This window comes from Lonchura striata, chromosome 2, assembly GCF_050655825.1.
Source record: "Lonchura striata isolate lonStrDom1 chromosome 2, ASM5065582v1, whole genome shotgun sequence".
In the NCBI taxonomy this organism is placed as follows: Eukaryota; Metazoa; Chordata; class Aves; order Passeriformes; family Estrildidae; genus Lonchura; species Lonchura striata.
In genome coordinates this window covers 151,470,799-151,759,156 of record NC_140704.1, presented here as the reverse complement: position 1 = coordinate 151,759,156, position 288,358 = coordinate 151,470,799, and the positions used below count along the sequence as shown (strand labels likewise).

The 288,358-nt window shown below is 41.5% G+C and overlaps 2 protein-coding genes and 1 long non-coding RNA gene across 5 annotated transcripts; 2 read left to right on the top strand and 1 right to left on the bottom strand.

The window, feature by feature from the left end:
* The first annotated feature begins 39,347 nt into the window (after positions 1-39,347).
* Positions 39,348-46,459, top strand: LOC146768488 (uncharacterized). The gene has a single exon (XM_085561714.1). The coding sequence runs from the start codon at positions 45,458-45,460 to the stop codon at positions 46,457-46,459; it is 1,002 nt and encodes a 333-aa protein (XP_085417840.1). The 5' UTR covers positions 39,348-45,457.
* A 21,692-nt stretch (positions 46,460-68,151) lies between these two features.
* On the bottom strand, positions 68,152-72,504 carry LOC146768487 (uncharacterized). The gene is made up of 3 exons (XR_014953122.1): positions 72,026-72,504; positions 71,578-71,683; positions 68,152-70,044 (listed from the first exon to the last, which is right to left on the bottom strand). It is a non-coding gene; the product is annotated as an uncharacterized LOC146768487 (long non-coding RNA).
* On the top strand, positions 68,272-286,859 carry COL22A1 (collagen type XXII alpha 1 chain). 3 transcript variants are annotated; one of them, XR_014953121.1, is made up of 66 exons: positions 68,272-68,532; positions 95,226-95,390; positions 99,487-100,053; positions 133,112-133,186; positions 149,030-149,141; positions 155,941-156,064; positions 158,539-158,814; positions 159,866-159,946; positions 160,546-160,659; positions 161,107-161,151; positions 165,116-165,169; positions 165,957-165,992; positions 178,852-178,905; positions 180,458-180,511; positions 181,788-181,841; positions 186,222-186,275; positions 188,362-188,406; positions 192,900-192,953; positions 194,186-194,239; positions 201,722-201,757; positions 202,652-202,681; positions 203,557-203,610; positions 204,515-204,568; positions 211,632-211,685; positions 220,875-220,928; positions 221,287-221,340; positions 222,317-222,370; positions 223,529-223,582; positions 223,982-224,017; positions 226,232-226,294; positions 228,007-228,060; positions 229,271-229,312; positions 231,623-231,655; positions 234,834-234,887; positions 235,338-235,391; positions 236,645-236,698; positions 238,804-238,857; positions 240,365-240,418; positions 241,255-241,359; positions 241,745-241,789; positions 244,016-244,093; positions 246,850-246,885; positions 247,791-247,844; positions 256,974-257,018; positions 257,445-257,492; positions 259,336-259,449; positions 259,638-259,691; positions 261,793-261,846; positions 262,683-262,736; positions 264,246-264,299; positions 265,643-265,696; positions 266,493-266,546; positions 267,562-267,615; positions 268,194-268,238; positions 269,138-269,191; positions 270,228-270,281; positions 271,975-272,028; positions 274,941-275,012; positions 276,785-276,820; positions 277,708-277,752; positions 278,036-278,215; positions 281,690-281,756; positions 283,413-283,595; positions 283,967-284,044; positions 284,966-285,277; positions 286,378-286,859. XR_014953121.1 is itself a non-coding variant. In XM_085572597.1 (65 exons), exons 2-65 carry the CDS (start codon positions 95,294-95,296, stop codon positions 285,151-285,153), a joined length of 4,851 nt encoding a protein of 1,616 aa, XP_085428723.1. In that variant the 5' UTR covers positions 68,272-68,532; positions 95,226-95,293; the 3' UTR covers positions 285,154-286,859. The 3 variants fall into 3 exon arrangements, 2 of the variants coding, with proteins under 2 accessions (XP_085428723.1, XP_085428724.1); XM_085572597.1 differs by having other exon boundaries at positions 284,966-286,859; XM_085572598.1 differs by lacking the exon at positions 68,272-68,532 and adding an exon at positions 79,754-80,003 and having other exon boundaries at positions 284,966-286,859.
* The last annotated feature ends 1,499 nt before the right edge of the window (positions 286,860-288,358 follow it).

Genomic DNA, 288,358 nt, shown 5'->3' with positions numbered 1-288,358 from the left:
ATCTGTAAACCCCACATGGACATTTTCCCAATTTTAGGTACAGCTATGTCCTGTGGCAATAAGTTGGTCATTTGTTTATGAGCTTTCTGAGAAAGTACCTTCACTGGTTTGGTCTAAGTCTACTGCTTCACCATTTCAGGTGGTGGTTTTAATCAAAATACCTTGTACAATTAAAACCAGAAAATACATATTATTAATTAATTTTCTCCTACTTATCCATGGTGGGAATTTTGGTGAGGTTTTTTGGGGGGTTTTGTTTTGTTTTGCTTAAGGTGTCATGCTTTATAGAATCATAGAAACAGACTGATTTGGGTTGGAATGGACTTTCAACAGCTTCTCCTTCCATCCCCTCTGCCAGGGCAAGGACACTTTCCATTATCCCAGGTTGCTCAAAGCCCCATCCAACCTGCCCTGGAACAATTCCAGGGATGGGGCATCCACAACTTCTCTGTGAAACCTGTTCCAGTGCCTCACCACCCCCTGGATAAAGAATTACTTCCTAATATCCAATCTAAATCTAACATCTTTCTGTTTAAAGCCAGTGCCTCTTGTCCTGTCTCTCCAGGCCCTTATTAAAAGTCCTTCTCCATCTCTCTTGTGGCTTCTTTAGGCACTGCTAGGACACCATAAGATCTCCTCTAAATTTTTTCTTCTCCAGGCTGGGCAATCCCAATTTTTCTTCTGTTAAATGTGTACTCTTGTATAATTCAAGTATTCTTCTTGCTGCTCCTGGAGTTCTTGGGAGTTTAAAGGAGATGATATGAGGGCAGACTTTGGCACTGATTGTCCATTAAATAGCTGCAATGCATTTATAGATAAAAAATAGGTTTTCTCCAAGAAGTGCTGCACCAAATGGAAAGATTGCTATAGGCACAGTTTTTCACCCATAAAGAGGTGTTGTCTTTATCATATTCCTGCTTTAAATATTTAGGTAATATAGTCTATGTAAGAATATTATAGTTAAATAGGGATGAAATGAGACCATGAATTTGCAAAAATTATTGTCTCTAAAAACACATCAGCTGAACAAAAAATTTTACAGATCAGAATAAATATGTACCCCCCCTCACTCACATCCCTGTCCCTCTCCAACTCCCTACAGAGGAACCTGAGAGATCATCATCAATGGTTCATCTTGATGCAGATGAAATGTCAAGATGCTGTTTTGGAGCTACATTGATAAGAACCTTGTAAAACATGCTCCATGAATCATCACCAGATACCATAAATGATTTTTGGCAACCCTGGCTGTTTGAGATAGCAATTTTACAAAATAAATGTTGAGTTTATAACTAATGAGAAGTGTTGAACTGATAAGGTAAAGCCTGTGGTCCCATCTGTGTCTGTTCAGATCTGCCAGTTGTAAAGTCAGATGTTTTCTGAGATCTGTGGTAATTAAGTGCCAAAATCCCAATAGAATTCCACTGCAAATAGGCATTCCAATTTCCTTGGTTGTTTGGAAAATCCCACTCTTGAACCTTTACAGCGGTAATACCTTTGGCTGATTTCTGTGTTAAGCTGAATACAGAAATGAACTGTGCACATTTATTTGAGAAAAGATATAAAAAGTTATCAGAAAAGTATTCAGACAACTAGTTAATCTCTGTCCTTAGAGGCATACTTTTAATGTTCATTTATTTATTTAAAAAATGCTTATTTGTGTATGTACAGTAATATCATTATAACCCACTCAATTCAATTAGCAGCACCATGAAAAAGGGATGGAGGTTTTTGTTTGATTCAATTGTAAGCAAATGAAGCAATAATAAACCCCCAATTAGTACTGAGGAAAATAGGCTGAAAGATTTTTTTTCCTAGCATTTCACTGTAAACAAAAATGTGTGGCTGGTATTCAAGAGGAAGGAAAATACAATTTGAAGACACTTTAAAACTTCAGTGATTAATGTCATGCCAAGTGACTCATTAAAATTCCCATAAAAATATGACCATGGAAAAGAATTCTCGTCTGAAGAAAAATCAAATGTAATTAAGAAGAGGAAAGAGAAGAACAGAAGAATTTCCAAGCAAAATCAAGCTAAACTCATCTGCCACAGAACACATTTCAAGGAGTACAACCAGACCCTTGCTGAGGGGATCAGGCTGGCACTCAGGAGGAGTTCACTAAGGTCACAGTTTTGACACAAACAATTCATGTGGCATCTGTCAAATTGCTTGTTGGTGTCCAGTGTCTCAGGAATCAAGTGTAGATGACAACAATTCCCTTCTTCTACCTTTGAAGGTCTTGCTGTTTTTGATTTCTTTTTGGTGGCAAATGTGTAGGAGGTTCAGGACCAGGAGCTGGTAAGATTAGAAGCACCTTTCCTGTGGTTTGGTGGGGCAAAAAGTGTCTTGGTTGCAAGGTACCAGAGGTGATAGGACCTCTTCCTGCCAACAACAGGTTCTGAGTTTCATTCATATTCAATATATTCACAGGCCTGTCTTGCAGCATTACAGCTCGAACTGATGCTGGGCTGCTGACCTGCTCTACTGATTATCCTTCAGGGCTCTCAGCCCTTCCTGCTGCCAGGGAGCACATGGCAGGACCAGGTTTTGTCAGGAGCCTGGCACTGATATATCCTGCTCTGAACACTCAGATTTTTGCACTATGGCCCCCAGCAGTTGGCAGAGGTTTGACTTTAATCATGTTGTTCAGCATACATGCTAATTCACGTCTGACTTCAGCAGGCTGTATTCTATTTTTGAACCAAGAAACATATCTTATTAAGGTGACAGGTGGTCTGGCACAGCAGAGACAGGTCTGTTGCTTGTGGCATAAAAAAATTCCAAAGAATAAAAATTTATGCTGATTTCGGCATTTCCTCCTTGTTTTGTGAATCCTCCAGTCTTACTATCCTTGGAAAAAGGGTGATCACATTTGATTTCCCACTAGTTTAATCTTTTGTTTCTTTTTTTCTGAAGAAAAACAATATCTATTTTATAAGTGGTATGATATACTGCAGATGTCCTGTGAGGATTCAGTATGGGAGAAGTGCTTATAGAATTAAATTTGCAAATAGGGAGGGGAGAAGAAGAGGGACTAAGTGCTATTTATAGCCTACATTCGATTCATCTGGGCTAAGTATTGTGACTAATTGTGTTCAGTGGCAGTGGACCTCAGCACTTGGACTGGAAAGCATAAACTGGGCTATCCACAGTGCTCTTGAACAGATACATCATGATCTTTGTATATCTAAACAAAGCAGCTTTTTCAGGCTGCCTGATATGGCCCCAGGACTCTCAAGCTACAACTAACACCAGCCAAGGTCTGTTGTTGGCCACTGAGGTTAAGCACATGGCACAAACCATGCTCTGAGACACATGCCTGCCTCCAAAAAACTGTTTCAACATGATCCTGGCTGCGATGGTCCTTCCTGGGCACTGGCTAGGAGAGCTTGTCACAGGCTGCAAGCCCACTGGGGTCCTGATGAATGCTGAACTGCCTGGGATGATCGGAGCGCTGAAGCACTCTATAATATGAAAAGTCATTTAGCTGTCAGACCAGAAGAAGTGGCAGCTTAGATGCTGATCTTGAGGCCAGATATGGTTGACACAAATAACTCATGCCCCTTGTAAAGTGAAATTTTCCTTCATTAAACATAGATGCATGCAGTGCAGTGTTCAGCGGTTTGCTCTTTTATATCCAGGCTCTGATTGTTTTATTTTTATCCTTTAAGAGAAATCAGATGTTAGAGAGGAAGCTATTCTTAGGCTGACTGTGCAAGTGATCAAGCCAAGCATATCCACATAAGACAGCTGCTGGCAAAAGCCAGTCTGGGGTTGTGCTTTCATTGCAGAAGTAGCAGTGTGAGCGCTGGGCATGGAGATGTGGCACCCTTGGGGAATAACAGAGGAGCTGTCATTGTGCTTGTGGTTCTCATCTCAGGTCCTTGGCAGTGTAGGAGTCTCTTTATACCAATAATTCATATGAGAAAATGAATTCCTTGATGTTAGTGCCTCCTCTGCACACCCCTACTGTGGAGGCTGGCTGTACCCATGCTCGCCCCAAGGTGATAAATTGTGCCTGATGGTGCTTCCTCAAATTAGTCAGAAGTCTCTGCTCCACAGTGCCAGGTTGGTGAGCACAGACCCAGCAAAGAAAGTGGAATCAACAATGGTCTGATGGTGTTCAGGCTCTGTTCTCCACTTGTAATTGGCTACATCTCATCAAGGAAAGGTCTCTGACATGGTGGAGACCCACTGCTTCTCCCTGCTCTGGGCAGGAGCAAATGTCTGAGGAGTTGGTATGGGCTGCAGCCCAGAGAGGTGGGGAAATGAACTCTGTCAGTTTTGGGGTCTGAGATGGAAGTGAGACACTCATAAAAGGCTAGGCTTGTGGTGGCAATAGTTCCAGGATCCCTCTGCTGCTCTGGGCTAGATGTTGTTTCCCTGTATGAAATATAGAGATTAATTGTTCCTTTTGCCTGTTTGGGGTACAGTCCATCTTTTCTCATGTGCCTATACACTCTCTAAGCCCAATGAACCTTTGTTTCATTCTGAGATCTGGCTGGATGAGCTCTGAGCAACCTGGTCTAGCGGAAGGGGGCTTGGAACAAGATGACCTTTAAAGTCCCTTGCAATCTAGGATTCTATCATTCTATGATTTGTGGTGTTTAAATATTGCTGCACCAAGAAGAAATCCAACATCAAATGTGAGAACCTATCCCCAGGCACACTGGGAATGGGCTTTGTTCAACATCTGGTGTCTGGTTGACCCACCCTGTCCCACCTCAGGGCTGTGAGACCAAACACCTTCTGCACACCAGTGTCAAGGGACAGGCTGTCCCTGTGTGCATGGTGCAGCACAAGGGATGTTGTGGCTGGCCTGGGAGTCTCAGCAGTGAAGCAAACAATTGGTACTGGTCCTCAGAGGCTATAAAAATTAAGTGTTGTTTGTTCTCTTGCTTCTGAAGAATCACTGATGACATCATGCCCTGTTTCTGAGCTAATCATAATGAATCAAGTCAGCCTAGGTGAAGGTAATTAAAAATATTAGTACTTCAGCAAGCCCACACAGGACCATATAAAGGGCCTTATATATTTTCTTACTAGAATTTCCATTGCTTTTGCTGTTATTCTTTTATTAAAGTCATCATAATAGCAAATCAGGCAGGTAAATGTGGTTGTAAATTTGCTGAGACATGTTTAGCTTATAAAATACAGACTAGTAGTTGTGAAGCTTTGTAGTATTTCATAACCATTGTTAACTTTTCATAAATTTAAAGGATTCTAGTTTTATTGATATCTCTTTTCTTTTCAACTGAAAATTTTCAGAGTCTCACCTCCATGGATTAAAACCTCCTGCTAGAAACATGCAAAAAGGAGAGAGAAAAAGAATAACAAAATAGGTGAAATAAAACAGAATAAAGGAAAATCTGAAATAACTTGAATTTCTTTATAGCTGAACGTTTAACAGTGCTTGTGAAAAATGCCATTAGTGGTGAGCAGTCTCATTCTGTCAGCACTTCATTGCAAATGGCTAAACTGGGTTTGTGTGTGCTCCAGGAACACCTGTTTGCTTTGTGCTAAGTGGTGAAACACTGGAGCTCAGATGGTGCCCAGGAGGCAAGTGCAGAGCCAAGCCCAAATTACCGATGGAATTTGTGTAAAGAGTTGAGCAAGGAGGGATCCAATGGCAGCAAACACGGGGAGCAGCAGCTCTGCAGTGCTGGAAATTCTCCAGGTCTGAGTGCAGAGGCTGCACTGGTGTGTAAGAACAGAAGGAAACAGGACAGAAAATGAGTGAGGAGACAAATCCCATGTACTCCCCTTCCCAGGGTATATAGGGCAAGAGCTAGAGGGCTTAAACCACAGAAAAATGTTAGATGATGTAAATGTTTTGTAACAGTAAAGACCATAAAGAACTGGGAAAGACGGGAACAGTGTGAACAAATACTAAGTGGGAATAGCATATGTGCACCCAATCCTGCTTTAAGGAGGAGACATGGATTACACCTGAGTTTAGTTTTATTTTCTATAGACAGATTTTCCTAATTTGCGAAGCAATTTGGTGTTTGGCTCCAAGGATTACCTTTAAAAGTGCTGGACTAAGAGATTCTGGGCATTTTTGATAACAGCTTCACAACTAACTACATTAATTTGAGTTAATCATTACTGCGTCTACTCAGCTGACAATTTACTTATTGGCTTTTGCCTATGGAGGGTGTGATCCCATCACACACCATGGTCTGGGTGCTGAGCATTAGTGACTTGCCCAACTTAACAAGAGTCAGGAGTCTTCATTCATGTCCCTGACCATGCCTTAATTTCCATTAAAATCCTTAAACACTTTATTTATGTCTAAAGATAATATCATATGAATCCTTCAACTACTACCCTGCTTATGACACTTTTGGAAAATTGCCATTATAGATGTATTCTTGCCCCTTAACTGGATACAAAATTGTTTCAGATTAAATTAAATTAACCTCACTTTCTTCACCCTAACGAATGCTATTTTAGCCTGGTTTTTATCCAGCCAGTGGCTTACCCCCATGCATGTGAGTAGTGATTATTCACATGACCAGTCCTGCTGGAGTCACTGGGTCACTTGCATGAGTCTTGCTTCCAGAAGCAAACTTTCAGTTTTTTTTTCCTTGCTTCAAAATGCAATCCTGTTTTTGGGTTCTCAGTCTACAGCTACAAAAGAATGTGCTCTTGATTTTCAAAGGAAGCATTACTCACCTCACTGACCTTCTTCTTCCAGTGGTTCCTGGGGGTACTTATTGTTTTGGATAAAAGCCAGAGATTATTACTTTCTCCATTCCCAGGCCTTTCTGCATGGGGAAGTTCCATCTTATCTATCAGAAAGCCTGGGTAATATCTGCCATCTCTTGATCTGTAATGCAGGGAATTGGCAGAAATACCTTTATTTAATTGGGTTGTCTGATTCCTCAGAGTCTGACTGTTTCAAGTTTCTCTTTTTTTTTTTTTTTAATTTTTTTGGTGTGAGTCATGGTACCTAACTTCAACACAAACTTTTAACCACAGTCAAATGGGCTCCAGGGGTTAAACTGTGTCTTTCCATTTCCCATTGTTTTTTATTTAAAGTCTTCTTGTTTTTTTCTGATGGGACTTCTGCTCACTAAACTCTTCTGCAACTTGTGCAACTACATTTCTCTGAGGTATTTTACTGTCAGCTCTGGAAACCACATTTATAGGTGGAAATATCCCCCTCTATCACCACATCTACAAGGGAAAGTGCCAACATTTTATTTACTTCCTGAACTGGCTCTTCTGCCTTGTTGAATAAAGCCTTTTTCCATCACCTTGTAACTTGCACTCTGCATTTGCATGGTTTCATACAGACATTAAAAGCACTCATCTCCATTTATCTGAGCCCTGCTATAAATCTCCACGTAGTGAGGAGTGCAGCCTTTTGGCAGGAGCAAAAGCACAGTGCAGTTGCTCACTGGAAAAGAGCATTAAGTGCTGCCCATGTTCCTGTTCAGCAGGAGCTGTTTGAATCAGCTTTTTATCCAAAGCACAGCTTTAGGTGCCCTGCCTCTGCCTTGTGTCTGAAAACCTCTGAGAGCCCTGTTAAGGGTCAGGCAGAAGTTAGGAATTTATTTGAGATGTTGAAAAAGAAGCTGGAAAATGTCAGGTGATGTCTTTGGGGTGGGAAGTATTGACTGGGAGGAGGGAGGGAAGGTTATTGATTCAGATTTTTACCTTTTGGTGAGAGTTTTGGTCTGGTTTCTCCCCTTCCCTCTGCTTATCCCCACAGGCCTGAGCTGCTGCCAAACCACTTCTCCATCACAAAGGTTCTCCACTCTAATCTAGATGGCAAAGGTACCTAAAGCTGTTATTAATGCCATATAAATCTGAAAAAGTGCATTTTTTTTCCCTGCTGAAAGGCCCTTTGGCAGCTCGAAAGGCTGAGTGCTGGTCAGAGGTTTCTCCCTGCAGAGCCCTGGCCTGGTGTTGGGGCACTCTGTGCACAGAAGACAGAAAGATGGGGAGAAGCACTCAAAAAGTTGAAGGATTTCTCCAGTCAGAAATACCAGGTCCAAAAATCTCTAAAAGTGCTGCAGATCAGGAGGGTGAGGCTGGGCCCTCGAATTCAAAGCAAGTTTGTGGTCCATAGAGGAGCCTTTCCATGGTCACAGTGTGTCTGAGATCCGTTTCAGGCTTTTTGATGCTCCCAGAGTATAAAACAAAACATTATAATTACCCAAACTGTTTTTCTCATTGGACACCATAGGTTCTGCTCTAGGCCACAAGAAGTATCCCATGCACCAAACCCTTTGATGCCACCCTGGAGTGCAGAGCCCTTGGAGAGGGTCATTCCCTCTGCCTCTGCAAACTGTTTCATGGAGTCACTGAAAAGATTTCCTAGCAGGGAATACAAATCTTCTGACCACCCATCCTGATTTAGCAACTCTCCATAATTCCTCTTTTCTGTGTGTGCTCCAGCAGCCTGGGTAGGTGGAAGATTCCTGGGAAGTACAAAGTGACAGGAGCCAGGCACTTCTGTGGAAGGGAAAGGAGGGTGCTGTGCCCTCGATGGGCATCTGGCACACTCTCCTGGGTGCCAGCAGTCAGCAAAATGTGGAAGCATCAGTCTGGTTTGAAAATGTCTGCTGAGCTCTGTGTCCTACATCTCACCCAGTCACCTCTCCTTTGCCTTGCCTGGGGAAAGTGTGTCAGCCACAAAATAAACACACACACAGCTCATAGCAGCCAGTTTTGCACTCCTGTAAGATCCTCCAGCAATCAAAAATTCACTTCCCCAGCCATAGGGGAATATTCATTTCTGTCATGTTGCAGATGGGGCAAATGATGTGTGCAGAGGTGAAATGGAAGGCTGATCATGTGTCTTCCTCCTGCCAAGGGCTGTGCAGGGAGTTACATCTGAGCAAAGAGAAGGACCTGTCTGCCTTGCCGTGTGTGTACTCACAGCTCTTGCTCATCCCTGCTCTGGCTGCTTCTCTCTGCACTGTTGAACATGTTTGTCTCCAGTTTTTTGTTCCATTCACAGTTCTTCTTCTAGTCCCATGTACCTGTACCAGCTCTCACAGTACCTTCCATACAAAATTCAGCTGTCCTGAGCTTGCCTGCCACATTCCCTACCAAGTTTCACATTGATTTCCTGCATTAAATACATAAAAACCCCAACTGACCAACCAACCAACCTACTAACCAAAAAACCAAAATCAACTCCAACCAAAATCAAACCCTGTTTCTCTTTAACATCTCCCTGTCCCTGTCATTGGAACCATTCCATTTCATACAAAAGGAAAATCCCCAGTGATCAACATCACCAGCAAATCCAACAGTGTGTGCACATCCAGTTGGCTGTTCACCACTCAAATGCAGATCATGAGTTCCAGTGAAGGAGTGGGACTCTAAAATGCCCTGGCTTGTGGTGACATTTGTCTCTTCTTCTAGATCATACTAAATATTAATTTACTTGAACATATAGAGCAGGCACTTCCAGGCACTTTGAAAATGCTAATACAATTAATTTGTCATCCTTCATTGCTAGAGATGTTCTTATAACTCTGGTTAATAAAGATCCCTCTGAGGAAGCAATACTTTGAATGAAGCAGATGGGCTGTGTTGTATTTATGAAATAGCTTCAAAGAGAAAGAAAAATATGGTTTTGCCAGAGAAAAACTGTCTCCCAACCCCCCAGTTCCCTTATGAAGAAACATCTCCAGCACAGGGACAAGCAGCAAGACTGGGAAGGTCCTTTCTGTGTGGGAAGGTGAGAGTGATCTCCACAGCAAACATTGTGTTACTCACTGATGAAAGTGTTATTTAAGAGGAGAACCTTTGGACTATGGACCTTGCATCTACCTATGTACTGCAGGACAACAGATGTGTTGAAGTCTCTGCCACATCATGATTCCCAACCATCACTGGAAGATCTCTGCACCACTGCAGCAAGTGAAAACCTCAGGTACAGCCCAGGACCCCTCTGTGCCAGGTTTTGCAGAGCTCAGACTGTCCCAGAGGATTTCTAGGCAGTGGCATTGCAGGCTGCAGGTGCTGCTGTAACACTGAGCTAGATGGTTCAGGGACTGACTTCAGCCCATGGAGTCTGGCAGACCTGACCCCTAAGGATTTGGTAGGACCCTGGACAGGCTCTGGTCACTGTGGACATCTGATGGTTCTTTTGAATAGCCAGTGCTACATGGCAAACCTCTCTCCTGTTACAAACCCCCACAACATCACCAGCTCCATCCCATTTTGCTTTTGAGAGTTTAAAAGGTGACTATCAAGAATTATATGGTTACAGTTTTAAATTTAGTGATGTTCTCTTTAGCATCCATAGCTGGAATCTCTATGAAAGCAGCAACCCCGACATTTTTCCATTAAGTTCAAGGACTGTATGAAAAAACCTTAAGTGAACTTCCAAGAGAGAAGTCAGTGGCAAGGTGCAGAGACCTCCAAAGGACAATTAATCTCATCCTAAACTCTGAATTCCTTCTCTTTCTGTTGAGGACAGAGGCACACTTGGATAAATACCTTTCTAGACTTTTAAGACAGGTTGAATTGTTTTGCAGTTCATTGCTCTTGCAATCTGTAAGGCTGCAAAGGTGCAAAGTAGCTATACTATGCCTACACTGTGGGGAAACCTCTTTATTTAGGCTCACAAATGGTTTTGCTTCTGATTAAACATCTCATCAAAACTGAACTGCATTAGCTGTTCTTGAGGGACTCTGCATTAGAAAAATTCAAGCCCTAATGCAATGTCAGCTGATCCTCCTCAGCCAACCAGTTGCTGTATTTACAGAAAAGAGATTGCAGCTCAAACCTTCTTCAATCTAATTTTTAATTAATTGGCACATGGTCCCTTCTGGTCTCCACCCAGAACGTTCCCCATATCATGTCCTAATCATTGTCTGGCTGCTGCTCCCTCATCTTCATTAGAGTGACATGCCAGTATTCCTGCAGCCACCTTTTGCTGTCTTTGGTTTCAGGCAGTGACATTTAAGCTTTAATCTCAGAGTTAGTGGTCATTACTTTAGTCTTTAATCATCATGAGAGACTAATGAGAGGAGATAATCCTTGTATAAATCACTGTGTAACAAGAAAAGCAGTTGATTTTTTAGAAGATTAAAAACTCAGAAGACATTCTTGGTCAAATCCAGAGGTCTGTTTACAATAATTTGGACTGAAAGAGGAGGAACTCAATTTGATATCCTGAATCCCCACAGCTAAACAATTAGACTTTTTAATAATACTTTGTTTTTCTTTAACAGCACCTTCTACCTGAACATCTCCTATCTTTGTACAAGGTGTCTGCTCTGGAGCCATTTACTGAAATGAGTTTTATATTTTCCATCCCTGACCTGATTGATGCTCTAATCCTGTTTAACATGCAAAAGCAGAGGTTCTTCAGCAGGAGCTCTTGGTGACAGCAGCACCCTGAACTCAGAGCCTCATGGCCATCAGGTTATTTATCATTTTTGTGTATGCTGACCCCCAAAGCAGCCTGGCTTCTGCCTACCCAGGCACTGCCTCCCTCCCAGTGCAGCATCCAGGGCCTGAGAGGTATTGGAGTGAGCAGCTTGCCTGGCTTTTGCTGCCCCTGTGCTCACACCTTCTTTTGTGGCTTTCTGGAGATTTCTGGGTGCTGGAGAGTATGAAGAGCATTTAATGTGCAGGAATACTCTGGATTTAATATGCTAGAGTGTGTATGTGCAAAGATTTTAGAGGGTTCCATCCACTTTTAGTAAACTGAGGCACACAAGAGTCCTATGCCTGTGCTCAGCAGAATGTCATAAATATGTCTGTTTTAGGCAGGCAATGTGGTTTAAAGCCATGGGTACCTCACTTCAGAAACACATTCCCATGATTTTTGTGTCAGGAAAGGGAACTGTGCAAATAACAAGGAACAGTTTTAGGGCCTGTTAGTCACACTTAACCAAGACTATAAGCAGGACTTTGTCCCTGCTCTCCCCTCCTGCCAGTCCCATGCTCCTTCTGTGCAGTGACCAAGCAGAAATCCTGAAGACAGCTCCTCCCTCTGTGGGAGCTGGTCCCTTCTCTGCCAGTATTTCTTCAGGCAGAACTCAATCCCCCTTGGCACGTCCCAAGCCTCACTAGTGTCAGCATTGCATGAGCTTGATGGGAAAAAGACACTCCAAACTCTGAAGGCTGAGAATCTAATTACTTCAAAAGTATCTTTATACCATTATATTCCCATTAAAAGAATAATTTATCACTCTTCATTATATTCTTAATGATGCTTGAAAATAATGGGCTTGAATCAATACTGTGCCCAGTGTAAATGTGGTGGAAGAGCAGGGAGGATCTTAGCAAGGCTGATTGCATTTCCATCATTTTTGGCTGATCTGGGGTTTTGACAGAGCTTCTGCATCCAGCACAAGCTTCTGCCTTGCAGTTTTATCCTGGTAAGGGGCTCAGTGAGCCCCAGGAGTTGCATGTTCAGTGATGAATATTGATGCATCTGGGGCACTTGAGCTAAGGGCACATGCAATGAAGAGTTCATCTGTCTATATAAAAATCCTTTTTTTCACAGATTCCCCTGCTACCTTGGTTATTGAATAGATTTAAAAGCAGCAGCAAATTCTTCAAGCATCTGTGATGTTGAGGTTTCACTCAAAGTTCATCTCCCAGTTCCCTCTACTTCCCTGTGTGCAGTGCCAGTGTCTCTAGAAGGTGGTGGAGAGTCAGTGAGCAGAGCAGCAGCTCACAAAAATCCAGGAATATTTCTGCACTAATGGCACTTTTCAGTGCTCTCACTGCTTTGACTTTGAAACCTTCCTCTGGAGAGTGGCCCAGAGCAGCCTGAACCCCACAGCAGGTCTTTGTCTGCTTGGCACCAGAGTGGCTCCAGTCAGGGTCTGTGCAAGAAGCCCCTAAGCACTTTGGAGAGTATTTTGCAAAGGCATGAGAAATTACACAGATTTATTCTATGCTGGCACTAACCCCACTTCTACCCTCAAATACATATTTCAGAAGATTGATTAGGTTTTACTTTACCAGTTTCCCATCCAGTCCAGTCACATCAGGGTATTTTCCTCCTTCTTTCCACTCCCTGAACCCTCTTTTTTGATTCTGAGTGTGGCACTGCAATGCTAATGCTTTCCCTGATAAAATGCCTGGAAAGAGAGGCAGCAGAAGTGGATGTGGGGGAAGATCTGCTGGCTGAGACACCAAAGCTTGGAATGTGGAACACCAGAGGCCTTCTGACAGCATCCTATGGAAGAAGAGACAGAATTTTAATTTCTCATTTACCAGACTGAGGAATAAAAGCCATACTGCCCTAACTGTCTGGTCTGAGCAGTCATCCTCCTTAGCTGCATCTCTGTCAGCAAGCAGAATAAGGCAAGGGCTATTTCTGGCTTTCTGGTGAGTGGCTGAGCTTTGCTTCTGTGGGTGAGCAGGGTGGCCAGGTCCAAACTGCTTGTTGGAAGTATCCCTTGCTCCTGCTAGCTCCAAAGTCAGCACAGCTTTGTCTGGAAAAGGGCTGTCAAAATTGTGATGGACATCATGGCAACAAGTAAATGGGGATGGGCAGTGTTCAAGTCTTTGCCAAAGCCATGTTCAGTTTAGCCCTGCAAATAATCTGGGATGGTTTGTTGGTCTTCAGCGTCCTTTCCATGAGATCCAAAGAGAGGATTTTTTTTTTTTTTTTTAGATACAGACCTTCACCTCACACTCAGCCTGGAGAAGGGGCCTTTGCATTCTGCTCTGGTATTGTTTGTATGTGTGTGTGAAAACCTCCAGAAGGAAATCTGGATTCAGCTGTGTGGTGGTGGATAGTCTCCAGATCTGGGAAATTATCTGGGCAAACATGCTGCAGCTGGACATGGTGAATTTGGGTGTACAGGAGGCAGGTAAACAAGGCTCTATACTTTTATTTTTTAAGATATGTGACTCTTAGTTCACATATTCCTGGTTTGGTTGACCTGTTTTTGTATAAGGAAAAGTTAAATTGGGGGGAAAATGAACAAATTAAAGACTTTAACTTATCCCTGCTCAACTCAAGTTCTGTCCATTCCGTGGCCTGATGTGCTTTAGAAAACTTGCAGCTAAAATTTGGGTTTAGCCAAAAGCTTCCTAGCAACACCAAGCCAGGTAAATGGCACACAGGATGTTGCTGAGGCTTTGACTCAGCCAAATGGGAGTAAATTACTCACTCCACTGTTCATGTGTGTCTCTTCCCCCAGTTTCAGTTAAGTGAATACAGGGAACAGTGTGTTTTTAAAATTTATTTATTTAGTCCTTTAACACAGTTTGTTGAACATAGCTAAAATCAGCTGTCTCCCATTTCATAAGTAACTGCAAAGGAGTATTCTGTATAAGCAGACCTACTTCTTCCCACATCCATGGTTAAAAATCAAATGAACCTCTATATCCACAGCTCCAAAGGGAAACCTTTTTTTCCCGTGTGAAGTCTGGTATCCCAGATTTTGAAGTACAGCTTCACTGAAGCTAGAAGTTTTAGGAGCATAATGAAATATTTATTCCAGGTTCAGACTTTAAAGTATAAGTTACGGTTTCTGGAATGTCCAGGGATATTTTGTGATGGTGAGTATTCAGGGTAAATGGAGTAGAGATATCTGCTTCATGCTTTCATATCTTGCAGCCTGATTCCTGCCTTCTTATGGGAAATATCTTTGAGCATTATGGGAAAATGCATATTGATGAACTTCCTGATGTATAGCCAAGCTTGTCTGCATTCTCTATTTCTTCATTAGTCACTAACCATTTCTATTAGACAGAGCATTAGTTCCCAGACCATAAATTCAGGAGAGGAGGTGGTGTCCCTCCTTGTCTCTCTGCTCTGCAGTGGTATCTAATGGCTTCTTTGCTGCAACAATAGAGAAAGCATTTAAAGTATGGATAGTCTCCAGCACATGGAATGACTTTTTTTTAATAGCACTCAATATACTTAGCAATGAAGGAGAGAAAATTGTGAGCTCTTATTTTAGAAAGATCATGGTTTAAATAAAGCCCAAAACCATAGCTTTTTTTTTCTTGTTCTTGTTGTGCCTTGTCACTGGAGACCGTGGAAGGTAAAAATTATCATTTGCAGTTGATGATTCCTCCCTGTCCTGTGCACAGCTTAACCTCACTCTAAAAAATACCTCTGCAGCATCACCTGCCTTCAGCAGATCCCGTGAGTGCTGTACAGAGCTGCTGTTGTTTCTGACTGGAGTTACACTTCTGATGTCTCTGTGAATAGCAAAGCAAATACATATGGAAACAGCAATGTATAGAATCTCTTCCCTGCCATGTTAAAGCAGTGGGAGCAGAGAAGGTAAAATATTTAGACTCCAGATGTCTTTATTTGCCAAAATAAAAATTCTTGCTGTAAAATATCTATAAAATGTAATTAAAATTGCCATTTATTTTTCTCACTGTTGCTAACATTGCTGGCAAAATTGAGTCACTCAGTGCTGCCAAATATAGCATTCCAGGTGTAAAACACTCTCAGATGTTCATGACATTTTGCACGTAAATACTGAGTCATTGAGAATGATCTGGTACTATCCATATGCCTGATACAGAAATACTGCCATGAGTGGGAGATCAGTATACACACACAGCAGGATAATGTTTGAGAATGAAAAAAATTGTGTTTCTGCATGGTTTCTAATAGAATTAGACTTTTCATGTACTGATACTTCTCCTCTCAAGACTTTTGCAGAGAAGGGTGACCACAACCTTCCATCGCCCTACTAACTGCTCCATCTCTGAATAGCAAATTGGAAATTTCCTTGTCATAGTGTTTCCTTTTTCTATTTCTTTTTTCTTTCTTTTTTCTTTCATTTTTTTTTAAACATAGCCTGTGTGAGGGAGTTGCAAACCTGAAACTGTTGATGACTTTTCAATATACAGAAGATAACCGCCCAGTGCCTGGTATCATTCCCTTCCAGCCACCTTTTCAATCTGCCTTTTGGCTGCTGCTGCACTCTGCAGCAATACAAGGTGTGCTTTCAAGCATTATAATTTCCTGGAAAAATGGATATGTTTCTGGAAAGCATATGGGAATGGTGCACCCTGCAATCATGCTTGCCCTGGAGAGAGGCAGTGCTTGCTGGAATATAAGCCATTGAGCTGAGATAAATAATTTCTGCCTGACAGAAATGAGTTTCCTCAGCAGTTGCAGGAGAAAAAAACCCCCTCTCTTGCCACAAGTGTGTGAGTTTGGTGTCAGGCTTGTGCTGGACCATACACTGTGGGCAGTCAGGCTGCCCTGGGATCAGTGAGACCCACGAGGGCCTTGGAGCAAGCTCAGCTCACCTGCACTGCCTCCTTTGCACCCTCTCTCTTCCTTCCCCATGGGATGTTGAACCTTCCATGCTCTCTCCCACTCTCCTGTTCCTCTCTCATTTGAGCCAGTGACAACATTTCATCTGCAGACTTTTGTTCAATAAAGCAGTGGATGGCCATTATGGTACATTATACCTGTTTTGAATGGAAAAAAAGTGCTTAATTTCCTGTTTTCCCTCCCTGTCAAGGGAAATGCACTGCACTGTGCTAGTGCAACTTCCCTGCCCTGCTTGCTGCACAGTTTTCTTTGCTTTCTCTCTGCTTTCTTTTGCCACAGGGCATTTCTTGTTACCATCTTTTGTGTTGCATTGTTTACTCTGCATCTCCACATCACTTCTCCTTTCACCAATTCCTTTTTTTTTTTACCACTTTTCACTTTCTGTTTATTCCCCTTTCTCCTGACCATGCATTTCCCTGATCTCTTACCATGTGTAAGACAACTTCACTAGAGGTATTAAGAGGTGCTATCAACACTTCTCTAAATTGTAGTAAGGATGATAGAGTCTGTATGAAAGACCATTAAATTGGAAACAAGATTTTCTTATTTTGGATGAAACACAGGAGCACCCCTATTTCCCTGTTCAGTTCTGTGTTCTCATCTGTCTAACTCAACAAAATTAAATTATTAGCGACTAGGCTTGAAATACATTTATAAAATAAGTAGAATGAGAAGGGATGGATGAAAGAATTCACCTTTCCACACTACAGAAAAATTAAAATCTGGCCACTAGTAGCAGAATTTTGCATAACGTCTTAGATGCTTCTTAGCTTTTAATCTACTGCCTTCTGGAGCAACTTGTGTAAGAACTCTACTGTCCTTCATGACAAAATAATTGTTGCCTGTTTTCCCTTTCCTGTTAGCTGTACTCAAAACCACTCAGATTTTCTTTCCCTCCATGGACACTGAGAACAGTGAATCAGAATTACTGGATACCAATCTTTTAGACACTTGAAGGTGATTAACACACAACCACAGACCAAATGATTTCATTCTTTCTTCATCATCCATAATTTTCAGCACCTGAATCACTCCTGCTGCTCTAGGCTCCCTCCAAATTGTCAAACTCTTTCCCACAGAGCAGTGCTGAGCACCAGAAAAAGTTCTCTTGCTGGAGCCTCCACCCTGGCAGGTTCAGTGAGTAATTCCCCCAGGGGTCCTAGGTAAATGATGGTGTATAAGAAGTCCCTGAGTGCCATGTACCTTGTTTGCAGCAGTGCCACAGGGTTTGAGTACAGAATTCAGGCTCTGTGAAATCTGTTTTTGTGTGGATGCTCTGGCTGCTCCACAACAGTTCCCTGCGGGGGCTCTCCAGGCTTGCATTAACAGCAAGTGCCTGATTTCATTCAAAAGGGAAGCTGTGAACAAAGGTGGAATTCAGCCCAGGTGAAGTCCTACCTTTTTGTGCCCACAGACAGCTGCCTGCCTGTCAGCAGGGTGTCTTTAATTTAGCCACTTCAGAGGTATGGCAAGGATTGAGTGCCTAAGGAAAGCATCCAGGACAGGTGAAGGTGCCCAGGGAATATCACATCACCTCTGGACACCAGTCCCAGCAGGCAGGATTTTCATCAGGTGCTGTTTTGTGTCTCTGGGTACAAATGAGCTGAACCCTGGTGCAGAGTGAGCTGAATCTCCTGCCAGGAGCTACAGACTGTGTTGACTAAGGAGCCACAGAGTCCTGTGGAGGTGTTTCTGCTACTGTGCAAGTTAGATTTCTGAGATTACATTTAATTTTAGCTGATGGAGGTGCCTCCAGGCCATACCTTTACTGAAATCTGCTTCTCTTTGAGATGCCCATGATTCCCCTGCCTGGAAAAAGTAATCAGCAGTTTACAGATCACAGGGCATCACCCAAGCACTAAAAATATGCACAAACCCATGGACAATGAGTAATTGCCCCATTTGCTCTGCTCTGACACTATATTGCTTGGTTCTTCATAGGGTTTATCTCCATTGTCCACACATGGAGGATAAATGTAGTTTGAGCTGCCTCTGGATGTTTTTCTGTCCAGGAATACGTGCATGTTTTTTCTCTGTGCACAAGGAAATGTTCTCCTTCCAAGAAATGCATCTGTTTCAGAGTTATTTTTAATGCTGAGGCTGTATGATTCCCTTGGCACCACAGACTGGGTAAACAGGTACATCTCAAGGAAGCAGCACTGGTACTTTAATCAGCATTACATTAACTCAGGAATGCAACAATCTGGGAAATTAGGCTACAAATGTTAAAAGAACAACAAAAAAATCATTAAAATTTAAACTAAATGGAAAAGTTACGCCTACCCAGAGGAAGTTGCTGAAAGTCATGTAGCTACATTTCTACAGGGTGAGAAGCTGGAGAAGTTAGAACTTTAACAATGATGGTGGAGCACATTTGTGAGAAATGTCAAAGATCTGTGCTTCCCCTTACTAAGTAACATTTTCCTGTCTTTGCCTGGGTGGAAGCAATCTGTTTTGGACAAATCAATGTTGGATGTTCCTTTATCGCTTTCCTTGAAGTACCTATGTATCAACTGTTTCATTATTTGGTCTATTTTCTTTCCAAGCATCAAAGTTAGGCTGACTCATCCGGATTTCACCTTTCTTTCCATGACAGCACTGCTCTTTTTTTCTCTTCCGTTGCTTTTCCTCCACAACATCTTAAAGACAATCTTTTATCACGCAATGATTCCTTTTGGTAGTTACTGATGTACCCTGCAGCTCAGCTCATCAGGCCCCCCTGGCTTGCAGTGGGGGGCTCCACTTACTCCATTTACTCAACTTACTCCACTTACTCAACTTACTCCACTTACTCAAATATTATTTAACTTATGCTGACCTGCTCTTTTTTCTCTGCATCATTAATTTCAATCAAATGGATAATCTGATTGAAGATGGTTTTTGGGTTTTTTTGCTTTTTCCCTTTTCTCTAGTCTGATAGAAGCAAAAAGGCACTGTACCAAGTAAGAAAGATAAATCTGTCACAGATGAAGCAGCTCAGGTACATAGTTAGGGACTTTTACACAGCAACAGCTGATCATGAATTACAGGGAGAAATTCTCCCCAGGCTAGATGGCTCCATTCAGCTGGAAAGTGTTACTCATCCAAAGATAAAAATGACATAAAAATCAAAGGGGGGTCTAAGATTTTAACAGTGCTTGAAAAGAAGGGAGGAGCTTGGCTAAGCAAGGCTAATGTGAGCTAGTAAAAGGCTGTTTCCCTGTCTCACAGAAAGTCAGGGACACAAAGGTGTGGTGACAGAGTGAGATTTCTGCCTCTAAAGGATGAAAGGATGTGAATTTATGAATGTGAACTTAATATCCTTGCACTTAGCCTGACTGTGGTTGTCATATTTTGTTCTGAAAGCTTTGTACCTTAAAGGAATAAGTAAATAGAGTTTTGTCCTGAAAGCAGTTGCTTTTGTCACTGCAGATCTATGCTGCCATAGGCAGCTAAAAGGCAATTTTACAGGGTCCAAGTACTTGATGGACCTATTTAAGCAGATAAAATGAGAACTTGTAGAATCTGGGGAAGGTTTCGGGCTGGAGAAGGATACCCAGAAAAGTAATGCCACTGGTTTTTCAGGAGCATTTCGGGGAGATGGGGAAGGAGTCAAACCCTTCACCCACTTACCATGAGACAGAAATCCAGCGACAGCTCAAATAAGAGCTTAGACTGATAAAATTACCCATTTATGGGGTGAGTTTTCAGGGAATGGAAGCTCATTATGCAATAAAGACATAAATAGTGACCTTGCATCACTCACTCTAATCATATGTTGTTATAGCTGGAAATCATAGAATCACAGAAGGGTTTGGGTTGGAGGGGATCTCAAGGATCATCTAGTTCCAAAAACCCACAGTTGCCCAATTGTGTTTTGCTTCAATGTGGATCACTCTTAGACACCAGATTGGATTCCCCATTAAGATATTTGAAGACTGATTAATTTATTTCATAAAGACTCAAAGGTAATACTGAGGAAAGTTGCAGTTGAGGCTGGGATATCTCTGTATCTTTGTTTATCTCTTTATTTACACTGTGGACTTCCTGTGACTGAGACTGTCTAGGTGTAAACACGAAAGAATAGCAGTTTTTACCTTGGAAAATAATAGAATCAATTTTTTAAAAATATTGCAAATATTTTCATAATCAATACACATCAGGTTTCATAAGGATAATTTGCCTGGTTTTGAGCCTGGTTCATTATGCAAATTTGCTATTCTTGTACTCTGAGTCCTCAGTGCAACAGCCCCATCTTAAATCCTACAGGGATTATAAACTTTTCAGTTCAAGGGAGACTTTGATTAGACACATATAAACCAGCAAACATTCTACTGGAGCCAAGAATTTCCTCTCTTTACTTCATTATGTAAATGATGAATTGACTAAGGATTGTATGACAGAAAATAGCTCAGAGTTACAGGTTGAATGTAAAACTGATAACATGAATCTGATTATCAGCACAAACTCCTTACAAAGACACTGATCAGGATGTGTCATTGTCTCCCAGGAAAAGTGTTGAGCCACCTGCCATTTGTGTTCTTTTTGGTCAGATTAGATAATATTCTGTGTGGAACAATCAATCCTGTATTAGTCCAGTGGGAATGGATGTTGATTTTCTTCTGTAATTTCAATTTCAAAGATGTATAGGATATATTTCTTTGTATATAAAGTGCAGAAGTTTGTGAAGGGAGTTTTATGCATCTCCTGAGACAGCAGAGATTTGGCTGGAATTAGAAAAGCAGAGGGCAGGGGCAGGAGGGAAAATGATGGAGATGCCAAGAGCTCTTTATATTCAACTACAGCTGGATCAATTGTTGGTCTACTGTTGTCCTGATGACAGAATGGAGTTGCTAAGGGATCAGACCTTGCACACTTTGTCTAAACAATGTGAAAAACAAAAAGTAGTGAGGAATGAATGCAGAGGCTTAGGCTGAAGGAAGCACAGGAGACGGGAAAAAAAAAGTCGTGGACAAGAATGTAAATTGGATGAGAAAAAACAAGCAAAACTCAGTTTAAGCTAGACTCAGACAAGGGAGAAAACAGGTGGGAAACACCATCACATCAAGGTAAAGCTCTAGAAACATAAAGCAGCCCTGCTGGGGGTGTTGAGACTGTCAGGAAGAGAAAATCTGCAATAGGGATTTCTCAGGTGCTTTGAAGTGGGCACAGAGAAGCTGTGCCCTGCTTACCTGGAGGTTAATCCACCCCTTCTAGTGGTGTAGAAAAATATTGATGAAGAAGGTGGATGTCTGGTTTTGAGGACCAGAGTACAATTAATAAGAATAAATGCATTTTTAATGTCCAGAACATAGAGAAGTTTGTTTGCGCATGTGGATGAGCAACTGTGGTTTGAGATCTGACCAAAGATCAGATGTAGATGCATCTTGTAAATGTCCAGCTAGTCCAACCCTCCACAAAAGATAAGGAAAATAGCTCCAGCAGATAATTGCCACCACAGAAGATGTGTTTGAGACAGTACTAAGAAAGAGCAAAATATCTGGATATCAAACATGGGACATGTTATAAATCTCCAATGATCTCCACAGTGTTTTAACTGCTGTTTGCACACTCATCAATTATAACTTTAGAGTGGGATTTTTTTTGTGTGTCAGCTCATACAGTCCCAGCACCCTCCTTCTGTGTGGGAAATTTGGAGGAGGATGGGTGGTTGTGAGTACTCTCAGTGTGAACTGAGACAAGGCACTCAGATGGAAAGGATGAGGGCTCAGCTTCAGTCCACTGTGCCTTGGAGGCCACCAAACAGAATTTGAACAGGCAGAAAACAGGAGAAAGCTGGAACAAGTGAGCATCTGCTTGTGCTTGTTAGCTGGTTTAGTTAATAAGAACATAGATGATCTCCTTCCTCTAATTACTTGGCTCGTGTGTGAGATCTTAATATTAGCATTAAGGATAATTAGCAGCAAGTAATCATTTCAAAAGACAACACAGTAACATGGCAAACAGAAGAAGGCCCAATTTTTACATCCTTTTGCTTTCTCAAAACTCAGAATGGGATGTGGTTCAGTGAGCCCACTGAAGGGGAAGCTGTCATCTCTAAAATGAGACATCACCACAGCAGTTAAAGCAGCACTGTAGGAGAATGAAAGCCTGGGGACAACAGCCCATCCCCTGAGTATGTCACATACACCGTAGCAGCCATCAGAGAGTCCTGCAGCATTTGGACTGCAAAGGACAGCATTGTTTCAGAGCAGGGTGGGAGTTATCCAGAGCTATGTTTCCCAAGTGCAGTATTGGGTCAGAAGAAGTCACAGCACAGGAGGATCAGTGACATTGTGTCACTCTGGGCTGGGCAGGCTCTCACTCAGTCCTTGTGCAGAGGGGAACAGCAAGGACGTGCCCCACACCCAGGGATGAGTGAAGGCATCCAGGGATCCATAAAGCTGTTGACTCTCCTACATCCTGCAGGTATCCACACAAGAATATACAAAACCAAATATTAGCACTGCCATCAAGCATGCAAGGAATGGAAGGGTTTTTGGAAGGATTTCTGTGGCCAAACTGCCCAGCAGCCTGCCCAGTGCCCTGGAGCTCTGAGCTCTCTGTGAGTCACAGTGCTGCGGATGCAGCCCTGAGCAACCTGCTCCAGCTGACCCTGCCTGGAGCAGGGAGGTTGGGTCTGATGGTCTCTAGAGCTCCTGTGGTTCTGTAATTCTGGGTATGTTCATCCAAAAGTTCCAGAGAAACTTCCAAATCACAAGCTTGGTTTGCTTTATTATTTACTTATTTGCTTGTGTGGTCTGATCTGTGGCATGGAAAGTCTCAATTAAGGATTTTTTTTTATACCTTGACTTTCCTCTCATAAAAACAGAAGAAAAGCACCAAGAACTTAATAGATCCAGGGGACCAAATTTAATTTTTGGAGTTCAAGACAGTACTCCTGGGCACATGGTGACTCTTAAGAATGGTCCTGTGCAGGGCTGGGATCTGGAGTTGATGATCCTTGTGGGTCCCTTCCAACGCAGCTTATTCTTTGATTTTATGATTCTGTGAATTTATATTAAATTAGTGAGCCAAAGTATGTGATGTTTAACCTTTCAGTTCAGTGAAAGTTTCTTGGTCAAAGATTTTGGGAGCTGTTCTGTGTAACACTTTTAAATTTATGAATAGAAATGAAAGAACCTGCTAAAAAATCAGTGTCTGCTTCATGTCAGTCTGCACCCACACAAAGACTGGAGTACTGTAGTGAGACAGAAACAGAGAGAAGGAAGAGTTAGTTAAGAGGATTATAAGGTGAAGTATTCTTTTATTAGGTTTGTAGTACAAGGAAAGGCATAATTTACAAGGATATGTAGTGACAGGAAAGGGGGGAATGATTAAAACTGAAAGAAGGTAGGTTCAGATTAGAGATAAGGAATAAATTATTTACTGTGAGGGTGGTGAGGCACTGGAAGAGGTTGCCCAGAGAAGCTGTGGATTCCCCTTGAAGGGGATTGTGGATTCCCAAGGCCAGGTTGGGTGGGTTTGGAGCAGCTGGGGTAGTGGAAGGTGTCCCTGCCCATGGCAGGGGGCTGGAACAAGAGGAACTTTGAGGTCCCTTCCAACCCAATCTCTGCCATGATTTTTTGATTCTATGCTTTACTGACACACAGAAATGCAACCACAGAATTGTATTGCAATGAGAGGCAGGTGGTTACACAGGAAGCTGAGATCAATGATAAATGTGCAAGAAAGCATGGCAGTGTAGCATAAAATTCTGGTAAACCAACCTTCTGATTAATCCATTAGGTTAAAGAGGGTCTTTTGTGGTAATTAAAGGCTGCAGACATACACTTGGAAAGTGGGGAGATTTTAAAATCCTCCTGCTGATCCTGGGACTGGAGCTAAGCAGCAAGAGAGCAGCCAAGGAGCAGCCACCTGACGTGAATTCAGGGATGCTTTGGTGCCACAGATGAGCTGATGGGAGCTGCCAGGGCTCATCAGATGGCTGGGGCCTACAGGTGGCAACATCCCAAGAAATGTCTTCTTCTAGAGTCTCCTGTGACAGGTCTTGACATATGTAGAGCAGGAAGACTTTGCAGCCTGGTAATTCTGATTTCTGCTGATACAAGTTAAAGGCTTTGCACTTTGCTATCAAGGCTTACTCAGTCCAGACTGATGGCTAGTTTGTCTTGCTGAGTGGATTTTAACTTTGTTTTTTTTAACAGCTGTAATTGTCTAGCAGTCAGATAATTATGGTACATGTCTGTTTTGGATATGCTTCAGCTGACAGTGATAAAAAAGAGTTACAGTGCAAATTGAACAAGCTGTAAGTTTGAAATAAAACGTGGTGTGAAAGATTACAGGCAGGAGATGGTAACAGAGATCCCAAACTGCAAGCACAAATATTATAGATCAGTCAGTGGTCACTGCAGAAATGCAGCCCTTTGTTGCTCTGGTAATGGCTAGTTTTGGAGATAATAGAAAGAGAAAAGCTGCATAATGAGCATAATTAGAAAAAAAAAAAGTGTTAAGAAAATTTATTAAAAAAAAAACCCCAGCAGACCCAAAACTGAGGAAGAGCAAAGTATCAGCATTAACATCACACACCTCCCAAAGGAGAAGGAGAAGGAGAAGGAGAAGGAGAAGGAGAAGGAAAAGGAAAAGGAAAAGGAAAAGGAAAAGGAAAAGGAAAAGGAAAAGGAAGCCCCACCACAGATATTATACTGCCTGTGAGAGACATCTCAGGGTACTGCCAACATGTCACAACATACCTCCCATTCTTCCTGAGTAAGGATGAGAGGGTCAGCCATAGGAGATAGACAGCCATTGAAAGAAAGAGCACAAATATTTTAAAAATGAGTCTTGTTTTGGTTTAAATTATAAAATTTGTTACTAGATTAACAATGGATTCATGTCCCTGTGAGGTGTGTTTCCTCCTCTCCTGTAGCAAGACTCTGAGTGGGACAGCTTAGAAGTCCATCATCAACCTATAAAAAAGTTCCGTGAGCATTCTGGTTCCTTTTTTCGAGTTCTTTTTTTCCAATTCCCTGGGCTTCACACTGGAGATGTGTGAGTTAAGCAGTGTTCTGGACAGAGACTGTATGGGAGATTAAATCTGATCTGTCTGTTCTGGGCAATGGGGATATTTTGTATGAAGTCTTAGCCAGCAAAACTTTACCTGTGCAGACACTGTTGGTATTTTGGGCTACCTTCCTGTCTAATTTATTATTTACCATAAACGTGTGAACTTTAGCAAAGGAGAGTGCCCTCTGCTTTTCCTCTTCACACCTGCTTTCAAGGTTCTCAACTTCTGTCTGCAGCACTTCAGCAGCAGCAAAGTTTTTAAAAAGGGAGGAGAATAAGTTTCCCTTCCTTATGTAAGCAGTTTATGAAGTCAAACCCACATAAAAAACTGTCATTGCCTGTAAAAGAGAATTTGTGTATATATCATAATTGTTAACATAATTACTGTACATAGGAGCAAGAGGTCACCTAGACTTCCTTTGTGCAGACAGTAACAAGTCTGTAATTTAACATGCAGTGTGTAACAGATGCAGCTGAAATGATTTCTCATTTTCATGAGAATATAGAACTCTGATCGGATTTGTCACTGATGTCTGTAAAGGTGCAAATGAAGGCAGAAAACAGAAGAGGTCTGCTCTGAAGAACCTCTGCCTACATAAGGATATTGTTTGAAGGCAGTGAGATATGAAGGTGTCTCTGAAAATTATGCATGGTTTTCGCTATTGTATGAAAGCAACCCATAAGCTGATTACCCCATCTCCATTGTATTTCAGTTTTCAGTGCAATTTGTCTTTTGGTTTTCCTCACATATACTTTAGAATAAGACTGTGTATAATGTTTCTTTCAAAAAATTGAAATTATTATTTTTCTTGCTTCCTAACCTGTCTTGCAAAAACCTTGGGTTTCTTTTTCCGCAAGTAATCTTTCAAAAGCCATTCCTACTTGTGCCTGAGTCAATTTCTGAATCTTTCATTTTCAAAGGCAGCTGAAAAACCAGGACAGAGCACTGGCTTGAGAGCCTGAAATGTGTTTGAGCTCTCGTTGTGTGTCCACACAAGCACAAGCAAGAGAGTGAGTGTGTGGTTATCTCTTGGGGGAGTCCTTTACTGCTGATATTTCTGAAGCAGGTCAGAGGAGTCAACAAGAATCACAGAACCAAAGGATTAGAGAGTGGTTTGGGTTGGAAGGAATCTTAAAGTTCATCTCATTCCAAGCCTTCTGCCATGGACAGGGACACCTTCCACTATCCCAGGCTGCTCCTGGCTTTGAGCACTTCCAAGGATGGGGCATCCCCAGCTTCTCTGGGCAACCTGTGCCAGGGCCTCACCACCCTCACAGTGAAGAATTTCTTCCTAATATCTTGGGCTGGACCCAAACCAACCCAACATATCCAATCTAAACCTCTCCTCTTTTTAGGACCCAACCCAGCACATACCTAATCTAAATCTGTCCCTCTTGTCCATCACTATCTCATGTAAAAAGCTAAATCCTTCAGCAACCCCCTGCACTGACCCTGAGATGTTGACTGCTGTTTCCACAATGCTTTTCAGAGATTTTAAAGCCTGTGTTTAAAAAAAAAAAAGAGATAAATTTAATTTACACATTAATGTTAATCTACACGTTCATGGTAATCTACACAAGCTGGGGTTCCCAAAAGGTTTTGGTGAAAATGTATTGGCATATCTTAATTATTTTTGTTTGACTCCCAATCCAGAGTCTGTTCCAAGCTTTGATTTAGTAGGATTTTAAACATTAATACATAATGTTGAATTGCTTACTTCACCCCCTGAGCTGCTCTCATTAGAAAGAACAATTGATTAAAATAACTGCTTAGGCATTTCCATCTTTCTTTTTGCTATTGAAAACTCCCCACATCAGCATTTCTCCGCCAAATTGTAAGTACATATCTCTCATCTGTTCACTTCAGTGTGACTTAGTGAACTCTGGACAAAAAACCAGAAAAACACATCAGGGATGAAAAACTATGTAATTTTAAATGAAAATATAAATCAATAACCCATTTTCACAAGGGTTGAAGAACTTGTTTTATGGACTGTTATCTGTGGAAAGGACCCTGACAAAGTAAATAAAAAGTCCTGTAGCAAAGAACATAGTCTCTTAAACAGCTAGTTTTCATAGTGCTGTGCTTAGCTCAAATCATAATGTTAACAGCAAAATGCAGTATTTTATTTGATTTTTATTTCTGGAAAACTCATATATCCCAGTTTTGTTGCTTTTTTAGAGTGACACTGGGACTGCTGAATCTTTACAGCCATTAGACAGCACTGTCTGGAAGGATCTGTTAAAACATAGCTGGGGAAGTCATTCTGGTCCTTCTGGGAGAGCAAAGCCCTGGGAGCCTTCAGGAGCACCAGCTCCTCACTGGAGGCAGGGCTGGCTCAGGATTGCCTTTTCCAAGGTTATCATGTGCCATCCAGCTCAATCAGGATAAAATAATAACTAAAACAAATAAAAACCAAAACAACAATAAACCAAAGAAAATTATTTTGTGATAAGAAAGAAGCAGAGTCCAAAGAGTTAGAAACACACAGGCCACACCAGCCAGGGAGCTGGAAGGCTGGGCTACCCAAATAGCTGCAATTAACCTCCTGGAGGGACTGGTGTGGGTCACCTGCCCTCTGCTGCCTGCACATCCTCTCCCAGCATTTTCTATTTGGGTTGTAAATGCTTGAGATGCTGCTGTTCACTGGCATTTAGACTGTGCCCAGCATGATGGGACCCAGGAGCTTTCATGAAGTCCTGGTGGCCAACCTGACCACAGGAAGGTTGGGGGTTGCATGCATTGATCCTGCATGAGCCAAAAGCTGGGCATTCAGGCTCTGAAACTCTTCTTGCCCTTTGAGTTTGGGTGTGTGAACTGCCTCAATCTGGCTTTAGAATTAGGTATGCCTGTGTATTTTTCATTTCTGCATGAAAATACCCGAGAACAAAAGCTATCATTTGCCTTGAATTTCCCAGACTGATATGTAGACAGAAAGAAAATGTACTTAAACTATGTACAAGTTATGCTTCAAAGTTGTAATTTGAGGAATATTATGGAATGTGATCCTGTCTGTGCTGTCTCACATTGTTTGGAGTGATGTGGTTTAATGTGGTTATTGCTAAAAGTCAAGGCTCATCTGCTGCTGCTCAGAGATTCTTGCAGCTCCCCTGGCTTCCATATCTATGGCAGAGTAATCTTCCTAAGCAGTGGAGGATGAGGAAGGTGGATACCATAGCAGGAGGGATGATACATCCTCTATTTATTTGCAGGGAAGATGATGGACCTTTCAGAATAAATAGTGTATAGGGAAAAGATTAGATAGTAATTTATCTTCTTGTAAAACACTTCCCTACAAAACCAATAAAGTCTTCTCAGATTAAGATCACGGACTCTTCAAACAAGAAGAGAGATGGCACTGGTCTCTCCAGTGGCATTAGTGACAATAGACATTGTCCTTGTCTGTATCTCTGAATTCTCTCCAGGTACAGTCCCATTGTGATCAGCAATCCAGGCCTGGCAGGGTGCACTTTGAATAGCTGGCTTCAGTTTGAGAAAAAATGTACCCAAGCATATTTAATTTATTAGTGTATATTCAGCCTGATTAAATTCCAGACTGTTTCTGAAGTTCTTGTGTTTCCTTGCTGGATGTCTGATACTGAATTTATCTATTTCTGCTGGTGTGGATAAAAGCCCAGCTCCTGTAGCTGTTCAGGACAGAAAGAAAAATAAATAGGCTTAGGAACCATTCTAAGGCTAGACCCACTGGTTGACAGCAATTTTGAACAGGTTTTCTTGACACAATAGCATGGTTTCTAAAAACATTGGAGACAAGACTGTTGCAAACATGACATTCATCAGTACATCTGAGGAGAGGCTGGAAATAAACACTGACATTGCTGAGCATGTGTCAGTGGATACATAGAGGTCAAATAGGAAACATCTGCATTTTCTCCAAATGAGGATCAGTGGAAAAATAATTTAAAAAATCTGAAGATCAGGCTTTTCTTTTTAAAAGACTCACAGGTGTGAGGCAGCACAGACCAAAGCATCTGTGTGCGGCCAGGAGATCCATGTAATTCTGATGACCCTGATATGGGACTATGTTATAGGAAAGCAAAACCTGGAGGTGGCAGGACATGGAAAAGGACAATGCAGAAGAGTTGGGCATGTGTGGCACTGAAGGGCAGTTAAGCAGCACGAAATAAACACAGCCAAAAAATACAGCAAACTGTGGCTGGTTTAGCTTGGAAGGCCCAGCCTAAACTCAGGTGTCTGTCTTGCTGCAGCTCTGCTGTGGGGGAGCAGCAGGGATTCACCTTGTGCCTTCAACTGGGGCTTTGTAAGGGCTGCTGGTGGAGAAGGATGAATAATTTAGGAAAAGATTTTGCAGAGTGAATGACAGAGAACAGTAAATACTATACAGATTCTGATAAGCGGAGGACAGTAAGGTCTTGCAGAAGGTTTTTGAAACAAGTGAAGAGATAACATGAACACCGGCCTTGAATTAGACACTAGACACTGTGTTTGGCAACGTACCACAAGTTTTATGCAAGTTGGATCAGCAAAAAATGTGTCCTTAGATGAACTTAAGTCATTATAATGTGAAAAACATGCCTCTAGATCTTAGTCTATCCACCTCCAAGTGAGACCCTGACCCAATGAACACATACAAGGAATTTTAAATGCACTGTGTATCTCTTGTTAACTAATTTAGCCCCTACCTGTATTATTGTCATCTCCCAGATGTTATTGGCTGGGTGATCTCATGGCTTTCATTGCTCACTCACATTGCCTTGCTCCTTTTTGGCACAGAGCTGGGAGTGCTGTCAATGAAATTAGGGCTGTTAAAACTTGCTGCACTTTCAGCATGACCTTAGAAAAGTTCTTCTACTTAGAAGAGCTCTTCTACTTAGAAATGCTTATCCATGCAACGGATGTTCATAATGTATCTGAGTAAGTAAGGTTTAATAAGGCTTGAATCACCCTTCTTTCAACATTCCTCACTGCAGGCTACCAGATTTCCCCGGGGTCTAGGCCCCCCATCATGCACTGAAATTAGCATATAACATAAACTACTTGGATTTCAGAACCCAAACACACCCAGAAACCCCATCACTGGTTCTGCAGAAAATCAGACCGTTTCTACTCAGATGTTGAGACACAAATGTGGGGGCATTATTTTAGGAATCATCACCTTAATTGCAAGGCATGCAAGATGCGAGGATTTTGGGGTCACGTTCTCCTGTAAAAAGAGAGCAAAGACTTGATAAAGAACAAGCAGGTCACAGAAGAGAAGCAACCAGAATCAAAAAAGTGCATGGTGGGAGAAAGACAGATAGAGGAGGGGGATTCTTTAAAGATGGGTACCAAAAGTAAGAATACACTTCTCTTTAAAGAAATGAGTAGACTATAACTTGTTCAGGTGTGCTTTTTTTGGCATTGGAATCTGTTCAGTCCCTAGGTGCCTGCAGTAATGCTGAGCCTAATCTCCCACTTATCTCTCTGTAAGATTTCTAAGCCTTTCAGTCCTGAGCAAACAAGACACCTGGTCCCTTCGTTCCCTGCTGGAGCAGGTTGAGCACTGCCAAGTAAACTCATCTCATCAGGAGGAGGAGGAGGAGGAAGAGACACTTTTGGGAATGATAAAACAACGAGCAAAGCAAGAGCTGCCGGGGCGGCTGGTAAGTGTGGAAGTGATGAGTTCTTATTGATTGCATAGGAGTCTTGCTTTGAGACATGGCTGGAAATTTTTACCTTTGAAAACATTACGCTGAGAAAGCTGAGAAGGCAGCAGGAGCCAGTCCTGATAAGAGGGATCAATGCAGAGCAGGGGTGGAATGAGGTTATTAATAAGTAATAGGATTCAACTTGGGAGCTAATGAAATAAAAAAGACATTTTCTAGTTGGGGCATCTCACAGGCACTTGATTGCTATAGCAATAGCAATGGAGAGATTAGGAACAATGAACTGTACAGCAAAAATGGGCTGAAAATCCCTCCTTGTGGAAGCATCTGGTTAAAATAATGGCTAAAACAGAACAGTTTTCTAGAAGAGATGTATTTCAGGGTATTTAACAGGGGCTGTGAACAGGAGCCTGTGATCTTTGGAGCATGCAAAAATTGAAAATTAGGCTGGCAAAAAAAAAAACCAGAGAAGTCTGCAGTCTCAATCCTTCTGGTTATTATGAACAGCGTGACAATTTCACACAGGTGGAAACTGGATGTTTGGGCTCTACAGATTTCTTCATCTGCAGAGACTGTCTCCCATTATGCAGTATGATCTTTCAGCCTTTGGCATCTTTCCCTGAAGGACCACTTAGTGTAGACTTTAGAGGAAGAGGTCTGTAGCTGTGAAAGGAAGGTACTGAAGGAGTGTAGAGCTAGCCTGGATGTTAGGATGATTAGATATTAGGAGAAATTCATTGCTATGAAGGTGGTGAGGTGCAGGAACAGGTTGCTCGCAGGTTGTGAACTCTCCTTATCCCTGGAAGTGTCCAAGGCTAGGCTGGATGGGGCTCTGAGCAAACTGGTCTAGTGGAAAGTGTCTTTGCCTATGGCAGAGGATTGGAAGAAGATGATCTTTAAGGCTCTTTCCAAGCCATTCTATGAATCTATGGATGTCTAATCTTATTCAGGCCTCTAGGATGGGTGCAAAACAGGAGAGCTCTGTTAAACTCTATGTATCTTAAAGATGTATTGACAACTGTTCTGTATCCTTTCTCACTACATTTCTTAGGATTTTCTATAAGTAAAGCATGCTTTTAGCTTTTCATGATGTATTTGTCTTGAGATCTCCAGTATCTTCTGCTAGATTAGAAAATTGCTACTAAAATAGACCAGCTTATCCCAACACATATGTAACTCTAAACCCAAGCTGCTAATAATAACCACCACCAGGTTTCACTATCAGGGAAAGGATTCAGGAAAAATTTAGGCCTGATTTTCCTAATTTCCTTAAGGAGATCTCCAAGATCAATGAATTGAACAAAGTAATTGATGGGACACCACTGAGAATATTGGTCTTATTTCTGCAATATGAAAATGCAGATAAAGAAGAAAATCCCACAAAAAGGTGATTACACACAGGGACTTTGTAAACTTGGGGTCCTACTGGGTGGTTTTCCAAATGAGGAAAGCATTTCAGGTGCTTACTGAAGTAATGGGGAAAGAGCTGGCTTCTGTCATGCCTGAGGTACAATGCTGAGAGGGAATGTGTGTGTGGCAGAGGGCATAGGGCATGTTCTCTGCCTGAGCTACACAAACCTTCCACAGCTTGTGAGCATAAAGAAGCTCTTCAGGACTGTGCTGTGAGATGAAACCTGCACATCTGAATTCTTGGGCAATCCAAAGTAGATTGGTAGTGGTGCTGCTATCACAACACAGCCAATGACAATGGTGTTCTGGGAATGTTTTCTCACAAACTGACAGAAGTAAGACCGTTAGACAAGAACAGCTTCCCCCATGATCCACACACTTTTCAGTCAGCATCTATTTTTGATGAGAAGATGGTTTGATGTCAGCCTTAAGACCACAGAGATATTTATTTAATCTGCTTGCAATATGGGAACCATATCAAGATACTTACGCTCCGGAATCTGAGAATTTGGAGATTAAGAGCTGATATCTGCTAATTAATTTTATTTTTTTTAATCTGTCATGATGGAGTGGACCAAATGTCCTGCAAGGCACCAAGAGGGCTTGATTTTTAATTATTTTAAACAAGTAAGATCTGTGGCTTAAGCCCAACATTGGTCTGGTTTAGAAAAGAGGAACTAAAGTCCCTGAATTTAATATGCAGTTTACACACACCTCCACTACATAAGGTTCATTGCTCTAAAATGGCTGAAGATCACCTTGAATGATGTTGAAAACCTTCCCTGATTCCCTTGAATACCTTCACCCTTGATTCGACAGCTGCTGGTGAAGGAGATGCTTAAAAACAACCCTGACCAGGGACTGAACTGAGGGTAATAAGATACACATTGTACCAAATATTTAATTAAGACTGCAACACTCATATGGTCTAGCTGCCAAATGAGAAGTCTAGACAGGGTAGTGGGCTGGGCAGGATGGGAAATGAGTGAAAATTCAGACTTGAAGTTTAAGGATGGAAATTACCAAGGCATGAGAAAATGTCTCCCTGTGACTATGGTGTGCAGTTTCTCAGGTGAGGAGCTCAGCCAGGGCACACAGTGCAGGGCCATGAAGGAGGCAGAGAGCAGGAGGAGGACTCTCTGTTACTTGGTCAGAAGATAATGTCAGGAAACCAATATTGTTTCAGTGAGGCCTCCTTTTCCCGGGAATGATGTCCCTTCCTGACTCACTCTGGGCTTTTCCATGCCTCTATTCTACCAGAAACACAATTATCGGGAAGGACAGCCAGCACAAGACTCCGTTGAGAGGGGCCTTTCCCCTGAAGATGTTGCCAGGGATGGGGAGTGAAAAGCCACTCCTCCTGCCATGCCTGCTCATGTGGGGCTTTGACAGCTGCCCCAGAGGAAAGTGTCTCTGCCCATGGCAGGGGGTAGAAAGGTGCCTTCCAACCCAAACCATCCTGTGATTCTATGATTGTGTGATTCTATGTATTTGTGCTTTTATCTCCTTTTCTGAGTTACTGATTGAATGTGCTAATAGCATCTAAAGCTATTGAGAGCTGATATTTAGTTATTATTCAAGCCTATGAGAAAGAAAATGTATCTGAAGATTATTAGAGAGCTCCCCTTCTGTCCCCTGACCGCTAAGAATCTGCTGTTAATAGCTTTAACTTCTTTCCCATTCTGCTCTGATAGGATTTTCCTTTCAAAGCACTCTGACTAGATAAAACAGTAACTGCTGAATTAGAATAAGCAATACAGGCACACAAAAGATGTGTGGGTGTGCCAAGACACACCACCTTGATGGCTAAGGGAGCCCACTGCACCTCTCAGCAGAGAAAACAAATCCCAAAAGCATTCCAAGTCTTACAGGGAGAAATTGCCTCCTTCTCAAGTAATTACAGGGATCAGGAACAGAAGTTGTGGTGAGATAAAGCAAGGAGAGCCACAGACCTGAGACTCAAGGTCCATGAGCTAGGAGCAAGATGAGATGCTAAACAGTGCTGAGAGAGCATCTGAGTCTTTGGGAGACAGTGCTGGTTTGGGTGACTTTTGAAGCTGAAAATAAAACTGTTGGTATAGACAGAAATATTTTTAACAGACCAAAGACGTTCATCCTAGGGAGACTAATGAGTGCACAGTTCTACTGATGAGGAAAACCCTGTGTTTTTTCAGAAAATCAGGAGGAAACAAGACTCTACTAACACTTGAATTTGAGGCCTTGTATGGAATTTTGAACAGAGACAGGCTTCATATTCACTTTTCTTCACTTTTAAGAATGCTTCAATGGGCTGTTTGCACATATGCAATGAGTGAGCTTCACTGGATATCAGCTGAGGAGCATGTGGAATGCCCAAGAAGAATATGTGTGGGAGGTATCTTTTTTCCTTAAGCCACACATAAAATGGGGTGAAGACTACATACAACTTGTCAAATTGTCCCAGTGGATTTGAAACAATCCCTATCTTGATTCTCCCCCTGTTGAAATCAAGGGCAGTACCATCACTGATTATAAAAAGGAGCAGAATCAAGGCCTGCTGGGATCTGGAAGGATTTCCCAGAGTGTAGCTCTGTGACTTTAGATAATACTGAAGATTTCCTTGCTGGTTTATTTCTAAAACCCACCAAAGTGAACAGAAAGATTTCTAACTGAGAGATGAATTACTAAGTGGAAGGGCAGAACAATCCCAAATTTTTAGGAGGGTCTTCAAACCTATGGATAATGTAATTACCTGGATTGGTGTTATGGAACATACTGGAAAAGCTGTAACTTTAAATTGTACTCTCCAGGAGAGCTGAAATTGTCTCTGTGACCAGCTCACTTAGCAAAAAAGGTCCTTGTGCCTTCGAGGGACAGCAGCTTACCTGGAGAAGCCCACAGCTGCCTTAGTCCTGGAATTGTGCTGGAAAGCTCATATTTTTCCAGGATTTGTTTGTCCTGTGCAGTGAGATTTGTTTAACTTCCATGAGAAAAGCTGTTTTCCTTTAAATCCTGACTCCTGAGTGCAAAGAAATGGTAATAAGAAGGAAGAGAATAAATAAAATAGTGGGAGATTAAGTACAGTTTTCTGTATTCCTATGGAGTTGGCAAGCTGAATTCAGAAATTTTACAATGAAATGAATAGATTTTCCTCCCACATGAACACTTGGACTAATGGGGCATCTTCAAGTAAGGGTGTCCTATTCATTGGCAAGGTCACTGTAACGTCACCAACATAAAAATTCAGATGCTCCCAGGCTTGGTGGATAACATGATTCCTTGTAAGTCAGGAGACAGAGTGGGAAGTCAGTGCTGGAGTTGCAAGCAGCTTTTGTCTGTTTTGAAGTTGATTGTCTTTTGGCCAAGAGTTAAACACACAGTCAGAGTGAAGCAAAGGGTCTGTTTGTGTTTCCAAATTAAGTAAAGTCAGCTGCTAAGTGTTGAATCAGAAAAGCACCTCTTGGCTGATGAACTAGAAAAGGCTTAAAAGCACAAGTCACAAGTGCCAAGATCTCATACCTCATGATTCAGAAGAAATAAAAACTGCTGCTTTGTGCCATTCAATGGTACATTAAGTGTCTCCAGGACAGCACCAGTGATCCATGTGGGCAGGATCAGCAAATTCTGCATGGGATATTCAAAGATTTTTGGTCCTAAAACAGGACCAGTTGCAATTCTTGCAACAATAGCTCTTTGACATGTCAAAGAGAGAAGAAATGCAGTGAAGGATCCATGGAGTCTTCAGTGACCTTTAGTAATAAGCTAGGTAGCATAACACAACTTAGATCCCTGGGCTCTGAAGGATGAGGAATAATTGCTTGATGATATTTGGTTAGATTATAGATTTATTGGATTTTACTAACCCAGAACTATCCAAGCCAAATATCTCTGCAGAGGTAAAAACTGAGCTGCATGGGAAAACAAAAAACCAAACAACTTAACATGGCAACTCTCTCATTTTCTTTAGGCTGAGATCAGAAAGTGATGCAGGGTCCTGAAATCTGATCTAAGAGGCTTTCAAAAGCTTCTGCACTTCCCAAAAATACTGGCTGAATGTTGTGCCTGGAACAAGACCAGAAAGGCAGTAAGCCCCCATGAACTCTGTACAGCACAAGGACAAAATTTGGAAAGGGATTTTAGCTCCTCATTGCACTCTGCTTAGCCCATAATAGGAGCATCTGGTTGGAGCTCTGAGTGTAACACAGGCTTAGTTTAGGCTGCATTAGGCTAAGTTTAAATATTGCATCTCTACCCCCACCAGGGAACCTACCTGGTTTTATTATGGACTCCAAACTGCAGGTGACACAAAATTATCCAGCTGTCTGTAGATACCTTAAGGAGGAAATTGGATAAAAATTTAATTCTCAGTAGCTCACGGATAAACTATCTCCAGTTTCCTTCAGCTGAGACAAATTGACTGGGGAAGGTCCTACAACATAACTTGTCTGCGAAAGCTCTCTCTGTGGGCTTGAACAACTCATCAATACAGAGACATAAAAAAGATTTATCTTTGTGTTTGGATTATCTTCTCCAAACTGGGGAAACAGCTTGAAAGTGCTGTTCTGGTTGATTCCATTTGAATCTTTAGAGAGGTGCTTTATTTACCTCACAGATCCAAAAAGGAATCTCTTTTGTGGCAAATGTAAAGTGAAATAACGCTAAGAGCAGTCAGACCCAGTGAAGTCGTTAAATCTTCTATACCCTGTGTCAGTCTGGTTTTGAGAGGTTTAAATTATGCACAGCAGGTGATCCCATCCTTTAAATCAAAATAAATACTTTCATTTACTCTAAATCATAGTGTCTGTGGAGGTTGGGATCTCCCTGCTTAGGATTTTTGAAGGGATGCTCTCTTGCCAGAGAGGTTTTTTTATTGGCTGTGGATAATTTTCTGTGGTTTTCTTCAGTGAACAGTGGTTCAGATTTTGGCAATGTCACCACATAATCATGCTTTTTTTTTTTTTTTTTTTTTTGATTGAGTAGACTTGACTGGGCTTTGCTCCTATGGAAACAAACTTCTCAGCAATTGTTCTCAGCTTTTAGAAGGTGCCATTAACCATTGTTCCCAGAGGCCTGCTTCTCTCTGTGACTTTGGCTTTCCAAGACTGGATCTCAAAAGTGCCAAGGTTACAGTGGGCAAAGGGAAAGAGAATGAGCGACTGGGAAAATGAGATCAAACCTTTTTACATCTTTTCCCTAATCCTGGCCGGGACTGAAGCAACCCCAGCAGTTAGAGGCTGCTGTACATTCTGCCAGCCCCAATGGCTCCTTGTGGAGGCTGGTGTCAGCTCCATCCTTCCTGCCCCACCCTGGCTCCTCTCCATGGCTCTGTGCCCCGAGCTCTCCCCGTGCCAGCTGCTGCTGGGGTCTCCGGCTGCTCCTCACAGACTTTATCTCTGTGCCTGCATCAGACAGCCAGGTGGACTTACAGCTAAGATTTTGGCAGCATCTGCAACTCTGAGGCTGTGTTTAAGGTCACATTTCTGTAGCTGTGCTTGCCTTCATTTAATCTTGTTTGCTCTGACGTCAATGCAAATGCAGCAGCAAGCCCAGGCTGTTAGATGCTCTCTCTATTATTATGGTTTTTTTCTCTCTTCAATCACTGCTGGATTCTTAAGATTGAGTTAAAATGACTATGGGGAGGGGTGGGTTGTTTTAACAGTGCAGCAGCTATTGTGTTGGCATATTCTACCCAAATACAGAGTATCTGCACTTAATAAATCTGCTCAATTGATTGTTGTTGTAACAGCCAAAAAGCTGAGTTCACTGTGAGCTGCGTGTGCCTGTATCCTGGTGTGATTCAGCCCTGAATGCTTATGTATTAGTCCTGCCTATTTTATTCATAAACAATTTACTACCTTCATATGAATTAAATTTTCATGACATAGATTAATGAATTGTGCATACCATCTGGAACATCCTACAGCAGTCTCCAAATGGTGCAGGGATCCACGTGTCATTGAGATGTAGCCCTTCCCAGATCAGAGCACAGGAACTGAGCAACACTGCAGCACTTTGGGACCACTGGGCAGAGTGGAATACACCAAACATGTCCTGCTGAAGCCAGAGGTAAATTTAGGTTGGAAGAGGTTCTAGCAATTTTCTCGAGCAGTGCAGCAGATTTAACAGACTCCCAATTCCTATAGAATATCTAAGGGACATCCCTTGATAGTGAGGCTCAGAGATATTCAATTACTTGTCTCTGGCTGTGGACTTAAGTCCATACAAAAAGTAGAACAGTTCCTACATTCCCTGCCTGCCCACTGCAATCCCTCTGAAGCAGCCTCTGTTTGAAGAGCAAAAGGCAGAAGAGATGGATAATAGGCTTGAGGATAAAAAAAGTGACATCAAAATCCTTCAACATCCATGTCATTAGTGGATCAGAGGATGGGCTGTTGGTGATTCTTCTGGCCTTAAATGCTACAGCATTCAACAAGGAAAAGGTAAGTTTTCAGGGAATTGGAAAGCTGCGGCCTTTCAGGTCATATTTAATCATTTTTTCATGAAGAATCTCTATTTGTAAGATCCCTGCTGTCAAAGCATCAGTGGATTAGCAGGACTAGCAGGTAATTCTGCTTTAATATCAACACTGGTATAACACTATATGCTACCCACAGTTTAATAGAAACTTGTGAAAAATGTATTTTAGGAGTGAGAGTCTGAAGTGAGTAATAGCCATAGAATGTGGATAAGAAAATTATCACAAAGGGTTTAATGTCCTGTCCCAGCCAATAAAGAGCTGGAGTCTCCTTTGCAGGCTCCAGAGCTCTGCTGGCTCCCTGCTCTGAGCTTCTCTCCTTTACCTTTAGCCACTGGAGCCACAAAGTCATTGAAGTGGGACAGGATCTCCTGGAAGATGAGTGACCCCCCAGTCTGAGGTGATGTCTGCAGTAGCTGTTTCAGAGCCTGTCACAGAGCTGGTCCCTCTCCAGCACTGTGGAGGTGCCTCAGGCACCCAGCTCAGACTGGATTCTCACAGCTGAAGAGGGCAGAGCTGGCTCCTGTCCATTGTTCACAGCCTTCAAACTGCTCCCAAATGCCTCCCCAAAGCCTTTCCTACTACAGGGAATGATGAAACTAAGCCTGAAGAAACCCATTGGGAGCAAGTCCTAGTGAAAACATGAGACAATCCTGGGCTAGAAACAACCTCCAACCCTTCTGTTAGAGATGTGAAGATAAAAAACATGTTGCAGCAAGGGGTAAGAAAGTGAAAGAGGAGCTTTTAGCCTTATAACTGGACATTCTAGAAGATTTTGGCAGTGAAGCCAATTGTATTAAATTGCCCTTGCCAAAGGGTGCATCCAAAGCTGCCCTTACTACCAGACCATGCAGTCATCCCACCTTTTCACTTTCGGCCTAATTGGCCAAAGAAAATAACAAAAAAAGGGAACAATTCTGGTAGGAGAAATGAGCCCCCAGTTCTGTGGAGAGATGGGATATGTGGGCTTGAGGGTGTCTGAAGAAGTGAATTTTCTAGTCCATGTATTTTAAGAAAAATAATGGCACTGCTGACACCTCCTTTTCAGAAGACAGGGATGCTCATTCTTCTGTTCTGAATGAAATATTGCCTGGCAGAGCTGAGAAAAGGTGCTTGTCTCCCTGGGTATTTCTGAGTGCAATGGATGAGTGGCAGCCAGAAAACAGGCAGATTGAGTGATGGCAGAGCTGCTCTCCCTGACTCCGAGGTGCTGGCCTCTGTTATCAGTGGGATAGGGCAGGGCACCACATTAATTCCTAGGCATGAGCTCCCACCACAGCAGATAGCTCCATCACTCTGGATTTTATAGTGCCAAGCCCTAAATTAAGAAAAAAAACAGCAAGGGAAGAGCTCAATCTCTTTGTCTGCAGGTTCTGCTCATGCTGTGATCTTTCTGGGTATGTAACATAAGCTGGAGCTGGTAGTTAGCAGGAAATACTGCATTTTTCATTTCTGCCTCTCTTCCCTCACAGCAGTGAGAAGATTTAGGCTTGTGCTGTCTGTGATGTCAGACACACACCCTCTGATCAGCAGTGGTCCAGCTGCATGTACAGGCCCTTACTTCTCACACAGTCTTGTTGAGATGGCAGGGATTCAGAGGTGCTCAGAACTTTGGGAAATCTGTTTCCTTATTCTAACAGCTAAGATTTTTGAGGCTGAAGCTGAAATTTTGAGTTACAATCTAGATCATTAAATAATTTGGCTGAATTTAAGGAGTCAAATCCAGTGCTACTGCTGAAAAACAGGTCATTTATTTATATCTTAAATCTGAATTTAGAAATCTAATATTAGTTGTTCATTTTCTATAAATTTTCGTTGTGATCTAAATAAGGAACAATGTCCCTATTTAGAGGTGGAAGTTGGAAAAGTTAGTTTACATGACTTACTTGTCATTAGGACTGGAGTTCTGCACTTCCCCTTCTTTCCTGCAATATTGCAAATCCCAATAAGAAGCTTCCCAAGACTGAGGATGCTCAGTAAAGCTTGGGAGGCATATGGGAAATCTGGAGACTCCATGATTTGGAAATTGAGTATGCCTGCAAGGGGCAATCTGCTGTGGGTTTTCTAGAACTCAAGCTGGTCTCCTCAAGAATTTACAGAGGAGCTATTAAAGTAATAACATTGGGAGTAAGAGCATGCCAAATTGTATAAAATTGGGTAATTACTCTTAAGATCCACCAAATTTTATGAACAAATTTGAAATATTTTCACAAAGCATTCTTTCAGGTTAATGAATGCAAATATTAGTTTATGCCCCAAATCTTAACTCATCTGCAAAATAAAACCAAAAATGTAAGAACAAGTCCTCTACAAGCAAAACTTGTACTTGTCATAATTTTCCAGTAATCACAGATTTTTTTTTTTCAGGCTTTGATTACTCAACAGGTACCACCTTTCACAGAGCACTTGTTTTCTGAAAATTACATTACCTGGAATTGAACCTGTTTTGGAAGCTAATGTCACTTCATTTCCCCTGTTGCTGAGTAGCTTAAACTCTCTAGTGCCCTATGGTTCAGGAGAGGGAGTCAGTACAAATTTACAGATGAAAAACACAGTCACAGAGGGGAAAAGCTTCTTCCCTTCCATCTCATGAGCAGCTTGTGGTGGAAAAGGGATTTGAAACCAGTTCCCTGATAACGAGCTGGTTTTCAGAGAACTCAAATGTCTTTTCTTTGTTCTGTTTTGAAACTCTTCTCGCTGTCACTGCTCTTTTAAGATAGCAGTGGTGTAAAGGGAATTGTGACAGAACGAGATATTATCTCTGGATCCTGCACTGAGGAAAAACAGCAAGAATTTATTTGTATGAAATCCCTTTAGTCAGACCACCTTGGTACCTGTTTGTTTTGGGATCCGAAAGAGCCAGGTGTGATGTTAGCACTGTGCTCAGTACTGATGATTATGAACATGTTCATGTTTTATCTTTCTCAGCCCAGTGGGCCCTCTGACCTCCTCAGACTCACTGGCTCACAGACAATATAACATTCTAACTTTTTTCTAGTGTAGCAAATGATGATTTAAGTCCCTGACATTGCAGGTGTGATAATGATGCCATCTGACAATGTGCAAGGTTGCATATTGAAGGCTTTTCTGGGAATTATTCAGGTGCTGGCTCTGTTTTCTGCATTGTTCATTCATGATGACCTGAGCTATTTACTGTACATACACAATCTGCAGTGGAAGCAAAGCCATTCATCCCTAGATGTTTAAACTGAATTGTTTCTCTCCCCAGATGAATGACAGCATGTGTAATGGATCTCCACATGCCAGAGGGGTTTTCAGTAGCAGAGCTGCAGGCATCACATGGAGAATTAAAGCACACTGAAGGCTTGGTGTTTATTTTGGAACTGAACTAAAATAAAATCCACTCTGGGAGAAGCTTTCAGCCAGATAAGCTGGAGGATTTGATCTGTGAACTTTCTTTCTTAGGCATTTCTGTCCTCCCATTTGAACTGAAGCAATCAGTTGATACACGTGATGATGGGAAGGAAAAGCATCAGAGTTGTGTAACATCTGCTTATCACTACAGATTATCTTGTAGCAATGAGATTAAAGCTTTTGGTTATGTAGGAAGAGTTTGGGATTTAGAGTGGTAGTTTTGTGTGTGTGCCTATGCACGTGCTTGCTTTTTTTTTAACTCTTATGAAATGCACTACAAATTTGGTTTCATTGAGCAAGGAGAGGAAACCTCATGAGGGTGACTAAGAAAAGAGGGATTTTTAAAGGAAGTGAAGATCATAGATTCATAGAGTGGTTTGGGTTGGAAGTGACCTTCAATATAAAATAATTCCAACCCCCCTGCCATTGGTAAGGACAACTTTGCTAGACCAGATTTCTCAAAGCTCCGTCCAACCTGACCTTGAACACTTTCAGATTTTTAAAGGATTCCCTTCAATCATGATGTATCTATAAAAATGTATGCTACCAACCAAATATTACCTCCTGGCAGGTATATCCATGACAGGACTGAGTTGGTTAAGTATTTTGGAGCCATATGGGGAAGTGACGTGCATAAAACAGTGGTTTGGATCTCAAGCCCTGCAGAGCTTTGTGACAGCACAACAACCTGCTTCTTTTTCCTGCTGATAGATTGACTTCCTGGCTGAAGTCCAGCTGGTTGTCAGGTTATCTAAATTCATGCTGAGTGCTTGGCTCCCTTTGGTTCCCTGTTTTTGCCAGGTGCATGCCAACAGGACACCTCAGGGTGCCTGAGGCTGCTTTGTATCTGTCTTATTTCATCAGATGTAGAACACAGGTGAGGACCAATACTAGAAAGGAACCTCAGCTCAATCTCTTCTCTTCATCCAGTCATCAAGCTGATGTGCAAGGTTTCTGTAAGACTCTTCCAAATCTCACTTTTAGCCTATAATCAAGTGTTTATTGTTCTGCAGTGAGCAGACTCCTGAAATCAAAATGAGTTACAAATAGTAGACACACCTATCTCTAGGGATGTAAGTCTGGATACTAAGATGGCTTTAGAGGGACATCAGATTCCTGGTTAAAGGGGACACACCAAGTTTTCTAGATCTGAAACCACTACATGCCAATTTGCCACTGGGCATATTGTAAATTTAGTTAAATAGTGGCAATGTACTTCTATTTCGGGTGTCCCATTACTATGCAGTTTATATCAGAAGGATCAGCAAGCTGAGACCAGGAAGGAAAGTGTTTAAATTACATGAAGGTTGTGGTATCTAAATAAAGGATGGTGGTCCCTTTGATAATATCACTATCATAGTACTTTGATCCAGAGGACCTGAAGTAGTCATTCTTCATATGGATCTCTCGTTGACTACAAAGGGAGTTTTGGGCACAGAGCAATTGCCTACACAAGACTGGACCAATTATTTAATTAAATTTTAAGTGAGAGTATATATATAGCAGATGGATATTTCTGGAAGGTACTGAGTAATGTGTGCATGGGAACAGAGGATGCAGCTTATCTTGCACATGAGCCTTGGATGAGGTTTAAGTGTATTAACATTAGCACTCCAATCAGATTTAGGTAGTGTATAAGATTTCTCCAAGCTTTCTTAACATGTCTGAATTGTCCTCAGAAGAGTGCAGCAGAGAATGAACCAATCACTTGGTCACTATTATCTGAAACCAGCATGAAAACAAAAAAATGGTCCTGGGTAGAAAAATACATTGTCTAGGCAGGTTGGGCTAGGTGGCTGGTATTTAGACAGACACTAGATTTTTAAAGGCAAGTAAAAATCTTTTTAATCAAAATATTTTCCAAAATGATAATGCATTGATACTACATTGTTTGCCTTTTCTTCCTTTCCACTTCCATATCTCCATTTGCATTAGAGCTTTAATTCTATCCCATTGCTTTATATGCCTACAGTTTAGTACAAGAACCTATTTATGGTTATTTTATTTCACTTCACATTTACAGAGCCATGGGCAGGCTTACATGTTTTCCTGGAAAACAAAAAGAAACTGAAAGGGCAAGATGAGTATCATTTTTATTTACAATGATACTAAGCTTGGACACTTAAAAAAAAATCCCACCAATAACAGTGAACAGGAATTAGCAAAACAGACTTAATTAGATAAGATGAAAGGAGCTCATGTTCTTTATTTGCCAGATGAAAACCAGGTTAATACTATAATTTAATAACATATCTTTGTGATAATAAGAGCTAGAAATCTGAGATACTGAGATATAGCCAAGAATATTATTTTTGTCTCTCCCATAAAACCTATAGTGTGTATAAAGACTGGAGTGGGAATTAAAAATTACCTTAGGGAAGAGGACTTCCTGGTCTGGGCAGAAGCAAGAGCAGATCCCATCTCCTGATGCTGCCTATGGGCCTGTCAATGCCCATGCAGGACTAGAGAGTTGAACAGCAAACACCATGAGATTCTTATATTATTGATGATAATGATCACTGGTTATTGATGCTAATATTATTTCCCAGCCAAGCCATAAAATTTCTCTGAGCAAGGGCAAGTAAATAACTCCAGGTTTGCCTCATCTGCCATTTAGCAGTGTCTTTAGTTAATACCCCAGACACAGTATTTTTGAAACAGAACAATATCCACAGTATTCTGAACAACATCTTGGCTCATTTCAGGGTATTTTCCATTAACATGAATAAAATGATTATCAGTTTGTTGGTCTCTTCTTTATGTAAAATACCTTGTGAAAGTAGGCAGAATTTTGGTGGAAATGAAGGAACTTACTCTACCCTATAAAGCACATGTCAGTATATGCAAAAGCCCAGATCACAGAATGTCAGAAGAAAAGAGAAGGATTCATGCCTGAACCTCAACTAGCAGCTTCCCCAAATTAACATTTATTCTCTGCTATTTTCCATGTTTTACAGAGGTCCTAAACTTCCTTTAAATTAGTGAGTGCAGTGTACACTTCTCACTGCTTAGAAAGGATTCAATATTTGGGAGAGTAGGAAGAGCGATGGAGATGTTTAAGTTGCACTGGTTACAGATATGGAGGAGACAAGCCCTGATTCCTCAGCTGTCAGGTTAATTTATTCTCTAGATATGCAGACTAAATTTGCCCTTTATTTTGGATTACTCTGGGGCAAGGCAGCTTAAGGAGGTGATTAGGATTTAAGGTTAACAGAAGTACACTTCAAGAGACACCAAGTTTTCATAAACCAAGTTGCATAAAAACCTAACAGAGGATTAATACAATGTAAGAGAGTGATCTCCATATCTTTTTTTTTTTTCAGAGTGCTCCAATGGCTGAAGAAAAGCCCAAGTATAACTGCACTGTCAGTGAAGTCACGATTGTGAACCTGCAGCCTGAGAAAAATTCAGTTCTCCTCCTGGCGGGAGGGAAGCCAGGAAGTGATCATAAAAACCTTGATCTCCAGCCTCCACCTCCAAGGAGTTCAGAGAAGCTATGCCAGGGAGACAAAAAATTGTGTCCAGAAAAGGTGACAAAGGAGGGAGTTTTGTCTCCCAGCCTGCATCGTGCAAATGAGCTGTGTAGCACAGAGAACGTTACCCTGAAGAGACCAGTGAAGTTGGCCCCTCTGGAGATCCCTGTGGAAGTAAAAGAAGCCCAGCTCCAAAAGATTATGAGCATCCAGAGAGAAGCCCAAATGGCTGCCCAGAAGCTGATGGTGATCAACGCCATGCACAGTGAACCCCATGTGAAACGGGTAAAGAATCTGGCTCAGGGGGAGCTGGCAAACCTCCAAAAGATAAAGCTGAATGAAAAGGCTGATCTGGAGAACAAAGATGATCCCCTACCCCCTAAAAGCAGCAAACCCCTTGGAGAAATCCAAATTATTTTGCCTTCAGAGGCAGCCTCTAAATCAACTAAACAGGCAGGTGCTGAGGAAGTTCCCAAGACACTCTGTAAGCTATTAATCCCCACTCTCCAGGTGTCTGATGTGCACGGAGAGTCCAACAGCCCTGACAGCATCCCTGACCCCTGCCAAAATGGTTCTCGGCGCCGATTCAGATTAAGACACACAAAAGAGCAGCAGGAAGACACTGGGAAAGCCAAACCCTTAAAAGCCACAGATGCAAGTGTGGGAGAAGGCACAAAGAAAAGTGCAGGTCAGCGGACACAAAAAACCCTCAGTGATGCCAGCAAGCTCATTGAAAATGTGTCTAAAAAGCAGAAGGAACGAGGAGCAAAGCAAAGGGAAATGGATGAAGCCTCTCTTGTGAGGAGGCAGTCTATTAGAAGGATGGCTTTGGGAGACATCATCCAGGTGGATGATGACTGAATGTCACAGCACAGATAACCAGGAAGATGTTTTAGACTGAGTGCTTAGATAGAAGTCTTCAGAAGAGGGCATTAGTAATCCACCAAATAAAAAGAAGGTGATACTGGTGAACAACTGTCATTTCTGAGATGCTCGAACAAGTGGCTCAGGGAAAATAACTTTCTACTCTGCTCAACACTAGAAGGGCCTCAGATATCCTGAGACCAGCATGGAGTGTAACTTTTCAGGACACACGGACCATGCAGAAAAAATCTGGATGTGGACTGGTGGAGGGATCAAGAGGAAAACAGAAACCTAAAAAATACTGTGTCTGGGGCTCTTTTTCTCCCGAGAATACTGCCCTTGCATTCACAGCTGTGGCAAGTTTGTTTCAGAAAGACAAGAATAAAATGTTCTTTGTATTACTGTTGGCAGAACAAAAAATAATTAGTGTAAGTTTAGCAAGAGACATTCAATTCAGAAAAGGAGAAAAACTTTTAAGGACAACAAACACTGAAGAATATTGTTTACCAAGATGGGAATCTCTGTCACTGAAATTTTAAATAATGCATTAGGCAAACACCTGCCAAGGATGTTTTCAGATGAATTAATCCTTCATTCACACACAAGGACTGGATGATCAGTAATGTCCTTCAATCTCAATATTCTTATATTTTATGATCTATCTTTTCAGTTGTCAACTTGCAGGGCTACTAACTAAGCCATGTAGCGCAAAAAGGTACAATAAATGCGACTTTTCACTTTGCACTGATTCTTCTTCCTTGTCCTATAGCTCATGCCAAGATATTCATTGAATTCTTCATAAGGCAGCATCTGATGCTGTTTTCCTTTGGTTTCTTCAGATTTCTGTTTGTTCTTTCACAATTTCTTGGTAAATGGAGGAACAGTTCATCCCTATATTTTTTGTGCTTCCTTTTTTACTGTTTCACCTTTGGTCACTTTTTAAGATCTTAGTAATCTTTCAAAGATAGGACTTTGAGTTTATGTGAAATATGGAATAAACCAAGCATATGCAGTCTCAGCTTAGTCCCCCTTAGAATTTTTTAAGGGAGAAAAACCTATTTCATGTGGTTTAAGACAGGTATTATGACAATTTGGCAGAGATTCTATCATGGTGTAAATATTATTAATAAGATTAGCATGCAATAAAAATTGTTTTATAAATTATTTTTATAGCAAGAATAAGGATGTTCAATAATAGTCCACAACTTTGGTTGCTTGATTTGTTTTTATTAAAGGTGGTCAAATGATCTTAGAACCTGACTTAAAAAAAACAGTGGTGAGACTTGCCATAAAACCTCAGGAGTTGGTAAAAATACATGGATGTCTAGAGAAACAGAAGGTGGGTAGAAGCAGCAGAACTCAGCCTTTAAACATAGTGGTGTTGGTGGGAGATGACAAAAGAATAAAAATCTTTTGGTATAGAAAAGAAGGGAGCCATTTTTTTGCCTCTAATTCTTTCTGCTATGTACATGATGAAGACAGTCAAAGACAGAGCAGATGAGGGATTAAAAAATATTTAAGTATTCTTCTGCATTTCAACAATATCAGAAAATGTGAAACTTTTTTTGATTGTTTGTGTTCTGATTGTTCTCTTAGTAAGAGAAAACCCACAAGCCATTCTTTTGGAATTTGTTCTTGAGTGTTTCTTGCTGAAGAGAACACAGATGTTGCCAGGATTGAAACTCTGCCCAGGCTTGTCACAGAAGCAGTAGCTGTATTTATACAAATCAGTCACCCTGTGACTTGCTACAGGGTGACTTGCCTTTATCTGTCAATTTTCCATGCTGAGAATACCTGGGGAATGAGGGCTCACAACTATGCAGGCCAAGATGAATGAGATATTAAGCCAGGAATAAAAAAAAAAAAAAAAAAAAAAAAAAAAAAACCACCAAAAAAACCTGAGAGGTATGTCCTCCTTGTGATGTCCGGGCAGTGAGGAGAAATAATAATTTAACTAATAAACTCAACTTAATCTGCACTACAGGTGTCAGAATTACTTTATATTCCTCTACTCTTTTACTGAGCTCTTTTAATGCAAGTAAATGATTTAAACCAATTTTTTAAGGAACAAATGATGTTTTAAAAAATGTGAACTAATGAGACTGAAAAGAACTTACAGGTCCCAACTTTCTCCTATGGCTGCAATGAAAAACTGTTATTAGATGTACAGGTAGAAGACTTCTGATTTGGAAAAGGGATTAAAAACGTTTCCATCTCCAGCATAGGAAGGTCATTGAGGAAATGGTATCTCCATGGACTCAGTATCCAGCTTTACACAGAATTTCATGCTCTGTGTCCCCTGCTTCAAAGATCATCTTCACTTACTGGAAAAGTGACAGAGGGCTAATCTGAATTTTGGGAAACATACCATCCATGAGATAGGCAAGAAGTTTGAGCTGTAGTTTGTAAAAGATTCTTTAGGAAGAAGGGGAAAAAAGAAAATATATAAATAATTTAGCAGAAGCTGAATTTTGATAAATTCGTGTAGGAATTGGGTTCAGCATTTTAACTCTTCCTGCTCTTCAATATAAATGCATTCTTCCCTGGCTCATTGCACGGCTTAGACCTCCCCACCAGCCTCTTATGCTGGCACTGCTTCTCAAACAGCAGCACAGTGATCTGGAACAGAAAATTTAACATTGAAAATTCCGCCAAAAGATGAGTATTCAACTGGGATCTGCAGCAGGCTTGATTTAGTGAGTTGTTACAATGGTGCTTGATTCAGCATGAAGGAGACAAGGACAGGGAAGCACACGTTTATTCTGGTCACTGGCTGGGCTTCTGTCATGTTGAAGTGTATCTAAATTACACTTTAAAGGCAGTAAACTACTGTATCCAAGTGCCAAGGGTCACAGTGGGCTCTGTGACACAATAAAAATACTTAAAACACCTGGGCTCCACCCTCAGACTTCTGAAAAATTATGGTGCCTTTGCTTTAGAAAAGCCTGTCCAGTGCTGGCTGCTCCACTCTCTGTTCTGGATCTCTTCAGTCTTCTGCTTGGCTGTGGTCTTAAATCTATTCAGTGTGAAACATGGCGAAAGTCATATTTTCCATAACATCAAACTGGATCAGTGTGGGAGCACCAGGGGAACTCTGGTACCTATACAAACTTGGGAACTGGATGCTTTCAAAGTATTGCCCTTCTCTGGTAAAATGGGTGTGATTCAATGTTACCTAATGCTTGCTAGTGTGTAAAGTGAGAAATTAAAAAGCAGCGCTCTGGACGCATAACATTAGGATGGCAAATGCAATTTCAGATGAATATCACTGAAAAAGGCAAGATTAGGGCAAAAGAGGCAATTTTTTTTTTTTAACTTAACTTTGGCCACACCATCATGGAAGGGAAACCAAGCTTTGCTTCCAGTTAAATGCTGTACATGTAATATCAGTCACTTGAATCAATTCAGTTGCTTCAGACTGACATCGGAAAATGACTCAGGAACTTGAGCAAAAGTTACAGGCTAATGTCACAATCACAATAGCACATATTTAATAAACAGTACTGTCCACCCCTACAGAGTCTTACAGGCTTCTCAGAACAGCAGGATAACACTTCCTAGGATGAGAAAAAAAATTAGTTAATTGATTAATTAATTGACCTCTAGAGCCAGACATGGTCCCTCACTGGAAATGTGAAGAGGAGAGCCCAGACATAACTGGATCCCAGTCATGACTTGTAAGAGATGGACTCACTGTGAAATAGCCAAATGTCTTGGCTGTTCCCTAGGACGTGTAGAAATGTCCCTGAAGACACTGCCTGGGCATTTACTTGCAGTTCTTTCTCCTTTCAGTCAGCAGCAGGATAACTCAGTCCTGGGTGGAAGGAAAACAACAGAAAAGAGATTCAGGAAAGCTTTTAGAGGTGAGGACCTGAAACAGCACACTTTTTTTACAAAAAAAAAAAAAAAAAAAGAAAAGTTATTTTCTTAAATTGTTATTATTGCTTATTATTAGATTTTCTTTGCAATTGCCTTTACATTTTCAGAGATTGCCATATGGATTTTGTGGAGAATTACAAGAAATGACAACAGAAACACAAACCCAAGAAGAACTCCAGAGACAGTCTTCATTCTGACTGTCATTAGTGCTTGCTGTATACTTTCCCCTGTCTCTTCAAATTGTAAAAACTAGAAGTTTTTAAAATCTCAATGTCTCCATCTTGCAGTTCATACCAGTCTGGAGGAGCCTGAGTCAGACCCACTAATATTGAATCAAAGACTGCACCAGATTCTGTCCATGCACTTCTATGGGTGAATCTCAGGGAGCAGGATCCCGCCCTGGAGTTTGTGATCCTGCTTGTAGTGCTTGGATTTGAGTTTGAGCAGAAAAAGGACTCTTTCCAGTAGAGCTCAGCAATTGGAAGAAGTAGGGAAAAACCTGCTATACCAAACTGAGATTTCTAGTTATCAGTGTGGGGCTGGAAGACAATAAACACTGGCTCTGATTGCTCCTGCTGGTGTAACCTGGGCACACTAAACCCTTGGAAAACAGCCTTACAACTTCAGGAATGAGCTGGCACTGTGTTTGCCTATGAGATCCGTGTGCTAATGCTCTCAGGATGTTTGCGCCACCAGGTTGCCTTAATTTTCAGTGTGTGATGTGTGAGAGACAGGATTTTAAACATAATGGCTTCTCTGAATATTCACTGAGGCCTTGGGGGTGACATGCTTTCAGGCAACTGCAGCAGGAACGTCAATAAAAGGAGCAGTGCTCAAAAATCATTAGCAGGGAGTACTTCTAACTATGCTCCTTGAATACATTGTCTTCTACCCAGGCAGCTTTCTGACACTTCTATCTCCTGAAATTTATTTTAACAGTGGAAGTTGAAATTGGCTCAGTTAAAATAAAGGATGTGTGGAGCCGCCAGCTAAACCCAGAAGCAAACCCAAATGAGCTGTTAGAGGTACAAAACACACTGCCTTTTTACTCCTCATATTTCTTTTTCTGCTAATTCTTTCCTCATATTTCTTTTTCTTCTAATTCTTGGTGAATAGAGAGACAGAAGCTATGAAAGACCCTCTAAGGGTTCCTGGCACAGTAAGGAACAGAAAACAGCATGCAAGCATCAGCCATGTTTTCACAGCAAAAAAAGATCCAAAAAGTTCAGTAAAGTTGAGATGAGCAAAGAGTACAAGAGGCCTTGGTGTGACCAAGACAATTTGTGTGGCATTGTAGCTGATGGGAATCAATCAGCAGACTTAAGTGAATTTCTGAGGTAACCTTTTTATTTAGGTCTCCTGCAGTCACACTTCTCCAGCTCCTGATGGATGCCTGGACAAGATTTATTCTGAAAATACTGCACCTTATATTAGAGATGAGTCAAATGCACAGGGGAAGATAGCTCAGACTGGAGGCACTAAAAACACCTGAAAAGCAAACCCCACAAGGTCCTAGGTGAAATTCACTTGGGTTGTGTGAGCTACATCCTCTCTCCAATGCCAGCTTCAGGTGACTTGGCTGACTTAACTGGCTTGTAGCTGTTTTATCCAGTATTCATATTTTAAGATGTAGGTGCAGACTTAACATGAGAATACAGGGGACAAATTACTGAAAAGTAGTTGCTTGATGATTAAATACTTAGTGGAAAAGGAAGTGTGATGTTCCTGTTGTTAATTTGCTGCAAAATGAAAGTTTGGGACAGGCTTTTTCCCTTATATTTGTATTTCCACTTTGTCCATTGAGGTAAGGAAAGTAAAATCCCTTACCAATTACTGTCAAGGGCAAAATAGATTTGAAAGAGGGAAAAAAAAAAAACAACAAAAACAAACCAGACCCAAAACATTAAAATGGAGTCTGACACAACAAAGACACAAATATTCAAACAGTTGCAAAGAAACAAAGACACAAATATTCAAACAGCACCTCTCCACCAAAGGGTCTTTCCTAGACACTAATTCCAGAGAAAATCCATGGCCTAGTCAGAAAATCACAGAATCACAAAACCATTTAGGTTGGGAAAGACCATGAAGATAATCCAACAAAACTCCAACCCAGATGTGCCAAATCCACCACTACAGCTTGCATGGAAGAGGTGTGGAAGATTTTTTTGTTTTTCTTCTTGATAGTGAGCATGCATTTTCATGACTCTAATTCAATTAATGCTTTTCCATCATCATGTTTCCTCTGCTCATGGTTTTTTTTTCATTTTAGAGACCTGTCAGTGGAAGGTAATGAAAATGTAAGCAAGCCAGTATTGTGTGGGTGGGAAATAAACTTTGGTGTTAAGTTAAAAATCACAGTTTGAGGTCTGGGTGCACTTCCAGAGGTAATTCACTTGGTAAATCAACCAGTTTGTCCTATCATCAAGCTGTCATTTCTAAGCAGTGCTGCAGCAGGTTACTGCCAGAGACTATTAAGCAAGTCATTATTATTTCAGCCCCATTAGCTAACGGGATACACCTCTCTGCCCAAGGAAAGATGTTAATCAGCTTTGCCTTGAAGCAGTATATTCAGCCTTTTGCTTCTGAGATATGACTCCTGCACCATTACTAAAAAATCGACTCGAACTGAGGGGCAAAGGGCAGAGTGTTCAGGGGTGAGATAACATGATCCCTTCTCCATCTGACTGTGGTGGCAAGTTGTAAAGACAGGCATGGGACCAGGAGCTACAGATTCCATCAGGAAAAGGATAAAAACACAGTCCTAGTTTCCAAGCTAAACGTGGTGAACAGTTTGTTCCACCTGCCCTCCCTCCTCCTCCTGTCACTTTTGCAAACTGAATATATGCAGTGAAGTCATTTGGGTGATTTTTATTCTGATAATTTCCCTGCTGGTCTTAGTTACACACACATACACACACACACACTACAGGCTCCACACATGCCCAGACACACAGATCAATGCAGAAGGAGAAATATTTTTTTTTTGGGTCAACATCCAGAGAAACACACCCAGCATAGAAACATGAACAAAGATGGCTCAATCCTCTCCTACCCTCTAGCTGAACAGGATTGAAGGCTGCTACTGAAATACACATCCACAATGTGGATCTCACCAGCAGCTGCTCTGTAACCTCCTTCCTACTCAATAAGCAGCCTCTGAAACTCTGTGTTCTCCAGGTGCTGGTACCCAGATCTCTCATCCCAGTCACCTGCAAGCTCACTGGGACTGAGACTTGAATTTGGAATAGAGAGGACAGCTAGAAATAGTATTTAATGAGCATGTAGGACAGATTGTAGTGATCAAGCACTGTCCACTCACCAGTAACAAGGTAACACATATCCAGCTCCTTTCTCCTTTATTTCCTAGCTTTTTTCTCCCCAGTTCAACTTAGTACCTCCCTTTCCCCACTTTCAGTTCTTCCCTTAATCACCCCATAAGTAATTTTGCACATTTACAGAATCCCCTTAAAGGCTTAGTCTTACATCCTAAATTTTACAAAATCTTAAAATGCCCTTCCCATGTTAAATCCTGTATTCTTTTATGCAAACAAACTGTTCAGGTGTCTGGGCTTTCTGTGGGCAGAATGTCTGTGGCTGGCTCCTCTTGGTGGGCTTCATTCTGGGGTGATGCTCTAGTCCTTCTCCTTTGAAGATCTGTTCATCACTCTGGTATCACTGTTCAGGTTTTCAACATGTAGATAGATGCTGTATCTGTGCTTAACATTTTGTGCTCCATTTCCTCATCATAGAATTTTCACCTCCATCAGCATTTAGCTGATGTATGTATCTCTCTAATGGTCTATTTTAAGGTATCTCTGCATAGTTTCCCATTTATTTACCAAGATGCTTATTTTTCATGAAGTTTGAAGAAAAAATTAGGGTTTTTAGTTTTTCAAACATCAGCAAGTGGCTGTGTCCTGCAGCCCTAGAAAGGGTTATTGCAGCAGCACTCCAGCAGATGGCTGGCTTCTGTCAGGAATAAAACTTTCCCAAGGAAAACACATCAGGCAGCAACACATTTGCAGGAAAGAGCAAAGATTTATTTCCTTCAGCCATTGATTAATACAGCAGCTCTCTTTCCACTCCGGATTCGTTAATGAAAACAACCCTGTGAAGCTCAAGGAAGACAAATATGACAAAGCAAAGCAAATTGCTGATGTGAAAAGATTCACAATCCCCTAAAGAAAAGACACTAAAACTCCATTCCTGGTTCAACTCTCCTTTTTAAGGACTGCTACTGCTAATCACAGAGTCATGGGATCTGCTGAGTAGAAAGGGACCCACAGGATCATCGAGTCCAACTCCTGGCCCAGCCCAGCACCATTCCCAACATTTCCACCATGTGCCCTGAGAGCACTGTCCAAACACTCCTGATCTCTGTCAGGCTCTGGCCTGTGACCCTTTATCTGGGGAATCTGTTCCAGTGCCCAGCCACCCTCTGGGGGAAGAGCCTTTTCCAAATATCCAACTTAAACCTTCCCCAACACAACTTCAGGCAATTTCCTCGGGTCCTGTCACTCACTGGTCACTACAGAGCAAAGACCAGTGCCTGTCTCTCCTCTTCCCTCCATGAGGAAGTTGTAACTGCAATGGGGTCTCCCCTCAGTCTCCTCTTTTGGAGGCTGAACAGACCAAGTTCATGTTCTTAACAATTTTATTCTGGATAAATTCTTTTTAGGTCATGCTAAAATAAGTGCTGTTCTCCTTCCCTAGAACCAAAAGAAAAAGGCTGAGTGTATCTCAGCAAACAGATTTGATTTGTCTCAGCAGGAAGGAAAGACTAGATAAGAATGGTCAAGTGAGATGATCTTATAGACCTTGAGCATTTAGATATGTGTGTTAAAGTGAGTTTGCTCAACAGTAAAGAAATCAAAGCTTCGAAAACTGGAAGCTGTTGGACTCAGGTTGCTTCAAACACAAATGTGCCTTGAAATCTTTCAGCTTGCTGAAATCTTTCAGTCTTACTGCATGCTAAAGTAGGTAACGACCAATTCTTCCCAACTATTGAAGTGAAATGGAGAAAAAGGGTCCTGACTTCAAAAAGGATGTAGCTGGAAGCCCATCCAGAGCTGACTCACTGGTACCATCACTGCTGTCTCTACAATAGCTAAACTGACAAGACAATGTGATGGTTGCCACTGCAGTCAATAAAGGGATGAAGCTATAGCCAGGGAGCCACAGCTGTGGGGTGAATCACAGAAAACAGGGTTTAATGGGCTTTCAGAGACTCCCACCTACTCCATGTTTCTCCTCCATACAAATCTGTCCTAGTAGTGCTTTTCCAAATTCTAACCCCTACCCACCCTCAACCTATATTTTCAAGAATAAATATTTCATTACTATTTCTTTCTGGATTTACTCTCAGTAAATCAGTTTATCTCCCTAAAGACAGCTGAAACCCACTGCTTGTTGACCTAACCCAGATGGGTATGCAGGAAAATCTACTGCCTTTCTCCTTTCAGCAACTCCTACATATTTCAGGACTTCTGCCATGTCCACCCTCAATTTCCTCTTTGCTAGGCTAAACAATCCATCCCTTTCAATATGTTTTCTTAGGTTATATTTTCCTGACTTTTGAGCATTCATCCAACTCTCTGAATAATGCCAGCTCAGCCACTTTTTTTCTTGTAATTTGGAGCCCAAAGCAGGATACAGCCCTGAGTGTTGTAAAAAGTTGTTATCTAGGAGTACAGGATAAACAATTTTGAGTCTGCAAATGAAAGCACCTGTTCTGCCACGTGCCTGCTGTTAATGGAACAAAGACTCTCAATTTTTTTTTTGTTGTTGTTGTTTTTTTTTTTTGTTTTTTGTTTTTAGTGTAATGCTTTCTCCAGGTGAAGAGGTGAAGGGATTAAACATATCTGCCTGTATTCCAAGTAACTCTCTAGGAATTTTTATTTGGAATGTGAACAAACCCATGAAAGCAGATTGAAAAAATGTACTCTGAAAAGTACTTTGAAGTCTCTCTTTCACATCCTATTTGCACCTCAGGAAAAGACAGACCCATAGGTCCTCCAGGGGGGTGTTTTCTGTCACATGGTTGTCATTTTTGATAAAGATGGTCCCATTAACCTCATAGGCAATCACTGTGGGATGCTGTGGACATGGAAAAGTGTTTTAATCCTATGAGAGAGAGATTGGCTAATGCTTTTAAATCTGATAGATTATGTCTTTTAAAAGCCTGGTATAATTCTCACTCATGAAGCTTGATCAGGTTCTCAGACTGATAAATTTTGGGATCCAGAAGTCTGTGACATCCCATTAAAACAATTTATTCACCTTCCTTAAGAAGTAATGGATGAGCAGATACAGAGGAAGTGACATAATGGTACTTTATGACTTATACTGGTTTTGGTAAGGCCTGATGTGACTTTTTCAAATGTACACAATGAGCAAAAGATGACAAGTGGATGACAGATTGGAAAATCACTCCCAAAAGTATTAGTTTGAATGGAGATGCTGAATCCACAGTTACTGATATGTCTTCATTAAAGACTTCAATGATGGAAGAGAGTGAATTTTTAGTAAATGTGCAACTGGCACCAGAGGAAAAAGTAGAGAATAAATTATTTCTATTTATTTATGTCTATTTATGAACAGATGACTATGTGCAGCTACTGAGGTAGACTTAAATACAGACACTAATTAGAGAGGTGTGAAAAAATAGCAAGGCTGGCAAAAGCTTTTGAGGATATGAAATAAGAATATGAGAGGCAACTCAATAATGCTCTTCAGAACAAACATTTTAATGGGACACATTGTGATAGGTCTAGGAGTAATAGTTTAAAACTAAGTATTAAGAAAATATTAATTTCTGAGGGCAGCCATCATTATCCAGGTTTTGCTTGGTTTGTGGGGAAGGTGAGACCTCCTACAATCATCACAAACTTTAACACCTAAATAAGATTTTCAATTTGAGAGATGATCTCCCAGCATTAACAGAAGAAGGAGAATGTCTCAGGCCCCCTTTGATACCATGAGTTAGATCCTAGAGAGAAGCAATTCTCTGAAGCTGTACTGAACAATTCACCAAAATTACCGAGTCAGGTTTTGGCTGCACTGTGGTATTTCTTTTCATTTGTGAAGAAACAATATTAAAACTCCATGAAGAATGTGTTGTGATGGGGCTTTTCATCAGACCCACAAAACCCCTTTTATATCAGTAAAAGGAACACAACAAGCTGAAAAGACCAGGCAGAGATTAATGTCCTGTCTGATGAAACAAGAGCAATTCTTTAACTGATCTGACATTTGAGAGAGCAAAGATGTGGTAAAGGTCATATCTGCCTTCCCATTTCTTAGCTGCACTTGCTGACCATGACTGATCATTTTGTCTGGTGCTTACCACTTTTGCTGCTACCAGAAAAGAGTCTGGCCTTGCCCAGGTAGTCCCCAGGTGCAGTCCCTTCCTCCATGCAGGTCATGACTGGGTGTACTGGAAAACCTGAAGGTCAGACAGTTCTTCTGTGTATAAGGTAGCTTAGAGAACTGGGTAAAAGTTTCATGAAGAATCTAGAAAGAAGATCAAATTTCATCACAAAGTTTTACCCTGACATAAACTTTTATCAAAACTCTTTAAAATTAAATTTTTCATACTATAAATACTGAGTGAGAAAGGGAATTTTCCACAGAGGATTCTTGTAGTGAATTCCTTATGCTGATGCTTCTAGGTTTCTTTCCTTGTTTTATTATTTCTACATCTTTGTTTCATAGGAAAATTGAATTAATCTTCTCATATCTGTGGTTCAAAGCACTGGTGTCTAATCCAGAAACTCTTCCTTTTCCTATAGTCTGGCTATGTATCCTCCTCCATAATTTCTTGGGCTTGTCTTACTGTACCTTTTCTTTTGTGGTGACTGTCAGTGGGGTTGTGTATGCCCCTAACAAAACTGTCTTTCTTTTCCACACTCTTCTAAGGTGTATTTTATATCTGATTTATTGCAGGTAACTCCCAGATGTAGATTTCCAGCAACAGGCAGCAGAATTCTTCTGCAGAAAAGAAAAAATCTCATTCTGGAAAGTATTAATGGGCGGGAGGATCAATTATTCCATTGCAATTAAAGCCTGTGAGATTTCATTTGGAGCACTGGATGTTGTTTTGGGCCAAGATTCTGAAGTCTCTTGTGTTTGCTCTTAGACTCCTTATTGCAGCTTCATCACTTCCTGCATGAAAAAGCAACAATGGATAATGACCCAAGGGCTTTACCAATGTAGGAACTATTCTCATCACATCTCACCTCATCTCATCTCACCTCACCCCACTTTTCACCTAGGTGCCAGTGAGACAGCAGACTTTGCTGAGCAGTGAGAAACCTGGTAAGGGAGTGAGGCAAAAGTCTGATGAGGAGCAGCTGAGGGAGGTGGGGCTGTTTGGCTTGAGAAAGGAGGCTCAGAGAGAACCTTAACCACCCTCTACAATACTTGAAAGGAGGGTATAGACAGGTGGGGGTCAGTCTCTTCTCCCAAATAATAAGCAAGAGTTTGAGAGGAAATGGCCTTAACTTGTGCCAGGGGAGGTTTAGACTGGATATTAGGAAAAATCTCTTCCCAGAAAGTGTTCTTAAGCTTTGGAACAGGCTGCTCAGGGAAGATGTTGAGTCACCAGCCACGGAGATACTTAAAGACCTGTGGATGTGTCACTTAGGGACAGGGTTTAGTGGTGGAGCGCTGGGTCAATGCTCCTGAGCGTCTCTGCAATTCTGTGATTCAGTGATACCTCCCTGAGGGAGTGCAGCTTACGAGATAAGCCAAAGGAGCAAGATCTCATAATTTGCCTGCTGAACTTGTATTTTACTTTGAACAGCACCTCTGCTTTTTCATCTGCATTTCAGGGAAAAGTTCTATTTTGAGTTTGGGAAGATGCAAGGCTTCCCAGAACAACAAAGGACATCAGGAACCGTACAAGCGGATTGTCTTTTTAATATATTCCACTTTCCTGGAAAGCAACTAGACTTGGTCAGCAAAAGTTGGAAAATTATACCTGTTTTTCAGGCTCCCCCTCCACTGCAAGTGGCAGCCTTTTACATTACTTTGAGCTCCAGTACAAAGCTTCACAGTGGTCAGAAGTCACCTGTGGATTCTCACTGCCGTTGGTGTGAGCAGATCTTGTCCTAGAAAACTAACTGAATAACAAGGCAAAATGATCTAATACTAGTGCTGCCTTAAGTTTTAACTTTCGTATTTTCCGGATTCTCTGCTGCATTAGTGTGTAACTCTGAACTTCATATAAAGTGTTAGCAAGTTCTCCTCACAGTTTAGTCAGACAAAATAATCCTTTTCCAGCCTGAGAACCAAGGACACCATTGCAACTTCAAGCCCAAAATATATAAATAACAGTAAACTGGGGGGAGCAATCTGGGGTGGTGGGACTTCATAACCTGCAGCTGCAATTGGACAATTAACCCAAATATGTAAATGGACCAAAACTTATAAAAGTGTGAAACCTCCTGACTTGGGGTCCATTTGGGCAGAGCCATGGCCATGCTCTTGTGCTGCCTGAGGTGAGTCCTTTGAAGGCCTTTTTAATAAATTCCTGCTTTATTCCTCTAACACTGCCTAACCTCTGTTCTAGGTGGTCCCTCCAGGCATCAATAGTAAATCATTAATGTTAAATCAATAGTAAATCATTAATGTTAGAAGAGAGATCAACCAACTATACATAGAGACAGAAAGCCTTAAGGACACTGAAGGAGGAAACAAAACTGCAGATGAAATTCCTTATCAATAAGTATAAAATATATACTCAGAATTACAAATTTTGACCCAGTTGTTAGAAGATGTTGGGATTACAGTAGTTAGGTCCATGAAATGCTCAGTAGCAAAGACAAGAGCATATTGCAATTATGAGGAAAATAACTGAGACCAAAGCAGTAAGAACTAAGTCACTGCAGGAGCAAATCATAACTCCTGCCTTTATTGCTTCCCGAACAATTCCCTACCTCAATATGAATAAATTGAAGTTTGCAAAGGAACAGAGAAGACTGGCAGGGATAATTAGACTTTTGAGGAGGTTCTCACATGAAGGTCGAGCAAATGAGCTACACCTCATCCTGCAAGAAACAAAGACTGAGGAGGACTATGATAGAGGCTTAATTAAATAATGGATGATATGGAGAGTCAGAACAAGGAAGGATTGTTGTCTAGCCTACTAAGGATATTAAGGGTCATCAAGTAAAATGAATAAGTACCAAATATGTAGAAGGAGTTGCTTTTTTTGCACAATGTGGCAAAGTTTTGAAACTTGCTACAGGATCAGCTTGTGTTAATTCAAAAAGAAATTGTGCATTCCATGAGGGAGAAATCTACTGAAGGTTGTTAAATACCATCCTCTCATCTAGGAACAAAGAAAAACAAAAAATATTGGAGCAAGGGAGGTTATTCTGGAGAGCTTAACTGTAGATTCACTCTGGTTTTTTCTAGGAGTGTTTCATTACCTATTAATGAAGTCAAGATTAGGGACTAAGTGCAACCTTGGTCTAACTCTGTAGAGCTCTTCTTATATTCTTCCAATTTCTAAATCACACAGAGTATCCCACAGTCTCCAAAACCAACCAGTAAAATCATTCTTCTGGCTTGCCACTCTGCTAAGTCACCCCACCATCCTGCCCAAAGGTGTCTGATGTTCACTCAGTGAAATTCAAGCTCAAGTGCTCCTTCAGAAATCTGTTCTTTCTCTCCTCCCAAATTTTCCATCTGTTCATATTTTACATTGTGTCAGAAGACCAAACTTGCACTGTCAATCACTCAGCCATGTGGTTCATTGATATTGACAGAAAAATCCTCAAAATTGCTCTTCTCCCTGCTTTCACCTCAACTCATCCCTCCTTTTTGATAGGACAAACCTTGACTTTTTTTTCCTGCCTCTTTTCTTTAAAAATCTCTCTCTTTTGTTCTCAAGACTTTTCTTAAATTATGTCATCTAATGTGTTAGTATTTCTTTAAAGGCACCAAAAAGAAATACATTAATATTTTCAATTGAAAAATGTATTTCATATTCATAGGGGTTTTTTGACCATGTTGTTCCATCTGTAAATTCACAGCAGCTGGGTGCAAATGTTACCATCAACACTGACACTGACTTTTCTGTATTTTGAAATGGAAAGGAAAAAATAGGCTCTGCCTAGTAAATATACTATGCATGAGTTATGGATATCCATGCAATAAATTCATATTACCTTTGACCATATCACCAGCTTGATGTCCTTTAACCTTTCTTCCCAGAATAATTGGAATATTTCAAACCTAGAAAAAATATCATTCAATTGCCATTTAAAATAAGTTTTCCTGTTGTGAATTTCTTCTTCATCTCTCAAATTTAATCCTTAAAAATTTCCTTTTATGTTTGTCTTGGCTTGAGGCCATGAATAAGCCATATTCAGCCTGGGCCATTATTTTTTGTCTTTTGTATATAAAAATCTATGGAACTTTATTTTCTGGAAGTCATAGGAGAAGAAATTTGACTTTATCTTTGGTTAAAATATGATTTTTTTTCCCTCTCAATAGGATATAAAATATAATTTACTGACCTAGGAGCTACCAAGATGCAAAATTGTTCCCAGTGGAAAGTTATTTCTCAGTTGAAAATACTATTTTGCATTGAAAAAATATGGAGAAAAATGTTTCAGATATATTTCTGGGCTTTTCAAATGGCTTCACAGAGAAGGATAGAGAAAGGTGGTGTGGAGAGGATAAACAGCACCAGCCTCCAACCATTTAACAATACATCAGCTGACAGACTAATAGCGTGCAAAAAGGAAATGGATTTTTTTTTTTTTTTTTTGTATTTTGAGTTATCCCCTTGTCTCAGCTGTGCACAGTGAAAGGTTTTACACCCACAGCACTCACTCTCATGTGTCTTCTTTGTGTCTGACATGCACAGGCTCCCATATCTGATTTTCTGCTGTCATGCTGTGGGTGAGTTCAGCTGCAAGATCTCCAGTGTGGCTCTAGAATTAGGCAGGGATGCCCAGAACATGAAGACATTTTACTGGTGTGGAGCTGTTGCAGGATATATCAGAGTACCAGCTGGAGAAAAAAACATTTCAGACCAACTGCTTGAAAAGGGTCTCCCAGCACAAATAAGGGTCATAGTGCTGACTGAGCTATCAGAATAAATATCTGTTCTTGTAGGTATTGTTGCAAGGTCATGAGTGATGTCAAGAATCAGGGTTATGGAATGCTAGAATGGTTTGGATTGTGAGGGACCTTAGTGATGATCCAATTCCAACACTCTGCCGTGGACAGGGACATCTAGGGGACATTTAGTGGGACATCATGCACTAAACAGGTTGCTCAGAACCCCATCCAATCTGACCTTCAAGGCCAGGACACAAGGTCATCAAATTGGTTAATTGTCTCCTTAAAGCATAAAATGTTTATACGTTTATTGGCACATTAACTCTAGAAGAATAATTTTCCTTTTCTTCTTCTGGGTCTCTTTTCCCAGGTAAAATTTTCAGAACCAGAGGAAATGGGCTCAAGTTGCACCAGAGGATGTTTAGATGGGATGTTTGGAAAACTTACCGAGGTGAAGTGTTACCAGGCATTGGAAACACTGGCTGGGGAAGTGGTGGAGTCACCATCCCTGGGGGTACTTAAAGCCATGTAGATGTAGCACTTGGTTTAGTGGTGAACTTGACAGTGCTGGGTTAATGGTTGACTTCATCTTAAAGAGCTTTTCCAACTTAATGATTATATTATTCTATGATTCTTTAATTGTTGCTCCTGTTCTGCTTATTTCTGATTAAAGAATAACTCTTTGATTTCAATGCAATATTAGCTTTAAAAAAAAAGACAATATATGTAAAAGTAAATTTACCTAGAGGGGCAGTGTATAGTCTGTATCTTTTCACTCAGCCAGCATTGCATTCTCAAGAAGAGAGAGAAAAAAGTCATTCTTATGTTTAAAGGTGAAGTGCAGACATCAAAGGATTAGTGATTTTCAACATCAAGTTCTGTCCTGAGCATATGTGATGCTTTTCAGTTCAGTGAGAAGGGTGTTTGTAAATGAATTAGGACTGTGGAACTCCAGATTCTTTGATGATTGTGAAAATATTAAAAGGCAATTGGAAGAGGGGAAGCAAGGTGTTTCCCTGTCCTAGAGATGGAGACAATGCATTTAGGATTTATTTTCAGCAACCATAGCCCTGCCCACTTTGTCTGGCTTCACTGAAAATCCAGGAAGGAGGCATCAATGCTGATTTACTGTACTACAAGGAAATGTGACATTAAAGAGCACTGCAGGCTCTCAGCTGGAGTTCAATAAAGAGGAAGAAAACTGTTTCATGCTAGTCCTTCAGACAAGCTTCATTTTGCAATTCATTGACTATTTGAGCCACTGAGTCACAGACAGATTCAGAAGAAAGCCTTTCACTGTATCAATCATTAGAAGTGTCTTGATTTTGAGTGTGATGTGAGTTACTGTCATCTCCAGAACTCAACATTACAGAAGTTTATACCCTATAAGTGGAGAGAAGAAAAAGTATCCAATTATAGACCTGGTAATGTTGTCAGGTCATCAGTCAAAGTAAGAGGGAAATACTGAAAGTTTTTCTCATGATTTTGGTAGATTTTTCCATTTTTCTTGCCATTTATCTTTACTCTTGAAGGTGTTATTCCAAAACTTACTGTACAATTAGAATAATTTTTGTTTTTAAATTAACTTTATGAGTATTTTCTTCACTAAATTAAGAGGATTTCATAATTCATTATGTAATTTGCAACATTGGATGAAAAGTTGCATGCCATATTCATCCAACAGAAATAATGTCAGGATTTAGGAATTACAAGTCCTGTAATTCACTAACAACAACAAAGTAAGATAAGAACAAGACCAAAACAGAATATTGTCATGATACATTAGTCCTATAAAACCTGTAGAAACTAAAGTGGGATATGCAGCACAATAATGCAAAATATATTCTTCTGCAGAAAATATATTCTACAATATATTTTGCATTATTGTGCTGTTTTTCCTTTCATTGCTCTCAATGGGTTTTGGCATAGAAAATTCTACACTGCAGGGAAGAGAACATTTCTTTGCTAGGTAGACTTTTTCTTAAGAGAGACCATTTGGATCTGCTTCATGCTTTGAAATGTAAGCCTTTAGGGATTATAACAGACAATGTGCACAAGAGAAGGTATATAAAGATAAAAAAGGCATAAGAGTATTCCCCAGTGATGAAAATCCTTGTTTTTTAAGAATTTATGAGTTACCAGCACACAGCTACTGATCTGAGCCTTGACAGCATCAGAATTTTCAGGGAATTTGTGTAAGAAACCTGTCAGAGCCCTGAGACACCATTAACTGGACAGAAGGAAATGCCAGTTATATCTGTGATCAAACTGGATGTCACAGGAAGCAGTGGTGCTGTGATTTGTGGACTGCATAATTCCTGGGAGTGAACAAATGCAGGACATGTTGCCACAAAACATTTGTAAGCAATATTTATCTGGATTGAAATGTGGCTGGTAAATTTACTAAAGAAGAAAGGACTGTGAGCAGTTCAAGTTCCACATCACATCTTTGTGAGGAAATCCTTGTGCAACAATCACAGACTGAGACACCATTTTCATGAAGCACTGTGGAATGATTACTGTTTTCCTATACACCTGCTGAGGCATCTGCTCCTGGGGATGAGATATCAGGCTACACAGACCTTCTCCATGCAGTACATCCAGCTTTTATATTCCTCACCCCAGGGTGAAAATGGAAATCAGAGGTTCACAATCAGAACAGAAAGAAAAGAAAAATGTGGGGAAGTGGAGTTACGTATCTGTGCATCAATGTTTGTCACAATCCTCTGAGCTGCTGATTCAGTGCTGTTTCCAAAGAAATCCTAACAAGACAGCAGCTTGAATTGCCATCCATGTGTTTATGCTTCTTCCAGATCATTGGAGACAAAGTATCTGCGAAGAGAAATGATTCTGCTAATCACCTTGGTACACTGTAAAGAGAAGCAACAACTTTAACAACTGAGCTTGCTGTAAGAATGTTGACAGATTATTATTATGTGCAGTAGATGAAATACTAACTTCTGCAAGATTTAAATACAAACCAGGCCACTGCTACAAACTAAGGGAGGATATTTGGTAATCTTCATTGTACACAACACTCATCTGCCATATACCACTTGGTTTAGTCTCTTACAACAGATCAGGCTAATGTGACAGTGGGAAGATGCTTTTTTGAGAAAAAATTATTCTTGAGAATGTGAAGCTTTAGGGAGCAAACCACCAGCATCCCATAGGCTTAACATTTTTACATCAGGTAAAGATAACATTTGATCAAATACTGGGTTGGAAAGTGAAGCAGCCTGAAGAAAAAGCTATGCAGAAAGCCAGCATAAAAAACATAGCACTCTGTTGTAGGAAAAGTTTTGCTTTGCTGCTTCAGTCTGGAGCTGAGCAACCCCTTGCCCTCCTTTTTCTTTCTACAGAAACATTAAGGTTGAAAAAGACTTCTAAAACTGAGTGAAACCATTAACTCAGCATCACCAGATGCACCACTAAACCATGTCCCTAAGCACCACACCTACAGGTTTTGTGAGCACTTCTAGGAATGCTGATTCCACTGTGTCCTGAGGCAGCCTGTTCCAATGCCTGCCCGCCCTTCTGATGCCACTTATGAGTGCTGGAATGGGGTCAGTTGGAGCCAGAGGATTCCTTCTCAGATTTATAGATGCATATGCAGCACTAAATACTTAATTTGTTTTTCATAGACCAATGATTCTAGCTGATTCTGAGGGCAGAGATGTGAATAAACCATGCAAGCACTCCAAAATCTGGGCAGAGATCAGCAAGGCTATGAGTCCTCAAGAACCTTCTTACCTTCTTGCACTCATGGATATTTTCTTTCATGCCTCTGAACAGATTGCCTGATAACCTGTGCCTAGAATGCAATCCTGTCAAGAAATTTTAAGCATCCACATGATTCAAGTCCCCAATTCAGTAAATACAGCAAAGTGTTCTGCTGATTCAGGCTCTAACTTGTATTGAAGTAGACATCCCTGCAGGAAACCTGAAAGGAAAAAGCAAAGGTAATCTTTCGATACCCACATAGAAGTCGAAGAATGTGTTCTGTCCAAGGGGTGGAGGAACAGAGAGATTAACAGGTCTCTTCAAAATGCAAAGGAAGGCCATGAGTTGGTCTTACCAACATACAAAAGATAACAAAATTACACTTTGTCTCATTGGCAGTAGCAGGGATGAGACTGGGTTGAGTGAACGTAACATGTCACTGGCAAGAGGGGTTAGAGAAGACACTGGAGAGCTGCCTTTCCAATTACCTGACAGGGTAGAAATCCACTCCATTTAAGAACATTTCAACTTAATATATGTATAATGCTGAATACATGCTCCCAGCAAATTCTGAAGTTTAGCAAACTGAATTCAGTCAATGATTTCTCTTTGCCAAGCAGAAAACATTGTGGACCGGTATCAGCAGTGCTCCTTCAGCTTGAGGCTGAGCTGTAAGACAGCAGAAAGGACTTTCTGTATTTGTTGCTACCACATAGTAGAGAGAAAAAAAAAAAAAAAAAAAAAAGTCAAACCTGCCATCTATCACCAAAGCTGTGTGGGTTTTCATGGATCTGAGCAGCCAGAAACCTGCTGACACCAAAGGCCTCAGGCCTGCTCTGGGAAATTACATCAGAGACAGGAACATCTTTATAACCTGGTCTAGATCCTGACCCACTGATCTGCTCTGTGTTTATGGTAGAATCAGAATCAGGTTTGGGTTGGAAGGCACCTTAAAGACCATCCAGTTCCAGCCTCCCTTCCAACACCTTCCACTACCCCAGGTGGCTCCAAGCCCCATCCACCCTGGCCTTGAACACTTCCAGGGATGGGGCACCCACCACTTTTCTGGGCAACCTGAGAAAAGATGTTTGCAGTCATGCTAAAAAAATGCATGGGCACGGATGACGTGCTTTGGATGTCCTTTGGGCACGCTTTGGGAGCTCCAGTTTGGGGCAGATGTCAGTCCCCTCTGGGACAGCTGGAACGGCAGCGCCGGGGCAGGAGCCGCGGTGGCAGCAGAGGGGACCGGGGCTGTGTGTGGAGCAGGGGTGAAGGAAGAGCGGCTCCAGCTCACAAGTCAGAGCCGAAATTCAAGCAAAAATATCCCAGCTGAGTGCTTCTTATTTAGACACTGAGCTCAGGGAGGAGGTAAAAGCAGAAACCACCTGTTTGCTAAAACAGAAAGGGCATTTCCTCCCCACACGGCGGGGACTCGGCTCTCCCATTCTGTACCCTTCGGGGAGCTCATTTTTCTGCCCCTGGGGCCGGGGACCCCCAGTCCTCTTCCCTCGAGCCTGTCCCTCATCGCTCACACCTCCCACCCCCGTGTCCCCCAGCCCACACCCCCGGACCGGTCAGTCCCGGGCCCATCTCCGGCTCCATCCCCGGCTCCCCCCGCCCCCGGCCCGCAGCGGGGCCCGCAGCCCTCCCCGCCCAGCGCTTCCCCTCCCCTCGCTCCTTAAACCCCGGCTCGCCCTGCCCGGCCCCTCTCCGGCACCGCCGCGGCCCGGCCCGGCCCCGCGCCCGCTGCCGCCAGCTCCCGCTGCCCTTCTCCTCTTCTCTTCCTCCTCTTCTCTTCCTCTTCTTCTCTCCCTCTTCTCTTCTCTCCCTCTCCTCTTCTCTTCCTCTCCTCTTCTCTCCCTCTCCTCTTCTCTCCCTCTCCTCTCCTCTCCTCTCCTCTCCTCTCCTCTCCTCTCCTCTCCTCTCCTCTCCTCTCCTCTCCTCTCCTCTCCTCTCCTCTCCTCTCCTCTCCTCTCCTCTCCTCTCCTCTCCTCTCCTCTCCTCTCCTCTCCTCTCCTCTCCTCTCCTCTCCTCTCCTCTCCTCTCCTCTCCTCTCCTCTCCTCTCCTCTCCTCTCCTCTCCTCTCCTCTCCTCTCCTCTCCTCTCCTCTCCTCTCCTCTCCTCTCCTCTCCTCTCCTCGCACAGAGGATGCAGCGTTTTGCCAATCCCCATCACTGACATGTCCCTGTGAGCGCGTATGTGCGCAGGGGGGCTCGGGGGAGTGTGTCTGTGCGTGTCCGTGTGTCTGCCTGTGCGTGTCCGTGTGTCTGTGCGCTGCTGCCCTGCCCGCCCATCCCCGCCCCATCCCCGCCGGGCTGAGCTCCGCCGGGCGCGCCCGGGCCAGGAGCCGGGCTCCAGGTACCACTGCGGGTGGTGCGGTGTCTGTGCAGGTAAGAGGACGTTGTTGGGTTCGCAAACCTGGCACCCGGGGCACTGCAACTGAACACAAACTCTGCTGTCTTTTTATTGTCATTTTTTTCCCCCGGCAGGGAGGAATATCAAATTCAGAGGACTAATTTTTTTTTTTTTTTTTTTTTTTTCTATGCAAACATGCAAGAAAAGGGTCTGGTTTTTACAAAGGAAATATAGGAGGAACTGTGTTCCATTATTCTTATGATGGATTTATTTATTTCTCATTTAGTTAACAAAGTTTTCAGACCAGAGTGTGCTAGGTGAGTTGGTCATCTGTATCAGGACTGGTGAGCTCTCAAATTTGGATTAGCAGATGCAGAAGACTTCACTGCAGGTGATAAAGCAGTGGCTGAGGGATGTGTAATGCCTTCATTGAGGAAAGCCATTGACAGGAGGTTGACAGATGTCAAGATTACACTGTAATCACTGTTTTCAGGGTTCGTTCTCCTAACAAATACCTTGGGAGTTTGATGACCTTACACCTTTTTGTATTTTGTCTCTGTGTTGCTGCAGTTTCTCAGTACTTGGGAATACATTGCTGTGTTAACAAGATGTTTTCTCCACATTTATTACAAATGTGCTCTGTGTCACCTTCTAGCTGTAGCCTCTAATCCTTCCTCTAAAGTGCCTAATTCATCAGCTCCTTCTCTTCTGAGTTTTTATATTGCTAGAGTTCTTAAAAGAGTGTAGTGACTGCTGACACTTCACAGTATTAGCATGCACATGGTGCTGTGCCTGTTTGCATGTATTTTGATTAAAACCTTAAAATAACACAGCCCATCTGTGCAGTGTGGACACTAGTGGGATCATTCTTGGGAAGATGCACCTGCAAAATATATCTGTGTTACTCAATGTGCTCAATTAGCAACCAGAATTATTTTAGGTGCATGCCTGAATCTCCTTTTTCTCTTCAACAAATGACTGTTTAGACACCTGTTTTGGGGGAGTTTGTATAGATACTAATTGATAAAATAATAGGGAGGTGTTGCCAAATAGGTCAGGCAGACAATTACAAGGTTTATTCCACTTCAAAAGCTATATGGCTTCTTTTTTTCTCTTAAAGAGTAGGCATTTTGTAATTTTAAGTAAATTTTCAATCATACCAACTATCACACGTATTTTCTATTAAGATGCTGCTATTCTGAATATACAAATACTATTGTCTAGACAGTTGGGACAGTGTCCTGAATAGCTTCCAGTTAAATCAAATGCATGAAGCTAGATTTTATATCAATGAAATGTTTGTAGAATATTGTTGCACAAAAAACTCCTAAGTATGTGCTGTAGATTCACTGTGCATCCTCAGTAAGTGCATTGTGCTCTATTGCTTCTAGCAAGAGCCAGAGTTGGATGTTTTGGAATCCTTTCTTGTGAGGTGGAGAAGAGTCCAATTCTGAGCTTAGGAATGGGCAGCCCACCAGCTGATGAATGTCATCTGGTTTTGTGGAGAATTACTCCGAGAAACTTGCAGACAGGCAGTCCTCAGCACCCTGCAGAGCAAAGGGAGGAAACCAGATCTTTTGACTTTTAAACCAGCAGATGACAGTGCCTCTCTCTCCTGGGATCAGTTTGGGGCCAAATCTTGTTTGTTTCAACAGAAAACAATATTCTCTCTGATTTGAGTGATTGTCTTTTGATTTTGTGCGAGACCTGTGCCACAAATGAGCCTTTGGGTTAGAATACCACATCTGATGGAGAACTCATTGCATGGGGAAGGATCTGTCTGACTCATGTTATTCTGGCTCCTGTTACTACAGTGGAAGGAAACCTTCCCAATGGGGACCTAACAGAGGAAGAATGAGGTGGAAGGATTAGTTAATTTTTTTTGGTCTGTGAGAAGGCTTTTATGAGCTCAGAGACCCAGACAATGAGTGGGTGAGCATGTCTATAGCATCTATACAAATACATAAATATTTTCTTCTCCTTGCATTTCATGCAGTTTTAAGGCAAACATCTTTGCTACATGAAAGAGCTAGCTTTTCATTCCGGACATTTTGAAAATAATAGGACTAAAAGAATTCTTTTGTTTCCAGCATGTGATAACTTTCTTGCTAAAATATATTTCTGAGATTTTTTTCCACAATTATCTTGCCTTCAATGGATATTTCAATTTGTCATACTGCAACACTTTCTTTTAAAACTTGTTTTGATTAATCACTGCTGGGTGATCACAGTTCCTCCTGTTTAAAGACCATTCTTGAATTCTTCCCATTTCTCACAATGAGAAGCAAAACCTTTAAGAAAAAACTTACATTATATCAACATCTTATCTGCACCACCGCACCTGCATGATACAGGTGGTACTGAGCTATTTCAGCTCTTCAGGCAAAGCCAAATTCCCCAATCATACTCACACAAATTTTAACTATGTATTTTTTCCTATGACACTGAAATATTTCCTTCCAGGCTTCCCCAACCTATTTTCCATTGCAAGGAAATGCAGTGGTACAGAAGGAAATGTAGGTACAGAAGGATAAAAGCAGGAAAACTGGCATATTAGAAATTGGTCCTTTTTGGACACAAACTCATTCTGGAAATTTTCTTCATCATATCTTTCATTTTATTTGGTATTTTCACAGAGGCTTCTTCCAGTTGCTGCTGGAAGTTTTGTGATCCCCTTCAGTGGAAATCACATCAGGCTTCTGAAGCTGGCAGGAGCAAAGGTTGGCTGAGATTACTGTCCCAGCTCCATGAGCAGAGCCAAGCAGAGGAATGTCTTCTGCAGAAAGAAACTTCTGCAAAGATCTCCTGTTGTGCTTTTGGGAGACTTGCAGGCCTTAAATCTTGAAATTATCTGCTCAATGTACACTTAGACTTGCATTCTCCTTTGCAAGCAAGTATGAAAACTTGTAAGTCAATAATCATAACATTTATTTTACATTTTTTGATTTCAAATTTTGTTTAAAATATACTGCTAGGTTTTGGTTTTTTTTTCACTGGTGAGGAGATCTTAGTCCTAATGTTCTTGACTTATATAAGCCATCAGGGGTCAGTAAATTACAGGTGAAGTCAAGGATTTTTACCTTAAACTTGCAGCCCACTGATGTGCAGTCAGGAAGCATAGATTGAGGATGTTGAACTGGCAGCCTCTGGCAAGTCACTGAACCTTTGAGCAGTCAGTTCTTCCAGCTGTGAATATGAGATAATATTAGAAGGAGGTTTTACTTGAATTGTGACCTTAAGTTCTTAAAAATAGCCCAAACAAATTTGAAGGTTTATGTAAGTTCAAAGCATCCTGATTTCTTATTAACTGAATAATATATTTTCTAACAATTGGCAAGATTTCTAGAATTTGAATGATGAAGAGAAACTAGTTGGAGCTGATTTTTTTTAAAAAAATATAGAATCAGAGAATAATAGAACTGTTAAGTTTGAAAAAGACCCCTAAGGCCATCAAGTCCAGGCATTAACCCAGCACTGTCATGTCTACCACTAAACCCTGTCCCCAAGTGCCACATGCATTTTAAATACCTGCAGGGATGGGGACTCCACACCTTCCCTGGGCAGCCTCTTCCAATGCTTGACAACTCTTTCTGTGAGGAAATCCTTCAAAATCTCCAATTTTAACCTCCTCTGGTGCAACTTGAGCCCATTTCCTCCTGTCCTATCCCTGACACCTGGGAAAAGAAACCAGCCTTCCTCACAGGTTTTCTATTCAGAGATAATAATGAAGCACCAAGACCCCTGCAGCCCTCATTTTCTGTCTCAGGACTTTTCCTTTATATGATCTGCTTTGCCCTTGCTAGTGCAGGCTGCCATGGGGATCCTGATCAGCAATTGCAAACCCTGGGCTGGCAACCACAGAAGAGGAGCTGAGGTAGGGGAATGTCCTGATTTCTTCTCCCTGCTTTACTCCTGATGTCCAGCTCCACCAACTAGGCTGAAAAAATTTATCATGTGAATGTGAGCCATGAAACAGGAGGGATGGCTCTGCTTGTGGGATAAGTTACTTACTCCTTTCTACTCTGAATATGAGGGTGGAAGTGGGCTGATAATATTTATTTTTCAACATCACTAAAAGGTCAATTGAATAGCTACTAGTTCACCTAAAAAGAAAAAAATATGCACACACTTTTATTGCCTTGAGAAAACTGTTTCAGTATTGGCATTAGGTGGGTACATCACATACCAGGGACTTGTGTTATAGCTTAGAGATTTAATCTGGAGTGGGGAAAAAAAAGAAACCACCCTTCTCTCTAAGAAAAATTGTTTATATACAACATTTATGTTGTCTGATGGACAATTAATTTCACAAATCAAGTGATGCTAGTAGTGAGATATCTTTTGATTCCTTGTGCTGCTATCTGCAGCTTGAAAAACAAGGTTGTTTAGGAGACCCAAGTGGGCTGAGTTCTGTTCTTTTTCACATTGAGCTTTTCATGGCAAATACCTGCTATCTTAGTGTACACTAACAAGGGTGTTAGATTTACAAGGCTTCTTTCTGTAAAGCAGAATGAATTCTCTCTAAAAACTTCCCATTTCTTTCCCAGTAGGGAGGAAATTGGTCAGTAACGACTGGGTGGGTACCTGTGAGCTCTGGTACTCACTTCCAAACTCTTGCTCTACAGAAAAAGCAAATCAGCCTGTCCTGGGAGCCCACTGAGCAGTCACAAATCCCACTCCAGGCTGTGTGGGGCTGTGGAGCTGGCCAAAAAGTGCCAAACCTGGACCTGTCCTGATCACCTGCCACAAAGCTTCTCCAAGCTTCTCCAAGTGTTAGCCTTGATTATTCATTAGGAGTGAATGAAACTGAGTTATGGGTCATGTTTTGCAAGTGCTGTCAGTGCTGATTATGCAGTGGTGTAGATTTCCTGTGCTCAGGGAGTGCCATTATCACAGAGCTCATCTACTATGCAGTAGATGTAAGTTATCCTTCTCCAGCTCATCAGAATCTATTTACTTTGCATTGATTCAGTTCCTTAGAAATTAATCTTTGATTCTTTGCAGAACAGAAGGATCCCTTGAGTTTAGTTTAAGCAACTTGATTTGATTATTGTTATGTCCTGAATATTGATTCTTAAGTGATTTTAATAAGAGATGTCAAAACTGCCATATTTCACTTCACGTTTGAGGGCAAGTTTAAACCATTGACAGATTGAAATATTTTTGGAGTGATGGTCTTTGTTCTAACCCTAGCCAACACTTGTTTGTGGTTTGACTATTTATTGCCCAAGTGCAATTTTTTCAGTGCTTAACCATGTTGAAGTATTTGCCAATTGTCAGCACCCAGGTATTTTCTTCCAGAGCAACCTGGTTAACATTGATTACCATATAATATTTGCATACTGATTGCAAAGATTTTCTTTGAGCTGTGAAGTTTAGAGGTACTGGGGAATTTCTGTTGCCTTCATGTTAAGTGTAAAAGTAATTACTTCTTATATGACAGAACTTCACTGATTCCAATTTCACCAGCAGAAAAAAGCTACAAGTAATCTGCATGGACTGTCTTGATTGCCAATGCAGTTCTTAGTAGTGAAACAACACCAGTACCGTTTTAGAGCAATTCTTGTGCTGGGTATTCCTGAAAACCTTTATCCATTTCTGGCAGGACTGGTTTTCTTCACAGTAAGTTAAATACCTTATTGAATCTTTAAGGAAAGTAACACATGACTTTCAGTCTTTTGTAATACATGATAAAAAATGTTTTTCAGTGCTTATCTTTGCAAAATATACCAGAAAATCTGCAGCAAATCCTACTGACTTGGTCTAGACAGGGTGGTCAGGCACAGTGGTATTAAATTCTGATGGGGAAATTAATCCAGCACTGGCCAAGAGGCAGCAAGGCAGAGCCCTTCTGTAGCACCTGGAATCCCTCTGTTCCTGTGTGAGCACTGACCAAGCTCAGACGTGCCTCATTTCTGTGACCTGCTGCAGAACAGCCCAGGATGCTCAGTCTGAACACGGGACCTGGTGGTGTAGCTCTGCAGTGGGCAGTGACTTCATGTTCCTGCAGCAAGAAGACAAAACCCATTCCTCTGTAAAGGACAGTGTTCGAACATAGATAATAAATCTGTTCTGGGGGCTGGGGCAGGAGTGAGCTGCTCATTCCTAACAGATGGGTTGACAATCCTTGTTCAAGTCTGATATTTCATAAACCACCTTGAGTTGTTTCAAGGCAATTTTCCTTGCCCTGCTTTGCTGTTTAGTTATGGCACCACTTCTAGAGTGTTTCTGAGAATAGCTTTTATGCTTTCTGGAGGCTTTTCTTAATTATATGGATAAGTACTTTTATGATTGATTCCTGAAATTAAAACAGTTTACAACAGGGCTTATATTATCTTCTTTCTTTGCCATCCCTTGGATTTTTTACTGAGTACATTTTCTCAGTTCAGTTTGTACTCAATCTTTTTGTTTATATTTGACTACTTTTTCCTTCTTTAAAATTTGCTGTTCTGTCTTTATTTCTTTTTTTTGCCTCCTTTGATTTTTTTTCTCCTTTTCAGTAGACACTTCTACTACAGTCTTCTCTTCACTTAGCATCCTTTTCACTTCCCTTAGCAGCTGTTCCCAGACTATGGGCCATGACCCCAGGCAGGCTGTGGCAGTTATGAGTGGGCTACAAAATTAAGTTGCTAATTTTGGATGTGGTGACAAAGAGAAGTCAAAGAGTTGTTGGTTTCCTTCAGCAGTTTTCTGAGCTAAGACTGATAACATGTAGAAAAACAGATAAAGCATCAAGTAGCTTTATACCAGACACCACTGGTATGATAAACAACTTAAACCTATTTACTCTTCAATTTCTTCTCATTTTCATGTCAGTGGTTCTGCTCCCTGTGGTTCTCCCAGAGAGCTTTTGAAGGCAACCTGCTAAGGTAGATCCTGCCCAGCCAAGGAGGCCACAGAGGGTACACTGAGTTTTGGGGAGTTCTGAGAAGTCTGTCCCCCTAGAAGAAAGAGTTGCTGGCAGTTTTGTAGGTCTTCAGGATTCAGAAGAAAAAAAAAAACCAAAAAAACAACAACAGCAAAACAAACAAACAAACAAACCCACAAACCCAAACCAAAATAGATAAAGAAAAATTCCACCAGAAATAACCAGGAATAATTTTGATTTAACCAGTGTCAGTTTTCCCCTTAGCTCTTTGCCTTTGTACTTCTCTTCATTCATGACTTGCAGATACATCATATAATGGCCTCAATTCCCTTAAATAATTGCAATGGCCCATGACATGGATGGACATAACATGGGACAAAAGGCTGTGCCACTGGTTTGTGTGGCATTTAACCTTCCTTGGATCTGTCTACCTCAAGCAGAGAAGCTGAGTGTGTGTGATGAGCCTTTCCTGCCCAAGATGTCATGCTGGGCCATCTCACCTAGCTTTAATTGTCTGTTGTTGATCCTCACTTTCAGCCAGACATCCCTTGATACCTTAAAAATGGTGGAAAAAAAATACGAAGTTTTTCAGGGTAATTCATCTGACCTGTTTGAAATAAATGACTCCCTAGAAGTGTCTGTTTGTCTTTATGGATTATAGAGAGCTGGCAGGTGGTTTACTCAGATTTAGACAACTGCACTGAAAATCTCTGTATTGGTCAGATGAAACCTCATAATTTCAATAAGGCACAGCAGAATCTTGGCAGGACTTGTTGCCCACAGCAGCCAGGAGTGGCCATGGCTGTTGACCCAATATCAGTGGCATCTCTGTCAATAAATTGAAAAGTTTTGTATTGATTAAAAAAGCGGTTTGGTTGAGCAGGAGGGTATGGAATAGCTGTAGCGGGGTGATGTGACTATTTCATCCCTGGTATCAGGTTTAGGATCTTTCAGGATATGTGTGAAGTGACAGTGATGTCATATAGCTCAGTGTCAGGCACATGTAGAGATGACAGAGGGAGCATGAGGCTGCTGGACTGCACATTAGCCTTAAAAACCTCTTCTCTCTGTCCAGGGCTCATGGAAGAGGAGGGATTACACTGGTTTTGGGGAATATCAGCCTTTGGGTTGATTTACTGTAACTTTAAGACAATTCTGACACAAAGCCAGCGTTTCTCCTGCATTGAAACCCAAATAATTGCTGGAACATGGCAGGCAACAATTTCCTGTGAAACGGACACTGGTGTAAATGATCATTTCACTTATTCCTGTTACAAACAGGACAAGGTTTATTAATTCTCATTTGTCATTAAGAAGCTCCACAGAGCATGGATTTGTTCTTTTGTCAGTTTGATGCTGTCTGCAAAAACTTGGCCTTTATCTACTCGAGTGTCTCAATTAAAAATTGGCCTTTATCTATGGAGTCTTTCAAATAAATAGTAGTGTTATGAATACTACTATTCAATTGAAATTGAATCTTGATTCATGCCTAGGTGGGAGGATCTGTGCCATTGTGCAAACAGCTTTTCTGCCTCATTACTAGCTCTTCTTGTTTGGCTAACTTGTTTGCCTGATCAGATGATAAATGCTAATCCCTTCTCTGCTCTATGACATGATGCTGAATTGGATGTCTGCAAAGTTTATAGAAGAGTTTTTCTCCTTCAACACCATCAGGAAGAATGGGAGATTTGAGGAGCCTATGAGCCCCTTGGACCTTTAATGCTGTATGCCCATGGGATTAGTGAAATCCTGTTTATTACAAGGTAAATCTTTCCATACAAAGATCAAGTCTGATAAACAGCATACCCTTTGCTCCTGTCCCAGCTGAGATAATGTGGGACAGGAAGGCCTTGCTTTTGATGCAAGACTTGGACAGCTGAACTCAGCTTAATTCTGGCTCTGTCACAGTAATTTTATACAAAAAAACCCCACATAAATCACAGAATGATTTGGGTTGGAGGGAACCTCAAAGATCATCTTGTTCCTACCTCCTGCCATGGTCAGGGGCACTTTCCACTAGTCCAAGTTCCTCCAAACCCTTTCCAGCCTGTCCTTGTATTCTTCCAGGGATGGGGCAACCACAACTTCTTCATCTGAAATCCACCCAAGTCCCCATTCCCATCTAAAAAAAAAAAAAAAAAGGTATTTTAAAGGTGACAGGTAAAGAGTTTGGTTATAACCCTGTTTATCTCACCACCTGCTTACATTTTTTTATTCATTGCCTAACTCTCTTCATGACAAACTCCATCTTGGTAGCTTCTCACATTGCTTGGGAGGTGAGACAATGGCAAGAGCAGCACCCAGACTCCTGAGCAGTGGACAAGTGGCGGAGAGAGTCTTGTAGGTTTTACACCAGGTCCCTGCTGTCATGCAGGGTTTTAAAGAGGGTCAGTGATCAGCATTTCATGCTTGTGGAATTGCTGCTGCTTCAGGTGTGTTGGCTGCAGTCAAGAGCAGAGTCGTGTTCCCAAGAATGTGAATGATTATTGGGTTAATAATCATCTAAACCACTTAATTCACATCTAAACAGCATTTTCACAAGTGCTAGGACTTGTGAAATCTTTTCTTTTGCAGTAGATAGTTCTCTTTATCTTATGATTTATAAAAAAAGACAAGTTTGTGACCTTCTTGGAGAAATCAAACTGAATCACAAAACCCTCTGAATTTCATCCCCTGGAACACAAAATCACAGAAAGTGAAAAGAATAGGAGTTAAAAGCTAAAAATTGCAGAAGTAGCATGTAAAGTGTTATATACCAGGGGAAAATTTTCAGAAGTTTGTGACATTATTTTCTAGGAGAAAGGAGAAATATGATATCCACTTCTTATTAAATGAAAAAAAAAAAAATTAGTCTGATACCTGAAGGAGAGTAGAAACTTACATCTTCCATCAGTGGTCGCAGAATATCTGAGGTGGGAGGGACCCACAAGGAGCAGCAAGTCCAGCTCTTCAGTGAATGGCCCATACAGGAATGGAGCCCCAACCTTGGTGTTGTCAGCACCTGGCTCTGGCCAGCTGAGCTCATTCAGAATAGTGAAATAAGTTAAATAAATTCTGAAATAAAATAATTCATAAATTACAATGAAATAAATTTTGAAAACCCTGGAGAACGCAGGTGTTGATCCTGCTGCCTCTTGCATGCTAAGTGAGTGCTCTCCCATTTGAGCAAATTCCCCACCAGTGGTGCCACTCAAGTGGAAGTTTTGGGGTGAAACATTGAAAATACAGCTCCCTTTGGTGACCCTGCACAAAACATGGCAGACATGTCTAGTTCCGTGCCTGTTTCTGTGTTGCAGTGTCCCAAATTTCAAATATTAATGAGAAAACTTGTTGATGAAAAGAAGTACTTTTCTCTGTGGGTGGATATTCAAGGATTAATCAGGGATTACTTTATATTCAACTTTAAGGCTCAAAAATTCTTCCACTAAAGTCCTTCATTTTATCACCTGAATCTGGGGAAAGGCTTCGGACCTTGTTCACACTGATGCTTTCTTAGACAGTAGAAATCAATGGTTTTGGATTTGTTTTAAACAATCTAAAAGCAGAATGGGCAGTAGTGATAAAAAAAATAATTTAACCTTTCCCATGGGCTTAATGCTTTCTGGGAATAAATCCATGAAGCCTAAGAAGAATTTTGTCACTAGCAGTCATTTTCTGTGATTTAAGGTTTCATCAGTGTCTTTGAAGTTATACAGACTTAAGTGGAAAATGACTCCCAATTTATTGATGTTCTTATTGTGCTGTCTGTATTTAGGGACAGATTCTATAATTCCAATAAAAAATTATGGAGTACTTTAATCTGCTAAGAGGTGTGCTGAGGTACCAGTGGGATTGCCTGAACATTGATCCTTTTGTGAGCTGTGTTAATAAATCAGCAGAGCCAGTAAAGACTAAATCACATATCTTAGGGTGTGATATTTTAAAAAACTATTTTCTGTGTTGGCTGCCACTGATATGGTGAATTCAGATGGAATACCTGAACTATTAAAAATGCATAATTTTTAAAATTCATAACTTTTAAAATGCATATATTTTTAATGCTTTCAATAATAGTCAAAACCTGTAGATTTAAAATTATGACTTTATTTTTTTTTTTTTAATTGTATATGACAACATTCTGGGGGAAAAAAATGCCCTCAGACTGCTCTTGCTGGCAAACCAGGTGTGCTGGAACATTTCTGGCCAAATCCTTCCTAGGCAATTTAATCAGGAAATCACAGACTAGAACTCACTCACTGACCTGTGAGTGCCAGGCAGCATCTGAATTAAGTGGGTACCTGCAAACACCAGTGAATCTCTCAGTCCACAAGGGCTGATACTGGGACCAGGACAGGCTCTGCTGGATCTGCCAGCAGAGGAAAAGGGTGCTAAGCAGTGCCCATGTGTTCCCTGTGCCAGGCAGGAGCCGAGGGCAGCAATCATGGGAGGCACCACGACAGGGGTAGCCCTTCCTTACCATCCTTCTCTTCTGCATTTGTGGTGGCTCTGAGGCTACTTTGGTCCCTGGGAGGGGTAGAGAAGTTCCCAAGTTCTGCCCACATCCTGCCCGTCCCTGCCTGTTTACTTGCAGGGCTGGAGCCTGCAGGAGAAGCATTCCTAAAGGCAATCCTCTGCTGCAGGACAGAGCTCAGGAATAAGGTAGGTCTGAAAGTGCCTCAGAGACACATGGAGGGAAAAATACTTTTCTCACCTCTCATTATTTTCTTAGAATCAGAAACAGAATGATATAATTCATTCCAAGGTTAAATATCTGATTTTCTCCTAGAAATGTTCCCTTTGCTCTGAGATTCACACTATGCAAAGGCAATGCTCCTATTTATAACTTGTGGCTGAAGAGAAGTCTCTCATTAAGTAGAACAATCTTAGAGTAACTGTTGAATGGATTTCAGTGCTTTGGTATCATTTATTTTAAGAGTTTGTCCTCTGCAGAAAGGTGGGTCAGCCTCAGCACCAGGGTCTGTGTGGCTTTATTCCTACTTTGCACTTGTGTATGTCCCTTGGAGTTTTGGTTTGCTTTTTTTAAATATTTTTTAGTTGTTGTTTTTTTATACTTTTTTCTTTTTGATTTACACTAATAGAGTTGCAGCTGCACATCAGGATGGAGCCAGGCTCTGAGATATGAGAGCTTTGCCACGACAAAAAAATAATTGGTTCCTGTAATTTGGAATCTGATGAAACTGAAGTGTGTTAAGGTTGAATACTTAGCCTGCTCTTGCATGATCTTTCCAATAACTCATGTTCCTTTGAAGTCACGTCATTGTCCTGACTTTCCTGGGTTTGAATTGTTGCCAGTGAAACTGAGTCCTCCTGGTGTAATTCATAGGCAGGAATCATAAAGCTGACACTCTTGCACATTGGTATGTGGGGAAAAATCTTTTTGCCCCTAGGATGTTATTAGGAACAAGATGACAACTTGTGAATATTTTCCAGGAATCATAATGTTTTAATATATTGGAAAGTTGAATAACATCAGTGATAACATCACAGCAACATGTGACATAGTGTTTCTGTTGCCCTGAATTGCAACTCTGTTCTAGCCTATGATGAACATCAAAAGTTTTAATACCAAAACTTTTATTATAGATTTTAATACTATTTATATCTTTTAATACTTTGAACCTTACAAGGACTTTACTCATAAAGTGCACAAAAACAGGGGAAACTGAGGTCTTATGGATATCCAGTGGTATTCCTGTGGATATAACTGAATACTTCAGAAAAGTAATAGACTGGTTTTTACAAATAGCATCCCAAAGCAAATCTTATGGAAAAAATCTGATGGTTTATGAAGGATTTATTTGTGCATATTGTTTTATTTTCCATGGTGAACTTTTTCATAAATAGTATAGTTACAGGCAAGGTAGACAAGCTGCTTCATGTGAATAAATGAATCAAGACATCAAATTAACGCAGTGGTGTGGAAAAGCAAGTAGTGGCCTATTGTGAGTGAGAAGAGACTTGAGGGTGTGAGGCAGGATATGCTGTTCAATTTGCTGTAATAAACATTTTTCCAAAGACTTCAGAAGTGGAAGTTCAATATAAAAACTGAGGACCTGCATTATGCTCTCAATCTTTTGTTTCGTACACCTCAGAGGGAAATAAAATTCTGCCTTTTCAAAGGGGAGGTCAAATGTGAGGAGGTAGAGCTGCTTCTCTCTCAGACTTGAGAGTCAAAGCTATGGTTCATGTGGATGGGAGCACCAGAAAGAAGAGTTAAGCCTACACCAGTCTTCTGCTCAGATGGTTGGTTGTAATGCAGGGAACCAGCTGTGCTCTCATCTGTCTCACACGGACATTTCAAAAGTGGGGAAATCCCTTTCAACAGATAAATGTCAAACCTGTCTGTTGTACTATATGGTGCCAGTCCTACAGAGATGACTGTGCTGTGGAAAGACATAATTTATGTGAGATGAATTAAGTACAGTGGCCCTCCAAAGCCTTCATACCCCACATAAAGTTGAAATTTTGTACCTTTACAGCACTTGCTAGTGAGTAAATACAGCAAGACCAGAATTCCCATGAAGCAAACCATAGAACACCAGAGTGGTTTAGGTTGGAAGAGACCTTCAAAGTCCTCTGTTTGCAATCCCCTGCCCTGGGCAGGGACACCTTCCACTAGACCAGGTTGCTCAAAGCCCCATTGAAGCTGGAACACCCCCAGGGATGGGGCAACCACAGCTTCTCTGGGCAGCCTGAGCCAGGGCCTCACCACCCTCCCAGGAAAGAATTTCTTCCTAATGTCTGATCTAAATCTACCCTCCTTCAGCTTAGAGCCATATCCCCTTGTCCTGTCATTGCATGCCTTTGTAAAAATATATCTCTCCAGGCCTAGCAAATTAGGGTTCTTATAGATTATTTCCTTTCCCATCCCCTCTATAGTATTTTGGGGCACATACCAGTTGTTGCTCACAGTGTAATTCTCTTGGATGTCTGATTTGCCTCAGAGATGTAAGTATTTGTGCTGGCATGGAATTTCACTGGAAATGAAAGCCACAGTTCAGCAGTTTAGATTTAATCCTGCTGAATTTCTGAAAGAAAATTCCTTCCCTGAATTTGGGAGTAACCCCAGCAACCCACATGCCATGCATGCCAAGTGGAAGAGAAGGCATGGAAGTTGAATGGGGAGCCAGAGTGCATCAAAAAGCCTGGAAGTTGGATATAAGATAACAGCTGAAAAATGCACTTTCTTACCAGCTTTAAAAAGTATTTCCCAGTAAAAATAACGGAATGCAGCTGCTGTAGCTACCAACAGGGTTTTGTGCAGAACTTCTTGAGGTACTTGCTGTGTAGTTGTACAAAAATTTTTCTCAGTTTGAGGATTTGGTATCATCTTGTATTTAGTTTTTTCTCCATTTAACCAGGAACTGTTAAGCACCAGCTGTGTTTTCAGTTTCTGTTGAAAGCAGAAGAAGGCAAGGAGCTTGAAAATTTTTGTTTTCTTTTTCTCTTTGTTGTGCAAGTGAAACATTGTTCATGCAGCTGAGCTAATGTGTTATTTAATTTCTTATTTCTCTGTTTATGATTATTTTTAGGCCAAGAAACAGCTAACAGCATTGTGGCCTTTCACATTTACCTTACTACAGAAATAATGAAAATTCAACCACCAGTTGAGCAACTTCTTCTGGGCCCTAGAAGTCAGGGAAGGGTTTCAGATTAAAGCATGACACTGCAAACAGAAGAGGGATGCATTCATTTTAGAGATCAAGTGCATCAGATGATGGTAGCTGAGCACTCAAACAGCTTTCTAGTCCTAGTGAGGGAATGTTTTGTCATAAATCAAAACCGATAGTTCAATAGATCAGGAAAAGTACTGCAACTTTGAACAAGGTATAGATCACATACTGAGATTCTTAAGAATAATTTTTTATTTATGTTGGCTGGGAGGTTAGACTGCACGTTATTGTCTCTTTCAGCTGCACTAATCTATAAATAAGTGTTGGTCTCTGAATACATTGACATGAAAATGACAAACTTTCACACATCAAATCAGATCTCATATGTATCTATGGAAAACAAGCTATAACACCTGTTTTATCTCTTAAAGAACAGGCTGTCAGTTTTGCAAATACAAAAACAAAGACAAAACAGTAAAACAAGCACAATCACATCCTTTTATTTTTTCCTTTTTTTTTTTTTTTTTTTTTGTCTATTTGGCAACAGATAGATTAAAACAGTTACCCTTCAGACAGCAACTGTATTGGAAATACTTGCTTGTCTGAATATGATGTCAATTAATATGCACGTCTGCCATGTCGATGTATTAGTACTTTGGTATTTTCCTTGGCATCAAAAGGAAAAGAAAGTACCTTCTTGCTCCTGAGTGGAGCAGGAAGTCTAGTGCCAAAACAGATGTAGAAAGGCCAAAATGCTCAGGGCCTTTTTGTACCCTTTATTTTTCTGGTGAGGGCTCCTGAGCCTCCCTTCAGTCAATGAGAGCAGAGCATCACCTGCTGGCATTTGGGTCAGTTGAGCCTCAAGGCTGGCTGCATCTAATCCAATTCATGGACAGAGAAAACTCAGAGTGAAGTTTAAGCATTTAGGCAATCCAGAAGTGTTCCATAGTTTTGGTTCCCATATCTGTTATAATTTACCCAGAAATGAGACTAAACTCTGCACAGAATGTTCTTAAGTCCTCCCTGTGGAAACTAGTGCTAAAGTTCAAAAAGACATTGCTTTTCCTAGCTCCATTTTGGTTCTTCTTCCCAAACCTGTTTTTCTTGGACAATTTCATCATTCAGGAAGGGGATCTGTTTAGGAGTCAAGTTATGCTTCTTCAATTCCCCATTAGGCAAAGACTTTGCACTCACGTCTATTCCTCCTCTGCCTCTGAACTTGATAAATTTTCCTATCATTACCTTTGCCATCTTTAGCTGTTGCTGCTTTTGGCTGAATTTCTTATGTCACCTTGACCAGACAGACATTTGCTGAAATATTGGTATCTGTTGGAACACCAATATCTAAATCTTTGCTCTTTGTCCAAGCTTCTTTTATTGTGTCTGGGGAAAAGAATCACTTCTTGTGAGTAGTTAATTTATTTTACTCTTCCTCATGAGAAAGAGGTAAAATCAATTTGTTTATGGATTTTTTTCTTTCTTTTTTTTTTTCTCTCCATGAACTTGAAATTAGCTTAGTGTAAAACCCCATAACATGTTAGTTTAGACACCTACAGCCTAAACTTAATTGAGATAAATTCCAGCCAAAGCTCTGCTATGCCTTAAGAAAAAGATTATAGTGTGAGACTATTTGAAATTAAGCTTTACAGTCCATGAAGGCACAGATTTAATTTAAGTTCTAACACTGCTCGCTAAGTAGGTATCTCTTTTCAATTTCTACAACTTTTCCATGTCCTTTCTACTCCACCAAATTTTGGTTTGTTTTTTTTTTTTTATTATTTTCCTGAAAGTACTCTATGTGCTTGTCCATTTCAAAACATCCTCTCCCCAACTATCAAATAAAATCTTTGATACCTATATTATCTATGCAATAGCTCTCTCTTCTTTTAAGATAAAATTTCAGGATATTGCATATGAAGAGGTAGGGAAAAGGGAATTAAGTAATTTTTTTTGAGTTTCAGGTCTTTTTGAGACAGTTTGAGGCACTTCCTCCTACAGTTAATTGTGAAAATTTTAAATATGAAGAAATGATAATGTTAGGAAGACTTAAGTGAGATGTTTTATTCATGTGATCTGTAAATTCCTTTTTGTCTTTCTTTGCCCATTCCCTTTTTTCTTTCTCTTTTCTCACTGCTATTTCTGAAACTTGTATGAAGAATGACAAGGAAGGAATGAGAGTGGAGAGGATGGGGCAGGGTAAGAGCTGAAACGGCCCAAAACCCTTCCAGCCAACATCAGAATTATTGATCTGATGCTGTCACACCCTTGCCACAAGCACAGACAGGCAGACCCAACAGTGCTTCAGGGGTAGCTGCATCTTCTTATCAGCTCCTAAGTGACAGCCCTCCTGCCTCTGTCAGCTGCCTGACATGAGCTGTGTGTGGGCTGTAGAGCACAAGCTTTTGTATCTTATCCTTTCTGTGTGAGTGACAGTGGTGAAGAGAGCCCTTCCTGCTCAAAACTACATGTTTTCTCCAGCTACGTCTTTCCCTGTTAAATTTACAGCTGTCAGACCTTTATTTGCTGTACTTGTCTTCAGTGTCTTCAAGATCATCTTCTGCTTTCACAGAATCATGAAATGGTTTGGGTTGGAGGGGACCTTCAAGGTCACCTAATCCTGACCTCCTTGCCATGGGCAGGGACACCTTCCACTAGACCAGGTTCGTCCAAGCCCTGTCCAACATGGCCTTGAACACTTCCAAGGATAGGATATCCAAAACTTCTCTGGGTAACCTGTGCCAGTGCCTCACCACTTTCAAAGTAAAGAATTTCTCCCTAATATTCAATCTAAACCTGCCCTCTCTCAGTTTAAAGTCATTATCCCTTGTTCTAGCACTACATTATCCTTGACAAAAGCCTCCCTTCAGCTCTTTAGGTACTGGAAGGCTTCTATAATGTCTTCCTAGAGCCTTCTCTTTTCCAGGCTGAACAATTTCAATTATCTCAGCCTTTCCTCACAGGAGAGTTTCTCCATCCCCCTAATCCTCTTTGTGGCCTCCTGTGGACTTGCTCCTACAGGTCAGCATCCTTCCAGTGTTGCTCTAAGTGTCTATGGGTCTCATGAGAGTGGAGTAGAGGAGCAGAATCACCACCCTTGGCCTGCTGGCCACTCTGCTTTTCGTGCAGACCAGGATATGCTTGAATTTTTGGGCTGCAAGTGCACATTGCTGTTTTATGTCCATCTTCTTATCCACCAGCACCCTCAATTCCTTCTTGGCAGGGCAGCTTCTGATCCATTCATCCCATCTTGTTTAGTTTTCCATTTTACTCACAGCACTAGGGGCAGAAATAATAATAGTGACAAGGCAGAATTTTCCTGCAGGTCTTCCTCTTGTGGGATCATGGTGAAATCATGGAAGGATTCACATTCAGAAATTGGGAGGGGTAAAGTGTGGGTTGTTTCTCAGTCTTGGGCTTAGGATCTCTGACATTTGATAAACTCTGCTTCTGCTTGACTCCCCTGTTTTCCCCACACCTGCCTGTCCCATGCTGATGGTGGCCACGTTGGTGGGCAGAGACGGCTGAGATGTCAAAGATCCAACTGGTCTTCACTCAAAACTGTCCTGCACTGAGGGCACGCTTCTTATTTCTCTCATTTTATAGGAGTCTGTGTTGGTGGTGAAGACATTCACAAAGTAGAGCTTTGTGGTCAGAAGAGATGATTCTTCCTGCCTCCTTAGCCCAGCTCCTTTCATAAGAAAGAGAAACCTTTCAGGTCAGAGCTAAAAAGAGAGTGGAGGTAGTCACTTCCAATATGTTGAGTCTTAAATTCTCCAAGCAACCTCCTCACTGTTCAGACACCTAAGCTGGGTAAGGTGTCTAACCCTAGGATTCTGCTGTTTGGGCTTCCAAGATCTGCCCCTGCCTTAAATTATTTGAGTTATACAATTATGAGAAATTAAGTGGCTAGCCTACATCAGTTCCAGTACCATCTTTTGTTTTGGGTCAGTTCTCAAAATGCTTTGTTGCAATGTCAGCTCACTGTAAATTGCTTTCTACCCTGGGGCCCTGCTGCAACAAGGAGGTAAAAACTGGCCTGTTTCTAGAACACCTGGAGAGAAGGGGTTCCTTGCAACCTGTCTGTATCTGTTCAATTGTCTTTTTTCACTCTGATGTTTTAAAAGAGAAATGGCCAAGCTGGTTCTCAGTGAAGAAGAGCATGGAGATTTTCAGTTTGGATAGGTTTCAGGCAGTGGATACAAAATCTGGGAGTGCTAGATGGAGAGAGAAAGGTTCAGAGCTGAAGATGCAACCCTGCTATCTGTACCTCCACAAGTAATGACAGATACCTCTTATTTTCATGGCATTTATTCACAGATTCTTCACTTTTGCTGGTGTGTTGGTGTCCACAACAGAGCTCTGGGTTTCATTACAAAGGTCAAGACCATGCAAATTAGACCATGGAAAGGCTCTGCAGTACTAAATCTCTTAATCAAATGCACTTGTTGTTTCTGAACAAACTTTCATTACATTTGATGTCCATAATCTTTCTGGAACACATGGAGGAGGAACTCAGGCATGTGATTCAAGAAGGAGGCATTCACATTCCTGTATTTGGGGAATTTTCTGTCATTTGGATAGTTCAGCAGAAATGTTGGGAAGTGGTAGGTGAGTGTGTGGTACATGTCCAATTAGCATGGCCCCGTTAATAACCCTGCGAGTGACAGACAATGGGTATGAGCTCATTTCTGGAGTTTGTAGGGATTCTGGTTATCCAGGCCATTATCATAAGGCATAGAGCAAGGAATGCAGAGCAATTCTTCCTTGCCCCAGTTCAGAGTTCTGGGAAATGCATTCACCAGGCTCCTCTTTGTTAAAAAGTATGTTGTCTATTTTCCAAATAGATTTAGGCTCTTACCCCATCCCGATTCCTCGCTCCAGCTCTGCTTGATAACTATATAAAGCCATTACATATGGGTCTTTTTACTGACATAATCCTCGACTGTACTAAAAAAAAAATATATATTAAATTTCATTCCAAGAGCTGTAAGAACTTCCATGAGGATATAAAAAGCAGGAAATTGGCCCTGTAAGAGTGAAGTACTCTCATATTGAATAGCCTTCAGGGGCTCAGTGTTAAAGGTTTCTTCCTAATAGCAAATGTAGGTTGGAACATTTTGGCCTGTGCTTGAGAGGAAATGGGATTTGTAGGACTTTGCCAGTACAGGTTTACAGGGCTTAGGCCAAAGGACTGGTGTTCTGTGACCCTGTACAAAATCAACATGCTCCATACATACCACACTAAGGAGTTTGAACACACAGTACTGAGGAAAAATCTCTAGATTTTCTACTCCATCACAAACTGGTCCTACCATAATTTTTCTGGATATCTTTTTGGTCTTTGTCTTGCTTGTATCACTCCTCTTCAATCTGGACACCCTACACACAGATGTGAAGGTTAATGTAAATGTATGAAGCTCTGGGAATAATGTTATTTATTACCCCAAACAGCCAGTGTGCTTTGTATTATCTTCAGGTGATGGATTTTCCATTTCCAGGATGTCTATGTGCTGCAAAACCTGTTTCAGCAACAACATGAGAGACATTTCAGCATTGTTCTAGGTTTAAAAGAAGACTAAAAAGCATGGGCAAAGTTTTCTATCTTAGCCTTGTGCAATACAGTCATTATTAGGATGGGTGAGCTGTGCCACGCTACTTGGTAATGTAGTTTGGAGTGTGTTTTTTTCCAAGAGTGTTCCTAAATTTTTATGTATATAATAATATTATTGTATTACTATAAGATTCAAGTAAATCCTGAAAGATGAGCCACTGCAGAGGCAGAATATCTACCAACATGTTTTGTAATTGACTTGCAATCTGTGTGACTTGAATTATATTCTTGAGAATTTTTTGGGGGTAGAAGAGGATAGTGCAAATGATATTATGATAAGTCAACTGACCTCTGTTGCTAGTTTCCTGGTCCATGCTAAAGAGGTGCAGGCTACAGCTTTGCAGAGGAAAGTAAGTAACAATTAAGGGAAAAAATATATGGAAAATATTGAAAAAAATCAAATAAAATGCAGCTCTGAGAAGCTACTTTGCTATAATATTTTTTTGAAAGCATATAGAAGTATTGAACCAATAAGCTTAAATTTCAAGTTCAGGATATTCTTCCTGCCTTTGCCAATAAGTAAATAAACATGTTGAGAGAAGCTGTCAGTATAGGTGCTACAGGTGCTGGTGCCTGGTTCTTGGACAAACTCAGTTTTCAGGCATTGTTTCCCAGATCAGATATTCAAAACTTCCCCTTATCAGCCTCTTCTTATCAACTCTTCTAATCCCTTCAAACTCTGAGACACTTCCCATGGGTCATTTCCTTGATAATTATTTCAGTAATGCTTACCAAGATGCTTGAGCAACTTCATTTTATACAGAACCAGATTATCAGATGTAGAACTTTTTAAATTCAAACTCCTTGTTAGCTGAAGTGAGAAGGAGTCACCCTTTATGGACTTGGTTGGGTGCAGTGGAGATTTTCCTGGCAGTCTGGTCAATGATGCCAAAGCTAAAGAGAGAGTCTGTCATGTAGATTTTGACTGCAGGTCACCTTGGGGTTTTCTTTGACAATCAGTAGAAAGATTTCTAAGCTTGATATGCAAGAGCACAATTTAAATCTGGAGTTACTTCCTCTGGGCAAAAGGCTGAAAAGTTATACTTGGGGATATTGCATCAAGATTTCAGCCTGCAGACACTGCGTGGCTGCAGCAGGCAAAAATACACTGCAAAGTCCTCTTCTAGCAGTGAGGATGTTTTAGAATAGCAGGGATTTGGCAGACAACCAGTAAGGGCTTGTTTTAAAGCGTCTGTGGTAAATGCATTTATGAGAGGTCAATTTGTGGAATGCATGATCCAAGCATAGGTTAAGGAGTCAAAAGTAGCTGTATTCTAATTCTGACCTTCCCTCAGGGTTCCTTGTGTGTGCACGTGCAGCACCACGGAGGTTAAAGGAACATTTCTCAGGCTGAAAATTAGGAAATGCCCATGTTGAGTTAATCCTTGGAGCATGCTTCAGCCCTCTAGGACTCTTGGCTACGGTCCTTTTAAGATATTTTTTCCACTCAACTCCTGTTTTGTTCTGTCTCCTGGATGGGTACGTATCACTTAGGGAACAGCCATGTATTATTTTTCCCCTCCTAAATTATCAGTGTGTACTTCTCACACAATCAAACACTTCCAATTGCAGCAATATTAATCATTCATGGGCCTGGGCAGTTCCAGCACCAAGTACTTCAGGGCAGTAATAGAGTTCAGCAAAGGCAAACAAATCGATGGGATGGAATGGTCTGCTGATCTTTCCCACTACCCTATTTCATCTCCCATAAAGCTGAAAAACTGCTTTGGCTCACATTCATGTTAACCATCACTCTGCATCTGGCCAGTTTTTTTAAGGATTGGGATAGAAGTTGCTCTTAAAATGTGATGTAGCCCAGAGAAGCTGTGGATGCCCTATCCCTGGAAGTGTTCAAGGCCAGGCTGGATGGGGCTCTGAGCACCTGGTCCAGTGGAAGGCATCCCTAGGCATGGCAGAGGTTGGAATGAGATCATCTTGAATATTCCTTCCAACCCAAACAATTCTGTAGTTCTATCATTGCAAATGAAGAGATGCCCCACCCCCTGCAGCCTCACCAGCACTTAGAGCAGATGTTGAAGAGTTTTTTGCTAGCAGGGTGCATGAATGGCTTCATCCAGCATGCTGTGGGACTGCTGACAGTCTCCTCCTTGATTTCAGCAGGCTTTGGCTCAGTTGTAGTTGAGCAAAGTACCTCAGGAATAGCTCTGGTGTTAGCAGAGAATTTTCTGCTCTATTATTCACATGGGTTTTTAAACAATGTCCATTGAAATCACTGTCCCTCTTTTCACTAACTGCAGTTGTCTTTGGATCAGGCTTGGGAAGATGCATGTCTTCCAGAAATGGCATTGGATGATTTCTTTAAAAATCATCACACAAAGATATATGACCCATGGGATGATCAGCAGGGAAGAAAGTCCCATCTCTCTTTTATACAGTTGGCTTCCTGCTCATATCAGCAATAATTTAGATAATTAAATTGCTTAGTTCAGTAGTTGGAAGAGGCACAATCAACAAGCTGACTCTACTAAGATGTCAGATGTATTAGTGTGCTGGGTTTTATATTTGCTTTTCTTTTTTGTGTGTGTGTGAAAAGCTGTATAATTGGACACTGTCTTTTTCACCCCCAGCTAACCTCTTCTTCAGAGGAGCATACCAAAGACATTTAAAATCACATTATGAATGCCAGCATAGTTACAACATTTATATGGCATATGGTGATGTTCAGTGGCAGCAGACGAATGGATGAAATCAAGCACAATAATAGAATCAGCCCCCCTTGAATTTAACAGTAAGACAAACAATTCAGTGGTATAATTTAGTAAAATGCAAGCAAGAGCTCGAATATTTTAATGAGGAGTCCAAAGTACATAACTGGGCATACTTTTAACATTCAGCTTTGATTCAATGGTCTTTGTACTGTCCCCATAGGGTCTTTGAACTTTTGCTCGCATGAGGTAGAAAAAGTTTTATTAAATCACACTCTTGAAATGCTCATCTTACTGTGACTCCAGGTTTATTTTGTTTTGTTTTATGAATGTTTGTGGCTGAATCACTCCTCTGAAGAATGAAGGAGATCAGAGAAAGTGTTCTGTGTTGTTCCATCTCTAACTCATGTGGGTTTTGCTGTGTGTGGCTTCTCTCAAACCAGGACAGAAGAGCAGTGTCTGGAGAGGCTGAGGTTGGGTATATCCAGAGCTAGTGCTAATTGTTTCTCCCAGAAGTGCCATGAAGTTTTCTTCTCTGCCACATTCTCTGTGTCTGCCTCTCTCTGTTTCTTTTCATTTTTTGCGAGATGCCACTCCTAATCAAACAATTGTGCTTCTCATTTTGCACATAAAAGTTTTTCATCCTTGTTTGCTGAATTGCAGAGTTGAGATGAGGAAATCCGAGTTCCCCTTTGGATCTTTTTTTTTTTTTTTTAATTGATGTTTTTTGTCCTGCATTCCCCAAGGAGTATTTGCTTATTGTTCAAAGCTAGAGAGACCTTACCATGGATTCCAAGTGACCTAAAACTCTACACTAACCCTCCCAAAAATCCATTCTGAAGCTGAAAGTTATATAGAACTCATACCTATCTTTTGCATATTGTTTGTTCAGCTGTGAGATGGTATGAATAGCTTTATGCTGTGCTTGTATTTTGAGTGTAGAGAGCTCACTCTAACATTCACTGACTTCCCAGCCAGGATGCTATTCCCATATCATGTTTGCATGTAGCCAGAAGTATTCACTTCTTTTTTTCCCATTAAACTATTAAAAACAGAGCCTCAGACACAGAGTCGCAGTTGTGATAGGATTTGTCAGTTCTTTTTGCAATATCCCTTAATGCATCACAAGGGAATCCCAAAGTGATGTTTGTGAAAGAAAAAGAAAATGGGAGGTATTTTTAAATGATGTGCATTGACTTATGCCTCTTTGAGCAAAATTATTCCCACATGATAGGCTGAACTAAAAATAATATTAATTTTAAAAAATCCATGTTAGCTGTTTGGAAATAGGATTAAATATAGAGAATTTCTTAGTCTTGGATTGCTCTGAAAACTAAACTGTCCATATTCTGGCTCCTTTTTGGCCTTTTCTCCTGGAAAGGGAAATAAATAGTGATCAGGTGCTGCAATTTCAAACTGAGCTCAGTCTCAGAGTGGCTGACTGAGGTGGGAAAGAAACAAGTGTGGAAAACACATAGCTAAAAATATTTTATTTCCAACCTTTCTTCTAACACCTCTGAAGACTTCATTGCCATGGCATGAATCCTGTTGATGTGAATGGGGCAATTTTCTGTCACTGGTATATCTGTACATAAAGTAGTTGCAAGTTAAGAGACTTGGTTCAATTCTTTGTGCTATAAAAGTGGATAAAATTATATATTTTGGCCTGAATGCAAGAATAATATTGAACCATAAATGTGTATTAAAGTCACCACAAGTTATGATTATAGATTTTAAGCAGATGTTCTGATTTGATTTGTGGCTTCTTTTTTTGCCACTATTTTTAGCCTAAATGGCTGTTCTGAGACACCTTGCAGCACTCAAAATGCAGAAATGAGTTCTTGAAGTGTTTTGGCAAGGAAGGAGATGAATGAGGCCTTAGAGCCCTCAGGCCTGGCCATGGAGGAAGTCTTTCTGCTGGGGTAGAATCCCACATGTACCAAGCCAGCCCCATCCACCAAGCTGCATCTGCTGCTCACAGAGCCAGAGTTGTTCTGCTGACTGACACCAGCTGGTGCTCTGCTCCTTTTATCCTGGCCTCATGTGGGTTAGCAGCTGGCCAAGACTGTTTTTAAGAATGTATTTATAAAGCTTCACAGCCGTGCAAGCCCAGATACAGAGCAAGGACGTTTTGAGCTTGGCGCTGGAAGTGCAGGATGTCTCTTGGCAGATCTGGTTTCCCAGCTCTTGCTGCTGCCACAAACCTGCTGCCCATCAGTTGTACCCGAAAACAATGTTTCCTAAAAAAATCCAGGGGAGCAAAAACCTTGGGCTGAAGGCTCCCACAGATATTTAAAGTCATGACTGTCCTGATCCCTCTGCAGGCAGCTGCCTGATTGGTATTTCTACAACGTGCTTATTTAGAAGGAAATTCTACCTCCTGTAGGGCACAGTGGCATTTTCATGCCTTTTTTACCCTGCATCTTTTTCCATTTGGCTCAAACCTGAACACCTCACTGTCTGGTAGGGACATCATCTGGCTGAGGTGTAAATTACAGCACCTGATTGTGTCCTTTGTATTTAGTATTGGTACATGAATAAATATTTTTTTTAATCCTTCTTGTATTTATGTTCCACTGCTGGCAGATACTTCCAAATTTTATTTACAGTGAAGGATTTATTATATGCATTGCTTTTCTCCTTGTCTGCATATGATACAGACTTCTGAAAAGAACCTGTTTTTTATCTTTTTAAAATACCCTGTATTTTTTTTTTTGTGGGAATAAGGATTTATAGCCACATCTTGACAACTTCATAAAGCTTTTCCCCTTTTTAATTTCCTAAACCAGCACAACATGCTGAGATACATGGTAAAGATAGGGCCAACATCTGACTGATCAAAACGGGTTTTGAACAAATGCTGACGCCACCATTCTTCCTGTCTGTGATTCCCACAGAACCTTATTGCTTTGAAAAGAAATACCCTAGAAGGCATAATTGACTCTGCAGCAATGAACTACATCAGACAGTGTCCCCTTCATGACTTCTACACAGCTATCAAGAGTGAGAAGCAGACGTGCATGTTAAAAGACTGAGAAGGAAGAACTTCCCCAAGAAAATAGACAAAGAAATCATTAGAACCCTTAAAGAGGAAAAGAAGAAATCAGGAATTGAGAAAAAGTTTTTGAAATTAATGCCTCAGGCAGTGAGAGCTGCAGAGTGGAAGCTGGTTTCTACCTTCTGGGTTGCAGACAGTAGATCAAACTGCAATGACTTTCTGAGATAATAAAAGATAATAAGAGAAATAACAGATTTATATTTTTTAAGTGTTGATCTAGTGTTAGAAAATACAGTTTAACTTTTAACAGCTCAGCCACTTTTCCTGGCTTCTTACAATACCTTCTGACTTCAGTGACTCCACTCAAAGTCAACCCAAACCAAAGACCTTATATTGAAGATAACCCAGAGCTTTTGTACATCTTTAAGCTAAATAGTGGAAAGACATGTTTGGAAACTGCTGAGTTTACTCCTGCAGGGAAGGACTGATGACAACAAACACATACATGAAAACAGTGGTGTATTTTTAGCATTTGTCATTTTTGGGGCTCCAGAACTGAAAGCAGTGATGGGTGAAGCGGCAGCGGGTTGTATGTGTGATTTATAGTGGTTTGTATCTGGGCTCTGTGTTGTGTATCTCCTAATGATGAATGCGTGGGAGGGCCAGGTCAGGAATGGTTTCCACTCCAGTGCGCTGATTGTGTAGTTGGCAGTGGGCTCAATTAAAGTATAATAATCTGGTAATCTCTCTCCTGTTTCCATTCAGCTGCTTCACAGTGAATAGAGCCAGTGAACGAGTATAGCTTTTGAAAAGTAGGTGAACTCCTGCCTCTTTGTCTGAGCAGTTTATGTCTAGTCAAGTAAAATGACAGGCAGAAGAGGCGACTCTCCAAAACGTTGCTCTCATGACTTGCATCATTACTGCCGTTCGTGTTGCTGTGAGATAACACTTGCTCTTTATTTTCCTTTCTAGGCTGCGGGTTGGATTTCTAGCAAGCTTCGCACCCCGGAGAAAAGAAGAGCTGATGTGAGAAAGGAGCTATGGACACATTCATGGTGGGGAGCTGCCGTGTGCCCCGTCTCTTGGTTCTTCTCATGTTGGTGCTCAGCGGGCAGAGAGCCGAGGCACAAAGAGCAGGTACGCGTTCCCTTCGCTGCCTCACGCCCTGGAGCTGCTGGGCTCCCCCATGGCTGGGGAGCCACCAGTTCTAGGAGGAAATCTGTAAACAGCCCAAGACATTTACTGCTGGAAATCTGTGAAACAGACCTTAGGGATGGAGAAAGCTCAGGGTTCAAGGCTGTGATTTACCTGGGGCCTTTTGCTCTGCTGCAGGCTTAGAAAGTTTAGCTCAGCTACCCATGGCAAGAGGAGCAGCTCAACACAGCTTGCTCTGGATGTGCTCCATCTACCCCACACTGGCTGGCAGTGATGGAGATCACTTCTGGCATCACCTTCTGTGGGTGTCAGAGGAGACCTGGTAAATCTCCCGCCTGACTGTGACTTTCCAGTGACCTAAACAGGGCTAGGGCACTGTTCATAACCTCTCTTGATTCAGGATATTTGAAGGATGTGCTGATGTGGTGCTTAGGGACATGGTTTAGTGATGGACTTAACAATGTTGGGCTAATGGTCGAACTTCATGATCTTAAAGTTCTTTTCCAACCTAAATGACTCTAGGATTCTATGTTTCTCTACTGTCTAGTTATTAGCATGGTCTCTGGCATAGCTTTTGGCCAGGGCTCATGAACACTCTCCCCCAAATGCCACTGAGTGCATTAGAGGATGCTGTAGCTGAGGAACTGTTCTTATAGGGATCCTTGACAATGACACATTGGCTTTTGTGTGGCAGCAAGAAAAATTATCTGACATCAGCGATGCCACACCTCAAATTAAAAATGGCTGTAGACCCACACAATTTTCTTAGAAGAGTTCAAAGGTATTTTGAGATGGAAGTTTTCTGTCTCTTTTTCTAGGAAAGCTGCTATTCTGTGGGCTTGGGTAATTTATAAGAAAGGAAAGGCTTTTTTAGACTTTTTTCAGTTTAAGGAATAGCTGCTTTACCACTTTCTTACATGATCTATGGTTTTTTTGGGGTGAAGTTTACCAGAAATAAAAACTTAATAACCAAACAAAGTGAAATCCCAAGTTTTTTTTTTCTCCTTCTGCACCAATCACAGGCAGAATATAGTGAAGCCATTTATATGTTCATTATGTGCTTACCTTAAATAATTCTGGGCTTATGGCTTGTTTGTGAACTATTTTTAAAGTAAATATTGCAGAACAGTTGGTTCAGTGTCTGAGTAGATGAACACAACTCTTTGAATCATGCTCCCAGAGAGCATTTCTGCAATTAACTGAAATTTTCCTTTCTATGAGTTATCTTCTATATTCCCTTAACATGAACTGAATTGTTTCTGCCAGTAAAAAGTACTGTTATGGCATTCTTGGAAAACAATCAATTTTGTCCAGCAGTGGACATTGGAGTGCTGAAAATGCAGATTAATATTTACTAAAATAATTTCTGCAGCATTTCATCTTACTGCCACTAGGTCTGTAAGCAAAGAATCACCAACACCAAAGGAAAAAAAAAAAGATCCTGAAAGACCTTAATACTGCCTTGAATTGGCATCACTTTTTAAACCTTAACTCCCCCTTGTTTTAAGGCTCATTGCCCTTGAACACAGACAGGATTCATTCTGTCTGTTCTATTTGTTTTGAAATTGTTGCTGTCTCACCTGCTGAGAGTCATTAAAATAACTAAAAGGAAGGTCTTGTGGGTGTTGCTCTCTAGTTAGTCTCACCTAATTAACATTCTTTCATCCAGAATAGATTAATATAATAATAAATTTAGGAAGGAGGTGAGGTGGGGAAGTGTAAGCTTCTTTCTTACCTTTTACTGTTAATATTTTTACCTTTTATATTCTCCAAAAATCAAGCAGAACCACAACTGAGAGCCCAACTGATATACACAGATGTAACTTGCATGCCATAATATAAAATGGCATAAACCATCATCTACGCTCTCAGATTGCCTACGAGAGAGTTTTTCCTGACAGACTTGTTCTGGAGTTAGAGACAAGCACTTCCTCACTCACAAAATGCCATTACAGAACATGGTCCCACATGCAAGTTTCAGCTGGGATACAGTTAATTTTCCTCCCAGAAGCTGCTCTGGGACTGTGCTTTGGATTTGTGCTGGAAACAGTGTTGATGACACAGGGATGTTTTTGTTACTGCTGAGCAGAACTCACACTGAGCCAAGGCCTTTTTTATACCTCCTCCCAGCAGTCAGGAGGCTGGGGAGCACGAGAAACTGGGAGGGGACAAAGTTGGGACAGCTGCCCCCAACTGACCAAAGGGATATCCCAAACCATATCATGCTCAGAAATAAAGCTGTGGAGGGACACTTGGCTGGAGACTCCTGCCTGGCAACTGTGAGTCAGTCAGTGGTGAGCAACTGCTTTCATCTTCATCACTCCTCCTTCTTGGGTTTTATTTATATATCTTTGTTATTTTACTTCTCGTTAAAACTTCATATTTTTCTTCATTTGATTTGATTTTATTTATTTAACTTTCTTCTCTCAATCCATGAGATTTCTGCCTTTCACCTTTTCAATTCTCTTCCCCCAGTCCTGCTGAGGGCAGTGAGTGAGGGGGTGTGTGGTGCTTAGTTGCCAGCTCGGGTTAAAACCACAACAGCAGGTTGCTTCCAAAGAGATCCCATGTGGATGGGCTGGTCCCAATGTGATCCCAATCCCTTATGCAGAGGTGGTTCCCACAGGCCCTGCAGTAGCTGGGATGTGCTGGGATGTGCTCTGCTACAGAGGTCAACACAGCAGCAGGTGATGCTCATTTCTCATCACCTGCTACACTCCAGATGTACAATCACTCTCATGGTCATCATGCAATGCCTTAAGAACTGACTTACTCTTTTATAATGCTTTTACTCTTTTCTGAAGGCAAATCCTCTCTGTGTAGTTGAGCTATCCACTCCCTCCTTTCCAGAGCCATGGGCTGTTACGGAATTCTTTCATTCTGGGCACAGTCACTACCCTGATATGACCAAAAGAGACAGAGCTAATTTGTGTCAAAATCTGTGTGAGAGAAGATGTTGTGACCTTCCTGTAGGTTCAAATGCTGGAATTCAGTAGGAAATATGTAACTTTACCACTGGTCAAACATGCAGTTGTACTTTTTGAGACAAGGTGAGATAAGAACTTCTGGAACAATGGTTGGCAGCTGTGACCAAACTGACTTTGTAGAGCAGCTTTCATTAAAACCCTATGGTCTATAATACTGGTTTAAATAAATATAAGCATATATATACACATTCTGTCCAGTTGGGACATTATGTTGACAACTCTTGGGCATCAGTGGCATTTATATGGACCTACTCCTTCCTGACTTGCATGTACCCAGACACAGCTAAAAAACATCTCCTGAGAGATCTACTTTTTTTTTTGCCAAGTGTCTGACAAATATGCAACCAGTCTGGATTGATATAAGGCAGGCAAGTTGCAATTAAAATAGCTTTGTGTTTTGGATTATACAGGCCTCACATTGCAAATATCATGGTTGGAGGCAAAGGGGTGGTTGTGGGGATAAGAACTTTTCCCTTACAAGGTAGCTGCCCTTTGTTGTTGAGGAACACATTCCAAAATTCAGTAAGTCATCCTTTAGTCAATAGGCAGTGGCAGAAGGCCTCAAATTTGAAATAATTTTGTTACAGACCTGCTACATCAACATAGCATGCTGAGCAAAAGAACTCCTTGTAGCTAAGCATAATGAATCATAACATTCATGCAAGAGGGGACATGAAAGCTTCATTACTCAGGGTCAGGACTGGCATAGGCAAGGTCAGGACAGCACTTTTGATCTGTCCAGGTAATTTCAGAGCACTGCCTGAGCAAAGGCACTGCAATGAAGTCAGAGAAAAATATCTTCATGTACATGCAGGGGGTGTCGCTGAAGGATTGAGCAGAAGTAGTTAGGAGCAGAGGAATGGAAAGGGTTTGCATTTCAAAGCCAAGTCTGTGCTGCTCTGTAGATATCTTGAAACTGATGAGGTGACTCAGAAGGGAGGACTGGGAATCCGCTCTTCCTCTGCAGGACAGGGAGAAGGTTTGCTGCCTCCTCCAAATTGCTCACTAGGGAGCTGTGTTGAGGGAATATTTAATGTGTCTGGTCCTCTGCATCCATCTCCCCTTAACAATGTTTTCTGCCACTCTTGCAGGTTGCAAGAGTGTTCACTACGACCTTGTCTTCCTCTTGGACGCCTCCTCCAGTGTCGGAAAAGAAGATTTTGAGAAAGTTCGTCAGTGGGTGTCTAATTTGGTGGAAACCTTTGAGATTGGCCCAGACAAAACCCGTGTAGGAGTGGTGCGATACAGCGATCGTCCGAGCACAGAGTTCGACCTGGGAAAGTACAAAACCCGTGAGGAGATCAAAGAGGCTGCACGAAAGATCCAGTATTTTGGGGGTAACACAAACACTGGAGATGCTCTCAGGTACATCACCACCTACAGTTTTTCCAAAGAAGCTGGTGGGAGACTGAGCGATCGAACTGTTAAAAAAGTGGCTATCCTTTTAACTGATGGAAGGAGCCAGGATTTTGTCTTGGATCCAGCCACTGCAGCCCATCAGGCTGGTATTAGGATCTTTGCTGTGGGTGTTGGAGAAGCCTTAAAAGAGGAACTTGATGAGATTGCTTCAGAGCCCAAGTCTGCTCACGTGTTTCATGTCTCTGATTACAACGCCATCGATAAAATTCGGGGGAAGCTGAGGAGGCGTCTCTGTGAGAGTAAGTAGAGCTTTCCTTGCTGCAGAATTAGAATAGGTTCAGTTAGCATATGGATATGAAAAGCTGTGATTGTTTTCTTTCATGCTTATACTTCTTTATTTTTATGTCTCCTACTCAGTTCCACTCTGTAAGAGATCGCTGTTCAAGGCCAGGTTGGGTGCAGCTTTGAGCAACCTGATCTAGTGGAGTACTGCTTATGGCACGGATTTGGAATTAGGTCCTTTAAGGTCCCTTCCAACCCAAACTATTCTCATGTTATGATTCTATGATTTTACTACAGGAGATGTGATGGGTTTTTCTGGCAAGTCAGTATTAACTATAGGTCAGCTTCCAGAGTAAACCATGAATTCCTTTTTGGCTCTGATATAGTTCAATTACTTTATAATAATTTGGACTACGGATATGAATAGTGATGTCTTATTTATACACAGATTTTGGTTTACTTTGTATAGTACCCTTTCCCCCCTTATTTTCTGGCACTGTATTGTGAAGAGAATACTCTGGGTGCTGCTGGGAATGATCCTTAAGGAAGCAGAGGGATGTTTGTGCTCTTCTGCCTTTCAGCATCTCAACTCCACTGACAGCTGATGTTCTCTAGTGCTCTGGCTGCCAACAGCATAAGCATTGTTGATGTTTTGAATTACTTTTAATGGAGTAAAGTGGGGTGGGATTTGCACTGCATAAATGACCCTGATTTTCCATCTCCTTGATGAAGAGGATGGGAATGGCATTGTGGCTGCTACCTCCCAGCACTTTAATAAAACAGCAATCACACAGTCTGTTCTTCAACCACTGATAAATCACTCTCTTGTTCTTAATGACTACATGAAAGCTGCCTGGTTTTGCTCCTTTTTGCAGTGTGTGTTGTGATTACTGTGAACAGGCCTCGTAGCTGATTTTGTGAAGATCTGTTCTTGCCTTCTGAGACCTCCTTTTGTAAGAAAAAGAGCTCTGAGCTTATGTAGGGTCCTTAAAGAGTGACAAGTGCAAGCAGGCAGAGTCTAGTTGACATTACCCAACAATACCAAGATGTTTCTGCTTTTTTAGCCTAAACATAAATGGGTAATGGAGGGCGTAATCCCAATACAAATGGAAGACATGGGGAATAATAACTATAAGCTATGCAGATGAAGGAGTTTGTTTTTTTTTATGTGAAAATCTTATTTAATCGTACACACAACTGGGCTCTAATAGAAAATGGTAAACCCTTCTAATTGGCACATTTGACCGACTCAAACAACTTCCTGTTGCAGCTGCTGAACACCAAAAATGTAAAAAATGTGATTTTCCTTTCTAATTCTGTTACTTTACTTTTTCCAAAGCAATTGTTTACTCTGCTTTGTACCTGGGACATAATTTCTTGTCTGCTCAAAAAAATCTTTTACCTGCTTGTCAGAGTATAATACCATCTGTCTGTGGCTTTCTGAGCCCATCCTGTGTCCAAACAGGCCAGCATAACACTTCTTCGATTGCCAAGGATCACTGGGAGCACCCTTCATCCTAGATGACAGCCACTCTCCAAGGTGTTTGCTTCTACCTACATTGGTGAGCTCAGTGAGAAATGGGGGCTGTGCTCAGTTCAGCACACATCTCTGCTGCTCCTTCCTCCTTGGAGGACTCCTCACACTCTTCCCTTGCTCTGGCATCAGCTCCTCCCTCCATGTGTCCACAGGTCCTGCCAGGAGTTTTCTCCAGCATGGGCTGGGTCACAACCTCCTTCAGGCATCCCCCTCCCCCTGTGCTGGGTCCTGCAGGGGCTGCAGGGGGATCTCTGCTCCCCTATGGATCCCCTGGGCTGCAGGGACACAGCTGCCTCTCCATGGAATGTGCATGGGCTGCAGGGAAATCTCTGCTCGGGCACCTGGAGCACCTCCTGAGCCTCCTTCTGTACTGGTGTCTGAAGGGCTACTCCTCTCTCACAGTCCCACTTCTCACCTCTGACTGCAATTTCTCCTGCATTGTAATTTTTCACCCTTTAATACACAATCTCAGAGTCTTCCCTACATTTTTTCTTCCTATATTTAAAACAGGGAAAATGCTCTTCGGCAGAATCAGTGTTATCATACTTATTTAATTTATCGCTTTGCATGCAGAAAGCTTTCAAGAGGCATGATGTCTAGATCAGGTCTAAAAAACATGAAAATATTGCTGAAATGGAGGATAGTTAATGAGAGCACCTCCAGGAGAAATATCCTGTTAGAGATCAGTTAATTTTTTTGTTACCTGCATGTGTGAGGTAGAACTGCTTTGGGAACTGAGAAAATGGAGACGGAGAACAGGACCAAGTGATTTCTTGTCCATGTACCATTTTTAAATTCCGTGTTAGTGCAGCAGGAACAGGAAAGAAGTTCACTGTGATGGCAAGGCCTTCTATGTGTTTAGAAGATCAAACTTTTAACAGCTGTTGCAGTAAACTTTCAGTGTTTTAATGACAGCTCTGCATAAAACATGAACATACAAACCATGTAGTGGGTGGAAAACGTGACCAGGGCTCATGCCAAGCTGCTGTTTATTTTGTGCACATTTTGAGACAAAAGCATCTATTGCCACAGCCAGGCTCTGGTTTTAATAGACATAATCCTGTGTAAGCTCCAGGGAGACACATGAATCAAAGGGTGGAAATGGGAGGAAGTTTTTTTGTTTTTTTGTACTGACCATTGATGAGTCCTCCAGTCCTGATACTGCTACTGAAATGTGAAGGGTTGTGAAGTGTTGCAAATGCTGGATTTCATGCCAGCAGCTGTTCAGAATTGCTTGTCTCAGGTCTCCCTGGACATCTGGCCTAGACTCTGTCATTCCATCTTGCTATCTTTGACTGAATGTATTGCTAAGAATATGTCACTGAGGGCATTAATAGCATTTTAGCTCTCATTTGATCTTGTGGCAGTAAGCATAGCATAATCAAAAAACCCATGTCTGCTCAGTAGGACATTGTGGCAGGGGGAGATATTTTTGCCACACATCTCCATTACATTCTGGATTATGGTTGACTGGCAAGAATGGATGATGTTTTCACAGGAAATATACAGAGATACATTCTGCTAAAAATTCCAGAGATGCTACATGCTTCCTAAATACAGTTCCTGCTTATATGCTGTAGGGATAACAACAGGCAGCTACAGAATATTTAAAAATATACTAGACTGAACGACTGTCATGACATGAATCTCAGCTACTTTGCAAACAGAAGATGAGGCTGAATTGTTTCAATAATGGGTTGGTACAAATGGTTTGCCATTGATTTCAGTTGATTTAGTGAGTTCTGTGATAAGGTATCAAAAGCAGTCACATGTCCAGATGATTCATAAAATTTATATTTCTATTTTTACAGGTCTTTGTTGACTTTGGGTAGTGTATGAAGTGCATAAAATATAAGACATATGCTACCACTATTCTGTTACTGATGATGAAGGGCTTCCAGCCTTCAAAGCAGCACCTTGAACATCCATCAAAAGGATAGTCTGAAAGCTTCAGAAATGTCTATTTTTGAGCTTGTCTTTGCCCAGGTTCACGATATAGTCACAGAAGAACAGCAAGCTGTTTCTTTTTGGCCTTTAGTGTTAAAAATACCTCATGCACAGAGACCATGACAAAGGCATCTGAACTGCCATATTTTGATTGACACTTCCTAACACACTTATCAGTACAGTCAAATCTCACAAAAATACTGAAATATTGGAACATATCAGCATCTAAGGTTATAGTCCAAATTTTGCTGCTTAAGATGATGTCCAGATTAAGTGCAGGTACTAAGGATTTGACCATCACTTGAAAATCTAGTGGCTTTCAGATGGCTTTGGCAGTCTGTTAAAAGCTCAGCAGACAACTGCTGCTTTTTAAAAAGCTGCAGCTGGGCAGTGACCCAGCTGATGTCACCTCTGATATGTCCTGCTGTTTTTTGATGCTGCACTCCCACAGCAGTCATGGTACTTTTCTCAAACTCTGTAACATCTCCATCTTCCAGCAATCACTCATGTTACAGATGACAGGATCCCTCATCTTTTCATCACCACATTTGCTGGCTAATTGCAGTTTCCTTTGAAGGCACGGAAGGTCTGTGACAGAATTTCCAACTGATTTATCCTTTACTTGAAACTAAAGGAAAAAAAAAAAAGACTTCATAGATGTGAGGAGACAAAATGTTTAGTCTCTTTAGTGGTGATCTTCTGCCATTTAGTTGAGGAACTGTCTGGTACCTTTTGGCTCCAGGAAACACAGCAGAGATATTCATATATTCTTTTTCTCTTACAGAACTTTTCCTTTTCAAATAAAATGTCTGAAACTCTCATATCTAATTTTCCACTTGGTCCAGCCATCATCAGCTTAGAGAGAAATGGTTCCAGAGCTGGTGTCTGGCAGGGAGCTTTGAACTCTGTGGATGAGCTGTGGCTCCTGGTTGTCCCTTAGTTTCCCCACAGATCATGCAGAAGTGATTGTATTCCCAGATCATAACTACAGCTCTGTTCTGGCACTGTGTAATGTCCACATCATTGAAATGTTGCATGTCCAAAGAAGGGCATCAAAGCTGGTGAAGAGGCTTTATCATGAGTTCTTTGAGTAGTGGTTGAAGGAGCTGGAAGTGTTTAGCCTGGAGGAAAGAAGGCTGAGTTGGAATCTTATCACTCTCTACAACTCCCTGAACGGATGATGCCTTAAGTTTCTAGCTTTTATATTTTTCAGGTCCTGTGCTGCATTAGTGTACAATTCTGAACTCCATTTAGGGTGCTAGTAAGCTCTCTTCATGTTTTGGTCAGACAAAATTATTCCTCGAGGCCTGACAGCCAAGGACAACCTCAGCCTCCAACCTCAGCCTCAGGCCCAAAAAGCAAAACCAAAAGTGAATTGGGGGGAAGCAAACTGGGGAAATATGACTTCATTACTTGAAGCTGTAATTGGACAATTAACTCCTGATATGCAAATAGACCAAACTTACATCTGTCTGAAAAACTCGTGACCGTCGTTCATCTTGGGTGTTGCTTCTGTGAGACTTTTGCACTGCCCAAACTGTATCGAGGGCCTTTAATAAATACCTTCTTTATTTTCTAACTCTGTCTGGCCTCTGTTCTAGGTAGCCATTCCAAGACATCATAGTCAGGTGGGGATTTGTCTCTTCTCTTGGGTAACAAGGAATAGGATAAGAGGAAATGGCCTCAAGTTTTACCAGGGGAGGTTTAGATTGGATATTAAGAAAAATTTCTTCACTGAAAGGATTGTCAGCAGTGGAAGAGGCTTTCCAGGGAAACAGTGGAGTCACCATCCCTGGAGGTATTTAAAAGCAGGTGTAACACTTGGGGACATGGTTTAGTCCTGGGTTAATGGTTGGACTCAATGTTCTTAAGGGTTTTTTCCCAGCCTAAACAATTCCATGATCTAGATAAATTCTTATTTTGTTTAGTACTCTGAAATGAATAAGTTTATAATGAAATTTGCAACAGTGCTGTTTTATGACCAGTTCCACATCTAAAAAAAGAAAATCTTAGTCTTCCTAACTTCCTTCTCCCATCTGCCAGCAGATGCATCTATGTGTCCCCACCATGAACTATAGCAGGAAGACAATGAATATTTTTGTTTCCCTTCCTAGATTAGTTTTTAACCAGATTTATTTCACCATGCTGTCCCAGGGGAGGAACTGGCACAAGGTGAGAGCAGCTAACTAGGAACAGAAGACCTGGATTGTGTCCTTTGGTGCAGTGCTAGCTCATATCAGCTTGATGAACATTAGTTAAGGACTTCAGAAAACTGAGAAAAATCCTTCATGTGCTCCCAATGCAGATCTCAGGCTGTCCTCTGGTGTGCTCTGGTTTATGCTCTGCCTGAAGTGGATTTCTGGGTGGTTTTTTCCCATTCAAACTCCACTTCTAGGCTTCAGCACAACTTGCTTGCCTTGAATAAACATCTTGCTTAACAAAAATATCCCACTGCAGATGGAACTCTTCATGATCCTGTCCCATTTTCCTTAGACAGGCTTCCCAGTACACATAATTGTTGCTGTTTTACTCCTGCCTCAGCTCCTGTTGGTTCAGGGAGGGATGGCAGAGCTCTCCTCCTCAGACTGTGTCTGGCTGGGAGCATCTTGCTGGGGGTTGTTGGTAGGAGGGATGAGCAAGCTTGCCACCACCTTCACTCAGACACAGACTGTCTGTCAGTGCCTCCAGGCAGCACTTTGATATTTCTGTGCACCTGGGTAGCTTTTCTCCTCCAGAATGGATGTTAGCTCTGTTAGAGTTTCAGAGAGTGATTTATTGATTTATTTTCATTCCCTTGTATGTTGGAAAAAGCAATGTCTTAGACATTGCCTTCAGGTGATGAGGGTATTTCAGCATCTGTGGCCTGATTTCTTATTTTTGCTGAGGGAGAAAAGATGTGAATCCAAAAGTCATCCAAAATCCAGAGTTTTAGAAATAAATCTGTGACATAAAATGGTTTTACTTCTTTTCTTTGATGCAGTTTGTGAGAAAAGGAGTCTATTCCAAGCCTGCAACTTCATACAGACCACTTGGAATATTAGTATGGGACTCTGAAGATATGAATATAATAAAATGAGATCAATTAAATCTTTTGCACTTGCCTTTCTATCTCTAGCTTCTTTCTTCAGCAGTTACAGACAAATAGTGGCATCATAAACCACAGGTAATCAATTTATGTAAAACAGTGAATCTCTGGACTGCCAACAACATCTTGTCTGAAATCACAAAATCTGGCTGGATGATAACATCTCCCCTAAATTATAATGGGTTTTCTTGCATTTTGGACAAGAAAACCTCTCTGAACAATGCTTGATGTACAGAAAAAATAATTGTAAAGGCATAGACTCAGATAAAAGTAAGTCCCAGATTTAGAAAGAAATATTGACACAATCAGGAAAAGCATGGGTCTCACAGCCCTAGGAAAAAGTAATATGCTGCTTGGAGAAAAAAAAAAAAGGGGGGGGAAATGTGGTGAATATGGAAGCCATTCTAAATAATGTAAAAGTGAAGGAGAAATACAGAAATAGGAACAGGCAAAAACTGGAACATATTCTTATGTGCTGGAAGTATCCTGTTTTCCAACCCTGTCTGCTGTCCACATTGATTTTGCAGGAGCTGTGGATGCTCAGCACTTTCAATATTCAGCTGTGGAGCCCTATACTTCTCTAGCTGCAATATTAAGGAGACTTTTTGTCTGCTCCAGTGGAGTCCAAATGATGGGGCAAAAGAGACAACTCATCCTTGGGGCAGCACTGTCTCTCCTGGTGTTTTCTGTCTGAGGGACAGCAGAAAGAATAACCTCTCAAGATGGCCAGATGCTCAGCAGGAGACTAGGGCAAGGCACTTAAAAACCTCTGAGGCTTTAGGTTTAGTTACAGGCTTTTCTGTCCAAGAAAAACAAAGCAATGAGGAGAATACCCTTGGCATGTGGCCTTCACAAGTCTTAAATACTTTAAATTTCAGCAGATTTGTACAGTCAGGCCTTTCTTCCTCCATTTGCAACCCCTAAACTGACCTCACACTGAAAGGACACCAGTTATTTAAACTCCTAGTGTTCTAAGCCTGCTTTGTGGTAAATTTTTATGCATTATGTGACTGTTCACATCAAAATCTAATGGTAACTCCCAGCACCATCTATAAATGGAATAGACCGTTTCCTGCTGTGGTTAGGGGCATCTGCAAATTAAAGATTTCCTCTGCTCTCCCTAAATTTGGGGATGTATTTCTTCTTAGGATAGGGAAAGTCTGGGAAGGTGCTATGGAGATTTATTCCCAGTTCTAATGGACCTGGTAGAATTTATGGAAAATTATAGAAAAGGTTGAATATGTATCAGAGCACGCAATGTAATAAACTCATAAGATTTTATACCTCTAAAACCTAGTGGGCTTCCTGAAACCCCCAGCCCCTTATTAAATGAATATTTCTTTAAACCCACCATAGCAATGGTGAACTTGGTCTCTCAGGGATGGTGGGGTTTTTCTTTTGCTCCTGGCTCCAAAATTCCAGCCTCAAAGTCTTATGAGGAGTAACTGCAATGAGAGCTGCAGATCCAGTGATTCAGCCTAATGAGGGAGTCTGGAGGTAACATAGCAGGTCATGGATTTCATAGAAGGATGAAGTGTTTGCTGGTAATGGGCTGCCTGTGCCACCTGGGAAAGGGCTTGGCACAAAACCTCAGCCTTCTCTTCAAATACATTAACCAGAAAATCTGTGACCTTTCAAGGTGTTGGATCAAGTGCATCACCTGATAATTGAACTGATTTTGGAAACAATTTCACAAGCAGAACAGAACTATAAGACAAACTATAACACACAACTGTGTTCAGAGCTAGATAAGCTGTCACATTAACACCTGGAACAAAATGGGCATCTGGGATGAAAACATTGCCTCCAGTTCTGTGCTCACCTGAGCTGTCTTTAGAAGTCTGTGTTATTTATTTCTGTGATCAAAGCAAAGCTGGGCATTTGAGTTTTAATGGCTTATTTTGAAGTGTAGGTAGATCATAAAATCATAGAATGACCTGGGTTGGAAGGGATCATCTCATTCCATCCCCCTTGTCATGGACAAGGACACCTCTCACTACACCAGGTTGCTCAGAACTCCAACCTGGCCTTGAACACCTCCAGGGATGGGGTATCTGGTTCAACAGATCTGTGATACCTCTAAACCTTGGACCCTTGCATGGTCTCTCTGTAACAGAAATATTCATGTTATTACTGGAGTTCAAACTCAAGTGATAGAATGATTTCCTTTCTTATCCTTTGGCAATATGTAGTGGTGCATCCTTTCTCCTGTGGAAGTTTAAATGCTGCTGAATTCCAACTTTTTTTTTTTTTTTCTTTTTTCTCTAAATAAATCAAGCCAACAAAGAGAATTTAATTCTAATGTACCAGTCTGTTAAGAGTATTTCTTCCTCAGTGGTAGAGCTGCAGTGTGGTTTAACTGGTGGACTATTTTTGTTAGTAAATTGTAGGGTTAGTGATTCAATCCCATCAAGTTCCCTACAAGTTACACCCAAATACCAAACTCCTTTTCAAATCAGTCAGCTTGTTTATGATGCAAAACAAAAGCAGTGTGAGTGCTCTGACACCTTGCTTTTTTGATAAAGTACTAATTAAGTTATTTAAAATGCAATTAAGAAATTGTTGCAAGCTCTGCTGTATCAATATACTTAAAAAATGGTGGAGCATAGTTCTAAGTTCTGCTTAAAATGCTTTTGGGCATGCTTTATATTTTGGGAACTGTGAGTACTGCTGCTAATCCTGGCCAGAAGTAGGGAAGGTATTTTTCAAGTGAGGTAGCTCAAATGGATAAGGTGATTTTTGTCACTCGCTGTCCTTGTCTGTTAAACAGTAGGGTTATGGGACATCAGGTTCCTAAACTCCATTAATTTCCTCATGGATTAGTCAGTTTGGCTATAACTTCATCTGTACTCTAGAAAATGAAGAAATTGATATATAAGATGCACACATATGTATATATGTTTGGGTATGTGCATAAGACATATATTTGTTTCTATATGTATAATTCTAAAAAAAAAGCCTGTGTCCTTTCACCCTCAAGTATCAGTATTTTCTTACAGTGAGGTAGATAAAGCTATAGTATGTTAAAGCTCTAGAGAAGATGAAATACAAGACATTTTTATTGCAGACTACACACAATCAACCCAATCCACCACCTCTGGGTGGGACAATTTACCTACATTGCCATAGAATCACTGTGCCTTGTTTTCCAGGATTTACAGCAAGACGGAGAGCATATCTTAGTTCTATCTATATGTTAGTTCTACATCTATTGTAAAAATCTCTCTCATTTGGCACTGAAGATGCAACACCTCTCTCAGAGGCTGCAATGACACAGGTGGGATGGTGCAGCAGAATTTTAGTCACTAGTGCTAAAACCTTGTGGAAAATGACTCTAATAGCTTTGAACAAAGGGTGTTTCTGAGTTGAAGACTGAGGTTGGATCAGAACTGAAAACTGTAAATAGAATTAAACAATTTTTTGTCTTTATATTCAGGTATCTTTGGTAAGATTCATATCATCTAACTGCAGTAGCCTGAATGTGGCAACGCATTTCTCTCTCTCAGGAGTTTTCATAGAGGTGCACAGAGAAAAAGAAAGAGAAAACAATTTCTGCTTTTGCTCCTTGTTTTTCCTATGTGGAATGTGTTTGGAGAATTGTTTACCTGGGGTGATTGCTTGATTGCATTCAGGTGAGATTGAGGCTGATGGCCAATCCAACCCACCTGTGTCTGGGCTCTGGAGAACTGGGTCACGAGTTGTGAGTTAAATATGGTAGTTAGAACAAGTAGTATGGAGTTTTAGTATCTTCCTTTATATAGTGTATTAATGTATTAAAGGATAGTTATAATAAAGAAATCATTCAGCCTTCTGAACTGAGTCAGACTTCATCATTCTTCCCATTGGGTTTGCCTGCATTTACAATACCTGAAACTTATTTTTCCATGCTCTTTTGATAGTCAGTGGAAAGGAGCAGACATCTCAGAAGAATGTTTCATCCTTTTTGAGGATGACTGTTTGAGACAGGTGACATGATTCAACCTCTGAGTGCCTCTTTCTTTTCATTCACTTTTGAGAGAGTTTCTATAACTTTATCATTAGATTTTTCACTTTGACAGCCAACAACAGAAGAGTTGAACCTTTCCCTGCCACATTCTGGGAGTACAATAAAGTTTGTTTCCTTATGCCAGTAAATTCAGTCTGCTGGAATTTATATTACTGATGGATATTCAGGCCAGTATTGCAAGCTGAGGTGGATGTGCTGCAATTCTCTCCCTAATGCTGCAGGGTTTGTGCAGTTGAGGGAGGCAATGTCAGTTTACCATATGTTTAGGGTCAAACATTGTACTGCCAAATTTATTTAATCCCTAATGGACTACTCCTGTGAGAAGAATGGCTCCCACTCCCTCATCCTTGCCTTCTGCCTAAATCTTGTAACAAATTGGTCCTTGACATTAACTGTTGTGATATTACCTGCTGCAGTTTGTTGACTCATTTATAGCAAGGAGATAATACTTTAAAAAACAAATAATGACTGCAATACAATTAAGAGTAACAGAGACAGCTTTTTAAATTACTATTATTGAAAGATACCTTTGTTGCTAATAGCTTTTTTGTTGTTGCTGTTAATTGAAGTGTGAATCCACTCATGCTTAATGATCTTTCCAGTTCTCACTGTAACAGTCAGACCCCAAAACAGACTGTACTTTACCGGAACCAAAATGGGAAAGATGCCAGTTCAGACTAGATTGAATGTAAACCAAACCCATCTGCTGGTGCATCCTGGTTGTCTTCTCATAGAGACAAGCTAAGGAGGACCTGGTGAACAAACACAGTGGAAGAACTGCTGTGATAAATTTATCCTGCATTATGGCATTGAAAAGCTGACTTTGAGTCAGTGTAGTTCTAATTATGGGTTAAGGTAATTAAACAATCTTTCTTATCTCATTATTATCTGATAGAAAAAAACAGAAATGCCTTTAAACTGAGAGAGATTAAATCTAGATTAGATAGTAGGAAGGAATACTTTGAGGATGGTGAGGCACTGGAACAAGTTCTAATGGACCAGGACTTTGGTGTAGCAGAAGGTGTCCCTGCCCATGGCAGGTTTGGAACTGAATGATCATTCAGGTCCCTTCCAAAACAAACAATTCTATGACTCTGATTTATTCAAATTTTCATTGCAGTCACTCTGAGTGCCTTTTGCAGAAGTGTTCATGTAAATGACACCTCTGCAGTAGAGTGCTGGTTTTGGCTGAGATGTAGTTATTTTTTTTTTTGCAGTGGCTGGTATGGAGATATGTTTTACATTTCTACTGAACACAGCATTGAAAATGTAGAGATGTTTTTGTTATTGTTGAGCAGGGCTTGTCTGATGGAATATAGCATGCCTTGTCTCAAATATTTTGACTGTACATAAACATAACACTTATAAGGATCATGTTAGAGAAGGGATGTACTCAGGACTAACAATCCCTCAGGGACTAAAATGATCCAGAGCAGTGTTTGAGTCACAGATCCCTGAAACCCAGTCTCAGTTCTCTTGGTGCAGCACACTGATCAGGCCCTTGGGAAGGGTCACTGGTGTCTAGGAAATTGGTATCTGTTTTTTTCAGTTCCTGACACCATATTTCCCTATATATTTTGGCAGTGTCCAGCCCCAAGAGTTTTGCAAGAGGGCAGATGTTGGCTATAATGTTCCTTCCCTAGTTGAGCTTAATGACAACCTGTAACCACCACTCCCACTCCAGAGAAATGACCCCTTCTACACCTATGGCTCTATTTGAGCTCATGGCTCTAGTGAAAAGGGCAAGAGAGTATTAAAACAGAGGGAAATCATCATTATCCTTGCTTGTAATGAATGGGATAGGTGTCTTAGTTGAATTGTGAGTGCACAATACAAAATAAAACAAAATGTACTGGAAAATTTACTGTGTTAGTTTATTCAGGGATGTATCTGTTAACTATTCCTCCAAGCTATCAGAGTTCTATGCTGGAATAGTGAATCATGCATGTTGATTTTTAACAAAGTTGTTTAAGGACAAGTGTAACATTTACAGAGCTGCAAATCTTTCAAAAATTCAACATAATTTACAGTGGCTGTTCTGATTTCTATTAGCAAGCATAGAAGCAGATGCTGGTCTAATTTACCTGCCTGATAAATTGTTCTTTGTAGTGACCTTAATAATATCCTGAAGAATTAATTTCCTGGGATAATATTATATTTGTAATTTATTTATCACCAGCTGAGTATTTACGTGCTCACAGCTTTACAAGGACACTGTGGCTTCACACAATGTAAGACGGTACACACAGGAATCTCTTTAATGTATGACTGGCTCAGAATCAAGGATTTTTATCATCTATAATTAGGAGTTTATCCCAGTGGGTGGGATTTTTTTTTCATTGTAAATCCTTTTGCATACTATTATTTAGTTAAAAATACTGTCCTGTGTGCTTGCTGACAGCACAAGTAAACAGAATAGTAACTCTAAATAATTTAGTGGATTAGTGGATGGGTTGCTACACCCTCCCACCACATTCATCTCTGCAAACTATTTTTGAGTTGATTATAAGTAATTTGGCTTTGGAGGTCGATATTTTTATTTGTTCTAGGGGGCCTGTAATAAAGAAAAGCCTCTCAGCTTTTTACTTTGATTTTTGTGGGCACATGCCTTGACCATAAAGTGTTAGGTGCTACTGAAATGTTGAAAAATATCTCTCACTGTCACAGGGTCAAGAAAATTCTTCCTTGTTCAGATCCTAGAGAAGGTTATTTCAAATTTTTCTAGGTTCTGTAGTTTGTCATATAACAAAAGCATTAATTTCTATTCTAGAGCATAGAGTAGTTTCACTCCTCTGTATTTATGCTCAGTAATACCTCACTGCTAATTATTTTCTATGAACTAGTAGTATGCAAGATAATAAATGTTTAATTAACCAAACATCTGAGAAAGTATTAGACTGACTTGTCATAACTTTGTACAGCTATTTGCATACATTCTGGGTTATTTCTAGTGAATCCAATGGTTTTCTTAATCTTACACAGCAGGGCATTAAAGATCTCAGAAATAAACCTTGGCTGAACAGATTCACATGTGGTGCAAATCCCTTCCTTGTGGAGTGCTCTGAAGATTTTCCATGAGAGGTTTGATGCACTCAAGTATAATGAAGGCGCACATTGGGTCATAGATATCCAGTCTCTTAGTCCTAAAATAATCTCCTGTCCTACCAGCAGGGAAGGTATGTGAAACAACTGCAGAAATTCTTAGCAGATGGTTCCTCACTGCTGGCTGCATGCAGAGGTTTTACCTACGGGAGCAGGGGTGGGGCTGGGGGTGTCCCTACATCTTCGTGTGCTCAGCACAGCCCAGCTCTCAGGATGTTGCTGGCCTGGCTCTGCAGGTTTCTGGAGGATGTTTCTGCTCATGTGTGCTCCACTGCCCCCTGACAGGCACCTCCAGCATGGGGCCAGGCTGAGCAGCTCAGGAACAGTGCAGGAGCACTTGAGGCTGTAATTGTGTGAGGCTGACCCTTTCATCTTCTGTTCTTTCCTTTTTTCTTCTCAATAATTGTCTCCCCTTCACCACAAAATGCACAGGAGAAGAACAGCTTTTCAGGAAAAGTGTTTTCTACCCGTAACTCTGTGGTGGAGTGAGAGGGAGAAATGCCAAGGAGAGGAAGTAAGTGGATGTCAGTAAGTTCATAGTCACAGAGGTTGCTTTGTCTGTGTTTTCTCTGCCCCTACCACCCCTCATTATAGAATAAGCTCCCAAGTAACCTGCTATCACCAGAACACAGGGGACTGAAGGCAACAAGGGCCCTCTCCCCTTCATCTGCTTTGTCCCAGGGGCTTGTGACTTTTCTCCTGCAGTTGGATATGGGTTCAAACTGAGCGGGGGATGAAGTGTGGATCAAGTCACACTTGATCAAGTGGAAGAGGCTAGCTGCTCATCTTATTGTTGATTTCTAGTGAAGAATGGTCACTCATGAGGGACTCCACGATACCAATGGACTCAAGAATCCCCCACAGTCTATCCTTTAAATAAGCCTCTTTTGGAGTACAGACATCCTTTATTTTCTTCTCTTCTGGACTCAGTTATTTTTATAGCATGCACCTCTTTTTTTAATTTATGTGTGTGCACACATCCATATATATAACTGGAAGTGAATGGAGTGATTTTCTCTCAGTTTATACAAATAAAATCTAGGGAATGGAAACCACAGGGGTGGATAAACATGCTATTCATGCTGGGTGGATCTGTGCTCCCATGGGGGGAGGTGAGTGTCCTAATTTCAGAACAGTACAGACTGAGTTTTCATTACATCAGTAGAAGTTTAATTATATAATTTGGAATGGGAAAGTGGAGAGTGTAGACATATATCTGCAATGAATCTATACTTAAAATTTCTGTAGTTTTGTAGGGTTTTTGGTGGTTTGAGTTGTGTTTTTTTTTGACGTGTTGATGATTTTCCTAGGGTTGGTGGGACCCATGAAAAGCAGCTGAAGCCAGTATAGAGAAAACATTGCCTGTGTGTTTTCCTGCTCTTGGGGCGAGCTTTTAATTTCACTTTCATCTGGAATTCCAGGCTAGGTGATAAGTTTGATTCTCCCTATGCTTCTGGGTTTTTAGGTGAGGAGGAGCTCTGCTAGGGTGATAGCATGAAGAAATGGTTAATGTTGACTTTCACCAAGGAAAACAGCAGTGCTTACTCCTCTGTGAGTCTGCCAAGCAGCATTTAACCCTCCCTGCTGGATTGACCCATTCTGCTATGGCAGCTCTTTTTTATGAAGGTGGAGCATAAAGTGATGAATTCCAGCTATGGGAGGTGGATCCTCTCTGGGTTAAAATGGGCCAGCTCAGGCATGGTTCTAGTAAGGTACACCATGGTAAAATTAACTCAAAAGCAGTTACATTTAGAAGTTTATTACAGAAATATAGAATGGGTTGGAAGGGACATTAAAGATCACCTATTTCCAACTTCCTACTGTGGACCTTTCACTGGACCAGGTTCTTAGAGCTCCATACAGCCTGGCCTTGAACTCTGAGAGGGATGGGGCATCCAAAACTTCTCTGGTCAGCCCATCCCAGTGCTTCACTTTAGAGTAAAAAAAAAAAAAAATCTAATATCTAACCTAAACCTACTGCCTTTCAGTTGGAAGCCATTCCCCCTTGTTCTGTCACTCCAGGTTCTTGTAAAAAGTTTCTCTCCATCTCTCAGGTTTGAAAGGCTGCAATCAGGTCACCACAAAGCCTTCTCTTTACCTCCTGAAGAATCCAAATTCTCTCCACCTATCTGCTTAGGAGAGATGGTCCATCCCTCTAATCAACTTGGTGGCTTCCTCTGGATTTGTTCCCACAGGCTGATGTCCTATCTACATATATAAAGAGATTAATGCAAATAATGGATTGGATGTACATGTGCAGCTTTATTTTTGTCTGGGCAGATACTGTGTGATGGAAACTTGGACTTGCTCGGTATTTGTGCAAGATGTGAAGAGAACCATCTTTAAAATACTCTTTTATTTGGACTTGTACATAACCTTGCACTGACTAAGAAAATTTTTGCCATATTAAATTCTGGCAGTGGTAATGATCAAAACTCCCAACCCCCCTATGGAAGAATATGTGATGAGATACAACCATCAGTACTCATCTTGCCTTTGGAAAGTATGGAAAACATGGAAATAGAGGGCACATCATCAGTGTTAAAATTTGTTGCACTGATTGTCTGAATCCCACCAGCAAGACAAAAGTAGAAACTAGAAGCTGCTTCTTAAGGGACATGTAAGATTAATTTTTTTCTAACTCAGTGTAGTTAATGTCTGAAAAAAGATCACCTATGGGGCTGGTAGAGTGTGCCCTGGCTTCTTTAAAATGCAGGTTGATACTTTTTTAAGAGATGAGGTCTTGCTCATCTCGGCCTCAAGTTGCTGGCTTTAACAGCATTTTCTTCTGAGAAAGAAAAGATTACTTTCCAAAAGAGCAGATGTTGCTGTGGAATATGAGATGTCTGATGTTGTGTGCAAGAGGCCTTGATGCTGGTCATACTTTTCTGTAGATGTAAAATTTGTGAGTCCGGCAGAGAGATGGAGGTCACCAATATATTTTATTTGTACTTTCCCCCAGCAGAAAATCCACCAGAGCCTCTCTATTAGACCTTTCAGACCTTGGAGGAAGGATATTTTAATCTCTAAGTGTCTACGTATATAGGAATGTTTGCACCATCTTGGTCCTGGCATGGGTGGAAGATGGGAAGAAAAATAAAATGAAACATGTGGCCTTTGATTAGAAGGCAAACTGTGCTCTAATGGAGGTGATTAGAGATGAACTGCAGACTTTGTCTGGCCATGAGGCAATAGAGTGATTTTCTTGTGTGGTGGCCTGGAAGGCTGCCAAGCTGTTTCTCAGTAACTAATCCCGAGTCAGTTATGGGCACAGAAAACAACACCACATATCCAACACTTTCCAGGGAAAGGGGTCAGACCCTGATGGTGGTGATCTCTGCAGGGAACAAGTTTTCAATTTCCCAGCAGGAGCACTGGGTCCATGTCACTCTCCCCGACCCATCTGCTTCCCAGAGAGGCAGTGGGGGACCAATTCAAGAGAAGCTGGCCTCGGATCATTATGAAGACAGTCAGCTCTTTGAGAAGATAATGATGTGAATGGCTAGGAAGAAACAGATCCAAGATGGATCAAGCCTAACTATTAAAAGGACTCGGAGTTTCCTTGTCTTACTTCCTATTTCATATTAAAATTCCCTCTTTCTGTAATACCTTATAAAAGCAGGTCCTGCCCAAAGAAATGCACCTTTGTGGGCCTTTGTAAGATGGAGTCCCTGTCATCTGGAAGGCATTCTGGCCACAGCAGCCACCACTATGAGCTTAAAGCAACATCCTGTGAAGCTGAAGCTATCAGTGTTGTGAGTGACCACTGGTACATTCTTGACTCCTTTGTGCTCCACTGTTATCATGGAATCATATAATTATTAAAGTGAGAAAACACCTCCTGAAATCATTGGGTTCAACACAACCTGTCACCGCCATGACCACCACCAAACCTTGTCCCTCAGTGCCACATCTACACATTTTTTGTGTGTTCCAGGGATGAGTCCACCATTTCCCTTGGAAGCCTGTTCCAATGCTTGACTACCCTTTCAGTGAAGAAATTGTTCCTAATATCCAATACCTGGTGCAACTTGAGCACACTTCCTCTTGTCCTCTTCGCTTGTTACTTGGGAGGAGACTTACCCCCACCCAGCTACAGCCTCCTTTCAGGGAGTTGCAGAAAGTGATAAGATCTCCCTGAGCCTCCTTTTCTCCAAGCTGAACATCCTCAGCTCCCTCAGCTGTTTTTTTATCAGACTTGTACTCCAGACCTTCCCCAGCTTCGTTGCCCTTCTCTGGACATGCTCCAGCAACTCTGTAATCAATACTTGAGTAACTCAGCCAAACATCTGTGGTTCTGGATATCTCCATGTGAGCTCTGGGATGGAGAGAACCCCTTTGAACACCCCAGATATCTCTGTGGATGCTTGTGCTGAGCAGCAGTGATGGAGGGCCTGACTCTTCATGTGCACACACAGTGCAGCCAGGAGAAATGCCACCCAGAGGGATGTCCTGTGTCAGCACAGGCCCCTGGAAAGCAGACCACAGCCAGTAAAAGTCCTGGGCCCTGGCGCTGTCCCACCACAGCCCATAGGACACTTGGTGGGATGGTTCACTCTGTGCTAATGAGCTCTTTCTAAACAATGACCTGACATGGTTCAGGGAATAGCAGAGTCCCAGGCCAGGAGCCTTTCCCTAATGGGCAGTGGGAATGTGGCATCCCAATTTTGGGTGGATGGGAGTAGGGAGAATAGTTTGGCTCTGCCTTCCTGCCCTCCTGGCCAAAGAATGAGTTTGGTTTGTACAGAGATATGGAAGTGCTGAGCACTGTAAAGCAGACAGGGTGTTTGAATGGGGAAGCATTGGTCCATGCTACACTATTTTGGGGTGGGTGGGAATTTCCTCAGCTAGTCATAAATGCTGTTGCAGGGTTTTGTATAGTGGCACAGCAATCAGGTTTGTAAATCGCTCTTAGGCAAATCCCATTCTTCATGGTGTTTCTTTTCCTGTGTGAATTTGGGGTTTGGTACAGTGACTTGTGAAATCTCATCCAAGATGGTGCTGAGATGAGAAGCTCAGTGAAATAAAGAAGGTCTGACCTCATAGCCAAAGCCAAGAATATGATCACAGAGTCAGAGAATCACTGAATTGTTTGGGTTGGAGGGGAAATTATAAAATCATGTAGTTCTAACCCCCAGTTAGGGCTAGAGACATCTTTGAGTCAATCAGGTTGCTCCAAGCCCCATCCGACCTGTCCTTGAACACTTCCAGGGATGGGGCAGCCACAGGTTTTCTGGGCAGCCTGAACTAATGCTTCAACACCTTTATAATAAAGGATTTCTTCCTAATCCTTATATCTAATCTAAATCTACTCTTTTCAGTTTGAAGCCATTTCCCTTTGGCCTGTCACTACCTGTAAAGTGTTCCTCTCCAGATTTCTTCTATTATGTGAAGGTTTCTTGCTGCTTACCAAGCCAAGATTGTCATTGACCTCTCCACATGGGGAATTTGAGGCAGCTGCCTTTCCTATTTTCTGCTTTTACTTTTGTGTGATTTATCTAGATTTATCTCTGTTCACCGGAAAGGTTTCACATCCTCAGACTGAGTTTTGGGGACTCACAGCTGTAACAGGACACATTTGTTTGATATCAGGCCTTGGTCATTAGGGATAGAGCTGACTTTGAGGTGTCCTGTGCTGTGCTTTTAGCTTTGCTTCTTTGTGATCAGCGACAGCAAAAAATGGGTGTACACGGAACAAAACACCCAGCTACATTCCTTACTCATTTACATTGATCTACAACCAGATTAATTTCACTTTAATGAATGAGCAACTAAGCAAGAGAGTTGGCCTATCACCATCCTTTGTACTAATAAGTATTTTTCTTACCAGTGCCTGCAGAAAAGCCAATCTTTTTGTATTCTGGGCTGAAAAACACCCTCCGTGGTAATTTTCATCACCAGCATGTGTGTCATTCCTCTGGGCTTCCGCAGCCTCTTAGAAAAACCTATTGCAGGGCAAAATAATTTCACTAAGCTTCTGGTGCTCAGTGAGCGGGGGGCACTGAGGGCTGGACATGCTCTCTGCCATGGGGACTTTCCTGGAATTCACGCTGGCCCCCATTTGCTCATAGCTGGGTTTTGTGATAGCTGCTTTCCATGCAAAATAGCTCAGCTTTTGTGGCACCCCAGCACAGGCCGGCGTGAGTGGCAGCTGTGCTCTGCGGTGAGGGGAGCTCTGCCTTTGTTGGAGGGGTGGGTTCTTGCTCCCAGTTATTCAGAGCCTCAATTAAAGGAGGCACACTGTGGTTATTAGTTGTGCTCACTGGGGCAGAGCACAATGAGGTCGGCTCGGTGTGCAAGGGAACCCCCTAGATGGCTCAGGCAGCCCAGGCTTCCCAAAGACCCAGAAACGGGGAGGGGAAAAGGACAAAGCTCGGGGTGCTGGTGCCAGGCAGGGACTCGGGCTGGACGTGGCAAAGGCAGCCCTGCTCCTGGAGGGCTTGGGCGATGCGTGGGAATGGCGCCGGTGCCAGCAAATCCTGGCAGTGGGGCTTTGTTCGCCGGCGGGATTTGCTGAGCTGATGGATCCCGTTTCCATTGCCCCGGAGGAGAAGGTGGCAAGGGGCCAACTGGTCCACACTGGGACTTGTGCAGCGTGTTTTAGAGTTATTAAAAGGTTATTTTAAGAAATGGATTAGATTCCTCAGCTCTGTTTTTCCATCTTCTGCTTTCCCCTCTCATGTGTGTTCTGCATAATTTTTATAATGAACTTGCATTCTCGCCTCTTCAGGCTTTTGGCCACTCTAGTTAATGGCAATTATACAGAATATGTATAATCTTATCAGAAAGTGCTAATGAAAAGCTTTAATGTGTCTAGCCATTTTCTTGCAGCAGACTTTACTGTTCCTTCCTTCACACAGAAAGTCCCAGCCCAGCATGTGCCCAGACACAGTTCTGCAAGCACAAACTTTGTCCCATGGTCCTCACCTAGAAACAATTTCTTCTTCAGGTCAGCAGCTAAAATATCCACTCCCAAAGTCAGTACCTCAGCAAGCAAGGTCAGATAAACTTGCACCAGCCTTCACCACGTTCATTTACAGCTGAAGTCTCTCTTTAAGAGGGGAGGAGCTGCAAAAGGAAGCTGGGAACTTCCTTAGGATTCCAGTTCCTGTCATGACATTAGCTTTTCTTCCAGTTCTCCCTCTGCATGCATAACATAACTGCAAGTCAAACCTTGCTGAATAGGCAACTTCCCCAAGAAGTAAAGCTGAAATGTCATTTTTCCATCTTCCTTGAGGGATAGAATCTGTGATCCAGGTGAAATAACAGCTCTGATTGCTCAGTAGTTGCACAGATGTCTAACTCCTCTGTAGCATTAAGCCACACCTTCTCCATTGCCTCTGGATCTTATGGGCAACTGGGAATGACCCTGCAGCATTGATTTTCTCTAGTTCTCCCGATAAAAAAACAAAGCTGGTTGCCCTGTCCTTGACTGGGTGTTTGTGAGCCCTCCTGGCTGTTCTCTCTTTGTGTGCAAAGACACATGGATACCCCAGCCAAGCTCTGGCCTTGCTTTTATTTTGCTTTGCTTAATACACTCCTTTGTAAAGTCCAGGAAATAATTGTTAAAAATCTCCAATAATTACTTTTTGAGGCATCAACTCTACATGTTATAATCTACCTTTCTGTCAGTGCAGAAAGAGGGAGGATTACTTAAGAAGATAGGTTGGATATTAGGAAAATATTCTTCACTGAGAGACTGTCTAAGAATTGGAACAGACCTCCCAGTGAAGTGGTGGAGTCATCATCCCTGAAAATTTGAAAAAAATGAGTGAACTTTGTGATGCTGCTTAATGGACATGGTGGTTAAGATGTAGGAGTCAATGATCTTGGAGTTCTTTAACAATCTTAATGATTCTGTGATTAAGTTCTTTTTATAGGACAGGGTTAAAAAAACATCAAAGAAGAAGGGTCTGGCTGGTTCTCAGTGCCTGTGTGTCTCTTCGGTGCAATGAGAGCATCTTCACTTTAGCACTGTACAAAGGTGAAACCCCCAAAGTGGCTGTGCTGAAGAGAATCCTAAAGGATCCCCACACCAAGTGATGCAGACTGAGGATGAAGAACTGACTGTGAAATTCCACTTCCCATCTATGCATCCCCAGCTGATGCAGCAATTCCCAGCATATCCTCTGCAAAAGCATCCCTTAGGGAGGGGAAAAAAGTCCAAGAGGAAAGAAATTAATTGGTTATTGGCCTAAATTTGAAAGGCAGGTTTCAGAGATCCTTGGAAAAATTTAGTGATGTGTAAATAAAAAAAAAAAATTTAAAAACCCAAGCCTGTTGGATGTGCTTTAAAATGTTTATTGACCCTGAAAAAACACTTTGTGGGAATCAGTTTTACTACAGAAAACTTGCTGAACTGCTTCTGAGGCATCTGATACAATGCAGCAAATCTCCTTTCCTGAGGCCACAAGACATTTTCTGAAACCCCTTTCCTTCTCAGGCTGGAGAGGCGCATGCACAATGAGAACAATGCTGAATGTTGTCCTTCAGGACTCATCAGAAGCTCTTGAGCTAATACATTATACTTCTGCCTGCAATTTCATTTTATTTCAGATTGAAATGTCAATTCCAAATCTGTCATTCCTAGCTGACAGCAGGTGAAATTATCCCACTCCCACACCATATACCCCTAGGTGCATGGGCTAGTAGACATTGTGTTTTGGAGGAAAAGAAACCTCTCAAAATTGATTTGGGATCTCTTAATTAAATGCCTGTCATAGGGAAAACACTAATTCATCAAGATCAAAACTTCTGGGCAAAACCAATTTAGATGAGTTTTTGATCATGGAGAAGGATTGGGAAAAACATCTTTGAAGCTATTAAAATTCTTTATTTTGAGCTTGGGGGTTTTTGCAATGTGAAGAAGTTCTGGTTTTTGTTCAAAATATCAATTGCTTAATATGTTTTAAAAAATCAATGCAAACCATGTTCCCCTTTGGAGAGTCAGTGTGCTCAGCTCCCTGGAGAGGGACAATGGGGACGGGTACCACTGGGCTGACTTTGCAGGTCCTCTGGAAACACAGATCCTCTCACACTGGGATGGGCCTTTTGTGGCTGTGCAGCTGAAAGTTTTACAGCATTAACTCATCCTGGCATGTCTGTGGGGAAGCTTGGGTTGTACTGCTGGCAGACTGGCACAATAGCACAATTTGATTCCAGGTGTGTGAGTAAGACAGCACAGGTGTATTACACACTGTGGCAGCCCTGTAACTAATGTAGAGGGATTGATAAATTTTCTTTTTCCTGGCACGGATAAGCTTTTAGTGGGGATTGAAGATCTCAGTAGTCATAGGTGGCAGGGCTATAGAGGCTGATTGATGCCCATGTGCTTTCTCCTGCTTGACTCCTTTCTTTTTTGTGCTCCAGTTTGATTCTTTCCCTTTTCCCTTCTTGCACAGTTGTCTTGTCTGAAATACCTTCTTAGATCTCCTTAAAAATGAGTGGTTGACATTTTTGAGCAGGGAAAACTCAGTAGGTAGGAAAGAGAGGGGAAATTGAACTATGTGCACCTGGCTTGAGTATCATAGCCCAGGTTGTGCCTGCTTTTATTTATTGCTCACAAATCCTTATTTTCCAGGGTCCACTTGTTACATCCTTTGTTTAGCAGAGTGTGGAGGGGGCAGATGCCCTCAAAACCACTTCTGGTTAAATTGCTTTTCTTTTGGCTGCTTTTAGGCTTCTGAGGAGAGATTGCTGAAGTGCCCATGGGAAGGAAGAACCCAGATCTTATTCAAACCCCCTCAGAAATTTTGGGTCTGGTGGCATGTTTGGAATTGGCAGATGAATCAAGCTGTTTGGATAAAATTAACATAGGACTGAAGTTACCTTTCAAAATTTAAGTCAGAAGTGAACCCAGTGCTTTCAACCTCGCTGTTTTTAGGTGTGTCTGAAAGCTGAAAAACCCAGATGGCGTCCTAAAGGTCTTTAAATGTGTTAAGACCTTTACAGATATCAATGGTCTGTTTAAATCCTTTGGAGGTAAAGAAGTGAACACTGGGCTTGCTCCTGCCATCCTTCACTCATTTTAAGTAATTTCTTTTTCCTGATGTACTCTGTAGCACTCTGGAAGGCAGAGATAGAGCTCTGAGAGCCAGCAGCTTGTGGTGGCATCTGATCTTGGACAAGTCCTTTTTCCCCCCATGATCAATCATCCTCAAGCTGTTTCCATTGGTGTCCCCAGGGTTTAACCCCATGAAGATTATCAGATGCATGTCTTCCTCTTAAAGGATTTCTTCTGAAGATCTGTACCACCACAGAAGTACCCCACTGTTTTCTCTGGCTGGTCCTGGGGCTGGCACATGCCTGCCACTACCTTCTGCCTCTGTGTGGCCAGTTCCATGCTCTGCCCAGGAAAGGCCAATTTCAACAGGATGAGAGCAACCAGGCAAACTTCTGAGTTTGCTGAGGTGCATCCATAAAATAGCATCTTTCAGCCAGGATGTGATTTTAACCTGGTTTCTTCTAAGAGGAAACTTAAAGTAACTTACTTTTCTTGAACTGTCTCCATTTTGCAAATCTGATGTTACAATTCTTTCCAAAATATAATCAAACTCTTAGCCAGCTGAGTCATGTCTTCTATTTATACGGAAATTTCTTTGCTTTCCTCTTATGATATATTTATACTGCTGCTGGTCAGAGTCCCAAAGCCACAGTTACAGTAACCCCCAGAAATACCCACATGGAAGAAGATACTGTTCAATTTGCAGTTGTATAATTACACCAGAAGAGTAATGGCAGTCAGAGTCCTTCTTAAACTAATCCTTGAGCTATATTTCTCTCTTGGAACTTATTTGAGAACAGCTAGTGTATATTTATTGATCAGCTGAAAAGCCATGAGCTTTGAAACAAGTTGCTTCTAATTAATTCACTTTTGGAACTACTGTGAGGGAGCAGAATACTTTACCTGAATTTCTTGTTATTATTCTGGACAAGTAATTGCTTTTATAGGAATTTAACAAATAAAATAACATTTGTGGTCTGCCAAGGATTTATTTTTTTGTTTGCTTTTTTTTTTTGAAATCAATTATAAACTGTGGCTTGACATCTCAGCTTTCTGGAAGTGCTCAGATGAGGAGACTCCATGCTCTTGTCTCTGTGTTGTGGCACATGGGAGGATAATGGATAGACTGCCTTGTCCCTCCAGCCAGCGGTGGGAACTGATGGCTTCAGCAGATCTGTAGCTGCACTGCTCCATTGGGCTCATCTGGGGAATGTGCCTTTGGTGAATGCCCAGTGCAAGTGAGATTGATGGGGTTTTATAGCAGAAATACTGTATTGTTCCTATTCAGTGAGAACCAACATACTGGAGCTTCACACCAAGTTTATTTTTAATCATCCCAGTCATTTCAATTACAGGACTAAGACAGAATTGCTACTTAAAAACCAAATAAAACCCCCCACCTTTTATATGTTGATAGCATTTTATAACATTTGAGTCCATCCTAAAATCAGTCATTGCTGTAAGAGATTTTGCATTTTTTGTTACTGCTGCTACCAGCTCCCTGTTATGAAATTTTCTGTTGGCAGAATTTTGCTTCCATATTACTTGTTTAATAGCACAGGAAAAAAAAAATAAGAAAGATCTGCTTGTGTTTGTGAAATACTTCTCCTGTTTCTACAACCAGCATTTCCATGTGTGGTACTGGTCTTTGTAAGTTTTTAAAGGAGTGTAAAGCACAGATGTTTTACCTTGGGTCTTCTTACACACCATAGAAATCTCTTTGTTCATTACACAGGTGGATATTGGAATTGATCCATGTCCAATGGTGCAAAATCCAAGAATATAAAAACTTTATTTTCTAAACCTTAATGAGTGAGAAGGGGAGAGAGAATGATGGAATTTTTTTACGCTTGGCAGTTCTGCAGCTGTGAGGTGCTGGACAGGTGGGACAATCTACCTGGAGTTCTTTCTGTTCCATCCACAGACTGCTCATTCCCACCTGTACCCCAGAGAGGCCCTGTGTGCTGATCTCTTCTTTCTGCACTCTTGGGATCCTCATTTGCAGGTGGGGTGGCTTGGTCTCCCCACAGCCAGGTGAGCTGTACTTTTGATCTGTGCTCTTCATCTGGGACACAAGGCCAAGCAGGAAACCTTTTTAGCCTTGCAGCACCCTGTTCTCTCCAGCCTCTGAGGTACAGGCAGCAAGCACCTAAAATTGTGCCAAAGAGCCCAGCAGCTGCATCAGGAGTGACATGTTCCATCTGTGCCAATAGAGCAGCTACTGGGGAAGGGCTTGCTGCTGTGGCTGCTGGCTCCTGGAGGGTGTGCTCCAGTTCAGCTCCATCCTGTCATCCCGTTAAATATTTTACAGGTCATTAGCATGAAGACATGCTCATGGCAATTCATCTGCTAAGGCAGTGGTTGGCCACTCAGGAGAAACCCCGTGGCTCACTCCAGTCAAGGACACTTAGCATGGTGGAGCTTCACCTCTTCCCCAGAATGAGAGAAGGAGGTGGACTCGTGCCCCAGAGCACAGCTCCTGGCCTGGATGGAGAGCAGCTGCTAATTGCTTTCCTCCAAACTTTGTGCTGTTTGCCGACAAGCTCCTTGGCACACAGTCTCTGTGTTTGTTTAGGGGCAGACACAAGCAAATTAGCCTGGAAGTGCCAAGGCCTGATGCTATTTCCATAGTTCCCAGAGTGCCACTTATTCCCTGTGGGAGCATGTGCAAATTAATTCTGTATGCTGCTCACTTAAACGATGCTAATTGCATCAGTCCTCTTGACAATATACTCCTGCTGCCAGTCATAGTACGAGTTTCTAGCATTTGTGTGGGTGCATGAGAGAGGGAGAGGTTCTCTGAGCATCCTGCAGTGCAGGTGTCCTTTGGAAAGAGGAGTCCTCACCAAGATTCAGGAACTTCTCTAGAAAATTTTAAAGGGCGTCTGAAGCTGAACTTAGGGTTAGATTATGGGGTCAGCCTCGAGATGGGGCTGATGGGCTGTAAAGGATTCCCTGTGCTGGTGGAGGTGTGTAGGTGTCACTTCTTGTGTGCTGTTGGGATGGGAGCTACCTTTAGTAGCACGGAATCAAGATCCAAAGCACAGAGAAAAGAAAAATAAAAAAGGCAATTGATAGTAACAAAAGAAGAAATAGATGGTTAGATCCAGGGTTAGAAGATGGTATAAATGCAGAGTGCAGCCTGCCACATTGTGGGCAAAACAGCATTTGTCACATCTCTCCGATGTGAAGCTCCAGTGTAAGTGAGCCAGGACAGGAAAAAAATGTAGAAGAAGAATTTAACCTTTTTTATTAAATTTACTTTATTACCTTCAAAAGGACTTCAAGTGCTTTGCAAATTCCAGAACTCCCTGCATTCCTGCTGTCCCTATTTAAATAGGATACAGTATTTCTTTGCAGTGCATGGAGCCCCCTTCCCACTTTCCCATTTCCACTGAATGCATTTAAGGATTGGTGGCCTGGGAGGATAAAATCAATTAGCATTGTTGCTTTTGATCTGCATTAGAGAACTCTTAGCAAAGGTTGATTTTTATGGGCTATATCTCAACTAGTAACTGTAAATGTGGCCAGAAGCATTCCAGGGCAGTGGAATACACTCCTCTGCCCTGGGGTCTGGCACGTTTTGCCCCAGGCAAGCTGACACTCCACTGGAACATTTCTGGGGCCCAGATGGGTACTTCCAACATGCCAGGGAGTGTTCCTGGTCAGCAGCCTTCTCGTTTTGGAGGCTAAATCCATTTGCTAGCATAGATACGGGCTTGAACATGCCTTGGCCTCAGTGCCCAGGAATGCACCCAACCATGCTTGTTTTAATTGGATGGATGTAACTCTGGTGCCTTTGATAGATGTCTAATTTGGGAACTGTATGTTCCTAGATTTTCCCTAGAAAGAATGGGAAGAAAGTGGCTATTTCAGGGCTACATCAGGGCACCTAAATTGGGTTTCTGCTCTGAATTGCTCTTTGAAGGAGCCCTGTTTCTCCATTCTATAGAAAGAGCCTTTCAAAGAAGAGTATCTTCTTGCCTGGGACCTTAAATGAGTGTTGCATGGGAGCTTTCTGGGGTATAATGCCCTGCAGTAATTTTGCTCACTCTCTGTGTGGAACACACCATCTGCTGAGCAATGCCAGCACTGAATGGATGGTCACACAGAAATTCAGTTTTTCTGGCCAGTGTGCTGGAAGAGGGGAGGGAGCCCTGTGGACACAGATCCCCAGAGTCCCACTGAAGTCAGGAACTTTCTCAGCAGACAGGGGAGCCGGAGCAGTTCAGCTGGGCGCTGGGCACTTTTAGAATAATGTTTTAGTGGAAAAATGGGACAGATTTATGAGGAGTATGGTGGGCTGTGGCTGTGTTTTCTCTACCTGAAAGCTGTACTGTGGTGAGGGTTTTCTATTCCATTTTCATTTCATCACAAGCATTTATCAGCTCTATAAGGGAGCTGGGGAGGGTTTTTTTGGCAAGGGTTTGTAGTGATAGAAAAAGGGTAATGGTTTTAAATTGGAAGAAGGCAGGCTTATATTAGATATCATGAAGAAATTATTCACAGGGTGGTGAGGTTCTGGAACATGTTAGCTAGAGAAGCTGTGGTTGCTGGATCCCTGGAAGTGTTCAAGGTCAGGTTGGAGGGGGCCCTGTGAAACCTGGTCTAGTGAAAGGTGTCCTCGCCTATGGCAGAGGGGTTGGAAACAGAGGATCTTTAAGATGATCAGAAGGATCTTTAAGGTCCCTTCCAGCCCAAAGCACTCCTTGATGCTCTGATTCTACCACTGTAGTGACAGAGAGCCTTTGTGTGAGAGCAAATATGGAAACCTCATCCAGCATCAATGTAGGCATTATTTGAAGGAAAAAAGACTTAATCAACCTTGGCTGATTGTGGCAGCCACAAACAAGTGATTTTCCTGGCACTGATGGACTTCAGACTCCATGGTGTGAAGATTCAGTGCGATTTCAGAAAGGAAAGGAGAGTTGCACAAGGCATTAAGCTGCAAGGTGTAATAATATAATTGCTGTGATGCTCTGTTGTACCTACATCTTGCTACAAATTATAATGTTAGTACAGATACTATTGCAGTATCATTACACTGTCAGGGCTGCCTGCCACTGTAGCTGAAAAGAATGCCACGTTTTTCCTTATAAATTTGTTTCCATGGTGGTTGGCACTTTATGGATTGGGTTATTTGCAGGAAAAGAATATCTGACAACAAACATTTGCCAAAAAATATTCAGTTAATATGGGCAGAGCGTGGAGGCATTCTTTCAAAAGAAGCATTTTTAAAAGAGTGAGGGGGAAAAAAACCTTAAATTTGGAGGCTATAAAATGGTCTATGTGCAGTGTTTTATAAAAGAAAAGCGAAGAACAAATAAAGGTAGTACTATATATAGGAGTCATCAACTGACTGCAGGAAATTAGAAGTGCTGGAGGAACTGCTGCACAGAGAACCGCCTGCATAATTAAAGAACAGAGCTAATGGGTTCTGGGAAAGCTCCTCTGAGAAACTGCTTTCATGAAATATTCTTGACTTTAAGAAAAAATTTTCTCACCAGGCCCCTTCCCCTTTAAGTGCAATCTTCAATGGGAAAATTATTTCAATGTAGAAAAAATTTGCAGTACTATCTACGTAACAATATGAAACCCACCCACCCCTTAACCCAAATTCCTCTTTCTTACCGGGCTGTCTGCCTGTAAAGTTTTTCTGCCCATAAAGTTTTGGGAGACAACTTTTAGGGAAGTCTGCATTTGCCCTGCATTTGCCCATTATTCATGGACAAGATTACGAGGGGCTAAACCTCAGTGTCAGGGGATTACACAACTCAAATATTTGGATTGGGAGTATCACACCTTTTGAGAGAAACTAGAGAATTTTTCTTGTGGGAATGGAATAATGATGAAGATCCAGAGTGTCTGAATCTTTGCCAATGCACTGTGTGCTGCTGAGATTCTGGAATCCTGAAATTCTCAGGATTTTTCTGTTTTCTGGAAAGGAAAAAAAAAAAAAAGAAACATGATAATAAATAATGTTTGCTTTAACCTTCTTGTGTTTCCATTCTCACCTCTCTACTTTATTCTTGTGGAACTTGACAGCTACACATGTTCAGCATTCATTATACACCAGTCCCCAGAGGAGCCCTTGGCAGCTGAGGGCTTGCTTATCCTTGAAAGAATTAAAATGAAAAGTGAGAAACTGTTTCAGTAGAGTCCTGTGGACACAAGGATGGAAAGCTGGCAATGGGAATTTGTGTTTGTCACTTTACAGGGAAGGTTTCTCTATAGAAAGACTTAAGGGGCAGCAGAATCACACCATTCTTGGCCAGGAATTGCTATAACAGATATAATACTGCCATTTCACTTCCATCTCTACCTCTCTCTTTAGGAATCCCTTCCCTTCCCTTCCCTTCCCTTCCCTTCCCTTCCCTTCCCTTCCCTTCCCTTCCCTTCTCCACCGACGTTTTTGTCTCCACTCCTTTCTGATTGTCTTTTATTTCCCCTTTGTTTTCCATCCCATTTCAATCAGATCACTTTTCCAAACTTGCAGCCCAGTTGTTACATTTTAACTAAAATGCCTTATTTAATATTATTTTAGTGTTAGTGAATGTTTCTGAGCCAACATATTCTTCTGACACGTCTCTTTACAGAACATGTACTCTGTAGGACATATTGTCTCTTGCATTTAAAATATTTGAGGGCTTTGGGATTTTTTTCCATAGGGAAGGTTCTATGAAAGCAAGGCTTAAGTCCCTCCTCATCGAACAGATCTCAGTGGGATTTGCTTACAGAAAGGGGGTATCTGCAGTTAAATTACTTTCAGAAATTCTTCCTTCAACAAGAAGCTCTGGCAAACCAAGGACACGGGGGGTTCCTGGGCTGCCAGGCACAGGGACAGCTCCTGCCCAGCCTCTCACCCTCTGCACCCCCAGGTCCCCCTGGGCAGGGCTGCTCTCAGCCCCTTCATTCCCCAGCCTGGATGGGTACCAGGAGCTGCCCCAGCCCAAGTGCAGCACCAGCATCTGCTCTTGTTAAACCTGATGAGATTTCCATGAGCCACTTCTGGAGCTTGTCCAGGTCCTTCTGGGTGGTCCCATCCTCCAGGTGTGTCAGCTGCATCACTCAGCTTGGTGTCATCTGCAAATTTACATACACAGAGCTTCCTAGTCCCTCTAATGATGGGCCTTTGAAATGATGATAATGTAAAACTATTAGAAGTTGAAAAAATGGTCCATATATGTAGGTATAGAGCAATTTCCTGATCTCACTCACAAAAAAGTAATATTTGATATTGAAGCCAGTGAATAAAGTATTACAGAGAGGGAATTATTATGTATCCCTATTCAAGAATTATAATTTTATGAGAAAGAGGTCATTACTAACACAACTAATTTTCTTCAGCAGAGTTACAGCTTGGTTGATATGGTAACTACCTTGATAAAATACATTTGTTCTTTAATAAAGTACATTTTTCTTAGGCATGGTTACTATGTATTGAATTGCATTTGCATTAAAAAGTAGCACTCTACAATGGATTAAAAACTGACTGATCTCATGTAGCAGGTGTCAGTGGAAAGTCATCATTCCTGGTGCAACTGTAAAGGGATTTTTAGCACTTCTGGTGCTATTAAAAATTTCCACGAACCTCATGCAAACTTTTTGCTGATAAAAATTTTGGATAAAACAGATGATTGACAGAATATTCTATAAGGTTGCAGACAAGAAAGAAGTTTTAAACAATACATATTTAAAGGCAACTGCAAGCAGAGGATGTAAAAAGGAGCAGAGGCTGAAAGCTCAGGTCAGACATCTATAATTTCTCTTCTGTAAATCTGTAAAGATTTACAAATTAGCGTAGCCTTAGCTGCAGTGCAGATTTCTTTACTGTCTCTGCCATTTTCAGTGGGTGCTCATTGCTGCAAATCCTCTGAGCATAACAAGTGTTTGCTCAGAGTTTTGCCTGGCAGTAGCAGAAAAAAATGAGTGTAAATGCTCTTTGAGACTAGAATGTTCACCTGTGTCAGGGTTTCATAGAAAGACTCCAACAGAAGAGCAGCTTTTGTCCTGCCTTCCCAACAATGCAGCCCTGGGTCTGGCAATGCGACCTGGTGGCTCCTTGGGACTGATGGATGTGCTGGATGAGATGGGGAAAATACCAACCTCATTCAAGCCTCCGTGAATTATTTTGTGGCTGGAAAGTACTGGAAAGTGAGCATTGCAATAAACTTCTTTCCCTTGTCAGCTATTTATGTTCCTTCCTTAGATGCAGGCAGGAGGGGAGGAGTCAAAAGGAGCATAGACATTTGTAAAATACAGGCAGAAGTGAGGTTACAGCTCTTTAAGGGGTAATAAAAGATTGTTCCTGTCACTATCTGCCCATGTGAAAGGTCCCTTCCACACTTTTTGAAAGCCCCTTTGAATTTGTGGAAGATGCTATCAGGTCTTCCTGGAAGGTCTTTCCCTTCTCCAGGCTGAACAACCCAAGCCCTCTCAGCCTGTTTTCACAGGAGAGGTGCTTCAGGCCTCAGATCATCTTTATGGCCCTCTAATAAGTCCAGTGTGATACATATAATGATATCTATTTATTATTGTTGTTGTTACTATTGTTATTGTTGTTTTGTTATTGTTATAATATTGAACATGTACAGACCCGGTATCTCCACCAGTACTTCTCATTAAACTGATCCCTTGAGCTACCTGTCCCCATTGTTTACAAGTGTTCAATAACCTATTGATCTGGGAAAAGAAAGCATAAATAAAAGTGATTTCAAAGACTTGGCAGGGCAGGGGTGGATACCTAGACAGTTGTCTGTGGAAATGCATTTATCTGCAATTGTGTTGACACTAATTGGGATCATGAGAAATGGCTGACAAAGACTGGGTACTTTCATGACTTTTTAAAACCTGTGTGTAGGGGTGGATACTCTGCAAAATTTTAGTCATTTAACTCCAACTTCTGCTTGAACAAAGTCAGGGAGGTTTTCCAGAGCAGGAGCTGTCCTTTCTGAAAAGTTTGGGCAGCACCTCAATGTCAGCTGGCTTTTCAGAACTTTCCTTCCTGCCAAGCTGAGAGTGGAAGCACATTCTGTATTTTCTTAAGTATTTTTGTGACTTTCATGCAGATTTATGACAGGAGAAAGACACAAACCCAGAGTGTTGTCCCAGCTGATGGGAAGGCTCAGTTCATCTGTTGTGTCTTCCTGTCTGGTCAGGCAGAAAAAAGTGCTCAAAACAAGACATGGTGCACTGGGTCTCTTGTCCATCATGAAGTCAGGCTATAGGGAAGAGGAAGGGCATTTAGGATGGGCAGAACCTGGGATGGAATTACTGCTGAGGTGCCACGTGCAAGTTCTGAACAAAACCCAGAAGATCAGCCTTTGTTAGTTCTGCAGCCTCCAAAATGATATGTTACCTTGGGGTAATTTTGTACTGGTTCTCTTGCTTTTCAGATGTCCTGTGTCCAAATGTCCACGTGGAAGGAGACCGGTTCAAGCACACCAATGGGGGCACTGATGAGATCCCAGGTAAACAGACACACTTTTCTGCTGTCCCTCTGGGAACTGAAACAGCATAACTGTACATTTCTTGTGCGGTGCTCTGATTCATTACACCTTTCCTGGATGGAATTTTCTTATTCCAACACATGTTCAGTGGTGAAGAAGTGTATTAGAAACTGTGGGGCTCCAAATGAGTTATCTGTTGACAGCCAACACCAAATTAATCACAAACTTTCTTTTGATATGGCATCAAATTAAAAAGCCAGTGAAGCTTAGTGGAGTGCAATAAGTCCTGGAGATCACTTTTCTCACCGCTGCACATTTAGTGAGTTTTAATGTCCATTTATTTGATCTGTGATTGTTGTGTAAATCCAAGCACAGGGGTAATTAGCACTGGAGAAAGGTTTATGTGTGCATTTATATAAATGAAAGATTTTCTGAAGCACTGGTGAGAGATGAAGGGGAAATACAGTCTGGTGATAGCTCTGTTTTTCTGTGAGGTCTGATATATCTTTTCAGCCAGTTAAAGAACTTAATGTTAGATATTTGCATGGCCTCTTTTCTAGCCTCCCAAGACTGCTTGAGCTGTTGGCAGGGAAAAGATGCCCATCAAGGTGGCATTGGGAATATTGTGACTGACCCAAGGACATAAGTCACTGCAGTGGGAGGCTGAAGGTTCTTCTGCAGCTTGATTATGAGTAGAAATGCTCCCTGTTTGACAGCTTGGCTACTCACTCGGAATTAGGATTTTCATTGCCTGCACAAAATACCAGCCCCAACTGTGCTGTCTGTGGGCAGCTTATTTTGGCTGAAGTCTGATTGCATCTGAGCCTGTGATAATGTTGGGTGGTAACACCTTATGTGATCATTAGACCCAGGCAGATTATCCCCAAACACCTATTTTGAGCTGCTGTCTGTTGCTGGGTCTTACATTAACCTGTCCTGAAAGTCCTCCTGTCTCTGGACTGGGCAAACTTTAGAGCAACTCAGCCCTCCTGATTCTGAATGAACCTGTCTGCAGTGGAAGCTGCTGCTCAGAATGAGTAGGAGGAGTGAGTCTCTTCTCAGATGATCACCTTCCATGTGATTCTTTCCAGAAGAATGGAGCTACAAGTGGTTCCTATTTCCAGTTCATGTTTATCTGAATTTTGATTCAAGTGCTAACTAGTAGACCCTATGCTTTTTTTTAGATTTCTAAAATATCTCTTTTATTGAGCAATGTACAGGACAGGAATCCCAATTCAGATCTGGCACCAAAGTTTTTAGGTGTACATGCCTATATGCAGTAATATTTACATATGTGTGTATATACATATACATATATATAGACTCTTAGGCTCTTCTGTAATATTTGTGAGGTATTTTTTCCTTTTATCTTCAAGTCCTTCTTCCCTCCTAGGAGAGAAGTCAATATTCAGAATGTTAACATAAAAAATGACTTTGCTTTCTTAGATCTGTATGTTAGTTCAGGTTGGAAGGGTCCTATGGAAATCATCTAGTCCAAGCTCTCACTCAAAATAAGGTCTTCTTCAAAATTTGGCCCATTTTAAATTACATCAGACATCTGAGGAACTTGTATAATTGAGTTCTCAGTTTCTCTAAAGATGGACACTTCACAGATCCTCTGGGCACTCTTCCAGTTTGGTCAGTATCACAGTGATTTTTTTTTACCCACTATGCTAAGTAATTCCATAAGCAGAAGTTAATTTTTTGCAACATCTGATCGGGCTGATAATTCAGGACTGTCATTTATTTGACCTAAGGGATATCTGTTCACTGTAAATGTTTACTGTTGCATTCAGTGTCTTAACAACAGATTAGTTACAGCATTTAATTAATTAAATTTAATTTCAGAGCTATATCTTGCACAAGCTTGTTAATAGATGAACACAAAGCACAGTCTCACAGAATAGAAGTTGCAATAAACCTCATTTTGGGGACAGGGCAAAGGACATTTAAAATCTTAGATTTAACACCTTTTCCTTTCTCAGAGAGGGACAAGACCTCAGAACTGATGGTCTGAGTGCCAAAAATCTTTTTGAGGATTTTTTTTCTTATATTTTTATTGGGTGAAATGCAGTAGCAGAAGGCACAGACAATTGTTTCCCACAAGGCATCACCTGTTCCAGCCCTTTCTTGTCTACCCTGCCTGCATCCAAGTTATATCATGACCTGATATGTTTAGTTCTCTGTTTGCATTTAGGTGGATGAATTGAGTCACTCTGTATCAGCAGAAGTAAAAATAGAAGCCAAAACATAATATTAGCTATAAAAGGAGGAACTATGTGAGATAAAGGGAAACAGTGGTGTGGCTGAGATGGAAGATTTGTGGGATTTCGTTAAGTCAGAGGCTGAGAATAGGAGTGAGGGTGGCTCCTTGCAGAATCAAATAGCTACATCAAAAAACCCCATTGTGATCTGGAGGAGAGCCAATGCTCTAAACTGGTGTTTTCCTTTTAAAAGACAGATTATTTCTTTTCTTTAGACAAACAAGACTAAGTAAATCTCATCTATCTGCTTTTGTTGAGTACTGCACTGAAAGTCACTGCTAAAGTGAAAAAAGGTAGAGATAAATAAATGAAAATGAGGTAGAAACTGCCTGGCAGGGAGAATAATGAAGTTTCTAGAAAAGGGAAAAATGAGTTAGAGTGTGTTCAGTGATGAAGTCCTTCAGGGTCTAGTTTTAAATCTAATCTCCCCTGTGACTTTCCACTCTATGGATCAGGATCAATGGCTCCAAAACTCAAGGATTTTTTTCCAACTAACCTGGTCAGTTTAAAAGGCCTGTTTTGGTAGGTATGGATCAATATCAGAATTATAAACTATAAACTCCTTCTGTGGGAACGGATGGGGTCTTAGTCAGCAAATGTTTGCACATCACAGTTCTGTAAAGCTGGGGAAAATGCAAAGGTTGAAACTGGACAAGGTAGAGCAGGGAATAATTCCTGAGTCTGGACAGGGATTTTGGTTGCTGCTCATCTAGAAAAGTTTGCTCAGACCTCCTTAGTTCAGAAAAGATGGATTTGGCCTTGAGGAGCTCTTAGTGTGTTCAGGAGCCAGAGAGAGGCAATTAAAATCCTGGGTTTGGGTAATCTTGCAGTGTGCAGGTGGAAAGGGGAGATAATATTGTTCTTGCTAATAAATCAGGAGAACAGCAGCAGGGAGATAGGGGAACCACTCAAGCTGAAGGACAAAGGCAGCCATAGGAAATGACTATCAGCTGTTTAAGACATATATTCAAGACATCAGAAGAAGGCTTGAAGCTGTCAGAGATATGAAGCACTGGGACAAGAGGTGAAGTAGTACTAATGGAGACAAAGGAACGGTGATGGATAGTCCTGAGTCCTCTCAGAGCAGAGGTTTGTACTCTCTGACCCTCTGGTCTCAAAGCATTTAAATAAGAAATCTCCAGCTGTAGCATTCAGGAAGGGTTGCATGAGCAGGAATATATAGGCAGCTTTACTACTGAGAAAATTTTGTCAGTGAAGTGAAGCAGCATCTGCTTAACAGTACATAACATGTGAATTCAGAATATAACACTGAATATGTTGCTGAATGCATTAGAAATAAACAGAGAATTTTGAAAAAAAACAAGGAATCTACTTAGAATATCACTTTATCTTCCAGGAAGTCTGATATTTCAAGCTAATGCTTAATAATGGTTTAAACAAAATACTTAGAGCATTCTTGTGGGCACTATGTTTCAAATGGGTTTTTTGGAAGAGAAATAAAGACAAAAGAAGGTTTAACTCATCTGCCCTAAAATGCTCAATAACACCCCCTCCCCCCCCTTATTGTATTTAGTACCTCTTATTATGCTGAATTGTCATTTTCATTCCATCAGCATTTAAGAAAGGGTCATGACCAAACAGGAAAACACAATGATAATATTTTGCATCCTGCAGATGTGACCTTTGTGTATTTTTAGGAGCCATAATATTTCATCAAAGCTACCTATGTATGTTACTTAAAATGAATTATACTTGAGATTTTAAGACTTCACATTTGAATTATTTGTATTTTAGACTAGACCTGCTGGATATGGGATTTGGTTGCAGGAATCTGGATGATCCCTAGAATTAAGAATGAGCTGAGCTCTAGTCCTGAACATTACCAGAGGAGATAATACTCCTCGACAGATACTGGCTGCTGCTTTCAGGGGACTCTGCCATGGAAGTAAAGAAAGGCCTGAAGAGATTTCCACAGAGTGCTAAGAAAAATAAACCCTGGGGAAGGACAATTCCAGCCGGCATGTGGCATCAAACATCCCACACTGGATGGTGTTAATGGGGCAAGGGAGAACATGAAAGCCCTGACTTTAACTCCTAAGTAACCACACAGGCTGTGTGTGTGAACAGCAGCAGAAATTGCATTATGGGTTGTACCACAGACTGACCTCAGCCTGCAACTCTCTTCCCTGTCTCCAAAACCTCCATGTGAAAATGACCAAAGTTCCAAAACTTTTATGACCTGTGTGTTTTTCTGTGACTCTGTAAAGGGTGTTTAGGCATTTTCTGAGGAAGGCACTGGTTGTAAAACTAGTCCCCTACAATTACAGACTGCAGTGGCTGTGTTTAGCTGTCAGTGTGTCTCCAGTTCCTGTGGTTTGCAGCATAGGGTTCACATTCCAGAGATGCCAGTGACTCTCTAGCTAATTACAATATCCCTGGGACTATTTATATCTGTCCACTAAAGCATGTATGAGAAAACTGGAGTGTCCAGGCTGCTGGACCTGCAGGATGAGCACATTCGACCAATGTCCTCCTGGGGAAAGAAGTGTATTTGTGGTGCCTGTGTGACAGGCATTGTGCCTTCCCTTTGCACTTGGCAGTCTCCTTGGTCAGCCCCCAAGGTGCCAGCGAATAGTCCATGAAGAGCTGCAGGGATTTGTGAGGGATCACTGCTTTGGGACATGGGATGCAGAGACAGAGTGGTCAGCAGCAGAGACTGCCCGTGTGCAGTGCTGCTCTTGGTGCAGACACTGCCACTCTCCTCTCCATCCTCGGGGTTATGCACACACAGGCAGGACTGGAAGCAGCTGCGTGAGACATTTGTGAGAGATGGGGCACAAGGATGAAGCTTTGCTGTGCTGTGGCACAGTCACTGTGCTCTCGTGCTTTTCAGTGACCCATCACTGGGAGGTGCTAATGGGAGGGGGCTCAGGGCTTCTTATTTCCTCCTCCCTCCACACTTTCTCTAGGGAGTCCCCCAGAAAATGTGAAACTGGTCTGAGCTGAATTTGAAACCGAGTTCCTGACCTGCAGACATCTGGCAATATTGGATGTAACTCCTGAGAAGCAAATAGGGAAAGGAACAGCTGACCTGTAACTAGTCACAGGAGTGTCTCATGCCAGGTAACAAGTGCCCAGAGGAAATGGCCTCAAGCTGTGCCAGGGGAAGTTTTGATTTGATATTAGGGAAAATATCTTCACTGATAAGAGGATCAAGCATTGGAACAGGCTGACCAGGGAACTGGTGAAATCATCACCCCTGGAAGGATTCTAAAGGCATGCAGATGTGGCACATGGGGACATGGCTCAGTGATGAACCTGGCAGTGTTAGGTTAATGGTTGGACTCAATATTAGAGATCTTCTCAACCTTAATAATCCTGTGATTCTACCATTCTACTATGCAATAGTTAATCTCAACACTGTAGCCTAGAACACTGCATTTAAAAGGTCTTTGAAGTTTTTCAGAGGTTGACAAGTGGTTCACTTGTGTTCAAAGGCATTTTAATATCCAGTAACTCTAAAAAACTGCAACAGGTCAAGCAGGACAATAATTACCAATAAATCATTTGTGGTTCTAAGCATAGCCACTACAGTCCTGTGTGCTGGCTGAAAACTGTGCATGCCCAGTGTCCAGACCCACCTGTTATCCAACATGGGAACCTTGGCTTCTCTAGGGTTTGTGTGCCAAGGAATTTCCCTTCTACAGGAAACTGAAGAATTGGTGAGTGAAAAAATGCACAGTCACCCCAACAGGGAGTGGGGAGTCACCAAAGTGTGCATTGGGATTAGGAGCCTGGAAATACTGAGGCATCCTCTAAAGTATGCACAACCAGGGTGACACCAAGAGAGCTGGGGTGAGATCTTTCAATTAGAAAAAAACATGTTTTAAATTAATCCTTTTTCTTAGTAGCTGTTACATAAAGCCATGGATCTCAGTGGATTCCTGACACTGTGAATGATCTGGCAATATCAGGTCTGGAGTATGTAGTCTGGCTGAGCTTCTCAAAAATTTTAGGAAATATGGAAAAGGAAAACTGAATTTACTTTAAAATGTGCTTCTGCAGAAGGTAAACTGGTAACAGCAGAACAGTCCCTGTGAAAACCTTTCTCTGGTCTGAGTCCCAGCAGTGACAAATTCTGACATCTGCATTCACAAAGAAGGTTTAGCAAGAGTTAATCATGGGCATGAAAATTATTCTTTGACTGGTAGTATTTGCTTTCTCCCAGAAGTTAAACAATCTAGGCAGTTTTCTTATTCCAGTGCATTTGAGATTGATGAAAAGGAAATAAATTCAATTTTGACTGTTCATAGCCCAAGAAGCAACTAATCCTTTGGCTATAAAAAGACTAATAGGTTGTCTAACTGTGATATACTTTTAGATATTTTTCAGTCCAAATATTTTAGATTAATTCTCCTTCAGAAACCATCCCATGGATTTTTTATCAGTGCAAGCTTTCAGGTTGTTGTGGACACATAAAGGGAAGAAGGCATATATAGAATCTGAACAAAATATTCCTAATTCTTGGAGTTAAATTAATCTGTCTGATGAGAATTCTCTCCAATGACAACAGTGCACAGGTTTTGGGGTAGGTCTAATCTGTTTTGTACTGGTCACCTGGCATAAGCAACCTTGCCAGTCTCCTAAAGAGTAGTCCCTTGCCTGCTTTCATGCTATGCCTTGTTCACCACATCTAAAATTAATGGGAATATTTTTATTTTCATGAACAGCTTATTGGTCAAGTTTTCTTACAGCCCAGGCAGCATTACAGGGAAAATCTTGCAGGTCTTAGTAAGATGTTTTTCCCTAAATATATTTTTTTACCTTAAAAGTAATACTAAAAATAAAAAATAATTGCTTGTACTGAGGTCCTCCCTTCCCCACCGCTATCCCAAGGGATGATTTTCCACATGTGCCATTTCATGGTTTTCTGGAGGAACACAGAGCACCTTGACACCTGAGGAACTCAAAAGAGGCTTTCAAAATAGAGAACTAATTAAAACCAGAACCTAATTCAAATAGTCTCAGGTAATTCAGCTGGTACAAGCCTATCTGGCACACAAAGGACATCAAAGGAGTAATGAACCCCTGTTTAATCTTGTAAATCACTGGAGCAGGAAGGAGCTGAAAGAGGGCCTGTGGCACCAAGCCGAGCATCCATTACTGAGAAAATGGAGATGACTTCAACACAAGAAAAGCCTTCAGCAATGAGCCAAAGAGTTCATGTCAAAACCAGCTTTCAGTGTTGTTCAATATGCCACTTGCAACTGTTTGAAAACTGAAGAGGCAGAAGGGTAAGAGAGAAGCAGGGGACAGATGTAGATAAACAGAACAATGCACCACATAAAGTGATGTGTTATTAACATGGGATCAGATGTTGAAAGGTGCTGCCTCAGAGGCAGCTGCTGTATACATGAATTTATTTCCTGTTTTTACAGCATGCTGGGGGTTAGATTACAACAGCCTTTACACCAGGTGGGGTGGCTAGGATTGTGTATTCACTTACTTGCTTCTTTTTTTTTTAATTCGCTCTCCTATCTTTGGCATAGTTTTCTTACTGGTTTATATTAATTTTTCCTTTCCTGAAGTGTTATCTTTTCTTTCTTGTGTAAAGATACCAAGTGCTGTATTTTTCCCCTCGGTTTTGGCTGAAACTTTAGACTGATGTTTTCAAAAGAGTGGCCCCATATTTCAGTTCAGTTACTACTTGTTCACCTGCCTCACTGCCTCTGGAAGATTGCTCTTTTTTGAAGTATAGCTCCATTGTATACCTCAAGTAACGTTTCTGCTCCTCATAATCCCAAATATGGATTGGTGCCGAGCTGACATCAAACTCCTTTTTGTGGTCTGCATGGGACTCTTGTGTCTTGCTCCTTTCCTGGGGCCAAGGAAAAGTAGAAATTGTGTCTTCCAGTGCTGTGAAGGAGAGTAAGCAAACCAGGAGCAGTAAACCAACAGTCTGAGTGGTGGCATCATGTACCAGGGTTAAATCTGGTATATAAATTTTATAAAACTGAGACCATCTAAAATGTGCTCTAAGCCACCTTATTGAGTATGACCTGGAAGGTACTAGGTTTGCTGGAAGATGCCTCTTTCATGCTGGGGTAAGATCTGTTCATTAGCTTAAGCTTTTAGCTGCTCTCCCTACTGGAATATGGGGATCTGGTGAGGAGAAAGTTGGGTCAGCATGAAGTGCTGCTTGAATCCCAGCTGTAACATCAGTGGAAAAAAAAGGTTTATAGCAAGAATCTCTTTAAAGCACTCTTGAGACCCTTAATATATAGACTCTGGAAAGTTTTATAGTTCCAAAATTCCCTTGCAAGATTCTTGTAAAATTTAGCTAACTAATTTTTTAAGTGAGTGGTTCAACCCATTTAGTCACCACTGCAGTGCTTCATGCAGGGCTTGTGGGCAGCCAATAAATCTCTGGTTTGTTCCTCCAGAGGTGCAGTCCTTAACGTTTTGGGGGTAAGTCAGGGAACCACTACTGACTGATGATGATGAATCAAACTGCTGGGAGAGCTGAATGTGGTGTGAATTACCCATACAAAAATAAGCTGCTTCTTTTTCCATCTTTGCTTGAGAGGTAGAACACACTGAAATAAACAGGGCAAGAAGAAAGAACTCTTATCCTTTGTAAGCCTTTGGAAGTAATTTCTTCTGACAGCCAGAGATAGTTGAAAAAAATTTTTACAAACATTTGCAATGTCACAGGTCTAAGCAGCATGAGCTGCAAGACTGGTGCTCCTGCTCTTGTGCAATGCATTTGACACTGTGCTGCATGGCATGTGTGTCTCTAAGTTGGAGAGACATGGATTGGACAGATGGAATTGGATGGGTTGGCATTCAAACTGTCGTGGTCAATGGCTTGATGCCCAGGTGGAAACCAGTGGTGACTGGCATTCCTTGGGGTTGGCATTGGGGCTGACAATGTTTGACATTTTTTTAGTGATGTTGACAGTGGGATTGAGGCACCCTCAGCTTTGTTTGCTGAGCACACCAAGCAGTGAGTGCAGACACACACTGGAAGGAAGGGATGGCATCCAGAGGGACCTGGAGAGGCTGGAGAGGTGGGGCTGAACTTCGTGAAGTTTAACCAAGTACAAGTTCCTGTGTGTGAATCAGGGCAATCTCAAGACCAAGTCCAGGCAGAGAATGTATTGATTGCAGCCCTTTAGGAGAAGGACTTGGGGGTGCTGGTGGATGAGAAGCTCAACACGTCTTGGCCATGAGCTCCTGCAGCCCAAAAGGCCAGTCATGTCCTGGGCTGCATCCAGAGCCCTCTGGGCAGACGTTAAGGAGGGGATTTTGCTCCTCGATTCTGTCCTCGTGAGACCTCATCTGGAGTGCTGCATCCAGCTCTGGGGTACCAAACATAAGGAGGATTTGGAACTGTTGGAGAAAGTCCAGAGGATGCCACAAAGATGCGCAGAGGGCTGGAACCTCTCTGCTGTGAAGACAGGCTGAGAGGTCTGGGGATGCTCAACCAGGAGAAGGGACAGGGCCTTACAACCTTCAGTACTTAAAGAGGGCTGAGAAGAAAGCTGGAGAGAGACATTTAAAAATGCTTGTGGCAATCAGACAGGGGGAAATGCCTTCAAGCAGGAAGGAAGTAGGATTAGATTAGATGTGGTTGAAGATCTTTTGAGATGAACACTTCAGTGAAATCTTAAAAATGTGCCTAAAATCTGGTACTCACTCAGCTCTTGTCAGGTTTTCTTTTCCTGTGGAGGAAGAAATGTCAGGAACAGCAAAAGTACTATAGCAGATAATGGCTACTGTAACAATAACAGCAAGACATGCTGAATAAAGCAAATGGCCTTTCCTTTGGGATTCAGACTCTTCTACTCCAGCCCTGAATTGAATCACATCTGGGCTGTCCAGAAATAGCTGCTTTCAGCACAGAGCACTGTGGAAGACAAGGATGCCAAATGTTTAGCTACAGGAGAAAAAAAAAAAAAAATCTCATCTACACTCTACCTTGACATAACTGATTACTAGACCTATCACATTAAACATACCATCTAACCTTATTTTATGTCATGACAGCTTATTTTTTCCTCTTTTTTTTTAGGTTATACATTAGCACAGAAATTAACTAAGGTAACAAAAACGAGGGCTCCTTACATTGGCAATAACATTGCAGACTACACTGGAGTAGTTAAAAGGTTCACTAAGGGCATACAGGCTCCTCCCTGTGGGCACAGGAAATCTTGAAAACTCAACTTTCAAGAGTGCAGAGATGTTGGACAAGTTCATGTATTTGCTGAAAAACACCTCCCAGGTGTTACTGTTTTTCACAGGAATTCATACACTGAATAAAGTTCGGTGCCATTGACCATCCTCCAGTAAAAGCAGCATGAGCTATTTTATCACAGGCTGTGCAGATTCCAGAAGTGTCAGTGAAGCGCAGGTGATGACAACTCCCCTGATCGTGGCCATTGGTGACACTTCATCAGTGCATTGACAAGGATGATAATTCAGCTGGGAGTTTCAAGAACAGCAGAGGATGGAGCATTTCCTGCGAAAGCTGCTTTGTTTGATATTAGTGCTTGTGGCTGGCAATCCAGTGTAGTAAATAAATTCCAGACACCACACTCAAGGCTGTGACGCCCAGTGCCTTTCCTGATCCATTTCTCAACCACTTTCCACATTCCTCTCCAGGTTGTTGTCTCACCAAAAACTTTCACAATTAGAAGTAGCTCAGTTGTTCCCCCTGTGGGTGTTATCTTGGGATCCTCGGGAACACAGAGCAAGAGACTTTTTTCAGAAAGCTGTTTTGGGCAAAACAAGAAGTCAATGACTCTGTCCTGCTTTGAGAAGCCTTTCCAAATGTGCTCACTGCTGTGTTTGCTGGCTCTTAAAAATTCCATTTTTGCTCTCTTTTTCTGATTTTTTTTTTTGGTGGGTTTTTTGCCCTGAAGACAAGAGAGTCAGGAATATCTCAACATGCACAACAACTTCCACCATGCTGCCCATATAAAATTCCTAATGGAGCCAGGCAGAAATACAGCCCATATTCAGAGCAACTAATCATGGCGCCTTTAATTGGATCTTCAGATAAAAATCTTGAAACAAACATTGTAGGATCACAGAATGAGCACAGAGCTTTGGGTCATCCTTTGGCCATGCTTTAAAGGTGCTGGGTGCACTGTGGACGTTTGTCCTGTAAAAGAGAATATGGCTGCATGTTGCAGTTAGATGATGTATAAATTGTCCATTGCCAAGTTTTGCCATCTTCTCCCTGCAACAGAAATATCTGGGTGTGCTTTCTGATTCTGGAAAACAGGCTGCTTCCTGTAAGGGGGTTATAACTCTCAAGCAGTGAGACATTCGGCTGATTTGATCAGCAGAGCAGTGCATAAGAAATTACTTTTCAAGCCAAGTATGCTGTTACAAATCTGAGCTTCTCTTTCAGCTGACTATTTTAATTTTAATATGGACTAGGGTCTGCTGGCTTTCAGGAGATGTAATCATGTTAGAGGGTTTCAGTGGCCACATATTGTTTTAGAAGCTCTAATGAAGTAAGAGGCTGAAGATCAAAGAGCATCTTATTACATGTCATGTTTATGGCATTACTGATTAAGCAGTTTATGAGCCATTTGGGAAACCACACCTGCCCTGCTATACAAAAAGCCATCTTTTAAATCAAAGCAGCTGAGAACAGGAAAATCCTATCTTTCACCCTGTGCTTGGGCATGGTGCAAGAGGTAACAGCATCTTTGCCTTTGCTAATTTAGGCAGGTCTGTTCTTTCTCATTCACTTGTAGAGAAGACTGGGAAGTTACATGTGGCATCTCATTTTCCATATGCTACTGAAAATATGGTGCTTCCTTGGTGATGGGAAAACCAAATAGACTATTTCTGCTGTAACTCCAGCACAGAATTGCTGTGTGACACATTTAACTCTTTGGGGAAAGATCTCATGGAACAGTTTTTACTGCTCAGTGTTAGTGAATAAACACTGCCAGGTGAAATGTCCTGGTCAGGTGTTGCAGAAATTATCACAGCATTGCTTATTTTTTACATTATATTATAATTCAAGGCTAAAAAAAAAAAAACCCCAAACTTCCATGCTGTCTCACTCACAATCCCAGTTCCTTTCCTATAGTCAAGGGAACATAATCCATGCAAAGGGCTTCCAGGCACACAAAGTAAACAAAATAACAGTAATAATAGTACTCATATTAGTACTAACAGTAGTAACACTACTAGTAGTTGTAATAGTGATGGTAATAATAATATATTTGCTTGTCTTTCAGCTGAAACAATCATAGAGGTTCCCTTAACTCACAAATTCATTTGGAGGTTTGCCAAGGTGTATGTGTTTCTTTGTGTGTTCCCCTTGGGTTGTCTGCCTTGACCACCTTCTCAGCTCAACTAATAATATTTTAGGTTTGTTTCTTTCTTTGCTCTTCAGAAGAGAATTTGAAAATCATAGCTGGTTAATCAAGCTGAATTTAAAAATCTGCAACCTTTATGCAATTCTGATGGCAAATAAAGCAATGTGAATATAAGTTATATGGGATTTGTTAACATTTTCGTCCTCTTCACCTCTGCTTCACTTGCTGCACAAAATGGATAGTATTCCCTGTAAGTAGAATATATTTTAGACAACTTCAGTAAAATTTCTGTCTGTATGAGCTCTCTTTTTGCTGAAAGAGACATTCCAGGTAGGGGTTCAGCCTGTGTTCAAGATGAGCTGTCTTAATGACTGTTAAATTTCTCTGCTGACTCACAAGGAAACTGAGGAAACCTGCATCCATCATATGTCTCCTTTTCAGATAGCTAAAATTAGGTAAGATGCATCTCATTCTTGGCAGAGTTCTTAATTTTTTAGTGTATGATCTGTTGACAATTTTTTTTGTAATTTTATCGAAATCTTTCAATAAAAAGTGTTCCTTACCTTTAAGGGCTTTGGTTGTGAATAGAGTATCCAAGAGTGGAAGTTATCTCACCAGCTTGGCAATATTTAAATTTGGCACAGAATAAGTTAATAGTGTGATTAATGTAAAAAAACCTTTGCTTTTGAGTATGGCCTCTGACACACCTGAGGACTTAACGTTTCCCTGGTTCTACATTTAATCTTTCAAAAAGCCATCCTCATTCATCAATTAATTAAAAATAGAGAAAGCAATTTTTAATTTGCCAATCCATAGTCTGAATAAAATAAAATCCTATTATGATTTACTTTCATGCTTTATCCAATCCTAAATGTAAATGGCATTATGTTGTAAGAGCAGGACTTATTTTCATTACACCAAATTCTGCTTGCAAAGTAGTTTTGATGGCTGTGTTTTTGTTTCATGGTGTTATTTAGGCTTTTTAAAATGCATTTTGATAGGAAATTCAGGAAAAAGAGATGGATCGAATCTGATGCTTGTTTCTACTGGAAAAGCATGCCAGTGTGCACAGCTTCAGAGCTGCTCATGATGTGAATGTTTGTTTGAGTTGTCAGAGATAACAAGAGCAGCCTTGGTTCTGAGCTAATGATGGGAAAATTTGGCAGGAACTTCTTGTCCCCGTATCTTGCACTTGTGCATTTTTAGCAAGGGAGCTTTACAAGCCCCGTGAAGTGATCAGGATTTCACAGCTTGGAGCCTCTGGTGACTGGACACAAGGATGTCACCTGGGCAGCATTTCAGCCTTCTCCATCCACAGCTGCTCTCCTGGGGATGGTTAACAAGTTCCTTGCCCAGCAGAGCGGTTCTCCTGCCAGCAGCACTCCGTGGCTCCCTCAGCTGCTGTGGATGAGGGATATGTTCTGCTGGTGGAATGAGCTGCAGGGACAAGTCATGGAGTTGTTTGTGACAGCCGGGAGGGAGCTCTCATGTTCTGGTGGGGTCTGTTTACCCTGATTTACAGCTGCAATCGTGGCTGACTGCAGTGTGTCAGAGGGGTGTATCACTGGAGTTGCTGCAGAGGTGATTATGAGGTGCAGCCATGAGGCCCTGGAGCACTTTAACTGCTTTATTTGCCTTCCCAAATGCCCAGTAATAGCTGAAAATAGAGTGGACAAAAAAGAAAAGCTGTCGACAGCCAGGAAAGTTACTGTAGTACTAAAGGGCTCAACTTGGCACCAGACAGCCATTTCTGTCTTTGTAAACAATTAAGATTATATTTCCTCAGAAGAAGTAATTTTTTCAGAAAAAAGTCCAGAAAATTATGGAAGCTTTACATTTTACTTGCTGTTTGCTGTTTTGGTTTGCCTAGTACTGGTCCACACAGGTTTTTGCAACTATTTATTCATATAAATGTGAAAAATAATATCATTAGGTTGGTGCCTTTTCCTGTTGAAGCTGTTTTCAAGCTCTGCAGTGCCTTTCAGCCTGAAAGGTTGAGGAGGACAACGAAGAAACCCAAGAGTCTTCAGTCTTAATTTAATCACATAAAAATGTTTATCTTTCCTAGAAAAGTTTTAAGAGCTCACTAACTGAAAAAAGTTTAAAGGACTGCCATAGTTTAAAAGCAATTTATGCAAATAAGCAACACTTATGTCACCAGGTTTGTGTGCTGGAATTACAAAACCAGGAGTTAATGTGTTTAATTGTGCATGTGTGAGGGGGAGATAATGTTGGAATAGCATGAATAAAACTGAAACTCATATTCTCTGCTCAGTTGCTCACAACCTGCCTTTTACAGTGCCTTTGCCTCTAACTCCACAGTGTGTTTGATTCTGGGAGTGGCTGATAGTTTGGATTTGCACCCTGTGGAGCAAGTTTGGAGCTAAAAGCAGGATGTTTGCATCCACACAGCTCTGCACCTCCAGGAACTGGATGCATTTGTGGCACCATTGTACCCCCACTGTCCCTCTCAGGGTTTAGCACTTGGGACTTCATGTCACAAAATTCTGTGTTCCTTGTGGCTGGGACAATGTTGTTCTGGAGCTGCGTAGAATCACTTGTGGGTTAAGCTTTAAGTTTAAAATCAAACTAAATCTTTAGCTTAAGATTGAGCTAAAAATACCTTGTTAAAACAAAGTCAGAAGCTTTAGGCAACTGTCTTCCACCAAGATTAATAGCTCCTGATAAATGGTAAATTGATTGGACTAAGTTGTATTAAAATTATATGAAAAGGGTATGTGGTCAAGTGGAGGTCCATGAAAAAGATGAGAGGGCTGGAACACTTCTGCTGTGAAGAAATTTGGAGAAAGTTGGGGATGTTCAGCCTGGAGAAGCAAAGGCTCCAGGGGGACTTTCTTATGTCCTTTCAATATATGAAAGTGTCTTGCAAGAAAAAAAGAGACCTTTTATCAAGGCCCATAGTGAGAGGACAAGGGGCAACAGTTTAAAATTGAAAGAGGGTAGCTTTAGACTGGAGATATATAATTACATTTTTACAATGAGGGTGGAAAGACACTAGGCCAGGTTGGCCAGAGAAGTGACAGGTTGAATTTAAGCTTGGTTTTGCATTTTTGGGCTGAGAGGATTAGATTATATCAGAATTGTGTTTGGCTTTTCCCAACAAGAACAAGACTCATTTCTGAAGTGCTGTTTGTAAGCTAAGAGATCCATGTAAGTACAATGGGAGGCATGTCCCACTACTGGGACTAACCCACACTGATTAATGTATCTTATTTATATTTCTGTAACGCACAGGATTGATTAATGTCTTTTATTTATATTCCTGTAACGGATAGGATTTGACCTGATGGATTCATTCAGCGTGAAGCAGATTTTTGGAATGAAAGAAGATGGGATTCAGAGTGCCTATGTACGGCTTGGAAGCTTTCCTGTTGTTCAGAAGACTGAGTGAGTACTCCGGGTTTTCACTTGATTTCCGTCTGAACCTCTGCCTTACATTATTTGGTTCCTCTAGGTTAACTTTGTAGTAGTTAACAGGCACTTACAGGTGAATTTCTGCTCTGAGCAGCTGTTTCAGTTCAGCTGGCACAGAATATGCACAACCTGGTCAGGAGTCTCAGCAGTAACTACAGGCTCCATCCTGGCAGAATATAAGTTGTCTTTGGTGTAGCTCAGTGGTTCTAAGGAGCAGTATCAAGACATTCACAAAAGAACTTAGGGTTACATAAATATCTTCTGAAGGGAATATTGAATATCTCACTCCCATTGAGATAGAAATTTGCTAAACACAAGAGACCACTTGCTGGTAGATGCTGTGACCAGTTAGCAAATATGTATTCTGGCCTTGTAGAAGAATGAGCAGTTTTTAATCCTGTGTCAATGTGGAGTCAGCCCTCAGAGTCTTTTAGGACATAAGGCTGCCAGTTGTGTCACAGTTTATCACAAATGTTTCTTTGGGTTGTCACTTGAGCCCTGCTAGCATTAGCCTTGAAAAGAGTGAGTGCATAATTTCACTGAGTAACTATGAGCCATAGATTGAATTGTCATCATTAACATTTTTGCAGTAAATTTCTCAGTGCTGGTTTGAACTTCAGCTTTAAAAAAAATCAATAATACTTCTTTTCTTTCTTATGGATGAGGGCTGTTATTTTTATTCTGTTTTTAGCTCTTTTTCTCAGCTCACTGCCTTTTTGAGATTATCCTATGAATTACATTTGCTTGATTTCACAATATTGTTTGTTCATCCTGGAACCAACAGGATTGATGTGCTCTTCTTCCCTCCCCCTTTTTCTCCATGTTAATACAATTTAAAAAATAAAAATATGATATATTGAGATGAAAACTGTTTTCTATAGAGTCCATAATTTATATAAAGTGTAAGTGTAAATAGAGTCATGATCAGTGATCTGATTCAATGCAGCCAGCTAAAGACATCTTAGGTTTGGTATATGTATAACTGGTCTGAATGTGGATGAGAATAAACCATAAACCTATTTCACTTGGATGGTGAGAAACCTATTTCATTTGTCTCACTGTGATCTCCGGGTTCTGGGTGATATTATGAAACATGGAGCAATTCTTGGAGTATAAACAAGAACTGTCAAGTATGGGCTGATAATCTTCATATTACACAGCTCAGTAACCACTGCTGCTGTGTCCAGCCTTATTTTCCATAATTCAGTAGGTAGAAATGGAGTGAATGACAGTTTGAAGATCTGTGAAGCAAATGTAATGGTGAGAAATCCAGGAACTGCAGTGTAGACAGGTAAAATTAAGAAACATCCAACAACTGAAGGGATCATTCTCCATAGGAACCTCTGGGAAATCAAAGATTGGTAAAGGGTCTTTGAATTAGGGTCATGGTAGGCTGAAAGGCAGTGGCTGCTTGACATCAAAAACCAGCAGGGAGGAAAGGCATGCTTTAAAGGATGAATCTAATTAACCACTGGAGAAAGTTAGCACAGATTACAGAGAGTTGTCCATTTGAATTCCTTTTTCAAAGTAAGGGTTGAAGAACTTTGTTGTTGCTGTTTCTGTTGTTGATTTCTCAGGAAGACTGAGGGAGTGAAGCCAGACCAACCAGCTATGACGGCTTTCCATCTGCTCAGATTACACCCATTTATTTGTTGTTGCTGCTGCCCTTAAAATCAGCAGAATATTTTATCACCCAGGACAATTAGAAGTAAAACATCCCTAATCTCTATATTGAAATGAAGAAAATTCATTTATGATAATTCTGAAACATGGAATTTGAGGAGGACTTCCACATTTTCAACCTTTTGTATTTTAACTTTCACATTCCTATGGTTTGGGAATGAACCCAAATGTATATAACACCATGGAAGGTGTTTGCCTATTTGTTTCATTTTAGCATTTGTATGCCAGGACTCTGAAATGCTGCATATAGGGTCATTGCTCACAGAAAATGAAATCTTGTAAAGTCTGCACAAAACCAATAACTGGAATAATAAACCAAACAAAAACATCTGTCGTGGCTCACAGATAACCTCCAGCAAGGTTTAGCAACTGATAGCAGCATCTCATAATTAGATACAAAATCATTGACTGGGTAATATATGTGATTCACTTTATTATCTGCTTAAAGGATTTGTATTGCTTTATACCAACAATAGTGCTTTTACAAAGTGCCAGATTAGCTGTCTGGGAAATGTGCCTACTCATCTTCTGATCTCTAATCTACAACTATGTACTTTCCTCCTCTTTGTGGTAAGACATCATCTGTGAGCAGACAAACCCAGCAGCCAGAGCTTGGCTTCAGTCAAGGATCTGATCACTGAGGGACTCACAGGGCTCTGCAGCTGTCTGAGGACTGGCCCCCAAATCTGGCCTGGTGTTTTTTCCCACTCCTCATGTAACTGGGGCTGTCCTACTGCTTGTTCATGGCTCCTCAGTGGATCTTCTGGCCAAAACTCTGCTGCAGACTTCTGGTTTTGGATGCTCAGGCTTGTTTCTCATTACTAGTGTCTTGCCTAATGCCAAGATTTCGGCTCACATTTTTTTTCTGTATTTTCTAGTTGTGACTCCAGAGTCTTCCTGATGGCCATGTTCATCCTCAGCTTTCTCTTGCCTGGTCTGGTTCTGCCTGACTTGACCATGATCTTGGCTACCACCTCACAGAATTACCTGATGCTTGGCCAAGCTTCTGTTCATGATCTATTTGCTCTTTATATTGGCACAGTGCTGTACCAATACAGAGTCTTGGGTTGTTTAGGGCATGATATCTTGGTGTGTTTTTCTGTGTCTCCTGATGTCAGCTTTGACTTCAGTCACCTGCCTTAGGTTTCTCCACGAGTTTCTTCCTGCCCTGTTCTCATCATTTGTCCCCTTCCAAGAGAAGGAATTGTACAAAAAGCTACCAAGAACTCCCACACTGAACATGGAACCTGCTGAAAGCTTCCTTTTTTCTTACTTTTCCCAAGCAAATATTTGATATTAAGAAGAGCAGAAAGAAAAATCTTTATCAGCTTAGAGAGGGGAAGACTCAGTGAGGGAGGATCTTACCCATATGTATAAATATCTGATGGGGAGGAAGCCAAGAAGACAGAGTCAGAATCTTCTTAGTCATGTTCATTGACAGGACAAGAAGGAATGGGAAAAATTTTAATCAATGAAATCTAAACACAAGAGAAATCTTTTTTTAGATGAGATGATCTCAAGAGGTCCCTCAGTGTCTCCTATTTCGAACAAAGTAAAGAAGATAAAACATGATGGAGGTGGAATGACTGAAGACTTTTTTGGTCTTGTAGAGAGTAAAGGACTGTAGGGAGAACTGAGAAACACAGAAAAGACTGCAGCAAGCAGAGGAGAGCAAGTTGTTCACATGGCTTCTTATGGAAAAAGGTTGTTTTGGGAAAATTAAATGACAGCAAGTGAGATTTAGGACAGATTACTTCTTTTTTTACAGCATGTAGGACAGAGAAGGACAGGAAGAAATTACCTAGAGAGGATGTATCTATTCCATCACTGAGGTTTCTGAAGTAGAAGTAAAAAAGATGCCAAGGATGTATACTTCTATAGCCTTTTCATTTTCCATTCCCTTTTCCTTTTTTTTTTTTTTTTTTTTTTCCTGTTGTCATTCTAAGAGCTTCTGGTGATGTGAAGCATGTTTAAGTGAACTGGCTTCCTCCAACTTGGTTTTGCAGATATTATGGGTTACATTTGATATTAGCAGGCTTACCTGTTGTAAAATTGATCAAATTGCTCAAGTACATTAACTACATTCTACCTCACCAAATGTAAAAAGTCTATTAAATGTTATTGCATTCAGTGTCTGAAATGAGAACTGATAATATAATTTTTTTCATAATGTTATTATAGATGTAGGATCTCATGCTTATTTTCACAGATGAAAGCTCTTATTGCAAATTAAAACATGTGAGAAGGTTGCTATATATTGAAAACCAGCAATGGTTAAAAGAGTTTTCTTCCTTCTTACTAATTTTTTTTTTCTTGTAAAAGTTGTGATTCACCTGACCTTGTAGTTGAGTAAATTGACTCTTAGACTAACCTGCAGCACTGGGGGATTCTTTTGTCTTGGAGTTTTATAAGGGCCTTTTTTGCAATCTATCCTGTTGTCAGAATTATAGACCAAGGAGCTGGCAGAATGCTCCCTGTAGGTACCAGGCATCCAGCAAAGTTCCACAATATTGATCATCAGTTCAATTCAGCCTTGTGTGAAAGAAGAACATAAAACATTTCTGGGGACAGCAACTCCTGCTCTTGGATCCCCAAGTAAAGCTGAACTTCTAGATGTAGATAATTTTTAAGTGAAGAAATAAGTTAAAACTGCTAAGCAAAGTTTTTGTTATTTATGTAGCAATGCAGCTCTGTAAAAGATACAGGGACCAATGACTTCAGAAACAGCTTTTATCGCATCTTCAAAGCAACGAGAGTGCCTTCATATTTGCTTTTGGCATTAAAACTTTCTGTGTTGGGAACTTGCAGCTGGTTCCTTGGCAGCTTTAAAAATGAGTTGAGGATGGCAGGTAGTGGGTCATTATGGTTTTCTGTCAGTTTAAATCTACCTGATGGGCTGTTTGTCAGCCTTGTGTGATGAGGTGTGGCCAGACTCACTGGGATGTTTAGGTACCTGACTCCCAGTTATTTCTGTGGGTATTTTAAACATCTAAAAACCCTTTTTGAAATTAAGCTTGCATAATGATACTCCTGTTCCCAGCTCACAGATGTCCAGAACCATAAAACTGCTGTCTGGAAAAGCCCTGTAATATCACTGAGTCCAACTGTTGTGCTACACTTCCATGTTCACCATTAAACCATGTCCCCAAGTGCTACATCCACACTTTTCTATGAATGTTTCCAAGGATGGTGAATCCTCCTCTTCTCTGGGTAGACTGTTCCAATGCTTGACCACATTTACAGTAAGGAATTTTTTCCTAATATCTAGTTTAAGGCAACCTTCATTCCAGATCCTACATCTGTTCACTTCCAGGTGCCTCTTCTGGCCCTTCTTGTAGATTTGCTAACTTCCAGGCAACTGAGACCTCCCTGGTTAAAAAATCTAGTACCAAGAAGTGAGACTGCCTTGTGCCCTCCTAAAGGATTTCTTAAGGGAGCTAGTGGGAGCCTGGTTTAGTTTCTTTTTTGTTGGAACAATTTAGAGAGAGTCTCTGTCTCCCCAGAGGGAAAACCAACTCTATAATGGTGCACATCCTGCAGGGGCACTTTATACAGCAAAAGCCACATTAGTGGATGAAAACAGTGTCTTCTTAATTCATAACTTGGCTGAAAAGATAGGAGATTCAAAGCACAGATTAAAATATGATCAAATATTTTGGCATTAGGAAAGACTGGATCTCAACCTTTGCTGCAACTGCAAAACCGTATTCTGGAAATTTAGAGGACTTTTTGCTTTTAATACAATAAAGGCTTCTAGTTTTATGTGCCTTGGACTGTGCCAGTTTTTGCATAGTGATAGATTATGCTAACTATTCATTAGGACCACGTTTCATAGTTTGTTCTTCATTAATTGCTGCCATTAGGTTTTGTTTTGTATAGAGTGCTTATGCTTGACTGCTCAGATGTCCTGAAGCAAAGACATGATATTTATGAAGGCTTTATTTGGAAATTATCATAGGAGCAGGTTGGCTTGGGCATGAAGAACAATGTTAACTGTGACTCTTCAGGTGGGAAAAGAGATGTCTTAGAGGCATTAGAAGCAAAGTTTGAAAAATTCATGGATGGCATAAAAGACAGAAAAAGAACAGGTTCATTGTATTTTCCCTGATAAGAACTGAGTTAGGTCCTAAACAAAGAGGAGGAGGCTCGTTATGCAATGGGCAGCTCTGGGTGATTCCTTGTCAAGGGATGTGAATGTCATAAGTTTACCTGAGTTCAACATAAGTTCAAGCGGAGGATGCAGAAGTCTATATGAGATAAATTCATAAAAAGCTATTGATATAGAAATTGCATTTGTCTCTGAATTAGACATCTGGATTCCAAAGATCTGGGGTATGAGAGAGATGGTTTTTTTTTTCTGTTCATTCTTACTCCTAGGCATCCAGCAATGGCTAGTAACAAAAAAAAAATATGATACTGGATTAGTTATCCCTTCTGTGCCAACCTGCATTCCCATGCTATGACAGGTTTTATGATGGAGTAGAGAAAAACAGATTTTTGGTTACTTCATGTGTTTGCTTACATGCAGGGGTTGTAGTGTCACACTGAGTAAATCTCTGCCTGATATGTCTGCAATGTTTGATTTGAGAACCTTCTGTTATCCGGGGCTGCCAGCTAAGGAACATCTTCTTGGAAAAACATGAGCTGTAGTGCCTGTTTCGGGGCAGACATTATAATATTTGTTGCTATAATTTGGTACATTTAGAGGGTTTTGGGTGTTCCTGGCCATTCCCAGACGTCACAGGGTCCAATGCATATAGAACAGAACCAAATTATTTACAGGTTTCATGAACAGGATCATGAAGTGAAAAACAACCTTTTTAACATGATGGATGCTCAATTACAGATTTCCATTATATTTTAGCCAATTTGAGAGGTTCACTATTGGAATGCTGAAAGGGCTCCATAAAGACAGAACCTGGAGGGCACAAGCTCATGTTCATCTCTCTTCAGGCTTCCAAATAAAGCAGATTTTTAGGAACTATAATGATATTTTTAGAAATATCATTGCTGGGACATGGAGAGAGGTTTAGAAGTTTTGCTTTTCACTAAGCCTGATACATTGCTTTCTTTCCCCTCTCTGTACCAGGGATGTATTTCCACAAGGCCTGCCTGATGAATATGCCTTTGTAACTACCTTCAAATTCCGGAAGGCTTCCAGGAAGGAAGACTGGTATATCTGGCAGATTATTGACAAGTATGGCATACCACAGGTAAGAGGCTCTTTTACAGCCAGCAGGAACAGACTTTTTTTTTTTTTTTTTGCCATGAGCCAGTTTTCTTGCCTTAACCTCCCACTCCTTTTTCTTGTGAACTGGTAAAAATCCTGTTACTTTTTCAGTGGATTTTGCTGCAAATACTTTATATTTCATTTGAAACCCAAATAAATGTTTGTATATATACCTTGGTTCTTATTAGGATGCAATGAATGTGTTAGCTGGAAAGGGGGACAAAAAAATACCATCCTTGCTCTTGAAACTACTGTTGAGTTTTCAGTTGTTTTGTTCAGATAGTTCTGCTTAGGGAAAATATTTTGCCTTTTTGGAAAAAGGTTGTCACATGGATGTACTACAGAGCAGTGAGTTATGTCAGGTTTTGCACAGCCTTCTAGGTGACTTGTAAATTCATTATGGGTTCCTGCTTTGGGTGTGGGTGTGACATCTGTTCTAGTTCCAAAACCCTGAGTCCTGGCTGCTGAACAATTTGATCTAATGATTTTTCTCAAGTACTCTCAGGTTCTCAGAAAAAAATACTATAAGCATGTAGTAAAGAACTGTCTGTCCCTACACAACATGTTCTTAGCAGCTTGGTAGAGTTTAGGTTTTCGAGGGTGCTTCAGGAGGGAGTGATTTGGAGGGGCTGTACATTTTTATGCTTATCACCAAAAATAGTGGTGATGGCATTACCCAGGACTCTAAAGTGGGCTGTCAGCATGGGCTCACAGCTGTGTAATTCAGTATTGCTTTGGAACTGGTATTTAAAAGGATTTTGGGAACTCTCAGTGAAGCATAGGTACAGTTAGGAGAACTGGATAACTGGGTTTGAGACAGTGCTAAAAGGTTTATATGAAAGCTATTATCAGCTGCAGCATTGTTAAATGAAATGTGATTAACTGTGCCACATGCATTCCTAGTTGCTGCAGAGTGAGAATTTGTCTATCATTCAGTATTTCTTGCAGGAAGTTGAAAACTTGAACTGCTTAGTTATGAAGAGAGAAAAACACTCAATATTTCCAGTAATAATTTCAAAAGTGCCTTAACTTATGGTGCCAGAAGTGCCTTAGAGCCCCATGAGCCTCATTTCATGTGGAGCTGGTCATGGTTTGGCTGCTCCCTTGCAGACCTGCACAGCTCACAGATGCTTCTGAGCCAACATTGATCCAAACTGGCATTCCCAGCCAGCACAGTGCTCAGCTGCACAGAGAAGTTGGGTCAAGTGAGGAGTCAGCCTGCCCTGGGCTCCTCACATCACTCACAGCTCAGTGCTGAGGTGGCCCAAACTCCTCCCTGCTCTGCAGCTTGGCTCTGCCTGCTCCATTCCCGGCTGCTTGCTGGTAATTGCCTGATTTTGGTAAAAGAAGATGCCGATTTGTAAATTAACTCAAAGTTGCACGTCTTCAAAAACCTATTTTTGCCTGCTCTGTAGCTTGCAGTACAGAGGATGGGGTGTAGTTTTCTGTTTGAAGCACCTGAAATAAAGTGTGGGCAGTGCCACAGCTCAGCAGACTGGTTTCATATGAGGAATTTTTCCATATTCCATGGGACAGCTGAGGACATGTGATGGGACTAAAGAGCCTGCAGTGGAGGAAGTGGAAACAGTGGAGGAGTACATGGGGTAGAGGGATCCAAACCAGGTTCAGCTTTGGGGAGGTGCCTTTGGGGAGGTGCCCGTGAGCTGTGCTACCACCCAGCCATGGCAGCATGGTGGCCTGTGCTGAAACTGTGCCAAGGGTTGTACTCACAGGAAGAGTCTTTATCTGATTGTGGGTCTGCCCCAAAGCCTGTGGAGCCCCATCTTATTTATCAGCACAAGTGTAGGCTCCCTTTCGATATCTCCCACAAAATTCCATCCTCTGCTCTTTGCTTTCTCACCACAGCCTGTGCCATCCCTGCCTTTGGGGTGTGGGTGTCCTGGTTTGAAAAGCAAAATTAGTGGAAGGCTCTAAGTCAGAAATACAGTTTATTAGGAAAAAGGGAACAAAGAACCAAATACATACAATAGTACAAAAGAAGAACCACTGACAGAGTTAAAGATACAACCTGACACTCGCTGGCTGGGGTGGTGGTAGCAGATATGGTTCTGTCCAAGCAGTGCTCCTGTAGACTGATGTAGTTTCCCTCTGGAGGTCCAGGGCAGAGAAGGTCTCAGCTGCTCCTCTTGGAAGAGGGGATCTACTTGCTGTCTGCACAACCCCGCTTATATCCTTGATGGCATCGTTTGGCTCCTCCCTCTGGGTGGAGCATCTCACCATAGAATGCTGTGATCTTATCAGTCATGCGGCTAAAAGAACAGGGCCTCCTGGACTTATCTGTGAGTCAGGAGATAAGGAAAGAAAGGGATTGCAGCTCGAGGTGGCAATGGAATACACCCCAGTATTATAACCTAGGACAGTGGGTGATGATGGAAAGCAGTCAGGAGGAAGGAGAAGGCTTTGTTCCTCAGCCAGACCCCTTCTGTTTGCCTGCAGGTGTCGATCCGGCTGGACGGGGAGAACAAGGCTCTGGAGTACAACGCCGTGGGGCTCACCAGGGACGCCGTCAGGGTGGTGTTCCGCAGCGCGCGGGTCAGCGACCTGTTCGACCGCAGCTGGCACAAAATCGCCCTCAGCATCCAGTCCAAGGCTGTCTCGCTCTACATCGACTGCAAGCTGGTGCAGGTGCTGCCCATTGAAGAGAGGGAAAACATTGACATTCAAGGAAAGACTGTGATTGGCAAACGCTTGTATGACAGTGTTCCCATTGATGTAAGTACTGCCGTGCTGATTAGAGCTGGGCAAAGGTTTGGGTTTGCAGCCCGTGAGTGAGTGGGGTTATGTTGTAATTGACCCTTTTCCTGAGTCAGCATCGCTGAAATGTTACCAGTGTTACAGAGCTAGGACAGATTGGCATCTTACAATGTACAGGACTTGCTGTATTTTTATGTGAAACTATATGTCCAAAACAGGGATTAAAAATGAGAAATTTATTTCATCTTTCTGTCTAGTCACAGAATGTGCTACAGCTAGAAGCAGAGACAAAATTGTACATAAATATCATTAAACCTAGGTACTGAACTACACAGAAAAGTCTTCATCTGATCTTGGCATTATGAATGTTTCCACAGGTGATAGAAAGAGATGGAGGAAAAAAGGAAGCTTGTTAACTCAAGAGAGTTGTGATATATTCTCCATTCCTCAGATATTAAATGACCCTTAGTACAAATGATATTCTCCATTTCTCAGATATTAAATGACCCTTAGTACAAATGAACCAAAGTCAAGACACACAGGCTGATTGTCCAGCAGTAGTGTTACCCTGGTACAATTTATGTGTGATAGTTTGGTATTTCAGACTTGTATAATCTTTCTTGGCTGTGAAAAGCGGATGGGATGTGCATATCAAATGTGTTCATAACATTTCTCACACAGGAATAAATGGTCAGAAGATGCAAGGCACAACAGGAGGAAAACAGACCTTGTGTCTAGCTGAAATTCTAGGAAGGATAGACGTGGCCAGGATATGTCTTCTCAGACAGAAGTTTGGCCGGAACATGGGGATTTGCTTGAAAACCTGCACCAGAATTTGAATAGGCATTTTCAGGGTTGTATTATCTCGGCTCTTGTAGCACGCTGAGGTATTGGTCTATTATTAATAGGGAGAGATAGAGATTGACTACAGGATCCATAGATCTGCTCTGAAGTTAGCACCATCTGGTTTTTGTTTGTGTTTGCCTGCACTGTTTGTGTCCAAGCAAAAGGAAACAGGGTCTTTAATAATTCACTGTGTCTGAGACTGCTGCCTCCCTTTGTCTCCCAGTTTGATCTTCAGAGGATGGTGATTTACTGTGATTCCCGGCACGCCGAGCTGGAGACCTGCTGCGACATTCCCTCTGGACCAGTAAGCTGCTTTTTGTCATTTATTCATTCTCACATGAACACTCTTCACTGAAATCTATTACATAAATCAGGGAATATGTGGCAGTGTGGGATTATAATTTTGTTTAATAAAGGTGATTGAATCTCACTGTGTAATTGGCAGTGTAGCAGCACCAGAGGAGGACCACTACAGAGGGATGAGTATGAGGAATTTGAAGTTTCCAAGTTCCTCTTTCCTTGTCAAACTGTCAGGGGAAACAAAACCCTGAAGTGATGATAGAACAACAGAAATGCAGCATGAAATATTCAACATGTTTCCCACTGGTTTTATTTGAAAACAGCTAAAAACAGTGCCAGTTGCAGCTTATTTTCTTGTGCCCAAGTCTCACTGGAAACTTCTACCCTCCTTTCACTCTTCTCCCTTCAGTCTTGGTTAAAGAGGTTTATTGTTCATTTTGCCACATTTTCCCCTATTGCTTGGATGAATGGCTTTTGTGGGATTTCATTTCTCACGAGGACACATTTGGCTGTGTGTTACACACAGGATTTGTCTAAAGTGGGTAGAAGGGGAAGCTTTCCAGCATCAAAGGCTTTGTCCTGACCTTGGGTGTTTGGGTGCAGTGCCAGGTCACGGTCCTGACAGAAGCACCTCCCCTGGAAGTGAGGCCCACTGTTGGCAGTGAGCAGGTTGGACATCTCAAGATTTTCAACTGCTCCTGTCCTCCTGGACAAAAGGTGAGTGTTGAGATGAGTGTTTCATTTTGGGATGTCTATAGAGGTAAAGGAAGTTTCTCCTGGTGTTTTCTCTTTACCCAATTCAGTGATTCTGGTCATGCTGGTAGTCCTGATAACAACATTGAAAACAAAGTGATTATTCTTATCCAGCTCAGTTATGTGTATCCTTTTTCAAATAAAATAAAACAGATTATGAAGGTAAATGTGGCCACATTGAAAAAATCTCTTAGCTTTTAAAAGCAATGTGCTTACTTTCTCTGGCTCTGACTGGGACCTCTGAAAAACCAGCTTCGTTGTCATTGCTCCTGAGGGTATGTCAGCTTTATTATCTTCTCTGCTTAAACCTCAAAAAAATTTTGTTGTCCTCCTGTCCTCCTAGGATCAGGCCCCTTGCTTGAATATAAAATGAGAAGATCAGTTTGATTAATCATGTCTTTTTTGTCTTAGGGGGAGAGGGGTCCACTTGGCTTTGAAGGTCCCAAAGGTCAAAAGGTCAGTAATATGCACTAGTTCATTTGGTTACTAAAAACAGCAACAATGAAAGAATTTCAGAGTAAATTGGGGATTTGAAGATTTTGAGAAATGACAGTCAATTTAGTATGTGATTAAGTTCAGTTTTGGATGAGCCTGGGACTGCCGAAGTTTTTTGTGATCTTTCTTTTACACTTGCATTTAGGCTTCTCTTTTGCTGCTCTACATCATTCTTAGAGTAAATGTTTTGCAAAATCCTTTCCCGCAGCTTCTAAATTGGCATTTTTCAAGTTACATTCACTAGGTCATGCACAGCTCCACAGCAGGTCACCTGGAAAAACAAAGGTGCTGCTGCCATGCTGTGCCTTTCTCAGCAGTAATGCAAGTGCATAGTTTAGGTAGCAGCCTTCCAGTCACACTTCAAGTTTCGTGAGACTAGGGATAAAGGATCAGTATCAATGTGTTATCCTTAGCAAGACTGTCTGAGTCATGCTATTAAATATAGGCCACTTCCCTCAGTATTCTTTTTCCTAGATAAAAGGGTAGAAGGGTGGTTGTGATGTCTGCTTCAAGTTTCACAGTGCAGCCTTTATATTACCCTGCCTGTTCTGCAAGACTATTTGATATACACATGTGAGCACTCAGCATAAACATATTTTCCTTCTGTGCCTGGTTACAGATAGAGCTGTGAGGCAATAGACTTAGAGGGAGCACTTGTACAGGAAGAAAACAGAGAGTCACAACATGGCTGGAGAGGTGAAAGTTGGTGATGTTGGTGGTTCCCAGTTTTACTGTCCATGAAAAGATGTCTGGGGGAAAAGTTATATTCAAAACTATTTCCATCTGAATCACTTCTTCAAACTGAGTCGCTGAATTTATACCTGTTTGGTAATAACTGAGTTGCACCCCACAAAAGTCACTCATTTATTATGAAAGACTGTGAGAGGGGAAAGAAATAATCTCTGGGGTTTGGAGGGTCAAACGTCTTCAGAGATGTGCAGTCTTTTGGCAAAGCTTGGTCTGTGGTCTGCAGAGAGAAGTTTTGGAGATAAGAATATGCCTTTTGGAGGCTAGGATGAAAGAACATGGGCTCATTACTGCTCAAATGTGCCTGTGCAGACAAAGATTCCTTATGTCTCCATGTATATATAAATAGGAGCTTTCTATTTGAATCCATGACATCTTAAATAGTGATGGGCTATTTTAAGGAATGGCAAAGCCATGACTCTTGTGAGGAGGTTGCAGAAAAGACGATGCTGATAATGATAAAAGGACCCTGCAGCAAGATCCCGTTGTCTTCCCCTGCTTTGCCAAGGTCTGTGTGCTGGTGAGGGTGTCTCTGAGTGCCACTTGGGTCAGTACTGGGGTGCAGGACACACTGGTGGAATACAGAGTGTGTCTACAAGCACAGCATCAGCAGGTTTTCTGGGACAGACCCCAGAAGGACTGCACCACTCCTGCAGATGTGAGTGACTTTTCCCTGGCTGTACTGGTTTGAGACTTGTACACAGATAAGGCAGAACTGTGTCCCAGTCTCAAGGACATGGAATGATGCCATTTAAATATGGGATCTGACAACAATTTAGTATAAATGTGGAGATTTGAGACAAATTATTTCGCTTCTCTATCTGCTAAATAAGGCGAATAGTAGGTTTTTTCTTCCAGCTTGCAAAGATGTTGTGATTCCATAACATATACAACTCTTGACAGCAGTTTTTACACTGGTATTGCTGAGGACCAGCTTGTCACCATCCTTTCTCTATGTTCAAGAATGAATTTTAGCTCTCCTCTCCTCTCTCTGCAACATTACTGAGCTACCCAGGCTAAAATCCTGCCCTTGGCAAGGAATTCAATTCTTACTTGCAGCTTGCCAACATTACCACCTGGTATTTATTAAAGAAGGATGAAGATAATGTGATTCTGATCTTCTCTCAGCTTTCAAAGGCAGGGAGAAACAGGAGAGCTTGAAGTTATCAAAAAAGTGGAAAAAAATTCTGGGAGATGAACACCTCTGCCTCAATGACCCATGCTGCCAGAGTAAGAGTAATGCATGGAGACACAGTTGATGTGTTTTGAAATGAGATATGGTAAAGGATCATATTGGGAAACAGCTAGGCAGGAAATAGCTGTGGCAGAACTGGCTAATATGTCTGAGGCTGGGTCCTATTGATAAATTTTAGATGCTAATGACAGCCCAGTCTGATTTATTTTCCTTCCACAGTCTCTCTGCAGGCTGTGTTGTTTGCAGGCAGCCAGGATGGCTGGTTGGGGCATTGGGCTGATGATCAACAGTCTTGTTCTCTCTTCCAGCACTGCTATTGATCCAAGTGTAGGCAAAATCCTTGCCCTGTGAGATGTGTTTTTGTCCACAAATAACAAGTCTTACCTGCCATTGTGAAGTTTGTGAAGTCCAGTGTATTAGACAAGCTCTAGCAGGATGTATCTTTTTCTCCAAATTAGAAAGGCTTTGTACTTTCAGTGACTTAAAAGAGATGGTCACATAAAAAAATTGTGACTTTTACCACAGCCTTCTTAATTGACCATGACATAATTTTTGTATATATGCTACTTGCTCTGTGAGTTTTCTTTCTTTCAGGGAAAAACAAAACAGAAAGGTTAAAGAAAGAAACTTTCATATTTCCTGTGCTTTCAAAACCATTTTTTCACCTGGGGAAAAGAAAGGATGATCCTGGCAAATGTTTCCACTTCCTGGTGCTGCTAAGCACATTTTTTTTGAGGGGGCATAGATCAGGATAAATTCGATAGAGACACACAATTAAATCCTGCTGTGGTCCATGTGGGGAGATGTGGGGAGAGCAGGGGTCATCAGACTTATTGATGCTGTGGTACTGGAAGGTCCTGCTCAAGGTCTGAGACTTTTTCTGCTCGATGTTAAGTCTGTACTGAAGTCCCAGTGCACAAATAGGTGAGCACATTGCATTTGTAAGTGAGATATGGGGTGCTCAGCACAGCACGTTTCTGGTTTGTACATTTTGGGTGAGCATCAGGAAAGAGCCAGGCAGTGTGTGTGGGCAGAGCCCTCTGCTCCCCAGCAGCTCCCAGTGCTGGAGGAATTGAAGGAACTGGTGGTAGCACAGCAAATAGCCTTAAACTAGTCCAAGTAGTGGATAAATCCTCCACTGGTCTCCTTCCTCTAGATTTGAGCCTGCAGAGCAGTGTGTGAAAATGATTTACGGGTATTTTTTCTGCACTTGCTGGGTTTGGCACCACTTTAAGTTCTGCATCTGATAAATATTTATGAAATTTTGTATCTTCTATGATTCTTTATCCCTTTGTCCTTTTTAGGAGAAAAGTGAAGAAAAAGTTTTGCTTGATTTTTGATTGACTATTTTTCTCTTTTCCTCCCTATGTGTATCTTTATCCAGTTGTAACTTTTTCAACCATCATAAATTGTATCTTTCCAATTGTCTGTTTTCTATGTAACTTTCCCTCTCTCCCATTGGAACAAGCAGAAAGAATGACTGTGTGTGCTGTACACTTGTGGAAGGGAAGAGAAAGGTTAGCTGATTCTGAAAATTTAGTGTGACTTAAAACAAGGCGTTTGGATCACAAAAAAAAAAAACCCTCTAAAATCTTAATATTTTCAGATTATTTTTTGCACATTTTAGGCATGTACCCTCTAGGTCTTCTGCAAAGCCCCTTTGCAAGTATTTTCTTTCTTATTAAATAATAAAGGCTTTTGAAGTACTTCACAGGAGAAAACTCTGCCTTGCCAGTGCACTCCAAAGGCTACTACCTGTATTTTCACATGAAAAATAGAATAGAAAATCAATCTGAAAACTTGGATGTTCAAGACATGCAATTAGGTACACACAGTCCTTAGGGCAGGAGCTGAAATCTTGGCTGTAGAGACTGGTGGAACCAAAAGTGTCCATTATTTCAAACCCTTGTTGCATCACTTTCCTTCTATGTCTCAGAAAAGAATGAATTAGCTATGTGGTATTAACACATTTTCTATTTCAAGGGAGAAAGAGGCATCCCAGGGCTTCCTGGACTTCGAGGAGAAAAAGGAGAGTCAGTAAGTAAGAAATACCAAATGATTTCGCAAAAGGAGATGAAAATGAAGGTAGTTGTTTTCTCCTTCATGGTGAGAACCTCCTCACAGCATTGTGTGCCCTGGTCAAAGCTGTTCCCTCCTCTGGACCTGAATCCCAGGAGGAACCTGATCTTCCTGGCACTCACTGGCCTCTCTTTGAGAGGGGCAAATGGAGGTTTCATCCCTGGGTACAGCTGATAACTGACTTAATACTGACCTTCTAATTAAATATGTAACTTGGATGCACTTGATTACCACAGCTGCACATCTGCTGGGGGACAATACGAGGCAACTGAACAAAAAGAAGATGCAAATCTCTCTTGACTTTTTATATTCAGATGACCAAGACACAACTGCCTCCAGCTGTAATTAATGCAAATGCCAGGCTCAGATTTTAGGCAGTAAAATCTTTAACCCTATGCAAAATTCATTCCAGTAACCGTTGTTGGCAACTTTGCTTTTGGAAATGTAACATCATGCTCTTCCATGAATAAAAAATAAGCTGTTTTTCTGGCTGCAGTAGGAGATTTTGGGATAAGTTTTAAGTTTAATTTGTCACTGAATTATTATCAAGGATTTATGCCCAATGAAAATTGCTTTCCCTATAGTAGTTTTGAAATGGCTTATATATCTAAATATAAAGAGAGCTAGATCTTGGATGCATAACAAGGGAAACATGAAATATGTATTTGTAGGGTTGTTTGATATCCTTGTTTTGAAATTTACATTTTCCCCTCTTTTTTTTTTTTTTTTTTTTTTTCATTTCTAGGGCAAAGCCTATGGCATAGGAGAAAAAGGAGAAAAGGTAAGACCTAACCCTTCACTGGTCCAACAAATGAGTTGCTTGCTGTTGCCTGCTGTAGTTCAGAGGTTGCTTTTGGAGTGCATAGGATACAAAAGATGTGACACAGTTGGATCTTTGTGGGGATGGGAACCTTTATGCCTCCTTCTGCAGACAAGCTTTTGAGTGCTCATTGTTTTCTTCCCTTCATGTTCTTTGAGCTTCTTTGTGCATTGACCATGGAAAATCTGATCAAATTGAAATCATAATCTTTGCTTTGTGTAAGCAGCAGTGAGTTCGTGGAGGATAATGCACTAAAGAAATTGGCCAGAAGGGTGAAAAACAGAAGGAAAGCATATTTTTGAGTTTATTGAATTTTTCAGCAGGATGAAATTTGCTTTATGAGAAGTCTGTCATAGTCTTTCTTCTAATTGAATCTTCTCATTAATAAACTGAATGAAAAAAGCTGGAATATTTTTTTACTTCAAGTATTAGGCAGGACAGCATAGTAAGACTTGGAGGTTAAAACTGAGGATATGGAATAACCACTGAAATTTTCTGTGTTATCTATCTTGGAAAACTCATTCATGATCAACAGTGGGAAACAAGTAGCAGGACTGCTACTTTGCATTCTAAAAAGCTGGTGATTTCAAGGCAATTCTGGCTACAAACTTTCCATTCTGCACAAAAAAATGAATTGTCTAGACTTCAGAAAATTAGCTCTTTTTGTCTGTAGCTCCATACCACACCTGGCCGAGGGCGTTTTCCTTAAGATCAAAATGAAATTTCAGGTTGCAAGCAGCAATGGAAGAAGATTGACAGGATAGGAAATGGACATATTAAGGAAGAAGTCAATGTTCATATTGAAAATGAGATTAAGAATCTGTTGAGATTTTTTCAGGGAATCTGTGGCTACTCAGTTGCTCAGATAATTTCAAACAATATTGGATTGTGATTGGAAAGGAAGAATGCTGCACTAGAGAGAACATGGGATTTATGCCCATTGCAGCTTCTCATTTGCTCTTTCTATGGTTATGATATATTGATTGTATATAGTGGTAATTCATCATGTGAAATTACAATCGAAATGCCAGTTGCTCATAGCAGGAAATTTTATTGAGCCAGGCTAGAAACATGGGGGCCATAAAACCACATCTCTGCGTTCATTTTCCTGCAGTCCTCCCACTGACAGACACTATTTAGCCTTTGAGACTCAGGATTCAGCCTTTGGAAACCAGCTTGTGTTTGGCAGGTGGTGAGAGCCAGCAGTGTGGTAGGAAACATGATGCTTATAGTATTAAGTTGTGTTGTAGTTGAAACAAGTTCTTGTTTTCTTATGATTTGAACTCTGCAGAAAAATGTCAGAAAATACCATTCCATCTGTACTCTGCACAAAAATGTCAGAAAATATAATTCCATCTGTATTACTTTCATGTATAGACAAATAGGTTTGCAGGTCTGGAGGGGCAAAAGTAAAGAGATATCACAGTACATGCAGAACTTCTTCAGCTGGAGTAGCCAAACTGCACTGAGTGCCCAAAGAAATGTGTAGGCTTGGAGGATGCTGAGTTTATGGTCAGTTTGTTGTGTTTATTTGGTACCTCTGCCAGCTGAGGCAGCTTGTTCTCATCTATGCAGGAGGGTTTATGGGACCCAGGGTGTTTGTGCCCCATGTGCACCCAGGCTCAGTTTCAGTCCTGGTCCTGATGTGGGGCAAAGACTTATCAGCTGTATGTTGCTGGCTTGATTAAAAAGAGCTTCAGGATATAGAATCATAAAATCATAGACTATCTCAGGTTGGAAGGAATCCATATGGATCATCTAATTCAACTCTCTGCTCCTTCCAGGACTACTTAAACTAAACTGTTTAACTAAGAGCACAATCCAGATGCTTCTCGAGCTCTGACAGGCTTGGTGATGTCACTATGTCCCTGCACAGTCTGTTCCAGTGCCCAAGAAACAGCCAGAACCACAGGGAGAAGGGCTGCAAGTGCCTGCAATGCCAGTTACCATCAAAGTAGAATAACCTGTGAAATTAAAACCTTCCCAGAGAGGAGAACACCTGGAAAGAGAGGATTTGCATGTCTCTGCCTGCTGGGCTGCAATGGCTGCATGAGCAGGAATCTTTGTTTCTCACTTTGGTTGTGACAGCTTTGTTTCCATTATTTTTATGGGGATGAGCCAGTGCTGGAAAGCTGGATCAGAGATGCTGGACTTTGCTAACAGCTACAGTCTGTGTGGTTGTTGCTGTGCATGTGCTGTGGAATCCTCTAAAAGGACGAGGCTCACATCCTAAATGTTTATGGAACAAAGTGGTCTCGCCTTTGAAAAGACTGAGATGACAAGATTAAAATCACTCCCTTATGATAGTCTTGCTCTCCAGCTGTGCCAGTGCCAAACACCTGTCAGACCATGCTATTGCCAAGTACTGTTTGTATGGAATTTATGTGAGGTGTGAGGCATTTGTCAGAGGGAAAATCCTGTGCTTTTCCTGAAGGACAGGAGAGGTAATGGCCTTGCTTCTCCAGGTTATACCTTGGTTATATCACCAAGTTAAAGCCAAAAGGATGCTTGTATTAGCATATATAACATGTCTAGCACATCATTAGTTGTAAACCCCAAGACAATAGCAGCTGTGGCTAAAAACCTAACTCATGTTGACATGAGGACTTGTGTAACTTTCAAACCCAGGAAACCCACTGTGATGGTTCAAGAAGCAGCCTGGCATGTTCTGCCAGGCCTAAATAGCTCAGAATGATGGAGCATGCTTTTTATGTACAGAAACATGCACATGCAGCCAAGTTACTGTGCAAATATATAAAAAGAAAAAAAAAAAAGAAAATATCATAATGCATCAATAGGTGCCCTTGTAAACCACTCTCAAGTGGATTTCCTGGAGAGATGGGATTCACCCATTGCTGCTCTGTATTGGATCTTAAATTTCTGTTGTTGATTGTCATCTTTCAGCACATGGAGTTCTTAATCCCTTTCACATTAGATATAGGCTGTCATGTTTCTGCTCATAAATCTGTGTCCCTTTACTGTGTGTTCATTCACTTTTGCAAATATTCTGTTGATGAGCTGATGATTATCCGTGGGTAAATATACAATTCTGTAACATCATCACCATGAAAGGGAATGCTTTACCTTTACTCTGGAGGTTATTCAAGTGGCTATCTGCTAAACCAGATGTGATCCTGGAAGGGTTATAACTCACATCACAAAACTCTATTGATTCAAGAGGAGCAGGGGCAGAAGGAGCAGCTGGAGAGCATTTCTGAGGATGATTCAAGCAAAAGGGGGTTTCAATAACTAGATCAAAGTCAGAGAATTCATGTCTGACAAGGGAGGTTCTGTAAAGCATGAGGTCTGCATTCCTGGGGCACAGCCATCCACATCACGAGCCAGCCCTTCTAATGCATCCCTGCAAAATTAACTGAGAGGCTCTCAAAAACTTAAACATTTGTCTTGCAAAGTACTGAGCATTATGCAATGGTGCTGAGACACCCTTCCAGAATCCCAAAGGCCAAGAGCTATGAAAAGGTTCTGCAGGCAGGAAGGTGCTTGGAAATATGATGACTTTAGGGGAATAAGACTCAAATCTATCAAACTTTGAGTGATATGGAGATATTAGTGGGAAAATATTTTTCACACTTTCTTTTATTGTAAAACTGAAGGGGAAGCAAACCAAGCTACCGGATAGCAAGTTTAAAATGAACAAAATGAATTTACTTTTCATCCAGCAGGTCTTGAAACACCTCTTTGCAGACTGTTCTGGAGGTTAAAATTTTGTGTTTGAAACAGTGCATGAGTTAATTAGAGAGAAACATCTGTAAACCTCTTGTGAGTACAAAGACATTCTCTGCTTCAGGATGTCAGTGGAGCTCTGCAAAATGTGTTTGGTGACAGAAGGACAGAAGGTTTGAGAAGTCTCCCATGAGGAAAACTGAGGCAAATGGGCCAGGAGCTCACTGCACCTTTTTCTTGACTCCTGGTAGCTGTTCTTAGACTTTCTACAACTCTTTAGTATTCCTAACACTTTCATTGCCCAGAAAGGGAGAGAAATTTCCATAGTTTGTTCAGGGCTTAGACCAACACTATTCACACCTGTTGAAGAAGAGAAGGAAGCATGAAAAAGGTGTCATGAAATAAGTGGAACAAGGGATCACTATTATGATTTTTCCACAGGCAACCAATTAATCAGAGGAAAAAACTCTAACCATGAGCACCCATCTTTTGCAGAGGTGGTGGATGAAGGATTCATTATGTTTTGACTGGGACTTCCCTCTCTAATGGGTTTCCAAGAGTATCCAGGCTTTCCTTTTGTGCTTTATCTGTTTTTCTTCATGCTAATAATTGCACAGACAGCAATGAATATGAGAAACAACTTTAGTAGATAAAGTCTATATTCTCCTAGCATTTTTTTCATGGTAATGACTCTGATAAAAACACAGAAGGATTATTACAGTATTTCTAAGGAGAATAAAATCTCAGAAGTGGTTTGGCTTATTAGAACTTCAGTGACTGCAAGGCCAAGCATAGAAAAGAAAAGCAGGTAGATAGTTCAGGCTCTGGGCTAGACATCCAGACTTGGAACTTGGCTCTAATGACCTTGAGCAAAGCAGCTAGCCTTTGTTCCCCTAAAATTAAGCTGAAGAGCCTCTTTCCGTCCTGTCTGTATATCTTGCCTACTAGATCCTTCTAACATAGGCTTTGCTTCCTCTTCTCTTCTCTTCCATATTGGAGCTATTGTCATTTTTAGGGCTTCTGGAGAAGCTGTGGAAATCTGCTCTATTAAGTACAGTGTCTCCACACACAGCCCTGTGCTTTGTCTACCCTGAGGCAGCTGAATATACCAAAAGCCTGACCTGAAAGCCCTGTTGCTTTTTTACCCCTGTGCTGTGTTGCCAGCAGGACTTACCAAATTAGCACGAGCACTGTGCCTTTAGATCAGGGCTGGCCAGCATCCAGCAACTTGGGACACAAAAAATTGAATGCAGTTCTGCCTGTAAAAAGTGCGGCAGGCTGGTTCAATGGAGAAAGAGAGCTTTCATCTGTTTATTTTTAAGGAATGCATTTTGGGATCAGGAGGATGGTGTGTGTGATTTGCTGGCAGGTAAAGCTGACACTGGCAGGTAAGGCTCAGGCTGGCAATGAAATTTTAGACCCAAGGGCTAGAGGTGAAAGCTTGAAAACAGCTTCAGTTCAAAGGAAGGGAAGCAACCAGCTTGAACTTCTAATAGCAGGATGTGTTGTCTGAGCTCTTAAATGATGTGGGGCCTAAGCTTATATGAACAAAAAAATAGTCCTAAATCCTGCAACTTCCAAATAAAGCTGATTATCACTTCACGAGATATGTGTCCTTTTCATTGCTGAAATGGTGAGCCCAGCGCCGGAAGATGCTCCAGTGAGGTTACACACCTTGCTTGGGATGCTGTGGTGTTCAGGTAGTGTCACCAAATCCCCAAACTCACAAATGCCACTCAGTTTACACAGGACTGGAGAGCTGAAGCCTTTCCCCAGAGAGGCTAAGGCAGAAGCGGCAGCAGGAGCCTTGGTGCATCAACATCCATGCTGGCTCCTTCAGTGAGCACTTCTTGACAGTAACAAAATGGGAAAACATCTCCAAGATAAGAAATAATATTGAGTTGAAATTTGAAGACAAAACAAAGCCCCAGTGCCCTGTCACTGATGTTCCTTGGAGACAGTGGCTATGGAAACGTTGCCTCCTCAAGGTTGCGTTCTCATGTTCTTAGTGCTCAGGTCTTCTTGTTTTATTGCAGATTAAAATGTAATGTGGGTAAAAGTGCCCTGGTAATGCAAAGTGAAAGCACAACCTGCAGGGGGTTTTTATATATATATGTTTTGGGTTTGTTTTTGGTTTAGTTTTTTTTTTTTAATTTCGTGCTGGAACTGTTCTTTGGCTCAGGAACTATTTTTAGCTACTGAGTGCTAGTTAAGAGCACTTAACCTCTCAATCCAGCACTTAAACATCTGTATAATAATACCTCATCTACTTCATAAGGCTGTCTGTTATGCAGTTCACTGAAGTTGTTAATATCTGTGATTTCTTCTCAAAATTGTCCTGTTAAAAGGTGAGTTCTAGTAATGTTACTATCTGCCTTACTCAGTGTGTTCTGAATCCTCTTGTGTATGTGGCCAGTTTTGGTCTACATGCTGAGTATTTTTGTGTCCCCTTAACTGTAGTTAAAGCACATTCTGCAGAGCTAAATAACCATGGTTTGATGGAGTTCTTTTTCTTAACCATGATTAGAGGGTTTTAGATAAATTCTGTGGGTTTCTGTGACCCAGAATAACAGCTGCAGATTGCAATAAACAACTCAAAGTCAACTCACATACTTATTGTGATTGTGATAGCTTAATTCTCAGCAGTGTAAGAGTGCTAGTAACTTGGTTCCCCTATTTTTTTTTCCCTTACATAAACTTAGAAAACATGGCTTTTTTTTCAGCATTGCCCCCTGGCTGGCAGGTACATTGCTGGTATGCAATGACATCTACTGGCAGCCAGAAGTTTGCAAAGTCTCCAGCACTTGTTTCTTTAGAGGATTTCTCTGCCAAGATCCACTGGCAGTGATGAGAGGAAGCTTGTGAGAGAGATTTGCCAGCTCCATGTTTCTTCCAAAAATAAACTGGGGGTGAGGCAGGAAAAAAAAACCCAGATTGTCTTGATTCTGCAATTGATAAATCTTGTTGGAATGCAGGATGCTCCTGAGGTTGATATTGTAGTGGATAGGTATGGATTATCTGCCTGTTAGGTGGGAAATAAAACAGCTTTCCCAGCAGTCTGGAGCACACCTCTGAAGTGCAGCTCTTAGCCTGAGGAATCACAGAGAGCTGAAGCATTACAAAAAGCAAGTTGCTATCACTGGTCCTTCAAAAGTGTCCTAAGCATTCCCTGCCCTTCTCCCTGCTGGTTCATCTCTCTATGCAGATGAGTTCTCCCTTTTCCACTGATCAAAGCTCTTGCTGGGCTGTTCTTGGTTTTGTGATGGCTGAGAAGGTGCAGGTGCCTTGTTCATGGGTTCCCTGAAGGGGCAGGTAAGGGCAGCTGAGACAGGGCAGCACTGGATTTTGTGCTGTCCTTGACTTGCCCAGGTGCAACTCTGGACACCTTTAATTTCCTGTTCTGGGTCTCTCACCCTTTTTCTTGAGCACTACCTTGAGATTTTGTGTCTCCCAAAGGCCACAAGGCCTTCTGTCTCTGGCATTGCCAAATCATCCACAAGACCAGAACCATTTTCTAGGTACTTTTTATAGATAAAAGGATTTAATTTATTATTTATTTTTAAGCCATGATACATGACTGAAATATTTTTCTGTTTTAATGAACACTTCCCTCTGGTACTTTGCAAGCTGTTTGTCTGGTCCTGAGTAAAGTCAGATGCTGGCAAGAAGCATCAACTTGTGCTCCAAGGCAAAGAAGTTTCTGGAGCAGAGTTATGTTTTTCTAGGTTTCTAGGAAATGTGTCTTTAATAGAAGACCCTTTTGCCCCAGCCATGCAAACAAGAAAAAATTAACTTTTGGGATCTGTTAGACTTAATTCTGCAAACCCAACTCATAGTCCAGTATATTTGTCAGGTTATCCCCCTGTGCAGTGGGATTATAGTACTGATTGTTTCCAATTATATTTTACCTCCTACTCATTATGTTCAATCATAAATAGGTCTGCAAACTCTTGACTGTTTCTTAATTTGAATGTTTCAGCAATTGTTTGAGCAACTCTAGCTGTTGAACATGAGTATTTCAAACAGAAGAGCTCCCTCTTGTACTCCCCTGTGCTCTCTGCTTTCTTTAGTTACATTCTCCTCTTGGCTCAGCCTGGGTTGGAGATGAAGCAGAAATTCAGGAGTTGTCAGGGGTGTCTGACTACCCCAGTCTCTCAGCAATCACCTACTTAGGGAGTGAAGCAGTGTTGTGGTAGGGAGGCAGATAATAGGAAGATGATGGACAGGATTCTAGGCACCAGTGGCAACTTTGAAATCTTTAGGATGTTATTCTGAACTTTATGCTGAACTTGATGACTGTAGAGCTGTGCAGTTTTTTCATGGGCTAAAATCGAAGACACAGGTGTTTTTGACTTCATGCCAAGGTCTCCAAGCCCCCTGCCAGGGTCTTAAAACAGCCAGGGCAGCCAACGGAATATCCTGGATTCCCACGGCACTGACCTGGATCATGGGAAATCTGTCTTTGCCCCAGACTCTGGGACCTTTTCTCTGTCCTCTGCTTTATTGTACCTCTGAATGATCACCCTCGTGAGCTAACAGCAATATTACAGTTGCTGTCACCCCATTCTCATTTCACAGGGATGCTGTGAAGTTAATTAACAAAGGAGAGAGGGGGGTGTTCATGGTGAAGTGCCACCAATCCACAGTTTTTTACTTCTGTTTCAATTTCAACTTGCCCAGGTGTTCTGTTTCCCTTCAAATCTTGCTATTTTGTCTCCTACTTTGGCTCTAGACCCCCTAGTTTGTGCAGCTGCCAACATGCTGAGTGTGTGATTCATGGGGTTCTGCTTGGCAGATTTTTTGCAGGTCTTCCATTGACATTTTGTGACAGGGTTTGAAATTTTAATTTCATACCAGGATTAGAAAAGTGGCACTTTCGTGTGAGATGTAGACCAGTTTGGAAAATAAATAAAATGTATGGAATTAACCTTAGAATGATCTGTCTTCTGTTGTCTGGTCTGTATGCTGAAGGAAGGGAACAGTGATTTATTTGAATTTGACAGGCAAATGAGAATCTAACTATGTGTTTTGGAATGACTTTTCCCCATTTTTTTTTTGTTTAGCTTGCTCGATTTTCATTAATATAGGCCGCTACCAAGAGTTGCAAATAAAATATGTCATTATGGGCCACAGCTGTTCTCAAGTTAGAAGAAATATTTGTAAACTTGGCAGCTGCTTGAGGATCTGCAAATAGAGTAAAGAAAACCATTTAAATTTGAGTGGATTGCTTAAAAACTACTGAGGAATTTTTCCTTTATGTGCTTCTGATGTCTCTCTAGGATCAGGTAATACTGAATTGTTTTATCTCTACATCTCTCCTTATACTTGCAGATTCCTTCCTTCTCTGTTTTAGGTCTCTTCAAAAATATATTTGCTATGAGGCTGGATATGGCAAAATCTGTGAAATAGTTTTTTCCCACTCTGGTGAAATAAATAATATAGCAATTGAAGTTATTTTTTCTGTAATTTCATCATTCTCTCCACTCAGACATAGCAGGATCTACATGGAATGTTGTACTGATTTTTGGCTAGGGTGGAGTTAATTTTCTTCATGGTGGCTGGTATGGGGCTGTGTTTTGGATTTGTGTTGATAATACAGAGATGTTTTTGTTATTGATGAGCAGGGCCCACACAGAGCCAAGGCCTTTTCTGTTATTTTTACGGCCACATTGGGTTGGAAATTGGGGGTGCAGGGGAGGTTGGGAAGAGACACAGCCAGGACAGGTGACCCAAACTGACCAGAGGGATATTCCAGACCACACAACATCATGCTCAGTGTATAAAGTGAAGGGAGGAAGGAGCAAGGGGGGGCATTTGCAGTGATGGTGTTTGTCTTCCAAGTAACCATTACCTGTGGTGGGGCCCTGCTCTCCTGGAGATGGCAGAACACCTGCCTGCCCGTGGGAAGCAGGGAATTTTCTCCTTGCTTGGATTTGGTTAGTGCTTGGCTTTTGCTTTCCATATTAAAATGTCTTGATCTCCACCCATGAATTTTCCAGCTTTTACCCTTCTGATTCTCTCTCCGATCCCACTGGTGGGGGAGTGAAAGAGTGGCTGCGTGGGGATTGGCTGCAGGCTAGGGTTAAACCATGGCAAATGTGGACATAATTTGGTCACTGACCATAAACATAAGGTATTCCATAAACTGGGGGGTAGTGGGGCTCACTGTAACCCAAGTGAGGCAAATTTTTGCATGACCCAAACCAAATTAAGGTGCATGTGCATAAGTGAGTATGGAGGGATCACTAACCTGGAGTTGGCATGGTCTGGTAAATCCTGGTGTACCAGGAAGACATCATTCCTCAAATATAGAAATGGAATAATTCTGCTGATGTACACAAACTAACAAAGGAACCTCTCTGGGTGTGTCTGTCCTTACCCAGATAACCTGTTTTGTTTTTTTTTTTTTTCTGAAGCCAAGAGGAGTATTTTTCTTCATCACCCCAATATTCTGTCTGCAGCAGCTGAGAATTGTCTGTGCTTTGAAGTTCCTCATGATGTGGCATTTCCTTTGGTCCATTGAGTCTGGACAACCCATGTGCCCATGTGAGCCCTGCTCTGAGAGTCCTTGGAAGAACAGAAACAGTGGTTACCCCTTGCTTTGTATCCATTGTGGGACTCTGAATGCTTCCATTTAAAAACAAATACAAAGAAATTCAAAATTCTATCCTTTTTACTGAATTCTGGTTGAACTTTTTGCTTTCAGTATGGCTCAGAAAAACTTCTTAATTTTCTTTCTTGCGGAATTGTTATCAATTCTTTGAGGAACAAAGGATGTAGTTTTCAGAGTGACTCTTCTAGTGCTGTATCCTCAGAGCTCGCAGTTTTTAATTTTTTAAGAACTTCCTAAGCCAAGCTTATTTGTTACTGCAAATGCTGTATCTGTTACTGCAAAATACCTCAGAGGTACCATTACCTGCACATTCAAGTGTTTTCCCACAAAACTATTGACAAAAAAAGCAAAAGGCCACCCCATCTAAAGTGCAAAATTAGTCCAGAAAATATAAGCTAAACCTAAGGGAAGATGCTTTAGAAGTTATAGTGAGTTCCCTTCTTTATCAGTAGCCTCTTCTTTTGCTGGTGCATTTCCCAAGTCCTTGTTACCTTCCTATTGTGGTCCTGGTGCTTCTCCAAAAAAGAACAGTCTTTGAATTTCAGATATTCATAAAATAGATGGGTGACAATAGGATTGCATGGCCTAAACAGCTACCTGTGTTTTACATGTCACTACCTGATTCCCATTTGTTAACGCTGGGAATGCAGCCAATCTGTGGGAATACAGGATTATTTTAATTGCTCTCAGTGGCACAACCAGGTTTGGCCTTTGTGTGCAAAAAATGTGATGGACTTTTGGTCCCCAGGGCTCAGTGCCAGCTGCCAGAGCCTACCTGTTGTCCCAGTGTGCTTCATCCCAGAGCATTTGCAGACAGTGTCTGCCTGGCAGTTATTCCAGTGCCCTGACCTCTCTGCCTCTGCCCTTTCTTTTCCATATTTACACAATGCTTGCAATTTTAAATGCTCAAGCAAGTGGAACAGACTGCCCAGGAAAGTTAAGGAACCACTGTCCCTGGAAGTGTTGAAAAAACATGCAGATGTGGTTTAGTGGTGGACTTGGCCATGCTGGGCAAATGGTTGGACTCGACCTGGGAGGTCTTTTCTGCCCTCAACGATTCTACTGGCAGTCAGCAGAAGGGGCAGAAGTAGGAGCTCTTCCCACTCAGTAGCATTTCCAGTGGTGATTCCCCAGGGGACGTTAAACCTTTCTCTAGAGTCTAGGTTCTGTGCAATTTTCTCCTTGGAGAAAAACTGGAAAAGCTGATGGATACTCTCCTGTCCTGTATGAATATTTCTGTGAGCACTGTGCTTCAAATTTATTGACTACTCCTTGGATTAATTTGTTCAGCTTTGCCAAGCAGTTGCTATTTCATGGCAAGAAATAAAAGGCAAGAAAAGAAGCTAATTAAGTGGACCTTATGCAAACTCTTTTTGCTTTGCATAGGAAAGACACTAATTTTTATCCTACCTGTGTGACATACTTTGCCATGGAACAGCAGTTCCTTCAAGTTACATTGACTTCTTAGAGCAAATTATTTTCTCAAAAATCACGTTTGCTATTTGATGGGGTTTCTATCTCATTAGAGAGCCATTCCAATAGAGCAGAGCTGATTTTTACCACCAGCTGCATTGCACATTCTGGAGTGCTTTGTGAAGTTTCAGTTAGCAAGAAATGTGATTTTAAAGCCTTTAATTTGCATCTACAGGACTGATACTCTTCAGATACTATCTTTTGTTTACCTTTAAGTGCCAAATGCACCTATAAATAAATAAGGCTGGATTTTGACACTGTCTATTGTCAAAATAGGGAACCTTGCCCTAGGAATACATCCATCTAAGTCTGCTAGACTAGACTTATGGAAAAAAAAGTCAGAAAAAAGATTTAATGTGGTAGAATTTTGCCTGACTTAATCTACATATTTAGGTAGTCCTTATGTGTATGCAGACAACTTGGAAATGCATGCATCAACTTCTTAGCCAATTTAATGCTCTTGCAAAAGGATTTTTCTGTGCTATTGAGTTTTTACAAAAGCAGATGGGGGAAAAGCTCCCAGTCTTTTGTCCTAATGAGAGTAGCTAGAGGGGAAAAAAATTCCTACATTTGAATTTTTCCAAAATTTTCCATGTCAATTTCCAAGCCAATTATTTCAATTAAAAAAAAAAAATCCATGGGATTGGGAACTTGACATTGTAGTAAGTTTGCCATGCAAAACTTCAAGTTCTTATGCCTTGGAATATGGAAACAGGAGGGTTTCTCAGGGCAGTTTTGCTATGCTTCAAATACTTTTTTTAAATAAAGGTAGGTCTTCAATCTTTTTCTTAGAAAACTGCTGTTTCTGGATGGTAATTACTAAAAGGAAGGGAAGGAATGCACTGGAATGGAAAAGTGAACCTGTTCAAATATGGACAAGTTAGAGGTGACTGAGAACAGCATTATTACAGTGAAGGTGAAAAGCTGGACTAAGTTGATGGACTCAGAGATGGCAACTGTATATAAAGTACACAGATATACCACAGAATCATGTGGCATTTGATATGATATGGCATTTGATATGAGGTATTTTTTCCATTGGTGTTGTAGGGTGAAGAAGGCTTTCCTGGCTTTCCTGGACTGAAAGGGGACAAAGGAGAAAAAGTAAGTCCAAGTCTTTATTAATTATACTCTAAAAAGTTTAAGAGTTTAAAAAGATGCTGTGGAAGTCTAATGAAAATTGACCCTACTCTAAGCTTTTTGTTTTACCTCTGTATTATATTTTGTTGCATTTTGTGTAAGCAAGGTGGTCAGAAAAGGAGATTGTGATGTTGCACTGTATTTCATCAAGTGCAGCCTAAAGTTTTTAAGCCTATTGATGTTGCCCAGCCACATTTAACAAATGTGTGGAGAGCTCAAAGCCATAAGCTTTGACTAAACTTTGTAAAACTCCAAAATACATAAATGTAATAGAACAGGAACTCAGTGCTAATGCACACAGAAACACTAAAGTCTTTTCAGTATGAGACATGGAAAGCCAAAGATTACTATGCCTTTACTTGCACTGAACATAAATAACTTTTGGACTGTGTTAGCCTTTAGCTGCTTAATGTGTCATCATCTTAAAAAAACCCAAAAATTAATTCCAGTACTGAGCTAATTCTGTTGACTAGTATATACTTTGGACACATTTGTTGTAAATCCCTTAATCAAATCCTCATTTGCAGGAGGAATTTTAGGAAATTAAACTTTTTCCACTTCTTATAAAATAGCAAATGTTCCAGTTCACAAGGCGAGATGCCCCTCCATGTAAGACACAACAAACCTGCCCTGTACAATCACAGCCTACAGTGGCAGCTTGCAGTGCTCTGTTTCTCACTTGAGCCTTTTTTTATAAAACCTAAGACAACTGCACTGCCTAAAACTGCTGCACTGCCTAGAAGTCAAACACTAAGCCAGTTCCTCATTCTGTGTTGATTTGTCTGTTGTTTGTTCCACTCTCCATTTGTTCTTTAAATTGCCAGCAGCAAACTTGCCTTTTCTCCACATTTGCTGCTGTTCCTGTTAGCTGGGGAGCTACCAATCTCATCATACTTAGTTCCATTCATCCTGGTGCATAGGAAGATTTTAAATGGTAAAATTTTGAATTTAAGTGGTATTTGGTTTCCTGTTTCTTTGTTTTCTACACCTTTGCATATTCACAGCTTTGGGATTCACTTCCCAGTGGCCAGGGTCATTCCTGAGGACTGCTTGAGTATATCAAGGCTTTTTTTCTGTTTGCTTTTAGGCTTACTACTTATAGCTTTGCCTAGAGGCTTCTGAGCTTTCCCCGAACACTGTAAAATCAAGGAGGAAAAAATAATTAAAAATGCAATTTTTGAGACAATGAAATGGTGAAAAGAGAAGCTAAGAGAAGATTATATGATAATATTAAGATGACTCAGTTGTTATGTGTCTAATTAGCTCCAGAGCTTTTATATTAATTTATTCTTAAATGAGTTAAGTGGACTAGAGTGCCTAGTTCCTCATTAGCAGCTCATCAATCATCCCTAGTGTATTAATGTCAGCAGCAGCTCCTCCAGGAACTGTAAATAATAAATGTTTGTGTTGAAATGTTTCTCCTCATTTCTTATTCTTCTTTAGATGTGCTGCTCGTGTCACTGCATTTGCAGTGGATGTTAATGCTGTGCTGATGATAACTCTACTGTTGTTACAGGGTTCCCTGGGCTCACCTGGCCCCCCTGGGAGGGATGGAGCAAAAGGAGAAGCTGTAAGCCTTTTTGTTCCTCCCATGTAATCCTGCTTTTCAGTGTGAGGCAGGCAGTGGGCATCAATCTGTCTGGAGTGGAACACATCTGGGGGATTTGTGTGGCTGTTTTAGGAACAGCAGAAACAAATGGCAGGAGGTTAATAGTCCCAAAACTCTCCCTCACATGTTTGCAGCCAAAGCAGCTGTCCTATGGATTAACCATCGCTGGAGGCTCCAGGGCAGCTCTGTTATCATTCATTAAGGAGGGAGAGGGAGCAGTCTGTAGTTTGGGACCTGCTGGTAAATAGCTGCAGCTGCAGAGCCTGGCCACTTGTTTTATGGCTGGCAAGGAGTCCTTGGCTAGCAGAGTCAGCAAAGGTGCAAGGGACCATACTGCTTTCCACAGCAGCCATGGGCTGGAGAATTTGGAACCTTGGTCACAGAAGAAAAGACCTCAAGTCCTCTTGTGCACTGATAAAAACTAAGAGAAGAGGAGGAGGGCATGGTTAGTTCAAGGAAGGATGCAATGTACCAAATAATGTCTGTAAGAGGACTACAGTTGAAACACAATACCACAAATATCTTTTTCAGTATCTCAAAGAAGTGTGTTTTAGAACCTTACATCCTTTCCCCTGCTTGATCACCGTCACTTAGAAATATCTTCAACCTGATGTTGAACCTTCACTATGCCATTCACTGTCCCTTTGTGGCAGTCATTTGGTAGCAACTGAAGGAGCTTGGGAAAGGATTCTCTGGAAGGCAGATATACACAAGAGGAGTGACACACAGCAAAAAAGTTCTTTTTCTTACATCCTGTTCCTCTCCTCCACGATTGTCATACTTTGGAAAAATTGTGACAATTTTTCAATATTGCTTCCAGAACTGATGCAACTTTACCACATCACACATGGTATGGGATTGGACAGTGTCATACTTGCAGAATTCCTTACAAGATGTGTTTATACACTGCAAGGTGACAATTCAAGAACAAATGCATTATGCTGACTCCAAGAAATCCATCTTTGCATACTGTAATTAGTGCAAGCTGTTCACAACTTGGGGAACTCATTTTTTTACTACTTGGTTGTGTTTTGAGAGTAGATGAAGAACTGCTTTCATTTTCATTCTCTTTCTGCTTCATTTTTGTGAGGAAAACACATTGTAAACTTTCAGATCTCTGTATAATGACACTCTGGACTGTCAGTATTTCTAACTGCATGTACTGACTGTTTTGAGCTATCCTAACATTTATATATAACAGATTTTTGTTTACCAGTGATATTTCTGTTACTTGCAGGGTGAACCAGGACAGCCAGGAGCATTTGGACTGCCTGGGCCAGCAGGTCCAAAGGTAAACATTCCATTTCTTCTTTACATGGGCAGGCACATTTTTCACTGATTTTCTATGTTTACATGGCTTGAATTACTCCTTGTTGATAACATTTGATATTCTCACTGGTGAATGAAGAAACTCAAAATGCTATTTTCCATCAGGGGTCTGCTAAGTTATCAGCAATTATGCAGAGTGGTAAGAAGAAAAAATAACTTTTGTTCAATCAACAGCGTAGCTGGAGAAGGTGAAGAAGACATGTTTTGAGGCACATAAGCCTTGTGTCATGTCTTCTGTAGTTTTCCCAACTTTCACTAAGATGCTGATAAGAATTATTTCCCCTACTCTATGCCTTGAAAAATAGATAATGTAGAGATTCTATCCTGAATGTTTCTTCCTCGCTTGGGAGCTTCAGTTTTGCACCAGTGAACAGTGCCTGGGTGATCCAGAACTTGAGCCAGTGCTTATATCACTGTGTTTGCTTCAAACAAGGTGCTTCTGAATGCAAATCTGGTGGCACTTAGCTGAGCATCAGAAATGCAAATTTTGAAGCAGCAATCCTTTAACCTTCTTTCAAAGTATCAGCTCTCCTTACCTTGTTCCCTGGTTATTGAGGGGATAAATACCCCTCAGGTAGTTTCAGCCTTGTTGTTATAACACAAAAAGTAGATGGTGACAAGTGTGTTTTAAGGGGAATCACGCACAGCAAATTCAGCTCATCCTGTGAAAGGTGCTGCAAGGACAACAATTTGCCTGAATTAACTTCATTCAGTTCTGTTCCTGTACAAGCCAAATCCTTTGAATATCTCATCTTTCTGGAAAAGCCATTTCTAGTCACCTAAATCTCACACTGAGTTCACTGATGCCATTATCCTCAGATACGAGTTAAGTACCTCAGCACCTTTCCTGCTGTAGCCTTGACTGTCTCTTGGCTCTGTCTGAGAGGACTTGATGAAGCAGGTCATATACAGGTCCTCTGTGTTCCTCAGCTATGCAGGGCCCTGCCTCCAAAATGTCCCTGTGTTTTTGCACAGAGGGAAATGCACCCTCTCCCAAATTCCCATCAGGGGAGTATCAGAACTCATGAGGAGTTTGTAGATTAGCAGAAATACTTGGTATCCATCCCAAGAGTCTCTGTGGAAATCATATTGGCTTCAGCAGGGGATAAATGACACATGCAAAGCAGGGCTGGGCTGAGCTCAGAGGAGGCACACTGAATATTTTGCCCTTAGTAAGATTTGGATCTTGGATGAAATTAACTGAATTTACCACTCACAAATGCTTTTTATCTGCATCTCTCCTATCAAGTAAATAAATATTTTCTTTCTGTCCTCCATGTCTCATATAGTGGAGTTACAAACCAGCAGGCTATATGATGTTTGTGGTATGAACTTCCTCACGCTTGCTTTGCAAAGCTTTTACAAACCAAGCTAAACTGAGGCACCTACATCTTCCTTGAGGTGGACTTGATCCTGCTCCAGATTTCCCACCAGGTTTTTCAGGAACATGCAGTTCAGCCAGTTAATGAGGCAATGAAGAATAGAAAGAACTCAGATCTATGGACTGGGCAGGAGAGGTGCTGGTGGGGCTGGACCTAAGAACATCTGACTGGACAGTGCCAGGTGCTCAACACATGAGCTTGGCCAACCCCAGCCCCTCACAGTGCCTAAATATAAAATTATTGTGTGTTTTCACAGTGACTTTCATTTACCTCAATGGAGCATTGGCTGTGTACAGTGTCCTTGAGCTGGATTATGGCCTGAGCTATTTTGAGAAATAACCCTGAGTTGCTGACAGGGCTCTAAAATCTAAAATAGGAATCCACATTACTCCTCCCTGTAAAGCCTGAGCACCTTGGCAATGTGGAACAAGGTGTATAAGGATGAGTGGAGTTGGCAATTAGAGAGGTCACATCTCCAATTACTGGTGTAATGATTATTTAGAGTTTTTTGTCAGATCACTTATTTTTGTTATCAGCATCAATATAGCAGCTCTGGGCTCTACCCCAGGCTCCATGGAGAGCAACCTTGCAGTTTGTCTGGTTGGTTGGGTTGTGATCCTTTCTGTCTCAATCCATCTTCATTAGCATTGAGCCAGGCAAGCCCAGTGTGTGCTCAGCAATGATACCTGTGCCCCAGGAAATTCAGCCCCTTTTATCTCCTTGGCTGAGGAGCCTTTTGCTTCAGTGGGAATTGCCAGCACTTTCTTTTAAGAAGTTGTCTTGTACTTTTTACAGACCTCATTAATTGTGTGAAGCTTCCAGTAGCACAGATAAGAGTACTCCAGATTTCTGGTACTGCAATTTCAGTCCAAAGAGTTACAGAAATGGTCACTGAGCCCATTAGGGTTCATGTGTAGGTTACAGGAATTAAATGGCCTCAGTATGTCATCCCTGGTTTTACTGGTTTTGCTTCTCAGTGGTGTCTCTGGGGGAGATTGTTCCTAGCATCTTCAGCATAAAACTGTAGGGTTTGGAGTGGGTTTTTTTCTTTTTCATCAGACTTAGAGGGTAAACTTATTTGTTTCCCAAAAAGGATGTGTGATATTCCTGGCTAAAAGCTGGACACAAAGAAGGGTTATCAAAATCAGCCTTGTGTTGAGGTATTGCAGCTTCTGGTTACAGATGTCATGGTAGTCTGAGATGGCAAGAAATATTCACTGGTCAGTGGGGAAAACTCCCACATAAATATGTGGTACCTCACAGGTTAATTTAAATGGAATAAGTAGGTCCAGAGAAAAAGGACCATATCTCACATTGTTCATTGTACCATGTTATAGCAGCAAAATAAAGTTTGGATTTTTGAGATCAGACCCTTTAGCCTGCAATATCCTGCATCAAATATTCAACCTTTTCCTTCATTTTTCCCCCTGTATCACTAATAAAAGGATAAAGAGGTTTCTTTGTGGTTGTCATTGCTGTGGTACAGACATAGCTATAGCATTCCCATCTGAACTGGCAGTTATCTGCACTTAATAGAGAAAACAGAGGGTGAGGGGAAAAAAAAAATCAATCCTTTGAAATAAAAAGCATTAGGTAAGAGTTTCATTTTGACAAATTTCCTTCTTGCTTGCTCAAGCTGTCGAAGGTCTCACGCTTCTCTGGTTTACCAGACATGATCTCAGCACAGGCCTTGAATGGGTTCAGCACATTTCATCCAGACAAACCCAGTTTCTCTGTAACTTCTGCTGAGTGTTACATCCACATTTTATGTAACAGGACTGAATTAGATTTCTGCAATTTGGATGTCTTGGAGCGGGACTCTGTTTCTCTTGGGGTTTTGCCTAGACTTTGGTAGTAGTATTTTTCTGCAGGCTGAAGGAGAGATTTAGGTGCAGGCCTGCTAGTAGAGGACTTGCAATGCTTCCTGACCTTGCAGGGGTTCTCATTTCTCATCCTGGAGCTATCTTTGCTTGTGCTTGAATCCTACTCTCATTAACCTGACTGGGGAAAAAAAAAAACCTTAGTTCTGCTAATAATTAATTGCAAACACATCTTGCATTTTTAATTTTATTACCTTTTAATATGAAACTTCTATTACTACAAAATCTAGTAATAATTTTTAAATTATTTAGTAATAATATCTTGATCTGTTTTGAAGCCTTATCCATTGCAGCTACCCAATTAGTGTTAGACAGGAGTTAGACAGATGAGAGTGATGGGAAGGGGAAGTGATGTAAGTAAGAAAATAATCACTCAAGCAGGTGATATAAGATGCCAAATCAGCTCTCTAGGTCAACTTGACAGGCCCAGGCTGTCTCTATGGGACAGTTCTGAGGGCTGAGCCTGTTCAGCTAGGGATCCAGATAATTTTCAGGCATTGTAAGACACATAAAGGCACACTGTGAGTACTCTCCATTATGGTGTACATTCTCCAGGGTGAGTCAGTGCACAGTCACCTGAAATACTGATAAAATGTACCTGTTCCTCTTGCATTTTTTCTTACCAGTAAAAATAAACCTTGGAATATCTAGTTCTGTTTCTTTGAATTTACTCTTCAAAATATAGAACATTTTGAAGACTGTGGTCACTTTGCAGCAAGGTATGCCTTTGCTTTGTTCCATTAACAGTGTCCAGGAGACCCAACAGGTGTTGTATGCAACAGCTTACATTGCCAAACCTTCTGAAAAACCCTGTAGAGAAACCTGTATGGGACAGTTTGCCTTTGTAGATTAGGTCTGAAAGCAGAAGTATAAAACTGGCTAATGTCTAAGGGGACAAAGGAAAATATTAGAGTGTCAGTTTGGGTAAGTAGTTGGAAAGTAAAACATGACTCTGAGAGACTCAAGAAGCCTCAATGTGAGCCTAGAAGAGCAACATGCATTTCTAACTAACTAATTCTATGCTTGGTCTTTTATGTGAAAGTGTTTCTGGTGGTTTACTATATCTCAATTCTTTGCCAGGGATCTGAGGGAAGACAGGGTCCTCCAGGCATTAAAGGCTACGTAGGTGCACCGGTAAGTCATGGCTCTTGTTCAATTTCTAATGCTCTAGAAACTTTCTTTACTTTTTCTGTGTGTTCTGCCCAGATATACTTTTTTTTTTTTTATTAAGCAGTTTATAGTCTGTCTGACCACTTATCTACATTATGTCCAAATGGTGAAATTGTCTTGACTTCACTGTTTCTTGTGTCTTTAAATGAGAACAGACCTGTAGCCAGTAGAGAGGTGTCAGCAGAAATTACCTGATTACTGTGATAACTGCTGGTGATTTTGTGATGCTCCCACACTAATGCAATTGCTTTGGTCTGTGATGATGCACCATTTATATGATGTTTGAAAACTTCATCAGAACACCAAGAAAAATACACCCCCTCTCAGCAAGTTTCCAGTCATATTTTGAAAGCTCTCAGGGAATAGCCTTTGGGCTCAGGGGACAAATCTGCATTGACTGAACAGACAGCAAGACAAAAATAAATTAGATTCTATCCACTTAGCACCTCTGTCTTGTTGTCCCAGCTTGGTGAACAGACTTTAAGCCAGTGTTAGAAAGGCTGACTGGATTTTCTGAGATTTTCTGACCCAGATGAGGGTCATCTCCCAGAGGCTGGGGGATGAAAGGATTGTGAGCTGCCCTGCCAAGAAGTACTTGGGGTGCTGGTGGATGAAAAGCTGGACATGAACTGACAGTGTGCACTCAGAGCCCAAAAGCAACATGGGCAGCAGGTGAGGGAAATGGCTCTGCTCATCTGCTCTACTCTGGTGAGACCCTACCTGCAGTGCTGCATCCATCACTGGGGTCCCAGCACAGGAAAGATTAATGGACCTCTGAGAGCAGGTCCAGAACAGGGCCATGGGAATGGCAGGAAGGCTGTAGCACCTCTCCTGTGAGATAAGGCTGAGAGTTGAGGTTGCTCAGTCTGGAGAAAACTCTGAGACCGTAATGTGGCCTTTCAATATTTAAAAGATGCCAAACGTTTTAATAAGACCTGTTGTGATAGGACAAGGGATAATGGTTTTAAAGTAAAAGGGGTGAGATTTAGATTGGTTATAAGGCAGCAAGTTTTTACTATGAGGATGGTGAAACTCTGCAACAGGATGTCTGGCAAAATGGTGTATGCCTCATTCTTGGAAACATTCAAGGCCACCTTGGACTGGACTCTGAGCAACCTGCTCTAGTATAAATAGCCCTGCCCATTTATATGATTATGTAAATCAACCTGAGGGTCAAATATACCCACACATGGAGCTCTCATTAGCTTGCAGGTAAGACTCCACTTAGTAGGGTAAAGTAAACTTCAGTTTAAATTATTACAGCAAGAAGCACTATAAGCTTTGGCAGTTTTAGACAGGTCACTACTGTCTGATCATATTTATCTCTCTATAGCTATTAGTTGATTGCTCAGTTTCTACAATAAAGATAAAAATACAAGGTATTTGCTGAGCCAAGGAAAGATGAAATCCTTTTGTGCCCATTGAATCGATTGCCTGTGCTAGTGCCACATCAAACTGAGCTCCAGTAATGTTCCTGGTGTAGCTAGGAGGAGATGAATTATGCAGTCCTGAGGAACACTGGCATTGCATTCACAGCACAAAAATGTGCTTGGCCCCCAGGACAGAGTGCATTTAACCTTTGCCAGTTCTCAAAACTACCTGCTGTCTGTCTGGCTACCACATCCAAGCCCACCAAGAATGGGAATTCTTGCTTGTTTATGCGATAGGTTTTCTCATCAGTACTGTCCTTTACCAAAGTCCTCATTGTTTACAAGAAACTTGAAAAATGCAGAGCATTGGTTGTTTTCCAGACCATCTGCATCTGTGGTGTGTTCCCTGTCCCTCCACTCTGGTGTTGGCAGGAGGGTCGTGTGTCTGCAGGCAATATAATATTACAGATGTTCTTGGGCTCACAAGCAGTCCCTGCTCTGTGAGTCTGCTTAGATCATGCCTGCAGCCAACTTTGAGGACTGGCAACACAGAAAATGTCCTTGAGGTTCACTTGAATTGATTGTGCAGATGTGCACACTGATTTGGTGACTAATTAGAGGAGGTAACTATGCCTCTACTTGGATTTAGCTTTATAATCTTTATTTATTTTTATTTTTAGGGTCTACAAGGAGAAAGAGGAGAAAAGGGAACACGAGGAGACAAGGTATTCCTTCTGCATGGTAGGAAAAGACAGGCTTTTCCTTAGTCCATTAGGTGAAGTGGACTATCAGGCCAGCAGCTCTGGAGAGGGATGGAGTTTCCTCACTGTGCTGCACTTTCAAGTGCTCTCCACATCCCATGGGTGTACGGGAGGGCTTTTGGGATCTGTGCTGCCTACTAAGTACACATTTAGGGACTTCTTGTGTGTGTGTAGCCAGAGATGGAGGAGAGTGGGGAGGACAGGAGTGGAGGTTGCCAGTGTGGAGATCTGAATGGGTGTCCATGTTGTGTGCACAACATGAGAGTTGAGAATGGTCACTGACTGCCACTGACTATGTCTGCATCCAGCATTTTCCCATCTCATTCCTATTTTTCACATCATCCAACTTCCTATGTTTCTTTCTTCTCCCATCCTCATAAACTCACTAGTAGTAAATGCCAGGTAATTTGCACTATGTCAAAAGCTTCAACCAAATGGAGCTGCTTCCAAGTTTCTTGTTCTCTTCTGACTGTGAAGAGCTGTTTCACAGAGTACAGGTCACTCTGGGATTTGAACCATGTTTGTGGCTCCAGCAAAAGACCAAATGCTTATTTATACCAGGAATAAGCATGTAAAAGGAGTGCTGGGCAGGCACAAAGCCTTAGTTATTTCAGTTTGCTCAGTATATTAAGAGAGACCTGAGATGTGCACCCACTTCTGCCATAGAAATGCTTGGCAGTGCTCAGGGCCCCCCAGAAATGTTCTGTCTTGCTTATGACTTGAGCTGATCCTGACACAGGTTTATCTCAGGGAGGGTCTGGCATCTCTGTCTGTGTTTGTGTAAAGGAGGGAGTCATCATCTTGCTGGCATAGCTCTGTTCCCATTTCTCAGTCTCCATCTTCTTCTGGAGAGGAAACCCAGCAATTAACAAATTTTGCCTACTGGGAAAAATTATCAGTAGACCCTTAGTGTGAGATACTGTGTTTCTCTTTACCAACATCCTCTCTGCTGTTTATGATAAAGTAGCCATGATCATATTTTGTATTACCTATCCTGGTTATTGCAGCTAGAGCAAAGGGCTGGATTGTACTTTATCTTTGTCATGCTTTTCCTTCATCCCTTTGCAGAACTGGATAGTTGTCCTGTGTCTAGCCAGTGCCTCTGCTGCTTTTCCAGAGGCAACATTGTCTAATCTGTTGGGATATTTGGCTCCTGGAAGAAAATCCATCTTTCTGACATCACTGTGATGGGAGAGGAAGCTGGAGCTGTGTGTGGGCAGGCAACTGACTAAGTAGAAGAAGATTAAAGTGGGGAAGAAATGAATTAGGTTTTGTTTCATCAGAAGGATCTGCACAATTAGAGATGCTCCCCCATCCTTTTTTTTTTTGTTTTGTTGTCTTTTCTGTTTTGTTTTGTTTTGTTTTGTTGGTTTTTTTTTGTCCCTGAAGCAGCCAAATCTCTGCTACAACAATTGTGCTTTAGTTTTTTTCCAGGTTTTAATGATGGTCTCAGTGCACCCACTATTAGTGTTTGAACTTTTACCAGTCAGTACTACTGTGAAAATAGTGGGCGTAAATTCAGTGGGCCAAATATTTTCTTGTCTGCTCTTCAGTCTGTAACCTCAAAACTGACACCTACGCAACCTGTGCTTCTTTGTGCCTGAAGAGAAAGGGGGTTATAATATCAGATGGGAGCACTAGTTCATGCACTGAGTATTGTTTTATCAAGTCTTCCCCCTTACTACCAAAAAACCCCTATGTATCCCATCCATCTTGCTGCATTATTCACATATCCCGGGATCTCACATGTAAATGTTGAGATTTTATAGTGAGGTTCCCAAATCCAGTAGTACAGATTGCACCTGCACTTTAGGAAAAGCACTGCACTATATAAGGGATATCCCTTGCCCTTTTGCATTTAATGAGCCCATTGCAGACGCTAAGACAGACTCCAGAGATGAATTATGATGCACTGCCCTGCTAACAGGAGCCATATCTGTATGTGATACTTGGCATTCTAATTTAGGCATGTCCAGCAGTTCAGTGTGACAAAGGGCATTGCTTTTGCTGCATAATCCTGTGCCCATCCTGTAAAACCTTGTCTGTTTTACTGAGAAGGGATTGTGTAAGAAGGCAGCAGGACTGGTCTGCTGCTGCCAGATCCCTCTGCAGTGGGATTTTTTTTCTCCTTCAGCATTTATTTCCAGGGCCCTACAGAATCCTGGGTAATCATTTTTTCCAACAAATCATTATATTTTCTAAATGGTAGAGGTCAGAGAGCAGCACTGAAGTTATGGTAGAATTGTCATTTCCCCTAGCTGCTTGTGAATCTTCACCATTTTGTTCTACTGGTTAAAAGAAGAAAAAACAGTAGAACACAGGAGAAAGAAATGGAATCTTAAAGTGAAAATTTGAGAATGAAACTTTAATGTGTTTGCTCTCTCTTTTGGAAGAAAAGTACCTTTCACTGAGTACACTTATTTAAAGAATGGAAAAATAATAAAAAGTCTTTATAATGACAGATTTTTCTGAAGAAACAGCAGAAAACAATTGCTTGGAATGTTTTCAAATAGCTTGCTTTTTATTTGCTTGTATAAATAATACATTTGCCTTTCCCAGCCCCCATTGGTGGCAGTAAGAACATCAACACTTTTCTGTTTTGGCACCTAAACCAGTGTGTGTGAAGTACTCATTGCTGCTGTATTGATGCTAAAAATTCTCCTGGGAACACACTGCACATTTTGTCAGCAATATACCAAGCTGTTACTTGCTGAAAGTCTTAAATTCAGGATATTTGTAGTTCAGGCAGTGCAAAGAAAAGCACTAATGTGGAAATTGTATCTCCAATGCAAGTTGATCTGGGTGTCTGACACTGATTTTCAGCTGCTTTCTGGAGGATATAGGTCTCTCTGATTTCATTCCTTGAATATATAATTTGAAATAACATTCATGTTAGAAGATTGATTGACTTTCTAAGGTGGAAAAATAAATAGTGATTAGCAAATCCATTTCTGACTTGACAAATCAACATAGTTTACAAAAGAAGCTACTTAAATCCAGTGCCGTTAAGTGTGGGTTTGTAGGTAATAACAGTGATCTAACAGAGTTTAAGATATATAAAACCACTAAAAAAATAGCATAAAACTATTAGTTTTCTGTCACTGCTTCTATTTGTAGAATTTGTTTTTACATGCACATTGATGTTAACATTGGCACTGTGTGTGTGTTTGATAGTTTTATATTCAGCTGTGTGTGAAGGATCCAAACAAAATCTGTGTTTCATTTTTCAGAGCTTTAAGGACTTTAGAGAGTACAAGTCCCTGTTTCTAGGAGTTTTTAAACTAAAGAGATTGAATGGTCAAAGGCCACAATCAGTAGGAGAAAAGTGAAGTTCAGCAGAAGTATGTAATTGACCCAGTTATCTCTATCAAGAAGCTCAATTATAAAATAGGAAATATATTGAGCTTGAATATGAAAGAACAGTAGCGATCAGGGTCAGAATTCAAAATTATCCTGTAAAAACAATCCCCCAAAGCAGAAGATGACATTGAGAAGGGGCAGCTGCAGGATGTTTCATACTCAGAGGACAACAAATTGCAGTTATGGATTGGGAACAATTGATCAAGGAGCTGTCTTGTGAAAGGGGGTTTGGTGTAAAGTAAACATTATCCTGGGATTTAAACAAAAAAATAGTCTATGAAACATGAAAATATATTCCTGCTCAGAGCTAGCCTCAGGTGTTTTGAGATTCATGCACCTAGCTACAATGAAGGTGTGCAAAAATTGGACACTGCACAAAAGGGAGCAATAAAAATGATCAGATAACTAACAAACATGCCCATGAAGATAAGTTTAAGGTATTATGGTTGTTTAGTTGTGAGAAATTTGGAAGCAGAGTTTTGTAAACCTTCAAATACATAACAGATCATTGCAAAGATGAAGGAAACACTTCTCTCTGTGGGGGGTCAGGGAAAGACTTACTAGTCTGGAACTGCAAAAAAAAAAAAAAATTATGTTTAGGTACAGGGGAAAAACACATATCTTCAAGTAATAAAAATAAAGTGGTGAAATCCATTGTATATGGACTTTGTGGACTGTCCAGCTCTGGAGACATATAAGAATAATTAATTGTTCCCTCAGGTAACAGAAAGAAAAGGTGAAAAGTGAAAGATTTTTCTTTACTGGGTAAAACTGACCTATTGCTGGATTGCTTTATTATTTTTATAGGAGCTGTGGTGGGCTGATATTATCCTGGAGCACATTGTCCAGTTTACACGAACCACCTCAGCAGGCAGAGGAGGGATGCCAACATGGAAAGCTAGCACACAGCTGCTTCTGGTTGCAGCAACTTTTCATGGTGCAGATGCAGAAACTTCAGCTATTTTTGCTATGGCACTGGCTGGAATTTCTGTCCTTGTTCATTACTCTTGGAGCAGATAGTATGGACATCACCTTCAGGGCAGCATACTAAACATCATAGATTTAAATTATAGTGGTTCTTTCTCTTCTTTTTCCAGGGAGACAAAGGTCTGGATGGATTCCCTGGAAAGCCAGGTGTGGAGGGGAAACAGGTATGTGGCAAATGCTCAATAACTGGAAGTGTTTTGTTGGAAAGAGTGGAAGTTGACTCTAAAACTGAGACTTATCCTGGCTGAATCATTACAGTACCCAATTATGTCCCTATTCTGAGGATGTTTGGCACCACAGTTTTCTTTTTTTTGTTTGTTTGCTTTTAAACTAGAATGCAACTTAGAGGAAAGGCCAGTCCTTTAAACGTGATAGTCTACATGTTTGTCTTAATTTTCATTAAATACATATGAAAACACTCAGAAAAATTCAGTTGTTTAAGCTCACAACAGGAAAGGAAGAGAACTGCATCTAATATTTTGGGCTTGTTTTCAATTAAAAAAAAAAAAAAGCTTGGAACTATTTACAATTTTAAAACAAAAAGAAAACATAAAATGGCCTAGAAGATCAGTACATTTCTGCTGATCAGACACACACTGCTTTGTCTTAAAACTGCTATCAGTAAATTCCACAAGACTGTTTTCATTACCCAGGGAATGATATCTAATGAGAAGCATCCTTTTCTTCCTAGGACCTTCTGGTCTAAATAGCAAAGACAGAATAAGAAGCAGAGGACAGAAGTGATTTGCCAAAAGCCACGCAGCTAATCACTGCCACCCTGGAGCATGATACCTCCAGGCTGCAGCATCCGCATCCTGCTCTGTTCCTCAGCCACAGCTTACCTTGTACCAAGAAGTGTGTGTCTAGTTAGTGTTTATCACTATCCTTGCAGGATGGAAATGTTTTCCAGTGTTACAGATGGATAAAGAACTGGTTTCTACTTGCAGCAAATGCAGATGAAGTAGGAAATTGCAGAGGAATGTCAAAATGGATCCTTTTTGTTTAGTACTTCAAAGGAACAATTTCTCCAAGTGAAACCCTGTTACAGGAGTTGGGTTTTCTTAAGCATTTCTTCCTTTTTCATGTCTAGACACTTAGAAGAGGGTAAATCTTCATGCCTGAATTTTATAAAAAAATTTGTGTGTGACAGTGATATACTCACTGAACTGCAATTCTTCTGAATCAGATGAAATTGGATTGGTGTTTTTGTGGTTGCTGTGGCAGCTCCATTGTTATTCTCTTTCCTACCTGTGTAGGAGAGTCAAACCAGCTTCATGTATTCTATTAGTTCACTCCCAATGCAACAGGACATCACTCTGCTGCCAATGCCTGCAGTCTTGTGCTTCTCCTGCATTTTAGAAACAAAGAATTTTCTCTCAATTTTGCCTCTTTATAGGGCCCTCCTGGCAGTCCTGGCCCTCCTGGTGCTAGTGGGACCAAAGGAGACAAGGTAAGTTGGGATGGGATGCACAGAGTGGATTTAGAAACACATTTGTTAAGTCTTCCTTGGGCCCTCAGTGCTGGAAATTTCAGGGCTGTTGTACTAATATTTATCTCATTTGTATATGATGAAAGCTTATATATATTTAAATGTTTCACTATTCTGACATGGCATCAATTTGAAATGAGTGTGAGTGAGTGTTAAAATGTATCTGTTTATGGCTCCTCTTCTCTTAGTCTAATGCTGATAGTGAGAATAGAAAGAAATAGAGAGTAGTTTGGGCCAGGAAATCTTCGTCATCTAAGAAATGTGAGTAGAAATGTCAATATGTTTGTGTAGAAGCTGTTTTTCTGACCCAGGAGATGTAGAATTTACTCAGTGACAACAAAATGCCTCCTACCTGCAAAATAATTATTCACTTCTCTCAGCAGCAATTCTGACCTTGTTATTTTTCAGAGTTGTTAAAGTATTCAGGACAGCCTCATGTTTCCCTCTCTGATAGAGATGATGCTGTGGTTTTGGTATTTCCGACCCAGCACTTCGGCAGGAGTAGAAAGGCATGGCCAGTTCTGTATTTCTTCCTCTTTTTCTCCTCTGGATTAAGTCAGTGACCCTTATCCAAGAATGCAGAGATTGGAACCAATTCCCACTATTTTCTTCCTGCAGTAGTGATCAGTCGTGAGGTCATAACACTTCATTCATATTTCTAAACCAGCTGCAACTGGTGCTTCCAGAACATACTTGTCTCCTTGCTCTGATATTTTCAGAATGGCTGGTCTGTATCTCTTCACTACTTCTCACATAACATCAGCTCTTTTTAGAATAGGTATGTTTGGATGGGGGCCCTGGGCAGCCTGATCTAGTGGATGTCATGTCTGCTCAAGACACAGGGCTGGAACCAGGTATTTTGGATTGATGAGCCAAGGTCAATGGCAGCAGGTTCAACAAGGCAAAGTTCTGGGCTATAAGCTTCAGCCACAACAAAGCCCTGCAGTGCCCATGGCTGGGGCAGAGTGCCTGGAATATTGCCTGGAAAGCTGCCCAGTGGGAAAGGCTCTGAGGTGCTGGCTGACAGTGACTAAATGTAGCTGCCATGTGCCCAGGTGGGCAAGGAGGCCGAGGCCTTATGACATTCTGTGTCAGCACTAGTGTGGCCAGCAGGACCAGGGTGGTGATTGTGTCTCTGTGCAGGGCCCTGGGGAGGCCACACCTTGAGCGCTGTGTGCAGATGTGTGGCCCTGTTGAGATGGGACTAATGAGAGATGTCTCTGTCCAAATTATGGTGCCAGTGAGACAATCTACCAAACACAACAATGGGGATTTTATTTAATAATACATGGGAGGAAGAGAGATAGAAAGGAATAGAGAAGAGGAGGGTGAGAAGGAAATTGGGGGTAGAGGAGTTGGGAGAGAGATGGAGTAGAAGACAGTCCAAGATGCTTGGTTCCAGTGGCATCACATTGGTTCTTCCTCGCCATGTGCTTGTCTGTGCTGGGGGTCTCTTGTGGAGGTGAGGGCCCCAGGTCATTCTTTCAGGGTTAACACCTTTCTCCAGTCCTTGCTGTGGTTATTGAGGGAGGTGTTTTCCTATTTATCATGTGAAAGGAGGATGCCTGCCTTTGTTTGCAATGCTCAGGACCCAGAGACCATTTCTCAGTTCCAAATGCAACCTTGTGGGCAGAGTGGGGATACACTCCTCCTTTCCCCCCAGCCCAATGCAGACCGGGCCTAAACTCAGCTTTGTTAAAAAGGAAAATTAGTCCAGCCAAATTAAAATGAAAAAATAAAATATTTATTTTGCAATCAAATTCTAATCTTAGCTACTCAATATCACCTATATAATATTAGAAAAGGTGCAAATTCTATCTACTACACATAACAGCTTCTATCTGTTTCTAAAAGGCAGTGCTCTCATTCTTCCTTAGCCAGCTCTCCTTGACCAGGCTTCCATGCTGTTTTCCTATGGATGCCAGTCAGGGGCCGACAACAGGATCTGCCTTTGGCAAGTGGTGGCCTGAGGGTGAGCCCTGAGGCACCTTTGGCGACCCTGCGGTGCTGGCCCTGGGCTCACTGCTCCGGCTGCCCGCTGAGGCAGCTGAAGGAGAAAAGGCGGCGCAGAGCCCGCCGGGCCCTCTTGGCCATGGAGCGCCATCGCCGTGGGGCCGGGGGCTGCGGGACGGCCGCGCTGCCAGCGGGGCAGGCAGGAACGCTGCGTGCCAGGGGCTGGGCAGGCACCGGGCAAGGTCCTGCCGGCGGCTCATCCCCACAGGGCTTTTCCTGGGGAGGGGCGGCCTGGGCATGGCCAGCCTCCATGCCTGCTGCGCCGGCCTCCTCCTTGGCATGGGCAGGTGAGGCACAAACCACAAACATATTTGAGTCTTCGGGCAGCACCATTGGAAGAGGCTCACTGTGCCCCTCGTTGCAGGGATCGCTGTCCAGGGGAGAAGCTGCGGGCTCTGCTCCCTCCTCTTGCAGTGGAAGAGACAAGGTGCTCTCTGGCATGCTGTCCCCCTGTCCTGAAGTCTCTCTGTCAGGGAGCTCTTCTTCCTCCCACTTTGCCAGTAGCTGGTCTATCTGAGTGTCCCTGGATGGTGCATCCTGGTTGTTAAAGAGAGACCACAGCTCCTCAAAAAAGTCGGGAGGCACAAACTGTGTGTAGTTTTTGGTCTCTCCTGCACAGTCTTTTGTCCCGCTGCAAAGGATGTACTGCACCAAGGGCCTTTCTGCATCCAGGGAGGAGAGGATATCTTCTTCCAACTTCTCCAGCTCCTCTGCCTCGATATTCAGAAGATGTTGTGAAGCATCCTCACGCCCCGTGCACAGAAGCTTGCCACATGCAGTTTGCTCGGGCAGCTGATGAGTTTCCCTGTCCTCACAGGGGCTTCCAGATGAGGGAGAAACTGAGAAGTCTGAGCATTCCTCAGGCTCTGACATGGGCAAAAGCTCATTGTGCCCCTCATCCCAGGGATCTTTGTCCAGGGCAGAAACTTCTGACTCTCCCTTTTGGTCTTTCAACAGTGAAAGGGATGTGCTCTGAGGATTACTGTCCGTGTCTGTTGCAACCTCTTTTTCTGGGTGCTCTTCCTCCTTCCTCTTTGTCTCTTTTGTAAAACTGTCCCAGCACTGTGAGTTGTCAGAGACAGACTGCTGCTCTGCCAACTGGGCAGGAGAGAGGAGCTCAGAAGAGTTTCCTGGCTCTTCTGTGGCATCTTTGGCCCAGCCAAGAGCACTGGACATCACCTGGGACTCTGCATTTGCCTCTCTACAGGGACTTGACCAGTCCTGGGTCCAGGTAGACATGATGCATCTGTCTTCAGACAGGCTTGGGGAAAGGCCTCTAAATGAGTCTCTGCAGTTGTTGACACTGTGCTCTTCCTGCACCTCATTGTGTTCCTCAGGCTTGGTGTTTTCCGGCTGTCTCAAGCAGACTGGGTCCCTGTGCGGAGTGTCACGCCACATGCACGTCGCAGGGGTGCCAGGCGATGGCCCTGCCTCGCCGCTGACCCTTGCCAGACCCTCGCGGATGAGCCGTCTGGGGAAGGTGTTTCCCAGGCCCTGTCAGCAGCCATAGTGCCCCATGGAGAAGGTGGCACAAGCTCTCGGTGGCTGCTGGCAACAGGACCTGCAGACCGTGCTCTGACTCTGGGAAAAGACCCAGAGGTGGCTGGGGCTGCTGGCAGAGGGGGCAGCTTGATCCCTGCTGATTCTGCTCCTTGCAGCTGAGGGCGGAGCTGGCAGGGAAGTGTCACTGGTAATGGAGGGCCATGGAGAGGTGGCAAGTCTGACACAGACAATACTTGTGGCTGTCTGACTGTGCCACTTCGGGGCAGTGAGTGCCCTATCTCCAGGCTGTCCTCCTGTGTGTAATGCCCTGGGAGGCTCCCTGAGGTGACTGGCCTGGGGAGCACATGGTCCCCATGGAGGGGTATGATTGTCTTCCAGGTGACCCGCGCTGCCTCCTGCGGCAGCCTCTGGGGCACCTGTGGGAAACAGGAGGAGGCGAGAGATGGAGGTGGCTGTGCGAGCATGATGTCCGTCCTAATGGTGTCAAGCCCAGCTCTGGCCCCAAGGCAGGTGCTGACCATGGCGGCCAGGCCGGGCTGGGTTCCCAGCTGGGCTCGCAGTCTCTGGGCCATTGCTTCACCCCAGCCATCCTGGCACCAGCTCCTCCTCAGAGCAAGGCCAGGAGCCTGACCTGGCTGGCGGCCTCTGCCCCCAGCCCTCCCCAGGTCCCACTGCAGCCTTTCCCTCCATTCCTGTCCCTCGCCTGGTGCCGCTTGGACAGGAGCGGCTGTCCCTCACAGGACTGGCCGTGGGCATTCACCATGTGTCTCTTGGACATCTTGGCTGTGCTCTGACCAACACTGGCTGAGGGCACCCGGGAGAGCTGCTTCCTCGTGAGGAGCTGCTGCCTCCTGAGAGAGCTGCTGCCTCCTCAGAGAACTGCTCACCTGGGAGTGACAACACCAGAGGTTTGGCCCTACAAGAGCCCTCTGTGTCACTGCATGGACCCATGTCACAATGGCCTCTGGGCACGAAGCAACCGCGGGTCACAAAGGCCTGGTGGCCATGGCCACCCCTTGTCTCAGAGGCCTGGTGGTCTCCATGGACATGCCCCTGTCCAAGAGTTTTGGGGCTTTCCTTGGAAACACCCCTTGTCACAAAGGTCTTGGTTAGGCCTTTGCCCTTCCATTTTGCCTAAACTTTTTCCTCCCCAATGATCTGCTGCTCTCCCTTTTTCCGCCTTCTGTGTTCCTCCCCTATACATCCCCAAGGAAGCCCTGTGCTCTGTCAAACTGCTTTTCCTACACAGCCCACCATGTGTCCCATCCCTTGGCCCCGACCTCATGTAGCAAGATAATCAGGAAGGCAGAAGCTCCGTTAGCACTTCTTCTGGCCACTACTGTAAAAGACAATAAAAAGTGTTTGTTTACAAAGATTAACAAGCAAGGAGGACCAATTAAAATCTCCATTCTTTATAAGATGTGCAGTGGGAATATGGTTAGGAAGGATGAGGAAAAGGCTGAGCTACTGAATGCCTTCTTTGTCTCAGTTTTCTACAAGCAGATCAATTCTTCAGAGGAGCAGCAGCACCCTGAGCTGGCAGACAGGGATGCGGAGCAGATGAGATGCCCTGTAATCCTGATGGAAGTCTTTAGTGACCTGCAGAGCCACTGAGACACTGTGGGTTTGGCTGGGAGTCACCCAAGTGTGCTGAGGGAGTTGGCAGAAGAGCTTGCCAAGCTGCTCTCCATCCGTTATTATCAGTCCTGGCCAGTTACATGGTCCCAGGTGATTGGAGGTGCCAATGTGACAAACATGTCCAAGAAGGACTGCAGGGAGGTTGAGGGGAACTGCAGGCCTGTCAGCCTGACCTCAGGGCTTGGTAAGGTTCTGGAGCAGATCATCATGAGGAGGCCCACAAGGCCAGGAGATGACAACTGAGGGATCAGGCCAAGCCAGCCTGAGTTTAGGAAAGGCAGGTCCTGCCTGAGCAATGTGATGTCCTTTGAGGAGCAAATAACCCACCTTAGGGCTGAGGGAGAAGCTGTGCATGGAATCTCACTGGACTTGAGCAAAGCCTTTGACTCCATCTCCCCCAGCACAGTCCTGAATAAGCCGTCAGCCAAGGGCTTGGGCAGGGGCGCTCTTGGCCGCTTTAAGAACGGTCAGGATGGCCAGGCCAAGAGGGTGGGCTGTGGATGGTGCCACATCCAGCTTGTGGTGTCTCCTGGGCCCAGTCCTGTCCAGTGTCTGTCCTACTGAGATGGACAAGGGCATTGAGGATAACTTCAGTTGTAAATTTTTGATGACGCCAAGTTGGAGGGGGCGATTGTCAATATGCTGGAGGGTAGGAAGGCTCTTTGGAGAGGATGTGCACAGACTGGATGGATGGTGTGAGGCCAGCAGGCTGAATTTCAAGAAGAGCCAGGCCTGGGTCCTGCCCTTATGTCCCAACAAGCACCTGCAGTGCCCCAGGCTGGGGGTAGAGTGGCTGAAGTGCATACTCTTCCCTCAGGAAAGGCCCTGGCTGACAGAGGCTGACCATGAGCTGCCATGTGTCCAGGTGGGCAAGGACGCCAGTGGCATTTTGTGTCAGGACTAGTGTGTCCAGCAGGACCAGGGTGGTGATTGTCTCTCTGTTTTGGGCACTGGGTCCTAGTCTTCATTCATTTCTGGGCACCTCATGGAAAGAAAGGGGTTTAGGTGCTAGTGTTGCCCGATACGGGTAGTGCAGTTGAGGAAGGGTGTAAAGGGTAAGTCCTATGAAGAGCTGCTGTGGGAACTGGGTATATTTTGTCTAAACGGAGACTCAGGACGGACCTTACTGCCCTTTACAGCTCTCTGGCAAGCAGCTGAAACAAGGTTGAAGTTAGTTTCTATTCCCAGACAGCCAGGAAGAGGACAAGAGAAAATGTCCTCAAGCTATTCCAGTAAACATTCATGTTGGACAGCAGGAAGAATTTGTTGACTGAAAGGTTTTACAGCCATTGCAAGGTTCTGCCAGGGAGATGGTGGATTTGGCATCTCTGGAAGTGTTAAGTGAACAACTGAATGTGGCACTAAGTGCTCTGCTCTTGTCATGCTGGTGTTCAGTCAAAGGTTAGGCTCAATGGCCTTGGAAGTATTTTCAACCTTAATGCTTCAGTGATTCTATCTTTTAAGATCCCTTCCAACCCAAACCATTTTATGATGCTCTGAATAAATAACAAACAGTAATTGAACTTAAGAGAAAAAGTATGAAAGATATCCTGGGTCATTCAGAGACCTACATGAGTAATGAATAAATAGAGTGTGGAAGGAAGCTGTGTGATAAATGTAACACCAGTCTGTGCCCAAAGTAAAGGATAAACCTTCTGTATGCACAGTCTTAGAGCATAATAAATGGTGGACATTGCTGAAGAAAAATGAACTGGAACAAATTGATAGCCTAGATGACAATAAATCGTGGAAAGAGGGTGTAGCATCCCAGTGTCAGACAACCAGTATGGCATGAATTGCTCTATAAAATGACTTAGGGAAAATGGTACCATTTCTCACTTTTTTTGCAGTTATCTTGGTTACTAACAAAAGTATTTTGACATCCTTAATATTCATCCTTTTGGGGGTCTGTTAGGGATCTAGGCATCAAACAGTTTGTTGTGTGGTAAATGTACAGAGCAAATACAAGATTTTTTGAAGCACAAATCTAATGCTATTGCACTCCAATGTATTATTCATTTTAACTCATTGAATGTCATTCAAATGTATGTACAACTTCACATAACACAGACCACAAACGTTTCTCCATGTATTCATCTGCAGAGCAGAGAAAACCGAGTTGAGGGTGTGTGTCCAGATCTATTAATTATGAGATGGTACCAAAAATAAGAATGTACAACAACAGTTTGAAAATATGATCAGGATGTTGCTTTTATTTTGCACTCTTGTGTATTGTGCCATGTTGTGTTCTATGTATGTTTTTCTCATTTCTTTTGCGTTTCCCTGCAGGGTGAACCAGGACTTCCAGGATTGCCTGGCACTTTAGTAAGAACTTTTTTATCTTTCCCAAACTTCGTAGCATTATTGCATGAGAAGATAAAGTAGAAATGCAGGTTGGAAGGATCTCACTGAGAGACATCCAGAGATGAGTATTGTTTGTATGAAGAGGTTATCTCTGAGTGAATGAAGACCATTCCTCTGCATACCACTAAGTATGCAGAGGAAAGGTCTAGAACTGAGTTCACTTTGTGCTGGTAACAAAAGCAGTTAGGAGTATCCCTTTAACTTTCAAAAAAAAAAAAAAAAAAAAAGAAAGAAAGAAATATCACTGTTCAACTAAAGACAAGAATGAGAGACTCTGTGGTAATCAAGGGAAAGCCAGCAGGCAATTCCCTTACTCAGAATGTGGTAGAAAGTAAAGAAATTAGAAAACTATGAAAAAAACTGGCCTATTTGTGTAAGAACATTTTGCTGTCCTGCTCAAATGTGATATTAACAATGGGACAACAATTACCAAGAAATTTTGAAAGATGCATATAACATCTGAAAATTAGTTTAACTGATGGGGCATATCCCAAGTCAGTCTGCTTGTTATGTGATTCCTTCTGCACTCAATAGATCTTTGTGATTTAGAATAAAACAAGATCTGGGGAATTAACTAACTTATTTATATAAAAAGATAAATAATTAAGTTCTTACTGTTTATACAGCCACCCAAATAGCTTCACAGGTGAGAGAAAACCTTGTATTAGTCTGAGCTGTTTAAATAGAAAGCATCTTCCAGCCTGCAACAGGATCTGAGGAGCTGTAGGAGTTATCATGTAACTTGAAGGAACAGCAAGGGGAGAAAAACACCCTCTGGGGCCCCATGATACCTCTGGCACCTTCTGCCTTGTATTTACTCTTTCCATCCTTTATAACTCTGCATTTCTATTTCAGGTGCATACTGAAGGCCTAAAAGGAGAGGAAGTAAGAGAGACTCAATATCTCTTCTTTCATTGCAAGGATATTTTAATGTAATTCTGTTGCCTGTTAGGTTCAATTTTCCTTTAAAATAGTACTTTAAAGGGAAGGTGGATGGAAGCATTATCAGGACATCAAGAAATAAATTTCCCTATTTACAATGGAGAAAATAACAAAGAAAGGAAAAAGGACAATGTCATTTTCAGATGTGATTCTTACCTCAGTGAGGAGTATGAATTGTAGATTCAGCTATGCAATTCTCTAAGGACGGGGATGTATTAACATTAATGTTAAACTGTATTTGGGTTTTATGCCTAGTTATGTCTGAACCTGGGCACTCAAATAGGGGGGACATACCCATTGTTTCAATCTGTTATTCCTATGTATAAAATATACAATTTTTGATTTTTTGTTGGTAGATCTGTAATTTGCATTTAGCTGTTACTTAATACAATTGTATGCATCATATAAATGATACTTTAAAGCCCTTCAGAGCTCTGTAGGCTTGGGGGAAATGCTGGTGAAAGCTGCTTATGCAAAAAACTTCTCCACCATCAAACCCCAGCCCTGAGTGTTTTAGTGGAATATCCAGGATATCCCAGGGTCTTCAGTAGAGTCACTTCTTTTGAAAAACAGAGAACCAGATATGGATAAGTGCCTGTTGAGTGTGGGTGGATCAGTCTGTCTGCAGCCTAGTGAGTGCTGACAATTAAAATAGCCAGAGATTAAGGAGAAAAACAGCTGGTCTCTGCACTGGCTCTTCAGGACTTGTGGGCAAAATGGTGGTATAGGTCCTGTAAAGAGAAGACAACATGTGCTTATGCACATTTTCATAAAGATATTTTAACACTTTTTTTTAAAAAACCCAAACATTCCTGTAGGGAAAGCCTGGGCCACGAGGACCACAAGGTCAACCTGGACTACCTGGACCTCCAGTAAGTAGTTTCTCTCACGACTTGCAATTTCAGAAGCTGAAACTCAGGCTGGAGTGAGGTATATGAAAATCTTATACATTATTCAGGCTCTAAAATATTTAAATAGTGCCCACAGCCTCCAGTTTTGTTCATTGCTGAGAGGAGGTGTCATGCTGAGGATGGCCTGTCCAAACACGGGGATGTGACAACCAGGACATAGGCAAGTTTGCCTTAAGGCTGTTGTCATGCAGAACCTGATCATTTTTCTATTTCTAATGTCCTGAAGAGCTGTATGGGCATTCAGCACATCTCAGAGAGGCACTGACTGAAAACTTGTGAGCTGTCATGTCATGAAGGTCAGGGAGTAGTTGTTGTCAAAGGGGTTGGCATTATGCCACAAGGTCATGGCTGAAACATTTTCTGGATGAAAACTAAGAATTGAATATGTGTGTTTATATTTCAACACAATTTTTACAACCGTTTGTACATGCAAACATTCTTACTTCTAACTTAAATTGTAGCTTATTCTAGTTATATTTTATGACCCAGCTCTGCAGGATGTCTCAGTTCACTCTGTCACTGTCTCATTTGCAAACATTCTGTGTTTCCTCTCTTTTGAATTGCTTGTTGTGTTTCACTTTTGATTGGCTTTTGTAAAATTGATGGCATTGTGAAGGGGTGTTACTTAGGTATATCTGGTTTGAATTATGTAATTTAAATATAGCTGTGTGCTCTGTATTTAATCAGAGCATTGTCACTTTATCTTGTTTACTCATTCTCTTCTGCTCACAGGACAACATAAAAATCAGGTAAGAGTTGTCTAGGTAACCATGCAGTAATGGTAGCACAAAACAGCTAGGAAATCGCATATAGTTCACTAGTTTTTCTTATTCTGTTAACTTTCTAAATCTTCTCACTTTTAAAGGGAGAACCTGGTCCGGAAGGGAAGCCTGGAGTCCCTGGTTTGCCGGGTCAAAGGGTGAGTAGCTTATTTTATTTAATCTGAGTATCAGGAGGCTTGGGATAGCTTTGTTCAATAAAGTTTGCTACTTTCACACACCTTACATATACTTGTCTACTTATATAAGAATCCTTGTCTACCTACATAAGAAAGGTCCAGATCCTTTCCCATATTCCTTATTCATTGTACAGGAACTTTCAGTACCTCTTGTGACAGGTTGAATGCAGCGCAGGTTCTTTCTTGCCATGTGCTCTCCTGTATTCATATCTGCTCCTTACTGCTAAGGGGTTGCTTGATAGGACTCTGAGTGTGCAGAACCACTACTAATGTGGTCAGTTTGAAACTTGTTGTCCGGGAAGTCAAATGAGTGTAAAGATTCTTGCAATATTTATTATCTTCTGTCCTGTTTGATCTGGACTCAAAAAGAGTGTCCCCAAAAATGGTAGTTGGTGTACCATTCTCTGCCAGGAGCTTAGTTTTCCTGTGTATGAAAAAATCTTGGAATTCTTTTTGACATGGAATTATATCTTCAAACATTTAAGTACTGCTGAAAGGTAAATTTCGTAGTGGGCCTGATATTATTACACTCATGCTCTGAACCTGCTTTTTCTTGCTTGAGCTTGTTCATATGAAGAACATTTTACTAGACAACACAGAATCAGAATATCCTGAGTTGGAAGGTACTGATCAGGATCATCAAGTCCAAATTTCAGCCCTGCACAAAGCATCCCAAGAATCCCACCATGTTCCTGACGGTATTGTTCAAATGCTTCTTGAACTCTGGCAGGCTTAGTGCTTAATCACTGCCCTGGGAAGCCTGTTCCAGGGCTCAGCCACTGTCTGTGTGAAAAACCTTTTCCTGATACCTAGCCTAAATCTCACCCAGTTCAGCTTCATGCTGTTTCCTGACATCCTGTCACTGGTCACTAGAGAGAAGAGATCTGCACCTTCTCCTCCTCTTCCCCTCACAAAGAAGCTGTAACTGCAATGAAGTTTCTCCTCAGTCTCCTTCAGGCTGAACAGACCAAGTGTCCTCATTCACTCCACATAAGGTTATTCTTGTTGCCCTCCTCTGGACACTCTCTAATATCTGTGTATGTTTCTTGTATTGTGGTACCCAAAACTGCCCCCAGCACTGGAGGTGAGGCCACCCCAGTGCAGAGCAGAGTGGGGCAATCCCCTCCCTTGCCTGGCTGACAATGCTGTGCCTGATACCCTCAGGACAGGGTTGGCCCTCCTGGCTGCCAACCCTGGCTCCAACTTTCCACTAACCAGAACCCCCAGGTCCTGTCCCATAGCTGCTTTCCAGCTTTATTCTCCAGTCTGTAGATCCAGGGCTGCTCCATCCCAGGTGCAGAATCCAGCACTATGGATTCACACCAATCACCATACAATTGGTGATTGCCCAGTCCATTTGTCAAGGTCTCTCTTCAGGGCCTCTTTGACCTCAAGGGAGTCAACAAATAAGAGTAGAAGTGAGATACCTGCTTAGCTTTTTTGGAGGAAGTCACTTGGGTCTCAGTACTATTGTTTAATGGGTCACTTTTTTAAGTAGCCACAGAGACTTGATGATAGCTCACTCCTTAAAGGAGATCACAGGGTTTGCCTGCAGTGCTTTGAGTCAGCAGCAGCGCTGTTATCAACCTGTGTGAGAACCTGTGAGCATAGGAGGGTGATGAGCAAACAACAGTACAGGTTAAAAATATATACCTTGCTAAGAGGTTGGATTGCATGCTATTAAATTTAGCTGTAAGCACGAATTTTAGGAATCTTCTTGGGAAGATAGTGCATGCAGCCTTTAGTCAATGCCTCAGCAGAAAAGGGCATTTACTTGCTTTCTTCTAATTTCCTCGACGTTAGAAAATATCACTTTAGCAAATAACTCTGCAGTGCTTTGCTCCTAAGTTGGTAAGTTAGGAATTATTGTGGTTTTAAAGCCTGCTGTGAATGTTGTTTCTTGAATAAGATTAATAAAGCACATTAGCTGGGTAAAGAACAGTGATCTGTCAGGATTTGCAACAGGACAGAAAATGCTCTTGTTAATGATCATTTGATTACAGATGTCATTTGATCTCTTCTGTCTTTGAATTTTACCCTAGACTCTGTTGTGTCTAGCTAGTTAGTCTTCTCCTAAGGGTCTTTATTAGTCACCAAGCATCTTAGATGAATAGATATATTTTTTTAAATTAAAGGCCATTATTCAATGAGATTCATGAGATGAATCAAAGTACTGGGCGTGGTGGATCTACACAGATCCCATCTGGGGGCAGGAGGCAACATTTCCAACCTGAACCAAGCAACTAGGTTGTGTTCATTTTATTAGTCAAAAGTGCCTGGCAGCTGATGATACACTCACATCAGAAGCACACTGTGTGAAGAAAAGTGCTCTGCTATTTGCACGTGACCTGTAAGACCTTTGAGTGACAGACAATACAGTCCTGATTTTATTAAAACTGCCTGAAAAAGAACTCTGAGAGTCTTTCACTTTTAGGGTGGTTTTGTGGTTTTCTTCCCTCTTCCTGTCCTTTTTCTTCTGTTAAATTGAAGAAAATTGAAGTGCTTTGGTTCTGTTCTTAAGTCTTTGATACTTGATCTACTGAAATATTTGTTGGAAATAAAACCAAAATTTTTTTCTTGATAGATACAAAAGGTGCAGGCATATGACATGCTCCTGGAAAACATGCAGATCTGTGGCCAGTACAGACTAGACACAGGGTTCCTCTTAAGTGTACTCAATAATTTGGATTTCAATAATTTGCCTCTTTTTTAAACACTACAATTTCATCCAAGTGATTGAAATTTCAGAAAGAGACCAAAAGAAAATATTTATCCTGCAGCAATCATGAGGTAGGAGCTATTTAGACCATTTTGAGTGTGATGTACTGGACTGCAGCTTAGTTTTGATAAAATCTGTCCAAATTCAAAGCACAATCAGTACAAAAGAAAAATAATACAGGAGTCTCATGGGGTAATAAGAATAAACTTATGAAAAGAAAATTAATGGAAAATATATTTATAGTATTACTATATTGTAAAGATATTTTCCATTAATTTAATGAACATTTAATGTCTGCATTTCTCCATGTTTAAGACTCAATGTACATACATCAGGCAGATAAGTAATAATAATAATAATAATAATAATAATAATAATAATAATTTTAAAAATAATTAAACTGGGAACTCCTGGGTTCAGAGTGCACTCTTCACCCAGAGGTGCAGCGTCCAGATCACTTGTCAATACAGCAAAGGTTTGTCCCTCTCAGCTATCCTGGGGGATATAAAGTTAACAAATCTGTGGAGGGCTGCTGAGTTCTTCCTTTGTTTGATGGTGGAAGAAATACAGGTATTTGACTTTCCATTCTTGACCCATCTTTCACCTGAGTGGGTTGTTGCATATGATTTTCCTGTTCAGGCCAGTCACAACTTGAATTTGGAAGTCAACACTATTTCAACTCTTACTTCCCTGTGTATGACCTCCCCTGAATTTGAACCACCTTAGGCCCCCAGAATCCAAGGGAAGGAGAGAGCTGACTGGTAATTCCAGGGTGAAATGGAAAAATAATCCAGGAGAGAGGGGAGAATATGTTTGCCTAGAAAATAAGGTAGGCTTTTTGGAAGGGGCTATTCTCAAGGTGCAGTCTCTATCAATGTCCAGAAGTCCTTGTAACCCTTTGCAATTGCCCCAGTAATCACTCATGATCTGGCCCACCCTGGTGATATTTTCATCCTCAAGCTACGGAGATGCTATCACTTCAAAATTTACTGGTGTTATCTAATGCATATGGAGACTGCAAAAGGCTGGAGCCTTCAGAGAGCTCAGACATTGATTAACAGTGCTGGATTTTTTCTGGGTTCTCTAGTAATGCAGAGGTAAAGAGACCAAATGAAATGGGTAGTCCTAGTATCCCATCCAGATAACAGGGAAAGAAAATTGGCATTTATGCTAGCAGTCATATTCATTCACAATTGAAGATGCTTTCTGCATACTTTGTACCAAATCCACCTGTGTTCCTGGGCTAAATCTCAGAGAAAAACATGCTAAGAAAATATGTGTGTTCTGGCTATTGGACAGCAAGATAGGAAACAGCTTTGTGCTGTGGTGCCTTTCAGAATTTCCCCTCCAGGAGAGTGGAAACTACATTTTCCCTTGGTTTCCTGTCCTCTGTATAGTAGATATTTTTCTGATGGTTGGTTGTGTTCATATTTATTTATGGGTGTTTGAAATGTTCAGATGACTTTGCCTGCCCTGGCAAACTTCCACCATGCAGAAATCAGACTGTAAGCAACTTAACAAAAAAAAAAAAAAAAAAAGAAAAGGTATTGATGCCATAGACTAAATCCAGAGTGAAACTGCAATTGTCAGTGAGGTAAATACATGAATTTCCAATAAAACACACATTTTTAACGATGCTTTTGTTCAAATTGCTGATAAAGGCAAACAGGATGTATTTCATATTGTCAAAAGATACACAATCTTACAGATTTAACTGATTCTTACTGTAGGTAATAACGTAATTTTTGGTTTTCTATGTCATATTATTAGGCAGTGTGACATTTCACTGAGCTTCGGTTTCATAGTTGTGTTTTCTCCCAGCAAGTATTTCTGTCCTTTACAGACAGACTATAATGATTTGGAGTGAATCTGTTCCAGCATACTGCTGGAAAAGCTGCAGCCCACGGCTGGGACAGGAGCACTCTGTGCTGGGTTAGGAACTGGCTGGGTGGCTGGCCCAGAGAGTGCTGGTGAGCTGTGCTGCATCCAGCTGGGGATAGGCACCAGTGGTGTCCTCCAGGGCTCTGTGCTGGGGCCAGCTCTGTTCCATATTTTTATTGATTACATGGGTGGGGGGGTTGAGTCCTTCATTAGTAAATTTGCAGACGACACTAAGCTGGGAGCGTGTGTCCATCTGATGGAAGGTAGGAGGGCTCTGCAGGGAGACCTGGAAAGGTTGGATAGATGAGCTAGGCCTGTTCAGCCTGGAGAAGTGATGATTAAGGGGGGACCTCATCCCTGTCTGCAGGAAGGGGTCAGAGCATGGACCAGGCTCTGCTCGGTGTGTCCAGCAATGGAACAAGAAGAATGGGCAGGAACTGATGCCCAGGAAGTTCCATCTGACTATGAGGAAGAACTTCTTTACTGTGAAGTGACTGAGAACTGGAGTCTCCCTCACTGGAGATATTCTGAAATTGTCTGGACACAATCCTATGCCTGTCCTCTGGGATGGTCCTGACTGAGCAGGCAGGTTGGACCAGATGACCTGCTGTGGTGCCTTCCAACCTCACCCATTTTGTGATTCCATAATTCTGTGATTGTCTGTTCTGCCCTCAGTGTTACAACTCTGGAAGTAGCCAGCTTGGCATGTAGCTCCCACATGGATAGGAAGCTGGAGGTGGCTCATCTCCCATGTCTGGCCCCCCACACCACATAAAGTGGTGTGGGGGGCCAGACACTACACTTTTGTATGCTTTATTCATAAGCTTACACATTTATTTAAATGAGTATTTTAACAGTGTCATTTGCATGGTCACCTTGGCAGTAGGCAAAATTATCATCTTTAACTAGAAAACATATGTTAAATCATGGGGTGACATGAGTCCTTCAAATTAAAAATGAGATCTTGTTGGCTTTGGCAATAAAAGAAATGATGGATGTTAAAAAAGGAAAAGGAACATTTATGAATAGTGGGTGTGCTGGAGTATATAATTAAAATTTTTATTAATATCGAGTCCTGGAAATGATTACAATTTCCTTCTGATACCTGAGGACCCTATAATCACTCATTTAATATTCTTCTTAAATTCTTCTGTATATGAATGTTTCATTGTTTTAGGGTGGAGGATTGTTGGCAATTTTGTAATGAGAAAAATAATTTAAATAATTGATTCTGACACATCAGATGATAAATCTCAGTCACAGCACAGGAAAATATGAAGAAAATTTGTTTTTGATGGCTTAGATTTTTCATTAATTTAAGTCAGCAGAAAGCTGTTGATTATAGATGCTGTTTTTGCACATCTTTCAATGAAGAAAAATAAAGGGAAAATTTTATATTTGATCCTTCACATTATCAGGGGCATTCAACTTTGTTAATTATATTCTCCTTCTGAAAAGAAAATCAGGATGAGAAGTAGAAATGAGGGAGGGAAAAGTCTGTCTCTCAGATATTTACATGACTCCTCTTGTACCCTCCTATTGTATTACTAACAGTCTTAAAAATATTAATGATTCAGTGACTTATATATGAGGGAAGAGATAATTTTTAAAAAATATGTGACTTACCTAAAGTAACATAGCTAGTCACCTGTTGGGTTAAGAAACAAATCCAAACTCTGCCTTAACTCCAGTGCTTACTCCACCCTTTCTTTCTCATTTTTCTCATGTCGGATCTTTTTCTTCTGAATTACTTGAGATCAAACCCATGGGGACACAGAGGTCCAGCATCGGTACAGGTGACCTTGTCTCAGGGTTGTACTCCAGCTCTTGGCTTCTCCTGGCCTCGCACCAATGGAATTATCTAGTTCCTTTAAGGGAAATTTTTTACATACAAAGGAGTCTTTGAGCTCTGCCCTTTGGTGCTATTGCCACCTTTACCTAGATTCCTGTTTCCCAGCTCAGAGCTTGTGGATCTTTTCTATTCAACCCTGCACCAGAGTTCTTAATTATTTTATTTGTTAATGGACAAAGCAGTGCAATGCAAAGCAGAGGAACACTGCTTTACATCTCAGCCCATGTTTGCCATGTTTACACTTGGCACCTACCTTGGCTGCTCTCAGCACCATGACTTCCTTACCTCTCCATAGGGGAAAGTCAGGTGGGATTGCAGAGTGTAGGAAATGCCACAATATGCATGAGAACACCTCTCAACCTTACAGCTATTGCCACAAGTTGGGAGATACAGGATTGTCAAAGATAAATGGGGTTTCATTTCCAAATGGTGTCTGTTGTCTTAATTTCTAGCTTCTATGTTTTGTATACCCATGTTACATTGATTTATCAATTTGTCAGTGAAAGACATTGGAAAATCAATAGCAGTCTTTGATCTGCTCTCTAATATGTGCTCCTCTGTTGGACATGCAGGGTAAAAAGGGAGAACCAGGATTCCCAGGAATCAATGGTCTGATTGGCCCTCAGGTAAGCTATGATTTCTTCATTTTCCTATAATATGTTTAAAACCAGATTTGGTGGCAACAGGGGACATGGAAGCACACAATGCAGCATGTGTGAACTTGCTCTTTATACTGTATTTGAAATTCATGTTTCTCTCTTTAAGATGCAAATAATTTTTCTTGTTGAGACTGAGAGATGTCTGTCTGACAGCAATTTCATTTACCTTCCAGAGTTTTTTAGCATCTTGGAACCAGGACAGCTGTGTTGTATGGGATTTCCCCATTGCTTGTGCTTATAGCAGCATCATCTCAGAGGGAAATCACTGATTTGAGTTTAGTGAGGAAGGGGGATTAAGTTAATCACCCCTTAACACTTTCTTTTTAAATCTTTTGGCAAATTAGAGCTCCATATTGTACCATAACATCATGAGGGCAACACAGTGTGGTTTATGTTAAGAATCGTCAGAGAGGCTTCAGCTCCACCATGGATCAGCCCATTTGGCCCTGTGTTATAATAACACTGACACCTCTGATGTAGTTTCTTGCTAACTTTTGAAGACAAATTCACCAGACCTGAATCACTTTGTAGGGTCACCCCTGCAATAAGAAAAATATCCACGGGAATGTCCTAAAGCAGGAAAGGTGCAACCTCACACTGAGCTGACCACTCAGAATAAAACTGAGCATTTCATTTGTTCCCCTTTCAATAGTAAATTAACAAACTTTGGCTTTAGGATTGTGTTTCAGTAATTGCTAAAGTTTGGGGAAGAATGATGAGCTTCCATTGCTACAGCTGTTGATGATGTTCTGCAACAAGTAGCACACTGCTGTACTGGCATTGGGTTTAGATGGTGGTCGCTGCTACCTGTATTCCCCAAAAAGCATCTCCTGTGGAAAAGCCATTGGGTCAGCATTCAGGGAAAGCAGTCAAGTCACACCACTCACCACAGCAAGCTCAGCAAAGAGAGGCAGAAGGGCCTTTTGTGTGGTCAGTTCCAGCAAGGTTTATTCCACCACACTGAAGGGAAACCAGGGACAAAAGAAAAGAGCACCTCTTCTACACAGGGTTCAGTGGGGGAGGGCACGGGGGTGGTACAAAGGGCAGGGCAAAAGGCATTGGCTTTCAGGGGAGATGGGGCAGGGCACCAGGGGTACCACAACCAATGCGGGAACAGGGAAAGGAGAAACCAGGGCAAGTTGTGCATGTGGGGAAAGGAACTGGGATGGGTCAGTGTTAAGCGAAAGTCCATAAGAAAATCCTTTCTTTTTACCCAGATGGTGTAAACTCTATGGTGTCTCCAAGGGAGGGCTCTGGGGATTTCCCTGAGGGGGAAGGAATCACACTTCTAGAGAGCAGATACTGATTGCTCATTTATTTGCTCTGGCAATTTATGCCCTTGTAAGCTGGAGGAATGATCTAGAAGTGATTTATGTGACAGGAATTTTGTAAAGAGCTGTTCACCTGTCTGTGGAGAATGTCAGAGAGGTAATCCAAGGAGTGGAGACCTCATGCAGGTGAAATTCCTTGTGTCCAGCAGGGAACTGTGCCCTGCAAAACACCACTCGATACTGGTTTTCAGATTCAAATACAGTGTTTCTAATGGATTGAAGAGATTTTAGAATCATAGAATATTCTGAGTTTGAAGGAACTCATAAAATCAAATCCAACTTCTGGCCCTTTACAGGAAACCCCAAGAATCCCTTCTGATGCCTAGGAGCTTACAAGAATGCTTCTTGAATTCTTGAATCATTGAGTCCAACACCCTGCTCTTGTTATGTTATTTTTCTTTGTTTGATTGGCTGTTAGTTTTGTTTGGGTGGTTGTGATTTGTTTTGGGTTTTTTTTGTTTGTTTTTGTTTTTTTGGGGTTTTGTTTTGTTTTGTTTTGGTTTTTTTTTTAGTTTTGGTTTGGTTTTTTTCATTGCCTTCATTTTGGAGGAAGATTTTCATCCATGTACTATTTTTAAGATACCTGACGGTATCCATTTAAACAATGTCACACTTACTTAGCTCAAGTTCCCTGTAAATTAAACATATATATGCATATGTTAGCAATTTTGTAAATGTATCTGTGAAAATTGCTGACATAGGATTAAGTAATTTTCCTTTTTGCACCAGCTAAATAACGTTAGCAAATTTTATGTAATTAAAACTGCACAAAATGCTTGCCCCATCAAGAGATCCTTAAATTGACTCTTCCTCCAAGCTAACTGCATGAAAGGTAAAATATTGTTCCTATTCCTGCAGTGGCACTCTGTTCTGAACATATTACTGCAGATTTCCATATTTCTCTTTAATGAAAATGCTTACATTCACTTTGTGACAAAACTACTTTTCAGCTTAACAGCACTTTTTGTGGCATTAGATTTTTAAAACATTTTATCAGCATTTTCTTTTCTTTTTATTATATTTTTTTCTAAATTAGGCTATGCCCCAAAAATGCCCAGGAAGAAAAGTGATTTTCTTATACTATAGTTACATGGATATTTATTGAAGTTACATATGGAAGCCTGTGTCAGCTGTTCCTGTGCTGTTCCCGTGGTGTTGAGGGACAACTGATTTCAGTTTGCTGCACATGAACTAGATTAGGACATGAAAATAGTCTCCCTTTCCTCTGCAATTTTAAATTTATGTCTTCTTTTGTTTTCTGACCTGATTGCCCACACTGATACCCGTATGACAAGAGGAAGGGGTTGATACAGGAGCTTTAGAAGGCTCATTGTTGCTGAAGGACATGGGAAAGATCTTCTGAAGTTACTACTGGGCTTTGTCACGAAGAATCGTTCCTGTCATGCTGAGTCCAACTGTGAAGCCACAGATCAGGCAGCTGTGCAAGGCAATTGACTTAAGGGCTACTCTTGTGGGTCCCTTCCAGCTCAGGATATTCTGTGATTCTGTGGTCCAGTGATGAACTGCAGCTGAGATAAGTCACTCCAAATCTCAAGGACCATTCAAGAGATTATTTGACAGACTCTGAAGCAGCATCTTGGAGGCAACTTCCCTGCTGGACTGGGGATGTTTTGTGGCAAGAGGGTAGTTTTGTCTCTCTGTGCACACACCAACTCAAACCAAGTTATAATATAAAAATATTTTTAAATATTTATTTTTTCTTCCAGATCAGCTGTGGTGGTGAACCTGTCCATCTGCTTATTTGTTTCATGTTGTTTGATTGGCACCTTTAAAAATGAGCATTTATTTTCCAGTCATCTTTATAAATGGTGCATCTTGCAACATCATTAAGCCATGGAATATAAATTCTGGATATTTTTTCCCTCTGGACTTGAACAATTTTTTGGCAGCAAGGACACAGACACCTGAACTTAATAATGTGTTTGTGTCGTTACTATTTATTTGTACTATTTTAGTGCCCTTAATCATAGCCCAAACTTTTATTGCAGTAGGATGTTCAAATGCAGACTGAAAAATGAGCATTTCTGTAAAGAACTGTAAGCTGAAATAGTTGTCTCAGGCACTCTGAGCTGCATCACTGAGTTACCAGGGCTGGGGTTTGGCTCCAAATGTCAGCACTTTTGGGGTTGAGAATAGGATGCAGGTGCCTGCTCCTGTTGGCGAAGATCAGTTAATGTCATCAGTGGATCCTGAAATTCTCTTAAAACAGGCCGCTACAAATGGCCCACTGAGCCACTGTCGAGGCTCCCCAAGCTGAGTGGGTACTTGCTGGCCACCTGTGAGACAGCAAAACACATCCAAAGTCTTTGAGATTTAAAGAAAAATGCCATAGCTCTGCCTTGCAATTCCTCTGGGCTGTTACTGAGGCTTGTCTTGTGCTAGATAACCTGGTGGTGTAAGTCAGACCTGAGAGGGAGGCCAGTACAAGCTGTAGCTGTTATGGTCCTGGCTGGCAGTGATTTAATTAGTATAGACATGTCTGTAGGGTGTGAGCTCAAGCCCAGCTTTTCTTAAGTAATTCAGGAAATAAATGGTCTCCTCTGAAATGCACGGTGACCCTAATGTATTTTTTATAGTGCAAGTTAATACTGCAAAATGTAAGAAAAGGATGTGGGCCCCAGCTGCAAAGCTCAGATTGAATTCAAACTTTGCCAGTGCTGCTTGGAATTGGAAGGTATTGCTCAGAGCGATCTTTAATAAGATCTGTACCTTTAAAAAAATAAATTAAAGAAGTCTTCACCTGTGAATATTGCTAATAGTGCTGAAACAAAAGACATTAAAGGAGGTTTTTTTATTGTTTTTTCTCACTTGCTGCACTGATTCAGTAAACCAACTCCAAGCAAACACATGAGGAAATAAATCTTCCTCTGCAGACAAAAGACATCATGTCCATAGCTTACATTAAGTAATTAAATTAAACACTGCCTTTCAGTGGAAGCAGGAAACTCTCCTAAAAAGACTGCTACATACAAAGTTAACTTTATTCCATACTTTTAAAGAGCTGCAAAGACAGTTCAGAGAAATTTTTGTTGACAGAACTTTTCTTTTAAATTTAATGTTGGTACTCCAGTTCCAATGCCACCTGATGAAATGACTGGGACTGGATCTGTGTATGAATTATGGCACTGTCACTATGCTGACTGTAGGACATATACTGTAGACAAATGCTCAGATCTGTTGGTTCTTCAGGCTTTTAATTTTACTGTCATCAGCAACAGCTTTTTTTATAAGTTCTCTTACCTTTTTTATTGATTTGTAAAGCAGAATTTAAGTAGAGAGAGAAACACAATGCTCTAATACAGCATTACAGGACACATCTCAGTAATAATTTCCATTTTGCATTAGATATAAGGAGATATTTCTTCACTGAAAAGGTGGTCAAGCACTGGATCAGCCTGCCCAGGGAAGGGTAGAATCGCTGTCCCTGGAGCTATTTAAAAGAAGTGCCAATTACAGATGTGGTTTGTCAGTGGCTGTGGCATCACTGGGCTGATGGTTGGACTCAAGGGTCTTAAAGGTCTTTTCCAACCATAACAATTCTCTGATTGTATACTTCAGATTCACAGCAGAAGTGGCTGGGATGAGAAATGAAAAGCAGATTTGAGAAGCTGATCCTGGAATCCACTTAGATGCTGTGGAGAAGTGGAGTGCTGGAGTAGCAAAGGACATAGTGAGAGATGTGGGCTGCTTCAGAAAATTGGCTGCAACAGATTCATTTCTGATGGAAAAGGAATGTAAATAAAATAAAGACAGCACAAAGCAACAGGAAAGGTCTGTGGGGTCTTTCTAAGAGGTGAAATTGTTGGGATGTCTTTGAAGTGGAGACGAGAGAGTGGAAGTGAAAAGGCTGTCAGTCTCTCAATTACTCATTTTGTTCTCATTTTGGCAGCAGACAGAATGCTCCTGCATGGCACTTCTTGTTTGAGAAATGCTACACTGCATTAACAGCCCAGACCAGGAACTGTTTTGATATGGGTTAAGGCCTTTGTCATAGTGTAAGAAAATCCAGACAATGGCATGAAATAATACACAGAAAATGTCTGTGTAGCCTATGCCTTCAGGTGTCTGGGAAAGCCATCAGACTTCAGTTTTCATTGTGGAATGTCATTTGTTCACCTCCCTGTAAGACTTAATCATCCATTATTTCATGGAAAAGAGATTTAGGCTAAGCAGCCTACTGAGGTAGTTACAGACAAAAGTTTATGTTCCTTTTCAGAGCCTCCTTAGGGAGTGCACAACCTAAATGTTAATATGTCTGCCTTTCCCAACCCATCTTCCAGCAAGGTACACACTGGAAGAGGAGAGCACTGGAGAGTGCATTCTAGAGGACAGACACAGCTGTGTCTCCAGTATGAACAGTGTCAGATTTCTTTCCTGAGTACTGTCACTGCATTTTATTGTCTAAGGAATGGGGCTGGATGAAACACAAGCCTGAAAAAAATCCACCCTCCACAATGTTTTTAAAGATATCTCATCCCAAAACACACATGCCTCTACACAATATTTAGATTTTAGACTTTAATGAACATTTGAAATATTTTTGTTTCAGAAAAGCAATTTGAAAATATTCTGCTCTAAACATTTTATTAAAATACTCAATGTTTTGTATTTGTTTTCCAAAGTGAGTTTGTGTTGATCTGTTTTAAAATCAAATTTTCATGTATCAGTTCTTGCTTCAACACTTACAAACCACATGTCAGAGTGTTTACCAGCCAGAAAAAAAAATAGACCCTGTGATTGTTTTCTTCTGGTTCAGGGTTTTAACGGGACAACACTGTGGTCTGGATTTGGAATAGGGACTCTCATCTGTATAATTCATCAAATAATCTTTGTAAAAGGTGGTTGTATAAATCAGGTGCTTTAATCTGGATTCACTCAAAAATGGAAGCAAAGAAAATAGATGGTGTGAGATTTTTTTGGGTAAACATTACACACAGTCCTGCTGCTGTAGTTTGTCATGTTGGGTTTCTTAAAACATAAATAAATTCTGTCAATTTGGTGAATTCTAATATTTAAAAAAAAATGTTACTTGCTCTGAATTGTACTCAGAAGACAGGAGAAGGGCTACAATATGAGATGTAATACAAGGGAAACAATTCTCTGCACAGTAGCAAAAGAGAGTGTTCTATAAAGCATATTTATGATGCATTTCTGCCATTTTATTTCACTTTATCCCAGCACTTGCTATAGCCCAGGCTACAGAAAGCAGGAAACCCAGTAGGGACAGTCAATGTACTCTGCTGTGTGCAGTCAGCTGGAGCAGGCTGCCATCACCCTGTGCATCTCCAGGGGATAATGCTGGCCATTCCATAAAACTGTTCTTTCTGTGTCCACCTCAGAGAAGATTTTATCAGAAGAGCTTCCCATTAGTGGGTTTAGCATTTGTTGGTACAACACATGGTGAGGCTACTTGTAAACCAGTTTGAACATGATATCCTGAGTAATTAGCTCTTGGAGGACAATGAAATTGAATTATTAGTGGTAATTTAGGAAAAGGACCAGATCAGTGGGATTCAATTTCAGGACTTACTGTTGCATAAGGTTGTTATGGTCTAGCATATGGAAAGTTTAAGAGAGCAATTAGAAATTGTCTTGCATAGTGAGAATACCAAGAGTTACTTGGAGAAAGAGCTGGGATGAGGAGGGTGCAGGACTTCACATTTTAGGGATTATACTGGTTGCTGACAGATGCTGGAGTAAGACTTTTCTTTTAGATCAGATTGACCCTGTCAATTAACTGTGTGGGGTAACACAAGATACCTGGGATTGCTTGGGCTGAGGCTGGGTCCTGACTGGGGGTTTTTACCTCCTGACTGAAGTTCCTGTTGTAGGGCTAGGAAGGATGGGTTTCCTAGTGGGAGACAGTTCACTTACTGACAGAGAGAGAACAAAATTAAATTATTAGGAAGGAACTGATGGAATTGTCAAGGAGAGTCTGCAAAGGCAAATTTACACATAGTCCAATCAGAATCAAGTTTGTCATTTTTCTGAAGCTTTACTGTCTTTCCCAGTACTCCCCCAGTTCTTCATGGAATCTCCTCTTGGAGCCTGTACCTTCTGTAGGGCCTCCCAGCAGTGCCCTGTAGCAGTGGAGCAGGGCCAAGAAGAATTCCCATGTCCTTGGTGTCTGTTTGCTCCCTCCAGCTGTGGCTGCACTCTTTTGTATCTGTGTGTAGTATTTTTCCTTGTGCTGGGCTTATTTGGACTGTTGAGTCTTTTCCTTGAATGGTGAAGCCTTTTTAAGTGAAGGACAGTCTTTACCAGGTGTCTCCTGATGGGTGTAGAATCTTGAACTGCAGGATCCAACTGCAGGACTCCCCAGGAATGAAATCATCAGCATCAGTGCATCTGAAGGCACTTTTTTGGGGATGTTTTGCTGCGTTCACATTTGAGGCACTCTACAAGTGAGAATGTTGCTGACAGGATAATTTCATGTCTGTTCTAAGTTGCAGGGAGGCAAGTTCAGCTAGAGTTTCCTATTGTGGTCTCTTTGCCCCATCTATTGGTGAGAGACTGTCTTAGCTCCAGGCTGAAGTTTGTGGATGTATTTTATAAGATCACTTATCTGCCATCTCTACCAAACCACTCCTAAAACAGATCCTTCTCCTCACTTTTTTTACACCATTTTCTTCTAATTGTCTACGTTTTTCATTAAAAATAAATGGTAATATTGATCTATGACTTGTAATGCCTTAATATTGAAGGATGAGAGGGAGAATGCTGTCTGGCCATTTTCTCTCTTGTATCAGTTGCTCAGTTTCAAATGTTTACAGAGGTTTTGGCTGGGGCTGTTTGTTGTTTTATTAAGTAGGATCACATCAGAACTCTCCTTATGCTGAAAACTTAAAATTAGTGAGATTGTCATGTTAGAAAGACAGAAAGGCATCCAGAGTAAAATTTCAGCTCAGTCACATATCCATTTCTCATGCTGTTTGCTCAGGTCCTGATCCAAAAAATACATTAACATGTTTCATTCTGAGCGTAGGAGAAGTCTTGTCTTGTCTACAGGAGAAGCTGGCAGTAACAAACACCTTTGTATCTAAAGCAACATACTAAGATTTGTCAAGACTGGAAACAAATCTCTCACAGGAAGCCAAATTTAACAATTTGCTTGATGCATAAAAATAGATCCATCTTTAAACCAGGTGGATATTGAGAGAATATCTCTCCTAAGAGAAACAGCTGTTGCAGGGAAATGAAGCAGCATGTTAAGATATTTCCAATTGAAAGTGTTCATCAAACTGTGAGTTTGTGAGAATCTTTTACTACCTAGAAGGTTGATGTCAAGCAACAGAATGGTGACAAAATTTGTTTTAAGATACTTGAATGATTGCAGCATTTCTCTTGGATTCGTATTTTTAACCCCACTCTCCCAAAAAAAAGCAAGCTCAAACCACAAGCCTGTTCATTCATTAGTTGCTTTCAGAATTTTTTTTTTTTTTTCAGAGGTAAATTATCCACTTTGAAACAACATGAACCAAGATTAGCTTTGTCTGGATGCTCCAAGGAATCCCACTGATCAAGCTTTGTGTTTTAGGTTACCACTGATGGCCTTGCACTCCTCCTTCTCTTGCACTGGAGTGGAGGATGGAGCTTCCCTTGTAGTAATGGCAGCAGTGGCTGAAGCAGAAGAAAATGTTCTACTTGTGTTCATGGCCCCTTGCTTTGGCATCTTGCACTTTTTGGGCAGAAGTTAAGCAAATAAAGCTCAGTGTTTTCCTACAGGGCCCCTGTTACACGGGGGAGGACCTTAAGCTTTCAGCTACTATAATTTGATAAATTGGCTTTGTTTCTTCTCTTGCAGGGACCTCCAGGGCCCCCAGGGATTGCTGGACCCCCAGGACCACCTGGGCCACCGGTAAGAAAGCCTGGGAATTTTGTTTTATATCAAAGAGAAGAAAAAACAGCTGGAGAAAATTTTAGGTCATGGCTTTCAGAGGGAACAGAGTTAAGGCCTCTGGCAATGTGGATTTTCTCTTCTATTTTCTCTGCTGCAAAGCCACAACTGCTCCTAGAGCACAGCTTCTCCCTGCTGAGCCTTGGAACCACACTGGTGCTTCCTGGGGATAATTCAGTGTCTCCAGGGCACCCCACAGCAGTGACCTGACTGCAGTGGAAGGGGAAAATGCACTTCAAGTGAAAGCAGCAATCTCCAGTGAGATTCCTACCGAGAACAGAAATACTGATTTATTTTTTCTCCTTATTTCATTTCTCAGGGACTGCCAGGAGAGATTGGAGTTTCTGGTAAAATTGGACCACCTGGACCAGCTGTAAGTGTTGAGGAACTGTTTCCCTCACCTCAAAGTTCTTCATTACTTCAGATAGTTTAATTGTGAAGTCTGCTTTTTTCCCCACATCTTTTCTGCATGCAAGATTTTAACATGGGCTCCAATACTATCACTTTTAATCCAGAAATGAGTTTCAGATACCTTCTGTGAATAAGAATTTTACCAGGTGCAGCCTCACTATTCCTACGGGATTGGATCATGATGTTTTCTTTATATGATACCTTTCAAAATTCCTTTCGTAATTGACACAATATTGTTTCTCCAAACCTGGAATTTCCTGAATCAGGCCAAATAACTCATGATTAAAATCTCAGATTTAGCAGAGTGTAGAAATTTCTGTTGTTCTTAAATCATAAAAGCTGAATAATTAAATACTTAGTATAGTATTGCCACCTACAGCCTGCAATGTGTGTGGATTCATTGGAAAAGGGAAGAAAACTTTTTTCTTGTGGTTTTAAATGCATTATAGGAATAAATTTTAATTCTTATCTTGCTGAACCACTCTGTCACTATGTGCTACATAATTTAATTTTAGGTGTCTATCTACTGTATAAGAAATTACCAAGATTTAAAAAGTGAAACAGATGTAAAAAGAAAATAGCTACAGGTAATAGGGACTTATAGAGAGTAAGTTAAAATGTAAGTAAGATACATTAAAAAAGTAAAGATCCTCAGTACATAAAAGCTCTCTACTGGAGTTTTCCTATAGCAATGCTGACATCCAGTGGTCATTCACTAAAACTGGGATACTGAAAGAAAGGGCAGAGTAAAAATATACAGTGAAAATTTTTGTCTTTTGAGACATAGTAGGAAATAAAAGTCAAACCAAAATGCATGAGGGGGTTCTTCTTTAACTTAGGGGAGTGGCAGGAGGGATGAGCTGAACATATGTATGCTGAGTTTGCTGGTGACACTTTAAAGAACTGGCACTTAGAGCTTGTGTTTTCCCCTTGTTTAGGGGCTGCCTGGCAAAGATGGACTCAGTGGGCTTCCCGGGCTTCCAGGTCAAAAGGCAAGTGACACCACAGACACTGGGATTAAGCTGCTTACCTGGGCAGATCATTGGGGTGAGCAAGCAAGGGAAGCAGGAAAAACACAGCTGGGCATTGCAAATAATCAGTCAGGAAATCCAGTGGCTCTGGCAGGTCACGGCATGTATTCAAGGCACAAAGAAGAACAAAGAAGTGTAGCAGGCTCCAAAGATGTTCCTTTCTTTTCTCCTTGAAGGACTGGAAAGAGATGCCATCCACCTGAGCCTTCTCTAGGTCTGTGTGGCAGAAAATTGGTTCTTTATTATTCCCTACTTCTTATGCCTCATTTAAAAGGTTTTCCAAATTATGGCTTGGGAAGGGGAGTTGTCTCCTCCATTGTCTTTGTACTGGGAGAAAGGAGATAGTAAATGTAGAGATAGGAGACCCTTGACTTCTTATCCCCCTTCAAATAAGGGACAAATAAATGTACGATATTTTGACTACAAAGGCCAAACTAGGTTTTGGGGATAATGATTATATTAAAGATTATTATATTAAAGAGTTCTTAACCATCTATTGCCTTATTGCCTTGGCAAAGGTTTTCTTGCTTCTGATACTTGATCCCAGGTCTAGCAGAGTCCCCATTTATTGATGAATAAAGATGAGAAATTGGCACTCCATAACTTATTTCTGATGTTAAACAAAGTTTAGATTTTATTCACACATCTGTGTAGTACTTACTGCACTTCCAGCTATGTAGCCACATTTCAGCCACTGCAGCCTCTGCTATCTATGCTGAATGACACCCACATTGGAAGGTCAGTTTTAAAGTATTTACACAATGGATACAGTGACCAAGGCCCCAGTCACAAAATTTTACAGTTTTTTGAAACACTGTCTAACTAACAACATAGAGTTTGAAGAAACTGAATGGAGGTTTTTTTTCCCAAATAATTCAGTGTGTACATCTTTAATGGAATTGTGTCATTCCAGAAATTCTCGTGTAGAGTCCTGCAGATGTGATTGTAAATGGCACTAGAATGGAAAAATATTCCAGGAAGCATATTCTCATATGACTCCATTTACACCCTCAAGGTGATCCTGAGGAGCTGAGTTAAAATATTCCTCACCATTGACTGCAAATGTGCTGCACAAACTCCCAGAGGAGTTTGTGTATTGATCTGTTGTGTTCCCTGCAGGGAGAACGAGGGGAAAAGGGTGAGGATGGCTTTCCTGGAAAAGCTGGCCCTAAGGTAAGGGACTGTATTTCATAGTCTGCTGTATCCACTGAGTCAACCAATGTGTGATTTTGGAAGGTCTTATACTGAATCAGGAGAAGAAGATTCCTCTGAAGTTGGAGACATAAGGGGATGAGGAGATGGGGTTCACTAACTTTTATGGTGTTCCAAAATACCAACCCAGGTTTGATGCTCCTCTCTCAAGCCTAAGTGTGCAGGGAGATCTAACCTGGACCTTGCACTGGCTCCCTGAAGGCTGCATTCCCAAGCCATAAAAAAAAGGCAATTTCAGAGCCTTGTGGGATGTAGGTAGAGCAACATGGACCAGTAGGGACCACATTTTGCTAATGAGGAAGTGTTCTTACCAAAGGATCAAGTCCTTACAATGTTAAAGATTTGATTTTGTTTTTCCAGGGTGAACCAGGGAGCCGTGGCCAACCTGGTGAGCAGGTGAGCAGAAAAACAGGCTTAACAGCAAACCTGACTTGTCAAAAGCAAGTGACTACATGAGATAAGAAATCCATTTGCCAATGACAAGATCTATGCATGTCACTTGCATCTGTGATTGAAGGTGCAGCAGTAGTATGGATGAGACTTATGGTTGATTTAAGAGGTCTTTTCCAACCTTAATGATTCTATGATTGATGGAATAAGGCTACAAATCCAAGGCACAAATCAAGGTTTATTGGGATAAGGGACTCATAAAGTTAATAACAATTACCCCACTCTGTGAGTCTGGACTGTACTGCTGCTATTCCAAAAGCCCTTATAATCTGCCTGATAGGTATCACTCAGTTCCCAGGAAAGTATCCTTACCTGGTGTCCCAGGTAAGGGGAAATCACCACAGCATGGGCAAATGATTCCTCAAGAGTGTTTTCATCAGGTTCTAAGGGAGGAGTGGTTTCTGTACTCTTCCTTGATGTCACTTCACTGTAGCTGGGCAAACAAATTATCAGGCTTGAAGTTCCCAGGCAGGATTGGTCCAAATGCAACAAAGGGTCAGATCCCAACCAGAACACTGTTCCTTGGCCTGAATCATCTCCCTGCACAGGGCACCTTCCAAGACACTTGCCCCTCTCTCCACAATGTGAGGTCCTCCGCATGTTTCATAAATGTTCTCTTTCCTGTCATAAATTGAATAGTGCTGTCCCTGAGAGGACTTCACTTTTCACATCCTCTGAATTTTGACAGTAAGTTGCTAGTAGCAGATATATGAATGCTATTTCTTCATTCAGTTATGTACCACCCTCCAGATGCCATTCTACTCTGCATTTCTGTGGTACAGATGAGAACATTATGTTGGCCTATGCCAGATAATTCACTGAAGTCAAGATACATCAAGAAAATGCTTTCTTCTTGTCTGCTTAGCTTTCATGTCTATGGAGGGAACTGGATGGGTTTTATATGATTAGTTTTTAACAAATCTACATTGGCTGTTTTGTATTAACTTTCTGTCCTTGAACTCATAGAAAGTCACTGATATTTTGCTTCAGAACCTTTTCAGAAGCCAAATTTACACCACGTTTTTATTTTCCCTCTAAATTCTCCTCTGTCTCCTTCAACGTTAGATGCTCTGATTACTCTCTGGATCTCTGGAATCGCAGGGATCCCACTGTCATTTACATTCCTGTAAGTGTCCAAGGCCAGATTGGAGCAACCTGGTTGAGGGAAGGTGTCTCTGCCCATGGCAGGAGGCTGGGACTAGAAGATCTTTAGGGTCCCTTCCAACCCAAACCATTCCATGATTCCATGACAGCCAGGATCCCACGGTGGCTCTGAGAAAGCACCACTCCATCTGCCACCAAATGCCACTTTCTTTAAAATTCTCCCAACACCACCTGGATGATCTTAGACATCCTCAGTTACTACAGTATCTTGTTTCTCACCTGATTTTGTCTAAAGACCCATTGCACCTCTACCATGATAATATTTTGTTCTCCCTATACTTAAAATAGTCTCTTTAGAGATTAATTTTTCTTGGTTCAGTATTTGTACAAGACTTAGTGAATTTGGATCCTGTCCATGACTGATCTCCTTTGTGATATTGCACTATAAATTCAGATAGAAAAGAATTATAAATAGGAAACCATATGGTTATTTTCAGATTACAAACTGGGTCAACTGGGAGCTAAAACTGAGAGTATGTGATATATTTAGGAGAAAACACATGACACAGAGATCATAGTTACTCCAATAACAAGCATTATAAAGCAGAAACTCACAGGTAATGTTCAAACAGAAATAAATCCAAATGTTCAATAGTGCACTCAGATAATTCTAGATCTGTTCACCGGGTGACACCTGTACTGTTCAGATTAATACACTGCAGTTTTTGCATTTCCAGACTACACCAGATCATTAATGATGAAAATAAAAGTCAGATTGTATTTCTTTTTCTGCTTTCATTTGCTTGCTTGATCCTGCTACAGTACAGGATGAAAGAAAAATGTCCTAAATCCTCTGGCATCAGATAACAGGCAAAACCCAGAGAAGTCGTACTTGCTGCTTTAAGAAATGGTTAAAAAAAATTTAAGAAATTATTTGATAATCAAAATAATCTCATTTTCTCTCAGCAAACTACAACTACCATCAATCTCATGAGAAAACTCAGGCAGGGTCTGTCTTACAGCATTCAGATTTCACACACTTCATCTTGTTTTCAGGGTGAAGCAGGTTTTCCTGGTCTTAGGGGCTTACCAGGACCAAGAGGAGAAAAAGGAGACCGGGTGAGTGACTTTGAGCCACAAGTTGATCTTCTTTTGGCCCTTTAGCACCAGGAGGACTTATCTTGAGTGTCCCTAGATGATGTCCCTGGTGTGATGGCTGTGGTGAGCAGCTGATTGGCTACCACCAAGGTTACTAAGTACCCAAGAAGTTATTCCCTTCCTAGTGACTGTTCCCAGTTGGCACAGAGGTGCTAATGAGCAGTGTCTGTCCCAAATGGGAAGAGTTGTGCCATGCTGCTTGTGAGGCAGTAAAAAATATTAGAACTCTAGAGGTTAGATCGCACTTTAGGACTCCCTTTCCAAATTACTTGTCTGATTTAAGGACATTTAAAATTCTTGGTAACAACAAAAAGTTACTAATCCACCTTGTCACTGAGCCCTGGAAAAGGCTTCAGATGGCTGAATTATTTTCTGATGGCTTCACTTCTACCCAAGTCCTGGTGTCTAGTGCTTCCTCTGGGTAGCTGCAGAACTCTGGAGATGTCTTCATACCAGGAAATATTTGGGTCAGGGACCTGACAGTAAATTTAGCCATGTAAGTGAGGTTTCTAATCCTGATAACTGATGACATGCTTGAATGTGATCAAGAAGGATCTAAAATCAACTGAACTTTTTCCTTGCAGTTGGCTCCATTATATGCCTTGTACAGCACAGGATACATAATATATTCATGACAGAGGTTTGAAACTAAATTGTCTTTAATGTACCTTCCAACCTAAACCAAAACCAGTAATATCAATATTCACTCCCCGGTCTTAACTGCTGTTTTGCTGCCTCTTTTCCAATCGGAAAAATATTATTTTTTATAACTGCATCAGGCAGCAGGATCTTCTACAAGCAAGTTATTTCAGGATTGGTGCTTTACTTTCTGTGAAGTCAACTGATATTCATTGGTTGCCTCTGTGTTTTCCCCCACTGATAGCTCAGCATTTGCCCAGCTTGACCTGACATGGCAAGCAGCATGGGCCACCCTCCTGTTCCCTGGGGGTGAGGAGGGCAGCTTTGGGTTCGGCCCGTAGCTGTAGGAGAGACTTGAGTGATGATAACAGAAGAAGGAGTCAACTTCTGTAGGGGTTTTTAATCCAGGTTTATTAGGAGACTCCAGGGATCCTCCTGACCCAGGTACAAACAACCTGCAGAAGCCCTGAACTGAACAGTGCAACAGTATTTATAAACAGGTGGTGGAGACAAGGGGATGGTCTTCACATAGACCTATGGGGCGATACGGGGTGTGGAAATCAGGGAATGGGCACTAATGGGCACCAATAGGAGAATTGGTAGGAGGGGACCCCCAGAATCTGACCTATCACTCAACACCTGTGATGGAACTTTCTGGATGGGAGGGAAGGGACATCGGGTGACAGACAGACCCCAGGGTGGGGTTAAGGGAATGACTCGGCAGGAATTTAATGACAAGGGCTGGAGGGAGGAAAGGAGTGACATTTGAGTGGGCAAAGGCAAGGGAGGGCAGGATCATTTACAAGGGGGTACAGGACTAAACCACTTAATGGAACAAATAACTAAGATGACACAATACAACAATTGGTTTTGAAAATATAGTGGATTTTTGAAGCCATCTTTAAAATGTTACTTTTTTAATTGCTTGCTCTACATTTTGGAAGATAGATAACTGAGAGTGCAAAATACTTTAGTGAGGCTGATGCATTAAAATAAAATGTGCGTGTTTCTTGGTTTCCTTTCCCTGCTTTTAGGGAGAAAAAGGAAGAGACGGTCTCCCAGCAATGAAAGGTGAAAGAGGAGAAAAAGTAAGTAATGAAATTACCCGTATCTTCCTTAGACAATAGAGGAAAAGAGAAAAAGGGGCAGAGACAAGTGATAGAGGAGGTTGAGGAAGACAAGAAAGTTTGGAAGACTTTTAGCTGAACTTACAGAGAAGCAGCAGAAATACGTATGTGTGGGGTGGATACAATAATTTTATGAGCAATGAAATCTGGTGAAATTAAGGACAATTTTGTTAATTCAAGGAATTTCTTTTCCTTTTTTTTTTTTTTTTTTTTTTTGTTTTGTTAAGATTTTCTCTTTGTTTCAGTTTTATAATTGGCTGATATAAATGAGCCTAGAACTAAAATCTAAAAAGTTTTCCGTGCCTGTCTATGAGGGATGGAACAATAATTTAAGGAACAGTCTAGTCTTCTGCCATCACAATACCATTAATTTTAGTGAAAGTGAGAGAAGGAGACAAAGGTAATGTCCACCAAGATTTACATTCAACCCTTGTGAACATGAAGGTGAAGAAGAAACACTGACCTTGCAGATGCTTGTGGGATTATAGTGGAAAAACTGCTCTCATTACAGAGGCAGTGGCATTCAGGATGTGGTTCTTCCATCAGTCCTCAGTTTATCAGCGACTTTCACCACTTGTGGAGGTGGGAACTCTTTCATGGGTGATCCACTGGCATCAATAAGGCACCTAAACCTCCTTTACCTGGGAGTTCTTGGTAGTTCTTGGCTTTCAAGTGTCAATGAACTAATGTTTGTGGAGCACAGCCCACAGGAAGGTCAATGCCAGTGCTCAGGAGATCCTCCACCAACAGCATAGTTTTAACTCAAAATTAGGGGAGAGCTGGACTTATAAACTTAACTATTGGATGAAAAAACATTTTTTTAAATCAATAAAAGAAGTTTAGCTAAAACATGTCTTTGAGTCAAGACTTTTGGTCAACTTTAATTTAAAAAGCAAATTAAATTTATATGCTAAACTGGGTGAGACAACTTTAGGAATGCATCAACCTGTGAAGTCAGGTTGATGATGAAATCATAGAAGTTTGAGGACAACAGAATGAGAATCCTGCATGCAACAAAGCAAGGACAGCAAAAATTCAGTCCATAAGTGTCACTGAGCTGGAGAGTTTGGTTACATCTCATCTGGGAATGCTGCATCTTCTAAATGATAATGTTGAGTTTTATTTGGGAATCTTTTTACATAATTAGTTATATTTTTTTCCCTCTCTCCAGGGTGACACAGGTTCTCCTGGACCCCCAGGTTTACCTGGAACAGTAAGTAAGATTGTGTTTGGTGCTGTAACAATATTCAAGGTGTCATTCCTCCACATAAATTCCTCAGAAATAATTTTCAAGTTTCTTACTTCTCTGCAGAAACTTTGGAATTTATTTATTCCGAGATTATCTCCTTTTGTTTTTGGTGAGGTTGTACCTTCCTCTGCCTCTTTGCAAAAAGCAGACTAAGAATACATAAATTTATTGCTTTCAAAATGAAGATGCAAAGTTACTTTGGGGAGCCTGAGTATAAGTACAAGTTCACTAGTGATTAAATCAGCACCCACTGAATGTAAATACACAAACCTCTGAGTTCCCTCTAAAAAATCATGAGTAAGCAGTTTGGAATAATCCCCATCATCATCAGGATTTATGCCAATCATAGATCCTCCAAGATATGGCATATCCTCTCATCAGCTCTGCTCACCACAGCTGAATACAGCTGCCTCATTCACAGATGATGGAGAAAATTTGAATCAAGATCTGTTGGTCGGTGAAAATTGAGTGCCTAAAGACCTTGATGCAGCAATGGAGTGTTGGAATCCGAAATGCAGGAAATTCTCAGAATTTTGGGCCTGTAAGCCAAAGAGACCTTGGAAAAGGCTTCCAAACTTAGCTAATAGAAGTGAGAATGTGGATTTATAGTTTAAATCAGAGACATGTTAAGAAGAGGAGAGTTTAGAGTTTAAGTTATAGAAAAAATAAAAGTAGTTACAAAGGTAAGTAAGAAGTTTTAGAATGCAGTGCTGTAGGTTGTGTGTCATAATGTGATTGTCTAAGAAAGCTAACACTGTAGCATGAGTCCATAAGACAAAATATTTGAGGATTGGGTTGAAAACATAAATATCCTTATTGGCAGTGTTTTTTGGTCAATAAGTCCTTAAAGGTCTTGTAACTAGAGACCTTGTGACTTTCTGAACCATGCTATGAAGATGTGAGCCAAACTCACCCTTCCTGCCTATGTAGAAGATAAAAATAAATCACATAATCTAAAATCTCAGAGGTCCCATCTCTCATTTAAAATTCATTCAAAAATCCCCATAATGGAGAAGGTGGTTTAATTTATTCTCTGCTATAAATTTGGCATTAGTCTATGCCAGAGCACTTCATGGTGCTTTGTGTAGAAAGACTCCACATGTATCAGACAAAAATGACCACAGTACCAAAGATGAATCTGTGTTGGTAAAGGCAGAAAAGGCAGCTTACAAACAAAATACAACATGGCTGGACATGTGTGCCACTGCTCAAGCTTCCTGTGTTTGTAGAGAGAAATTATTTCTATTTGTCATGGTTTAGGAATGGTAATTTAGCACCCCTGACCCCCCAAGACCCCAAAACCACCTTCTGGTCACTCACTTCCACTTGTCCCCTCTTCCACCCACATGTGCCCAGAGAGGAGAGGTGGAGGCACAGAGGGCAAAGATTGCAGGTTGGGATAAGAGCAATTTATGGAAACATCTATAAGATAAGAAAACAAACAATAACAGCAACAATATTAATAACAAGTGGACAAAAGCGGGTGGAGCTTGACCTGACTGCAGCCATGCCACCCAAAACGCTCCCTCCAGTCAGGGCCAGCCTTATCCCACTGCTCCATCTGCAGTAAAGGGGATGTCCCTCCCTTCTCCAAAGTGGGAGAAAGAAGCCCTTTCCTCCACCCCTGGCAGTGGCATAAGGTGGTGTTGAATGACAGTGTCCTGGCCATGCTCCCTCCCGCTGATCTAGGCTGGAACCAGGGCACTGTTTCAGTTCTTAAAGGTAGGTAAAGCCTTTGGCATGTCTTCGTGTCATCAAGGTCTATTTTTTACTTCTATGTCTTATCAGCTTTGATAAAAGATTCTATCTCTTTCTACAAAACTTTATAATTTCTTTTTATGGCTACCCCTTCAGAATGACTATGTATTTCAATTGAGATTTCATGTACATGGTACAAAGCAGAGGGAGAACACACCAAGCTCATTCATGTTATCAGGAAATTTAATAATACAGAAGATGGCTCCAAGTGGAAAACTGAGCTGGAGATTGCTAGCAGTAAAATTGCTATAAAGTTTAAAGATTGATTGTTTTTTTATCGTGGTAGGACACACAAGATAGTCTTGAATTTACGTTTGTAGTTCAAATATTCTAGGAGATGTAAGATATTTGTGGGCTTCTTTCCAAATACCCAGATGTTACAATGGGTTGCTCTTTTATAAACCTACTTATGGAATGTATGGAATGTGCAATCTCTAATGACAGGAGTATATGTAAACTGTTTCATTCTAAGGAAAATATGCTATCCTGTTTTTAACAGTCTGATTTCTGTTCCAGACAGCCTTCTTCACCCCACACCCCAGGATTCCTGTAAGTAACATCTCTAATAAATATGGCCTCTGGCTTATCCCCTCTTGTATATGATAGACATACTTAGGTATTTCTGTGTTATTTAAATGTTTCCAGTAAAGAACCCAGATTGAGTCTGGTTCTGGGCATCCTCATCACTGTAACCAGCTATGATGAGAAATACAAAGCTGTGGATCAGCAGTCAAGCCAGCTGTGGCTGGGACACAGCTGTGTGCTATCCCAGCCTCTTAAACCGAGTGTAAAATGAAGATTTAGTTCCCATTTGCAGCACCTAGTGGGAAATAAATGACATAACATGATCTGTGAATAAATTTGTTATGGTTTGGGAGGTTTCATGGATGGCAGAGGTAGGCTGTAGGAGTGCCATTAGAAAGGAAACATATATGCCAGGTTCTTCAGAGGCTGAGGAAGGAAATAAGGATGTGAAGTAGTACTGGAGAAACAGACAGGATTTCTTTGGCTTGCTCTTTCCCTTTGCTCAAAGGTTGTATATATATATATATATATATATATATATATATATATATATATATATATATATATATATATATATATATATGCACTCTAAGGAAACATGCAGAACATCTTAACATCTTATGTGGTCTTTGTAGTGGTACAGTCACAGAAAGAGTTTTTCCTTTTGCTTTGAGTACATTGCTCTGGTAAATGAGCTGCAAGACAGTAAAAAATATAAGGCTTGAAGCGTGTCAGCTTTTCCATTTGCTGGTATTTCTCCATGTGCAAAATGAGTGTGGTGACACCTGCCACAGGACAGCTCTGCACATAGCACTGTGAGGGTGGAGAAGGGAAGGTAAGAATAGTTACCTTGCATGTACAGGTGTACACATTAAAGTGTCAAAAGGAGGTGATGAGCCTTAGGAGAGTGTCATGGGTAATGTTACAGAGGTGGCAGGACCAGCAGGGTGCTGACAGTTTTGATGTGCTCTCCACAAAACAATCCTTGCCACTGCTTCCCATTGAGTGTGTGTTGTATTGTAACAGAGAGCTATTTAATATATGTTTAGGCTAATCAGGTAGGATCATGAAATATTCTTGGATATAGGACAAGAGAGCCACAGTGATGATCAGACATAATGGCTGGAAAGAGGCAAAAGCAGTACAAAAAGAGGTGGCTCCTCACTTTACCTTCTATCTCCCACTGTGGCCAGGCACAGTTGGACCCCCACTGCACTTGCTTTTCTTTAAGTAACACAGGAATTACTGAGGCATAATTGAGACTATAGGAGGACACTGCTGGAAGCAGGTCATGGGAACTCTAAGTCCTCTTCTGGGCCAGGCTAGTGGCAGCTGTCAGCTGGATATCTTGGATCTCTTGGAGCAAATCTGGAGGAGGCCAGAAAGATGACCAGAGGCTTTAAACTGTCAGAGGGCATGTTTAAATTAGGTATTTGGAAGTAGTTCTCTGCTGGGAGAGTGCTGAGACACTGGCACTGGTTGTCCAGAGAAGCTGTGGGTGTCCCATGCCTGGAAATGTTCAAAGCCAGGTTGGATGGGGCTTTGAGCAGCCTGGTCTAGTGGGTAGCATCCTTTCCAATGGCAGAGGGGTTGGAATTAGATGATTTTAAGATCCCTTTCTCCCCAAACCATTGTATGAATCTACAAAGAAATCCTTCAGCCCATGTCTGTGGCTGTTAGATTTTGCACTGCTGTGCGAGTCAAGTAGCAAGGAAAAAGTCAAAGGGAGGAAGATCTTAAAAACTTCCCCCATTTACCTCTTTGCTTTGCAATTTTGTTTTCCCTGGTAATACACATCCTTATTCCCACGGAGTAACACCAGCCCTGCCTACAAATGTACTGATCTATGTCTGTGCTTTGTCATTCTGCTCTCTCAGAAGAGTTTCAGAATTTGAAATGTCATTACACAAAACAACTTCCACCCACAAACATAGAGGTTTGCAGCTTTAGCCCCTTTGCTTGAGCTGCTTTAGGTGATCCTGATGTTTTTCTGAAGGACACTAGATGGCATCAGGGACTGCCTGGTTAAAAGTCGGTCTAATGGGATGCTGTTTGTAGAGTAAAATTCCTCCCATTATTTATCACAGATTATAATATTTATTCATAATGCATAATAAATACAAGCATAAGTAATATTTATGCAGCTACAGTTATTTTGTCTGTTAGAGAATCATTTGAAAATGGACTGTGAATTCCCAGGTTTTGCAGAAATGATTGGCAAATAGCAGACATAAATAAAATTCAAGCTGATTTGTCTGGTTCTGCATTTTGGCTGATCACTATTCCTTGCTTGTGTGTGTAGCTTAAATCACTGATGTTCTTACTTTTCCTTGATTGCATAATTGAAACATTTGGTACAATAAATAATGAATAAATAATGATTGTTGTTGCCTGAATACATACGTTCATAATAATATACAAATGTAGGTATTTGTGTAGTGCCTGGTTTATTCCAGCTAGTTCTATAATTGTGTGCTTTCCTTTTCAATTTATAAAAAGCAGACATATGGATTTATTGATTATTGCTCTAGACCACAGGACTAAGCTGATGAACTTCTGTCTGAATGCATATTCAATTTACTGTAAGGAGGAAGAACAGGAATAAATTAATCTTATTAGGCAGTGGTGGTGGTGCATGAAAAAATGTACTGACATTGCAGGAGGGAGAGGAAGCTGCATGAATGTATGGAGATGTTAATAGAACTAGAGATCAGGAATAGTTGTGTAGTGCCCACCTCTGGAAATGCTCCAGATGATCACTGAACACTTCTCTTTTATAAGTGGAATAGGGAACTGTATCTGGGATCACTGTAGGCTGACATGAGGGCTGTGGTCCTACTGAGAGGTAGTGCACTGGCACTGGTGCTTTTGCTATTGTTTACATCATGTAGCCTTTTAAAGCATTTGAGATTAATTTTTTATTTGGGGTATATTCTTAGCTACTCTTTTGCATGAGGGCAAAATGTTCGTCTTTTAAGCTGAGTAGTTTTTCAGTTAGTATCAGGAAGTCTAGACAGTGATCTTCCATGTCTTAGTGTGGCATTCAGTTTTGACTCATTGACCTCAAGGCCCTTTGAAGAAACTATTTTGTGTCAGAAATAGATAACTGATTGAAAGAGACCACTTACTAAACAGGACTAGTGTGAGTTCCAGCCCTGGAAATAGCTTTTATTTCTCTCTTTGTCTTATTGTTTTATTTTAGGGTGAACCTGGACCAAAAGGAGACAAAGGAGATCAAGGAATGAGTGGAGAACCTGTAAGTACAGCCAAGTGTTTCTTCAAGAAGGGACATGAGAGTGGTCAGTTTTGGAGGGAGAGGGTGGGACATGCTTCTGTAGCTGGGATGCTTCTCTCATCAGAAATAGCCACAGTGGTGCTTATCTTTGTACTGCCTGTAGAGGAAGCTACATGATTACTGGAGTTTAAGCACCTAATCTATAGTCTGGGCCTTAGTAGCTGAAAAGAGGACTATGGGATTTGCTAGGCAAAGCTTGGCTGGCAGTAATTTATGTGCAGGATTTATTAAGGGATTTTGAAGTCATGTGGCCCAGCTAAATTGTGCATTTGGGTATTGCATTTGTATTCTGGACTCTTTTGTTCTGGATGGAGCTCCCAGAAGAGACAGAGCCCTGTGCAGTGACAGCCTCTGTAAAAATCACACTTCTCTCATGGAAAGAGCTCCTTTATTTCTCCCTCTGTTTTGCAGGGATTACCTGGGGTCCCAGGTGAGCAAGGTGTGCCAGGACCTCCAGGAGCACAGGTAAGAGGGACCTTGAAGAAAATCTTTGACATGACTAGAGTGGAATGCCCTCAAGGTCTGTATTGCTGTAAATAATCCTTCCTACACACCAGCAGCCCATTTCTTTTTTCATCTTTTTTTTGAACCTACCATCATAGGTTCAGGAAGTTCTGTAGAAGTTTTTACTTCCGTTGGGCTGCAGGACAATAGGAGGAAAATCAGCTCAGAAATACATTATCTCTGTAGCATGGTCAGTATAGTCTGAGAGATTTCTTCCATCTTCATGGACCTTCAAGAGGGCATCTTGTACTGCTTCTACCAAACCACAGGTCTTGCAGATAAATCTCATTTCCAAAACATTGCAGGGCAGTCAGATTCAAGCCTAGCTCATCTGACCTGGAATGAGCAATGGCTCATATGAAATGGTTCTATGGTCTCAGCCATCTTCAGAAAATTTATTGTGTCACACAAAACTATTTCCAATCAATAGTGAGGTGTTTCCATTCAACATGGGTAGGTGTTCACTCTGCCATCATGCATGCTGTGCCCAACCTATAGAATCATCAATACTTGGGCATCAACACCTTAAACAGGTGTCTGAGCATGTCTTAACAGCAGTTTGAGCATTCAAAAAAAAACCAAAAACAACCAAACCAAACAAAAAAACCTCCAAACTAAAAACCAATAACAGCAAACCAAGCAGAACCAAACCCCCCAAAACCCAAGAAAAAACACAATAATGCCATGCAACTTTTAACTAATATCTGCTAAATGGGGGATAGTTCAGTGAGTAGACTGTCCTGCAAAAATTCTTCAGAAAGGGCTCTCTGATATTTATGATTAGGACAAAACTTCTGCATGGGGATCTGTTATTACCATTTCTAGATGACTGATGTTTATATTTCAGAACTGTAGGCAAGTCTTCTGTGAAGGGAGACCATCAAAGTTCAGCTGGAAATTAAGTAGTTGGTAGTCCTGAAGACAGGAAGGAGTTTCACCCAGATTGATACCTGCAGGTTTCAGCATCCTGTGCTGAGAAACAGTGTCTGAGCTGATCAGTCATTAGCAATTCTTCTAAAGTCTCAGGGTTTTATTTTTATAATTCTTTTTCTTGCTGCATAGAGAACTGGGAGCTATTTCCGCAGCCATTTACGCCTCTGTAAATTAGTTAACGAAACCAATTCCTAGTAAACATTCAGGCATCTTGAAGCCTTTTTGTCTGGCAGGAAGTCTCCTTCCATGTCTAATCAGCTGGTGCCTCTCCTTTCTCACAGGGTGGAAAGGGGGAGAAAGGAGCCCGAGGAGAGGCTGGAGCCCCTGGAGAGACTGTGAGTAATTGCTTCCCTTGCAGCATTTTTCCCTGACAGTAACACACCTGAAGGGACACTGACATTAACATCTTGTGGATTTGCAGTCCCAGGCTGTTTGAACACAGAGCACATCCTCATCCACAGCTGGAGGAGGCTGTTTGTGGGCAAACAGGACCATCTGCACCAAACAGATCAATGCCCCATTCAGCCCAGCTCAAGGTTGTGCATCTTTTCCTGTTCAAGTCTCTCCCTGCCTAACAAAACACCCTTTTCTGAGTGAGTGTGACTGCACTGCAATGTCAGCCCAGCTCAGGCAGCCGGCTGGAGCAGGGAGCTCACTACTCAGCAGCAGCAGGAATTGGTTTTTGATCATGGGTGCTTTTAGGCTTCACTGTTTTTTTTTGTTTGTTTTGTTTTGTGGTTTTTTTTTGTTTGTTTTGGTTTGGTTTTTTGTTTTGTTTGTTTTGTTTTGTTTTGTTTTGTTTTGTTTGTTTTGTTTTGTTTTGTTTTGTTTTGTTTTTTAATACTGGCTCATCCGAAAACTCATCCCACATCCCTTTTTGAGGCATTTGTTCTTGTCTGTCTGTGTGCTTAGGAATAGCAAAGGATTCCAGTCCAGTTTTATTATTGTGAGATAATATGAGATCTTTGCAGCTGAATAAAAGGCCTCAGACTTTCTTTGCAAGCCAAGAAGGAAGAAACACTGAAGAACTGTTTGAAATATTGATTGAGAGAGGGGATGACTGTGATTAGGAGAAGGAGGGAATAGGAAATCCAAATTATGCATCCTAGATCACTGAAATTTCTTCTTCCACCTTTGTGTTCATGGTTTCTTTAATTGGGCTTGTGCTTAGACATTGTCCCTGAGGAGTACTTTGACCCTAAACTCTGAACTGCCTATTTCAGGTGTCTTTCACTCTTGGTTGAAGGACCCTTTAGTATTTTGGATAAGAGGGGAAAAAAAAAGTGAAAACCATCCCTCTTCCATGAAATCCTAGTTTTATTTCTTTGTGTCATGTGGTGGCTCAGAGGATGTTTATGATCTGGAAATGCAGGTATTTTCAGGCACCTTCTCTTTTCTTGCCATCCTTTCACAGTCTGCTGCTGCTCTGAGTGTTTCTGTTGGCTCATAGACCAGTGACTGTAAATAACACAGAAATGAGGAAATTTTAAAACCTCTGCCATAAGCAAAGGCTGAGAGGGTTGGGATTGTTCAGCCTGGAGAAGAGAAGGCTCCAGGGAAATCTTGGAGCCCCTTTCAGTGCCTAAAGAGGAGATACAACAGAGCTGGAGAAGGACTTTCAACAAGGGCATGGAGTGATAGGACAAGGGGGAATGGCTTCAGACTGAGAGTAGGTTTAGATTAGTATTAGGAGGAAATTATTTCCTTTGAAGGGGATGAAGCACTGGCACTGGTTGCCCAGCTGGTCTAGTGGAAGGTGTCCCTGTTTATGACAGAGGGTGTGGAACCAGATGATGTTTAAGGCTCCTTCCAACCCAAAGCTATGGTTCTTTGAAACCTCTAAATACAGCCTGATAACCCCAAACACACATTTCTATGGGGACATAAATCCTCAAATATATGTCCTCTAATGTATCCCATGAAATTTTGGGGACACACATGGGCTTTTTCATGCTACAAAGCTTTGACTTGCAAATAGATAAAGACCTGCAATTCAAAACTATACATTCTGAATGGTTTAGGCTATTTCACTTGTTTAGTGCAAAAGAATGTTTTCAGGTTTTTTCCCCCACAGCAGAGAAAGGTAGAATTGTCAACAAAGCATATTTTGTTGACCTAAATTTTTTTTTGTGATAAATCAACATTCTTTACTCTGTTCTTCTGATGTTTCTGGCCCAGACTTTCCTTCCTGTATCTGAGCTAGATTTAGGATTTCTTTTGATAGAAGGTAGCTTTAAGCTCCCAAAGAGAGCTTTCATCCATTTTGTATTGTTTCATTATTCTTTACACTAAATAGTTTCAAACAAATGTGCTATCTTTTGCCTTCTTGATGTACAACACCTTGTCTGACATAAAATCCAATCTCAATTGGAGCACCTTGTTCCTATGGTGATACAAGTTGCGATATGCACACACACACATTTCATTTTTCTTAAAACAGGGTTTGAGTGGACCAGCAGGGCCCCCAGGACCAAGAGGCTTGCCAGGAAATGTGGTAAGTATGCACCAGTGTATTTGTTTTCCCATCTGTGCCCTGATTTCTTTATTTAACATGTTTAGTTTTCCCTTCCATGGGGATTACTATGAAGTTCAAAAGGCTGTCTTTCATTAAACTTGCTTCTTATGGCTGAATTGAAAGATCTGGAGGCACCTGGGAATGGCGTATCCATTAACTATCTTCTCATATTCATTTTATCAAGGAAACAGAGCTGCTTCATTCCTCACCAAATTGTTAAAAGTAATCTTTGCTGCCAACTCTTCAAGAGAAAAAATTCAATGTTTATTGTGTCTTTGGTTTTGTTTTCTTTGCCTTTTTTTCATTCATCCTTTCCTTTTGTAAACAAGACTTCTTGATATAAAAATATCATAGTAAACACCCACTTTTATTATGAAAGTGTGTAGGCATTTGAGCCTAAAGACCCTTGAAATCAGTGCAGTGTCCCCCTTACAGGTGTTCATCACCACTATTAATTTGTGTATGACAAAATTTTTCATATTTGCTAAAAAAGTCTTTGGATTAACCCTACTCCCAGCTCCATTGGGGTAATTTTCTTTCTAGTTCCTGGGGTTTCACTGAGCTTAGACTGAAGTAGGTGAAAAACAGCATTTAGACCTCAGGATATGATGTATTCAGGCACAGGAGTTTAGAACATAGCGCTATTAGAACCAGAGTTTATTACCTTGGCAATCCAAGAAAACTTAAATTGCCCTTCAACTAATTGTTAAGATACATTTGATTTAATTATATTAATGTAGTGATTTAACTTCAAACTGAAAGGTGATATTGAAAATTAAGAACTTTTCGATTTCATATTCCATTAAGCAAACTTCTATACCAGTAATACCAATATATTACCTATAAAAGCCAATATAGTTGGAAATAATTTTTACTGGTGCAGAAAGGAAAATAATTATCACATCCATTCTGAGGTCAATCCAATCTTAATGGTGCCAAGACATGATTTCACATCTTAAAACGAAGTACTATTCTAAAATATGTTTTGGTGGGTTAGGAAGTTACAGTACTTAATTTAGAGCTCTAAATCATCTATATTTTGACACAGAGTCCTCTGAGACCTGCCAAGATGTTAAAAGGATTGAAAACTGAAATAGGGGAAGAAATGAACACAGCTATATTTCCTGGTGTTGGGAGGCTTTTGGCTTCTCTGATACAGAGGTGGTGATTGGGGGTTGTTGGTATTGAGAATTTCACAAAATGAAAGAAATAGTTACTGGTAGAATGCTCAAATCTGATACTAGCTCCCTTTCTGCTTTTTCTGTTCAGCTATTTTTTATACTGAAAATGAAATTCCTCCTTTAAGGACCCGTTACAGACATTCTGTGGTGTTCTCTGGATTACAGGTTTTCTGTACTGGGAAATGCAGGGCTGATACTGACCCTTGAGATAAACTATACTGAACCCTCAGGTCTGCTCCTTTGTTTAAAATCCAATACTGCCTATAAAAAAAACCTTCTAAGCTTTTAAGTTCTTTTCATTCTAGGGTGGGCCTGGAGTCCCTGGACTCCCAGGAAAGGCAGGAGAAAAGGGGGAAAAGGTGAGTTGATTCTTTGATGGGTTTGTTTCTTTTTGTCTTGAGCATTTTAAATAATAGGGACAGATGTCCTCTGAATGGGGAAATTATTTTGTAGGTTCATGGATGGTTAAGACACATGGGTTCATGAATTTATCTTGTCTGAACTCCTCTATTAAACGTGCTGTAAGGTTTTCACCGAGTTGCAACTTCATAATTTACCTAATAAACCACTGAGTTATGACTGGATATAGTGAAGGCACTGCTACACAATTATGGTCTTCATTACCTGACAAAAGTGGGCATTTGATGTTTTAAGAAACTCCTGTTCATCACTGTAAATCCAAAGCTGGAAGAAAAACTGGCTTTCTGTCCCCTTTCATGAGCTTTCTGAAGCCAGGGGCTTGTGTTTGGTCATGCACCCAGAGTGCCCAGCATGCTGGAGTCCTGATCTTTGTTTTCTGGAGTAGGAATGATTAATCAGAAACATGACCCCCTATATCCATATATTTGAGGCTTAAAAGGGAATGAATCCCAGCTCCTTCAGTAAAATCAGTGTCACCGCAGGGATAACCAATTTTCACGAGTTCAGGTTGAGATGTGCTCCATGGAGAGAGCACACTACCACATATTGCTGCTTCTCAAAACATTTTGAAGTCTTCTTTTACTTTCCTTAAATTACAAGTGCTTTGAGATTACTGAAGGAAAAGAATTCTCATTAAAGAGGTTTTCTTATGATAGCAAAAGAAATCCAGGTGAGACATCTAGGAAAATATCTATGTCTTTCAGTTCCAGTGAAAGATCTGAGATGGTAATTATCTATAGTATTCTAATGAGTTCTGATGGTTTCTCTTTTACAGGGTGATCCTGGAAAAGAAGGAAAAGTGGGTTTACCTGGGCCACCTGGTGAGCCAGGGCGTGCTGGAGAGCCAGGTTTGCCTGGGAAGGGTAAAGATGGAGAAAGGGTAAGTACTGCTGGCAAGCTTTGTGCTTGACTAGTTCAATATGTAAAAAAAAAAAAAAAAAAACAAAAAGAGAGAGAGAGAACTGAAGATATATTTCTGAAATTTATATTGAAAACAGAGACCTCCAACAAGGAGTAGCTATTGTCCTTGTTACTAGTACAAAAATTATTATCTTGATGGAAGTTACCTAAAAGCTTTTAATTCCTGCCCAGCTAACAGATTGTTTAATTTGGTTACATGTTTTACTGGTAAAGTAAAATATTGCCAGGATAGTGTCAGCTTAGGAGGGCAGTGATGAGAGACTTGCTGCCTTGATTGTAGCAAACTCCAAGCTTTTGTTTGGCTGGATGGTGACTGTTTTCTTGGTTTGCTTTTGTCACTTTAGGGGGAAAGAGGACCACCAGGCTTGCCAGGACCCTTTGGACATAAGGTGAGGATGGACTTCATTGTGGACTGGTCATCTTAATCACTTTAACTGGAGAGAAGAACATGGTGCAAACATGATCTGTTTTCCACTGGAAAATAGAGTTTGCAAAGCTCTGACTCAAAAATGCACTTCTAGCCTTCTAGAGGGTTCCTCTCTTTATTATTCCAGCATCTCTGTGGATGTAAATACTCAAATATGAATTAGCTGTGTTCACTTTCCACATTTAAATACATTCCAGCACTATAGGAGTTCAGCACAGATGGAGGTCTCAGCGCACACTTTTCAGGGAAACTGTGACTGGGACCCTTTAATCCATACAGCCAGGGAGATACTGCATGGCTCTGGGGTGATCTGCTCTCACCTGTCAGCCCTAAAAGAAAACTTTTCCCTAGCACTCATTCCCTTCACCTTTCTGCAAGGATATGAATTATTTCTCCAGTAGAACCAGGTAGTCCTGGTATCCCCCTCCTCTACTGAGGCAAAGACTGGCTAGTTGAAAAGGTTGATATCACTAACTTCTGCTGAAAGTAATGTTTATTCCCTTATAATCACACAGAAAAGAGAGAAAGGAATAAAACAGCAGAAATCTTTGATTCTGGGAGGATCTGGATTATGCTTGAACATTTAATCAGACATTTCAAAAACTGTTCTCTTCAAAATTACCATTTTCTGATGTGGCCTGGAAGAAGAATCAGATGTTCAAATAGATTTTGTAAGTGATAGAAGCAGGATTATAGGAGTCTGAGACCCAATCCATGTACATCCCATATTTTTGAAATAACCAAACTGCTATGATTTTTTTTTAATTTTGATGCATTTTGTACAAATGCATTGTAGTCTTTTCTATATATCTTTGACAGTTCAGAACACAGACCTACACCCACACAGACACACTCTAATAGACTGAGAATTACTATAAAAGTCAGAAAAAGACACTAAAAGAAATCTCATTAAGTATTCTATTCAATAGCAACAGAAGATTATAAAAGTCTTAATTGTGTGTGGGAAAATACTATTTAAATTTTTGTATTAAAATTATCTTTCTGAATAAAGTAACTGATAAGGGATGTGTGGAGTGTTTGAACTAATCAGAATGCATTTTTTCTCACTGGCCTTGCAGTATTATTTCTTTGTAGTAAAAGATTAACTTAAGAAGAAAGCAAGAAAGGGGGAAAATATGAGATATTGCAGATTTAAATTTGAGTGGGCAGAATCCACAGGTAAAAATTTTTCTATCATGCTTCTATATAGCTAGAAATAATGTCATAATAAATAGCATAAATAAGATTGGTTGTTATAAATCTACTGCCAACGTGAGACCAAATCTCCCAACTGCAATGCAATCCATAAAGATATTATTGATTTCTCCCTATAACTAGAAAACAGATGTTAAATGAAAGTCTTACAGCTGAATTATTTCTTAGCCCTCTGTCTGCAGTGTACATTGAACAATGTCAACCTGTTTTCTGTGCTTTTCAGGTTTTACTTTGAAAATCTGTTTTTTAGAAGGGAAGGCTTTCCTTTTCTAGTACAGTGCTTGAGAGAGAGTGGTAGGAGTATTGACTCACATTTTACCAAAATAATTTCATACACTTCTGTAAGTAGGTCTACGTTGGTAAAGGAAAGACTATTAAGATGCAGTAGAACTTCCCTAATCCTGTCTTCCCTAGATAAATGATCTATGTTCAGCAATTTTTGTGCCTTAGCCTTCTACCACAGAAGCACAGAGAGAGAAAAGTGATTTATGGTGCTTAGTCCTTCCCCAAGCCAAGGAAAGCGCCTGCTACCCTGTGAACTCACTGATTCTGGAAGTGTTCTGAATGTGGCTCTAGGGGGTATAATTTGGGGTGATTAAGGTGCTGCTGGGCTGGTGGTTGGACTGGCTGATCCTGAAGCCTTCTTCCAACCTTGGTGATTCTGTGAAATGCTGGAAATTTGATGTGGTACACTGAAATAAATGAACACGGGCAAAGATTGTGTTTCCACTCAGTTCTGTGATGTGATGTGGCACACTGAGCCTGCAGAGGTGGGCTGGGGCCCTGGGGTGGAAAAGGACAGTGGCATGATGAGACAGTAAATGTCCCCATGCTGCCACAAGTAGAATCTGTCCCTCTGTGGGCAGGATCAGGACCCGATGTACTGATGTGACATTCTGATGTACCACCTGCTTGCATTTCAGCACATTTTCTCATCAGTGCACAAAGCTTTTAACTCTTTCCTTTATTTCAGGGTGAGAGGGGAGCTCCTGGCCTCCCTGGACAGCCAGGAGACAGAGGAGTGCCAGGAGTTGGCCTGCCTGGACCCCCTGTAAGTAGCAGCTCCTGCTGCAACCTGTAACGAGGTGGAAAATCAGACACTGCCACCTGGGAATGTGTTGTCAGTGCTCAGCTATGCTGAGAGCCTGTGGGACATTTTGCCTTCTGAAGGTGAAAATTCCAGAAGAGTCCAGAGGCTGCCATTTGTAGCTCACACGTCACATGTCTGCTATGAGGGCTAAAAGTGCTGTGGGATTGATTTGGGTCACTCCTGAATTTTGTCAGGACTGTCACTCCTGAATTTTGTCCATTATCCTGGTGCACTGGCTGTGGATGAGGGTGGAGATCTGTGCCAACACTGCAGCTCCGGTCTCCTGGACAGATACAGCCATGCCCACATCAGTGACATAGCGACACTCCAATAGCAAAATGCAAAATCAGATTGCTTAAATTGCTGTGTTCCAAGAGGGCTCTCCTCCCCAGAATTTCCCACAAATAGTTGGTAGGTTTGACCTCATCCAGCTCTGCCCTCCTGACTATCAGTTGGTCCCATGATGTATCTGGGAGTCTGCTCGGAAAATTTGGATTTTCCTGTTGCTGCGCTTTGATCACTCCAGTACTTGTCATGTGCAACTCCTCCAGAAATGAGGGGGATTTGGGAGTGCTCTGGCAGTAGTCCTGCTCAGAGACCTCCAGCTATTCACTGAATTTGCCAATGAAATATGTTTAAGAGGAAGCAAATGCTATTTCTGGCTGTAATTGCAAGAGGACATCTGAGCCCTTGCATTGTTTTGCAATACCTCATACATGCCATGATCCTGGACCAGTCATCAATATTTGGTTGTTAGTGCTCTGTTTATCTAGCTATAAATGTCCCAATTAGTACAAGAAGTTGCTCTGAAATTATAAGTCATATTCCTGGGTAATGAATTGAAAAATCTGGCTTTCTCAGGTATATATCCACTTAACATTTGCTTTTACCATGCTGAATTCTGAGTTAAATCAGACTGGGTTGATCCTGTTTCACACTGTGATTGTATCATGGCTTTTATGATCCTCACAGGGTTAAAAATGACTGCAGGTTTCCTTTGATTTATCTAAGAATCTATAGATTTATCTATGATTTATCTAAGGAACAGGGGTGTTCTTGCACTTCTGAATGTTCAGCCATTAATTAAATTAAATTAATAAATGAGTATCTAGCTTGTTTGAAAATCACTAGCTATGGACAGTCTTTAATTACAGATTTTTAGATTCAGTCCAGGGCTAGATGAGTTCATGTCTGCATCCTGATGTACACAGGATGACAAAGTTGTTCTTCACTGGGGATTTAGCATCCTCATCTCCATAAACACAAATGACTAAGGACTTGACTCCAAATGCAGACATCTCTTGTCTCACACCAGAAGATTGGTTTTTTCGGTGTCTTCATTATTTGCCCACTGTCAGGATGTGTAGCCACCTACACACCACACTGTTCTCAAATTATATGTTTTATTTATTTAATTTGCTTTACTAAATTCTTCTTTAAAAAAAAGGAAACAAAACCCAACAAAACAACAACCAAACCACTATTATGATGGGTTTTTTTTCCACTGTAAATTCATCATAACCTCAGCTCCAGTGCAAAGACTGGAATTGGAAAAAAAAAAAAAACAATGCTGTATAACCTTAAATCTATCAGACTGTCACAAAGACTGAATCCCACAGTAAAAAAAAAAAAAAAAAACAACAAAAAAAAACCCAGAATAAAATCAGTGTAGTTGCTTCAGTGCATATTACATGCTGAATTAAAGATGTCAGCCTCTACTCTTTTTAGCGATGTGACAAAATTGTGTTTATAATACTTCAGCTTCAGAGCTGAGAGCCAACAACTCTTTTTAATTGGAATCCTCACCCTGTTTCCTCCTGTGCCCTTAACCTCTCTCAGGCTTTGCTCCCTGCACAAAATGTATATATAGATGAGGATTTTTTTACCTTATCTGCTGAAGTATTGAGTTACAATTTACATAACACTGAGCCATAAATTTGAGCATTAGCAGAGTGTGTTATAGAGTAGGGGACAGCTTAGACAATTGGGGTGAATTCACATGTTTATATTGAGGCTGCCTAATGCATGGATGCACAGTATAAGTAGAAAGGCTTCAATTTTGCCCTGCTTTGCCTTGTGGGTATTAATTAAATTATTCATTTAGCCATTTCTTTAACATGCACTAAGGTATCTTCTTTCTTGGTGACATTGTGAGGATTAATGAGTTACTGTGCCTGAAACAAAAAGCAAAAAGTTATAGTGGTAGCTAATTTATTCAAGCCTTGTTTTGGGTGTGTTTGGAATACCAGATTGAGTCACCCATGCTGGATATGGTACTGCATCACTTCTGTGGTGTTCCTGTAGAAGTGGGTACCTGCCAGTGGCTCCCTCTACTCAGCTGCACATTTTAAGCTGCATCCCCAAACAAATAGCATGAACAAGCCCACTGCCCTCCCCCTGCTTTGACCTAAATTAAAGAGCACATAAGTCCTGTGGGATGTTTAATCTTGTGTAAGAGGTAGCTGAATGTAGTGGTCTCCAGAACCTGGGGTTGTCCTGTCCCAGCCCAAGGGATGTGTGGATTCTGTGGCTCTGTGTCTCCAGACCCAGCCAGGAGCATGGATTGTCCTGCACCTGGGAGGGAAGTGTGTGCACACACATCCACACTCCTGAGTGCAGCACACAGTCCAGTGCAGAGAATAATGCCTTAATGCAGGACCCACCCTGCTAAATGAGAATTGTAAATGTTTTGATTGCTGTGTCTTTTCTGTTTGTAGGGCCCTGCAGGACCCCCAGGAGACAAAGGGTCACTGGTACAGTATGTCTTTCTAGCTATACCCAAATTCTTTGGGGAGGGGACAACCATACTATGTTTTTACCAGTCATCTCATGAGGGCAGATATAATTGCTTTGGCTTTGCTCAAGGAATGGTCACAGGGTGGCTGATCCACCAGAATTTCTGTGTATTACCAGGTATTATCTGCTATATTGAGTTGTGAGAAAGAGTTATCAAGAGCCTTGGCCTGGTGGAAACTTTTCCTTATGTGTCACTAGTCCTACAAGAGAAATAATGAGTGACTTGCTTCACCCTTCTTTCAAAAAATTATTTTAAGGCACATAATTCAAGGCATATTTCTTATAGCTGAGGCCTCAAAGGTTTAAAAGAAAACATTTTAGAACATTTTTCTTACTTAAATCTTACAGATTTCAGTATTCACCAAACACACTTCAGTCCCTAAACATTCAGTTTTTCAAGGATGCAATCCATTGGTGTGGCACAAAAAACTGTGTACCATGGTCTCAGTGGACACTAGCCTGAATTTCCAGTAGAGCAGCCAGTCCTAGCAGTGTGATAGCCTGGAACTGAGGAGATGGACCTCATTTTCTCCTCTATTGTCCTGTGCTCAGTCATACTTTCTTCCTGTTCAAAAAACCTGCCTCCTGTAGAGGGTCATTATTACCTCTCCAATCAATGTATGGGAAGCTTGACTTTAGTGACGCACATGCAATCCCTTGAAGCACAGAAATGACTGATATCAGCATACTGCAGTATGAGCTGTAATTATATTTTTTCTTAAACTCTCTCATAGTTGTGTAGGTACTGACTGGTTAAATTTTCCACCAATAACTATTAGGTTAAAGATTTCTTCTCTTCAGCTAAGAAGCACCTCATAAATACTACTCATATTACTGGGTTTGTCTGTTCTCTCCCTCTCAGGGTCCCCGTGGTGTGCCTGGTATCCCTGGACCACAGGGGCCTCCTGGCCAGGATGTAAGTAAAATAAAAGTGTAAGTGCTCAAGACATTTGTCAGTGCTTGCATCTAATTTCCCTTTAAATTTGTGCTGATAATCAACTGCAGTCTCTGAGTGTTAGTAGGATTGTCCAAGGAACATGATTTGCAGAAGGGGAACTCTTACAACTTAGGATTTCACAGAGGAAACTAGTTGGAATAAGGAGGATTGCTTCAAGGAAAGTGGGGTTCACCACTGAACCATTTTAAAATGACACTGGAGAAGGGACTTGGCAGCATACACTGGGAAAAGATCCCAGGCACTGGAAAAGGATGGTGGTTAGACTGTCTAGGAAGTTCTTAGAATCCAATGAGATAAGTAGCATTTCTGTTAAAACAGGGCCACAGCTGTTAAGTTCTCAGTGAGTTCATTTTGCTGCTGCTATTGTGCATGTTTGAGGACATTTTAACCTCTTGGTGCATTGTCCTCCCACTGTCTCAGTGGTGAGTCATGGAACTGAGGAACAGAGAGGAACGTGGCAGACTCCCAGCTGGAAAGCTGGCCCCTCTCTCTGCCTGCTTCCACTTCAGTGCTGCATCAGACAGAGGAGAATTTTTTTCCTCTATGATGTGAAAACCAGTCCCCTGAAGGAGGCTCTGAAGATTTTGAAGGGCTTTTGATCTTTAGATTTAAGGGTACATGTTGGGAGGGGGAGTGACCTCCTGGAACTCTCCTCAGTGCTGCTCTGTGATGCTGTCATTTCTGAAATGGGTACCAGCACTCACAGCGAGCATTTTTCAACCCCAGTGTGGCTTTACTGACATCCATCAGGTGGCCTGAAGGGGGTACTTTCCTGTGGAAAGAAGGTCTTGTTTTCTTCCCACCTAATTATTCCTAGAGTGTTGTGGATGCCCCATCCCTGGAAGTGTTCAAGGCCAGGCTGGATGGGGCTCTGAGCATGTTGGTGGAATCTTGGCATCTTTTAGTGGAAGGTGTCCCTGCCCATAGCACAAGTTTGGAACTGGATGATCTTTATGTCCCCTTCCAACCCAAACCATTCTATGATTCTGTGACTCTATACTTTGTCACAAGACAAATGCTTAAGCCAGGATTTTCTTCTAGAGCCCATGATAGCTGAAATGGTCCCTTGTGTCCCTGGGCAGACAGAGATTTGGGATTGATTGTGTTCTGCTGCTTGTCCCTAGGTCTCATCACCTTGTCTCAGATGTTTGAAATTTTTAATTAAGATGTTTTGAACAGGAGAGGATAGATAGGTTTATTAGAGCTGTACTATGTGAGGAGAGTGCCTGAGGCAGCTTTTTGGAGTCTCTTCCTGGCTCTGCTCAGATCATCATTGGCTGGTCAGCTGTTGGAGATGCAGCACTAAGGTCTTTACATTTTTCTTTTCCCCATAGAAAATTAATCCAAATACAAGCATTCCTCAGGCTACTTCTAAAACACATTCTCGATTACACTCACTACTTTAATTACAATCAATATATCTTTTAGAACCTTTCTGCGTTGTCTGATCATTTGCTAAATCATTCTATCTGTGTTTCAGCAGATATAATTGGAGGTACAGGGCACATTCCAACATTTCTTGGTGTGTCAGCAGGGATAACCTATTTTGACAAGATCATGCATTTGCAGTTCCCTGATCTCTATCTTTTTTTAACTAGCATAAGGAACTTTTTGTTCTGCTTCTGCACTCTTGTATGGCACTGCAGTGTTCCTGTATCCTCTGAAATATGTCCATTTTTGTACTCTGCTGTGTTCAAACAGGGTTTCATTGGATAGGAAAGCTCCAATTTGAATTGCTAATATGAATTTGCTGTGCAACTCCCAAGCCATGCATTGTCAATTGTCTGAATGGTTTGCCTCAGCGTCTTGTATTTTGCTGTGGCCTTTGCAAATGTATTCCATGTTTTTCTTTCTGAGACTGAAAAATTCTTTTAAATCACATTTATATACATCAAGTTACTCTCTGAATTATATTTTGAGCTGCAAACTCAACAGATGCTTGTGGAAGTGCTTGCTATCAGTTGCATTCTCTGATATAGCAAATCAGATTTACAACTGCGTTTGGGGAGGTGAAAGAGTCAATACTCTTTTTGCAATAGCTTTGGCCAGAATTCTCTTCCACTGGTGAATAAATTGGGGTTTTTACATTACTACATTCTGGATTTTTTCTGTCCCCTAGGGCATGTGTCATATGTTTTTGTGGTAGTCCAAAGTCACCTTTTGAAAGATCTGTTGGCTACTCAGTCTAATATCAAGAGTTGTCAAGACAGTGTCTTTTTTAATTAAAATTTAGATTTTGAAAATATTTGCCTAGGTTTACAGTACAATTGTACTGCTTTGGCCTTGTTCTGTTCCTCTTAGCAAAAGCCTTGCTATTTGTTTGTCCTCTAGAATTCATTATGTTCATAAATCCCTATGAATTATCTCTTTCTGCAGCAAAGCTGGGACATGTTGTCTTCTTCCATATATATAATTTTCTTGTCACTAAATTTGCATTTTTTTTCCTGATTAACCAAAGCTCCAATTCTTAAAGCCTGAAAAGTGCTTTTTTTAGATCTTTTTTTCCCTAATAATATGACTAATTTTTTCTATAACAGAACTACTACACATTGTACCTACTTTAAGGACCCTAATCACTTAAAAAAATTACTTTCTCTTGATTTTGGAAAAAAAAATCCAAATCACATTTTAATCTGGTGGTATTCCTGTATCAAGCATTAAAATAGTGTAGCCTTAAGTACCTTCTGTCAGAGAAGTTAGCCAATATCCTAGTCTGAGAATTATAAAAAACAATTTTACATGTTCAGTGATGTTATATGCAGTGCTGTTTCCTCCAGCTGCTGCAGACCAGGTTCCTCCTGCCTGGTTAAATTAGATACATGGAAGAAATTCGTAATTGTGCATATAGTGAAGCACTGGAGCAGAATGCCCAGAGAAGCTGTGGCTGCCCCATCCCTGGAAGTGCTTGAGGCCACCTTGAATGGGGCTTAGAGCAACCTGGCCCAGTGGAAAGTGTCCTGCCCGTGGCAAGGGGTTGGAATGAGATGGGATTTCAGGTCCCTTCCAACCCAAGCCATCCCATGATTCTATGAAAAGGTTTATTAGAAAATGTAAAATGACAGGACAAACCGTGGTGGGCAGGTGTAGGGCTCAGCCAAAGAAGTGCTCCAGCCAGCTGTGGTTTACCAGCTCCTTTTATACCCTTTTCTGTCTACCCCCTGTTTGTTACTCTCTTTTCCCTTGCACAGCTCCTCATGCATCTCCCAGCTCTATCAGTCCCTCAGCCCCCCCAGTTCATGGTCCCCCAGTTTACAATCTGATCTCCTGCAAGGACCAGATTGCTCTCCCAGGAAGTGCAGTCTGTGGGTTTTGATCGCCCATCAGTTACTGCCAGTGACAAGATCTGCTTCTTCTTAGGTCTGTGTCTTGGAAAATTTAGGTTCTGATTTCCTTCTTTCCCTTAATCTCCCAGTTGACAAGGTCCTGGATGAGGTAACCTTGCTGCAATAAGCCTCCTCATATTTCCACATGCCTTGATCAATTAGTGTGAATGTCCAGGCTTGCTTCCCATCACAGCCATCCTTTTTTGTTGGTCAGGTTTGTGTCCTTGACATTCTAATTTATGACTTTTTCCTTCTCTTCCTTTGTTGAATTAAAAAAGGTTCTTGATCAGATACTCCTAAAGGAGCAGACTCTCTGGCCAGCCACCCTTACACTTCATGTTTTGAGAATCATCTCTTCTCCCCTGACTGTGTGCTGGGAGATAAAATGTTTCTGTTCAACACACCTACTTAGTGTCCTTAGATTAGGAAACAATCTGAATGAGACATTCTCTTATTGTACTATTAACAGTGAGGGCACCTATTTAATAGGATCTTTCTGTATTTTGATTGTGATAATTTTAATTAACATAAACACTGAATTAATCACTTTTTAATTAGGTTAATTATTTATGGTAACTAAATTCCAGCCTTACTGAGAAGTTCATCTTCCTCCTGCGTTTGCTTTCATAATTGCAAAACCTTTGTGGATGCATAAATTACTGCCAATGGATTTGAAAAGCAGAGTTTGCTGTTCTGAAGTTGTTTTTCCCATCCAGTTAAGGACAGTTCCAAGGAGCCTTTGTGTTTGTTTTCAGGTATTTATACTCTAAACCAGAGTACACTTATTCACCCCTCTATTATCTCTTTATTGCCATGATAACTGATTTTAGATATTGCATTTAAAGTTTAATTTTCAGTCTTGTAATAGAATTATTCCACCATATCCTATGTGACTTACACACTTCCCTTATACACTTATGTTTCCTTACAGACTTTCTTTATTTTTGAGTATTTTCACATGCACCACTTACCTGGGCATCATTTTCCCCATCATAGGATTTTGCCTGTTAACTGCACCAGCATTTAATTTCTTCTTAGTTACAGAATCACAGAATATTCTGAATTGGAAGGGACCCACAAGACTCATCAAATCCAAGTCTGAAGTGAATGGGCCATGAGGGGATCAAACCCACAACCTTGGCATAATTAGCACCATTTGCCAACCAACTAATCTAAATTTTGTTTCTTAGCATTATCAGCAGCACAGTTTCCATCAGTTCCCATTTAAAGACTATTCCTGTGTGTCAGATTTTGCAGACTGATGCTCTGGATGCTGTGCATCACACCTCCTCATGGCTGACATCTTTTCCCTGTACTGGTGTGCTGTACCACTCACTGGATATTCTGCTTTGTGCCAGCCACTCTTGGCTGCAAGCTCCTGAAAGTGTTAAAACTTTATGAGTTTTCCAGAACTGGTTGTTATTTGAGTCTGTGCATTTTCCCACATTGTGTTAGCAGCATTTACTTTCAGTGCCATGCAGCTTTTTGGTCAGACTCGTTTCCTTTTTTTCTGAATTTTGTTGCTTTCTCTTTTCCAGTTCCCCCCCCCCCCCCCCCCCCACCCCCATTAGCTTGTCAGGTACAGTTTTAACTTCCATGTCTTCATTCTAGCATTTGCATTATGCTCTGAACAATGTGAAGCTTCATCAGGGGAAGTTTAGGTTGGATATTAGGAAAATGTTCTTCATCCAGATAGTGGCCAGACACTGGAACCAGGATCTCCAGGCAAGTGGTCACAGCACCAAGACTGACAGAGCTCCAGGAGCTTTTGGACAATGCTTTCAGAAAAATGATGTGATTCTTGAGATTGTCCTGTGCAAGACCAGGAGCTGGACTTGATTTTTTGGACTTGATTTTTTGCAGGTCCCTTATACCCCAGGATATTCTGTGATTCTATATTTGTAGCTTTTTTTTTTTTTTTTTTTTTTTTTTTTTTTTTTTTTGTCAACCCTTTCTAACTCCAGGCCTCTATGGACCAGCAATACTTCCTCTACTTTTGACTCTGCTTCCATTTGCCTGTTCTCTGGTAATGCACCATGCTGAAGAGCCATCATCTACATCTGGTTTGTTCAGTTTGGCTCACAAAAGCATTCTTCAATGGGCATTCTCTGTTTGCAGTATTGTACCTTTCAATTGTTTGATTTTTCCTGGGGATTCAGGGGTTTTTTTTCATGTTTGTCAGCCATAGCACAGAGCTTAATCTCTTTTCCTGTCTCATTTCCACCCTTTTAGAGACATCACCAGCTCCACATCATACAGTGTGCAAGAAAATAGGTTTATCCCTTTTTGTCTCAAGGCACTCTGATATCTTGTGGACATGATAGCTGTGCTTAATCCTTTCCAAGGATTTCCACTTTATTCACTCTCTTCTTGCATGTCTTTTCACATAACTAAGAAGTCTTTTCCTATATTCTTTTTTTAAAAAATCTTTAAATACTCAGATTACACTGCTAGTGCCATGTTCATATTTCAAATCCCAAAGCAGAAAGCTGTCAGTGAGCCCTATGGCATATATTTATAGCTGTGATACTAGTCAGCATGAAAGACATTTCTGAACTGTCTTCTCTGTCTTTTCTGTCTTGCTTTCTGATCCAGGATTATTCTCATGGCTCAAGTTTTTGCTCTGCACCACACTTTTTAAAGCAAGTTCTGTGAGTCTTCCTGAACAAAGTAGGTCTGAGATTATAAGATCTGTGTAATTGTTATTTAGCCATCCCTCTTCCCATTTGCAGAAGTGGCTGAGAACACAGTGGAGAAGATGCCAAAAGCAGTTAGCATCTGTGAAAGGGAAGGGACTTTGGGAACAGTGCACAGTTCTCTGGATTCCCCTTGAAATTCTGTGGAAGAAGGAACACTATAAATTACTAAAATGCTACTTATATTTACTCAATTCCCCAGAAGGACTTCTGGGGAGAAATGTGAGCTAAACATCTTCTTCAGAAATTATTTTCTCTGTGTTCTCACCTGCAGAAGGTTTAGATCCTCAGGAAACAAGAGTTCATCCATGAACTTCAGTACTACTTCAGCTCCACTTTAGGTCCATTTCAGTGTGTGTTTAATTTTTGTCTCTTAGAAAGTCAAGATAATTGAAGGGTTGTTGCTCACCCAGAAGCATTTAATGTGGACACAGAAAAAGATAATCAATATATTTTCCCATTTCTTCTCTCCTCTAGCAAAACATACAGGATTTAAGTACTAGGTGAGACTCAAGGATGAAATTGGAGTTTGCCCTACGGCTACAATTGTGGTGCATCATGACACACAGTGCTCTTCAGTCATTAATCCCCATGTCCCCATCTGGTTATCTGTGTAAATAATACAATGAACTGATTGGCAAAATGGAATAACCTGAGACAAGGTGGCAAAAAGAACACCCAGAGCCCTTCCTGGCTAAGCATTTGACCAAATTTTAAAGGAACTTTCCATATGGAAATACTACATAGTCTCAAAGAGTAGCTCCTGCTGAGCCTAGACTGATTGAAAGCCACTACTTGTCCCTTGATCACCATCCAGATGTTGATGCAGCCCAAAAACCCAATCAAGTCCTGAGCTCTTACAAAACCAGTGTGGCCAAAAGGTCAAGGGAGGGGATTCTGCTTCTCTACTCCACCCTGGTGAGACCCCACCTGCAGTGCTGTGTCCAGCTCTGGGGTCTCACAGCACAGGAAGGACATGGAATTGTTAGAGCAAGTCCAGAGGAGGCCACTAAGGCAACTGAATGAATAGAGCAACTCTCTAGGAAGGAAAGGTGGAGAGAATTGGGATTGTTGAGCCTGGAAAAGTGAAGGCTTCAGGGTGACCTGTTTGTGGTCTTCCAGTACCTGAAGGGAGCCTTGAAGAAGGATGAAGAGGGACTTCTGACAAGGTGTGAGAACTATAGGTAACCAAGACAGCCAAAATCCAGAGCTGAAGTGTAAAGAATAGATTTATTCTATTACCACACTGGCAGAATGGGGACACATGCACTGCTAAGCTTGTTCCATCTTAGCAGGGGCAAAAAGTGCTCAAGGCAACCTCCAAGCTCCTTATCTCTCCTTCTCCCAGCAGGGAGGCCCCAGCCTGTGAGGAATGCCTTTGAAATTTTTTAACAGCATTCTGTTATCTTCTAAAAAACCTGCACTTCTCAGGACAGACAGAAAACAACCCAAAGAAAACACAACAGGTGAAGTTTGCCTCACTGAATATTCTTAGCATCCTCCAGCTGCAAGGTCATCTTTAGTGAAAACAACTCTATTTTTCCTTCCTCATCAAATCTTCCACTTTCAACCTTTTTTTCACCACACAAGGGGAGTGGTAGTAAGAGGGGTAATGGCTTCAAACTTGAAGAAAGTAGGTTCAAATTAGATATGTGGAAAAAGTTCTTTACTGTGAGGTTGGTGAATCACTGGCACAAGTTGCTCAGAGAAGTTTTGGATGCCCCATCCCTGGAAACATTCAAGGCCAGGTTGGATGGAGCTTTGAGTAACCTGAGGTAGTGGAAGGTGTCTCTGCCCATGGCAGGTGGATGGTCTTGAAGGTCCCTTCCAGCCCAGACCCTTCTATGAGTCTATGAACATCCTGCGTGGCAAATCTGGAACCATCCCAGAGAAAACCCCATGTGGGACTTCTGCAGAATCAACAAAGCTGAATAGAGATAAGATCCTTTTAGATGGTCAGAAGAAAATGTTCCCTTTAGAAACAAAAATTATCAGAAATGACAGCTTTTGTATGTGGTAAATTTTGTATGGTCTTTAAGGTTCTCAGTATGAATAGAACATGCACGTGCTTGAGTGATGAACCAGGTGGATACAGGAATTCAGCATAAAATAGTTTGGGAAATGTCAGAGTACCTTAAAACTCCATGCAAGGGTCCTCACAATGCAGATTATTGTCACCATCTGCACAGTGGCCAACTGTCGTGTTCAAAAGATTTGGTTTCCCAAGCGAGCATTACTTTATGGAAAGATTTTACAAAAATTTTTAGACATGGTTTTTGTTTTGTTTTTTAGCAAAATTAATTCCTTGTAAATGACATGTAAGAGATGCATGCTGAGTGGTGGAGGTTGTCCCTTTTCCTAACCCTGCCTTTCTGGACATAAAATTCTGAGAATGCTGGTAACTTCTATGTTTTCATCTCATGAAAACTGATACTACTACACCTCAACAAACAAAACCAACCAACCAACCAAACAAACAAACAAATTGATTTTGCTTATTTGTGGTAATCACATATCCTCTGAACAGAGACAGAGATAGCTGTTCTAGGATTTTCTTGTGAAGCTGTGAGAAAGCTCAGAGAAAAGATAAGAAACAATTCTTATCTTCACTTGTTGCACCTGTGGTTGTGCACATGTGGAATGTGTTATGGAGATTTGTTTATCAAAGGGTGATTTTTTAATTGGCCAGTGGTGATGGTGTTTGGATTTCAATTAGCCAATCTGTCTGTATCAGACTGTCTGTAAGGGTGAAGTGTAGCTTCTTAGTAGTGTAGTAGAGGCTTAAAGCTTCATCCTTCACACCAGTCAAGTTCATAGTGTTTCCTATCACCAGAAGACAGGCTAAAGCAATTCCAGTCTCTGTGTGACTCAAATTTAGCAAGGGTTTGAGAGGATGTTCAAGTTGCAGATATTTAGAGGAGTTTGCTGTTTGTCACATGCAAGGAGCAGTGCTGCTCAGCAGGAGAAAGTAAAATGTGTGTTAGTCCAGATCAGTCAGCAGAGTGCAAGAGTAACCAGGAGGCTATTCTATAATAATTTCAGTTTTTTTTCTTTTTCTTCATCTGTAGGGTGTACCTGGAAATCCAGGGGAAAAAGGACCTCCTGGAAAACCTGTATGTAACTTTACTTCTGTATTGCATCTTCCTTTTAACTCAGTCTCCACCTGTACATCTCACCTCAGTGCACTTGAGTGCTTTTCCACTGCTGTTTTTCCCAGCAGAGCAGTAGGAAAAAGACTAAAACCCACTAAAGGTTTAGTGAAGGCTTTGGAATGGTATGAAAGTAACTGGATATTCAGCATGTAAATAAAAGCCAAAATTTTAAAGGCACTTCTTTAGCAGCACTGTATAATACCTGCAGCAACAACTCAGGTGTGATGAAGAGCATTGGTAAGGTAGCCTGGGAAGTACAAGTTTGGCCCAGTGAATCCTAAACAGGATAAGGGAAACCAGTGAGAATCCAAGAACATGTTCAGGAAAAAATCTCATGTCTTGGTGCCTCTTAAAATTGCCTGAAATAATGAATTTCTCATTCCACAGGGTTCCCCACCCCGGCTCACTCCAGAGGACATAAATCTCCTGGTAAAGGTAATCTGCCTTTAATGAGGGTGGGAGTTTATCTCTCTGTTTGATTCAGACTTGACACTCTGTGATGGGAAACTACAAGTGCAAAAGGTGTCTTTAAAAACTCTTTCAAAGCTCAAGGCTTACAAGTCTCCTACTTGCACTGGTATTGGGACATGAGCTCACAGCACATATCAAAATCCCTTCCCCAGCAGTGAAATGACCTAAAAAGTTCTCTAACATCTTAACATCTCTAAGACTTTCTCATCTTTTTTGGGGCATGCATTCCAAGGATAGATAAGCATTATCAAGTTACATTATCTAAACCAGAAAATAGAAACCATTTTAATAAAATGCTGGATATTTCGCATTCAACAATGACTGGAGTAATTTTGGGTAATTGTGGGTAAAAATTTAGTTTGCATTGTGACTCTAAAATGATGCAGGTAATTAATCCTGCAAGTACTTGTGATTCAAAAGTGATAATCTGTCTGCCTTTACTCTCCATGTAGAGAATTTTCTGAGAAGTTAGTCAGTCTTTGATAGGTGTTGACTGAAAAATCTCTAGATTTACATGAGCTGAGTTGTGAGGTTTTTAAACTGTCTTAAACCTGGCAAGAAATATTTTATTATTGATTAAAATAAACTAAAAAATTGCCTTCTCTTACCAACCACATTAACCAAAGGACCCTTTTAAGACTGCTGCTGTGAAATTACTCTTCACTGAAGAGCTGTCTTTGTTTTGTGGACTCCAGTATTGTTCTGGAGGTTTCACTGTAAGGTGTTGCTTGGGACTTTTGATTTGGACAAGAGCCAGAGACTCATTCTTGGGTACAGGATGTCACTTTGATGTTCTTTCACTTCCTTCCTTTGCTTATATTATGGTTAAACACATTTGTGCATTTTTTCTGCTTAGTATTTTTTCACTCCATGCTTGGTACAGAAGGCAGCACCTTGAAATCCTAGATGAAAGCAAGGGCTCTGTTATTATGGGTGTTTCTCAAGCACTTACCTTGTAAGTAGATAAATGTGGATGTAGGCACTGAGACTCAGAAAGACAATTTTCCCCACAGTTTTGCAACAGATCATTGACAGAGTTGGGTGTTGTAGCAGGGGCTCCTGACTCTCCACCTGATCTATTTTGTGTTGTGCTCTTATGGGCAGGATTCTCCCTTTACTGAAGGGAGTCTGCCTTTGAAATGGAAATGTCATAGATGGATTCAATTTCCTGAGGCCAGCTGGAATGTAAAGACTGCTGAGACCATGCTTCAAAGATGTTTGGAATGAGGGAGGTAGTGATTCTCCCTGATAAAATTTGGCCAGGACACTGTGACATTCACTAGGTCTTCACAAACTCATTGGATGAGTTGTCCTTAGCCAAGCTGGCAGCTGAATAATTTCCCCTGCAGAACCCTTTCTGACGTTGTGTTGCACCTGATTTTTCCCTAGAAACCTGTGCTCTAAGCAGTAACACAGATCTTTCAGCCTGGAGCAGACAAAGGCTTCTAGTAGATTGTAGGTCTTGTAGATTCAAACCAATGTTTTTCTTGATAGTCTTTCTAGTCTCCCTGACTGCCCCATCAGGAAGAGCTTTTCCTTGGTTTCCTGATCCTGGGTGACCAATTAGGACCTAGAACTGATAGGAAACTTCCCATGGGAGCAGGTGTGAACTCAGCTGCTGACCCTCACTCTGCTTCATGCTGGCCTCATTGCTTCTTTAAGGCAAATTCACCCCAGTCCTGAGATAAACCAGCAAAGGTTTAAGAATTATACCAGCACCACAGTGCTGCATTGATAGTGGGTGTCCACAGGGTCTGCTAACTGCCTACAGACTATTGCTAATGTGTTTTTCCATGTTTTCTCCCAGGATGTGTGCAGTGAGTGCCCTCCTGGCCCACCAGGACTGCCAGGCATCCCAGGTTTTAAGGGGGATAAAGGTCTCCGAGGACCACCGGGGAGAGATGGCCAGGATGGGAAAATGGTAAGAGAGCTGAGGGAGTGACCATGCCCTGGATCTGCTGTGACCTTGTTTTTCTACTAATATGGTTGATTGTTTCTTATAAGATGGTTAAATTTTTTTTTTTCATCAACAACTTGCTGAATCTTTTTTAGAGGCTGTGCAGTCAATGAACTAAACTAGTGTTTACCTCTGCCTCTTCTGCATTGCAGGGGATTGCTGGTCCCAGAGGTCCTCCAGGCCCACCTGGGCTCGATGGCCCAAAGGTTGGTTGGTTTTCTTCAGTTGTCAAATGAAAGCTTATTTGGGACTAATTAGTCACACTAATTATTTTGGGAGCAGGTTACCTAAAGAAGTTGCGAACGCCCCATCTCTGGAAATGTTAAAGGCTAAATTGGATGGGGTTTTGAATAGCTTGGTTTAGTGGAAGGTGTTCTTGCCAATGACAGGAGGGATTGTTTCACTTTAATAGTGTCTTCTACCATCCTTTGTTCACACAGACAGGCAGACACATCTAAAGGGCCTGAGTCTTGGTGTTGAATTTCATTACATTGATGGATAGATTGAGAGAAAGTTTCAACTCAGATTAGGTGAAAAAGAAATTAAAGCCTCAGCAGTAGCTACCATGCCTGTTCCTCTCCTTTTTGAATCTTATGTGCTGGAACCACTTAAATTAAAGCTGCAATGGGCTGCTGGGCTCCAAACACAACATCTGCCCTCTTGGTTTTACCCAAAAACTCCAAATATTTCCTGAAACATGTCACAGGAAAAACTACTTCTTTTAGCTATATGCTCCTGCTTCATGGTGTAGGACATAGGTCAACATAAAACTTCCCTTGTTTGAAGTATTTCAATAATGTCACATTTCAAGCATTTTTCATAAAGAGGGCTGTCACCAGTCTGCTCACAATGCCAATGCCTGGCCACAGTTAAAGCCTTTGCAATTGTCTAATGTGAAATAAATCAAAACAAATCAATGAGGGAGAGGTGAGGTGATTTAATGGTTGGCCACAGTTTCCTTCAGACATCCTTTCCCTACCGACTTGCTGTCTAAAATAGCTCCTGCTATTTTAACATCTTTGTATTTGCACTTGTTAGAGTACAGGACAAGCTAATAGAGTTTCATGGATTAATTTCATATCTTGCAATTAAACATGTGGTGGGGAGAGCAGCACAGTCTTGAAAGTAAACACAGAGTTGATCAAAATGAAAGTATGTTCCAGGATAAAATTTACAAGAGAATTAGTAACACATAAAGCTAATAACTGGCAGAAATGCCAAGCAATCTGAGACATACCACATATGCTGCTTTCTCTATATTTCATAAGAAAGCAGAGATTTAGGCAGCAAAAATGGATAGTTAGGTGAAATAACAGGATTAATTTCAAACTTTACACATGCATAAAGTCAAATCAAGTAACTGATAAGTAGTTAACTTGAATTCAATAAAAAGAGTTCTCAAAAAAAAAGAAGAAAAAAGTATTTGAAGACCCCTGCGAAGGAGCAAATACAAGGTCAGTCTTTGTGACTCTTTTCTACATATCTTAGGAGGATCCTTGCAGTGGAAGACCCACATTGCTCTGCAGTTTTTACTCTGTGGTATATTGTCCTTACCAACACCATCCAAGGTATTAGGTCCCACTCTGAAAGAAGAGCAGTAGAACTGCTGATCTTTGCACATCTGGCCATATGGATTAGAGCTCTTTTATTAATAAATAGCAACCCTCTTTCTCCCCTTTGTCTCCTAGCTCTTCATGTAATAAACCAGTGTATTATATCCATGGCCAGCAATTCATTGTTGCTCTGTGCATTGTTAACACCTTGTTCACCTTTACCTCAGTAATTTTCACTGTCTTGTCTCACTGTAAGCACTGGTAATGCAGGCATGCACATTTGAGTTAGCTGTCTCTGCCCGTGTCTCTAGAACAGAAAATGAAAGAAAAAGAAGAGCATGTTCTGGGTATGAATTTTCTGGCTGCACTTTAGAAATGCTGGTTTTATTGCTGTTGTCTCTGAAGGGTGGGGGCACCCTTGTTGGGCCAAATGATTCTTTATCAAGATGTGATTTAGTAAAATGCCTAATAACCTGCCTGGTCCTTAAGGATGTGTAATTCCTCTTTATACTTATGATAATAAAACATTAAAAACCAGCTATGCTGGGTCTGCTCAGAGGCCATTTTCCACATATATTCCTGGCTCCAGCACTGGTAGTGAAAATCTAGAGAAGAATTTTAAAGGAGGGCAAGGAAGGCTCAGTCTGATTCTTGAGTTTTATTCTTGAATGTCCAAGTGCTTTATGAGAGAGGTCAAAAAGCTGTCACAACACTGAATCTCATTGACTTTCAATGGCTCTTTTTTTATTGCCAGGGTGCTAAAGGAGACCGTGGCATGACTGGGGAAGTAGGAGAAAAAGGTGAACAGGTAAAAAACAGTGTGCTTTCCAGCAGTGCTGTCACTGTGATTGTTCCTTCATCAGTAACTCCTATGATGCCTGTGCAAGAGCACCCTTCTCAGAGGCAGAGCAGGAAGATGGGAGTTCTTCATCAATGACAAACCACAAATGGGCTCTGCCAAAGACTGGAGCCATAGCAATCCTCCAGATTCCATCCTCATCCTCAATAAAAACCTCCCAGTACCATCTGTTTCCTCACCTCTGGACTGACTGCATTAAATTCTCTACATTACTTAAATCTTACTTACTCATTTCCTTGGATAATCCCTAGATGATTTCCAGGAGTTCAGGTGTCTTTGGGTTGAAAAAGCCAGTATGTCTGTTTGTCTTAGATGATGAATGTAAGGAGGATCTCTTTTAAGAGGGACTGAGATGCCACAGGAAAGATGAGAAAGTTTACTCTAATTTAAGCCTTTCATAGTTAATTTTGCCAAGGGCTGAATCACTGGTTTAAGGTGTAAATCAGCACCTCTTCAATGACATTTTTAGGACATTTTAAACAGGCTTGGTTTCCCAACTAATCTCCTGCCTTGTGCAATTCCACAGTATCTGCTCTCATCTTTCATTAGCATAGACTAAAATACGCATGGGAAGAAGTACACCTGAAATTTAACTGTGTTAGTTTTAAATGCATGCTTTGAAAACCAAGGTTTCACTTTAAAAAGCCATGGATATTTATTCCCTTATAACCAGTTCTCTGTGAATTGACTAATTTTGGTGTTACCTCACAATAATCACCAATTGACTTTTATACAAGTAGATATGTGACTAATGCATAAAGAAAGTCTCTGATTTCATTCTGCAGGGCCACCCTGGAATGCCTGGCTTCTCAGGGGCTCCTGGAAACCCTGGTCCACCTGTAAGTTCATCTCTTGCAAGGATGGTCCTGTAGTTTCTTGCTGATAAAGGGTGTTGCAAGCTCCACGTGGTGGAAAGGACCATTCCCATCTGTCTGTGCACTGAATTTGCATTTTCCAGTGGGTTTCTAATGATCCCCTGAGTGTGATAGAGTTCCCCACTCATGGTAATTGCTATTTAATACATTGGCCACTTTCCACTGATTGCTTCAACTCATTCTGTAAATTGTTGCTAAGCTTCAGTTGCTCTCTTTATGCAACACAAAGATGATGATGAAAACTCTTCCATAGGGACTATTTAGTACATGTATAGGTGCTTTCCTGTATGTGGAGTAGGTTATTAGTCTAGAACTAGCAGATCTAAGTGCATATTAGTTTTCAATTTTACACAGTGGTATGAGACTGGATTTTCTCCATTTTCATGTTGTCTGAGTTACTTTTGAATTAAAAGGCCTTTACCTGTCCCTCTCCATCACAGTCCTCATTCTTAGTTCTGCTCTCTCCATGAATAAAATTATGCTTCTTTGTATTTAAAAAGGGGTCATAGTGCAGGATCAGGGCTGAAATCACTTGGCTGTCCTGTTGGCTCTCCTGCTTTACTCCCTTCAAGTTTGGAGACTTTTTTCTGAGTCAAGGACTTTTCTCTCCAAACCTCCTTTCATTGTCCAGAGTCATCACTGCTCATATTGCTGCTTACTGTGCAGTTTGACTCTACTGTGCTGAGGGTGTGCCACCTTCATCTGTTCTGGGGATCAGCAAAGTCTAAATTCACATTGCACTGACTAAATGACAAGACATACCAGAAAAGGGGAATTAGATTTAAGTTCTATATTCAGATGGTATCAGTGCCAAAAGGATGCTGGGTGCTTTGCTGCTGTGACAGCACATGAACTTGCTTTGTGGGTAATTTGAGCTCCCATGAGCATTATTTTAGGACAAGTGAATAACAGACACATTTGCTATGTCTCTATTAACCTAATACTGCTACAACTACAGAGCTGAACCGGTGGGATTCAAACACTTTAAATTGTCCTATGAGACCTCCTGAACAGACTCACATACAAAAGGAAAAGTAAAACTGAGCGTGTCAAAACAGAGAAAAATGTGATGTCCCCTATACAATTTTGTTCTTCAGCTTTTGCTGACTTTTCCCTCTATTTGCATTGTCTTGTGGCTCCAGAAGTTTGCCTGCCACAGTATGTGCTTCATAATTTCTGTTCTCCCGTAATTGCTGCTCTTCAGAGTTATTTTTGTCATGATTGGCTTTTTCCTATTTGTCCCCTGTTTTCAGAAGGAAGAGCCAAGACTAAACTTAAATATCTGACAATTTCTGGCTTTGGAGGCTGATTGAGTGCAGAGGTTGACGCTGCTTTTCAGTGATGAATGAAGAAATGGAATGAATGTTAAGCTGAGTGATTAAGGAAAGCTCCAGAGTTGCCAGCTGTGGTAGGGAATGTGTTGACAAACAGATAAAATGCATTAATGCATTGTTTTTGCTTTATTTTGTTTAGGGATCAGATGGTGCACCAGGACCAATAGGACCAGCGGGAAACCCAGGAGACATGGTAAGCTCTAAGTCTTGTGCTTGACTTAGGTTTCACTAAAACTTAGTGAAATTTGTGTTTCACTTAGGTTTAGATCTATGTAGTAGATCTGAGCTGGCATCCATGTAATGTCTTTTGAAAGCTCCCCAAAATATTCAGCCTGCAAGTAGAACCTCTACAAATAACCACAGGTTATTGTTCTAGCACTTTTTTACTCACTAAATGAAATTCCAAGTTAGCCAGATGATAGTCTAACCCATGGGACAAGTATGGAGGTTTTTGTACCTCTTGTCTGTCTGTCCTTGCTATTTACATCTCTTAGCCACCAGAACAGGATTTCTAAATCTGTTATATGCTTCATGAACTAAGCCTAATGCCTGAATCTATGTGGGGATTATCAAAATATAATCAGCAGTCTGTTGAAGGATGCAGCCTGTTGAAAGACAGACTGCTAAGATGCTGGAGCTCGGTACTGTTTCCTGGCACCACAAAAAATACCAGTACAGGTATAACTTTTGAGAAGTCCATGAAGAATTTTTGCATTGCTGTTTCATTTTAAGGGTTTTCAGATGCTACTTTATGGTAATGTGTCAGAAAACCCTGGGAGAGACAGGTAATCTGATTGATGCTAACTTCAGTTTGAAAAGTTTAAAAATGAACCTTCCCTGAAGAATACTCGCTATTGAGTTGGAACAGTTTAAAACTGTATAATTCTGTGATGAATTTCTAGAGCAAGGTTTCCTAAGGGTCAAGGTGCCTTTTGCAGAGCCATTTCACAACCTGAACTTTATCATAAGTAAAGAGTGATGGTCCTTGTGATGGCTGTTATGCAATCAGTGAGCATTTTCAGAGAGGCCAGAGACAAGATGGACAGGCTGGCTGAAATTCCATTTCAAATGGATGATAAGATTGTGACACTGTGAAAGACCTGGAATGATATTGTCCAATCCTGTGGCTTAAGAGGATTTCTTGGGATGGTCAGTAAGCCACTTCTGGTAACTACTCATTTAAAAGGTATAAAATGCACATCTGCTTCCTAGCAGGACACCTCATCAGGACACCTCACCTATGTTACGGGTGGAATATTAAATGTAATTAAGCTTCAGAAGGAAAAAAATTACGAGTGATTTCAGAGGTTTCTCAATTTGTAAGAACTCAATGATAATAGTGGGTTTTTTATGTTAAAAGATAGTCATCCATTCTAAACTAGAAGAAGTTCAAGAAAACCTCATAGACTGTGTGACATGGACTACAAGACCACCTTCTCACAGTTGTCCCATCAGACTCTACATGCAATAAATCTTCATCTGATAGAAGCCTCTGAGGAATTTGCCTGACCCTCAGTGTTTGTTCTTTCTTTCCAGGGCAAAGATGGTCCCCCAGGTCCACAGGGCCCACCAGGGCTGCCTGGACTTCCAGTGAGTGTGATTAAGCTCCTTCTAATTGAGTACATTAAATTATTTATGCACACCTAGGTATGTAAAACAAAGAGGTGACACTTCTGAGGTGCTTTGAGAGCCATGCATGGTCTGTAGGTGTCTCTCATGCTGATGCAATGTCCTTGTTCCAGGACAGTATTTGCTTTGTTCCAGGATCTGTATTTGATCACTTTAAAGCAAAGTGTTAATAACAATGAGAATTGGGACTGTTCATTGCCTGTCTTCTCATTGGAAGAAATACTCTTATACGGAGCCCAAAAATCAAGTTATAACTCCAGTGTAAGGGCACAAGGATTCAGAGACTGGGACATTGACTTTATCTGAATCCAGTCAAAATGATTCCTTTGCACTGACTCAGATTCAAGTGCACTTTGGACATAGACTCCTCTCTTCTGGAAAATGTAACAGTACAACATTTTAGGATTTTTAAAATCTGTCATAAGGATTGAGCCAGAGATAATTCTCCTGTAAAGTAGTCTACCTGAAGATAATGGCATTATAATGATTTATAACAATTGGTTTTAGAAACCTGATTTAAGATTATGGCGTGCTCACCTCGTTGGAAAGGGAAATATTGCCATACTGGAAAGGGAAAGAGGTTATGCTGTTACGGGGGTGGAGCAGGGAGAGGTTTATGAGTGAGCTAGAGAAGTAGGGAGGATTTTGAAAATTTAGGCAAACATAAGCATGTCATGATGAGCAGAGTTGTCACACTGACAAAACCCCCACCAATCATCCTTGTCAATTTTACCCTGTTTTGCATTTCATTTTACAGGGCATTGCTGGGAACGATGGTAAAGATGGCAAACCAGGATCTCTGGGGGAGCCGGTAATGTAATTTAAAAATGTTTTGCTCAATCAATCAGAAGCTGGTTCCAGTTGCTGTTTTTGAAGCTGCCTATCTATGGACTCCTTAGGGGGAACAAGGAGCCTGTTTGCACATCTGTTTTTAACACCAGAGGAACTGTATTGTCTTGAGCGATTTACAGGCATGACACATGAGCAATCTGGAAAAGAAACTGGGTTCTTTTACTTTTACAACTACCATAAATACACTAAAACTTAGTGACTCCACTTTTACAGCCATCTTAAACACTGCAAAGAAAGAAGGTTGTCTTGTAACATTAAACCTAGTGATCCATCCTTTTGATAGAAGTTATGGAGCATAAAAAGTTTAGAGGAGGAGTCTTTAAAGAAACATTTTTCTGGATTGCTCTGAGACTGTTCTGTTGCCCAGAATTAGAGGGTTTATATTTGATTTTCTCTACTTAGTCTTTACTTTTATTTGCTGAGGGAAAAAAGCTGAGCCACAAAGTTTTCGGCTAAAAGGCAATGTTAGTAAATTTGGCAGTGAATTTTATTTCTTGCAACTGTGTGTGTTACATGAAGATTGTACTTCAAGTACCAGGCATTGCCAGCCTCTTCCTGTGACTTGTCAAATGGGACTTAGTGGTTCTGGAACAGCCAAGTTCCCAGGCATTAGGACAACTGCTAAGTAAGAGGAATGCTTGTCACAGAAGCTGCAGCTAGTTTGTGTTTGCACCAATGTGCAAACTATGTGCAGCTGCTGATTTTGCATGTGCTGATTGGGTATTGGTGCAGTTCTGACACTGCAAACATGCACCAGTCCAGAGCTGTGAAATGCCTCAGGACCTCAGAGTGCAGGTGACAGTGCAGGTTGAGATGTGATTGGGAATGTCTGTCCCTGCTGTTCTCCATGCACAAACCCTGGGCACTCACAGTTCTCAGTGATGTTATGTCTAAAGGAGAGGAGTGGGAAGTTTTCAACAGCAGTGAGATGGACCTGGGGCTCTCTCTAACACAAACATTATTGTTTCCTACAGGGAAAACCTGGAGAACAAGGGCTCCCAGGCCGGGAGGGTGCCCGAGGATTGCCGGTGGGTGCTGCTCTGAAGGGTTCCTCCCACTCAACCTTGTACTGTAATCAGGGAGCATTTCTTGGGCCAATGAGGTTCTTTACAGATGCAAACATATAACCAACCAGTCCTGGCATTGTGGCTAAAGAAAATACATAAATAAGCAACAAAAATAGAACACTGATATTTCTGAATCCTTTACACATGGAGAAGAGTAAATTATTATCTAGAAATTTAAGCATGTAACCGCATGACACCCCTCCACCAGAAGTTACAGCTGTAGCCCTTGTGTTCTGTTACACATCCTCTGAAAGAATGGAGACAGTAAAGTTTAGGATTAAATAACATATTGGCTGGACACACCAGGGATATACAGAGCACAGCCTCGGTTTTACAGCTTGAGGAGTTATGGAAAGCTATAGGCCTGTGATATGGCCCTGCCTAATTACTCCCTGGGACACAGCTGCTCCATGCTGACCAGTCTCTAGTAACTTTTGGCAAAACTGGAAAGGTTCTTAAATAAACATTCAGGCTAGAGTTTTCTTAGTGTTTCCTGCATCAGGGTGATGGATAATTATTGATTTCATTCCCTTGTGTAGGGTTTCAAAGGACAGAGAGGAGATACAGGTCCCCCAGGTCCTCGGGTAAGTAACAGGTACCTCATGCACAATCATTTGGAGAAAGATTGTGGGAATTGAAGTTGCCCCTTTGTGAGGCAGTAGGTAAAAATTATGACAGTGTTTCATGTGGCTGTTTTCAACTGGGGCCACATCTCTGGCACAGAAATGACAGCAGCTGTCTTTATTCCCTCTGATTCTGGGAAAGGTGAGGCAGGTGGTAGAGCTGAATCCTCTGATGCTCCCTTTGAGACAGTCCTTTGTGAAGAAGTCTCAAGGATGCCTCCATACCAAATCCTTCTGATAAAATTGCTGGCAAAGCGAGGACCACTACTGCACTTGTTGGACAAGTACTAGCTGTCCTCCACAAATGCTGGAGAAGTGCAAAATAAGTTCAAGCACAAAACTTACAGAAAAGTGAATAGAAATTACTTAGTTTCCTGTGGGTCATGAAACCCAAACCTCAAGACCTGCATGAAAAGTTATTCTCCACTCTGTTTGGAGGTCCTTGGTGTAAATGAGGGAATACAAAACTGAATGTTCTTCCCCCTAATCCTGCCTTTTTTACAGGGAAATGCAATTCTCTGCTTGCAGAAACTTATGTGAAAAATCCAGGGCTGGAGATCCTCATCTTTTCCTCATTATAATACCTTCTGTATCATGAATGTGTTGGTGGTTTTCAGTGCCTGCAGTAGCAAATAATTTACTGGAAAGCATAGCACTGCCTTGTGCATCACTTAGAGGAGATGTTTCTGAGTTATTTTTATAAGCTGAATGTCATATAAGATGAACGAGGCTCTTGCTGGCTTTAAAAAAGTTTTCACTGAGCTCAGTCACACATAGCAGAAATCTCATACAACTTACAGTGGTGATACTGGTCTGAATTTGACCTTGAGCTGTTCTCTTCCCTTTTTGCTGAATTGCAGGGGGAGCCAGGTGTGACGGGTCCTGCTGGTCGTGAGGGGCCACCAGGGAAGGATGTAAGTGCACCATTTTGAGCAGAAATGAATCTCCTTCTCCCTGACAAATGGAAATTTTAATTCACAGTGACCCTGACCTGAACCAGCTGCAGAAACTTCAATAAAGGGTGAATTACTGCAGGGAATGATTTGTGCAAAGATCATTAGGGGAAGTAACGAATTAGAAGGCCTTTGTCACTGCTCAGCTGCTGGCACTAAAATGTCAGATATATCTTTGGATAAGCAGAGAAAGCAGCATTGTGTGAAACCCAGGCTGTGCTTGGTAGCCATGGACCTGTCTTCTGGCACCCATTTCTGAGCAGTGCTTTGCTCTGCGGGTCCCACCAGGCCAGGCTCTGTCACGCTTCCTCTGCCACAGCTGCACCTGACTGACTGTGTCGCTCCACTGAAGGCTGTGAAATACCTATGGAATAAGTTGCTGCTGCTCAGAGGAAAGAAAGATGGTACAAACAGTTCCTCTGGCATGTTTAGTGTCAAGTGCAGTCATATAACAGAGTCCTGGGAGGGTGCAGCTGACGTGGGATCCTGCAGCAGCTGCTGAGCAAAGTTCCGAGCTGCTGATGTGCCACTGCCATGGGACCTGGAGAAGTGGCTTCTCATTTGCACCCCTTTTGTGTCACGGAAAACTGGTGTCCTGTAAATAGTACCCTACAAAGCAAAGTGTAGGGCAGACCAAAAGGAACCCTTTGGAGGAGATGGGCAGCTCTGAAGCCTCCCTGGAGAGAGAACAGACTTACCAATTCTTGAGAAATTTCAGAGAATCTCCATCCCTAAGAAACACAGCTTTAAGATAATCTGATAATAACCTGATAGAAATGGTTTCTACCTGTCATCAGGTTACATTTAGTGGTAGGTGTTTAAAATTCAAAGGGCTGATCTTCTTCATAAATAACTGAAAGGCAGCAGTGAGACTCCTTTAATCCTGTTTCCCCTAATATGTGAACAGTGTAATTTAGCAGGAACATTTTAAAATGTTTATTCACTTGCCTCCATGTCAGCTCTTTCTCAGTCATCATAATACTTTTCTTTCTTCCAGGGTGATCCTGGTCCCATAGGACCACAGGGCCCTCGAGGACTCCGAGGGCAGCCGGTGAGTTCTTTCTCCTGACAAGCCATTTCTAGAGGTCCATAACAGTTCATAGAATGGTTTGGATTGGAGGGAACATTAAATATAATGTAGTTATCACCCCTTGCCCTGGAAAGGGATGCCACCCACTAGATCAGCTTGCTCAGAGCCCCATCCAGCCTGGCTTTGAAAACTTCCAGGGACTGGGCATTGTGTGTGGTGGGAATGTTCTGCAATCCAGAACTCTGGCTGGAAAGAAGAGAGTTTAGGAAGATTCAGACAATGTTTGATTAAAACACTTTGCCTTTCAAAACGACAAGTAAGAATGATATTGCTAGAAACTGATGAAGACTTATAATAGTGCAAGGGACTGATGGTTAACAGTCCAATGGATTCTGTCAGGATGTAGAGTCAGAAATACTCATAATTTCAGTCCTGCCTCTTGGATCCTAATCACTTCTCACATGGTCTCAGTTTTCAAAGGTGTACACTCACTGTAGCTGCCCAGGCTGAGCTTTGTAGGGTCCAGTTGTGATACTATTCACCTGTACTGTTTTATTACAGCTTCAGTGGAGAAATAGAAATCTAGTTGACATTTCAAAAAGTCTTATGTGGGATGGCTCAGAAATCATGGGGTTTAAAATTCTATCTTATAAATTAATCAAATCTGAATCGATATCTCTGTTGCTGAACCAAAGCACATCTTTACTGTGTTGCAATAAGCAAGTTCCTTTCCTTCTTGGAAGACCTGGTAGTGAAACAGATGCCACGGCATGATCAGGAGGGTAAAAAATGCTGACTCAGCAATGCCAGGAGTTGGAGCAGCAGGTCCCTCCAAGCTGGGGAGGGGTTAGATTAGACTGCCAGAACATAAGGAGACCTCCTGTGTCTACCTCATAATTTATCTCATTACTCCTGTACTGCTGGCATCATTCACTATTGTGTCAGGCCCCTGCACAACACTAGCAGTGAGTAAAAATATTTGAAGACATAGAAATTATCATAACTCCAGCCCATATTCTTCTTTACAGAAGAGTTACTTGTGTGTTGGAGGGAAAATATCAGTTTCTCTTGTTCTTCTTTTTCTTTGTTTTTTATCTAAAAAGGAGTGTGTCATGATTTTGAATGTTGACAGTTCAAGGGCTGATCTTTATGGTCAGCTGTAACAAAGGAAAAGACTCTGCATGTTGAGATGAGAGGAGTGTAAAACTTCATTTTACCAAACTTTGTGGATTAGCTCAGCTGCTTTCTTAAGGAACAGTGAGAAACAGGTCCTTTTAAAGGCTGATTTGGCTCATTCTGAATTGTCTGGTGTCAGGTAAGTATCAAGTGCTAGAACAAGTGTTTCTCTCCATTCCCCCAAAAAAGGGAAGCCTGAGATGATTAAAAATAGTCTTGTCTGAACAGTGGTGACCTGGAGCAGCCATAGGAGATGGCTCCATCCATCCAGAAGGATGTTGCATATGATAAGGTGAAGGAGAAGAAGTGCTGGTTTGATCCTCCTCAGACCTGCAGATTTGGGTCCACATATCATTTTTTTTTTCCTGAAATCAGCCATGCAATCAGGGATGCAGAAGCTGTGAGGTCAATTGGAAATAAGATACTTTCAGGAGATGAGATTGAACAATGCTAAAGAAATCCCTGCTGGTGTAGGTGTAGCTGAGTATTTCTAGCTTTTGCATGCATTACATCACTAACCTTTTTTCTTTCGACACAGGGCAAGAATGGAGTGCCTGGATCAGCAGGAGAACCTGGCCCAGCTGGTATCCCAGTAAGTACCACAAAGGGAGTCTGGTGTAGCCAGGAGAGGTGACTGATGAAGTGTAGGTAGAGTGGATTAGTGTAGCTCGTTACCATCCCTGAGGTTTCCATATCTGAAGATGGGTGATCTGAAAATCAGTAGCTGGCCACAGTTTTGAAGGGTGTTTGGCTACGTTCCTGGAATTGAGATGCTAGCTGGGTCATCACTTTTCCCAGTGAAAGTTAAGTGTTCACAGCAAATGGAAATGATTGATTGCCTAGCATGGAAAAAAGATTGGCATGCCTCATCTTCACCAGTAGATTTAATTTTGCCAAGCAGAGAGCATGCAGCCAGCAGAGAGTTGTCACAATGAAGGAGAGAGCCTCGGGGAGTTGGCAGACTGCCATTGAGGAATAGTGGCAGCAGAAAAATCTTCACAGGCACTTGAGGGAAGAGCAAACAGTGGGCAGTAAACTAGGATCAGGAAGCATAATGAAACTCCCCTGAGGCCATCCTATGAGAAAGAACAGCTTGGAAATTAAGAACTGTAAGAAGGATGGTGGTTTGTTTGTTTTTTTGTGTTTTTTTTTCCCCTCTGTTCTGCTGCTGAAAATTGTCCAGAATTCAGCAAATCCTTTCAAATATTCCTTTGTGCCCAGTTGCATCTGTCATGTCACAATGCAGGGCTCTTCCCCCTCTTTCCCCATGGAGACAATACAGCTTGCTGGACTGTGGGATTACCATGAAAACAAAGGCAGAGCAGGAGCAATGTGAAAAGCTGCAGCAAGACTTCACTCTTTATGACCCTTTCAAAGTCATAAAGCCAGCCCAGCCTTGCCACAGACTTGTGCCTTGATCAAGCATCTGCAGGGATGTCTCAGAGAAGCAAATACCACACAATCACTGGGTTGGAAGAGACCCACATGAGCATTGACTCCAGCCCATGCCCTAACACCTCAACCCAAACCATGGCACCAAGTGCCACATCCAGTCTTTCTTTGAACACATCCAGGGGTGGTGACTCCACCACCTCCCTGGGCATACAATTCCAGTACTTGATCACTCATTCTGTAAAAAACTTTCCTAATATCCAAGCTATGTTTCCCTTGGCACAGCTTGAGACTGTGACCTCTTGTTCAGCCTAGTGAAAGAGACCAACCCTCTTTAAGGAAGTTGGTTTCAGAGTACAGCCACCTTTCAGGGAGCTGTAGAGAGTGACAAAGTCACCTCTGAGTCTCCTTTTCTCCATCCTAAACACCCCTGGCTCCCTCAGTCATTCCTCACAGGGCTTGTGTTCCAAGCCCCTCACCAGCCTTGTTGCCTCCTCTGGATGCACTCAAGCATCTCAGCATCCTTCCTAAACTGAGAGGCCCAGAACTGGGCTCCACCTTTCTGTATGGGAAGGTGGGACAGGGTACTGTAGTCTGAGAGCCCTTCTGCATCAAAAAACAAGTGCCACAGGCTTTTTGTCCTTGACATAAGTTCTTCTTACCTTCCTGGGACCACTGCTATTGCTTCTTGCCCCATGGATCCTTGCTCTTGCCTTTTCAAACTTCTTTTCTTCTTTTTGTTACATCCACCCCTGTTCTGAGTTCCTGTCACTGCTTTTTTACTTTCTAGGTCTATATCAGGTCACTGTGGCTTTGGGATGCCTTGTGAATGCCAAGTGGAGATTATTATTTTAATCATCATAGTGTTATCACAGTACCTATATGATGTGACCCAGGGACTCACAGGCAGCTTCCTGCACAAACAGCACCACAGCAGCCTTTGCTCCAGAGGATTTAGAGTCCAAAAATAACACAGGAGATTGAAAAAGGATAAAGTCAGATGGATGAGGAAGGGGAAATGATGAGACAGTGTTGGTCAGCAGAACAGACAGTCATCTCATCATTATCATTTTCTGTCATTAAAATGAATCCTCTCCTTTTCATAGAGGTTATTATGGGAAGTGTCTCCTTGTGCTGTACATAAATCCATTTATTTTGAAATGCACTAATTTCCTTCACAGTGTGGTGTGACAAGCCAATATTTTATATTTCTATTTTGAAAAAATGGAAGGTGAGGAAGGTTATCATGGCAATAAGGATTTTTTTTTTCCACCTTCACCATTGCCGAATTGGAATCACAAGGTAAAACCTGCCAGGAGCCTTCTCCTTTTGCATTTGCTGTTTGACAGAGCCCATCACAATTCACACTTGCTCATGCTTAAGCCCACATACAGCAACACAATCCAGCCCCTGAAGTCTCCAGGGCAAGTTGCACACCCCACATCCATGTGCTGTGTGCCTGACAGGCTCATTGGTGCTCACTTTGCATGAGTTTTACTCTAAGAAGAAAAAGGGCTGCATTCTGAACTGGAAAAGCAGGGGACAAAGTTCTGAAAGTAAAGGTTAAACTAAAAAGTTAAAACCACATCAGAAGTGTGCACTAAACAGTTCTGTATCATGAACTCTCATTTCAACTGCCCTGACCTGCAAGGAAAAAGGGACAGTTTGACAGAAGAGATAAGTGAAAGAGACATAAATTGAACCTGGAAATAAAGGCAAAGGAGAAGCCCTGTAGCTGTCTGTTGGTTGTGTTCTTGGATTTGAGCAGTATGGCCACCTGCATTGTTTCCCTGTTCATCACCCATCACAGCATTTCCACTCTCAATGCTCCTTTATAAACCACATGACAACACAACACCCATGGAACACACCTCCTGCCCCTGCCATAATTGTCCCTTTTCATCTCATCCCAGGGACTCTGCATAGCTTATTAATAAAGCAATGATGATGCCTGCAACCTGCTTGTCTAAAATACTTTATTCTTCCTTGTCAGTTTTGGGAGTCCTGCTGCTAAAATGAAATTTCGCAGTTCCAGTATATCTGTAAATGCATGCTCTGGGAAAGAGGTGTTGGGGAAAGGTCTGCTAGTGTCTGTCTCATTTCTGTCCTAAGGGTCCCAAAGGAAATAAAGGAGAAGCAGGCAGCCCAGGACTCCCTGGCTTTATAGGACCCCGAGGACCACCTGTAAGTATGTCTGGGGATGGATTAGATCCTCTCTTTACCTGCTTTTGAAGCTTAGACAGGAAGATGGGACATCATGGGATATCTAACAAGTCCAGAAGGCATATAATTTTACTTGCAAAGGAAACTGGACTGCAAAAATAGCATTTTTCATATGGATGAGCAAACATAATCTTATATATGGAGCTGGTACCTGCCAGTCAGCCCTGATGATGTGTGCATTAATCAGACTGTTTCAATAGTCTTCTTAATACAGGTGTGGGGTATTTAAGTTCTCAGACAACACCTCTTCATGAACTTTAGATGGACTAAATAGGGGAATTGTGAATGATGATAATAATACAGGTATTTCAGATATTTGCTATTCTGAGGGAAATTCCTTTGTTGCCAGCAACAGAGGTACATTGCAATTAAAGCATTCATATATCTTCCAAAGTTATCTAAAATAATAAATAATAAACCTATACCCATGACAATATCACAGCCTCAGAATCCAGTATCTTTAGACCTTGCAAGGTGAATAAAAGATGTTAAATTCCACTGGAAAGATGGAAAAAGTGAATGCTATATATATATTTTTTTTTTATTTCTAGATTTGTTGTGACAAAAAATGATAATTTAAAAGATTTTTGTGTGTCTCTAGTAGAGCTGAATCTTCCACAGGATAGTTCTTTTTTCTTTCTATATTTTTTAATATTTAATTTTATAATTTGAAAGGGAGCTTTTGGATCCAAAGAGAAGAAAGAAATACTTCTCTTGACAATTAATTTTAAGCAGCAAACATAGTGGCCATTTAAAACTGAAGTGGGCCTAAGGAAAACTCAAGTGAGTTTAATGCAACCTAATTTGGATCACACATCTCTGATTAATTCCATTCCTCATGAATACATGTATGGATGTTAACACAGCTGAAGATGTTATGTTTCCAGGGGAAAATATCACCTGCATGCATGTGATAGATATGATCATGTGTGTTGGCTGCAAACAGACTTAGAAAGATTATTTTTTCTATATATTATATGGGAAAGTGTCCAGATTTCAGCAACAAATATTTAATGTTAATTTTGCTTTATCTGCAGTTCAGGACTACAGTGATATTTAATATTTTTAATTGCACACTATTATAAATACTAAAAAGGAAACTATATTGTCTAATTATCACATTATAAATGCAAAGACAATAATTTAAATAGATATTTATAAATAATTATACAAGGGTACTTACACAAATTAAGATTGTTTAATATAGTTCTGAAAGACAGGTGAGCACTTAGGATTAAATTTCCTTAAACCTCTGTATGTGTTTTTCCAGTTGGTGTAATACAAGATGGTACTTCTACTAACAGAATTTACTTCATTTACATCTTCAGACACTTATGGGTATAATGCTGGTGCTCCTTAAGTTAAACAAGTGTATGAAGTGTATAAAATATATGAAGCTTTAGGAAATGTTGGTAAGAAAAAGGAATAAAATGTATGGAATGCAGAAACACACTTCCAGTGAAACATCTGCCCTCAGCTGGTTTGTTAGAAATTACTTCCTGTTATTTATGTTTACATGGGATACAAAGTCACTAAAAAATGCTTTCCAAGTAGCAGGATGTGTCTATCCAGGAATGACCAGTAGCAGTAGGATAAGGATAAATCATGCAAACCTGCTACTGTGTAGAAGAAAACTTGTGTTGTTAACACAAAGTAATACTTATGGTTGTTAGGTAGAGTCTTTCTTCCAACTCCTCCAATGTGATGCTAAATCCACTTTCTCTGTGTCTTAGGGAGAACCAGGAGAGAAAGGTTCTCCTGGAAAAGAGGTAAGTTAAATTCACAGTTGTTTCAATATAAGACTCGTGTCACAGGATAAAAATCATCAAGGGTGTTACCAGGGTTGCAATAAATTGAGGTTTGTTCATAGAATGGTTTGGATTGGAAGGGATCTTAAATATAATCTATTTCCACCCACCCTGACAGGGGTAGAGACACCTTCCACTAGACCAGGTTGCTCAGAACCCCATCCCACCTGATTTTGAACCATTCCAGAAATGGGACATCCACAACTTCTCTGGGCAACATTTTCCAGTGCCTCACCACCCTCACAGTGAAAAACTTCTACCAAATATCACCCTCTCTGATTGTGAAGCCATTTACCTCTCGTCCTATTACTACAGGCCCTGACAAAAAAAAGTTCGTCCCCATTTTTCTTACAAACTCTCTTTTAGTACTGGAAGGGATTCAAAGGTTCCCCCAGAACCTTTTCTCCTTCAGGCTGAACAACGCCAGCTCTCTCAGCCTGAATCCACAGCAGAGGTGCTCCAGCCCCCTGGGCATCTTTGTGGCCTCATCTGAGCTTGCTCTAACAGATTCATGGCCTTGCTTATATTCTGGCACCACAACTGGACACAGCACTCCAGGTGGGGCCTCACCAAAGGGCTGTGAAGGCAGAGAATCACCCTCCTCAACCTGCTTGTCATGTGGTTAGGTTTTGTTTGGGTTTTTGTTAATTTGTTTTTTGGTTTTTGTTTTGTTTTGTTTTCCTTTAATTGTTGATAACTGAGAGCAAAAGAAAAAATCTCTCAGGAAACCGGGGGTTGTCATGGAAATAAATTTTCCTGGGGTCACAGGAATCATTACAAAGGCCTATGTTTCGTTATTTACTCTTATTATGGATGGTTCTTTTATGTTTGCCTTTATTTTGTTGCAGGGCACACCAGGGAAACAGGGTGCAATTGGCTCCAAAGGAGAGAGGGTAAGTTGGAGAACATTACCAGTTATTTCATTATGTTGAAATAGAGAGAGCTATTTTGAGTTAGGGCCTGGGGACAGTGGTCATTCACAAGTGAAGCCAATGCTTCTCAGTCTTCCAGGTCTCTCTTTAATCATTCTCCATCAGAACAATTTGTGGTTCATTTGTAGTGCACCAGATGTTGCACTCGGCAACTTTGCCAGCTCAGCTGTAAATCTTTCTCTGTGTTTGGAAATCAGAAGTTTGCTTCCTATTTTGTGGTGGTAATGTCCTTCTTTTCACTTAGGGCGAGCCTGGCATCAAAGGTGAAAAAGGCCTTCAAGGAGAAAAGGGTCCTCCAGGTGATCCTGGGATACCTGGTCATAAGGGCCATCCGGGACTGATGGGTCCCCACGGACCTCCAGGAGACACTGGGCAAGTTGGACCTCCCGGTCCTCCGGGACAGCCAGGATTTCCAGGACCAAGGGTAAGGTTGCCAGAGACAGGCTTTGTACAGTAATTTTGCTGCCATATGGATCAGAAAAGTGCCTCAGAGTACATTGAGGCTGACAGAAACTGGAGCAGGAGTGTGTTTCAACAGGGAGGCAGTGCTTTTAGTTCTCGATACCCATAAAGGGGAGCTGTAGCACATCTCAGGGAATCATGCAATCATAGAGTGGTTTAGGTTAGTAAAAAACCTTAAAGACCATTTAGTTCTATCCCCCAGCCATGGACAGGGACACCTTCCACTAGACTAGGTTGCTCCAGGATGTGTCCAACCTGGCCTCGGACACTTCCATGGATGGAAGTTGGGAAAGGCTTGTGGGGTTGTTGACTTGCACTTCAAGAGAGCTAAATATTCCAGACCATAATCAGTGTGGCCAGTTGCTGGTACCTTTTACCCTAAATGCCTAAATCAGGTGCTGTGATGGTGTCCATGGAACTGGAGTATAAAAAAAGATTCTTTCTATGAGGGCAATAATATGTAGCACTTCATACAGAGGACCAACACCTTCCTCTGCTGCTGGTTGTTATGAGAGACAAAATGCTGAGCTGTGGAAAGGTCACTGCTCTATTCCTGGAAATTCTGTAGTCAGCTCATCAGAATTCATGAAATACTATTTTTGTTTAATATTCTCCCTCTTTTTTTTTCCTCCCTCCTGTTGGGAAACATTCTCACTACTGAGAATGCCTGAGGGTGGTTTATGTTGCAGAATGAGAAAAACTATCAACAGCAGTGAAGACACTGGGCCCATCCTGAGAATGAATTGGAGATCATCTCAGAGGAGAATAAACAGAGAATAATCTCTGATGTAAAAACAGACTAAATTTTAGATAAAGCATTTCTTTGTGTGTGAAATCAAGTGATGATTATGGAAACCTAATTTAACTAATAAGGTTAAAAATTGTAAAGATAATTTATAAGCCTTTAAAGCATGCTCCACAATTATGTTTGCTTAGTGGCATATACACTAACAGCTATCAAAAATGCTTAGTACTTAATGATAAAATGGTTTCTTTTGTCACCACCAACACATCTTTTTCTCATGCAAAATTTGTGTCAGGAAGGAGGCAGTAAATAGACCAACTCTGTATTTATCAGCAATGCTGTTGATAAAAATTGACACGTCACTTAGCTATATAATAACATCTCATTTTTTAATGAAGAATAACTTCTGATTCAGAAGCGCTTACTAGTTTTTCATAAACATAGAGAACACAAACTGAATCCTTGTATGCTAAAAAAGCAAGTGTGAGGGAAAAGCAACACTTTTGCAAGCAGTTGATACACAAAAGAATGCAGTCTTTGGGTTGACCAGAAATATTTTCTAAACTGATAGAAACACAAAGAATTATTTTAGCCAAAAAAAATGAAAAGGGTATTTCAAGTGGAATATCTCACCTTCTGATTTATAAAAGAAAGTAGCTTGAAAATAGTTTATTGTTTAAAGGTAGGTATAATTTTCTTTTGAGTTCTTGCAAAGGTAAGAGCCTGGCAATGCTAAAATCTGGGTTTTTTTATTATTTACTTGGGAAAGCCACAATCTAAAAAATTCTTACACCTATCAAAAATGCTTTCATAATTTTTTTATTTGCATCATGCAGAGTTGTACTTCACATTACTTTGAGTTTTTACAGCTATTACAGCTGCACAACATCAACAGCACAAAAGAACTAAGAGAAAGGATGAAAGATGCTGTGCCTTAGGTGCTGAGTAGGGGGCCAAGGCCAGATAGCCACATCCTCTTCTCCCTTCAACAGCCTGAAATCAGACAAAATCTTGTACTGGAAGAATAGGTATCATATGCATAAACTGACTTCTGTTTCCTGAGATAAGGCTTCTTGGCAGGGGATACATCTGAGTGTTTTAATGTGGGTGTTTTCAGGAAGTCTAGATAGCCAGCATTAGAACCTTTGGGGCATATGTATATCTGTCTGCAAGGAAACATTCCATGATGAAAAAGAACATAGGAAATCCACTGTGACCTGGTAGGGGAGAGATGTCTCCTCATGTGATTTCTACAACTTGTCCTATGAGTGCATACAAAGGAGATTTTCTTAAGGATGTTGATGGGAACAGTGCTGCAACAAGTGCCCTCAGTCCAGGCTCCCTGCCTAAATTACTGAGCCAATGGTTTGCTAGAAGGCTGGAAAAGGAGAATGCCTTTGAGGCCATCTCCCACAGCACAGTCCTGGTAAAGCTGTCAGGCCAGGCCCTGGGCAGGGGTGATCTCTGCTGGGTTAAGGACTGTCAGGATGGCTGCGTGCTGAGAGTGGCTGTGAATGGAGCTGCAACGAGTTGACGTGCGTCACCAGTGGTGTCCCCTGTGCCCTGTCCTGTTCAGTGTCCCAACAAAGCCCTGCAGTGCCCCAGACTGGGATCAGAGTGGCTGGAATATTGCCCAATATGAGTCAGCAAGTGTCCAGGTGGGCAAGGAAGAGGGTGGCGTCCTGACCTTCTACGTCTGCACTAGTGTGGCTGGCAGGACCAGGGAGGTGATTATCCCTCTGTGTTGGGCACTGGGGGGGACACATTATATTCTGTTTCCAGTTATATTCTGGCCCCTAAGTTCAGGAATGACATTGATGTTCTGCAGCAGTTACAGAGAAGGAAACAGATGGTGAAAAGTCTGGAGCCCAACTCCTGTGAAGACTGTGGGTGCTGGTGTTGTTCACCTTGAAGGAGGCTCAGGGGAGATTTTATTGCTCTAGAATTACCTAAGTGGAGGATCTATCCACGTTGGGTTTGGTCTCTTCTCCTAGACAGCTAGGGATAGGACAAGAGGACATAGTCTCAAACTGTGCCACGGAGGTTTATTTTGGACACTATGAAGAATTTCTTCACAGAAGAGATAGTTAGATGCTGAAATGGGCTGTCCACAGAAGTTGTGGAGTCACTGGAGACATTTAAGGAAAGACTGGACGTGTCTCTCAGTGCCATGGTTTATTTGACATGGTGTTCAGTCAAAGGCTGGACTTTATGATCTCAGAGGTCTTTTCCAGCCCAGTTGATTCTGTGATTGTTTTGAGTCCCTTTACATTCCTCTTTTAGGCAGACCCTGTGGCCCTGTACCTGCTGTGGGTGATGACGTGGCAAGTGCTGAATCCTTTGTGGAGGTCTTAGTTTGCAGTCATAGAACCACAGAGTGTTTTGGGTTGAAGGGACCTTAAAGATCATCTACTTCCAACTGCTCACCTAGCACAGGCAAGGATGCCACCCACTAGATGAGGTTGCTCCAAAGCCCATCCAGATCACCTTGAATACTTCCAGGGATGTGGCATCTGCAGTTTCTCAGGGCAACCCATTCCAGTGCCTTGCCACCCTCACATTAAAGAATTTCTTCTAAACATCTAATCTGAATGCTTCCTCTTTTAGTTTAAAACCGTTCCCCCTTGTCCTATAACTATATGATCCCTTTACTGTGGTTATCTAGTCTCATCACTGATTCTGACTCTTTAGGGAGAGTCCCCATCTCTAGAGACTTTGAGGAGACTCATCCAAGAGGAGTTGTCCAAGCAGCTAGATGGTAAGTAATCAGTACCAGGAAGCCAGAAGAATGATCTGAGAGTATGAAAGATGCTTTCCATAGCTGTGCTGGTACCTGAATCTCTCCTGCTTAAGGAAGGTAGTATTGCAGCAAGCTTCCTTGGAAGATATGTGAAATGAAACGTGCTTTACAGTTCCCCAGGCTTTGATTTTCCCAGCAATAGCACAGAAAATAATCAGAGTAGATTGTAAACTTTCTTTTGAGGTCCCAACTGCGGCAGAAATGTTCATGATTTTTGCCTGTGACTTTTCATATTCATCAGTATAAGAAGAGGGGATGGAGAGAAAATGGGCTACTGTTTCTCTCTGAGAATTGCAGACCACTACTGATCCTATTGACAGGGAGATGTAGAGCTGTAGTCCTTCTCACACAGCTCTTGACACAGCTGACACACAGCTGCAGGCATTTTGTTCCGTGCTAAAGATCACAGGTAAATGGGGTGATTATTTCACAGATTTTATTTACACACTCTCAGTCTTCAATATCCACACCAGTCTGAAAGCATTTAAGATCAATGAAGAGAAAACAGAACATTCTTCTCCCTCTATTCTGTAGAATGTTTTCATGATGCCGAGTGTTTAAGAGCTCCCAAGGTTGCTGTCATGGTGGAACCTCAGCCAGCAGCCAAGGCCCACACACTGCTCACTCACTCCCTCACCAGCAGGATCAGGGAGAGAATTAGAAGAGTAAAAGCTGGAAAACTCATTGGTTGAGATAAAGACAGTTTAATAGGGAAAGTAAAAGCTGCGCCCAGAAGCAAAACAAAACAAGGAATTAACTTCCCATGGGCAGACAAATGTTCTGCCATCCTTAGGAGGGCAGGGCCCCATCACAGGTAATGGTTACTTGGGAAGAAAGCCATCATCACTGCAAATGTCTCTCCCTTCCTCCCTTAACTTTATACACTGAGCATGATACCATGTGGTCTGGAATATCCCTCTGGTCAGTTTGGGTCACCTGTCCTGGCTGTGTCTCTTCCCAGCCTCCCCTGCATCCCCAATTTCCAGCCCAATGTGGCCATACAAAAAGCAGAAAAGGCCTTGGCTCTGTGTGAGTCCTGCTCAGCAATAACAAAAACATCTCTGTATTATCAACACAAATCCAAAACACAACCCCATACCAGCCACCATAAAGAAAATTAACTCCACCCCAGCCAAAACAGCATGGTTGTTCAGGTGCTCAGGGCAGGCAGTGTGTGCCTGTCTGGAACAGCCTGGAACAAGAAAAGCTTTCTCCCTGCAGACCAGCCATGTAGCAGCTCTGTGTCACAGAAGCAGTAGGAAAAGGCTCTCCTTTTCAGAGCAGGAGATCCAGTTTAACAGGGATCCATCATCTGCACAACTAAAGAAAGGGATATTTCAGATTCCTGGAGGACAATGAGCAGAGGATGAGGGAAAAGTTTATGATAAAGTATGAAATTTAGGAGAAATTTAAGGTCACCGAGAAATCATATTTAAATAATTTAGAGAGGATCAGGGACTCAAATCATGTATTATGAGGGGGACAAAAAAATGGGTGGCCCTGGAAAATTGATCTGTGACAGTACTTGGACTTTACTGGGCCCCTGGTTCTGGCTCTCCATCTCTTGGAGCTTAGTCCTTCTAGTCTAACAAACCCATTTCCCTCTCTTTGCAGCAAAGTTACCCTATATCCTGGCTCATATACAGCCTGCACAGGTAAAAGCATCCCATGGCAGACCAGGACCTCCTGGTCCCCCTGGGAAGGAAGGACTCCCAGGAAGAACTGGCCCTCCAGGAGAGCCTGGCCGGCCTGGACAGACTGGGTCTGAAGGGCCACCTGGACCAATTGGTCCCAAAGGTAAGTGGAACTTGGTGTGCTGGGGCAGTCCAATAAAAGGATGTGTCCCCTCAACTTTGGCATCCACCTTTCCCATTAGTAGCTTATAAATTGTCCTCAAAATGCAGGTGTTGGAAGCCACATCAGTCTCTTGAACCAGAAGTGTTAACTATGACCAGCAATTGCTGGTGTGTTGCAACTCTGGCCAGACCTAGAGTGGGGCAAGGCTTCATTCCCATTTAATGTCCTCTCTCAGAGGATTTGCCACAATTAGGAACTGTTTTTACCAAATACATTGGCTTCAGTGTGGATGGAAGACCTAGAGTAGTTTAGTTCTGTAGACCACACTTATCACTTCAATCACTTAATTTTTTTTCTTTCTCTCTCTACAGGAGAAAGAGGAGCAAAGGGTGAGAAAGGAGACACTGGCATTGGTCAACGAGGGGAAATGGGTCCCCCAGGAATTCCAGGTGTGTTACTCAGAACACCCCACAAAACACATCACTTAGAACCACTACCAGGGCACAGGTCTCTACTATACTAGAGAGATGATCAGGATGACATAAAAACAACATACATGATTTCTGTAGGATGTGGCCCAAAGGAAAGAACTATATCATTAACATCATATCTGGCCACCTTTATTTTCTCAGCCTGATGAATGAGTACAATGAATCATCTCAGTTACAGCTAAGTTAACTGACCTTTGGGTCAAATCTAGAGTGAAGCTTTAATTATTAGATGCACTATGAAGTGTTTTCTCTGTCCTTGGCAGAGTCTTCCTATGACCACGCTGAACCCAGAGGTTCAGGCAGCTTCAGATATTATAAAAGGTCATATTGAACACCTGTGCCTTGGGGATACAGCTTCTGCTTTATTATTACTGACAAAGCAGCAGCAAATACAGTTTGTCTGCAGTCTGAAATTAGGAACCATTGATAAGTTTTGCCCTCACTGCTGTGTTGGGGAAGACTTCATAACTCCATTTTCTGCATCTGGCAGACTGGCCTTGCATCGACTTCAAATAACAATACTCTGCACCAGTGAGTTTTCTCCCCAGGCTGGCTCTTGCCTCCACTTTCCCAGTCTCTCCTCCTCTCTGTGAGGACAGTATGTCCTTAGTTGTCTCATGTAGCTCCATGACTTCAGCATGGAGGTAGAAGAAGAGCAGCCATATCGGAGCTGAGCATCCCAAGGTTGCCATAGGGAGTGAGGAGACACTCTGGTTATATCCTTGAGATACATCCTAGCCAAATCCAAACCTACAGAAGCTGCTGTCTGCATCCCAGTTTGGCAGCAAAGCTATCTCCTGTGATGTTACGCTGCTGAGTACTGCACGCTGGGCAGGTCACTCTGGTGCCACTCACCAGGGCATTCTGTTTCTCTTGCAGGCCTCCCAGGGGAGCCTGGTTATGCCAAAGATGGGATGCCAGGACCTCCTGGCCCTCAAGGTGAAGCTGGTGTGCCGGGTCTGGCAGGTCCCCAGGGACCCCCGGGAGCCAATGGACAGTGTGACCCCTCTCAGTGTGCTTACTATGCAAGCCTGGCTGCCCGGCCCTCCAATGTCAAAGGGCCTTAGCGTGCGGGGAGCACCCCCAGACTTGTTTTGAAAACTTGAATTCCTCACACCTGCCAAGAGCTCTCCAATGTCTTCAGCTGCATTTCTTTCGCGGGAGGCCTTCTAAAGCCAACAAATGCTGCCGGTCGGTCAGATTATTTTTATGAATTATAATAATTATTATTATTATTATCTTTGATGTGATATGTGAACTTATTTTTTGGGGTTTTTTTTCTCTAACATCAGGGCATATTAAAATGCTAAAAATAAGTGTTTTTTTTCTCTTTTGAAAAGCATATAATAGCAATGTGTTGTGTGGCTGTTTATGCAAAACCATTCCAATGCCAAATTTTTTATCTGTTATCTGATTAATTCTTTCCAAAGCTTTATCCCTCACCCTTTTAACTTAAATCAAATCCTGCAGCCTGGGGCATTAACTGTGACACACAGGCACAGGATTGTTGGTGCTATTTGCTATCCACATGGTAGGGAGGAAAATGAAGTCATACCAAAGCTGGAAAAGCTGTCTTCAGTACATCCAACTCCCAGTGGACAATTTTGAACAGCTAGTGTGTGCTTTCCAGAAGATCCCTCTTATATTTAATATTCTTCTGCTGATGATGAATCAATATTCTATAGGAGCTACTTTTTCATGGAGTCATGTGGGATTTCATAGTAAAGGCCTGAAGGGACGACACAGAAGACCTAAACCTCTCTGTATTGGAGAGGTTTTTTCCAAGAAATGGAGTTTACTTAACTGTGTCAGGGAGAGGAATTTGCAAGGTTATCCTTTGTCAGGTCAAGGATGCCAAATCCCCTGTGCACTGTCAGCACATGCACAGCTCCCTACCACTGCTTCACCCAAAAATCAGCCAGAGCAGCATAGAAAGTCCACTGGTATTAAAAACTCAGGAAGCCAACTGTGACCCAATTCACTGTTTTGGTTGATCCATTATGACAATAACTTGGCAAACTGTGTTACTTAGAGGGCTGGTGCATAGTGCAGCCTGGTCTAGGAGATTATTAATCTCTGATGAAAGAATCAGAGCAGAGATGTTCAGAAATGTGGGGGATATTGTGTTTGAGGGTGAAAGCAACAAGCCAGACAGCAGCCATTTCTCCCTATCAGCTAATTGCCAAATTCATCCTGAGAATGCAAAGACAAAGTAAAAATGGGATGGAGTCTGAAAAGACCTTCACAATTTGTGAGCTTAACCCTCTGACCAAGCCATACCCACCCACTAGGTGCAGATCTGAGAAGAGATCAAGCCTCGGATATGTGCCAGCCAGCAAAGCAGCTGCATTTTCAAACCTCTTCTGCACAAAGCAGTTTGTAGTGAGAGATGGGAGTAATGGACCTGACATAGGCACTAAGTGCTGAATGTGTTTGGGAATCTGCTCTGCTCTTCTGGAGACAGAAAAGAGGCACCCTGCCCTGCTAACACATTCTCCATATGGCATGGTGCTTCCAAACTGGCCAGCCCAAGCAGAAGCCACAGCTGTCGATAACCAGCCCAGAATCATACCCTGAGGCTAAAGTGCAGAGATAAGCATTTGCCAGTCTTGGAGTCTTTTCATCCAGTAGCAGATAAAATTTGCCTCTGCTTTACTGAAAAATGAAATTAAATAACAAGTACAAATGCCAGGGTTAAACAAAATCTTTACTGTGTAGCTCTTAATGGTGCTATTTTTTGCTATTTCCTATGCAAATAAACTCTTTGATTTGATTTTACTGTGTTTCTTGCTATGGAAAGACAAATCAAAGTGAAAATACCATGAAGTGAAAATCTTACCACTTTTAAGTAACTCTTGATGGTTCCTGTTACTGTATTACATCTTGGGTTAGCTTGCTGGATTTTAGTATTACGCAAACATATTGATCACATATTTAACAGAAGCATTTTTCTTAATCCAGGTTGAGATTTCATCCCTCCAGTGGTGAGGCAGAACAGGGTCCCTGTCTGAGAGCATCTCCTAACATGGGATGAGACATTGAATTGGGTAAATGTAGTGGTAATGAATAGGTGTTATGGATGTCAAACATGTTAACTGGGCCATGCAGATGTGACATTTAATTGCTGTCATGGTGGTGACCCCTTCACCTCTACAGGCTCTAATCATGTGTCTGATGTGCCATGCATGTCATAGAATTCAGTACATTCTAGTGCACCATGAGAAGAGGTGCACTAGAGGTTCCCTTCATTATGAGAAGGGAATCTATGTAATCATGATCTGTTAACAAATGTCAGGGTCTTTAGCTCCTGTGAGGTCATAGAATCATAGAAAATTTTGGGTTGGAAGGGAACTCTAAGAGTCATCTAATGCAAACCACAGTAGGTGAGACAGTACACGGGCATCCAGTTGAAGGAGATGAAAGGGTTTTTTTGATAACCTGTTTCATTTGAACGTCTGTGGAAGCCATTTCCAAGAGTCTGTATTAGGAACACAAGGGAAACACTTGCATCTTTAATAGCAATTGAAAACTCTGCATGAGTTAGATACAGACTACATCTCTGAGCATTTTCCACCCATAAAAGAGGACACAGCCTAATTCCATTTGCTTCAGCATATTCCCTAACATATGAATATCTCCTCAGTCTGTTCCCAGAGACACCCCAGACTGTCTCTGTGCCCTGAATTCAGTGGGTGCCATTTCCCTGCTTTTTCTTAAACCTTGTTTTCTCTCCAGCCAGTTAAATGACATTTACCAGGCAGAATCTGTCATAGTGAGCAGAGTACAAGAGCTGCAGACCCAGATCAAGACCCGTGTTTGTACTCAGATTTTAGTCATCAAAGGGAGGTTTCTATAGCTGCCACCTCTTACAGAAGCAAGCTCTACTGGAATGTGCCTAAAAGGACATCTGTAATAACAGGTAAGAAAGGAGGATGTATTTGGAAGGTTCAAGAACTGCCACAGTTTTTTTTGCTTCAGTCTGTTTGTGTGTATTTGCAGTCTTTGGAAAGGTGGCCTGAGATTACTTTCCAAAGTAGGTCTGCCATCTGGAAAGCCAATAAACCTACAAGTACAGCCCTGGGCATGGTCAGAAGCTGCCCTCCAGAAAATGCAGGTGCCTCTGTGCCTGAGCAGGTGCCTGTGTGTTTGTCCAGCACTGTGCCAGGTGAACACACAGCCAGGAGGTGGCAGGTAGGACAGGGGCAGTGCTGGTGGCTCTCTCATAGCCACCCTTGAATAAGGGAAAGTTGTTTCCTGTGTCTGCACCCAAGT

Excerpts from the sequence above, each read along its gene's own strand:
- LOC146768488 (XM_085561714.1), top strand. The coding sequence starts at position 45,458 with ATGGCTGAAGAAAAGCCCAAGTATAACTGCACTGTCAGTGAAGTCACG.
- COL22A1 (XM_085572597.1), top strand. The coding sequence starts at position 95,294 with ATGGACACATTCATGGTGGGGAGCTGCCGTGTGCCCCGTCTCTTGGTT. Across the intron at positions 204,569-211,631 it reads CTGGTTTGCCGGGTCAAAGG|GGTAAAAAGGGAGAACCAGG; the intron begins GTGAGTAGCTTA and ends TTGGACATGCAG. Across the intron at positions 241,790-244,015 it reads CAGGACCCTTTGGACATAAG|GGTGAGAGGGGAGCTCCTGG; the intron begins GTGAGGATGGAC and ends CCTTTATTTCAG.